Source organism: Strongylocentrotus purpuratus, unplaced genomic scaffold, assembly GCF_000002235.5.
Source record: "Strongylocentrotus purpuratus isolate Spur 01 unplaced genomic scaffold, Spur_5.0 spur5_scaffold_3, whole genome shotgun sequence".
In the NCBI taxonomy this organism is placed as follows: Eukaryota; Metazoa; Echinodermata; class Echinoidea; order Camarodonta; family Strongylocentrotidae; genus Strongylocentrotus; species Strongylocentrotus purpuratus.
In genome coordinates this window covers 5,233,915-5,522,272 of record NW_022145609.1, presented here as the reverse complement: position 1 = coordinate 5,522,272, position 288,358 = coordinate 5,233,915, and the positions used below count along the sequence as shown (strand labels likewise).

General features: G+C 36.7%; 12 protein-coding genes, 2 long non-coding RNA genes and 1 other non-coding gene across 27 annotated transcripts in view; 12 read left to right on the top strand and 3 right to left on the bottom strand.

Annotated features, from left to right (window-relative positions):
• The window catches only part of LOC590093 (microtubule-associated serine/threonine-protein kinase 1), a 74,773-nt gene extending 8,352 nt beyond the window's left edge, over window positions 1–66,421 (bottom strand). The window contains exons 1-18 of one of the 9 annotated variants that reach the window (XM_030996501.1): window positions 65,017–66,421; window positions 48,489–48,803; window positions 45,207–45,235; window positions 22,606–22,700; window positions 20,965–21,113; window positions 20,034–20,200; window positions 11,971–12,082; window positions 11,400–11,579; window positions 9,576–9,674; window positions 8,730–8,859; window positions 6,472–6,557; window positions 5,726–5,811; window positions 5,149–5,323; window positions 4,321–4,412; window positions 2,785–2,865; window positions 2,306–2,376; window positions 1,518–1,745; window positions 443–667 (exon numbers count right to left, since the gene is read on the bottom strand). In XM_030996501.1, the coding sequence (XP_030852361.1) occupies window positions 443–667; window positions 1,518–1,745; window positions 2,306–2,376; window positions 2,785–2,865; window positions 4,321–4,412; window positions 5,149–5,323; window positions 5,726–5,811; window positions 6,472–6,557; window positions 8,730–8,859; window positions 9,576–9,674; window positions 11,400–11,579; window positions 11,971–12,082; window positions 20,034–20,200; window positions 20,965–21,113; window positions 22,606–22,700; window positions 45,207–45,235; window positions 48,489–48,803; window positions 65,017–65,103 (2,407 nt within the window). In that variant the 5' untranslated portion in view covers window positions 65,104–66,421. The other 8 variants (XM_030996506.1, XM_030996502.1, XM_030996504.1 and 5 more) reach the window with 8 other exon arrangements.
• A 13,226-nt stretch (window positions 66,422–79,647) lies between these two features.
• LOC115928619 lies at window positions 79,648–106,528 on the bottom strand. The gene is made up of 3 exons (XM_030996107.1): window positions 106,427–106,528; window positions 97,669–98,247; window positions 79,648–79,838 (listed from the first exon to the last, which is right to left on the bottom strand). Exons 2-3 carry the CDS (start codon window positions 98,002–98,004, stop codon window positions 79,809–79,811), a joined length of 366 nt encoding a protein of 121 aa, XP_030851967.1. The 5' UTR covers window positions 98,005–98,247; window positions 106,427–106,528; the 3' UTR covers window positions 79,648–79,808.
• Window positions 106,529–107,109: 581 nt separating this feature from the next.
• On the top strand, window positions 107,110–107,181 carry TRNAA-CGC. Its single transcript has one exon. It is a non-coding gene; the product is annotated as a tRNA-Ala (tRNA).
• Window positions 107,182–111,113: 3,932 nt separating this feature from the next.
• Window positions 111,114–118,615, top strand: LOC757097. The gene is made up of 7 exons (XM_001197403.4): window positions 111,114–111,279; window positions 111,988–112,142; window positions 112,837–112,957; window positions 113,762–113,947; window positions 114,536–114,621; window positions 115,819–115,960; window positions 117,464–118,615. Exons 3-6 carry the CDS (start codon window positions 112,952–112,954, stop codon window positions 115,847–115,849), a joined length of 309 nt encoding a protein of 102 aa, XP_001197403.3. The 5' UTR covers window positions 111,114–111,279; window positions 111,988–112,142; window positions 112,837–112,951; the 3' UTR covers window positions 115,850–115,960; window positions 117,464–118,615.
• A 3,274-nt stretch (window positions 118,616–121,889) lies between these two features.
• On the top strand, window positions 121,890–129,412 carry LOC585744 (V-type proton ATPase 21 kDa proteolipid subunit). The gene is made up of 7 exons (XM_785558.5): window positions 121,890–122,111; window positions 124,072–124,120; window positions 125,117–125,200; window positions 125,841–125,918; window positions 127,659–127,783; window positions 128,493–128,683; window positions 129,153–129,412. The coding sequence occupies exons 1-7, from the start codon at window positions 122,048–122,050 to the stop codon at window positions 129,189–129,191; spliced, it is 630 nt and encodes a 209-aa protein (XP_790651.1). The 5' UTR covers window positions 121,890–122,047; the 3' UTR covers window positions 129,192–129,412.
• A 5,388-nt stretch (window positions 129,413–134,800) lies between these two features.
• LOC115918972 (phospholipid phosphatase-related protein type 1-like) lies at window positions 134,801–153,472 on the bottom strand. 3 transcript variants are annotated; one of them, XM_030995981.1, is made up of 10 exons: window positions 153,220–153,472; window positions 146,694–146,946; window positions 145,140–145,290; window positions 143,727–143,859; window positions 142,994–143,165; window positions 142,187–142,244; window positions 141,345–141,521; window positions 140,422–140,628; window positions 138,871–138,880; window positions 135,118–135,192 (listed from the first exon to the last, which is right to left on the bottom strand). In XM_030995981.1, the coding sequence occupies exons 2-10, from the start codon at window positions 146,789–146,791 to the stop codon at window positions 135,158–135,160; spliced, it is 1,041 nt and encodes a 346-aa protein (XP_030851841.1). In that variant the 5' UTR covers window positions 146,792–146,946; window positions 153,220–153,472; the 3' UTR covers window positions 135,118–135,157. The 3 variants fall into 3 exon arrangements, with proteins under 3 accessions (XP_030851842.1, XP_030851841.1, XP_030851840.1); XM_030995982.1 differs by lacking the exon at window positions 138,871–138,880 and having other exon boundaries at window positions 134,801–135,192; XM_030995980.1 differs by lacking the exons at window positions 135,118–135,192; window positions 138,871–138,880 and having other exon boundaries at window positions 139,272–140,628.
• An 11,508-nt stretch (window positions 153,473–164,980) lies between these two features.
• Window positions 164,981–176,350, top strand: LOC100892675 (fibronectin). The gene is made up of 11 exons (XM_030996652.1): window positions 164,981–165,100; window positions 167,205–167,342; window positions 168,217–168,235; window positions 169,597–170,028; window positions 170,439–170,753; window positions 171,427–171,494; window positions 171,861–172,092; window positions 172,480–172,523; window positions 173,729–174,023; window positions 174,979–175,305; window positions 176,037–176,350. Exons 1-11 carry the CDS (start codon window positions 164,981–164,983, stop codon window positions 176,348–176,350), a joined length of 2,304 nt encoding a protein of 767 aa, XP_030852512.1.
• Window positions 176,351–176,919: 569 nt separating this feature from the next.
• On the top strand, window positions 176,920–181,241 carry LOC115928467 (receptor-type tyrosine-protein phosphatase delta-like). The gene is made up of 5 exons (XM_030995680.1): window positions 176,920–177,209; window positions 177,630–177,956; window positions 178,409–178,546; window positions 179,765–179,917; window positions 180,659–181,241. The coding sequence occupies exons 1-5, from the start codon at window positions 177,182–177,184 to the stop codon at window positions 180,937–180,939; spliced, it is 927 nt and encodes a 308-aa protein (XP_030851540.1). The 5' UTR covers window positions 176,920–177,181; the 3' UTR covers window positions 180,940–181,241.
• Window positions 181,242–182,531: 1,290 nt separating this feature from the next.
• On the top strand, window positions 182,532–192,459 carry LOC105446416 (receptor-type tyrosine-protein phosphatase mu-like). 2 transcript variants are annotated; one of them, XM_030996891.1, is made up of 9 exons: window positions 182,532–182,547; window positions 183,322–183,397; window positions 185,199–185,302; window positions 186,212–186,422; window positions 187,151–187,250; window positions 187,689–187,932; window positions 188,600–188,639; window positions 190,991–191,099; window positions 191,656–192,459. In XM_030996891.1, exons 1-9 carry the CDS (start codon window positions 182,542–182,544, stop codon window positions 191,936–191,938), a joined length of 1,173 nt encoding a protein of 390 aa, XP_030852751.1. In that variant the 5' UTR covers window positions 182,532–182,541; the 3' UTR covers window positions 191,939–192,459. The 2 variants fall into 2 exon arrangements, with proteins under 2 accessions (XP_030852751.1, XP_030852753.1); XM_030996893.1 differs by lacking the exon at window positions 190,991–191,099.
• Window positions 192,460–195,585: 3,126 nt separating this feature from the next.
• LOC105436593 (angiopoietin-1 receptor-like) lies at window positions 195,586–203,312 on the top strand. The gene is made up of 5 exons (XM_030996651.1): window positions 195,586–195,604; window positions 198,625–198,939; window positions 201,575–201,823; window positions 202,336–202,467; window positions 203,266–203,312. The coding sequence occupies exons 1-5, from the start codon at window positions 195,586–195,588 to the stop codon at window positions 203,310–203,312; spliced, it is 762 nt and encodes a 253-aa protein (XP_030852511.1).
• Window positions 203,313–210,746: 7,434 nt separating this feature from the next.
• Window positions 210,747–212,266, top strand: LOC115928881. Its single transcript, XR_004066267.1, has 3 exons — window positions 210,747–210,971; window positions 211,303–211,623; window positions 212,097–212,266. It is a non-coding gene; the product is annotated as an uncharacterized LOC115928881 (long non-coding RNA).
• Window positions 212,267–217,881: 5,615 nt separating this feature from the next.
• Window positions 217,882–220,022, top strand: LOC105437860. Its single transcript, XR_004066073.1, has 3 exons — window positions 217,882–218,013; window positions 219,053–219,205; window positions 219,965–220,022. It is a non-coding gene; the product is annotated as an uncharacterized LOC105437860 (long non-coding RNA).
• Window positions 220,023–220,093: 71 nt separating this feature from the next.
• LOC105444959 (receptor-type tyrosine-protein phosphatase mu-like) lies at window positions 220,094–228,107 on the top strand. Its single transcript, XM_030995679.1, has 9 exons — window positions 220,094–220,215; window positions 220,909–220,984; window positions 221,844–221,947; window positions 222,567–222,777; window positions 223,530–223,629; window positions 224,113–224,356; window positions 225,024–225,063; window positions 227,189–227,297; window positions 227,684–228,107. Exons 1-9 carry the CDS (start codon window positions 220,198–220,200, stop codon window positions 227,964–227,966), a joined length of 1,185 nt encoding a protein of 394 aa, XP_030851539.1. The 5' UTR covers window positions 220,094–220,197; the 3' UTR covers window positions 227,967–228,107.
• A 4,018-nt stretch (window positions 228,108–232,125) lies between these two features.
• On the top strand, window positions 232,126–248,582 carry LOC105441658 (angiopoietin-1 receptor-like). The gene is made up of 14 exons (XM_030996649.1): window positions 232,126–232,224; window positions 236,883–237,197; window positions 238,254–238,496; window positions 238,784–238,915; window positions 239,611–239,766; window positions 241,524–241,661; window positions 242,542–242,580; window positions 243,209–243,631; window positions 244,043–244,357; window positions 245,014–245,081; window positions 245,451–245,682; window positions 246,019–246,321; window positions 247,451–247,774; window positions 248,578–248,582. Exons 1-14 carry the CDS (start codon window positions 232,146–232,148, stop codon window positions 248,580–248,582), a joined length of 2,772 nt encoding a protein of 923 aa, XP_030852509.1. The 5' UTR covers window positions 232,126–232,145.
• Window positions 248,583–248,650: 68 nt separating this feature from the next.
• LOC115928884 (tyrosine-protein phosphatase Lar-like) lies at window positions 248,651–263,169 on the top strand. Of its 2 annotated transcripts, XM_030996922.1 has the most exons (9): window positions 248,651–248,991; window positions 249,519–249,656; window positions 252,121–252,273; window positions 256,837–257,139; window positions 257,622–257,945; window positions 258,863–259,162; window positions 260,091–260,228; window positions 262,283–262,444; window positions 262,808–263,169. In XM_030996922.1, exons 1-8 carry the CDS (start codon window positions 248,673–248,675, stop codon window positions 262,438–262,440), a joined length of 1,833 nt encoding a protein of 610 aa, XP_030852782.1. In that variant the 5' UTR covers window positions 248,651–248,672; the 3' UTR covers window positions 262,441–262,444; window positions 262,808–263,169. The 2 variants fall into 2 exon arrangements, with proteins under 2 accessions (XP_030852782.1, XP_030852781.1); XM_030996921.1 differs by lacking the exon at window positions 262,808–263,169 and having other exon boundaries at window positions 262,283–262,533.
• Window positions 263,170–288,358: the final 25,189 nt, after the last annotated feature.

Genomic DNA, 288,358 nt, shown 5'->3' with positions numbered 1-288,358 from the left:
ATACATATACAATCCCATGGGGAAAACTGTAGCTTTTAAAAAGAAACTAACAGGGACCGTCTGACTTCCCACATCTAGCAACAGTCTAGAGGTTTTTTTTCTCCAAGAATGCATATTATAAACAAAGACAGCAGGGACCTGTTTCACAAAGCCTTTTTTCAATGACAAATGACAAAAATCAGTGACAAATCTATTGATAACCAATCACAAGGAAGGATTACAGTAGCTTATAACATAAACTGTCATTCGTCACTGATGACAAGTTTTGTGAAATGCCCCCCAGGGACCTGTTTCACAAAGCCTTTTTTCAAAGATAAATGACAAAAATCAGTGACAAATCTGTTGATGACCAATCACAAGCAAGGATTTCAGTAGCTTATAACATAAACTGTCATTTGTCACTGATGACAAGTTTTGTGAAATGCCCCTCTGGATAACTCACCATCAAAATAGCTTGTATCGTCTTCTCCTTCCAGCTGTGGAATGAAGTCAGCCTTCTGCCTCAGCAGACCATTCCAGTCAACCCCTTGAAAGAATCTATGTCCCTTGACGTCTTCACTGCCCCCTGTACCCAGTCTGAAGAGAGGGTCCTGCTGTAGGAAACCGTTGATCAGTTCCATGGCCTCGTCCGATAGGGCATCATCACCGTCGGGCCATTCAATCATAACTGTGGGTAAAACATGGTTCAATACAGGGTATCTAGTATTGAGATGTCGTAGAGTGGTTGTGTAGTAGAGTGGGTGTCTTACGACCAGAGGATTCCTGCTTTGAAAGTAACTTGATGTACAAGTGCGAATGAGAAGACCATTTATCCTTAATTACAAAGTCCCCCGGATAAGACTTGAAGCCAAAGGTGCTTAAATAACAACTCAATCTGTCAATTAATTAAGGAACACTATTGGTAATCACGTAAAGCCTGGAAGACTTTGGGAAGGACCAACCCCTAGATGACATCAATAAGTTATTCAATAATTTCATCCTATAACATATCCCCCAATGTGACACTAATCTCAGTTAATTGAGTAGGCCATTTTCGTAATGTAACCAAATTTATGCATATGTCTTTGTGAAGTTCCTCGATACAAATTATTTAATTCAACTGTTACAAATAAATGTATCTAAATAGTCAGAATTCAAATTGCATACATTAGTAGTTGGTAGGTAGGACAAACATTATGGCATTCCCTACCTTACAACACATAATTTATGCAATTCACATTCTGACTATTGAAAAAGAATTACTCTTAACAGGTGAATGAAATAATTCAGAGCGAGGCCCTTACGTATAAATTTGGTTACATTACGAAAAAAAGGCTAATTTGCAGCAGGTGTAAAACAGGCATCATTTCTGAAATCACTAAAATTTCTTGTTTTACAGTATAAAGAAACCAAAATGCATAATTCATTAGTGTCACAGTAGTAATCCTTCAGTTATCACAACCTGCAACTCCATGAAATGATTCTTTAATAGTTAGGGGTATCAAACTATACCATAGTTGTTGTATAACTCTACTCACCATTGATCGTCTGTGCGAAGAGTTCTTCCGGAGTCTCACCAAAGAAAGGGGGGCATCCTACCAGGATCTCATAGAGGACCACGCCCATAGACCACCAGTCTACCGGTTTGCCGTACCCCTGCCTGAGGATCACCTCCGGAGCGATGTACTGGGGTGTGCCGCATACCTGCTGGTCCTGGAACTGTTTGGTGTCCCGGTCGATGTTGCCTTCATACAGGTTTGTTGTTACTGTCAATGCAAACACGGAAAGGAACAGATAATGAGGATGAGTTAATACATACAATGAGTCAGCCTGTGCCATAGTGATGAAAGAAAACTTGTTACCTAATGCTTATGAAAAGATCTATTTCCTGTTTTTACTAGTTCTATTTTGATTGAAAGGTAAGTTTGCTGAGAGAATGAATATACATCGATATCAAGGAAACATATACTGTCTTTCTAGCTTTGGAGGTTGCAAGCTGAATATGCAGATGAAAGAAATGATAACAAAAAACTTTCAGCTACTGCCCCCAACCCCAACCCTGAAAAAATTATTTGATATTACGGAATAGGATTGGAGAATGTATATGTCCACCCATCCACCTTTCAGACAGATTGAGGGATCTGCAATTTTGCACAAATTTTCTGCATCCACTCTGATCCAAACCCTTGCTATGATATCCTACCTGGATGAGCCTAAAAACTTTAACCCATTGCCTATTGGAACTGGGTGGGTACTGTATTAAGCCCAGGAGAGCCAATGAACTCAGGAGTCAGTGGATTATAGTCTAATTAAATGGGATACTCACAGCTCATGATACCAATCTTGGACAGACCAAAGTCAGTCAGCTTGATGTGTCCTGTCGATGTAATTAACATGCTGTGAGAAAAAACATAAACAAACATTAAATGAAACAACATGAACAATTCCTACTTACAATTAATATTACACATGTAGTTTGCAATGCAGACATGATGACGCTCACTAGTGTCCAGGGTAATACCTCATTATGATCAGAACAACAAGATAACTACTGTGCAACAAGACATTTAATTGGATAGAGTCCTGACAGCCCTAGGGATAAAACCTGCTGGTAGATCCAATTTTTTGTTATCTATACGCTGTCATAAAATATAAATTGAAATAATACATTATATCCTATCAATAACAAAATGAAAGGAAATTAAATTTGTGTGTGACCTGAGGGGATCGGAACAGTGAGTCAGGATTGATATGAATTATGTCAAAAGCTCTACTTTACAAAAAAATAGAAGAGGGCTGACTTACTTATCTGGTTTGATGTCCCTGTGTACGATTCCATAACTGTGTAGATACTCTATGGCTAGTACTGCTTCAGCAAAATATAATCTGAAAGATAAAATCATTACACAATGAAAATATAAGATCTGGAGAAAATGAAAAGCAGGAATTTCTTATAGCGTCACAGAATGGGGATTACTTAAGGAAGAGGGGGAAGGATACTAATAGGAGACAGAGAATGGGTTATGGGGGAGAACAAGGCATAACAGTAGAGAGAGAGAAAGAGAGAGAGAAAGAGAGAAAGAGAGATAGAGAGAGAGAGAGAGAGAGAGAGAGAGAGGGAGGGGAAGAGAGAGAGAGAGAGAGAGAGAAAGAGAGAGAGAGAGAGATAGGGAGGGGAAGAGAAAGCATTCATATTCGTTTCTGACAGAAAGCCACAGAGTGACATTTTGAAACCATCACATGAAAAACAAAGCAGATATAGACATGTATCAAACCATGTCATAAGAAAAGAGTACCATTAATTACTATATGTAATACTACTAATGATCTCTTCTACTTGTATCTGGTCATCCTTAAAATCTGCCGTGCTTTTTAAATCTGACCTTCCAACATATGTTACCCCTCATTAGGGACAAAAAAGTTCACTAGAATTTCTTATTCCATCGTCACAATGCAGAGGATGATTATAAAGTTGTGGGGTTTTATGGATGGATTGAACCCAACCTTATTAGTAACTACATCCTGTTATTGAAAACAAGACTTGACGAACGAACTGCAAAGTATGACTTTTATGATGGCCATAATCACAGTCCACATTTCGAAACCCAGGGTATGAGAAAAGTTTGAAATGATTCCATAGTTTCTGTTAACTTTCTAGCAGTTGATTTGATTCCATTCGTTTTCTTTTTTTAATGATCTGGGCATCTACTTTAAAGTTTGTAGCACACATGACATGGATATTTTTTGATTGCTGAGAAATCATTGCAACTTGCATTTGATTATGAATGTTATCAAGCACGATATCTATCACAATGACACAATGGTTTGGTCTTCAATTTTTGTTTTTGTTATGTTGTTTTAGAGGTTTCTTTTCAGTTTTGGTAATGGAATAGCCTTTTGAAAGAATCTGGGTTGAATGAATTCTGAATCGTTCATCACTTCATGCATAAGATGCATTATTTGGACGAGTAAAATAGAAACAAACTACAAATGCTGTTTGGAAATCTCATCAACTGAAAAGCACAACTCATATTAGGCTACATGTTTCACATGTGAGGTAGGACGACTAGCTAGATTAAAAAAAAGAAAATCTTATATCTCTTTGCTCATTATTCAGCTACTATATTAGTTTTCTACCGAATATTGTGTGGAAGATGCTAGTTAATCATCATCTTGAACATTCAGCTTAATTTTCATTTCATTCAGCAGAAATTTTTAGTGACAGTTTTCTGTCTAAGAGAGAACTAAACATTACCTGTCTTTTTAAAGATATGCTCTTACTGGCAAAAGATTGATTATTAATGATGAATAAATGATGTAATAACTGATATATTATCTTACCTTGCTGTTTCTAGAGGAAGTGGTCCTATATGTTTGATCAAAGTAGCTACGTCTCCTCCTTCTACATACTCCATCACCATGCACAAATATTTCTGATGAAGAGAGAGAGAGAGAAAACAAAATATGAACAAAATAATTCAAGATATATGTAGCTATCAAATCAAATCAAATCATACCAAATCAAACAAAATCAAATATAAACTATTTTGGCTGAATGTTTCATTTAATTGCCCTCCTTTTATTAGAGAAATATGAAAACAGAAAATCCATGACAAACAAATAGTTTTCGAATCAAATCTTTTATAAATATGAAGGATTCACTTGATTTCTGATGTATAGTTGGGCTGATTCATTCTTTCATTACATTTTTCTGTTAATAATGATGATGATGATGAACAGCATTTGTATGGCGCCATATATCTGTTGTTAAAAAAAAACATTCAAAGGCGCGAATATAGAATAGAATGTTGCAAAGGTGGGCTACTGGTATAACAGATGAAATAACAGATTTTGCAAAGATAATGATCCTTACAATTTTATGTATTCAGTGATACCTGCAGGGGAGACAAGAAGAGTAGTCCATATAGACAGGTGGTCAATATGTACAGGTTCACTTCAGGTTACAATGAGAACACTTTTCAAGGGAAATGAAAAAATGTGGTCATTATTGACTAATGGGTTTTTCTAAACATGTGGTCGCTAAAGCAGGTTTTACTGTGGGTGTTTTAAAGTGGAACACAACAAATTTAATGATCACATGGACCTTGTAACATCCAATGAACGCCTGTACGTCTTGTAACATCAAGGATTGCCTGTATGTCATCTTACCTTTGTTTCAAAGCTGCAGTAGAGAGCAACAACAAAAGGGTTCTCCGCAAACGTGAGGATGTCACGTTCAGCAAAGACCTGCTCCCGCTGGTTCCGAAGGGCAATGTTCTGCTTACATATCTTCTTCATGGCAAACCTCTGTAGAGATGCCTTATGTCGCACCAAGTATACAGCACTGAATCAAAAGAGATTATAATAATGACTATTACAATAAGATATCTTGTTTACCCAGGGTAGCCTAATTAGTAATAATACTGTTCTCCCTGAGGGCCCTGCAATCCTACCATTACCCCGGCTTCAGCCAAACTACGATGATAAGGTGCTGAAGCATTCAAGGAATTTCTGCCCACTGAGTACCCATTCACTTCTCCTGGGTGGAGAGTGGGAAATGCAAGTAAATTTTAAGAAATTATTCCATACATAATAGAGCAGGAATCCCTCTTCTTATATTACTTTATAAATAGCCCAATGTGCCAGTAGAGATAATAAAAAAAACTAATACAAAATAATTTTGACTTGTATCCAGATTGTTTTTAATTAATAAGGTTAGATGTATTCTGTGCTCTTGATCACTTACCCATATGCTCCATTGCTGATGATTTTGATGTTCTCAAAATCTTCTTCTCTTGGTTCCTTAAAGCAGTCTCTACCATCAACATTACTCTTGATGAATAAAAATGAAATGATAATGACAGTATTACATCTAGATTTTAATTCCTAACTATATATTACTTGAAAATATTTCATATCACATCATTACATTATGGAACACAATTATGGAACACTTAACCATTACAAATAAGACAATTATCATCAATTGAAATATTTAAGAGGAAACTTAAGCACCATTTATTAATGTCTTAGTTTTAATACTGTATAATTATTTTGATATTGTACAGAGCCCTTGAGCAGTCTTTTAGAATGGATATTTGCGTTTTATAAGTTGACATTATTATTATTATTACCTCACATACAAGTATTTTCATATCACAAGTTAATTATCTGTAACAACCCCTTTCCTAACTATGCACCATCTCCCATTCCCCCTTTTTTGTTCAATCTCTCTTTTTTTTCTTGCTCTCTGCCTCAATCTCTTCTCTCTCTACAGTTTTCTGCCCATGCTAACATATTCCTCCAACATGACCAGTTTGAATGCAAGCTGTAACATAAGATCTTCAACCCTCTCATCCAATGCCCACATTTGTGGTTGACACGCCATGAAATGACTAGCCAATCAGAAGCAACTTCTGTTGATGCAACTATATCTCAACCGCCTATGATGACAAACATTAACACCAACCCCACCGTTACCATGCTCCTTACCTTTTCATCCTCTCCTGAATCCTGGCGTGGCGGTGAGGGGGAATCCCCACACAGGTCGCCCACGTCTGGAAAGTGATCAAAATATGCTATATGAGGTCAACCATAGGTGAGTGAGTAGAAACCCATCACATAACATGACAGGAAGAGCAAAGGGTGGGATCATGTGGGTCATCAACATGATTTCAATGTGCATTTGAATGTTTCAAAATCATGAAGACATACATGGAATGAATCACAACATTCCCATTATAAATTGCATTCAAATTGATAAATTTTGAAAAATGTGTAAATAAGAAACATATGGATATGCCATTGAGTTAAAGTTAACACCAATGAGTTGAAAAAAGGAATTTTGGTTTGAAGGAATTATACAAAAAATCATTGTAAATTTTCACAGCAAACATCACAAGCATGCCATTATGAAACACCAATTTTTTTTATTTCAACAAGGAGTTGCACACAAGGTTAAAAGGATAAATGGAACCAAACCCATTTTTAGTTTGTAAAATAGCGTGAAGAAGTAGTATGGACCATGAGTTTTCATCGGATGCCCACAAATGACAGTTGAAGGTTGGTGTGTTGAGGATATCGGAGCACATGGGAGGTCACACAAGGGAGGAATGCCATAGCCAATAGGATGTTGATTTCCATGGTAACGGGATAGCATCAGGTCCAGAGTATGGAGACAGCACAGGAATGGATCGGCAGACCACAGAGGTGGTTGTCAGGTGACGTTGAACATCGATTGGTGATAGGTCAGAAGAGAAGAGATTAAGAGAGGCAGATGTGAGCATGCAAGTGATGCAGGAAAAAGGAAAGAGAAGAGAAGAATTGTTTTTGATGGATGAATGCAAGCAGACAAATGTGATGGAGGATGATATGTTGGTGAGGTTTGGAAGATAGAGGGATGATGGAGAGATAAATACATAGATAAGCAGAAAAAAGCAAAGATAACCAAGACAGGAATGATGACAATTATGATAGTGATGGTGGTGATGATGATGATGATGACCATGTTGCCAATAAAATTGATGGTGATGATAATGGCGATGATGATAGTGATGATGATAGTGATGATGATGATGATGATGATGATGATGATGATGACGATGATGACATTGACAATAATATTGATGGGGATGACGTTGACGTTGTTGATAATGATGGTGATGATAATAAGGACACCAACAGAAAAATAAAAAATACCAATACGAAATAGAATCAAACAGATTCAAGCAGAAAAATAGTAATGTTTAGTCAGCGTAAGGATTAATATGAGGAAAGAGATGAAACAGTTATTTGATGTGGTGTTAAAATAGAAAACAGACAAGAAAAGCAGGGGAGAAGGGTGTAAATTGGAAGAAAAGAAAAAGAAAATATAGAAATTAACCACTTACAAACAATCTACACTTTCACTTCATACAATAGTGAACTTTCAACAAGGTTGAATACTTTGCAGTGCATATCAAGAAATAAAAGTAACTAAAATTCACAACGAACATATTGCTCTATACTTTGCAATTCTTGTTAAGTTGAAAAATGTGGATGTTAAAAGCTTTCACACATTTTCAATAAGCACACTAACACTATCTAATTTGTTGAAGAAATTATCTTTGTGTTTGAAGAAAAATTACAGATACATATATACATTTACACAAAAATACACTACTCAGTGTAAAGAATGAAAAGAAAAATAAATAAATATATTTTGAACATAAATATGATACTCTTGATATATATTACACCAGAAACAATGACATGCATACACACCAACGATGTGAACACTACGAATATCACTCCAACAATGTACAGATATAGAACAGAATACTACTTCAATTTCAATATCAGGGGAGGAGGGGGGAGGAGGGGGGGGGGGGGAGGGGGCTATTAGCTGAGCAATGGAAATGAAAGAAAAAAGTAGCTTCCTTTAGGAAGGTGTATGCAGCATTCACTCACAAAACATTTGTTTCAGGCTTTTATTTTGTCACAGACATGGGGTCAGGGTTAAGAACGGAGTTAAGGTCTATGGCTTGGTTAAAATCATAGCTACGACTACATTAAAGTCGTAGACACAAGTTTAGATCCAGGTTTAAAGTTTGGAATTCAACTCGAGAAAGAAATTGTTGATGTAGCTATTGGTTCAGGAGCATGCCTCACAAAATCCAAGAAAGAGAGATGCTTTCCAAATGCTTTACAGTATATTTATAAATCCATCTACAGAGTCAGAGGGGAACGGACGAGATGACAATGTCTCTTACCCAAGGGATCTTTGGTAAGTCCTAGCTGGTGGATGATGTACTTTGGTAAGTCTTCTGAAATAGTGGATCCAACTTTGGCCTGGTCCTCGAAAGATTCCAACAGCTGGAAAAACTCCTCAGGGTCGAATTCCTATTCAAATAGAAAGGAACATTTACATTTCAGATATTCACAGTTATACTTGGTACAGTCAAACCTCCTTTAGTGACCACCTGTCTACAAAGACCACATTTTTTGTTTCCCTTGAAAATGGTTTCTCATTGAAACATGTACTAAAGGAACCTGTCCACAAAGACCACCCGTCTACAAAGGCCACTTTTAGTGTTTCTCTTGGGCGGTCACTATAGACAGGTTTGACTGTATAAACACTACCAGAAGGAATTAAAAGAATTTTTTTCAAAGAGAAGGCATCCAATTTTGCTACATTAAAGATTGATGCCTGACTTATTGACTATCATCTTACATACAAAAATGACTTGATTTATTGAGGGTTATATGCAGACATTTGAGAAAGTGCATTGGAGAAAGCATTTAGCGTAAGTGGGCTGATAACAATTGTGAAGGATAAGTACATAATTAAAACAAAATTTTATCAACAAAGAAATAGCAGAATATCAAATGAAATGAATAGTACTCAGCATCCAAAGAAACCCCCTGAATCATTTCATTCTTCTTTTTAATTAAATAATCAACAAATTCTCCTTTACAGACTGAAATGGCATGAAAACATTTCCTGATACACTTCACCCCCACCCAAGCTACAAATTTTAAGGGGGACATAAAAGTGATGACTACAGTGTAAGCGTGTCTGTCCTATGGGTTTTGTATGATGATTAATGTGTACTCACCAGGCATTCAAGAAGTCTAGCTGGCCTGGCTAGTATCATCAGTAGGTCTCTGACTACCCTCGTAAATGACTTGGCAGAGACTTGAGATCGGTTCTCAGCCTGTCAATAAAAGCACAAAGGTAAAAAGACAAAACGGAAGGGTCTAGTTAATAATTAGTCATCGTCCGAATGCTTGCTATCTCCATCATATGTTCGAATGCATTTGCATTTAATAGCATGCATCGTTTTGCTCCTAGTACTGATGTTTTCCCTATGAACCTGTACTTGTAAATTTTCAATTCACTTGTATCAAACTATTTTTATAGATTAAACAAATTTAAATACATTATCAGAAAGTATGAAATTATCTTCATGAATAGAATTAACCCTGCAAATATTGGCTGCTGCTATACCAGATAAAGCTTCTGAAAATTTCAGTAAATCTATCAGAGTATTAAATCAATTTTGTTTCAAAACTATATATCAATTTAATACATTAGCAAACTGGTATTATGTATAATCAACTTTCATCCCAGTATGTTATTTTCAATTATAACTTTAAGATTAATTGCAATACATAATTATTGATCCAATCTACAAAATGCTAAGTTATGACACTCAGTCATATTGAGCCTTCACTACATGTATGTACCTCCCCTTTTCTTCATCCTTGTTGTATCATTTTATGCACCTTTTCTGACTGTTTTCAGAATTTAAGCAAAGAATCATAAGAGTATTCAAAAGATCTGTAATACTGTCATCATTCCAAATCCACAGAGTAAAACTGAGGAGCGATTTCTTTGGAAAAGAGAGAAAAACAAGTTGAAAGAGCATTGAATAATAAGAAGAGGCTGGCATCTGGTACACCACATTATAAAAACGAGGGAACCACATTGATTTACAATTCACATCACATTCCACGTGGGTGATTTAAAAAGAAGCACTGCCCTCTGGAGACTCATACTTGACAGTTTTGGCGTAAGCTAAGAATCCCTATTTGACAGGTTTTCGATGCCAGGTTAACCCATGACTCTAAGGAGTGACGTGGGATCCTTTAGAAGTGGTTTGTATGGAAGAAAACAATCAACTCTTATTTTCTTCATTTCGGACGGGGGGAACATCTTGAGATGATCAGTCGGCTCTATATTTGCCCTTGCCATGATTCATGGAGTTTTATTTGCTTGTTTTAAAGGAAAATGCGGATTCATATCATGTAATATTCATGTCTCATTCTTTGTAATAATACATCTGTCTCCTTTGTTAACATTCATTACTTCTGTTATGTTACATTTGCTTGTCTCAGATTTCTCTCCTTTTCTCATGCTCTTTGTTTTCCTCCTTTATTTCTCATATTTATTTCCTCTTCAACCTCTCTTATCACAGTACAAAAAAGGGGCCAAGGCAAAATGGTGCAGACAGAGACAAGTACAGCAGATGTATATATTTCGTTTTAATCAAATGGGATGGGGGAGGGGGTACGAACATATTTGGAAAAATTTCTAAGACTACTTTTATACAAAACATTGCAGTCTGTGTATTGTCTACATTATTAAAGGTAATAGGTAATTCAATAACTTTAATATCTATAAACAATTCTTTTCTATCCTTTCATCACACAACTCAAAAATAGAAAATTAAAATTGACCATTATAAATGTTCTTGTCCTTCTGTCTTACATTGCATTACTGAAAATATATTTTTTTCTTTCTTTCTTCATCAGTGTTCCTTAATGAAACATGTATTCAGTATAACCTGTAGGTAACAACTACCTGTCAACAAAGACTACATTTCTTTTTGATTCACCTGACCAGAATACAGATATGACTGCGCAAAACAATGACTTACATCTTCTGCTAGCATTTGGACCTTGTGGGACACCTCAGTGAAGTAGATATGGGAGACTTGGTCTTCTTGTGATTTCTCTAAGCAGTCCCGGGCTAGTTCTACCGTCTGATGGACAAGGAAAGCATAGATTGCATCGTGCCCTTCCTGGCTCATATCCATTGAATACTTGTTAATAAAGTCCTGGAATAAAAGATGAGAGTAAAATAAAATTTACATTAGATAAACAATAAATCTTCATTCCTGGTAGATGGTTACACCCCCAATGGTCCTATACTAGCATAGTTATTTCTATAATGCACTGTTTAGGGTAACAATTTACAACTTTGTTGTCTTAAAGCGGGACTGCACTACATGTAGCTACTTACGCTCTCTATACAGCAAACAATGCCTAAGCATTACCCGTTGATCCTCCATGGTCTCCTTTTTCTTATGTTAATTGAGAGTTGATTTGATGAGATAACCACCTGCCAGTGACCACGCAGGGAGGTCTAATCCCTCCTGGCCAAACTAGTGCAGATGGGCTTTAAGAAATAATGGAGAGACAGTTTGGAGACCCTGGATCTATACTTACAGTGAGCTTGGTTTCCATCTGTTGTTTTGCCTTGGGGAATCTCTCCTTGTAGAGGCTGTTCATGTGTAGCATCTCATGATCCGTACTACCCACCAACGGACTGCTTGCACCACTACATTACCATGGAAACAAAAGAAGAAAAAAAAATCAACATCTTAGTCAATATCTCAATTTGTACAATGTCAATCATCATACTGTTTATCGAAAATTCAACATTGCACAAGATTATCGAACAAGAGTTACAATTGCTCCATCTACAATAATATTATGATAATCAACGTATAGGAAGAATAAGGTTAATTGTAGACTAGTGCAGATATATTTGAAAGAGTGATTCATATTCTTTGTAGACATCAAATAGTCAGCGAAGAAAAAAGTACATTATATTCATTCCTGTTTTGTAATGAGAATATCTGAATATAAATGTTGCCAGTCTAGTATGGAGAACGGCAGTTCCATCGATACTGTAGCTTCATTGAAGTATGTCATGTTCAGGTAAATTTCACCATTTATTTCTTGGTTTGTTAATTTGCCAATGTTTTTATTTGACATTGTGCATGTTAAGCAGCTGGAAAATTTAACCATTACCTCTAAAATTAAAAAAAAATGATTAATGCAAGTCATGACAAATCTGCACTTACATGTACAATGAATTGAGTCAGAGTTAAGTAAAATCATAACTCTTCACTTGTACAAAGATTGCATATAAAATTGTAAATAAGGATGGGATGCAAATAGCATTTTAAAAGCATGATTTGTTTCAAGATAAAATGTAATCCATATATATTGCTATGAGCTAGCAGTGCACTGTAAGATATTTTGTGTATATATATATCTTTAGTATCCTATCCACCACTTTCAGCCATGCATTGTACTGCGTAGTGTATGTATGCAGTTGTGTGCATAATCATGAACATAAATTGTTACCTATTTACACATAATTTTTCAACATTCTAAATGCAGGGTTCTTGTTAATAGCCGGCAACCGGCTATTTTTTCCGGCTGTAACGGCAATCGTAGCCGGCTGTAAGCCTCTCCAAAAAAAAAAAATAATAATACAAAAATCACATCATATTCGGTCAAGTCGCTATCTCAAATTTCTGTTATCACAAGCTTCACGAAGACACGCTTTCATAGCGCGGGGTTGTGAAAACGGTCGTAAAGAAATGAGATGAAACGTCTCCGAAACGATCGTAAAATAAAACCCTATTAAAATATGGACTTGCGGCGCGGCGCACGCGGGGGCTGAGCTATCTAGTATATGCCCAGTGCGCCAGAGCCTAGCGCAGGCCGGCAAGCTAGCTTACGCAAGAAAAGCGCGCGTTGTGAGCCGAGCTGAGCTAGCTGAGTAAATTTATCTCCGAGATCGCACGCCAGTCGAATTAAAATGGAATCGAAACGGCAGACATCGATGTCTTCCTTCCTTACTACAGGGTTCGTACACTTACACATTTTAAAAATTCCATGACTTTCCATGACTTTCCAGAGCAGGATAATGTAAATTTCCATGACCATTTTCAATGATGAACATGTCTTAATCTAAAGCGTACAACTATACATCATCGCAATACTAGGAAGCAAATTACAAAACTGTAAGGCGCACCCTATTTCGAAGATAAAAAAAAAAAAAATCTAAAAAAAAATCTGAAAAAAAATCTGGAAAAAACAACAACATTGTTACTAGACCTAGGTCTAACTTAGTTCACAAGCACTTCAACTGTGCCTTGTATAATGAAAAGTAAAAGTATTTTTCGAACACTGAAATAAGACGTGATCTGATCTGGTTAACAAAAAGCCACCAAAAAAAAGCCAACATTGGTCATTTTGTTAACATCAGATCGGCTCTTATTTTAGTGACAGCGTTCGAAAATACTTTCCTTTTATTACGAGGCACAGTTGAAGTGCTTGTGAACTAAGTTAGACCCATTTAACAATGTTGTTTTTAAAACTAAAGATGACAGAATTTTCCTCCGAGTCCAAACAGAAATGTGGACAGGCTAGTTTTCACGTGGTGATTCGTTATCCCCTGTGTAAGTGAGCTTGCATCATACAGGTGAGTGAGCTGGAGACACGGGAGAGCTTCGGCCGGCAAAGTCCTTGTGACAGGGCATAATTTATCGAGACTGAAGAAAAAAAACTGGAAAAAAAACTCTCTTCCTTTCAAATTTGGAACGTAGTTTAACTTCAAATAGTAGATCCTATTCTTTATTTGCATTATGTAATTCATGTTGAGACACAGAGATTTTTGAAACCACTAAAAAGTAGCATTTGAGGACTCAAATATCCTGTACCTGACTATATAAGGCCCATCCCCGACTTTGGATATTTTGCTGAGGGAAAAAAAGTGTGCCTTCATTGCGGACGTTGGGGAAAGCAGCAACCACGAGGCTAGGCTAGCTAACTACTGGCTGTATGCTCGCGCTCGAACAATGGACGCCAAATGTATATCAAATGCGATTCAGGGTTGCGATATTCGAGTAAAGAGCAACACAATTTTTAAAGGGGTTCTTCAGAAAACACGAGTGGCTCATGATACATAGTTATTTACGTTTAAATTATTGTTTCATGAATATTCTGTGGTAAAACCCCAGGGTAAAACACCTTCATTCAAACTTTTAATCAAAATCAAAGCACAAGCTCGATCAAAAAGTAATCGTACAGCGTGCATCCAGCATTCTTGTATGTACACACACCGGCACCACGCACCGCACCTGTCACTGCAAGTCATTCACGCCCACAAACATCTTGCATACAGTATGAAAGACACAATAGACACGGTACCAGTAGGTCCTAAAGATATTGCGTGTTACGAAAAAGGTCCTGTGAACCACAGATTTTACCAAATGTTTTTTCCTTTGTTCACAAGACAAATTAAATGCCATTTTAACAAACATCTTGAAAAAAAAAGATTTTCCCTGACTTTCCAGAAGAAATGGATGAATTCCCTGACTTTCCCTGACTTTTTACTTCTGGAAAAAACATTTTTAAATTCCCTGACTTTCCAGAAATTCCCTGACCCGTAAGAAGCAACGTACAGGTAAGTTTTTTATTTGAAATGTAAATAATAATGTAGGCTAAATTATAAATAATACCGGTAGTAATAATGAGTGTGAAACTGTGATTGATTTGGCGATGCACGATTCGATAACGTATTCGTAACACCCCCAGACCCCTGTGACAGCTGTCACATACCTGCAAACCATTTACCAATCCAATTTTGTCATATTTTTTTTTATGTGTGTTCCAATTTTTTTAATTTTTTATCGCAAACGATTTTCTTCACTGACAAGGTCCTGTAAACGTCAGTTAACCGTTTTTGCCCAGGACTACCTTGTATCATTATCATGTAATTCAAAATTGTAGATTCATCACAAATATGATTGATTTATCAGAAACAATAATGGAGCATTTTCATTTCATATTGTATATCATATGAAAAGTAAGTTATTCAGCCAAAATATTCATGATCTTTATCATTAAACTATGGCTCATACAGTGTGGTCATATCTTCAAAAATAAGGCTAAGATAGCACCAGAGAGCATCTAAAACCCTAAAGCTTCCAGGGCCCTTGGGCGGGCCCTGGACCCCGGCCGCAAGGGACTTCGCGCTTCGCGCTCGTGATGTGCGCTTTGCGCACATGGTGATGTGCGCTACGCGCACAGAGATTTTTCTTTTGCAATTTTAGTAGCCTCCTGTAAATCATAAATAGCCTGCTATCAGAAAAATTAACAAGAACCCTGTAAATGATGACATATTAAGTTATTGTGTACAATAAGGTGCATTCTTCTATATTCATTAAAAAAAAAAAACAGTTCATTGAAATGTAAACCTAAATACCTAATGTCTCAGTTAATCAGCTACACATATTTGTAAGGTATTTATAAGGGTCCTCTTATATATTTATTTTGTACAAAAAATATATTCAACAGGTTATCATGAACGGTAAATGTAAGTCTTGCTAAGAAATGCTCTAGGAGTTATAGCTGAAAGGATGTGACTTAAAGGCACACAGATAATGCATATTAAACATATTTCGTTCCTGATTTTTAAATCTACTTTTTTGTGGGGGGGGGGGGGGGGGGAGTCTCTATAGCAAGAATTTTTTCATGACTGTATTATTTTGTTAATCATTACAACACGCACATTTGGATCTATAAAAAACATAAAAACATTTAAAAAAAAACAACTAATTTCCTTTGAACTTGACGTGGGAAGAGGGAACATAATATAAATATGCTGATATATACAGCATATTATATGCGGATATATACATACAGTACAATTACTTGTATCATAGAAAGCAAGTACTAAATAACTTTTGACAACACAAATAAACATCTGTACTAGATGTATAATACCACATAATACTGGTGTTATTCAATTAATACCTGATTAGACTCTGATCTCCTGTACTGTACTTCAAGTTTAAATGTGTGACTGCATTAGTAGTTAAGTGTACATCTTGAAAATACATGACAACCTAAACACATGTAAGCGTAACCTGTTTAATATATTACTTTATATCTGGTGTATCACTCAAACATACTAAATGTGCACAAACAAAGGAGTTGCTAATCACATGATTTCTATATACATTAAAACAATGAACTTGAAAAGAATTGACTCTATAACTTTATTATCAGTTCTCATGTAACAAAGCTATTTATCTTCGTAAGTCGACTTGGATATTTGATTCTATAACTTTTCTGAAAACATAATGTATTCATACGTATTCAAGAAAGTAAGTAATGTTATTGTACACAATGTATGTCCTATAAATATTGTACATGCACAAAAATAGGATGATTTACCAAATAAAAAAGTTGATTTCTTGGCTCAATTCTTAAATCGTTTTCAACTTTCCACCAATCCCATCAAAATTAATTTCAGATATTACCAAAAGGCGCTCTCACAAATTACCACCTTACCCTAAAAGCAAAAGTAACTTATAGGTCATAATCTTTTGAAGTTGCATTAGATGAAAATGCACCTTTGAAACTCATTTAAAAAATGCATTGTCACTAATCCGTTCCCATCTAACAAAATCCTTCATAAACACATATCATTTCCATGTTATAAACATTGAGCCAATGATCTAAAAGTGAAAGAAATGACACTGAAAAAGTAGAAGATACTTCAGAAATTCTCTGAATTTCATCATTTATTCCTGAACCAAATTATACCAGCACAATAAAATAACATTTCGATTTGAATTTACTATGCATCTCAACATAAGCAAAGTAAACCATTTACAAATATGATCCCAAATGAAAAAATAAAATTGATGATTTAATTTTGTGTTCAATATTCTGCATATTACCGTTATGATATGGGTAGCGCAGATTTGTAATTGAAAATATATTATGCCTCCCACCTCACAAAGCATGATGGAAGATAACTCAAAGACCCATGTTTCCCATTGGCTAAATTAAAAAAAAATATATCTGTACCTTCCCAAAATACTAATGGTCATGCATGAATATTACGTCTCAAATCTAAAAATGTTACTTTGAACAGCTTACAACCTCAGGTGCTAAAATGGAATATTTCACAATATTTTTTGATATTGATATACAATTAAGGTAATCAAAGTTGTATATTAAAGACAAATCAAATAGTTACATCTGCTTAAAGCCAGTGTTGCATTAAATCATCTAACAAATACTTAGTACCATATTGGCTTTCAACATATGGTCTGATAATATAGCTGTTATGTTTCATCAATAAGAATAATTTGATAGATTATGCAGACTGATTCCTGAGTGAGTTAAAACAATTTGTGAGGAAATCGGAAAGGAAGTTTTTCCTGTCTAATCAAAAATCATGTGTTATTTTTCTCCAATGCTTTCACCACACAATGTTTTGTATAAAGGAAAACATCTGTGATTATGTAGCTTTAAGATACCAAGCTACATACATGTAAAACCAGAATCCATTTATAATCAAACTTTTGCGAATCTAACCCAATAAAACAAAAATTTGAAAAAGTTTCATGTACTCCAAATTTTATAGTATAAAATCATGTCTTATCTCATATGGACACCAAATAATAAACCTTTCTAAAAACAAATTCAAACATACATTTTTACAAACATCTTTGACATCATTTCCAAAGAAACAGTAGACCTTTGTGGAGTTAGTATAGTACTGACAATACCAGCATGCATAAAAAAACCTTACAAAATTGGGAGAAAAACAGAAGAGGTTCTAATGAAGGGAATCCAATGCAATGTGTCCTATACGATATCCGATATTTATCCATTTATTTTATCCAAAAATGAAAATCTCTTGATACCAGAAAAAAACACAAGTTAATGATCATAACATAGCATTTTAATGCAGATAATGGGGGGAAAAGACATATATCGTATAAGACACATTGCACAGAATAACATGTAGGTAGACCAGCTTGCTATATGAAAGGCAGAGTAAATATAAAAAGGAGAGGTGATTCTTATATGATATCGAGGCTTACGCAAACTGGGATGTGAACGAGATGATCGGTCGATCGGGCAGGGATAGCCAAGAAAGGCTGCCATTAGCAAAAAGATTGTCAGACAAGCAAACAATGAGAAGGTGGGAATAAAGAATGAAATACAATTAGGTATGAAGGGAGGAGACAAAAGAAATCAAAATGCAGATAAAAATGAAAATTTTAGATTGTATGTGAACACTGACAGGATAGAATTGTAAATGGGTACAAAGACATTGTATAGTTGACTGTACAGCTTTGGTAGGGTGAGAATGAATCGAGTCGTATTAAACATGTGAACCTATTTTCTGAAGTACTGCTTTTCATTTGGATAGGAGCTTAGATGATAGGCTAAACACCTGACCATCATCTTAAAAGCAATACTGATTTTATTTGACTATATCAAATCACAATAATATTGAGTTCCATTTTTAACATGCCAAACAAGACTTTGTTGAATCTGCTTGCACAAATCTTTCATATTTAGGATGAACTATTATATTTAATGATTTATATAATTATCTTATTCTACATAAAAATAATAGTTTAATAGAAGCAAAAAGATGTGTGTTTTCAGGTGATTTGATATCAAGCATGATTTTGAAGTTTATCTGTAACATAAATCATCTTCTGGAAGGCCAGAAAGGCATTAACTTGATATTAACAGATACAACCAAGCACCCTTCTGGCTCTCAGCTGATGGATTATGTTAGCATACATTTGACATGTGTTTCAAAGTACGCCTGGAGGCATGCATCTTTTAACGTGCTTGGTGGCTGGATTGCAAGCACGTCTCACTGCAGGTAAGAATTCAGAGTCAATACAAACATGAGGGAGACAGAGAGAGAGAGAGAGGACTGGGTTGGGGATAGGATAGGGGATAGGATAGGGAATAGGGTACGTGATGGCCGAGCTGTATACGGAAGTGTCCCAGTAACGAGAGAGGGGGGAAGTTTGATTTGGCCACTGTGTAACAGGAACTTTACTCTGTATGTTTGTATTCATGGTCAGGAATAAACCACAAGAACCATCTCTATCTCTCTCTCCCCCTCCCCCTTCTCCCTCTTTCTTCTCTCAATCTCTTCTCTCTCTCTCTTCTCTCTCTTTCTCTGTCTCTCTGTCTCTTCTGTCTCTCTCTTTTTCTGGCTTTATTTTTCTCTTTGTCTCTGTCCATGTCTTTTTTTTTTCTGGCTTTATTTCTGTATTTCTCTTTCTCTTTCTCTTTCTCTTTCTCTTTCTCTTTGTCCCTGTCTCTCTTTCTAGAATAAATTCAAGTAAATGTCAATCAAAATAGGCCTAATAACACATTATGATGAGATGTAGGAAATGTTCTTAAAGAATAATGTGGGAAGGAAAGTAAATGATAAAAGAGGGAAGTGAATACAGAAAAGAAATAGCAGAGGAAAAGGAAAATATGGCATAGAAACTTGAAAAAAATAATTGCAGTAGACAATGAAAAAGAAGACTATTAAAAGCAGCAGCAACATATGTAGAAGACGCAGATCAAGATGAAGAACAAGTATTGCAGGAAGACAACGAGAGACGACCACAGAGATGAAAATATAGGAGTATGACAACCCACAGACTTACCTAAGACTCCTAGATCGAGGTCTACATGAAGGTGATCTCCTGCCATCTTCCTGGTCCCCTCCTACGTTACTCTCACTGCTACTGAAATGCTGCGAGAGAAGCTGCAGATCCTCAGGGGTGGGCTGGTAGGGTAGCTGATGAAGACGCTCCTGACTTGAACAGGACGACTGAAAGAAGAATTACAGACCAAGGTTGGTCATTGAATTAGTCTCTATATTACTCTTAGATTACTGTTAAAAGGCACCAAAGCCTCTTAAAGGATGTATTGGAGGGGAGAGTGGAAGGAACTCGACCAAAAGGAGACCCAGAATCAACTGGGAAGAGAATGTCAAGAACTGGAGTGGACTAAAACTGCAAGAGTGCACCAGAATGGCAGAAGATAAAGTGAAATGGAGAGATGTTGCAATCAACCTCCGAACTGGGAGAAGATACTTACATGTAGATAGATTACTCTCACTGCTACTGAAATGTTCTCAGAACTGCAGATGCTCCTGACTTGAACATGACTGACGACTGACAGGAGATAGCAGATAGATAGACACTTGGTATCATAACTTTTCCCATTTTAGTATCATATATATCAAAGAAACATGAGAAGACTTTACATCGTATAGAAATAATGAAGTAAAATAAAATAATAAAGTATAATTTTGCAACACTCAAGATAACTGTAGAGGCAACAAAAGTTTGTCATTTTTTAAAAGAAGATTTGGATGCACCTAGATGGTAACAGTCATGACTAAGCTAAGAAAACAGCTTTGAATCTGAAAAGAAGTTTTGGAGGGCTTGGGGAATCAATAAGGATGTCCAAGTAATAACTTACCGATACAGCTGAACTGGGTGTGTTCGTACCGTATCCTGACAAAGCAAAGAGGGCATGAGGGTGGGTAGGTGTTTCATGAAACGATAACATGCATGAGTGTGAGCTTACCGATACAGCTGAACTGGGTGTGTTCGTACCGTACCCTGATGACGGCAGGGATGCCAGAGACCATCTTCTACCGTCAGCCTGACGTACAGAATTAAAGGCAAAGTGGGCATGAGGGTGGATCGGCACTCGAGGACTCTCCAAAGGACTCCCTGTACAAAAGAAAGATTGTTCGCACATTCCATATGATTTGATCAGAGTATAACACACATTTTCTATAGACTCTACCTTGAATTAATGCAAGTATAGTATAAAAATGTGAAGACTCATTTTGAGCTGAACCTTTCTACCTTTAAAAGATGATATTTTTTTTTCCATCACAAATACATCAACATCAACCAATGCAGAATGAATAATCACATAAATCATTTAATGGTTTTTAGTAAATTTTCCTTGTTTGTTAGTACTTTCATTCCATGACAAAGTAATAATTCATACAAGTAAAATGAATAATAATCCAATATAAACAATGTGTCCTATGTCTGCATCTTTATTCCTTTTGTAGAAACAGTTCTTGTCTGTTGAGTCGAAAAAGTGGTAGCTAAAAGTTAACATTTCATTTGCCATGGATCGAATCCCTGGCCTCAAACATTGTTAGGAATATCATGGTACATGATTTACGGTGTACATGTGACAAATGTTGACTGTGGCAATCCACTGTTTTTGTTCTATATGTCGATCAAAGCAGTTAAAGGGTTAAAGGATACTAGAATGCCATTTTAGCTCTCAGCAGATGGGCCCTGTTTCATAAAACTAGTCATCAATAACAAATGCCAAATTCTCATCACAAAATTGCTCTCAGCCAATCAAATGTATCAATTTCAGTAGCTTGTAGTGATTATTGTAACTTGTTATTGATAACACATTCTATGAAACAGGGACCAGCACCTAAATGACTGTAAGAACACACATGGTGTCTGTTTCATGATCTTTACCTCTCAATGGAGATGTGTCATCATATCCAGTGATATTATTGATCAATAAAGGCTTCCGTGTCAGTAGTTTATTCATGTGATTGATTATATGCCTTCATGTGTCGGCTTTTATTGATTATTAGTCATACATTCAGTCAGCTTTATCTCTGGTGTGAGAAAGCCGGAGGGTATCACAGAATGCGTCAAAAAAAAAGCAACTACATTTGAATCTTTTATCAAATCACACCCTCAGGGTTATAAAAAGAGGGTTATGTCATAAACTATGTATAAACAAAAGATACATTCAGATATTTCCACAAATCATTTCATTTTACTTTTGTTTATTCTCCACAGGCCATAAAATGAATTGAATTTCACCAGTTGTAAAATCATATTAGTATTAGAGATATAAGAAGTATTTTTTTAAAAGACAGCTGAAGTACATATTTCAAGAAGAAAAAAAAACACCCCAGATTTTCTCGCATTATCATGACTTGGAATATTTGCAATTATGCCATCCAATTGATAAATTACTTCATTTCAATTCTCCATGTAGATCCTTGAAAAGTAATCATTGTTTAATTATTAAAATATTGTTATTGCTTTTGAGATATTTTTTTCTCCAACAAAATGTTTTCCTTTGGTATGTTAGTATAAATGATGTTGTTATGTTTTTGTTTATGATTCTCATGCCTCATATCAAATACATATTACAAACAGAGTGACATACCAGGTAGATACATACCATCGCCATGAGAACCAGGAGAATTTGAACGTTTCATCACCGGGGAACTGTTTTTTCCTTTCCTGGTTCGTCCATAACTGCTTGAAAGACAAACAAAAAATAAATTCAACCAACAGAAAATATACTACTTTTATATTAAGAAAGAACAAAATTAATGTGTTTTTGTTTTGAAAAAATAGTCTTATTTGTAGGGAAATCATTTCCAGAAACATTATTACTTTCTAAAGAAAATAAAAAAAGTATGAAAAGAGTAGTCTTAAATATGCTTTTTAAATGATATGTATATCAAAATCACAAAGAAAAGGGAATGAATTTTATTTATTTTGGTTTGTGTAAACAATTCTCCACACGAGCATACATTCTAGTTAAATGCATGAGAAGTAATGTAAAGCTAGTGTATCGCCTCCGCAAAGGTTGATTTTAGAAGTGGGTGAAATATTCACCACAGTATTACGTCAATGGATCAAAAGACGCAAGGCATGAAACCTAAGCTAGCCTCTCTCTCTTCACGTGTACACGACTGACTTCTATCACACATACAACACAGTGAAGGGTACAGTATGTGTTTGTGTACAGCACAGAAGATACAATATGATCATTGTGGTTAGGTTCAATGGTAATTAAATCAATCAAATTAAGCAATCCTGGTGTTACATGTACGTATCTATTTGTTTTGTCTTAGGTGTTAACGATGATGTATACACTAATGCAAATCCTTTTTTTTCTTCAGTCAGGGTGCTAAATTCACACGTTCCGTTTAGCTGTAAAAATTGGCAATGAATATGAAATACAATGTTTAATGAGCTATCTACTTTAGATGGGAATATGTTACTTCAAAAATCCATTTGAAAGACATTCCAAATGATGAATGGTTAAAAGATTTTTTTTAGATGAAAACTGTTCTGTTCAAGATGTATTTTCATATTCAGTTTCCTTTATTTGAATAGCTCTTCAAGGGCAATATGTTTTTCCAAGCACATTTCGTCCCCTTTTTTCATATTTCTGTCTCTTTCTCTCTCCCTCTCCCCCTCTCTCTCCTCTCTCTTTCTCTCTCTCTCTTCTCTCTCACTTCCCTCTCCCTCTCCCCCTCCCCTCTCTCTCTATCCCTTCCCTCTGTCTCTATCCCTCAATCTACACCATCATGCTACATGTATGGATAATTCCACTCAGAACATTAAGATAATGACACATTCTCTCAGAACAAGCAACTTCTGAAAGAGTCTGGCAATCAATTTCAACCAAATAACAGCCCAAAATTCTGCAATTTTATGGATTTTTATGGAAAAAATAATACAGTACTGTCTACTTGACAATTTTTTTATTTTTTTTTGCAAAATTCTATCCCATCAGTTTACCTCTGTTAATTATGGAAAAACACAGACAGTACAATCCAAAATACATAATTTGGATATCCTTAACAAAAAATCTTTCCCTAATAGAGAAATATATTGTTTCTGTTTAACTTTAGTTGTAAGAGCAATGGATAACTGCTAGAAAATAGATCCTATTTGGCATCCCTGATTAATTCCGAAAGGACGGTAAACAACCTACTCCAGCCCTCCCACACCCAGACACTCAAGTGGGACTATGACGAAAGATGAGCTGTATGGTTGGGGGCTGGTAGACTTCAGAGAGGGCAAAAACTTGATGAAATAATAAAGAACTCTGCCCCACGGCTCAACCTGTCATCAGTCAGACCCACGAATATTAGAGTAAAGATAAACGAGAGATGAAAACTAGCAGCCGGAATCCCATAAATCAAGAAAAGGATGAGAGCTGCTAGAGGCTGTGTTGCCAATTTACTGTCTGCTTCACCACGATAGTGATCTTTACAATACCTTACAGCAAAGGCAATGCTATGATTTTTCGGGGGGGGGGGGGAGTTGAATCTTCAACTCTTCTTGCTACTCCTTTGCCTTCATCAGCAACTTGCAGGTGTGACATAAAAAGAAACCTCATTTAATAGGAACACTGTTATGTAACTAACTCTCGTTATCTGAAGGTAGTTTGCTGATTTCACTCCTTTGTATTCTTCCTTAGCTCAACTGGTATCTTAACCTGCATAATACTGCATTTTCCACTTCCCATAGGCTTTATACAAGGACTATCAGCATCCCACAGGCAAAAGGTTTCAAAGAACACCCATGAATTTAATAGCAACTGTTAATTCAACCCATTACAAACCCTACAAACAACCAGGAAAATAAACACCCTGTTTGTTCCAACAATGTGGTTCCTTGATCTCAGGCAAATTAGGCAACCAAGCGCTGACTCCTCTCACAGAGAATATTCACCTCCAGCTACGGACAAGACTAATTAATTTAGAATAATATTGGGACTTGTAAAAAGGTACAGTTGTCATAGCAACTTGACATTTGCGGCTTGCAAAGGATGACGCATTGCAGATGCCCTCCTTACAGAGATGGAGGTAAAGATTCGCATGCGCAATTAGCTGGCTGTAGAGTTGAAGGACTGCTCGCTATGATTTTTACCTGCATGATTATAAATGAGATAGAATGTACTGAAAACTTGGCTATCCTCCCTAACATGAAAGCAAATGTCTTTATTAACAACAATTATGGGTACTTCATTTACTTTAAATGTGTTACAGAAGGGAATGAGAAAGAAGTCAATTGAGGTAGAGAGATGAGTAAGAGAGAGAGGGAAAGAGGGATGGAAGATGGAGGGAAGAAGGAGGGAGAAGGGGAAGAGATAGGGATGAGAGAAAGAGATGAAGAATGACATGGAAGAGAAGGAGACAGAGAGGGAGGGAGGGAGAGAAAGAAGAGAGGGAGGGAGAGAGGGGGACATGGAGGGAGAGAAAGAAGAGAGGGAGCCAGCGGCAGGGAGAAGAGACCACATGACAGGCCAAGACAGAAATCTTCAGACAAACAAAATCGGATTGAGGGGATCGAGGACACTATTCGACATTCATGTATCAGGTAAACAGCCTCAAAGGTAGGCAAACATGAAGGAAATTGATGAGAGGGGAGACGGATGGGATGCCAAATGCGTTTTTTAAAGAGAAAGTAGAGTGTAAGATGTGAAAAATAATTCATAACGCTAATCAGTCCCGGTCGGGTAGAAATCACCTAGATCAGCTAGACGAGCAGCTTTAAAAAGACAAAACATCCTATTAAATCAGCACACCGCCTCTCAATAGTATTACTTCTTTCAAAACTAGCTGACCAAGACCATGTATCCTTTTTTCTCTCTTAACTCTTTGTTTGCTTTGTTCGCCGATTTGCACGGACGTAGGCGTGCCAACTTCGCATTTTTGCACAGATGTATACGAGTCAATTAGACATTCATAATACCGCTCGCAGTGTGTAGCCACGCGTTGCGTTTACTATTGTTTACATTGTATACATCGCACACTTTCCGGTAAACTGTTTTTCTTCATAGTGTTACATTCGAAATTACCGTGTATTTAGCGGTTTTCTTTGGATTTTTTTTACTGATGTTACGATGGCACCTGCTGGAAAACGTCAACGTGTGTTTAGTGTAGAGGAGGCTCGAGATCTTGTTACTATGGAAGCATGGAGCATGGACTCTGATTCCGACGAATCGAGCAGTGACGAAGACTCTAGTGATAAAAGTGTTCCCTGAGAGTAGACTGATAGAATAAGAATGAATAAAAATTAATGAAAGAGCTAGAGATGACAGCAAGAAAGAGAGTAGACTGATAGAATAAGAATGAATAAAAAAAATGAAAGAAGGAGATAGAGATGACAGCAAGAAAGAGAGTAGACAGTGATAGAATAAGAATGAATAAAAATAATGAAAGAAAGAGATAGAGATGACAGCAAGAAAGAGAGTAGACTGATAGAATAAGAATGAATAAAAATTAATGAAAGAGCTAGAGATGACAGCAAGAGAGAGAGTAGACAGTGATAGAATAAGAATGAATAAAACTAATGAAAGAAAGATGTATCCTGTCTTGCCGTCATCTTTATATCTTTCTTTTATTATCTTTATTCATTCTTATGCTATCAGTGTTTACTCTCTTTCTTTCCGTCATCTCTATCTTATTATTATTATCATTTTCCTATCTATATGTACCCTATGTCTTGCCGTCATCTGTATATCTTTTTCTTATTATCTTTATTCATTATTATGCTATGAGTGTAATACTCTCTTTCTTGCCGTCATCTCTATCTCATTATTATTATCATTTTCCTATCTATATGTACCCTATGTCTTGCCGTCATCTCTATATCTTTCTCTTATTATCTTTATTCATTCTTATGCTATCAGTGTTTACTCTCTTTCTTTCCGTCATCTCTATCTTATTATTATTATCATTTTCCTATCTATAATTATGTACCCTATGTCTTGCCGTCATCTCTATATCTTTCTCTTATTATCTTTATTCATTCTTATGCTATCAGTGTTTACTCTCTTTCTTGCCGTCATCTCTATCTTATTATTATTATCATTTTCCTATCTATATGTACCCTATGTCTTGCCGTCATCTGTATATCTTTCTCTTATTATCTTTATTCATTCTTATGCTATCAGTGTTTACTCTCTTTCTTGCCGTCATCTCTATCTTATTATTATTATTATTTTCCTATCAATATGTATCCTATGTCTTGCCGTCATCTCTATATATTTCTCTTATTATCTTTATTCATTCTTGTGCTATCAGTGTTTACTCTCTTTCTTTCCGTCATCTCTATCTTTTTATTATTATCATTTTCCTATCTATATGTACCCTATGTCTTGCCGTCATCTTTATATCTTTCTCTTATTATCTTTATTCATTCTTATGCTATCAGTGTTTACTCTCTTTCTTTCCGTCATCTCTATCTTATTATTATTATCATTTTCCTATCTATATGTACCCTATGTCTTGCCGTCATCTCTATATCTTTCTCTTATTATCTTTATTCATTCTTATGCTATCAGTGTTTACTCTCTTTCTTTCCGTCATCTCTATCTCATTATTATTGTTATTTTCGTATCAATATGTATCCTGTCTTGCCGTCATCTTTATCTCTTTCTCTTATAATCTTTATTCACAGTAAAGTCCTTTCATTTCATATCACTATTTCTCTCTCATAATGTCTCTCACGTCCGTTCTCCATATTTTATTCATTGCATACTCCACTCGTCAATCATTTCTGATAATAAGCTCTCTCACAATAAAGTAAATGGAAAACAATGCAATATAGTTTATATTTTAAGATTGATTCATTCTTTCTTTGTATATCTATGGCTGTGATAAATGTACTTGAAATCAATTTTATTGAGGGGTAAAGAAGGTGAGAGAACAGATGCGGTGAACATTCATAATGAGACATTTCAATAAGATGCTGATTATGTCATGTATATCACATATAATATATTATGCCTATACCATTTTTACATGCTCATACCAGTGGGCAAAATCAATAACATTCTCTTATTTCTTATTGACTTATCATGGCACAACAAAGAAAAACATCCCCACGACGTCCCTTTTCATGCCCCGCTAAACCGGACATTGACAATAACCTGGGGTAATAGGGATTTCAATGGGCAGATTAGCCCATTGTCAAGGGTGGCTGAGCGGGGTACTTTCAAGTCTCTCCCTATTGAACTTCTTTTCTTCAACAACCTAAATACTAACCTTCTGAATTGTTAGAATACTTGAGCAAGGTATGTAAAGAAAGGTAAGAAGTCCACCTTTCTAATAGATTCGATTTGAAGATGTCTTATCATTGCTAAATAAGAAATTCTAGAGGGATAAAAAACTGCCGTAAATAAGAAAAATTAAACATTATATAATTATGATTATTATAAAAATGATAATTCAAAATATAACAAATGACGGTTCATCGAAAAGCACGTTTTCCGGTCTACAACTTTGCTGCACAATATTTTTCATCATGATCATCCAGTGAAGAGTTATAGCCTCTTGATTCAGCAGAGTCAATAAAGATTCCCTCGAAATGTGTGACCCTAAAAGAATGTGGCACAGGGGTTTTTTTTAAGTGGCGCATAAAGAGTTAAAGACCTAATATATATTACAAATGCAATTTAGTCAAAAAGCATGAATACAGTCGAGTTTGGTAGCTCTCTAACTTACAACAAAGCGTGAAATCTATTCTGTAGCAGCACTTGGCATGTAAACACCAAGTTCAACATGCACCAAATAAGCCACAGATTTCCATCTTGAAATGTGTTTGGTAGAAAAAGGACACAAATAAAAACAGAAGAAAGAAGAACAATGGCATACAAAAAATGAAGGAAAAGAGGAGATAAAAGAAAGACAGGAATGGATGGATAATGAGAATTCATAGAAGGACATAAATCAGAAGGGGCAGTTCAACGCAGAGAGAGACAGAGAGAGTATACACGCATGTTAATCAGACTGGACAGAGTAGATGGGGACTGATTAGTGGTGCGCAGGAAAGAAGGATCTGCTCCAGACAAGTGGATTTTGATTAGCTAGATTTGAGGTCACAATCTGATGCAGCTTCAGCTTCAGCCAGAAAGATGGAGAGATGGTAAACAAGAAGACACACCGGGGCAGTTCACACAGAGAACAATTAGCGAGATTTCAAAAATATATATTTTTGAAGTGTCATAATCTTTTATTTTATGTGTGAATCAAACGAATCACATTGCACAATGGTGTTTTTGTCAGTTATTTGTTTGATCTTTGCTAGTTTTTTAATATTTTGGGCATAACCTTAATCATTTACCATTTGCTCTGTGGTACAATGAGTGTCAATAGAAATGATAGAAGATTATTCAGGTTATGTATCATATGTATAAACAGGGGCTAAAAGGGTGAGATACGTATTACTTGCTTGAAGCTCACTTTTTCTTATGTGTGAAAGGGCCTACTACCATGGAGTTCATAAAAAGTAAAAGTGAAAGAAAAAGATACAATTCCAGATTAATGAATTTATTGACATGACATACATATGCATTTTTGACTGGAAACATATATTGTGTCTGATTTTGCTATCTCTCATCTATTCTTCATCTTGCAAGTTTCTCACCGTCCCAAGCTCTACCTTGGATGCTCCGTAAAACTTAAGATAGGTCACGATAAATTGAGCAGTCACTTTGCGGAGGCATGCCCCATGCACATGCAACAAGCATCTGAAATTCTAACCACCCCGCCTCAAGTAATTCAGATGGAATATTTAACGAAGTCACTTGGTAGGCGGTGAAGGTCTTCGTACATTCCCTTGAGCACTAAGGCCATCTTCATGGTACCAATAGTGCCAGAGCGTAAAACAAAACTAGTATTAGTAGAAAGAGGGGAGGAGGAAGAGGAGGAGGAGGAGGAAGAGGAGGAGGAGTACAAATAGAAGCAGTAGTAGTAGAAGTAGTAGTCGTAGTAGTACAAATAGTAGCAGTAGTAGTACAAATAGTAGCAGTAGCAGTAGTAATAGAATTATTAGTTGTAGCATTATTATTATTAGAAGTATTAATAGAAGTATTAGGAGCAGTAGTATAAATAGTAGTAGTTGAAGTAAAAGTAGTAGCAGTAGTAGTAGTAGAAGTAGTAGAAATATAGTTGTGTCCGCAGTCGTAGAAGTGGCATCATGATTAGGAGGAAGAGAAGTAGTTTGAGGAGAGGCAGCAGTAGTGTCTTTAATAACTACAGAAGAAAATACCAATGGAAATCTCAATTCATAAAAATGACATTAACAAATTATTGTACCCGTAAAGCTCAAGTTTGCAATATATTGTCTTATTTCATTTCATTTCATTTCATTTCATTTCTTTATTGAGTCCATATAGGATAATTGTTTATATGCACATGAACAATCTTGCTTCAACATATAAATGAACATAGGAACAACATATAATTGACATTCATAGGGCCCTGTTTTAGTATACATTTGATATAATATACATGGTCATGATGAATATACATTTAAATACTCTTTCTTCTATATTTAGATTTACATATTACATAACATATCCCTTCAAACATTTGGCAGATATACAAGAACCCGTTCCTATTGTTTTATTTTTCTACAAGAAAAAGCTTGGTTAAGTACCTAATGCCTATTTACTGTATAATGCATGCATTTCTAGGCGTACCGAGCCATGCATTAGTATTTGTATACGTACATCGATGCTCATGTGCTGTAGAATTACATGAATTACTCCAGCAATTTGGATTCTGGTTCCCCTTTAATGAAAACTCAATACCTTCAACGTGACTTCACAATGGCAGAAAAACGGACGAATACGGGCTAGTAAACAAGCTCTCATAGCCTGTTCAGATGGGTAATTAATACTAAACTCGTTTAAAGAAACGTATAGCAAAAGGAGCATACAGACTGGAAAACAACATTGTATAAGGAAACTCATTTTGACGAGGCCAGTTGACGTGACACCTTGGACCCGTTTCACAAAGCCCTTTGTCAATGACAAATGACAAAAATCAATGACAAATTTGCTGTTAACCAATCAGAAGCAAGGATTTCAATAGCTTATGACAAAAACTGTCATTTGTCACTGATGACAAGTTTCATAAAATGGGGCCCTGGTCAATCATTAGTGCATCCTTACGAGAAGCCCTGCCAAGTGATGTGATTTTTGTACAATATGAGGTTCAGACTATAGAGCGGACCCTGATTCTTCATCGAGTTGACGTTTGAAACTATGCTCAAACAGGTGTTTCACTATACAACGTTTCATTATACGGTATTTCTGTATATGACATTCAGACTAGCAAAATTTAATTATTTAACTGTATACAAAGACTTGTACAGCTACATGTATACGATGAATGGGGGAAGTCTAAATGGGGGTAGTCTGAGAGCAGGGTCAATTTCAAACTCCAATGCATCGTAGCTGATGTTATCTGAAGGTTGTTCTCTAGGTACATGTGACCTACTTTAATGGCTAGGTTATTGCAAATGTGTTCGGAAAGTCAGCCATATAGTACATTCAAATGCCTTTGAGAATACCACAATGTTTATAACCAGGTGAGGGCACAGCACTGCCGCCCCCCCCCCTCCCCCAACCCCATAAACATACTACCAAAACAAAACAAAAAAATCAATTCTGATGAATACTCATATCTGATGTATGATGTAATTACCCGAAAAAAGAAATGAACTAATAAAAAAACCAGAGTATCAAACTACTTTTAAGAAGAAAATGGATAGGTTTACAGAATAAAGGAAGGATGCCACAAAGCTTTAGATTGTCTCATGAGCCTGAAAGCAAGGCTTTAGTAATAACCCTCCAGCATTGTATTCATCATAAGACCTATAGAGAGATGAACGTATTCCAAGTACACCAGCAGTGAGACATAATTAGACATATTCTACATGAAGAGTTCTTAATCCCATGACATTTTGTGAGGATTAGTTTGCTATAAGCCAAGGTCTCTCAAGAACTGCCAGAAGATTATACCTTGCCATTCTCCTACGTATGATGTAAGCATGACAACAATTAAAGATCGAGTATAATGTCTCCTGACATCTCTCCGCAAGATAAAACTTGAGATACCTACTGCATTTTCATCTGCCGAGGGGCAGAATGGCGTTATGTATAGATGTAAAATGAGGGTAAAGCCCTTCTTGCTCACAGTGGGCAATTTAAGAGCTTCTTGAGAAGGATCTTTTGTACGGAGATAATCATTTGATAGGTATGTCCCCATGGCATGTTCCACACACTTTCATGAAGTTTTTCTCTGAATAGTCTGAAGAGTTGTGAAGACTTCTCATTTGCAAACTAACAATCTGATTTGATTGTTTTCTCCGCTTTCAGGTTTCGTGTTACCAACAGGAAATGGACGAATGCTCTGCGGACAAATTCTCTGAGGCGGCGGTCATCTGGATTTAGGCTCAAAACTTGGAAGAGAAATACCACAAGCACGCTCGCAGCTCAAAAAGAATGACAACTTTCTGGTTGTTTTCCTTAATGAAGTTTTCCTGCCGGGCACAAAGAAATCAATACAAATTTGTAACCAAACTGCTAAAAATCAAGTTTCCCTGGACGCAACTCTTTTTTCTTTTTTTAATAATTACATTTGTTTTGTAAAAAAATATTTCAGTGACCCAAAATATCAGATATAACATTTTCTCATATTCTCAAATTCTGGGAAATAGTTGAAAGAAGAGAATTTTGTTTAGGAATCAATGCTTCCATCTTTGGGACAAAAACCTTTGCTAAATCATGAGTAATATACTATCTCCTCTAAAACAGAGGAAAGAATCAAGGTTTTCTGCTAAATCCAGGTGAGGATACATCATCTTCACCTTGTTAGGAATCCGTTTCCAATTTTCTCCAGACAATGTGTTTCACTTCCAGACGGAAATTGGGGACCCAGAGGCATTGAAACTAGAGCAAGAGGCAATTATGGTGGACTTTCCTATAAATCTATAAAAATGGACACAATAGAAATGTATATATACGCAGAAACAGGTTGAGAGCAGGCTCTACTTTACCCTGGGACCCGTTTCACAAAACTTGTCATCAGTGACAAATGACAGTCTTTGTTATAAGCTACGGAAATCCTTGCTTCTGATTGGTTATCAGCAAATTTGTCATTACTTTTTGTCATTTAACATTGAAAAAAGGCTTTGTGAAACAAGTTCCTGGTTTCAAACAAAATGTGCAAGGATGGGAAAAGATTAATAGATGATGCAACTTCTCTAGCACTTGGTTTTAGTTTTGAGATGCCATTTTTTGTTCATGCAATATGGTAACACCCTCAAAAAAGTAGAAAACATAACAATGAATATTCTTTAAGAAATGAACACAGCGAATGGAAATGTTTGTTCTTTCTACTCATGCATTGTATGAAGACTGTATTGAAGCCAAACCACAAAATATGGGCAACTTTCTTAAATGTTACCACTCCCTGCCGTTACTTTGAATTCTTTTGAACCATACCTGTCAACAACCTGACAAGTGATCACATTGCTAAGATCCTTTCTTGGATGAATAGCAGGTGACTCATGCTTCTAGGGCTTCCCTCGTATCAGTGTAGACAAATCATGAAGGGCATGTTCATTTGTGGTCAATGTCATGATGTGAACACACCAAAGGTGGCTTCCCTGTGCATCAGTCTGCTGGGTTACCTTCATAAGCATGTTCATGTTATCAGAATCAAGATTTTATAACATGAACAGTTATGCTTTCAGACATTCAAGGACTGTTCAGTTTCGGTATCATGATTCAAAACGTAAATATATCAGAGGAGGATATTTGATATACATACATCACAGAGTTAAAACTATTTATCTATATTTTGTATGATAGTATCGCCATGGATGGAATTCACCTTACACATGTAAGCAGTTGCAATGCTAGGCAAGCTTAGCCTCTACCCAAATTTTGTCTTAAGTATATAAGCACAATTTTGTATTCAAAATGTATGTATATAAGAAAGTAAACTGGTTCATCCTACAAGTATACATCATCTGATAGGCATGATCACTTGCAGCACCAGAACAGAAATTTGAATTGTAAATACACACTACTTAGTGACTCATCAATGTCAAAAGCCTCTTTGCTATAGACAGAATGTCTGAGAGGATGGACTTACCAAAAAGTACTGAATAACAAGAACATGCACAAGAATTTCAATTGAGATTTTTACTATATAACAGAAAAGGTGAATAATAGCCCAACAGACAAGGTTCATCCAAAATCATGTGCTAAAGCTTTTGATATTTGATGCTTTCATTAAGTTAGCTCTCCACATAATTCAAGGCTATCTCAATTCATCATGATCAGAGAGTGTGAAATGTCAATCCTTTGTATAAAAGGTACAACATTTTTTTCTGGGGGGGGGGGGGGCAGGGGGCTGCATGGGAATGATGGGGAGGGGGCACATGTCCCCTGTGCCCTCCCAAGGAATGTGCTTCAAACACATAATCATCTCAGGTAATGGAGCACAACATTGGAATGATTCAGCCAAAATGATCAAACTCATCCAATAATCTTTGCAATCAACATCGGTGTGTCATCCGCACATTAACAAACATGTCAGTGTGATGGGAGGTTTACACCCAAAATGTGGTGTAATGCTCATCTAAAAAGAGAGATAGAGAGAATGAATGAACAAGAGAGAGAGATAGAGAGTGAGAGAAGGGAAGAGAGTGGGGGGGGGGGGGGGGATGGTGAAGAAGAAGAAGAAGAAGGTGATAGATGGACAGCCATGGATACATGTAGCCTAATGCTGATGTACTTTATTCCAGTTTTATATTCCACCTGTGAATAACAAGATTATAGTTATCAAAATAAAGACAGGAACAAAATCATCAGAAGACTGATCATGAAGTACAATGACTAATTGATATACATACTATGGAGCTCTTAATCTGAAGCAAGTATGATTTTTGTTCTTCTGAATGTCCTTAGGCATTAACCTCTGCTTCTAACCTCCACTCCTATAAAGCTTCTTAATATCATTCAACTCATTTTTTCCTGCAATTTCTAAGCCTACCGCCCCCTCTCTCTTTCTCCATCTCCCTCTTTCTTTGTCTTTCTGTTTGTTTATATAAATCTCTTTCTTTCTTTCATTCCCTCTATCTATCCCTTTGTCATCACCCACATGTCTTTGAAGAGGATGACTCATGGAAGCTGAATGTGCTCAAAACACTAATACCTCAAGAGAGAATCTAGAGACCACAAAGAGGGTTACATCAGGACCAAAAGGGAGATCACTTGTTGAAATTTACACTTTGGAGAATGTCCCTCTCATTTCCTCTTACTCACTGCTTTAAGGTTAAAGGAACAAGGCTGTCTCAAGACAAACTCAACAAGACATAGCGACCTTGTCATTAAAGTTCTCTTCTTCTTGGTAAATGAACCATCTGGGGTCCATTCCTTACTCATAAGATCGCTTTAGCTCAAGAAAGGACAGATGCATAAACTTCTGCTACTGTGAAATTGATGTTGGATTAAGAATTATTCTTTAGTAGATATATGGATAACACAAAGGGAGATGAATCATTGGTGCCACTGTTTGCTTGGCCTTATGTAATGAACAGGCACTACTTACAAACAGTAACTTATATGTTCATCCATTGTCTAGTTACAGTCCGAAACATAAAGCCCTTTGAGAATAGTTTGTGCCACTGCTTTGCCTCATGTAATAAACAAGCACTAACTACAAAAATAGCTTGTATGTAAACATCCATTTTCTAGTTACACCCCAAAATTTAGAACTTATTGAGATCCTTGTTGTTGTTATTTTTTGTTAAGCATTTGAAGTCATTTTCATTAATATTTGAATTATCTGTGCAAAAAACTAAACATTTGCCACAGTATCAGTACTAGCAGCTTTAACAGTACAATCTCTTATTCCCATTCTCTAAAACATAACAGGAAATTTATCTCATTATGATGATTGGCAGTATGTAATAAGCTGTAAAGCCTCCCAAAATATGAGCAATTTCATGCATGTTTGTTCCCTCCATTACTAGTATAGGCTTATCCTAATCTAATGGGTCCCAATGGTAAATTAGAATGTCCTTGGGACATTGGTGTATTATAGTGATTATATGTACTTTGTGAATTGTCATGTTCCTATAGAGGTATCAAAGGTTTGTTACATACATTTACTTTACAATGAGATGTCAGACATTTAGATGGTGGAAAATACAAATTACATTTACAGCACTAAAAACCTAGTGTTGTGAATGAATAATCAAACTCAAAACACTAAAATACTGCACTGTACATGTAAATGATTAAAACTCAAATGACTTCAATAGATAAAAAAAAAAAAAATGGTATCAATATTGAATATCATGGGTGCGTGGTTTCACAAGTTTATATCGTGTGAGCAAAGAAGTGAGAGAAATATAAGAGAAAAAAGAAATTGGAGTATGCACAGCTAGTAGCTGTGTGGCCTCCCAACAGAACCTCCCTGACTGACCTAGTGATATTATTGCTATGCTATTGTCAATCTAAACACACACCGAGAGTATAAATATGATATGAAAATATCTAGCCCCAGGCTTTGGAATTTAAGGTACACTTCAAATTGAAAATCGTTCAGTCGCACTGTATTGCGTTAAACTGTAGTTGGACTTTTATACTTGGTTATATTTCAAACTATTCAGAGGACCCTCTTTTCAGGCATAATCAATGACTTCAGAAAAACATTTTTTGTATGAAATGTGACATAATATTTTGGGTAAAACCCACTAATAATTAGCCATTTTTTTGTTGTTGGTAGTATTACTGTGTTTCTTCTGAAACAAGAGATTCTTAGCACTTATTCAATTACATGCACCTGGTTAAACTAATAAAATCTAAGAGCAGTCTCTAACATCTTTTATTTAAAAGAAGCCTTTTGATTTGATTTTGATTCTCTTTATTCATTTTTGCTGGACTCCCTTTTTTTTCCCTTTTTTATGTTTACAAATTATTTGACGATGAATCATCACAAAATTTACAACAAAAGAATGGGTTGGCTGCTAAGGCAAATATAATTATTACACCAAACAGGCGGGCTGACAAAATAAACAGAGCTTGATAGCATGACTCCCCTGAAAATACATAGTAACAATATACAATAAGTAATAAAGAAAAAAACAAAGACACCTCAACAAAATTGGCAACTTACTAATGATTCTGTGCCACTGGGTCACATGACATTTTTAGTGACAGAGGTGTCTTTCTAAAAGCCTCTTTTAGTCACTAATACGATTCATTTATTCATCTACCTCCTACCTGAATTAACAAAAGTTCCATTCCCCATCATCCACATGAAGCATACTAAAGTCTATTTTTTTCTAAAGGCTCATTAGGCAAAATCGGTGCGGTTTAAAAAAATGATTATGCAAAGTGTAATACCCTCAATAACACAGAGGTCATTGAGTACTCGCAAGTCCTTTCTTGCGCCTAGTTGCCATTAATTTACACATTCAAAATGCGTGGCAGCTTTTGGCGGTATACCATGCCATATCTGAACTCTCAACAAGCCTTATATGATGCATATATCTTGTAGTAAGTAATTTTCCACATAGCAGTGACAGTGCTACAAGAGCACGTTTGCTTATCTTAAAATTTATGCCCGATGATGGCAATCAGCCATCTAAATCCTGCCCATTACTAATCATATTTTGTTGTTGCCAATCAAAACAGTAAGCTCAGAGGCCTACGTTGGACATTCTGGAGACGTTGGGCATTCTGGAGACACTCGTCTGTTCAGGAGAAGGAATTGGACAGCTAGATAGAGGGAGAGGGTCAAAATTAATGGGATGCTGCAATTATCTCGCATTTTAAAATGAAAGCCAGCGAATAAAGACCAAACAGATATGGACAGGAGAAACAGTTGTGAAAACAAATGTCAAGTGAATTATTTTCTTTTTCAAATTAAAATTTGGAGATACATGTAATAACTCGATGTTTTTTGTGTACTTATTTAAGGTATTAATTCTGGTGTAGATCAAGTTGTGGAATAATGATGATCTGGGAATGATAAATAAAGAAGCTGATGTTCTCTGGTGCTGAAAGAGTGAGGAGTTGTGATGAGGAAGAGTGGTTGACATACTCTGTTAATGTAAAGGAGCTAATTTCCGCTCGTCAAGGAGTGTGATTAGGGACCACTCCTTTTGGAGTGAAATTTGGACGGAATTCACCCTAAAAAGATGTAAAGTTAGCTCTTAAAAGACGATAAATTCAGTCTTTTAGAAAAAAATCTGTCTTTTTGGAGTGAACTTTACATCTTTTGAGGGGGATTTCGTCCAAATTTCAATCCAAAAGGAGTGGTCCCTAATCACACTCCTCGACGAGCGGAAATTAGCTCCTTTACATTAACAGAGTAGTTTTTAAAGTTTGTACAAGTATCTGGTATTGAATTCTGTCAGTAACTGGAGGCCACTGTATAATTTAATAATGGGGTAGCATGGAACTGTTTCAGTTTTTCCAGATAAGTAGAGTACACTTATTCTGGAGAAGTTGAAGTCTGCCCAAATCCTGCTTGCTGATACCCCCAAGCAAGCATCCACGGAGTCAACATCCACAATAATCAAGCCTGACTATAGCCAAGCTTGACAATAATTATAATTGTGTCATGTATTTCGATCTATTAAAAGTAGTCTCTGATACAATTAACATTATAAATGAGTATGTGATATATAGCATTGTGGGCATATGAAGACTAACTTTAATCTGCATTTATGATTTCGCTGTATGTTCTAGCTGAAGTGTGAAAGAGGTAACTGGGAGTCCTCCAGGGAAGCAAGCATGCTTTCCAGACAGTCTAATATAATATCTAGCATTGTGAGTATAAGAAGACTAACTTTAATCTACATATATGATTCGGCTGTGCACCGGTTCAAGCTGAAGTGTGAAAGAGGTAACCAGGAGTCCTCCAGGCAAGCAAGCATGCTTTCCAGACCCTGTAAGAAGTAAACAACCTTCTCCCTAACCCCTAGGGGCCCCACCAAGTCTAATTAGCAGAAATGGCTGCGAGTTGGCTTTCCTATCAATTGGTTTATCTCAACCAAGTTTCCATTACATTGCACAACCCTCTCTGATACATGCACATTATTATTGATAGACAGAGATAATAATTGAAGTCATCCTTTGGTTACTGATCAGTATCAGGTTGTGGTAGGTGATAGCCGGCTAATTAAGGAGAAAATAAATTGGTCTGCGGAAAACAGTTTCACATCTAAGGAAGATGCCACCAGCCATTTTGACCAACTCTAGTATCATCTGGCAATGATTTTTATAAGCATTATAACTCCAAACAACTTTATTCATTTCATTCAATTTCATTCATTTGTATGAATTATATAGATGCTCTTACCTTTAGGTAAAATAATAATCAGTGAAAATAATAATAAAAAGAAGAAGCTGCCTCGGCGTGCAATGCCTCAGAGCTTCGCGCCTCTTGCTCTTTAGTTCCCTGATCAGAAATGTGAATGACATTCACATCCTACTGAGTGCCAGAACACATTACTTAAATGAAGATCGTATCATGCACTCTTGATCAGAACCAACAAAAAATGTCTGTCAGTTGGCTGATGAAAGTGCTACTTACATCATCTTCATAAGTTCATATCTCTTCTGCTGAGAGCCAAAAGGACATTAACTCCTATTCTTTAATCCATTGTTAGTTTTTGTTACTATCCTTCTAGCTTACAAAAGATGTATCTGAGGTGCTTCACAATATTTCTACTTTGACGTCATTCAACGTATGACAAAAATGGGTATAACAAAGATTAGGAAAACAAACAAATCGTCGCTGTTTTCACGAAGTGACGGTAGTGAAAAAAAATTGCATTCACTTTGCGTTACGATTTTCCTCGCTACCGTCACTTCGTGAAAACAAGGACGAAATGATACATGATGGGGGGAGGGAGAATTTCAATGATGAATGGCCGATACCAGTAAAGGCTTATAGATTTTCATCTAATCTGCTTATTTCTAAAGGTAACAGGTCGAAAGGACCACATCAAATTGATACAGGATATGTGTACAAACTGCACAGTCCTATCAGATTTATTTGTACATCCCTTTGATACATGTAACTGTATCAATGCCAAATGATAATACTACTGCCAATTGAGGATGAACAGCTGTTGTTTAGTAGATCCAGGTGGATATACAACTACCGCATTGATATCCGGCTAATTAATACCCCTTCCATCACAACAACATAAACATGATGAGGCTAAAATTATGATTTCTCTTTATGCTTTACGATTGCTAATTTGCCATAACATGACAATGATAAAGACAGCCTTTTCCCTTTTTTTTCAACTGGTCTTTTTCAATTCAACCGTATACATGAACCTCACTTAAAAAAATAGAAAAGGGCTCTGTAATTGCAAGAAAAAAAGGTTCTTCATTTAATAATTTGTGGATTGGAACTTCAAGATTTCATTGCTTCATTTGTTTAAAGCCCCAAAGGGTCTTAACTCTGAATAAAATATGAGTTAATGCCTTTTAATATAGCTCCAAATATAAACTTGTTCTCTTCAAGATTAATCAAATTCTGAGAATGAAGCACACCCCCCAAAATCAAATGAGAGAATGAGAGAGAGAGAGAGAGAGAGAGAGAGGGTAAACAAAAAATGTAGATAGCATGTTCAACAATAAAATAAAAAATAATAACTAAAAATAAATTTGTCGATATTTGATATGTCACCATTAATTTTTTTTTTTAAACCAAGGATAGAGCTCTACCAGCACAAATTTTGCAGAATTTTCATGCGTGACAAGATCTTGAAGCGAGCTATAAAATCATGAAATGTGAGACCAGCTGGCGGAAATCATATCCATCCGAGATGACACTTTCGTAGACATATGCAATGATATAGAGAGCTATTATGCTACTTGAATGTCCCAAAGTCTGATAGTGCTCAGCAACTGTTTGTCATTTACTGCATGGGATCCTTCTAATAAGATAGCAGTATACAGTGCACATCTCTCTACAAATTGGGCATTTCTCATCAGAGTGCCGGCATTAAATTGGGTGACGTATTGGCCCATCCATGAAAGGGCAAGTTCAAGGTTGAACTAGACAGTCAATATTAAATGTCCTTTAAGGGAGAGATGAGAGGAAGGACATACATCTCATACATCCAATGTTGAGCTGATGCGGGACTACCAAATTTGGCATTCATAAGGCTCATGCAGTGTATTCAGAAATGGTGGAGTTGGAATTATACCTGTAGAGAATTCAACAACCTCCAAATTTTACTCCCAAACATGTTGAAATAAATTAAATTGGGATGTAATCCAGGTCAGGGGTTGAAAAGAATTACATAACTCATTAAAACAACTTTGTATACACTGCTGCTATGAAGAAGGAGTAGAGATATGTCATATTTGGGAAATTGTCCCAACGCTTTTTAATATCTATTTACTTAATTTTGTTCATTATACTTTTTAAAATGTTCATGTTTTCAGATCTACCTGTGTGAATTACGCATGAATGGGAATTAAACAGAATTTGTCCTGCAATGGAAGTTTACAAGCAATTCATTTTGTGCATAAGATTGAGTTGACCTCTACAATTCCTGACTCAACTGATCTGGAAAAAGTGACCTGTACAAGTCATATTAGTATAAGATGTCCCACTAAGTGTCTTTTTGGAGACTTGCCATTGTCAATGATCTTGCTTTGTTATTCTTTGATCTTCTGTTTGCTTTCTTTTGGCCTACTTCCTTTGCCTTAATTTATGCTTCCTGTCAGGTACTTACAATAAGTTTGGTTCAAAGTAGAGAAAGCACTTGAAGAAAAAAAAACTATGATACTGTAAGCTGTCTTCTCAGCTTTGACTGACAAAGATTGTTGACTTACAATGGTTAATGGATGTAGGAACGCTCGACTCTATTCTTTCAACCAACTCCATAACTAAACAAACTTAAAACAAACAACCATTAAGTCTTCACATGGAAGCATTTTTATCTCTGCCGTGTGTATTATAACAATAGCTGACATGCGTTTAATTCTCATTCTAAAGTTAAATGTTGTGCGACTGGTCTGCTCTGAGCACCATTATCACAGACCACCAACTCTACCTGAATACAGGAATAAAAATACAGATACTCTATAGCTCTTTGCTTCCCATTGGCATTCACTATAAATGCAACCCCATCAAAGTGTTTTAATATTGGAAGCGGTGTTCCTGGACTTTGCAAAGCTTTACATTTCAAATAACATCAGTGACCCTAAAAAAATAAGGCCAGTGAAAATGGACAGAATGCCAAAAGGAAAAGACACACAATCCAAATTTCTCTGTAATCATTTTCTCTGTTTCACTTTAGAAGGTAAGGTCATCCTATAACGATTTGAACCATATTTGGCAAGCCCTCCCTTTCCCCCTTTCTTTCCCTTCCCTCTCCCTTCCTCCATACGGCCCCTTCCCCTTTTTATACTATATCCTATCCTTTATTTCACATCTAAAATAGCCATAAAGCCACCCTGATATAGGTTTCAGTTTCACTTCAATAATAATTATAAATTCAGAGCCATATTCAAAAGGCTGTATACCTCCCGTACAATTGTGTGTTTAGACTCAAATTTGGGGAAAATGCAACACAAACTACAGGTATTCCATGACTTGACAGACCACATACATGTATACATGTAGGCCTTAGTGCGCATGCTTCAATATTTCTATGGTGAACTTGTTCTAGATATTTCCATCATCTAAATTTCACAGAATGTCAATGATTGAATCCAATGATATCCATTTAATTTGAACTGAAACATGCATTTCAATGCATAATCCTTAAATCTCTTTTATCTTTGTTATTTAGTACTTTTTTTGAATAGTTAAAATGGGTTTAATAGGTGCAACCAATAAACTGCACGTAGATGAAAACATAAACTTGGGTTCATGAATATTCATGAGGATATGCAGCAAGATGGAAGATGTTTTTGAAAGAGAATACGTACATGAAACGGAAGAGCATGGTCACATCCATCTTGCTAACGTAAGGAAACACCTTGAGGTTAAAAAACAAAGATATCTCGTCCTCTAGGTGTCGCCCTCCTGAGATATCATTAAAACATCTTCTCTCTTTTCATCACCACACAAAAAGTCTTCAGCCTTCAGTTTTTTTCTTTTTCAGTATTTTGTTTCCCATTGAGACATTGATTGTTCCAAGAAAACCATGACGGTTGATATGATAATGAGAGCCTCTTGACTGTTTTTTTGAATAATTAGGTCTCTGGCTTTCAGATATGGAGATGTACTTCAAGTCAAGTCATAAGGTGTTGGATTGATGATGAAAACATTTCAATACAATGAAGAGTTTCTTCCATACTTTCAGCAATGAAAACATCATTTTCTTTAGACTCGTTATACATTGCTCATGTGGAATCAGCAGATAATTCTTTTGAAAAATTTCGCAGTGGAAATGTCATGGTGTTCTAGAGTCTTCTAATAACTGTATAAAATCATTAAAACTGGACTTGAATGTATGTTCACTCTATGCAGAAAAGCTTTTCACATTCATCAGATTAATAAAGAGCACCTTCAAGCTCATTATTTGTAAGGAAATCTTATAAATAATGCCAGCTCTTTGGAAACACTTCCTTCAATTATTTTCATTGTATTGACTGCACAAAGAACAGCTAATCATGTTCACTTCTTTCAAGAGATTCATTCAAATCAGCTAGCAGCTGTGGTAAAAGATGACATCCCCTCATCACCATGGATACTCAAGAATATGAACGTTCCATCTTCCGAAGTAGATTTCATCCCTTGAATACAGATGATGATCATTTTTTTGTAATCAAGAGCTACATCATTTCATTGATATATTATTGAAGTCAAAACTAACCAACGTCAATACGCATTTCATCACTTTTGATCCATCAGAGAAAAAGGTGGGAAATATCCACGGTATCGCTTCCTGAATCAATTTTTAACCGTTGAAGATTCTGTGAAGGGGGTGTCCCTAGTTCATGCAAATAGAGCCCTACACAATGAAATCATCAGGCATGTAGGTCAAGTTGGTCAACTGACACAAATAATAAATTGCTCCTTTTCTGGTCTTAGGATGAACTTGCACGTTTCTGAGAGATTTCGATTTCGATTTTAGTTCCATGTAAGAGAACCAGCAGCAATGTGAGATTTTCAGAAGTCACAGAATGGTCTCCAACATGACCAAGACAGGCAAATTATTCCCAGCCTTTTTGTGCACTAATGGATGAAAACAACTCTGCTTGTACAATTTCTTAGCATCGCAAAAGCGCACAATGAAGTACATTCAATGCCTGACATGTAAAGAGACAATGGATCGAAGGCAACAAAAACATAGAGTTACTTCCATTTCTCACAATAAATGCAGCTCGTTTCTCGTCTTCACACATATCTTTTCTCTTTCTCTCTTGACCTCTTTTCTTTCATTTTTACATATCTCTCACCTTTTTCCTCCAACTTTTTGTCATTCAAGGGAAGAAAAAAATCTATAGCGTAGCTGTCCCTGGTCATTTCTGTTGATTTTTCTTCTCAGCTTTTCACGATAAGTATGACATTTACAGCTTTTTGTGACGTCAGCAGCGAGAGAGAAAAAGGAGAATTTCCAAATTTCAAGGGACTCATTCGACTTGATTCTGAAGAGTCTTGTAAATGAGCATGGGTTTGGTCTTAACTGTAATCATGCCGCCAGATTTCTAGATATGCTGAGGCAGAAAGGAAGTCCACTAATGAATCAACAAGCAAGAGTTTTCTATATTTCTTGTTTTTTTAAAATTCCCAATGAAACGTAGGGCAGATTTATGAATTTGCGTCAGAGTTCAAACTCAACTTTTAAGAGTAAAGTGGGAATAGGTTTAATTTTTTTGCTCTGACTTTCAAGGAATGGCTTTGTGTCCTTTGGGCAGAATCCCACTCTCTCTTTTCTCTTCCACACGCCATCCATTCTCTCCCCTGTTCTTGCTCGCTCTCCCTCTCTCTCACGCTCTCTCTTTCTCTCTCACTCTTTTTTTCTCTATCCACCCCTCTCCCGCTCTCTCTCTCTCTCTCACTCTAATGCCAACACATATTGTCAACAGAAGATGCAGAAATTTACCATTATTCTTATAAAAATCAGTTTAAATGCAAACTATTTTCCTCAATAAATTACATATTTCCCCCCAGCTAATAGAAATAATAAAAGAAAAACCTGAAAAAAGTCAACAGAACTTACCTCCCTCTCCGTACTAGTGACAGCTCCTTCTGAAAATCAAACAAAAGCGGAAAAAGTGATTACTTGATTTGCAACTAAAATATCTTGTCATGTAGCCACTGTAGTTATCCACACACATGGATTATAGATCAATATGATTTAAAGAAATCAATCAACTCTTTTAGCATTTTTACTTAAATTCAAATTTAGGATGTTAGTCAATATTTCTACAGCCTTGAATTCTGGTAAAATTTAGAATTCTCCATGAAAACGAAATGGAGATCATAAAGCTTTGTTTTAAACAAATCATTTATTTGGGATATGTTTGACTTCTTAGTGGATTACAAATCACATTAAGAAGATGTATTTATATTTCATTTCTCCTTCTATTTACCAATACTGCACTCCATATTTTCCTTTATTTGCTTGAAACATACCACTCCTAAGTGTTTCGATTCATTTTCTTATGTCATAGCTCAAAATAAATGTAAAGAATAACCCTTAATGGTCTTTCACACGCATTGCACATTAGCCTGTAATATTCCCACAGGAAACCAAGGTTGAAAGTAAGGTGAATGGAATCTGAGGAAAAAATATGGAGATAACTTTCCACACTGAAGGAAACTATATAATGTCATGATCATTTACTGAGAGACAGAAGGGAGTTCCGTCAATGGAGAGTATTACAGTGAACGCCATTCTGGCTCTCAACAGATAAGACCATTATCAGATGGAGGGAAAAGCCATATCCTGAGGATTTCCCATTTGTGATAGGGATAGGAAGTGTTGCAATGACCAGTAATAACAATCAGAACTACTTCTATCGTGATGGAATTTCATTGATGTTTTGTAATGTTCATTTTTCCCCTATATATTTCACAATACAATGTTTCATTTTCATAAATGAGCTAATAGTAGATTGATGGAGAAAAAATATCAATACAGGAATACGATGTAGTTAAATATGTAGCCATAGATACACTGAAGTCAATGTACAATACATGTTGATGCTTGAATTGCAAAATTGCGAAAAGGAAAAACAAATATTGATAACAGGACAGCCAGACGGACAAATAATTACATACAGATAGAAGGACAGATAAATGAAAATCAACATTAGGTAAGGTTAAAGGATGGATAGATGGAGACATGAAACATTTAACAGCTATTAAACAGATCTCTTCAAGATAATCCTCAGATAAGATGGTCAAAGAAGGACAGACAGAAGGTAAAGATAATTTATGGACTTATAAGAATACTATGTGAGAGTCAATAGTAAACACTTTTTTTTTTTTTATAGCTCTCAACAGAAAAATACATGTTAATCATCTGTTCTGAGCAAGAAGGGCATTGATTCAAATGCTGAATCACATAGCACCTTGTGGCTCTGAACAGATGAAATGTAGTTAATCATATGGAAAAAGAATTTGTCACAAATTCTGTAGGATGATATGAACATGTATGGTAAATATCTGTACCTGAGCATTTGTATTTAACAGTTTGCATGACCTCAAGGTTGTGTTATAGGACCATTACTTTTCAGGAAAGGTTGGCAATCATAGACTGTTTACATTACAATGACATTGATAAGAGTGTGTGTCCATGCTGATCATGTTCCTTCCTGTATGGTCTACATGGTCATGTCTGATTGGTAATTTATAATCCTCACATTAATGTCATTGAGATGAGATAAGCACAACATAGAAGATGCAGGGAAGAACGTAGCTAGTCTTCAAAAACAGACCTCAGATACTAAAACTCAACATAACTATTTGAACCAGAATACTCAAGACGTCTTAAACTTGAGCTGCAATAAACATAGAATCTAAATAGGTTATAGTGAAATGAAACATTCAGGAAAAAATAGATTAGGTTCTCATGGTTAGAGCTCCATGTCCCATCATATAACCAACATTTAACATCCATACAGACATTTATCATGTACATATGAGATTAATTTCATGAAATGCTACTGTAATTTGAGTTAGGGTAAGGTATCAGCCGCTGAACATGTACTGTATATCTGTTTACACGACACGTACCATAAAAAGTACTTAATTAGTGCCCTATTCATATGCTTGTTTTTTGTTTTTATTGCATCTCTCTTGTTGTTATACATGTAAGTGGAAATTTAACTAGTCAAATGTTTCTTTTTTCAAATCTTTAGTTTACAGTGAGAAGTTTCTGGTAAACAAGGCTCTGATACAAAATTTAAAACTCAGACAAAAAAGAAATTCATAATTACAGACTGTGTTGTCAGTAGTATGTGGATGTTGTTTCTCCAAATAAATTATCAGCTGATGTCATTTATCATGATGATGAAGAAGACGAAGATGATGGTGAAGATGACAATAGTGAAGATGATGGGTATTACTAAAATATTACTACAACACATGTATACATCTACTATGAATACATACTAACCCCAAAAGGAAGATGTGAAGGGGGAAAAGAAGATCTTTTCTTTACCTTGTAAACAAAAATAAACTATATATTATATATATCTAAGTCACTATGTAACAGATGAAGAGAGTTGCAGATTTGACTTCAATAACAGGGATGAAATTCTGTAGGAATTCCTGCAAATTGGTGCAACTGGAATTTTTTTCTTTATTTCTTTATTTTCTGAAGACGTCATAAATTGTCATGGTCCAATGAAAATAAAATCTAGTTTGCAACATCTGTTTGATTCTTGCAATTATTCTTCCTTCAATAACGTCATGCTATTTCTGACAGCATTAAAGAATCTGATAACCACAGAATAAATCAGCATTGGATGATATTGGGCTTTACTTAAAGGGTAGGAAAATAAATTTTACATGCTTTTACAACAAAAGAATTAAAGACTATCTACCGGTATACATGTAAGTTTGCTATCAAATACACACACAAAAAGTAGTGAATCGGATTTAAGTAAGAAACAATCATGAAGCATGCAAGAGATTTCATTGTGGCACCAAATATGTAGGGATTGATTACAACCTACTGGTCCTATGCACTGTTGGTCCTACATATACTATTCTTTCTATAGTTTACACCATTTGGCCTTGTTCACATGCAGCACAGTAAACTGTGGTGGGTTACCATGGTATATGTAAACAAGCCTTTAGGAGTATAGAAGTTAGGCTTATGGTAGTCCAAATCCTAACATTAAACCTAACCCTAACTACAACGTTAGAAACAACCCCAACCCTATCTGTATATTATGCCCAAATATGGAATCAAAGTTGCTTAGGACCAGTATGGCATCTCCTATAAATATGACTATTGAAATTTGAAGAGATCAATTTTCTTGCTACTCACCAGACTAGCTGACAGTGAAGGTGCAGACTGTCCTAGCAGCGGCCTCATCCTGGTAAGATTGCTACCAGAATCCCCTCCTAAGGTCAAGGCATTGGTCGTACTGGACTGATAGCCGGTGGAACTTCCTACGCTCAAGTGGAACGGTCCCATCATTGCTGCTCCAAGACTACCGCGCCTGACATAGCGACTCTCGTCAATGGAGAGGGGGCGGGCTAGTTTGAAACCGCGGGGTAAGGATGTGGCGAATCCAGCGCTCTTTGGTTTGGGGCTATGCAGTGAGTCGAGGGTCAGTCTGCCACAGTCCTCACCATCAGACTGTAGGAAAAGAAATGGGGAAAAAAAGAAAAATAATGATTATTGGTCCCTGAATCGGTGCTTAATTATCTGGACATGCAGAAAAAGTTGTTACCTTTTAGCCTTCTGATGCGTACTCATTAAAGAGATATCCAATACTGCACTTCCTAAGCATGAAATTTGAAATATATATATCTCACACATGATATCATTTCTGCTGACTTTAACCTTGAATATTTATGCAGGTAATCTCAGATAATACATAAACCTCATTAACACTGCCAATAATTGTTATCCTTGAATCCAAACAATTAATCGTCAATTGAGAACAAAAAGGGAATTAACTCTGTGTAAAATGATAAAACTCAACGTCCTTCTAGTTCTCAGCAAATGAAATGTAAGTTGACTTAATTCATCATGTGACACAAAGCTACTGCTACAAAAAGAAAAAAGAATATTCATAATACATTCCCTCCCCCCAAGCCAACAATCCTAGAATCTGGGATACATGTACTTGTATCAAATGCTGTCCGATGAAGATGTGGAATAACTGCTAGGAGATATCGCCAGTAATATAAGAGATCAATGTCACATTGTAATAGCTACAATGTCTCTATTATGAATTCTTGCTGTATGGTAATATTGCAGTTCACATTGAAATCAGGCTGAAATCAATCAACGATATTTTCCTCCACTTAACACATCAATTTTCAAAACACTGTAGGCTACTATGGTACAGAGTACCTAATAATAGTACATCTACTACAACTTTAAATTTAAGTAGGACATGATTATGTAGGAGTAATATGTTAACATGTATACTGTACATGTGTACTGGTCTGCTTTATACAATTTATTACATGTACATATGTGCGTGTCAGGAGAATTTGTGCACATACTATTAACTTTGGTCCATATTGGTGCACAATGAATGTATTCTTGGAATCATATATATATATAAATAAACCTTACATTTACACTACTGCAAAGATGGTTGAATGAAATGATTTCGAATTAGGGAGCATTCCTTCTTCCCGTTCTAAGTCTCATAATAGCTATTGACAGGAGCTGATAACTCTATTGATAATCACCTTTCATCATTAGCAGATATCTCCCATTTCATTATTTGGTAATTCTAATAATATACCCTATCCATTCTTAAGTATCAATTTCCTACTGTCCTCTGATTACCAATAAAACTAAACTAAATTACAATGAAAAAGATTATCACATCATCAGAAATGGTATATACCACTTTAAATGTCTAGTTCATTATGAGCAATAAATCTTGTCTCGAAACCGCTCTGCATGACCGCTAATAGCACTTTGACATTTATTATCCCTGGTTCATGAGAAACTCAGACAGTGATTAATTAATAAGATTGAAAGTGATTTCTTCAAGACCCGGGACTATACACCGCATAAGAAAAAAAGAACACTGTCAAGACGTGGGACGGGTTCGGACTTTATCAACTCCAATGTAAAAAGAGTCTTTCTGATGGCTGTAATCTAATATTAAACATAGAAGGGAGATACTGCAAGTTAAGAATAAACATGGTTTCAGATTCCCAGCATCAAAGATTATATACATTAAAAAATTGCATTTAATTTGTTAGCTTCAGCTATACTATGACCTTGTTTCACTTCATGTGATACTGATATTGTAGGAACTACCAATCAAATACCAAACATTCAGATATAATAATGATAATACTCTGGGTCTATATAGCAATGAATTTATATACGATATATCTAATTACGGCAAATTTATAAGCTCAAATGGTAAATGCCACTATCAAATTTACGATTCAAAGAACAAAGAACGATGCCAACAGAATAACAGAAGGAACACACCTTTGAACGTATGCAAAGACAGATGCAAAGAGAGGATGTGAAACACGTACATGTATGGTAGAAAACATGTTTTCTTGCCCTCGTTAGAAAAAGAATGTCAACATGCACTTGGGCACACATTGTATTTTGAGCGCAAAAAGGTGATAAACTCAATGTTGAGGGTTGAGATAGCACCCTTCTTACTCTAAGAGGATAACTGAATACAGGTGTTGTCAAATGAGGCAAGGGGATATTACATAGTGTATCTAGAAAAAGGAATTACATCATGATGCCTCAATCTTTGTAATTTCAGTGTATCTGTGAAAAAGAATTACGTCATGATGTCTCAATCTTTGCAATTTCAGTGCATCTGTGAAAAAGAATTACGTCATGATGTCTCAATCTTTGCAATTTCAGTGTATCTGTGAAAAAGAATTATGTCACCATGTCTCAATCTTTGCAATTTCTGTGTATCTATGAAAAAGAATTACGTCATGATGTCTCAATCTTTGCAATTTTGCATTTCATTTGTGAAGAAGGGCATTAACTCTGTATGTAAAAAAATATGAGTTAATGTCCTTTTGGCTCCAACCAGATGAGATGAAAATTCAGAATATAACACCATATATCACAAGCACAAAGGTGCACAAATCACTGACAGTTGTCATGACTGAATCTGAATATCTGCATTTTGATCAACTAATAGCATTCCCATCAAATAAAAGTAAACATCTATGGAATTTGCATTAAGTACTCTTATTTTGGATAACAAATGAAACAGACAATATTTTCAAGCATAAGACCTTTTTGTATTCAATTAATGTTCTCACAAATTAAAGGATAAATGTGCCCATGTGTAGTGGGCTAACCTACAGAACAAGCTTAATGTTTGGATGATTGGCTTTAAGCTTTAAGCATTAAAGATGATTAAGTGTTGAGACAGACTCTTTGACATTAATTTAGATTCAATTAAATTAAGGGTTGAGAAAGGGGGCATGTGCATGTACACAGAATACAAATTAACATGCAAGTATGCACTGTAAAGGTATTAACCATCAAAGAATAATACCAATCAATAAACACAATAAAAATGCCGTTCTCAAGGATGACAAAGATGATCCCCCCCCCCCTTCACATCTTTGATGCTGATAAAATCAAAATACTATTACCCATACAAAACTATTTTCATACCCGCTGGTTGAACTTCATCAAGCACTTAGTTTTCCCTCTCTGTAAACATTAGTCTTCATATTTTCATGATGTACGAATTTCCGGAAATAATGTTTGCGTGAGCACCCATTACATTGCAATATCAAGGTATACATCAATACATTTCCGGCTCTTCACTAGCCTTTCCTATCATATGCTCTGTCCCATCTTCCATTATCTTTATCTGTGTTTATCATCATCTAGATACATCTATTTGATCTATTCATGCACCTGTCTCGTTCTCTCAATCTCCCTTCCAGCACCCCTCTCCCATTCTCTCTCTCTCTCTCTCTCTATCTCTCATTCTATCTCTAGCTCTTCATCCCCATCTCATTTCTTTTTTCTCTCCTCTTCCTCCCTCTTGTCATCCTAATTCTCTCTACACTTTAAAAAAAGAATACATAATCGTATTATGTTCAATTTACATCTCTTTCTTGTATCTCATTTTCCAGATATCAGCAAAAGTTTCTCTCAATATGAGATGAACTTAAATATCATCTGTTGTCTAGCATTTTGTTAACCTATTTAGTAGCAGGATGAACGGTAGACGATATAAGTTAGGAAGCGCATTGGTTAGATTCATGGAATAGGTAAACTTGATATATCAAATGCTTTAAAATGGCATCCCATTCCCTCTGATGCATGTGGGTGTATTAATTGAAACCACATATTACAAAGAGATAGACGAGACAGTTACTTATCCCGGAGGATCCGCCTCGGAGCCATTTGGTGAAAAACGTTCCCTTCTCTTTCCCCCTTGAGCATGTAATTAGATATAGGTTATTGTTTGAAAGACAAAGTTGTTTACCAGACAGTGTTATCAATCCTGTCAATGCCACACCTGATATCACAGAGTGACAGAACGGATGGGGCATGTGTAACATGAAGACAAACACAGCATCCAATATATGGGGCTACATACACGCAGAGAGGGGGAAGATGGCATAGAAATATATGCCTAGGGAAATGAGTCAATAACTATTGTTCTGCAGGCTTCAGGTCCTCTGCCAATTATGATCATTTACAAAAATTCTTTTCCTTAAGTTCCTCAGGTAGATCTTTCTTACGTCAAAGGCGACTGGCTGAATTTCTAGATCAAATTTTAGGAATTTAGCTCATATTTTCGAGATGATTGCCCACGTGCAAATGCCAATAATGGTTTAATGAGTTCAAGTTAAACGTCATTGACTCGATATATGTACGTCAGTAATCAGTCAATTTATAAATTTGTGTCATGCATGTTTTCATTTTTACTTTACCTACCAGTATTCACACAATGATTTTGATAAAAAGCTAAAATTCGCCAAATCAACGCCCCATTTGCATACTTATTTTTTTTAAATTCAAATGAATTTACAAATCACTGAAAAGCTCACACAGTATTATTGACAGAGAGTAATAAACTACTACATTACCACATATCTTTCATGTACATGTATAGTGTTTAGAGGGTAATGTACGGTAATGCCTACCCGGTACCTGTATTTCTGATAAAAAATAAATGGTAAGGACGATCAATATTTTTTTCTTGATCTAGTTCATGATCTAATATGGCAGAATAAATGAGACTAGAGAGGATGTTCATGTACCAGCACATACACATGTATAGCATTATTAAAGGAACATTGTTTGCCTGGAATTTAGGTTAAGGGCACATTGCAAGCTCAGCTCCGTGCACAAAGGAGAACAGATCGAAGGCGGACAATATGGAGAGACGGGAGAGCTGAACTCATGTTACGCTGTGTGACATGACTCATAAGCTGTGTTCATATTACAGATGTATGCATCTTTAGGAGAATTATTGTGACTTTTTGGTTTCATAAAAGCTTGATATTCAACAAGTTGACAGGCTTGTTCACTTCAAATGGAACTGACCTTTGAATATCTGACAGTAAAAAATGCTAGCAAGGAAACAACATCTCTCTGACACTCTTCCAATAAGAAATACTCGTTTCTTTTCCATAAAGCTTCAAATTTACCACCACCCATGCAGACATTTTCAGTCAACATTTCACTTGGATATTCTCTAGAAAATGCTGCTCATAGAAGGAAGCACAAAACAATGAGAATTAAGATTTCTGGAACTTATTTCTCGAGAACCTAGCCATCGTGAGGATGCATCTAATCAAATATATTGAGTACATTTATCATGAGGCATAAGCCCACTTTCATTTACATGCAGCACGATGAAAAAAAAAACGATGAGGATTTATATTCTGGAACTTCTTTCTCGAGAACCTACATGTAGCTATCGTGAGGACGCATCTATCGAGTATATTCATCATGTGTGCAGGCATAAGCCCACTTCCATTTACATGCAGCACGCAGACAAAAGACGATGAGGATTTGAGGATTTTTATTTCAGAACGTATTTCTTGAGAATCTGGCTTTCGTGGGGATGCATCTATTGAGTACATTCATCATGTGGCGAGGCATAAGCCAGCTTCCATTTACATGGAGCACGGTGACAAGGGCAGGTGTAGAAGAAATGAACTACTCAATGCATGTCGGATGGATGGATGGATGCCGCTAAGTTGAATCCATTCTGCCGAAAGATGGAAGTACAGAGCCTTAAGAGTTCAGCTCCAGGCAACTCAAAGGGAATAGTCAATATCTAGAGTACAGGAAGTCCATCTTTATAGCATGATCTAAGCTAAGATTTCACACGAGACGGTAGACAAAAATGTCAAATTTGCAGTTTCAAATTATTTGAGACTTAAAGAATCAATTCAATATTTGTCACAACAAAATTAATTTGTGTCTTCCAATCATGGATGTCACCAACATATCACTTTCAAGATTGAATGATAAACTCTATGCTACATTTCGATAACACCCCCCCCCCCCTAAAAAGAGAGAGAGAGAGAGAGAGAGAGAGAGAGAGAGAGAAAAAAGCATGATATAAGAATTTAAACTCTGTACATGTACTTCAAATCATGCTAAGATATCGAGTATTCCATGATTTCAATTTAAACCCCAAATGGGCAAATTAAGTGCTTTCAACAGCCTGAATTCCTCGACTGAAATGTCAGGCCAGTACAGGTACATGCCATGATTCATGTGGTTTTCAAGCTAAAGGAATCCAATCTGCAGGGGCTTGTTGAAGGATCAGAGGACTGAACTACGTCTAAAAAGTGCAAGCCAGTGAATTAAAGGGGATAAACCCTTATCCCAGGGCTGGAATTTGCGATTGATCCCCTCGTAATTCCCCAAACGGTTACGATTGGACATTGCTGCCAGAGAATATTGCTGATTCATATCGTCATAAGGAAGAGGTCTGTAGTCAGAAGTCATTTGAAGATTAAGGCATAGATTTGTGGTGATTTATATTTCAAAGTTTACATGAATGTTTACCAAATACATCTATTTCAAGTACCGGTATACATACATACTACGGTTTTCTTATATTTCATATTCATTGTACTGTCTTACAGATTTAAGTATCACTATTACCAAATGAAAAGTATATACAAATACTTGAAGTAAATACATTACTACTTCCTAATTTTTCATATTTATCTTGTCTTATTACAAATTGAAGTATTACTATTTCATGAAAAGGGAAAACTAGATAAATGTTATCTGCAATATCTTCAGCACGTCTTCAGCACAAAAATAATTTGATTGAATTTGTTACCCTTCAAATCCTGATAAAGAAGGTCATGAAAAGAACTCCATTTGTAAATTGAATGTTGCAGAGAGCAAAACATAATACAATCCATTATACAAGGGCGTTATTCGGTAAAACAAAAGACACCTTCAAGAAGTGTGTGGGAAGCTAAAGATTGAAACACACTTCTCTGAGTGGGTCTCCAATAAACAAGAGAAATTTCTTGTGTCGAATGCTAACTTCAAATTAAGTGTCTACTTATAACTACTTATGCAACTATCATTTTGTAAATATTGCATTCGTAATTTTTTTTTGTAGGACTACCATTTTTCTCACCATAAATATTCAAAAGGGGGAAGTGTATGAAGAAGATGTCTTTACTTTAATAGGCTTACATGTGTGGAGAAGCAGTGTTTGCAGTAATGTGTTTGAGGTTAAAACAATCGTAACGACATTGCTCAATCGCCTATGGGGGTGTCACCACCTCATGTAATTGCATTATTAAGGTCTAACTCATGGCATGAATTGTATGTTGATTCTGCTCAAGACAACAGCACCTAATGGAAACATGACAGACAGACAGAAGGCAACTGTCATATGATAAGGCCTATACAATCAACTAATGCATATTGCATCGGATACAATATGTTAGGCCAAAGATAAGTAGCACAAGTACATGTACATTTCCTGATATTTCAACATTACTTCAGCATGGCCCCTTGACATGATGTTATTAATTACAATTTAAAGGTGGCTGGTATGATTTGCATGTGGATTCATAGCAAGGCATATAAACAAAGTAACTAATGGAAAGCAGTATGATAGACAGACAGAGACTGTCATATGATTAGATTAATTGGTAACGCACGACTGTGATGTAACTTTTATTCCTATCAATCTTCAACAGAACAATCAATGCTCTTAAATATTCTAGACAGTCCCTCTATACAGCTAATAGCTTCAGGCCCCCTTCTTCCGCATTTTAGAAAAGTGAAGACCGCAAACTCTGAATTATTCCAGCTGAAAGTTGAAAACGAATGATCATCTTCCCTCTGATCCCCCTTCCATTCTTCAATCTCCTCTCCCCTCCCAATCTCCTCTCCCTTCCCATTCTCCTACACCCCCTTCCCCTTCTCCTGCCACATTTGTTCCTTTCCCCCTTGCCTCCCATATTAACCTATTCCTCTTTTCCGTTTTTGACCCCCACCCCCATGCAATTTTCTTACAGCTCTTGTTCATGGGCGCTCTCTACGTTATCTAGGAAAATGAGACTTCTGTACACCTAGGATTACTTTACATTTCTTTATTTTCCCCAGAGCCATTACAAACTATGTGAACTTTTCAGAACTAAAGCGTTTCTCCGTGCCTCCACATATTGACACAGCCTCTACCCCCCCCCCCAGAAAGACAACAACAGCAACAATAAAATCTGATACTAAGCCAATGATACTCCCAACAAACCACTAGATGAGGTCAAGAAAAAGGAGGTTAAATTCTCATGACATTCATGCAATACTTTGCCAATGTATAGACAGCCACAAACAAACAGCAGCTCTCTCTTTACTTTGGCAATTTTTTTCACAAACATTACCAATTCAGCCAATTTGAAGAGCCCATACGTGTAGTGATTACAACTATAATGTTTCTCTTAATCTTTCTCATTTGTTTGTGCAATTTCATTCAAACTCTTACCAGTCTACTTCTCTGATTATTTTGTCTGCTTTCCTCTAAAGTAGTTTGCTATCAAGGTTGGATTTCCCTTTAAACGTAAATTAATTTCTCATCAAGATACCTTTCCAACTGGCCTTACCATGCAGCCAAGGGCAGGGGGTTCATAGTTGGGACAATGGTGACAGCGCATCACTGTGATGATGTGCCCTACAGCTGTTCTAAAGCTTCGCATCACACTGCTACCCATCAGTATTCATTATTCCTGAAGAGAACTCATCAACATATCAATTTAGATACCTGAGGCCCGTCTCATTAACATACAAGTAAAGATCTAAGTAAGATGAAGTACCAACAGGAGCTCTGCCTTTCGTAATTGAATACAGCCTATTTGTCATCCAATATTATAAGAGCTATTTATTACTGTATAAGTTTAATATCAAAATCACTATAATTCAACAAAAACATATCTAACATATGTTCCAAAAGGAGCTATTGGGAAAGTACAGCAATAGTAAAAGTTTGGCATGTGAAGGAAAAAATTCCTGAGTTTTCTCATTTATGGATGCCCCTAAAATTGCACACACTTAAAGGTACTATGTCCCTTTTGCAGCCAACCTCAAATTCTGTAGAACTTTGCAGGAATTATGAATATGTCATGTATGTCCTATCTGTGAAATTTAAACGTTAGCAGTGTCCTCATATTCAAATTATGCAAGGAAACCTGTTTACTTGCTAGACTTCACTGTCAGACACTATGGAGTGACTGACTAGCTTTTTTCCTTCTTTGGTACATGAAAAGAGTTGTAAAGGATACATGAGCATTTTTCTACATCAATAACCCACTTCTTGTGATGGCCAAGATTAAACTGATTGAATCTTTGCACAGCATAAAACGTATGACCATTCGGTACAATTGTCTGAAAATCAAGACTATTACTTTTGGGCTCTGTAGCCCTAAAGTCGATTTGACAACTAATAGTCGTTATTTTCCCAATTGAAGACATTTTCAAGCCCCACCTTTTTTAGGGAAGTTCTAAATTAGTATTATCTTTCAAATGCAGTTGGAATTTAACTTTTTCATTTTTTTGGCCTGCAAATGGGACATAGTACCTTTTTTTAAACAATGAACTATAAAAAATGTAAATTCTGTAGATTTGTGACGTCATTTGAGAGACCAATGGTGAGAGCAACTAGTGGCATGAGCGGCCTGCCATAGTTCAAGAACAACAGAAACTTAAGTCGACCTTAGGGTGTTTTCAATCAACACTTTTTCACCCTAGAAACAAGGTTTTCAAAGACGTTTAGTTTAAAACATGATTGCATTTGAGCACTTTCAATCAATTTCATGTCGGTCGTAAAAATAGACTTGTTTTAAAATGCAAACATGAAACGCTGAAAAAGATGCGTTTTGTAACGCGATTCTGCAGAATCATGGTCGCTAGAACGAACAGAGATCTCAATCATGATTCTATGACGTAATTATCGTGTCCTGCTTTGACCGACAGTCGACCGTAAACAAATTCAGAAAGCACGCACCGAAGTTGACCTATACTTCCAGGGTCAAGATGGGCTTGAAATAAGCGAGAATCAGCGTTGATGGAAAATCGCTTGAACAATTTCCTGCACTAACCATGTTTTGTAACAGGGTTTTGATTTGTGATTCATGTTTGTGATTCTAGCTTCTAAAAATTGCTTGAACGCACCAGTCTTTTTAAAACACTCCCCTGATCTGCAGATGTCGAGGTAAAACCAGCAAAAGGATACAAAGGCCTGCATCACTGAGAGTATTAGAGTAGAGACCCTTTCCAATCTTATTAACAATCAAGACTTCAAGGGTTTGAAACTTAAACCCTGATTCACCATCTTCTTGGTTGAGTTACAAAGATCAAATTCTATCCTCCCTTATATCAGCGCGGAGATGGAATAGGGATAGTGTTACTATGACATGAGATACTGGATACTAAATATCGACCCTTAATCAATCTACACTAGCTGACTCATTATTACTATCCCAAAAAAGGGGGAATATTAATATACTGTGTATGAATGAAGGGAAGAGCAAAGCGTTTCTATAGAAGCACAGCAAATTTCATGCTCCATTTACCAATTAGTTGGTAAAGATTACATAATTATTTGCCTGTCAAAAGAGCATGAATTATACATCAGCCATATAATTCTTCTTAGGTATACATGTCTCTAGATGCAAATACCCCTCTGCAGGCATATTACAAATGATTTGTATGAATAACATGTTTATTATCAAATAACCCCCCCCCCCCTCCCCCCCCCCCCCCCCCCCCCCTCCCTCTTCCTTTTTCACTTTTTGTTTTGTCTTTGTTTTGTGCACCACTCTCCAAATTCACATTTTACGGCTACTACTTTCTAATTCAGGGACAGGAAAGTCAATCGATAAATATTGATATTACAAGACAGTTAATGAAACATTTCTTTGAAAACTGAAAAGGGATCAGTAATATGTCAATTACTGTAAAACCAGAAACTTCAGCATGCATGAAATGTTCACAACCTTTGAGAACGATCCAGATTCGTGAGCTCTCATGCTGTGGAATAATTGAATCGTAATTGCTATTCATGAGAGTTTCTTGCCATTCAAATGTCAAGTAGAACAACATCAAAGCCTAAGTACATATTGTATATGCATTTTCATTTGTTTCATTCCAATATCCTTTTCGCTATATCAACCGAACTAAACATGATTTACGAACAGTAGTCTGAGGATCGATGGATCGTCTAAATTAAAAGCTACAAACCAGTTTACATGCACTTTCTTTGTGTGAGGGTACAACTGTGCAGGTATGTATGCCAAAAATGTGAAATAGAAATGTTAGAGATTTCTCTTTACCTGCTACTAGTTAAAATAGTAATGACTTCTTACATCATGCTTCCAAGTTAAAATATAAAAGAATCAACTATATGTATACAACAAAAATCTCTTACCTTATGGAGTACCCCCCTGAATCCAAGCTTTCTACTCCTACTTTTACGCCAGAGTGTGATTAAATAATCCATAGCAATGCCCTTCTGATGGTTTCATATCACAGGGGGTACTCTTTCTCCCTCTATAAATCTTTTTCCTGCCTTTTATTTTCTTTCTCTCCCCTTTTCATTTGAGTGTGTAAGTGACAGAGTGTCCCCTGGTTGTTATGAGTAATTCGTAACAAAATGCGACGAGGGAGACTCTGTAACCGCTTATCCTATACAGCACACAACCCTAGATACCTGTCCACAAGGGGAGAATGGCATTGTGCCAGTGACTAATCCCTACTCCCTAGTAGGATTTTTGTGATTTTTGTGTAAAAAAAAAAGAGGTATAACCACAAAAATGAACTTAAAAACATGCCTTTCAACTGAGTCGTATAAGTACCCTCTAATTAAACCTTGAACATCTACTTGCTAGTCTTGACACAGCCGACACAAATTGTTTTTAGAATAATCATGGGTACAATACTGGACAAACAATTTATACAAGATCCCCTTGCCCTACCATAGCAACCTGCTTGTATAAAATACAAAATATTTGAAAGATTTAAGCATAATTAATGATCAGGAGGAAATATACAACATCAAATCACCTTTAAAATTATAATCTACTTTCACAATCAATCTATCATCTAAGCAAAGGGTATCCACAGCAGCTATGTTTTAAGTTGATGATTATGTTGTCTATCAGTACAAATATGAATTACACTTCAGGTATGCTACTCATGATCCTATGCAAACAGTGTGTGGTTTAGACATGATTGGTCTCATTACTTCACTGTGTTTATAGAAGGGGAGTCTTTAGTCATTGATACTGTTTGTTCCTTTGTCTGGTATGATACATTACCACAGGTATCTAAACAACAAGGTAATAGAATCATATTTATATATTTTTAAATGCCTACAAATCATAAATGTTTACACAAACTTGTTTCTACCATTGGATGACTCATTAACTTTTTAGGATATAATTGTTCATGTAAACCACGGTCAAAACGTAAGGCAAAAACAAAAATGCAGTCAAACCCAATTATACAATAGCCTTTCAGAGATTCCAATAATACATGTTGTTATGATATCTGTTGTTCTTCTTGGAAACTTGTTCAACATTCTACATTTACAAACACTTTAAGCGCCGTCTGTGCCGAGCTATAAATGGAAGACGAAATCAATCGCGAGTTCAAATTCTGGTGAGGCTGTATATTTTCCCACTGGACGATTCTCTATTCTCTTTGACTTAACTGTGCCTCTAGCATTACAACCCTTCTATACTCCTTCGCTTTCCAATCCACAGCATCACTTTGCATGCAACCGACACCACCTGAAGAAAATGCAATTCTTTCAAATCTCTGAAACGCATCATTATTAAGGCAAATCTGCATAAGATCTGCTTTCCTTTTCTTTCATTGTTTTTGGATGTGTCAGAAAAAATTGGTCGCCACCCACGGGTATGTCATCGATAGCTACAGAACATTACTGAGTTACGTGCTGTTTGCCTCAAAGGGCTCGCTAAGGTGCCATCCTGGTAAAGGCTTGATGATAATATGAAACAACTTCTCTCAACAGCAACATCTGTGTTGTAAATTCAGCTTTCCTTTGTATACAAGAAGAAGATTTGCATTTAAATGAATAGTATGATGATGAGTGTACGATAAATGGGGCATATGAAAGGCTTCAAGATTATTTATCTGTTTCATGTGAAAGATTAATTTATATTATTGTGAAAAGGGTTGTCATGGGCTGATCAAGACTGCATGGTAATGGGTCATTTTGCAAAGCCATTGTGTAGTACAAAGCAATCCTTTCATCAATTGGTGTCTATTTTTGTGCAAAATTGCACATTTGGCAAACAACCAAGCAACTGTGCAGAGAGGCGTAGGAAGCAATCAAAGTGTTAAGATTTTTTTTCCCCCTTTTTTTTTTCTTTCTTAACCACAGTTGTCAAAATTTCTGACAAATTTCTAATTTGTGGGTGCATGACTGAGGAAAAAAGATTATACTAAATGTCATCAAATCGTCCCTGTTTTCATGAAGTGACGGTAGTGAGGAAAATCGTCACGCAAAGTTAATGCAATTTTTTTTCACTACCGTCACTTCGTGAAAACAGCAACGAAATGTCATAGCATTGGATATTCAAAGGTCTTTGCATCAAAGTTTATAATTTTAGTACCGCCATGTAATCCTTCGTACGAACTGCCAATGCTCTTTAAACCACTTCATGGATTGCTTTTGAAATCGGGTTGATGTTTTTTTTTGTCTCCTTCAATGTTTGGCGAGCTTACAGGCAGTGATTTGATTAGATGGATCACACTGCAGAACACATGTCCAAACATGTGTGTTTGCAGAGTAAATACTCATCCTTTGTATCTACACTCGCTCACTACATGTACTTTTAGTTGGTGTTGTTCCATTAAAAATTAGCTATAATAACATTTTATGAGGGACTGGGGGAATAGGCATGGATTTCAGAGAACTTTCAATCTTCATTCATTTGAGAAAACCTAAAATCTGATTGCTCTTCTATAGACAAATTGAAGTAAATGGAAAATTGGTTTGCAATTTTTATGTAGGCCTATAAATAGTGGGAGTATTGAACAATCATATTACTGGTAAAGTGCTTTTTCATTCTTTAGGGGTTGGGGTTAATTCTTACTAATCTCCCGTTCAGTGTTAATGCCTATCATGATGCATTATTGAATGAGAAAAACAGAGGACAAGGTATAGTTTACATTTAAGAGGGTTGAATCGCTGTCTGAATGTTGTACCGAACAAGTATTGTACACAACCATGCTCTCCCTAGATTACATTTCTTTATAGATGTACATAAATGTATATGATGCTTGCGTACAGTATATCCCATTACAGAAAAAATGTGGCAGGGAGATTATTTGAGTGGCATATAAAGAATAAATGCAGTATGAAGCCTGGCAATTTGTATTCTTGACTTAAAAACTAAATTGTATCTATAACATGCAAAAAGAGAGAAAATGAGGTAGGAAGACAGAAACCAAGAGGTAGAAGGGAGAGGGGTGAGATCATACAGGGAGGAAAAGAAGCAGAGGGCACTTAAGACATGATATTGAAGGATGGAATAAAAAAGAAGGAAGAAAGAAAGAACGAGAGAGATGTCGAGGAGGGAGAGAATGAGATGGAGGGAGATGGAGGAAAACAAAAAGAGGGCAAGATGAAAAAGGATGGAAGGAAAGAGGAAGTGAGGAAGCAGGATGTGAAGAAAATAAAAGACGAAAAGATTGATGCAAAGGAAAAGATGGTGAGTGGTTGCAGAGAAAGCTTTATTTACACCACAAGAGCAGCTAGCACTGCCGAGAAGCAGGTCATGGCTATCAGACTCATTCCTCGATCAATTGAGGAGAAAATCAGAGGGAAATATACAGTCGGTGGGGAATGAGAATGCACTCATGCTGGTCACCTGCCATGCAAAAGTAATGTGCATTTGAGATGATATTACTATGCGCCATTGGATCTCAATACCTCTGAAAGGTACTTCAATATTAAGAACCATTAGAAAAAGTTGTATGTGTATTACAATTTTTTCACCCGAGGGGGGGGGGGGGGGGGGTTGTTGCTACCAGAGCATGAATTTTTCAAATGAGGATAGACTTCAAATGGTGCATAAATGTAAGCCAAGTGGAAATTTTACTTTGCATGTTTAATTTCATAAATGTAAATGCTCAACTTATACAGTGTACACCGAGTATCACAGATACACGCATTATCACCTAAATTATCAGGATCAATAAATGATTAAAATGGCCCTTCCGTGGGAAACTAAATATATTTATAAATTAATTAATTTTGCATTCACTCTGGAGCATAACAGAACGTGGGAAAAGTTCAATGTTATAATTCACAAAGTCATACATACATCCAGGAGGTGTGAGCCAAATTTTATGGCAATTCAATACCTCACACTGGGCTTCACACCCTAAAACCAAAGTACAAAGTTTGGAAGTCTGTTTTCATTACAAGCATTATTTGGATTACAATATTTATTTGACCTTGTCTAGCATGCAGTATTTACATTTCACATGAGCCATATATTTTTATTTCAATCATACAAACGGAGTAGAAAGTCTGTTTACTTGAAAATGAAACTAAAAAGCACTGCTGTTCATATCATACAAGGTACATGTTGCCTAGTACAAATGAGTGACAAATGTTACAATTAGTCACAATTCCTATCACATTATCAATGCCTGGGTAGGTAATTATAATACATTAGTGCAGCTTTCATGGACAGTGCAATTGAAATATAGTTCACTTTTAAACTGTAATGTACAGTGTAGGCATTGTTATCTTTAGCTGTCTAATCTGAAGGATTGGTGCCTACCCGACCCCCCCCCCCCCCCCCAAAAAAAAAAAAATAAATAAATAAATAAAAAAATAAAAATAAAAATAATAATAATAATAATAATAATAATCATAATCTAGGCTTATATTCACATCAATATTTAATACTGCATTCAAATTTATTCTTTGTTCAAATTAGGTGAGAATTATAAAAGTGATAAAGGATTCCTGAGCCAAAGGCATGATGTCAAAGTCCTAATATATTGGGTGGATGAGAGATAACAATGTAAATTGAATTTGGTCTTAATAAAGATACAAATTGCTATTTAATAAGGAAACAAAATTGTCTGCTAATGGTAATAATATTGTGGTATTCATTTTACTGAACAGGACTGTAATACTCAACATTTCTGATGTTCCAAAACAAATATAATACTACAGCTTATACTACTACCGGTATTTTCTTGTAAAAAAAAAAAATTGTTTGGATTCTGAATCTTTAATATACAAATATCTGAAAATTGTCAACGGATTTTTTTGTGTGGAAATTGAACCAAGTTTGCCCAAAGAGGCATTATATATGTAAAAAGAGTCACTTACCACAATGTTGATATGACATGGGGCTCGAGCCCGCGGTCGCCGCTGGACCAAAGACATGACGACATCACATTCCAAATCGGACATCATCTTGTTCAAAATTCAATTGTACTGAAGTCGAAACATAAAAAAGCCCTGAAGCACTGTCTCTCTTTTCGAGTCAATAAAATTGCGTGTTCCTGGCCTTCCCTCAAATTAAGGAGGCAGGCCAGACTGAGATGGATTTAAGAGATGCACAAGCGATGACATGTTTTGTCCGTCTGTCTCGAAGTCAGCAGGATGCAATGTATGAAACACATGGTACGATGCGAGCTAGCTTCACCGTCGACGTCCATGAAATACCAGAGATCCTCAGAATATGATGCACACACAATACACACACATGTATGCAGATATCCTCTCCTCCTATTCCAGAGATGACACTTGGCAGGCAGGCTGATGGAAGGGGCGTCGAGTCCCTTCCCAATGGACTAACCACCTTCTGGCAGAGTAGAGCAGACTGACGTCATAAAGACATAAAAAGAATATTTCTCCTACAGCTGCTCATTTACATGAAGAATAGAAGAAACAAGAAGACAGCCAGCTAGGATCCACGCCTACGTGTTCTTTGATTACTGTCAAAGGATGCCCCTCATGGACACTAGGTCACCACAAGACGATGGAGCTGTGCCCACTTTGTGGGGTTCCATCTTGTTTTGGAGGCAGCAGAGGTGAACTCATTAGTTTGGATGACGCAAGCCTTTCACCCAAGACGACAAACTTAGAGAAGATTTTGCATTTAAGCCACCAGTTTAACTGCGTTGCAAAAATGACAATGACAATTGTATTTTTTAAAATATCAAAACAGAGACTGGCACAACTTTCAAACTTCACTCTCCAAAAGTGTAATGTGAACTGGCAAACTGTCCTCAAAATTCAATTTTGAATCAAACGTATCTTGTCGCAATAACATAATGTAACCTAAAACCATGGACAGTAAACCACACTGATACCATAACAGCCAGCGAGCCTCTAATGCATTCCCAGTACACATGAAAACAAAGTCATCTCAGCTCAGCAACACTAGACCTGGCTGCAGTCAAGGTTAACGAATATCCTGTTCTCAGCAGGGCCAGGGTTCCCAGACAGAATGAAAACCCACTGCTAGCTAGCAACTACCAGCTGATAGATGTAACCTAATCCTATACAACCTACTCCCACTCAACATGCATGCAGTCTGTAAACCGATTGACTGACATCAGTCAGTCAGTCACCCATTCAATCCACTGTGTGTTCATGCCAGTCCTCCGCAGAACATAATAAGGATAAGCGACACTCTACACCACCGCCTCTGCACTGCCACCGTCGCACACCAGCAGACTGCCTCACTCACTGCTCAGCATCGCAGAGAATGGAAGTGAACTTTTAAAGCTATGTACATGCACCGGTTCTTTCCTAATCACATCCTTAGAATGGGTTTCCTCATATCAGCCTTCTATCTCTCTGCTAATGTGTGCTTTGTGGCTTGATGTGTAATGAGATAATGGGTCTGATTACCCTATTACATCACACATACAACTTAATTCATGGCCACGGTGCTGACAAGCTTGTTTTGAGCCCTGCTAAAACCCCTCACTGTTTTGTGCTAATTGGGCTTCATTCAACCAAATTCATGGCCTAGTTTTCTCTCCCATTAACCATTTACAGTTTAAAGAGAAGGTTGAGTTCTGGGAAGAGGTGAAAAATAATTTGTGAGCATTACTCATTCTTATTATGCAAGTGTGGAAGAACATCAGTTAAAGGTAATACAAAGTTTTGGGAAATTCTGAAATTGGATGGATAGTAATTCTTCAAATGTTTGATATATATGGATGCCCCTGTGGATGAATTATAAGCACTTAAAATGTTAGCCCCTAAAACACTTCTGCTTTCGAGCAAATTGAATAACTAAAATTTACCGGTGCTCCCGGTAAATTTCAAATAGCGCCTAAGGCCATTCCATGGTAGCTGTGACCATGAAAATCTCAGAATATGCTGTTCTGGTATATAATTTCCAAACGGAAATAGCAAATCGGTCGATTGTAGTCAAGAAACATTGTTTAAAATCTAAAGTAATATCAGTCTTGAGAGGGCGCTATACAACATAAAGAGTTTATTATTTAGAATTTCATCACTTTAGACTCGATTTCAACCGCGACAACGATCATTGAATATTGTAAAATCGCATATATGCTTCCAACATGTTCATTTTAACCAAATTCATGACTTCATACCAAAACTTTGTAATACCTTTAAGACATGTTCCCTGAAAAGCATGGCTCTTCAAATGCCTTCATATTCTAAATATGCATGTAACATCGTAAAAATCGGGGTCAGCTTTTTACGCCACGTGTTCGTGTAGTCCCATATGCATCTTTCTGTGTACAGTGTTTGTAACCTTACCAAGACTTGGCCAAATTTCTTATCATTTTGAAGATTCCAGAACTTTGCAATAGACACAAATTCTTATATGCTAGATGATCAACCTTTTCTGGTCGGTTCCACACTGTTTCTTTCACAATGCAATCGCATGACCAGAACTCAACTTCATCTTTAAACCATTTACAGTTTAAGATCTCATAAATCAGGGTTCTTGTTAATTTTTCTGATAGCAGGCTATTTATGATTTACAGGAGGCTACTAAAATTGCAAAAGAAAAATCTCTGTGCGCGTAGCGCACATCACCATGTGCGCAAAGCGCACATCACGAGCGCGAAGCGCGAAGTCCCTTGCGGCCGGGGTCCAGGGCCCGCCCAAGGGCCCTGGAAGCTTTAGGGTTTTAGATGCTCTCTGGTGCTATCTTAGCCTTATTTTTGAAGATATGACCACACTGTATGAGCCATAGTTTAATGATAAAGATCATGAATATTTTGGCTGAATAACTTACTTTTCATATGATATACAATATGAAATGAAAATGCTCCATTATTGTTTCTGATAAATCAATCATATTTGTGATGAATCTACAATTTTGAATTACATGATAATGATACAAGGTAGTCCTGGGCAAAAACGGTTAACTGACGTTTACAGGACCTTGTCAGTGAAGAAAATCGTTTGCGATAAAAAATTAAAAAATTGGAACACACATAAAAAAAAATATGACAAAATTGGATTGGTAAATGGTTTGCAGGTATGTGACAGCTGTCACAGGGGTCTGGGGGTGTTACGAATACGTTATCGAATCGTGCATCGCCAAATCAATCACAGTTTCACACTCATTATTACTACCGGTATTATTTATAATTTAGCCTACATTATTATTTACATTTCAAATAAAAAACTTACCTGTACGTTGCTTCTTACGGGTCAGGGAATTTCTGGAAAGTCAGGGAATTTAAAAATGTTTTTTCCAGAAGTAAAAAGTCAGGGAAAGTCAGGGAATTCATCCATTTCTTCTGGAAAGTCAGGGAAAATCTTTTTTTTTCAAGATGTTTGTTAAAATGGCATTTAATTTGTCTTGTGAACAAAGGAAAAAACATTTGGTAAAATCTGTGGTTCACAGGACCTTTTTCGTAACACGCAATATCTTTAGGACCTACTGGTACCGTGTCTATTGTGTCTTTCATACTGTATGCAAGATGTTTGTGGGCGTGAATGACTTGCAGTGACAGGTGCGGTGCGTGGTGCCGGTGTGTGTACATACAAGAATGCTGGATGCACGCTGTACGATTACTTTTTGATCGAGCTTGTGCTTTGATTTTGATTAAAAGTTTGAATGAAGGTGTTTTACCCTGGGGTTTTACCACAGAATATTCATGAAACAATAATTTAAACGTAAATAACTATGTATCATGAGCCACTCGTGTTTTCTGAAGAACCCCTTTAAAAATTGTGTTGCTCTTTACTCGAATATCGCAACCCTGAATCGCATTTGATATACATTTGGCGTCCATTGTTCGAGCGCGAGCATACAGCCAGTAGTTAGCTAGCCTAGCCTCGTGGTTGCTGCTTTCCCCAACGTCCGCAATGAAGGCACACTTTTTTTCCCTCAGCAAAATATCCAAAGTCGGGGATGGGCCTTATATAGTCAGGTACAGGATATTTGAGTCCTCAAATGCTACTTTTTAGTGGTTTCAAAAATCTCTGTGTCTCAACATGAATTACATAATGCAAATAAAGAATAGGATCTACTATTTGAAGTTAAACTACGTTCCAAATTTGAAAGGAAGAGAGTTTTTTTTCCAGTTTTTTTTCTTCAGTCTCGATAAATTATGCCCTGTCACAAGGACTTTGCCGGCCGAAGCTCTCCCGTGTCTCCAGCTCACTCACCTGTATGATGCAAGCTCACTTACACAGGGGATAACGAATCACCACGTGAAAACTAGCCTGTCCACATTTCTGTTTGGACTCGGAGGAAAATTCTGTCATCTTTAGTTTTAAAAACAACATTGTTAAATGGGTCTAACTTAGTTCACAAGCACTTCAACTGTGCCTCGTAATAAAAGGAAAGTATTTTCGAACGCTGTCACTAAAATAAGAGCCGATCTGATGTTAACAAAATGACCAATGTTGGCTTTTTTTTGGTGGCTTTTTGTTAACCAGATCAGATCACGTCTTATTTCAGTGTTCGAAAAATACTTTTACTTTTCATTATACAAGGCACAGTTGAAGTGCTTGTGAACTAAGTTAGACCTAGGTCTAGTAACAATGTTGTTGTTTTTTCCAGATTTTTTTTCAGATTTTTTTTTAGATTTTTTTTTTTTTTATCTTCGAAATAGGGTGCGCCTTACAGTTTTGTAATTTGCTTCCTAGTATTGCGATGATGTATAGTTGTACGCTTTAGATTAAGACATGTTCATCATTGAAAATGGTCATGGAAATTTACATTATCCTGCTCTGGAAAGTCATGGAAAGTCATGGAATTTTTAAAATGTGTAAGTGTACGAACCCTGTAGTAAGGAAGGAAGACATCGATGTCTGCCGTTTCGATTCCATTTTAATTCGACTGGCGTGCGATCTCGGAGATAAATTTACTCAGCTAGCTCAGCTCGGCTCACAACGCGCGCTTTTCTTGCGTAAGCTAGCTTGCCGGCCTGCGCTAGGCTCTGGCGCACTGGGCATATACTAGATAGCTCAGCCCCCGCGTGCGCCGCGCCGCAAGTCCATATTTTAATAGGGTTTTATTTTACGATCGTTTCGGAGACGTTTCATCTCATTTCTTTACGACCGTTTTCACAACCCCGCGCTATGAAAGCGTGTCTTCGTGAAGCTTGTGATAACAGAAATTTGAGATAGCGACTTGACCGAATATGATGTGATTTTTGTATTATTATTTTTTTTTTTTGGAGAGGCTTACAGCCGGCTACGATTGCCGTTACAGCCGGAAAAAATAGCCGGTTGCCGGCTATTAACAAGAACCCTGTAAATACGGTGAATTTGGCTGTGGTCATGGTAATTTCCTAATCAATGGATTCCTGCCTTTAATTTTTGTTACTACCTTGCACGAATAATTGAAGCACTAAATCATAAAAATTATGCTCACAAAAAGCATAGACCCACTTTGACTGACCCTAGTCGCCTTACATGTACACAAGTACAGGTATCTGTGATACCTTACTAGCACTTCATAAATTTGGGGTGAAACTTTTACTGATGTATTAAAATATAATAACAAAAACGAAAACACAACAAAACAAACAAAATTTAAACCCATCAAAACTGTTTTTTCTCAGTTTTTTCTTTAATAAGCATTCAGGATACCAAATTATTTCTTAATTTTCAAGAGTGCAAATCAGTTTACTGTCAAATTTAATTTAAATAATTTCATTCAAATCACTTTTATCAGGGACAGGTGGTACACTTGACATTCACAATAGCCTCCTCGTACATATGCACTGTCCATCCAAAACCTGGCAGAGCAGAGAAACAGTGCACTGGCCTCTGGTCACACTCAAAGTCACAATGCCCTCATTTCCTGCGAAAAACAAGCGACCAATTACGAAGAAATCAGCCCGTAGGAATAACAAATTAACACCACTGCAACACAACGATGCCAATTCATTACATATGCCTAATTACTGAACTGATGCTTCATACACCTTCTTAAAGGTAAAGACCAGTTATGGTCATGCGACTGCATTGTGAAAGAAAATTTGTGGAATCGATCAGAAAAGGTTGATCATCTAGCATCTAGCATCTGCAAGGTTCTGGAATCATCTAAATGATAAGAAATTTGGCCCTTTCTTTGTAAAGTTACAAGCACTATACACAGAAAGATGTATATGGGACTACCCTATATCTCTCACAGACCATGAGAGAAACAAATTTACCAAATATATGAATTAGTAGGCGGTTTCCCGGCAAATTTTGTATCATCATGTATTAGTCAAAACATATTCTTTCACATGATTGGTAATGAGAGGTTCCATTTCATTTTTTGAAATTGGGGCGTTTCCAATACTGGTCTTAACCTTTAAATATCATCTGTTTCATAGTCAAAAGGGCATTAACACATACATTGAAACAGACTTTAGTCCCTTCTAGCTCTGAGACAGGGACTCTTTTGGAGATGATAGTACGTCAGATGTGTGAACAATAACGCAATAGAGCTAAGAACAGAATAAAGATCAATTTTCAAAAGATCCATGATGCATGAATAGGCTAGAAGACTCCATACCCATTGTACCTGTACAATCAATATTCAACATTGAGATAACCGTTGTAAAAAAAACATTGCTGCGTTGAAAGTCAGTGGCTAGAAAACTATACCCATTGTAGGTGTACAATCAATACTCAACATTACGATAACCAATGTAAAAAACTTTGCTGTGTTGAACACTGCTCAACGGTATGACCAGCTAGCAGGGTCACTGTGTGAACGCGGTATTGTTAGATTGTCTCTAATTGTCCAGAAAAATACTGACCAGTGGCACTTGTGGCGTTAGCTGGTTGCTAATGACAATGATGACCTCATGATCTGTTTCTGTTCTGTTCCACTAAGGACAATTATTATCATTACACAGAACAGGGTGTGTTTCATTAATTTTAATTTTTGAGGATACCATTATTTGTATTAGACATAAGGGGTGATTTTCATCAGAAGTAGGGCATGGTTCATGACTTACATCATCACTTGTTTTTCCTTTTTTGTGTTTTTTGTTCGAGAAAACCAACATCTTATTTTTTTTTAAACAGGAAGCATTATTTTCATGATAAGAAGCATGTCTTCAAAAAAACATAATTCAGACAAGAGAACTCATGGATAAGACATCTATTAAACATGGCAAAACATAGTAATAAATACAGATGAGATTTCATTTGTCAAGGGTCTTTTCAGAAACTAATTTAAAAGTTGAAGTGAACCTTTTAAATGTAATATCTTCAGAATATTTTTCTTGATGTGGACTTGAAAATGATAGAGAGGATTATAGAAAGATACTTATCTCCTACTTACAAGAAAATGAAGATGAAAGTAAGAAATAATTATCAAGACGGAAGTATATGGCAAGATGGATGAACATAAAAAATGTACTTCAACAGAAGACAGCATTAAACATTGCTAATAAGATCCTCGCTCAAGGATATAAGGTTTCCGGCTGGCTAAAAGGGGCATATTTCTAATTTCTTGTGGAAAGAAAAGATCAATATTCGCTTTGTGCACAGGATCAATGCAGAACTGAACATGAATAAACATTTAGCCTTGACTCCAGGAGTCTAGGCTTTGCGTATAAAGAGAAGTATTGCATAAAAGAGGGACTCGTACGGTAAGCCTATTCACAAGATGTACTTGCTGCTTCAGCTGTAAGGCTTTTCATGGGTTAAGAACCCTTCCGCCTTACTTTTTCTTTTGACTGCAGATCGTGCACAGCCGGATATATAACTTCCTCCATCTCCTTTTTATGTCTTTATTATGCAGATATAATTTTCTGCAGTCTGTCTATCACCTTAAAAAAGACCGGACTATCACATCCCCTTCTCTCTCACTGTTTCTTCCTTTCTTTCTCTTTTTCTTTCCCTCTCTCTCTCTCTCTCTCTCTTTCATTTCTCTCTATCTCTCTTTTTTCCCTTTCTCTCTATCTCTCTTTTTCCCTTTCTCTTTCTCTCTCTTTCTCACTTCTCTCTCTCTTTCTCTCTTCCTCTTTAAATAAAGGGAAACCCATCCATTAATTCAACATATAATCGTGTTTTTAAAAGGAGATAAATATATCTCTCTTTTTCCCTTTCTCTTTCTTTTTTTCTTTCTCTCTTCTCTCTCTCTTTCATTTCTCTTTCTCTCTCTTTCTTTCTCTCTCTCTTTCTCTCTTCCTCTTCAAATAAAGGGAAACCCATCCATTAATTCAACATATAATCCTGTTTTTAAAAGGAGATAAATATATCAAAGGTGGTGAGAAATATGATATAGGGACAAAAAAAATTATACAAGTATTATTTAAAGTTGTCAGTCCTGCTATTCCTCTTGTACACAAAGAATAAGAATTTAAACAAAAATTTTCTTCTAAGGATATATTTTATAACACATGTGTCCAAAATATATTTACTGGACTAGCTTTCAAACAACAACCAAACAATGATATAGGGAAAAGAAGGTTATACAATAATTAAGTTGTCAGTCCTGCGATTCCTCTTGTACACAAAGAATAAGAATTTAAACAAAAATTTTCTTCTAAGGATATATTTTATCACACATGTCTCCAAAATATATTTACTGGACTAGCTTTCAAACAACAACCAACAACTATAAAAGATCAAAACTCTGCATAATAATCTTTGGCAAAAATAGTGTTCAAGAATAGTGGCAAGCATTTTGTATCATAGTACGATCACTCGCACTCACCTTCTCGCATTATTGCCACATGAGGGCAGTCTTCATTTATATTTCATGATTCGATTGAGGCAGCGTCTTCATACAGGTGTATGCTAATTTTCAGTTGTTCAGAGCAGTACTATGTAAATGTTTCTTTCTTATTGATAGAGGGCAGCATATCAATTGAAATCTAGACAAACAGAGAGTTCATCATATCGTATATTCCCTTGAGAAGAGGCAAATACAGTGAATGAATCAAAACGAGTGTTTCAGGAGTCCTCATCTCCTTATGTCTTTAAATACACACTTCTAAGCGATCACCGACCAGAAAACTGTAGTATGCTACAATCATAAAGAGACACAATACATATCAACAAATCAGATGTATCTAGCAAAGTAATAAGGCTTTAATAAGTGTGAATAACAGAATGATAAAGACATATCATTTCCCATAAAGTTTTTAAAAAAAATGTAATAGTGTTTGATAGTATCAATGTACATTACATGTACATGTACACAAAACAGGAAGTGTATTTCCACTTCTCTTAGATTATACTACTGTAGGTGCACACCATCTTATTCTTTGTTTGTTTGATCTTATGTTTGACCTTATGTTTGACCTTATGTTTGATCTCATTTATATTGTTGTTATTATGCATGATTCATTGAATAAAGAACAGATGTATATTTTTTGTGTGTATTATAAATTTTGGTTGGTAATTTTAAGTCAGACAATGGTGCGCTTAGAAACACCCATATTAAGCCCCTAATAAATGTTATATATATTATCATTACTGTAATAATCGCTTCCACTATTGAATCTACCCTTTTTTCTCTTTGATTGTGCAATTCATGTTTTTGCCCTTTCCCTTTTTATTTTTAAGTCGAGCTTTATGACAATCCACAACTTTGTATATTAAAAGCATAAATATGTGATTTCTTAAAGCCCAAGACTCATTTGATTTCTTTGATTTTAGGTTTTAGTTGAAAAATATGGAGATTTTATGAAGGAATTTTTAATTTTTTTAAATTGTTTCATCCCTTCCTGAAATATTAATCACAGCCTCTATTTGGAGCCAGAAGGATGATAACTCATCTCATATAGGGGTGATAGTGAGCACTAAAAAAAAAAAATTAAAAAAAGAGAGACGATAAGGGAAAAATCAGGGTAAAATAGGGACACACAAGAACAAAATCTGGAATAAATCAGGAAAAAAATATAAAAATCTGGAGAAAATAAGTAAATAAAAAAACTGATTAAAATCGAGTTATTATCAGGCCTGCTCATAACACTTTGAAACAAGTTAAAATCCTTCTGTAAATTGCTATGAGGAACAGGCATGTATTAAGTTAACAGACAGTTGTGTACATGCATAGATTTGTACAAACCTCTGTGAAATTGCAGTGCCCCATGATGCAGTGCACAATAGCAATTAATATATTTGATTTGATTTATTTACCAACAGCAATACATTTCATACAATGATTTTACATTGTCCACTCAGATCCAGAAAGGCATTAATTTAGTGCTAAAGTATATAATATAGAAAAAGAATGTGTCGATCTATAAAACCTGTACATGTACTGTCCTTTTAAATTTTAATTTGTATTGTTTTTTTTTAGTACCATTATTTCATTTTTGTTATTGCTTTTTTCATTTTGCAATTGCCACATGTATCTTGACAATATTTTAGTATCAAAAACAAAAGTTTCAAGAAGAATCTTTTACACACAAAAATAGCTGTGCTTATCTTCAAATTTTATATTGCACATTTGGTTTAATAAAAAGGTTCACCCCTTTTATCATTTTTTCTAACATCAAAGTCCAAAATGAATCTAAATTGTGTTCAAAGTACATGTTCAGTACATGTACATGTACATGAACATTATATTATTAACATGGCATTCTCAACTTATCTACTGCAAATTTCCTTTAAAAGACTAACTAAGAAAGAACATCAGCTTAAATACAATAATGATGGAATAAAGAATGGAATGAAATTTCCCCTGATCAAACTTGTTAGCAACATGTAAACATACATGTACACTTTATTTCTGCTGTGTACCTTGGATATGATACCCTTAATAGCATTTGACACAACAAGAGACTTCCAGAAGTTCCATTACCCAAGAAAGAAAAAAAAGACGCTGATGCAGTTTTGCATAACTGAGCTAAACCTTTCTTCCGTAAACAAAGACCCCGCTCAAACCATCACACCATTTCCCATGATGCGATTCAGCATGTAATCCGCCTTGTCCTACCGACGCAACCTTGGTCAAACGGCACTTACATTACAAATTGCACCGAACATCCTATCCCCTTGCTTAGATTACTGCTGCATTGCATACATATTGCTGATTTATTCACACGCAGGAGAACTTACAAAGTTGGTAAGTAAGGAGGGAGGGAGAATTCCAATGAGATGTCCCTGTCAGGGTTGCCATGGTTATGGGTCAATATGTAGAGATGCTTTTGAAGAGAAAATGGGAAAGGAAGGAGACGGCATCCATCATTCTAGCTTGGTTCTCATCACGTACTTGATGTAAAGTGATATTCAGTGGAGGATATTAAAGACGGGCTCAATGAAAAATATATATTTCAGAAATCTAACCCAAGACAGAACATTCAGAATGACAGATTAGATTCAGGTATGAGGCCACGATATTTCAACTTTTTACTACTAAAGTTACATGCATACCTCACAATACACAATACACAAAGGGCAACAGTGACACCCCCCCCCCCCCGATAAATGAATAGATGATGACAGGATAAATAGAATTGTATACAAATAAAGTTTCACTTCATCATAATCTTAATAATAATAATATATTATAAAGCGCACTTATCTATTAATTTACTCAAGGCGCTTTACAAAACAAAACACACAAATCTCTCTCCAGAATTTTAACAACATAATATCATTAGTAACTCTGAGTAAATAAAATAATGTTAATCTCATTTAGATTTTTTAAATACCAAGTATCACTTCATCATAATGTTAATGTTAATCTCATTTAGAATTTAACAATACCAATTAGGTTATTATCACAAGATCTGAATCAATTTATATAGACCTGACAGCAATCAGAACGTGCGGTACAATCTCGATGTGACATTGCACATTGGTATCGAATGAGGGCAAAGATTATTATTGTTATGTATTTAGACAATAATGTAGTTATGTTGCTACATGTATCATGCTACTGCATGTTTGGATGCTATAAAGCAAAACAAAGATCTTGAAAGTTACGAAAACACAAAAACATCAAATTTACAAGGGTATGAATAATTTAGTTTTCAACTGTACAGTTGTACATGTATGTACATGTTTACGAGTAGCTCAATTCACAATGAATTATATTAAGAGTATATTCTCAAAATGAAGGTTCAATGCAAATGGCATTGATAAACAAGTTCTGGTCAAGTACACATGACTTAATTTCTCTGCTTTAGCAATTACATCGCTTTTGACCCACAACTGTCCATACAATCTAAACTAAACTGTTCGAAACATAATAATATCGCCATTAATACTAAAGCAGAGAGCCTCCAGGACAATGTTTTTGATGGTGTTGTTGTTTCTACAGCTAGTATTGTATTGTTTGGCCGATGATTCAAATGACCTTTAGCTGTCATATATGCACATGTTGCTCTCCATCCAAGATGGATGGATGGCTGCTTTGACCAGGGGCTAACAGGAAGAAGGCCTTCTCACTATCTCCATAGGGTTTCAACAAGAAATATTATGATAATGACTGTATACAGGTGTGTTCCAAGTATTTTAAAGGAAATATCTACATGTAGATTGTGTATATAGACTGAAATCATTCTATTGTCACAAGTATCTTATATAAAAACTAAGTACTTTAATAGAGTTTGTTTTCATCTTTTGTTTATTTGTTTTGTTTTCAATATGGTGTTTAAAAAAGCACCAAGATTTCTCAGCAAGTCCATATACTTGTGCATTTTAGGTTATCCTATCATAAATTTAATTTAGTATTATTGTACATCCTATCAAAAATAACAACATTTGGTCAATAAATGAAATATCAATTTTATAATTTTGTTTTTGGAAGTATATCCACTTTATGCACTTTCCTAATTTAAAGAGAGTCTTTTTGCAGACTTAAATATATAATAATACAACATCAAAACAAATGAAAGTACCTCTAAATAGGTAAGGGCTGGACACTGGCTTTCCATATCATTGTATCAATTCAATTAAATTAGCAGCAGCTTACCTCATACAACCTTCCGTGCGCATAGATAGACCTGCTTGAATGTGTTGCTTTAACCAATACACAGTGAGCACCTGTGAGAGGTACTGACGTCAGTGGAGCAAGGCCTACTGTAGTGCCATATCGACTGTGAGCACTCGGCAAGGTTTTAGTTTTCCCTTTTTCATTCCAATTGTTTTCATTAATAAATCACAGCACCTACATGTATGACAGTCATATTTCACAGAGAATACAAATTGCTAAGTACGGATCCTAGCAATATTTTTGTGATGCTTAATCTTTTCTGTGAACAGGGATTCTGAGCCTTATCTTTCATGGCTTATCTACAGTAGATAACATAGTTTTGAGAATACCAAAAAGGCCTAATTTGATTAAAGGTATCTTCAGTCTGATACTGGTATTTCTTAGAAATAAACATGAAAGAGTGTGAGAAATGAATTTATTCATTATCCCTGCAATTTACATTGGTAATCAACAAATATATGTACACATTTTCATTTGATTTCTTACTTGCATGTCTACTTTAACAGGATAAGATTTCATCCCAAGATTGTGGATTACCTTTTTGTTTATTTGTTTGCTTGTTTTTGTTTTTTGTTTCTTTCTTTTCATTGAAACTTATATGCCTTTATCCTCAAGTCTTCCTGTGAATAAAATGAATCTATCACAATGTATTATCTACATCGATATCGGTAAAGTCATTATTATGCTTTTTTTCTTCTTTCTGTTTTACCTTTAACAAAATTCAGGGCAAGGATTACAGATTAAACGACGAAGAGGAAAATAATATCCAGGGAGAAGCTTAACGACAACGGACAAGTTAAGGAAAGATTGATTAGATGATTGGAATAACAAGTCGGAAATGATTGGAAATTTATTCATAAAATTTTGCTGCCTTGATGGCGTTAGTGACAGCCTTAATACATCATCATCGTTTGCTTAGGAGCTGAAGAGCTCTAAGTCTATGTAAAACGATATTACTTAATGCCCTTTTGGCTCTAAACAAATGATAATCTGAAGCTAAAGAACAGCTAAATCTATGCCTGACAATACAAACATACGAGATGATCCTGGAGAGTGGAGACCTACAGTGTAATTCCCAAAAGGATTTTATATCAAAGTTTTCATGATATCGTGATATCATCAACGTAGAAAAAGATATGATATAAAGATGGAAAGTAGATGAAAATGGATGCATTGAAAATAAAGATATGATCTATCATGTAAGGGGGAAGGTTGTTCTTTAGCATCTTTCTTGCTTTTATGTCAGCTTTGGGTTGAGGGTCTATTTGCTTCGTGTTGCACCTTTTGTACAGAGTGAATACCTCGGGGACTTAATTAAATATCAATACCTTATGCAATGTATTGTAACTGTTTTGCAATATACAGCGTATATCAATATTTTGTTCTTCTTTTTGTATTTCTTCCTTGTGCGCCTTTATCTTTAATATAACTAATGATATAACAGCTGGAAGGTTAAATTTATTTGAATGTGTCAACAAAACAATTATCCTGCAAATATAGATTAATATGATGTAATTTCATTTCAGGCTTTCCTTTACCAAATAAAAGTGATTCCCCCCCCCCCCTTCTTTGTTATTTAAAAACGGAACACTCTTATGACCTGTCCAACATACATGTATACTTGTTTTATATGAATGATCTCTTCATTTGTCTTTTGCTTTTCTTCTTGATATAGAATTATGTATATCTTATGTAATTATGTATATTTACATGTATGTATTATTCCTTCAAAAGAAATTTGATTTCTTTTGGTAATCCAAAGGCATTATTTGATAGTTTCCTTTTTTGTGTGTTCCTGCAAATGAAATGAAATAGAATAAATGTAGTTAAGAAAAGAAATAACGGAACACTTTGATTCATTTCCAGATTTTGTATGAGTTTAAATGAAAAATTCACTGCACCTCATCTCCTGTTGCTACTATGAACTGTAGCCTACATGTACATGTACACTGTAGAATGAAGTAAGAGATGGTTTAAGAACGAACGGAAGAGATAATAATACTGACTACTGGCGCTGTATCAGTGACACCAATCAGCTTATAGTTCCATTCAGACAAGAGGACATTCATATACGAAAAATTGTATAAAGAAACGTTGTACAAAGAATCATCGTATAGCGAAAAGGATCTTAACCTTTGGGTAACTACGGTGAACATGTACATGTACATCATATAAAGAAACTGGTTTTGACGAGGTCATTTGCGTGAAAGCTGGCCAACTATTAGTGCAGGCTCACAATAAGCCCTGTCTAGCTATTAGAAGTGCAGACTTGAACGGAAGCCTGATTTTTCATGGGTTTTTATATGAAATGATCTCAAACATGCATTGCACTGCATAAAACAATGTTAAATACAACATTCAAACTATACATTTTTTGTTAGTACTTATCATATATTAAACAGGTGTCATACAGTAAATTTTGGTAGTCTGAAAGGGGATTTACTCTCATCCAACCAAACCTCCTGAGGAAAAGCTTTCATCAGATTAGCCCCAAAAGTTATTTTCCTCTCCTTCTTCACAATTCCTAATTCCCAATCTCAATGCCTACCCAGGCATGCATGTATATCAAATGAATTCTCTCTACCATGGAAACCACGGTCCCCACAGACTCAGCCTACTCGCTTTCATCTCTGAATTGCCCGAAAGCAGCGAGATGTTGTCACCCTTCTTTTATAAGGATGGAGACATAACAAAAGGCAACCTTGTTTCAGTTATTTTATTTTTTACTCTTCTTCATTTTTCAGCTTTGCAAATGTTGATTCAGACAGCGTCTTGTGTTTTGTTTTAATTTCAATTTCCCTTCCGCTTTGGCCCTTTGGGCCTACCTATCTTCATCCTGGTCTCAAAATATGTGTCTCCTTTTTAGTTGTAACCTCATTTAAAGCAAGGACAAAAAGAGACAAAGAGAAAGGAAAGAAGTTGTTTTCTTCATACAAAATTTTCTTGTCAGGTTTCATCTATTATCTTGTTTAGTTCTACTCCTACTAGTTATGTAAGTGTACTGCAAAAAGAAATATCAAATCACTAATTGAATGGAAGAAAAAAATAACATTCATTGCCTTACTTTTTTAAAAATAAATTATAAGAATTTCAAAAAAGATAAGTTACAGATTGGACTGCTTGTGGTTGAAGAGAAAGTTCCTGATTTTGACAATACCCTATGATCTAATGAAGATATTAACCTTGTGTTCATCCGACTCATTATGTTGGCATGGCTGGCATGAACACATTCAATTGCAGGAAGCATTTCGTTTGGATCATTTCCAGATGTCTGCAAAAATGAATAATTCTGATCTTTTTTTTTTTTTGGGGGGGGGGGTGGGGAGGGGGGCTGCTTAATATTATTCTTGTTTTTTAATTCTTAAATCAGATTCATAATACAGAATCCATTACACACGTCTCGTTCATGTATAGTTTAGTACCCATACTAGCTTCAACAAAAGTAAAATAATGCATGAAATATTGAGCTACAGTATTACCTCTGATCTGCCTTGGTTTCATTGCATAAAGAAGAGAAGAGAAGAAAAAAGGGAGTGGCACCACTTTTGATTCATTCTCGGATTACTTGATGATAATGATATCATTTCTACTCTTCATTGCCACCGCAGTACAAGCAGACTGTGTGTTCATCGTAAACAACTACTGTATAAAGTATACCCACGTTTAGTTGGCGGGGTGTTGTTTTGTTTTTGAGATTTATCCACTATGCTTATAATGCATGTTTGCAGTGCATTGTTAGCTTATTGATAAATCAACAACCCAACCATTCACGGAAAAAACAACCTAGTGAAACAAAAATGGTTTATACCACAGATTGTAAATATTTGCATGTATGGATATACATGTACATGTACATGTATACAGCTGGCTATCGAAAGGTTTCTAAACGATTCAGAGTTGCACATTAAAGTACCCTGTATGGTATACCGTACTCTCCATGCAATAAAAGAGTAATTCTGAAGCATAATATATAATGCATGCGCAGTTTTCCACCCAGACAGTCCATTATGTAGTTCCAGAGTTACATTCACATTATATGAAGAGCATTACATGACTCATCGCTTTTGCCCATCAATGCTCCTCTGCATGTTACATCAACATGATAAAACTTGCATCAGCTTTCCTCTGCAATGTTTTGCATGGAACATATTAAGTTCATCAGGTATGTCACATGTGATGTGGTATACTGCCTTTTACAAACAATTGAAAAAGAATAATATCATAATTAGAAGAGACAGCAGTGCCAAACAAATGTTTTATGTGTCAATGAATGGAATATAAAGATGAATATTATTGATGAGTGCAACAAAGATCTAGAAACCAACAGTTGCATTAAATATAGAAATGAAAAGAACACATACTAAATGTTCATGTACAAATGTACGTGTACAACAGTATTGTATTTCAGTTTGGGTGTTTTACAGCATTACATGTATTAAGAGGACAATGTTTTGAGTAGAGTCTCTTCCAAAATAATCCTCTTAAATGATGCTTAATCAGATTACTTAAGAAAATAATACCATTGCTTTTTAATAGGATCATGACTTGATGCTTTCCTATACATGTACAGTACATGTATAATTACAGGTCTTACACTCAGAGATCTTACTAATTGTAAAAGGAAGATAAATCGATAACATTGGTGATAAAAATTATCTAATTCTTAACCTTAGCCAGGCAACCTCAAAACTGACTCAGGAAAGCCAACTTTTCAAGATTTCAACAGAGTTCTTCTGCATAGACCTTCAGCAAAAAGTGGGAAGCCCTGTCTTTAAGATGCAAAATAAATTTGATTCTCCTTCAACGAAAGAAAATCATTTAAAAATACATTGGCAATATTGTCATGTACATGAATTAAATCTCATATTTTTACCATTTATGAAAGTGGATTCACGACATAATTGCTTTCTTCAAGAAAGGAAAAGGAGGACAGTAAAACGTCATCTACCTTTTTTTCACATTTATAACTTTTAAAAATTCCCTATTTATGATCTTATTGAATGGAGGACTGTTTAGAACATAATTTCAAAATTCCCTCTAATACTCCCCCCAATAAATATATACCGGTACGCACTATACCACTGCTACGGTACTTTCATTCATAAAGCGACGGATAGATCGATAAAGCATATACACATTGCACTAGCATGCTTCATTTCACATCGCATAATTCTATTTGCATGAAATTATAAGTCAAGCAAAAAATTTGCCAATGCATTAGTATAATGCAGACATCATACATGTACTGTACATGTAGGGTGTAGACGTGCGATATAATGCTGTACAGCTTTCAGAGGGTAGCCAGAATGCAATCAATATGAATTTAGCCTGGTAAATTACAAATTGGAGACCAGCCAGCAGCCTCTGTTGGTTCATTTTGTCTGGGAGGTAATAATTACTTAGCAGGCACAAACTGTTTTGGGTCGCTGTGCGTAACAGTGTCTGCACTGTGAGACTACATGTAGGCTGACAGCGTACATCGTACAGTTTATAGCTGACACAGCCAGAGACTGAAAGAGCTAGGCTCTTCTCAAGACTTAATTAATTTGGTAAAGTGTCAAATTAGAGCCAGTTCTTGAAGACGAGATAATGTCTCTTCTCTACAACCCTTGTAAAAATGCTGAATAGAGTCTGAAACTCAAGACTACAGTAGTCATCTTCCAAACCCAACTTCCGAATCTGCTTTTATTTTATTTGATAGCAGACCATTGTCATATTCATGAAAGTTAATCCCTAGATAAAAAGGATAGCCTACAATGTATTTCTCCAATGAGGCAAAAGCTGAGATTTAAAAAGGCTTAAATGCATGTACTGTAAATACACAACAGAAATAAATATAAAACTTACATTGTGATACATGTAGTACAGTGTACATGTGTAGGTCTACAGAAACCAGTATCGTAATTTTGACTACCGGTACTACACAGCAGGGAACATTCCACAATCCTCATGGATATTTTGGTCTAATATCGTTTCATAGATTTCCTTACAAACATGTACAGTGGGTGTTCATAACCTACAGTTAAAGTCTACAGGCCCTTCCGCCTGGGGGAGGTTCTAGAAATGCATGGAGTATAATAATAATAAATAATAAATAATAATTGAATTTATATAGCGCCTTAATAAACAAAAATAAAAATCAATCCAATGAATATAATAAATGTTCCTGACATGTCATTCAGACATAAATATTTTCTATTCATATCAAATACAATGATGATAATATGAGGTGCCCGTGTTTTTTGACAGAATCATTTTGAAGAAGAGGCAATAAATGCAGTCACGCTCTACATGTTACATGAACAGTTAACAATTAAATTATTCATGTTTTTCGTGTTATTCATACTTGGATGAAAGGTGGACTAGTTGAATTACAGCCTCTATTGAATACTTTTAGATGTAAGCTTCAATATGTCACATTCTTAAGAATTGACATTTTGGACAAATAATTTTTTCACATTCTTAACAAAATACAAAACGTTGTTAAAGGGCATGAATAATGTAGTTTTTAACTTTACGTACACATACAGGCCTACATGTACATGTAAGTAACAGGATCATGACATCGATGTAAGGCCAAACGCACACTATACGACCCGTCGGTGACTTGATGGCAATTGTATTATATAAATATCTAAATAAAAATCCCTTTCCTGATTTACATGTAGGTCTAAATAATGATAAAAATGCTTATAGAATTTTAGTTTATTTAGTGTATAAAAGCCACATCGTCTTCAACTCTTAGACAATCACATTACTAGACCAGCCTTACATCACTACAATTTTGAGCCGATTTGAAATACATCTATTGATATTTCACATTTTAAAATGTTCATATCAAATGTTAACTGCAAATTCTTCCTTCTTCCAGTGTACGCCAGGCCTAAGAAGGGAAAAAATATACCGTTCAATGTGGGAATGATAGGTGAGAGGAGAGAAGAGAAAACAAGGATGAAAGCAGGTGTGCATTGTCAAGTAGTGAACTCTTCCTTGAAGGCATGTATTGTAGTTGAATATATACAGGTACAATCAAAGAGATACCAGTTTACAGACCTACAAATTTAATGTCCACATACATGTACGTACTACATGAACATGTATCATTTCAATTTGCCCAATATTTTACAACTCAACTGAATTCATGATAAAGCAGGAGTTCTATAAACCGATTAGTTCTCATTTTCACCGTCCTACCTCCCTCTCTCATTCTCCCTCCCCCATTCGCTCTTGCCCCGCAACCTTGCATACCCCCCCCCCCTCCTTATTCTCTTTCCCTCTATCATCTCTTTCTTCACTCCCTGCTCCATTCCCTGCTCCTCCGTCCTCCTCTCTCTTCATCTTCCATCTCCCCCTCCCTCTTTCTTCCTCCCTCCTCTCTCTCTCTCTCCCCCTTTCTCCTCCTTCCACACTTTCCCCTCTCTCCCATTTTCTTTGTCACTCTCTAAATAATCTCTCTTCTCTCTCTCTCTCTCTCTCTCTCTCTCTCTCTATCTCTCTCTCTCTCTCTCTCTCTCTCTCTCCTTAGAACCACAGTGTATCTACTGTACTGAAGGACAAGAGCAGCAGCATAAATTTTCCCTCCCAGACATCACACCTAATTTGTATGGGTTCATAACAACTCAATCGATCACGGCCTGAGAGGGGAACGACTCAGGGAAAGATCGTTAAAATGTAATAAGAGTTGAGAGAAAGAAAGCCTGCATCACCTTGCTTTCTTCCTCTTATAGACACCGGATGGGGGGAACAAAGGGAGAAAACATGCAGAACAATTGAAATAGAACCTGACAGGAAAGGCGATTGGCCAGTAGGCCTGTTTGACTTTACAAGAAAGTCATGAAAGGTTTTTTTTAAGGAGCTCAGCATAATGAATACTTGTACATTCATGACATTGTATTTGAGGCCTCAAAGACAAAATTTAATTTTTATGAAAAATCACAGAGGATAAGATTTTATCACTTCTATTCACCTTAGGAATAGCAAAGTATGTACATGTACATGTACATGTATGTATCTCATTTATACATGTATGTACAAAAATAAATGCACATTTATGCAGTCGTAACCCATTTCCTACAAATCGAACCCTCCCCCTCACCCTACCCTCTCCCCAATTAAACTGTAAGGTCACCCCCCCCCCTTTACTTAGCTGTTGTCTTCCTTACCAACAAATAATGTACTTTTCGCCTTAGATGATTTGGAACAAGTAATCAGCTTTCATACATCTAAAAGCCATCGCGGAACACTACTAGGCCCTAAAGACTTTTATCGGCACGGTACTGGCAAGCCGCTCAATTTCCATGATGGAAAAGGAACATAAAAAATGAAATACTACCCTTTTCAATCCATTCCCGTGAGGCCTGAGAGGTCTGTGCTACCCATTTTCACCTGTAAGGCAGATTTGCATCATATACTGTACAGCATAAACAACAAAATGGGCCCACATTTCAAATTGAGAGGAAGGTGACTCTTCACTACTATCATGAAAATAGAAGACAATCTGCTTTTATTTGAGTCTAACATATATCTAGTTGCATGTTTATGACATACATTTGTAGTTTTTGTACGATACCGGTACGTAAAAACAGCCTTCATTACAAATCAAACTTTAGAGAATGTAAATGGATGGCAAAAAACATTACCGGTACTTCTTTTGAGAAAAAAAATCTCCTAAACAATTAAAGATAAAAAATGCAAAATTGCAAACCTCTATTTATTTACTCCTACACAACGGATTTATGCAGGTTGACTATGTACAAGAATGAACATGCATGTACATGTACTGTACAGGTATGTGTTACTTTAGAAAAGAAGCCATTCAGCCATGTCCACAATGTAAATATGAAAATAAATATTTACATACATTGTACACGTACATGTATGTACTTTGATCATCATACTGTACATGCATTGTAAGCCAACGTATCATTTATACCAGATCAAACAAAAACAGAATGTTTAATTTACATCTTGTCAGTTCTGTTTCTCTTATAAACTGGTTATTTGTTTGCATGTTTTTTATTTGTGCGTGTTTGTGTTATTTCTTAGAAAACTACAAGAACATTAATCACATTGCTACCCAGAAATTATTTTAAAATCTGTCCATCTTGACTGTTGTATAAATTATACACATTTATTTTATCTAAAATACTACAAAGAAAAGATTCTTTGCAGCGAAAATATTAGATTGTGAAGTTGTAGCGAGTAAACAAAGTTTACAAAAAAAGCACAAAAAATGCTTCCTTCACTGTATCATGATTAAATTCTGCATACAACTGTGTTTTATCTTATCTATTTGAAGAAAAAAAGCAAGTTTTGTTTGTAGTGAGTAAAAAGAAACAAATTATGTCCCTCGACTCCAATTACCGGTAGCCAGTAATAAGAGTACACCATCACCCACCACCGTGTGCAGAATCAGCTTAGCAAGTGAAAGTAATATACAAATGCGTATACAGTCAAACCTGCTTTAGTGACCACCTGCCTAAAAAGACCACAGTTTTAGTTTCCCTTGAAAATGGTTTGTCATTGAAACATGTAATGAAGGAAACTGTCTACAAAGACCATTTTTTGTGTTTCCCTTGGGCGGTTGCTAAAGACAGGTTTGACTGTATCTGTGAGCCAATGTGTTCAGCAATCTACGGTACCCATAAACAATTCAGTAATGCCTAAAAATAAAAGATATTCTATTGCCCTTTAGGTGCCAAAACATGGGCCAGTCGGTCAGAAATCTTCTTCTTTTTCTTCTTTTTTTCTCCCTCTTTGGCCAGATATTTCTCAGTTTTGAATGCTGTAATATTTTTTTTTCTCTTAAAAAACGGTAAAAAAAGAAAAAAATGTTGAAAGCCGACCGTAGATTTCAAGATTTTTGGGTCGGTCGCAAAGGGCAATACAACATCTTTTTTTTTTAGGCCTAATGGCCAAACAGTAGCACTGGCAGGGTTGCCGAGATGCATCTGTGTGTATGGTCCATCAAGTATCAATGGCCGTTTGCAATAATGGTGCCATCACTGCCAGAGTACCCTCTGAGGGTTTTATTTTCAATAACTCCGAAAATCTCTTCATCAGTAGTTTCAACGAGCGTACAAACTGTGTATGTACATGTACATACATTGTACATGATACTGTATCCTGCAATGAACACACTGGTCAGTGGGTAGTCATAAACTCAGAAAAACCCTAACATACAATACCGCCCAGAAGTTATTGGGCATGCGGGATCGTGTTTCACGATAGGAGGTTAGCGTGATTGTAGACGGGTTTTATCGTGTTTTTATCGTGAGAAACATCGTGATTTGTATTCATCTCTATCATGATTTTTTTCCTCAACTTGATCAACTCGCTAAATCCCCGATGCATATCGTGATATTTTCTTTTAGTTTGTTATTATCACGATAGAACTGCGCACAGCATGCTGTATTTATACGCTTGCTGAGCCTGCGCATCCTCAAACATACCGATGCGCGCTTGCCACTGACGTCACAATCACTTGATTATTACATCACAAAAGCGTGAATGAATGCTCTTTTCATTCCATGCATAAATACACGAGACAATGTGCTACGGGGAATGTTTGGGATTGCGCAAGCGGAGAGAAAAGTTATCCGATGAGAGAAGTGCAGAAACCAAGAACCAGGTGTCTAATTGGCCTTTCCCACGATACGACATCTTTTTTTTTTGATTGGGGAGGGGGGGGGGGGGGGGGGGGGGGGGGGGGGGGGGGGAGGAATGTTTGGGATAGCTCATATCATGGCAGAGGAGATCCGAGAGTATATCAAAAGTTAGACCGAAAGCTTCAGTCTCTAATATCGACGGCTATTCCGCTTATGTTTAATCCGAGAAAGACTTGTCGTTAACATTATTTGTTGTGCAGCCATCTTGATTTGAGTTAATGAATGCTCTTTTTTTTCCGGACGTCCGATACCTACATGTGCGTACGAGTCAGCACGGCTTGACCCGGTGATATTTTGATATTCATAAACGCGTGATCTAATTCGCCTAAATTTTGCCATTGCAATTACTTGATTAAAATTGTAAGAATTTTAAGAAATAAACATACTTTCTTATGTCCGATTTATTGATCGGTAAATTAGATCTAAATAAGGAAAAACGGGAAGAAAAGAAAGGCTCACCCCCCCCCCCCCCCCCCCCCCCCCCCCCCGTCGTGCGAGCCGTAAGGGTCACCGTCTGTGTATGAGCATGTGGAATGTTGACAAATGTAAGATTTATCAAAGAGTAATGACCCATATCAGACGGTTATTTCTGTCTAATCGAGAGTATTTATCATTACATGTACATATCAGATCTAATATGTGGGTAGAATCTTAGAATTCATGGATAAATGCGGCTGTTATTTCTAGAAGAATTATGTGTATGTTGTGAGATTTTCAGGAAGGCGTGAATAATTAAGGGAAGAGGAGAGAAGAGGCGGAGGGGTACCGTTACCGTTAGCGTGACAGGGAAAGAAAAGAAAGAGGGAAGGGAGTGAAGAGTGAAATATATCCGACAAAGATAATTAAGAGAGATAGAGAATTGAAAATTAACAGAATAAATAAAGGATCCGTAACTCCAAATAATAAAAAAAATATTATTATTTTATTCATTCATAATACCAATCGGTTGACCCTGTCCCTACACATTACAAATTTTGCCACAGACCGCAAACGGCATTTTCATAAACCAGTATTATCAAAAACAAAAGCAACGCGATCTCGATCAGCCAATGTACCTCGTGGTCCACAAAGTAGTTGAAATTTGATATGTAGTGCGCGCGCTCAGGGATTCCCGGAATTGGAAAACCCCTCGATCTCGATCTCCATTTTATGACATTTAAGCTAAACACATGTACACACACCTGGGTTGGCAAGCTCCCGTAATCAAAATTGGAGTAATACATAAGGAAATAACAAAGAAATACACGAGGATTGAGGACAAAATATAAAATGATAGAAAGAAATCTAAGAAAAACATAAATTATTAAAACACATTTACGAAGGAATAAACCAGAAGAATGATTAATAATGATAATAATAATAATAAATAATAACGGCTTAACAAAGATCTACATATGGTAAGAAATAAGGATAAACAAAAAAAAAATGATTGATCGAATTGATAGCAAGAAAAACAAGGAATTAAACAAAGGGGCCCGGTGATTGTGCAAGGGGGTAATTCTCCTTGAACCGTAAGGAACAAGCGAAGGGAATACATACACATATTTATATTTCGAGAAAAAGTAAAACAAAGAAATAAAAAAACAGAAAAGATGATGAGGTAAAGATTAAATAAAATGCACGCGCTTATAGTTTTCTCTCGAAGGTTCAATCATCACTACTATGATCACGTGATCTTACGGCGCGAACATGATCTGTTTATACTAACTTCTGAGATAACCACATGCTGCCAGACACCTTGACTCCAAACCCATTGTTTAGAAACACTTGAAACACAATATGAAATGTACGCAAGCTCTCTTGTCATTTAAACATTCAATTCATTGGCGAAAAAATTAGAATTTCCGATTGATGAAGTTCTCTGCTTGTTTCGTCTGTCTATTTGATTTTATTTTTAGATTTACTCTTCTTCCTTTTCCCCTCCTTCCTTTTCTTTTCTTCTCCCCTCCACCCCCCCCCCCCCTGCGTCGCCAATGATACGAGTTTGCTTTTAAAATTATCATTTATTTTATATCCGATTGCGAAGCAGCAAACCATAAATGAATTGAATGCAAAATCAGGCAAATTAATTATAAATATTATTAGCGCGAATAAACGTTAGAGGGACTAGAACAGGATTATTATTGTAAAAATGTCCACAAAAATAAAACACAACTTCGCGAATGATAGTGATACGGGTCTGCTTTTAAAAATAAAATCTATATCATATTCTAATGCGAAGCAGCAAACCATGAATGAATCTAAAAGGTTGAAAGGTTTGTTTTAATTCTTAATCTTAAATTGACTAACTATCTCTTAACAAATAATTGCGAATGTTAATCAAAGCCAAAGGCTGGACATACGAGAACATAATGAAATGCATCATCTTGTACTTTGAGATCACATATGGAACACAATTCTACAATTTCTAGAGGCTGACTTTAGTGACGGTCAGGTGCAGACGGCAGGGCAGCTTACCATTACCACGTCGATATTTATAAAGAGATGTTCTATCACTGAAATCCAACTTTAACATATATTCTTCCAAACCGATTACCTGTTTAAAAATTCTGTAATTGAAACATGAACTTCATGAACTTCATCGTTCCAGTTTTGCAAATCAATGTCATTCAATCTACGATCCAACTTTTTTTCTTCCTTTCCAACATCCTATTTTTTAACATCGCCATCGTACAAAGTAATTATAAATGATAAAAAGAAAAAGAGGTGTGAATGACCTAGTTTTCAATCTTCGGTTAAAAATGTCATTGAATGTTATCTTTGTTATTTACGATGTGTCTATGGCACGCCTTTAGGGAAACAAATTAATATATGCGACACTTTCAAAAAATATATTTCACTCAAATGTATATATTCGACACTTTCAGAAAATATTTGACAAGTTTTATTTGACAAGAATTTTATTCGACATAAATTTCATTCGACACATTGTTCGTCAAAAATTGTATTTGTCAACAAATTTATTCAACAAAAATTTTATTCGACACAAATTTTATTCAACACAAATTTCATTCGACAAAAAATTTATTCGACAAAATTTTATTCGACAAAAATTTCATTCGACACAAATTTCATTCGACACAAATTTCATTCGACACAAATTTTATTCGACAAAAATTTTATTCGACACAAATTTCATTCGACACAAATTTTATTCGACAAAAATTTTATTCGACAAAAATTTCATTCGACACAATTTTTTTTCAACCAGAATACATGCGATACTTCACACCACTAAACCTGCACCGTGCACACCCGCGCAACAGGCGCGTTTACGATACGAAGACTATAGATCCACGTCGCGGCCTATAGCCTCTGGTCAATGAACAGTGGGTTTGGATTGTTTGAGGGTGATGAGAGATGAGAAGAGGGAGGGCAACGTCATGTAGCCTGGATGGTTAGGGGCTTGTTGGGGGGCGTTAAGGGTAATTAGTGTCTATTACCTACTTTGTTCATTTACTATATAGATTGTTTTAGGGTGATACAAATGAAGGTGTGGGCATACTGATGTATTCACCCCGGGTAAAGAGCTATTGGATGGGGGGGGGGGTGGGGGGGGGGAGGTACGTGGAAACGAAGTACTATTATACACTCCTTTATATTCCAATAACGCCACCCCCACCACCACCTCTATCCCCTATCCATTCAATTCCAGTCTACATCACTATGCCCTCCCTCTTCTCATCATCCTCATGCAAACAATCCTACCCACTGTTAATAATTGATAAAGTAGGTAATATACTCATACATATACTGTATACATACTCTTTTGAAAGCAGGCCATTGAACTTCAATGCAATTCCATGTATTTCTCCACAAATGCCAAACATAGGAAAATACATAAAATCAAATACATACATGCAATAAAACGACTCCAATTTATGTTTGAAATAGAAACAAATCAGCAAAGGTAGAAAGGGTAGTCGAGGACTACCCCCCCCCCCCCCAATAATAATAACAAATTATACAATCAAAAGTAAATATAAAGTCAAATGATGAGGTGGTACCAATAACTAAGAAAGAAGAGGGAGAACATATCAAAGACGGGGGGGGGGGGGGGGGGGGAAGTGCCTCCGTGAATGTTTAAAAACAATTAATGATGGATTACTTGAGTACTGGAATAACCTTAACTTAGCCTCAATGAATACAATGAAGGACGATTTATATCAGGTGGAACATGACTCCATAACATATAGGCGTTCCGTTTTTGTAAGAAAGTCTTAGCTATTATGGGTATATATGAAAACTAATACATTTCTTGCCATATAGAGTTCTGTATAAAAAGGTCATCATAGACAGGTGGCAAGTTGTTATATTTTTTTTTACTGGAACATGAATTGACCGAGCTGCATTAACATTTAAAATATTCATCCGTTTTAATAGGGGTGCAGTATGTGCACAACCCCCCCCCCCCACAAAAGTAGGTCTGTAGATTCAATAACCAGCGTGTCACGTGCGTCTTATATACACATGTGCATGTAGAGCTGTTGACTGTATAGTTAGGAACTAGAAATAATAAAAACATTTCTTTTTTAAACATCACTTTATTGTTCAATCTTGCACAACAAAGGAGAAGATACAAAAGCCCCGGACAATTCCATTTTACTGGAAATGCAGGGCATTAAAAGTACATAGTGTATAATGTTATATAACATCAACAAAGTAAAAGTATAGGATAAGTTGATGGCCTGCCGGAGCCAGCTAGCCCAGCTACATGTAGCTATGTAGCTGCGCTGCATGCCTAGACTACCTACATGCCGGTGCGTGGGTCCGACCAGAGGCTATAGGCCTTCCTAGTCTTTGTACCGTAAACGCGCCTGTTGTGTAGTTTGCAGGCACAAACCCTGGTCAGTCTTAAAAGAGAGTCTGCACTATAAGACTACCATAGGCCATGTACTATAGCTGCTCCTGACACAACCAGTAGGTAGCTGGGCTAGGCTTCTCTCAAGGCACAATTATTTTTTAATAAAGTGTTAAATTAGGGCTGTACTTGCAGACTACCTGTTGCGCGCTGCACGGTTCAGATGGTTGTGTAAAGTAGCGCATGTATTCTGGTTGAATAAAATTTGTGTCGAATAAAATTTGTGTCGAATGAAATTTGTGTCGAATGAAATTTCGTGGCATGCATTATGTATGGAACGCCGAATAGCTCCTTTGTTGAATACATCTTTTTCATTGAATACCTTTATTGTTGAGTAAAAAGTAAAATAATTCCTTGGAATAATATTTTTGTAGAACAAAACAAAATGTGCCAAATAAGATTTTGTCGAACTAAATTTTTGTCAAATGAAATTTTGTCGAATAAAATTTTTGTTGAATAAAATTTTTGTTGAATAAAATTTTTGTCGAATAAAATTTGTGTCGAATGAAATTTGTGTCGAATAAAATTTTTGTCAAATAAAATTTTTGTTGAATAAATTTGTTGACAAATACAATTTTTGACGAACAATGTGTCGAATGAAATTTATGTCGAATAAAATTCTTGTCAAATAAAACTTGTCAAATATTTTCTGAAAGTGTCGAATATATACATTTGAGTGAAATATATTTTTTGAAAGTGTCGCATATATTTATTTGTTTCCCTAAAGGCGTGCCATATGTGTCAGCCGAGGGGAGCCAGCTCTCAACGCATGTGGCAGACATAATCCTACTGTTTATTTCTCAAAAGTAAATGTACGTAAATGTCTCCCTTAGTATGATTTCGCTAGCCTGCGCTCCCATCAAACATTTTTCTTTCTCTCTCTCTCTCTCTCCATTCTATTACGTCTATGCTCTCTCTCTCTCTATTACGTGTAGTCCCCCCCCCCCCCCCCCCCTCGTGAAGATATTAGTGGGATTTCCTCTCGTCTCTCTTGCTCTCCAAATACGTAGGTCCATGCTCTCACCCTCTTCTTTGTCACATTTCTCCACCCATGAACGTTTTCGTCTAGTGTCGATGAATAAGGAGTGGAAGTAGAAAGGTGTACGGAAAATAGACTAACGTATTGGTGTCTTGCCTACTTATATTTAGTCAACCCTGTTAAGTAGATAATTATCCATTTTATTTTTTTATTTTTTTCCCATCCTGACCTCGATCATAACTCCTTTCCTTCTCGAATAATATCTTCATCTATCTCCAGCTCAACACTACCTCCCTCTCAATTATCTCTCTCTCTCCTACATGTTTTCCTGTTAATTCAACTCTGGTCTAATCCACACTCCGAAGACAGTTACAGTAATTGATCCATGCCATTTTTACAGATTTTATTATTTATCAATCATCCAATGCCGTCGACTAAAAATGTTTATTTACGCGTGTTTTGGTAACCTTGGTTACTAGTCCACCTGGCAACTTTTACGCGTGGCCAGTAGGCAAGAATGTCCATGATTGGACGTTTTCTTTTTTAGGGGTGGAGACCCTTCTTACGGCAGTCTTGTCAGTGATACTGATAGGACAAATGAAAGAATCTGATCGCGTGCGTGTTTTCTGAAGCGACGATCTTGGGAATATTTTTATTTTATTTGGTGGAGGTTGAATTGAATTGAATTGAATTTATTCACCACTTTCATGGTTGTGGAATGAGATACGCATATCTGGAGTAGGCGAACAGAAATATGGCAGTGAAAATGAAAGGTATTGTGCTCACAATTATAATTTCAATGAATGCAAATCATGCAAGTTTTTGCAACTTGAATATAGTTAGATCTACTCGTTGCTTCACCGCATCAGTACCCGATGCTTATCCGCGCCCAGTGTCAGTGATTTAGCGACGGCTTTTACTAGTATTTAACTGTGTGTAATGTTTACTCGTGAATACTTTCTATTGTGACGTAAACAAAGACACATACGGAACTGCGCGTACAAATCATACATATCAAGACTTAGCGCGCGCGATGAGCAAGACATGCGCTTGCAGAGAGGGCATGACTTGACTAGTTGCAAATACGCGCACCACCATGAAACACGATAGACTATCGGGGGATTAGGCGGGTTACACGCATCCCCCGATAGAGGAAATCATTCACTAGTGTGCAAATTATCGTGATTTTTATCGTGATTCTATCAGTATTTCATCGATATTTTATCGTGATTTTATCGTGAAATACCCATCGGGGAAAACCCGCCCCGCAAAAACATGCCCAATAACTTCTGGGCGGTATTGTAACATGCAAGTTTAACAGTGTTCCTGGACATGTATACATGTATGGTGGTACCTACAGTGTACATAAATACCTGTCATTACTTATTCAAAAGTCAAACATTTTCTAAATCAAGCATTTCTAATTTCAGGTATTTTTCCCCAATTGTTCCCCAATTGTTTTATTTTGTACTGTACAGGTCACTGTTGACTGCCATGGTTTTGGTCCCTTGTTTTTCATTATTCAGTATCTGCCGGTATTTGAGTTATGTAAAATGTGGGGATACGGCCTTGTACATGTACATATTTGTTTTCATGAGTGGTTTTAATTTTGTTCTTTCTTTTAAATCCACTGATTCCACATGATTGAATGAAGCAAAAAAACAAAACAAAAACACTTAAGAGAATGCACAAAACCCTCTTTTACTCTTTGTTTATACATCGTATGAGATTCTTTTCAGCTTTGACACTTTCACATTAAATTTTGGTCCTCGGGCATTTACCTTACAATTTTAATTTGTTATAAATAATACTGTAAAAGTAAAAAGGGAGTGAAACAACAGCCAACATTCCGCACTTGAAAATGGGCTACGTGTACCAACTACCAATATATGCCTATATCACTTTTATCCTGCTGTTGTTTTCTTACTTGCTGAAGCATGGAGGTATTGTGTGTGAAACCCCTGGCTTTGGTTCATTAGATAACATCTGCAGAATATGTATACTCATTAAATGGCATATTATCGGCGATTGCCATCTGAAGGGAACTACAGCAATTACTGAACCATGCTGCTAATGGCCAGACTAATGTTTTTACGATGCGTTCACAAGATGACGATGAGTAGAGGAAAAGGTTATGGCTCCAGGGAGTGTTTCACAAAGACTAATATCGACTTTAAGTTGGACTTAACTATGGCAGGCCATTCATGCCACTGTTTGCTCTCACTATTTACTGGCATTTGTCTCTCAAGGGACGTACAAATCGTGGTCACAAATCTAAAGAATTTACCTTTTTTGATAGTTCATTATTGAAGGAAAAAATATTATCTAAAGATCATAATTAAGAGACCAATTGTGAAAGTAACCAGTGGCATGAACAGCCTGCCATAGTTAGGTCCAACTTAAAGTTGATCTTAGTCTTTGTGAAACATCCCCCTGTAGGGTGAGAAGCTGTCTCCCCAGTGAAGTTATCTTTACAGAACTCTACTTGCTGAAATTACAGACAGCTTTACTAAACAAAAGAAGATTTCTGTATTGAGTGTATTCTAATGAAGAAAAAAAATTGCTGGTATGCTGTTTCTTTGAATAATAAATACAAAATGAAGTTAATGAACAATACCAATATTCTCACTGATCCTTTTAGATGAATTATGCTACATGAACATGGCTAACTGGCTACTATGTGTACGTGTACATGTGTATGTTTACTACTATACAAGAGTGTACCCGAACATAAATCTCAAGAAAGGTTTTGAAATTGAAAGTCACCAGTTTTTCATTGAACAGAGCCTACAAAAAGCCCATTACATGTTCTCATATCTAGATGCATGTACGTATTTTGTATTTTTTAATTTTGCACATGTACTGTAAATGTACAAGTACATGTATGTGGTAAAGCTATTTCACTTACCATTATCTTTTGCTCTACCACAAATGTTGGTCAGATTTGATAATACCGGTATATGGGGGGGGGGGGGGGGGGAATCATTTTGAAAAATTCCACATTACAATTAGAAAGTGAAAATTACTGTTTTGTTATTATACTGATTTTTTTAAATTTCAATTCATTTCATTGAAATGTACATACTACATTACACATAAGAAAAGAAGAAAAACGCACCTCTCCTTCTGACTCTCCTCCACCATGATGTGACCGCCTATCCAGATCCCTCTCTCTATCATCATACTCCTCTCTCGACTTGTGCACAGCTCTCATCAACTTGATCCTATCCGGCAGCTTCTGCACTCCATAATCATCTTCCAAATCATCCTCCGTCAGGGCACGGAAATGACCAAGGGTGAAATCATTCGGGAAATACTTGAGGTACGACTCCAGTCCATTGTGGTGAAAAAATAACTGGAATGGGGCGAGAGGTTTAGGAGGGGTGGGGCTGGTAAGAGGGCTGGGGTAACTTGCAGGTGGCCCCACCTCCTCCTCCTCCTTCAAATCCATCATTTCAAGACCAAGATCAAAAAATCCATCTTGACAATCATATCAGTACAAATAGGGCAGAGGGGATTTGTTCTTCATGAGATTTTCCCCACTGTTGTATGACTACGAAGGCTGTGAGCCAACTTTTTAAGAAAGTAACAAGATAACTGCTACATGATGAAACTACACAAAGTCTAGAAACACAGGGATAGTCAGATCTCAGCTCTCAAGAAATCTCATCAAATGTCACTTCAGTCAGCATCCAACCTGTGTGTATGAAAGGGTAAGGATTAAAATTCATACAACTACCGTAAACAAAAATAATATAACCTAAAATTGTTGAAAATGTTCTTGAAAGACCCCAAGAAAGGGATCGTTTTCAACTCATTTTGTCAAGTTTTAATAGACCATATATACGTAGGCCTATATATTGATAATAATAATACCGGTAGGCATTTCTATAGCGGCGTCTATCTAGAAATTCCATTCCGAGGCGCATTTATTATTACCCCGACTTTAGCAGTGGCAAGAAAAAGTGGTCTCTAATCGTCTAGATCTAATAATTGTCAGTTAGCCTGAAGTTCCCTTAAAGGTACTACCGGATATGTCCCATTTGAAGGCCTAAAAAATGAAAAGGTTAAATTCCAACAGCATATGAAAGACAATACTAATTTAGAACTTTCCTCAGAACGAAAGTGCTTGAAAAAGGCTTTTAGTGGGAAAATAACGACCATTAGTTGTCAAATCGACTCGAGTGATTGCAATCACCTAAGTTATACTAGTCTGATTTTCAGACTCTTTTACCGAATGGTCGTACGTTTTGTGATGCACAAAGATTCAATCAGTTTAATTTTGGCCATTACAAGTAGTGGGTTATTGATGTAGACAAATGCTCATGTACCTGTTTCAGCTCATGTTATGCAACTATTACCAAAGAAAAAAAAAGATGTCAATCAGTCACTCATTGGTGTCTGACAGTGAAGTTTAGAAGGTAAACAGGTTTTCTTGCATAATTTGAATACTAGGACACTGCTAATGTTTAAATTTCACAGATAGGACATATTACATGTACATGACATATTCATAATTCCTGCAAAGTTCTATAGAATTTGATGTTGGCTGCAAAAGGGAGATTGCGATATCTCCAAAATGCTTCGACAATAATTTTTCTAGTTGAACCAATTTGTAGTAAAACAAGGGAAACGCTCTCGGCAGTCTTGCCTACATTACACAATTCGATATGATGAAAAATTGAGAATGGGACATTATTTATAGGCATGGTGGCCCATTAGCAGGCCCAAAAATTGAAATCCTCTGTACTTAATCAGCATTTTGAAGTGAATATTTACAAAGAATCATCCGAAAAATTATTTACTATTATTTCTACCAAGATTAATAACTTTCATGAAATATGAACAGATGACAAAATTGATTCATTATATCTCATATCAAGTTGTGAAAACAAAATCCAAGTCTACTGACGTAAAATGAAAATATGCTAAAAAATTCGAAATCTTGATGTTGATGCCACAACATAGTTCAAGTCTGTTGACCTGGATTGACCTTTGACCTTGACTTTGTGACCTGAATTCTAGTCACATGATTGGGGATACTTGATAACCCTATAGTCCAAGTTTCATTGACTAAAAACTTATACTTTGAAAATTATATCAAAAATTCAAAAACTTAAAGGGATCCGGTAACTTTGTCTCAGATTCTGAAATAAAATTCTGGATTTAGCTCATGATGCAATAGGCCTAATTATAAACCTTAAGGTCAGTCAGGAACCCCACAACTTTTACAAGCCGATCGCCTGTCTGATTATCAAGATATTTATGATTGGAATTACAAATTTTAAAAACCGTTCGCCTGACGGTTTTCATAACACTACAATACCGCCCAGAAGTTATTGGGCATGTTTTTGCGGGGCGGGTTTTCCCCGATGGGTACTTCACGATAAAATCACGATAAAATATCGATGAAATACTGATAGAATCACGATAAAAATCACGATAATTTGCACACTAGTGAATGGTTTCCTCTATCGGGGATGCGCGTAACCCGCCTAATCCCCCGATAGTCTATTACCCTTTTCACATCTACCAAATATTGCTTAACCCCGGGAAATAGGTGGGGCTAAGGGGGCTCTTAGCCCCACCAATTCCTTCCTTAGCCCCACCAATTACCCGGGGTAATTTTAGCCGGCTTTCTGTTCACATTACGTTTTGCCAAAGTGGGCTAACCCCACAAATAGTACGGGACTATCTGGCCCTGCAAAATAGCAGGGTTAGCCGGGCAATTGCGGGGTTAGCCGGGCAATTGTGGTGCTAAGCTGCGTAGTGTGAATCCGAACCGGGCTAAGGAGAAGCGGGGCTAAGCAACAGCCAATCACAGACAGCGTGGTCGTGTGGTCGTGAATTTGCATTTATCGCGCGCTATGCATGCAGTTCACGTTACGCATGCATGCTCTCTGTATTGACGTTTAGTCTTTTACGAGGCAGAGGTCATTATGAAAAAATCTTTATTATAAAATTGATTAAAAAAATAGTGAAAGAACATGTAGCTCATAATTTTTTATTGCATTTATCATTATCAGTCATATTTACGTAGGTAAATTTATCAAGTGAATTGGATGAAAAATGGGTAATTGATTTGTATCGGTAAAATAATAAAGGGAAAACGCTTTGCGCAAGGCTGGATAACACAACACGAGCGAGCTAAAATTATGCGCGGTAGCAAAAGCATTAATATTCATGAGCTATCGAATAGTCCGGGGCTAAGGCGAACGTAGTGTGAATCGCGTGAAATTTCTTAACCCCGGCTAAGCACATAGTCCGGGGTTAAGAAAATAGATGTGAACAGCAAAAAAAATAGTATGGGGTTAAGGATAGTATGGGGTTAAGGATAGTCCGGGGTTAAGAAAAATAGATGTGAAAAGGGTATATCATGTTTCATGGTGCGCGTATTTGCAACTAGTCAAGTCATGTCCTCTGCAAGCGCATGTCTTGCTCATCGCGCGCGCTAAGTCTTGATAATTTGTACGCGCAGTTCCGTATGTGTCTTTGTTTACGTCACAATAGAAAGTATTCACAAGTAAACATTACACACAGTTAAATACTAGTAAAAGCCGTCGCTAAATCACTGACACTGGGCGCGGATAAGCATCGGGTACTGATGCGGTGAAGCAACGAGTAGATCTAACTATATTCAAGTTGCAAAAACTTGCATGATTTGCATTCATTGAAATTATAATTGTGAGCACAATACCTTTCATTTTCACTGCCATATTTTCTGTTCGCCTACTCCAGATATGCGTATCTCATTCCACAACCATGAAAGTGGTGAATAAATTCAATTCAATTCAATTCAACCTCCACCAAATAAAATAAAAATATTCCCAAGATCGTCGCTTCAGAAAACACGCACGCGATCAGATTCTTTCATTTGCCCTATCAGTATCACTGACAAGACTGCCGTAAGAAGGGTCTCCACCCCTAAAAAAGAAAACGTCCAATCATGGACATTCTTGCCTACTGGTCACGCGTAAAAGTTGCCAGGTGGACTAGTAACCAAGGTTACCAAAACACGCGTAAATAAACATTTTTAGTCGACGGCATTGGATGATTGATAAATAATAAAATCTGTAAAAATGGCATGGATCAATTACTGTAACTGTCTTCGGAGTGTGGATTAGACCAGAGTTGAATTAACAGGAAAACATGTAGGAGAGAGAGAGAGATAATTGAGAGGGAGGTAGTGTTGAGCTGGATATATAGATGAAGATATTATTCGAGAAGGAAAGGAGTTATGATCGAGGTCAGGATGGGGAAAAAAACAAATAAAATGGATAATTATCTACTTAACAGGGTTGACTAAATATAAGTAGGCAAGACACCAATACGTTAGTCTATTTTCCGTACACCTTTCTACTTCCACTCCTTATTCATCGACACTAGACGAAAACGTTCATGGGTGGAGAAATGTGACAAAGAAGAGGGTGAGAGCATGGACCTACGTATTTGGAGAGCAAGAGAGACGAGAGGAAATCCCACTAGTATCTTCACGAGGGGGGGGGGGGGGGGACTACACGTAATAGAGAGAGAGAGAGAGAGAAAGAAAAATGTTTGATGGGAGCGCAGGCTAGCGAAATCATACTAAGGGAGACATTTACGTACATTTACTTTTGAGAAATAAACAGTAGGATTATGTCTGCCACATGCGTTGAGAGCTGGCTCCCCTCGGCTGACACATCGTAAGTAACAAAGATAACATTCAATGACATTTTTAACCGAAGATTGAAAACTAGGTCATTCACACCTCTTTTTCTTTTTATCATTTATAATTACTCTGTACGATGGCGATGTTAAAAAATAGGATGTTGGAAAGGAAGAAAAAAAGTTGGATCGTAGATTAAATGACATTGATTTGCAAAACTGGAACGATGAAGTTCATGAAGTTCATGTTTCAATTACAGAATTTTTAAACAGGAAATCGGTTTGGAAGAATATATGTTAAAGTTGGATTTCAGTGATAGAACATCTCTTTATAAATATCGATGTGGTAATAGTAAGCTGCCCTGCCGTCTGCACCTGACCGTCACTAAAGTCAGCCTCTAGAAATTGTAGAATTGTGTTCCATATGTGATCTCAAAGTACAAGATGATGCATTTCATTATGTTCTCGTATGTCCAGCCTTTGGCTTTGATTAACATTCGCAATTATTTGCTAGGAGATAGTTAGTCAATTTAAGATTAAGAATTAAAACAAACCTTTCAACCTTTTAGATTCATTCATGGTTTGCTGCTTCGCATTAGAATATGATATAGATTTTATTTTTAAAAGCAGACCCGTATCACTATCATTCGCGAAGTTGTGTTTTATTTTTGTGGACATTTTTACAATAATAGCTCCTGTTCTAGTCCCTCTAACGTTTATTCGCGCTAATAATATTTATAATTAATTTGCCTGATGTTGCATTCAATTCATTTATGGTTTGCTGCTTCGCAATCGGATATAAAATAAATGATAATTTTAAAAGCAAACTCGTATCATTGGCGACGCAGGGGGGGGGGGGGTGTGGAGGGGAGAAGAAAAGAAAAGAAAGGAGGGGAAAAGGAAGAAGAGTAAATCTAAAAATCAAATCAAATAGACAGACGAAACAAGCAGAGAACTTCATCAATCGGAAATTCTAATGTTTTCGCCAATGAATTGAATGTTTAAATGACAAGAGAGCTTACGTACATTTCATATTGTGTTTCAAGTGTTTCTAAACAATGGGTTTGGAGTCAAGGTGTCTGGCAGCATGTGGTTATCTCAGAAGTTAGTATAAACAGATCATTTTCGCGCCGTAAGATCACGTGATCATAGTAGTGATGATTGAACCTTCGAGAGAAAACTATAAGCGCGTGCATTTTTTTTAATCTTTACCACATCATCTTTTCTGTTTTTTTATTTCTTTGTTTTACCTTTTCTCGAAATATAAATATGTGTATGTATTCCCTTCGCTTGTTCCTTACGGTTCAAGGAGAATTACCCCCTTGCACAATCACCCCCTTTGTTTAATTCCTTGTTTTTCTCGCTATCAATTCGATCAATCATTTTTGTTGTTGTTTATCCTTATTTCTTACCATATGTAGATCTTTGTTAAGCCGTTATTATTTATTATTATTATTATCATTATTAATCATTCTTCTGGTTTATTCCTTCGTAAATGTGTTTTAATACTTTATGTTTTTCTTAGATTTCTTTCTATCATTTTATATTTTGTCCTCAATCCTCGTGTATTTCTTTGTTATTTCCTTATGTATTACTCCAATTTTGATTACGGGAGCTTGCCAACCCAGGTATGTGTACATGTATTTAGCTTGCATGCAAACTGAATGTCATAAAATGGAGATCGAGATCGAGGGGTTTTCCAATTCCGGGAATCCCTGAGCGCACGCACTACATATCAAATTTCAACTACTTTGTGGACCACGAGGTACATTGGCTGATCGAGATCGCGTTGCTTTTGTTTTTGATAATACTGGTTTATGAAAATGGCGTTTGCGGTCTGTGGCAAAATTTGTAATGTGTAGGGACAGGGTCAACCGATTGGTATTATGAATGAATAAAATAATAATATTTTTTTTATTATTTGGAGTTACGGATCCTTTATTTATTCTGTTAATTTTCAATTCTCTATCTCTCTTAATTATCTTTGTCTGATATATTTCACTCTTCACTCCCTTCCCTCTTTCTTTTCTGTCCCTGTCACGCTAACGGTAACGGTACCCCTCCGCCTCTTCTCGCCTCTTCTCTCCTCTTCCCTTAATTATTCACGCCTTCCTGAAAATCTCACAACATACACATAATTCTTCTAGAAATAACAGCCGCATTTATCCATAAATTCTAAGATTCTACCCACATATAAGATCTGATATGTACATGTAATGATGAATACTCTCGATTAGACAGAAATAAATAAATAGTCTGATATGGGTCATTACTCTTTGATAAATCTTACATTTGTCAACATTCCTCATGCTCATACACAGACGGTGACCCTTACGGCTCGCACGACGGGGGGGGGGGGGGGGGGGGGGGGGGGGGGGGTGAGCCTCTCTTTTCTTCCCGTTTTTCCTTATTTAGATCTAATTTTCCGATCAATAAATCGGACATAAGAAACTATGTATATTTCTTAAAATTCTTACAATTTTAATCAAGTAATTGCAATGGCGAAATTTAGGCGAATTAGATCACGCGTTTATGAATATCAAAATATCACCGGGTCAAGCCGTGCTGACTCGTACGCACATGTAGGTATCGGACGTCCGGGAAAAAAAGAGCATTCATTAACTCAAATCAAGATGGCTGCACAACAATAATGTTAACGACAAGTCTTTCTCGGATTAAACATAAGCGGAATAGCCGTCGATATTAGAGACTGAAGCTTTCGGTCTAACTCTTGATATACTCTCGGATCTCCTCTGCCATGATATGAGCTATCCCAAACATTCCTCCCCCCTCAAATAAAAAAAAGATGTCGTATCGTGGGAAAGGCCAATTAGACACCTGGTTCTTGGTTTCTGCACTTCTCTCATCGGATAACTTTTCTCTCCGCATGCGCAATCCCAAACATTCCCCGTAGCACATTGTCTCGTGTATTTATGCATGGAATGAAAAGAGCATTCATTCACGCTTTTGTGATGTAATAATCAAGTGATTGTGACGTCAGTGGCAAGCGCGCATCGGTATGTTTGAGGATGCGCAGGCTCAGCAAGCGTATAAATACAGCATGCTGTGCGCAGTTCTATCGTGATATAAAGGAAATATCACGATATGCATCGGGGATTTAGCGAGTTGATCAAGTTGAGGAAAAAAATCATGATAGAGATGAATACAAATCACGATGTTTCTCACGATAAAAACACGATAAAACCCGTCTACAATCACGCTAACCTCCTATCGTGAAACACGATCCCGCATGCCCAATAACTTCTGGGCGGTATTGTACAGTCTATTGGGGAAAATGAGTATGGTAAAACCGGTCACTCAAAGATTTTTACTTTTTTGAGGCACTTCTTGATCATTTTGAAGCGCAATTTTTTTAGGGCTTCAATATTACACCATATCACAGACACTGATAACACGTAGGGCCGTGTATCTCAGATTTAACATTGTTAAACGATCCCTTTAACCTTAGGTTAAGTTTTTAATGTTGACGCCGCCGCCGTCACCGGAAAAGCGGCACCTAGTCTATGTCTCGCTTTGTTGCTACGCAGGCGAGATAAAAACTTTGCCGTCCATTTGGTAATATTAAAATAATTGAAAAAATAAATAAATTTGTGTTGAATATGAGAAACCATAGATCAAATAGGCCTATCACATTTTGTGATTTTGTAATAATAGTATAGACTAGATCTAGATCTATCATTCTAGATCTAGACCTAGATCTATGTTCTAAAAATATGTCCGCAAACTTTACCACGTTTACCTCGTCACTCTCTAGATCTACTCTAGTCTTAACCATCTTCTTACTTAGGCTAAAAGTGTCTGTAGCTGTGGCTTGAGTTGAAGAGATCTTAAGATTGCACCTCAAATGCAGGCGAACTGGGTGACATCAATTCAATAAGGTTAAGGAATAGATCTACCCATAACTTTTAACTGTTTTCGAAAAGACAACTGTAGCTAGCAGCGAGCATTGCCGAGCAGTGCATGGAGGTCACACACGCCGCGCCGAGCCCGACGTTGTTGCTGTTGCCAGAGCGAGAGTACTGGTGGCGCACTATTCTATGCTACTTACACTGCTGTCTGTGCTTGTGTCTGTGACACGCAGCTGTGCCTATTTTTGGCAAGGCACGCGCCTGCATTTACGCCGATATATTTCATATGTAAGTCTAAAACAAACGTAATTCAATTAGTAAAATAAATAGAGAGGAATAGGAACTAACAAATAAGTTACTTACGTCTAACTTTCAACAAAAATGATTTTTACATCATCCTGAATACATCATGAGCATCATCACACCGACCCTCTACCTTTTCTCGAACCTAGTATACGGGTCGATTCGATACGGTTCGGATTATTTGAAAGATTAAGCGATCAATATTATCCGGACCTTTTTTTACTTGATGACCCATTGCAAATATAGGGATGATACTGAATTGCTGCAAATACAAATACTGTTGCCGCTTTCAATATATTATTACTATTTTCATTAAAACATTAAATTTACAAAATTAGTTAATCATAGACAATTTAGAATATCTAATTTTTATTTCACTATTTTATTTCAAGCCATTAAAAAAAAAGTATACCTATAAAAAGTGGACGTTCCTCAGCATCCGAGTTAACCCGGATCCCTCTGTTGGATTTACTTGCTCTGAGCTAGCTAGCTCTCTGTGCATGCGCTATGCCGCAGCTGATCTGATGATCATGAGCGAGTGTGGTATCCGGAATAATGATATTACTTTGTACAAAGTAATATTGCCTGTTGAAACTTATTCTTAGTCTCTTCTGTCGTACTTATTGAATAGAATGTTTAATTATATAGAGTTTGTGACCTAAAACTGGCTAAATACAACTTTGCGAAGGTAAAAAAGCACATCCTTATTATTTTAATAATTTTTCGCCATCTATGTCGTGATCGGGGGTGTAGCTCAGTGGTAGAGCGCGCGCTTCGCATGCGCGAGGCCCCGGGTTCAATCCCCGGCACCTCCACAACTTCTCCAACCACTTTTGCTTATATTTATTATATTTTTGCGAAAAATAATAAATAAATTTAATAACACGAAGAAATCATTGTCAAAAAAAAATAAAGAGAGGATAAGATAAATTCATACATGTAGACCCTTCCCCACCGCACTTCAATTCCTTTCTATTCTATTCTATTCAAGAATGAGAGGGGTCCATTCATTGCCACTTATACTTGTTTGTGGACCCCTCCTTCTCTATCCCGGTCATTGGGCATTTTCTTTGTCTGAGCTTCCTGAAACCTTCGTTTACATTACTTTCCCCTCTTTTACCAGGCATGCAAACTTTAGCTCATAAGAGTCAGTTACTGGTCCTTCTTTTATATTTTGGGGAGTATGATAAAGTATTTCTACATAATACGGGACATCACCCAATAACCATATTTCTTTTTTAAAGTTTCGCCCAAAGAGCGTCACTGAAATAGAAAACAAAGAAATTGATCTACTTACAAATTCATAGTGAAACGGTACTTGGTCTATCCCATTTGGAACTGTTACCATGGTTATCAGGGGCGGATCTAGGGGCTTCGGCGGTTTAACCCCACCCCCCCCCCCCCCCCCAAGTGAGAAAAAAAGGGGGGGGGAAAGAAAAAAATAGGAGAAAAAAGAAGGAAAAAAAGTAAAACAGTGAAACGGCGCGATTTTTGGAAAATTCTTGATCTGCCACTGGGTCACCCCCCCCCCCCCCATTGGCAAAAAACTAGATCCGCCCCTAGTTATTTCTGACGTCGAGACTGGACACACCGACATGCATGATGGACGCTCCAAAATGCCCCGAGTATAAGAGGATGCCCCATGAGTCCCCTGGGGCTAAGAAATATTACAGGAGTAATAATTTTCTAAAGGCGTGGCACAATAATTACTGATAAAACTTGATAACTTCACTACGCATATATTCGGTGCCAGATCTCTGCAAATCAAATGTTTTAAATTTCGAATCATGTTTTGCTTTTACTTACGTATATTGGATCACCGAGACAATCCTTAACGGTTTCTATTAAATCAAATACCATGCTGGTGCTCGATTTTGTGTCTCAATTTTCAAGAGGAACGTTATCACAAATTGGGGTGCTTCATTAGTTTGGGGTATTATTTTCTTCAGATTTCTTTAAATTTTCAATCAAACATAGACACTGAACGTCTGGAAATTAATGAGACTGTTTTTTTTCTTCATCAAGTTGATGTACGCCTAAAGGACATGAAAGTTTTAGTGAAGAGATTGCCCCCCCCCCCCCCTCCTCCCCACCACCACCACCACCAACAATATTGAATTAAAAGGAGAGCGATTTATATATTTTATTTCATAAACAGGAGTTTAGTGTGCGTTCTACCATACAAACATTTTCAAAGTAGCTCATGCTCAACGAATGTTTATTTCGCTCAAATTATTAAAACAAATCAAATACTGTTTGTCTTCTTTCAAATTATATCGAAGAGACTTCGCTATCATTTATCTACGCATGAACATTTACGATTTTTTTTTCTTCGAATGCCTATGTAGGCCTATTCTTTTTTTTTCACTTTGGGGCACATCATTTTAACAAGATCGTGAGCGAAACTTAATATGGGCCTATTGAAGCTATTGAGAAAAACTCACAATCTAGACCCTTCAAATACGCTTGACGGTATCCCGTTTTTTTCGAGTGCAAACTTACAGATCCTAGAAAATATATTCGAGGGAGCAAACCTCCTGAGCTTTAGAAAAGTTTCGCTTTTTTTTTCTACCTAAAACATTATTTTCTTCACGCACTTCACCCTGGATCAGGCGCGTAGCCAGGGGGGCGGTGGGGGCGGTCGCCCCCCCCCCCCAAAAAAAAAAAAACGCCGGCCAAAAAAAAAAAAGAGAGAGTAAGAGAAGGAAAAAAAAAGAAAGAGGACGTAGGAAGAAAAAGGGAAAAGGAGTCGAGAACGGTACAATGAATTGTCAAAGCTTCCGCGCTTCGCGCGGGAGGGGGAAACTGAGTTCAAATAAGAAACATGAGTCGGGAAAGGTACAACGAATCGTCTTCTTTCTCTAATAATCATATGGCTCCGTTTAGTCTCATTTCACAACGCCCCCTATCGTCAGAGCATGATCAGAATCAGCAGCCTAACATGTTAGCCTATGGACGTTTTTTTAAAAAATCGTTAAAAATTCATTTTTTGTTTAAACGAAAAGCACATCCACCCCGACGTACGTTATCACTAGCTCTTTCATTGGAGCCCTCATGTCTCATTGACTTTGAAAGTTCACCCACCGTAATTTTTCAAAATAGGTTACAAAGCTCGTCATTGCCTATAATACACATGTGAAACAAGTCTAACTTTGGACTCAGTTTACCAAGCGATTTGAAGATTATAGGTCGAGCACACGAAACATAAAAAGCATGAATTATCATAGATCACTTCTGCCTATTTCATTATGTCCATTTCATCCAACCCCCCACCGTAATTTTTCCATTTAGTAAAAGCAAACATTTTGCCGAATTTAGCAAAAACATGAATATTCATGAACGGTCAGACAATACAGCCTTTTAGTACGTAACGTATAGTGAATGGGAATGGGCGATGATCCGTTCAGGAGGTAGAGGTCAGTGGTTTGTGCTGGCAATGTTCACGCGAGCGAAAATGAGACAATCGGAGCAATATGTTAATGAAACGTCAAAGCTTCGCGCGAGAGGGGGGGGGGGGGGGGGGGGGGGGGGGGGGGGGGGACAGAATTCAGACAAGGATTAAGAGTCGAGAAAGGTACAACGAATCGTCTTCTTTCTCTAATAATTAATGAATCGTCAAAGCTTCGCGCGAGAGAGGGGAGGGACTGAATTCAGACAAGGATTATGAGTCGAGAAAGGTACAACGAATCGTCTTCTTTCAAAGCTTCCGCGCTTCGCGCGGGAGGGGGAAAACTCCCCCCTCCCTGCACCCACCCATATTATATTTAAACGTCTTTGGGGAGCGCGCTACGCGCGCTCTTTTAGTGATTCGCACGCTTTGCGTGCTCACTATACCGCCCCCCCCCCTAAAATGAAATCCTGGCTACGCGCTTGCCCTGGAGTTGGGCATGTTGGGGCGCAATCCATGGAATATCGAATCTGTGAGCTCGTACAAAGTATGATCACTGAATTGAACTGGGATATCAAAAAGAGCTCCTGTCCGCGTCAGTGAGAGACATTGGGATTTTTTTTCTTCCCCGAGAAAATTTGTAACGGAGTGTGTTTGTCAGGATAGCAAAAAACAAAAAAGACAGAGATCGGTAATCGATATCATTACCCCCCCCCCTCCCCCATTTTTTCTTTGTAAGAAGTAGAAGAAATATTCATTCGGCAATAATTGTTTTTGTCTATTTTTTCTTCATATGCTTTATGCAAATGTCAAAGTAAATATATACCCATTTTCAGGGTTTCAGAACTTACGTGGACTATAATAAAGATCTTGAATTCAAAAAAAGAAAAAGAAAGTGTCCTTGCACTTTAAAAAGTGGAGGTTTGTTTTATAATGTTGTAGGCCTAATTATGTGCATGTATAATTGCCTACATCTTAGTGTAAATTTACTCTTCGTGAGGTTTTGATCTACGTTATACTGCTTTTTAGTAATCTTTTTATATTTAGACCTCTAGGCCTACTTGTAAATATTGTGATTGTTTTTTTATTGTTTCAATAAAATACATTAGAACAAAAATAGCAATGGTCAAAAAATGACTTACTTGCCTAAATTAAACAACACCATAGACCTATCATGGCTATTAGGATTATGATGGGGTAAACAATTATTTAGCCCCCTGCCCGATGCCCAGCCAGCCAGGGCGACCCGAGGCTCGGCGCGCCCATTTTTTCCCCAGGCGCGCCCATATTTACACATACGTAACCGCTGCATCCAATGCTATTTGTGTGTATGTACGGCCGCTTAGCTGTGTACTATTGTGTACTGCGAACGTAAACAACCGGCGTCTTGGCGATTTGTGTTGGCTACAGCTCATTCACAGTTATCTTAAATTCTCGAAACAGTAACTCAGGACAGACGATCTAAAAGAATCATGGGTCTACTAAAAGATGAAGAACATGTGAAAGATAATAGAAATGCTGCAGGGTAAGTTTTTAATATAAAAAACTGTTGAACATGCTGAAAAATGGAATCACTGCCCTGCACAGACTCACGTCACTCAATCACTGATCACTGCAATGTACATGCAGTGGCGCAACAACCGGCCTTCAATTCAGTGAATTCCGTTTGTGCGTGTACAGTGTAGACTATGTATGATGTAGATCTACACCAAAATAATCAATGTTTTTATCCTGCATCAAATTGGGAATGCTTAAAACAGCTATTTTCTTGTAATGTTGGTTCCGTCGGAAACAAAAACCTATGTGGTGTAAATCTAGAGTCTACATGATTTCGATTAGCAGGGCATTTGATTAGTAATCCTGGAAAGATTCACTTTTGCGATAGCTAGATCTACCCAAATTGAAGGTTATATAGTGATAGGGTTAAAGTAGATTCCTTCATTATTATATTATAACTCTGTCACTAACCCTGACGGTTACGATGTGGACGCATGTACAATAATGTGTGTGTAATTTTAGGTGGCTGTCGCAAAAGAAAAGCTTTCTGTAATCCTTTTCTGGGGAGATTCTTCCAAACTGACCAAGAAAAACCAATGCATGTATGCCCAGCATGGCGCTTCATCGTATGTACATTGAGACCCAGAACAAAAAAGCTTGCAAATTATCATCTTTACCAGAAATCAACCTCTCTATTAAAGTCTTAATATATCTCTGTCGTTCCCTACTTTTACAGGTTGATTGAGACTCCGACTAGCCTGGAGCCGTCGGCTGTGAAGACTGATCCCAAGGGACTTTCCCCTAAGAAGACTCTGCCCTCTACTTCATTCTCCAATTCACCTCGCCGCAAGAAGAAGACGGGCATCAGACAAGCAAGGAGGATTGATAATAGTAAATCAAAATCTATACAATTTTCATATTTTTATGTGGTTTTTCTGGGAATGGTGTATGAGACCCAGGTGGGAGGAGGTATAATGCATGATAAGTGTCAAATAAATCCTATGAAGATACATGGTGTAGGACTAGGAAATATGGAATGGGGGATATGTTCTAGCTCGAACAAATGAATTCAAAAATCCAAATGGAATATGGAATAAAGATTAGAGTCCTGTAATTTGATGTATAATATAGTGTCTGAAGTTGGTTACAGTAGGCTTTTCTACTTTTGTACTATAATCCATGTACTAAACTGAAAGACAAAATAATTTCTTACTTGGATTTGGATTTTGCTTGTAATTTTAGTACCATGAGTCATAGCTTCATTCAGTGTAATTCAAGGATGGTGTTAGAAACAAGATAGGGGTTCATTACTAAAGTTACATTCATGAAAGATTGATTGTAGTGAAGGTAAAGATTTTAAATTGGCCATGCTCCAAGCAATACTGAATGGGATTGTATATAACAGCAGTGGTCTGAAATTCTGTAACTTTGTTAGAGATTTGTGCAAACGTTACAGGGAAATCCACAGAGTTATAGAATTGGGATGAACTTAAGAAATTCTTTAGTTTGACAAATTGAAGTTCTAAAATTCAGAGTCTTGCGTCAAAACCTGCTTTTAACCTGAAAGGTTGTTTCTTATTTTCAGACAATTTTCTGAAGACATTGCTTGATGATGACTTCCAGGCAGGAGAGCCAGATATCAGTGATTTTATTCCTCTCATTCAAGTGCATTTGAACAACTTTTTCTGCAGGAGAAAAATATGGAGGTAAGCTCACTACTTTATGCTCACATTTGATGATTACATCTTCATGGTCTTATGGACTATTCGTCCTACACTGTCATAATCCTTTCCATGTTTTGCTTTGTTAGTTTTGTTCTGGAGGAGGGCTTAAGGTAAACCTATTCCATACCCTGAGAATAACATAACTTTAAATCTGATCCTAACCCTAAGATACTGCGTTAATGTAGGACCAAGGGTTGCTAAGACCAATATGGGGTCGCCTTTTGACCCACAAACATTTTTATCTCTGATCTGTCATTTTGAAATGTATACTTAAGGTGAGCATTTTTTGTTCAATTCCATTAAGACTTTGGATTCATGGATTGTATTCTCAAAACTACATTGTATGTTGTTTTTTATGCTAATTAGAGGTATATGAAGATATGGCTTTGAAATCCACATGGACTATAAGCTTTTAATTCAGTATGGGATAGGTTTAAATTTTACAACCCCGGATTCCATTCTGATATTGTTAACCAATTGACTACTGAATTCTCTCATTCCCACAGGTTTTAATACAGGGGGCGAGATGAGATCTGGAGGGTGTTTCACAAAGCCTTTTTTCAATGACAAATGACAAAACTCAGTGACAAATCTGCTGATAACCAATCAGAAGCAAGGATTTCAGTAGCTTATAACAAAACCTGTCATTTGTCACTTATGACAAGTTCTGTGAAACAGGGCCCAGATGAGCAAGGTGGGGGATCTATAACCGTTTGGGGTAATTTGCAATCGGCTCATAATTATCATGAATATGATGCTATTATTTTTGCCTTTGTTTTGTTTCAGATATGGAGCGAGTTCATGAACCGTTCTGGAGAGGAGCAGGATCGATTCCTACAGGAGGTGGAGGAAGGCATGATCAAGGTCGCCAAGAAGGCATCTCTGGAACAAGATAACAATGGAAACGCTTTTACCAAGCTAGAGATTCCTACTAAAGGAGAGACCCTGTGGAGGTCCAGGACAAGAGAAGTGGTAAGATTGGTAGCATTTGCAGCCGTCTTTAAAAACACTTTTTGAACGAGTTAAAATACCATATTTTGTTAATTAATCTTAAACAAATCTGGATATTCACCCCAATCTCAAAGCTAAACCCCAGGAAAAATGTGCTATACCAAATTTTAATTGCTTAATTGGTGTACTTTAAATTTAACAAAAAGAAAAGGTGCACGAGCGTAATGCCCCATTTTACAAAGAAGGTAAAGGCAATTTTAAATGTAGTCGCTATATATGTGTCATACCAAAATTAATACTCATACAGTAGGTTAAAAAAATTAAACATGAATTTTCTAATACAGAAACGGACACATTGTGAAATGATATGTCTTTCCATTGTGAAAAATGATCTCTAGCATTATTTTGCATTAGTCTTTTGGTAACATCAAGTATCCTTATTGCCAATATGATATGTTACATTAAAATCATGTCTTTAAAAAAATCATAAAATTGTACATTTTTAGTTGTCTTGTCTTTTTTATGATTATTTATCTGATTTTTGTCCTGCTTCTAAGTAAATGTAGGTCATAGTTTTATGATGTTATTGTAATTCTTGAATTTTCTCAGAGCATCCAGCACACTCTCCTAAGGACTGCTTCAACAGGATCAGTACTCGTCTCCAAACTATGCTCCGAAGAAGACATCTTCCTAAGGTAATAGACAGTCACCAAGGCCCTGACTGAACAAAGTTGCAATTGATCCGTAGTGATCCCAATTGATCGCAAAATCACAAACTTCTCCTCTTTAGTTTAAAATTCAGATTGACATCAAGTTGCAATCGATGCATGGTGATCCTTATTGAGCGCAAAATTACAAACTTCTCTCTCTCTCTCTCTTTAGTTCAGAGTTCAGATTGACATCAAGTTACAATTGATCCATAGTGATCCCAATTGATTGGAAAAATTACAAACTTCTCTCTCTTTAGTTCAGAGTTCAGATGGACATCAAGTTACAATTGATCCGTAGTGATCCCAATTGTTTGCAAAATTACAAACTTCTCCCTCTTTAGTTCAGAGTTCAGATTGAAATAAAGTTGCAATCGAATCGGAGTGATCCCAATTGATCGCAAAATTACAAACTTCTGTCTCTTAATAGTTCAGAGTTCAGATTGACATCAAGTTACAATTGATCCATAGTGATCCCAATTGATCAGAAAATTACAAATTTCTCTCTCTTTAGTTCAGAGTTCAGATCGGAGTGATCCCAATTGATCGCAAAATTACAAACTTCTCCCTCTTTAGTTTAGAGTTCAAATTGACATCAAGCAATCAATTTGAATCAATAGCTTCTGTTTACAAGACAGGGCCCATCTTGGAATGATATTTACACTTGACCAACTAAAGCCAAAACAGTAGTCCACCAAAGTGAAAGAGTATAGTTATGAAAACTTAATAATTAGGTAGTGTGACAAAATACTGTGTTTGCCACAGGTCGTGGTTTTTCATATTAAGCAAACTGTGATAATTTTTTTGGTATATTTTCTTTATTCTTTTTTAACATAAAATTTTAGTATAACCACGTTTGACAGGGTAGAATGATAGTGTGATATTAACCTACATGTAGAGTAGTACATTCTTGCCAGTTCTAAATGTATATGTAGCTCTACGAAGAGAAACAATATTAATCTGTTGAAATCTAGCCTGGAAATGAATTGGTCTAGGTATTTTGAAATGCTGAAACGGATGGTTCAACACCGAGATTCTTGGAGAGACACTTGATGTAGAATTCTGATTGGGTCACTGAACCTGTCATAAACTGACAGATCACTATTGATGATTTTGAAAATGTATGTTATACAAAGATCAATAGAAAAATTATGATTAATTTTTGTTGTATTTCTTTCTCCATAGGGAGCTCTTGAGCTGCATGAAGGGGAGCTAATGATGTGGTTCACGGATGATCCTGGATCCGTCTTTATCTCAACGTTACATAGCAGCTTTGATCGGCTCCTGCTCCATGCTGTGTGTCAGTACCTAGGCCTCAGCTCAGAGAGTAAGACTCCCTTCGCATTCACAATAAGTCCTGAAAAAAAAGATGTTGTATTGCCCTTTAGGTGCCAAAACATGGGTTGGTGGGTCGGAAATCTTCTTTTTCTTTTTGTTACCCTCTCTTTGGGCTGGTATTTCTCTGTTTTGAATGCTTTAGTTCTTTCTTTTTTTTCTAAAACGGGAGAAGAAAAAAAACTTTAAAAAAAAAGGCTGACCGTAGATATCAACATTTTCGGGCCTGTCGCAAAGGGCAATATCATAACGCACGGCCCAGAGTGCAATAGCGGTGAATGCAGTACGCGCGAGGTTTCTTTAGATTGGTGCCGCTCTGTGCAACGAGCCGCTTGTGGCGAGTTGACAGTGAGCACCATCTGAAGAAACCGAACGTACACTGCATTTGCGTTTCGCACCACAGGGTCAAGTGCGTTATTTGTTTTATAAAATAGCGACACAAATGCAAAACAAACAAAAGTTTAGATCTTAAGTATTAAGTTAGGGTCTACGAGAGTTAGATCTAGAGTTATGTTGGTTCTAGAGTAAGACCTTGCAGGCTTACCACAAAGTTCATGGGATTCATTGCCTCAATGAGTAAAAATAAAATCCATAGGTGGTCTAGAGACGAGTCTACATCAGACAGCTGAAATTCCTGGCTTCATTTAAAAACAGGCCGAAATCCAAGGCAAAAGTAAAATAAAAATTTGCTTTCTAATAATACCCCGCTCTAGCTAGCTAGCGATAGCTAGAGCTCAGCTACGCGTACACTGCGCTGGGGATCATGGTGGAGTGTACAATATTAGCTACGCGTAGCCTATACAATTAATGCACTCGAGGCCGAGGGAGCGTACTACACGTACGTGCGCATATCGGATATCCATGGTAACGTGTATTATAACTTTTTTTGCTCTTTTTTCTGCAAAAATCGTGCTTGCATCAAAAATTTGTACATGTCATGTGACGCGTATTGACCAATCACGATACTTAAAATACTAGAGCCATTTTATAAAACATCTTTTTTTAGGCCTAATGGGTATTCTCATGAAATTAGTCATGACTCAGCACAGTAGCGACTCATTGCATGCAATGCTTTGGTGAATTCTTTCCACCTCTATAGACTTTACATGCTAATCTGTGCATTCACAGCTAATGAGCTGTAGCTTATTGTTGGAGATAGCTCAGTAATGCAATACTGCACTATTTAGGCAGCTGTCTTTTTTTTTTTTTTTGAAAAAAAAGTATCAGTGGTAAACATGTGTACATTTTATATTATAAATAAATAAGGGGGGGGGGGGGTGTGGGGGTGTCCACCTAGGAACGTTACTGGGCACTTGCCCCTGGATATCTATAGTTTTCTCTTTTTGTATGATTTTCTCTTGTACATGAAAGCTTGTTCTGTTCATCAGTGAAAAGCAAGAAATCTAAAGCAGAGATACAGAGGATGTATAAAAGAACAAGAGTCACGATCTGTACTTCAGTCTATGATTAATACTACCTTTTTCTTCCCTTGTAGGTTTTGATTGCGGTGGAAAACGTCAGACTCGTGTTGAGAACAACAATGAATCGTTCAATCCGCCGGCCATTCTCCTCTCTACCTTCTTAGACTCACTGAGATAATTAACAGCATCATAAGCTGGGACCTGTTTCACAAAAATTGTCATCAGTGACAAATGACAATCTTTGTTATATGCTATTGAAATCCTTGCTTCTGATTGGTTATCAGCAGGTTTGTCACTGATTTTTGTCATTTGTCATTGAAAAAAGGCTTTGTGAAACGGGTCCCAGAGCTACCAGGGGAAGAAGTCAACCTTGTTTCCGCTTTCCTCAACATTCACTCGCTCAGCAAACTCACACAGAACTCAAAATCGGTGAACTATTATAATCAAATCTAATGGAATTAGTACCGGGTATACCATTTTGCTTAGTGAAACATGGTATGAAAAGATGCGTCAAGAATGCAAAAGGCTTGGTGATATCAATCAAGAAAAGTTGTGATTAGACAAATCTTAATGCTAATTTGGGGATTATACAGCCTAATCACGGTCGTAAAGGTATTTTGCCAGTTCTAAAACCTGGTGATACAGCACTACCTTTACGTGTTGAAATTGTGAATTTTTTGTCAATTGTCCATTTCGCGTTCTGGACTCTTCTTTTAATTGCCACTATGTGTTGCTAATAAAACTACATGCATGTACCTTAAAGGGGCTATTTGACTTTTAGAGCTGTAATACACATTAGTTGTAACACATTTAATACATAACATTTTTCTTTACAGCACATCACATGGGTTTGTGATACGTAAATAAAATTTGTGTCCTGAAAACTGTGGCAGGTATTTTGCAATAGCTCCCTATAAGTTAGGTAGTACCTCAATACAGTTGGGACCTTAAAAGTCCAAGAAAGATTCCCCTGTGTGAAATATACTGCCCTATTTTGCCATTCGGTTTATCCAAAGACTTGATAATAATGCACAAAGCCATATAGTTAACTTTATTACCACAACCGTGTAAAGCGAAATCTAGGTGTAGCTAAGTCATGCTAGGCAAATGTTCTCTTCACATCACCTGCAAACCTGTCTTTACTGTTCTAAGTAGGAATTTACGAATAACAATCTTTGCTAAGAAGATTGGAAATATATAAAAGAAGCACCTTGCAGCATGTTATTCTTTCAAAGCATGACTTTATAGCTGTTTTATTGTGCTTTAAAGATAGCTAGGTTTTGATAGTGTTTGATTACAAGGTTTGGAATCGACATAGTGACGTGATAGTGCTTTGTAAAGATTACTAGTACTGTGTACTATTATGTTCAGGCGAGTACAAATGAAACAATAAGCAAGTTTGATAGAAGAGGAAATTGGTTGTAATGTAATTGATGACGTTTCATGGTTGTGATTTTTAAAAGTATTTCTTGTATCCGTGACTGTTAACGATAAAGGGATAAACTAGTTTATGAAGTATGTGTCAACCCTGATGCTTACGTACCCTATCAATTTGACATTTTGTAAATATTTGTAGCTATCTATCCTACAAATGTTAATCAGACCTGCTTGCAAATTGCGTCATATTTTCATTTATAGATTGCTGATAATCTAATTTACTGTGCTTGGGTGAAGGAACCTGATTTCAATCATGTTGACATGACTTGGATTTGATATTAACTCATCAGTAGCACAGGACAATGACATAGTGATTTGCTGTTATTTTAAAATAGTTCAACTATTTTATTCAAATTTTTATTGTACTTTAACCTATTTATTCTGTGACATGGGAAAGTTTTACTCTAAATTATTTGCAATGTTGTTATCAGTATGGATATATCATTTTGGGAGACATTTTTTGATTATGTTTCATTTATATATTCTTATTCTTGAATTCAGTAAGTTACCCAGTAGATAAAAAGCAATTTGATCTAAATAAAAGTCATATTAAGTCATGCAGTGTGAGTGGATGTCTAGCAAGAAAGAAGTACAAAATGTCTAGGCCTTCATGGTTGTGCGTAGATTTGTTCAATATTGTCAATTTTGTAATGTGTGTGTATATGATATTGTGATGGTAATATGCTCCTCTGTAAATGGTGAATGTCATAGCATATACAAGATTTGACTTCAAGTTCAAGCACAATTGCAGTTCATATACAGTGATAGAAATGACCATGTATTGGAGAGCAAAATATTACCTATTTATTGTAATTATCATGAGAGTGGTTTATATCTCGACAGGTTTTTTGCCAGTGCTATAATCCACCCAAACCATTTCATAACAAAATATTTCTAGGTATTTGTTCTTCAACAATTTTGTAGCACAAAGAAATAAGTTTTTGTAAAAACTTTCTCTGATGCGATATTGTGAATTATGATGTAGTGTCTGCTATAATTGCCTCTGTCAATGAATCATTATTTCCCATGGAAACTTGACAGTTTTTTTTCATTTAAAACACATTTTATTTTATATTTTCATGATTTTAAATCTACCTCTGGGGTACATTTAATTCTAAATGTGAATAGAGGTTTTTATAGGACTTTCTTGGTAAAAATTGATATGATTTGCCTTTGTTTTGATATATACAATGGATCAAGATGAACTCCAAATTTTTCATCATTTCTGTAATAATGTATCATATACATTTTTAGAACAAAAATTTTCTGCATGAATGATATATTTTTACCATATTTTAAGGATTATGATAATTATTCTATTTTTATACTCTCTTTTCTTTTACCGGTACACAATTTTAGCTTTCTTACTGTACATAGTGCAGCTTTTGTTGAAAGGAAATATTAATAAGAAAGATTCATATTCATAAGCCTATGATGTCACTGAGGATAGCTGAATTGTTTTCTCCATATATTGTTGACTGTCAACTTACTGCAGATGATGGAACTGGGAAATACATGCACATGTTAAATGCAGGTAGCCTATGTGTGGAATAAACTACTTGGTGCTTAAGAACATATAGTGGACATGTACCTAAGAAATCCAGATTACATCTTGATATGTTATAATATTGCCCATTATAATCATATAAGCTACGTGAATTACCGGTATAAACCACAAGGGGGTAAACATTCATGAATCACTTTGGCAGTAATTGTTCTAAAAATGCACAACATTGGATGTCTCCAAGTGTAAAAGAACTGTCAATATTTGAAGGTTTTTTGTACGAGTGCTATCTCTGAAGCGGGTTATTATCTAGTGCTCAAGTAGGTTTACATCAATTTTTTCCTCCTTTAATCTTGGTAATAAGCACAGGAACTAGCCCAATTGGGGGAGATACTGATACATTTATGCAACAATGTACAAATTTAAAAATAATGAGTAAGGGCTTCTTATAGTCCTTTCCATTCCTTTGTTGATATATCTTTATTGTCCAGCAATTGCATTAAATATTATAATTAATACACTGAATATTGCAGAATGTTAAAATTTTGAGAGACATTTCTTATGTAGGCATATGTACTCAGATAGTTGAGACTGCCACTTCAATGCATCACATAAGTATCATGTATTGTCATCTTTGTGAAAGCTAATTTTGAGGAATATTATATTAGCCTAAATATATTATAGCTCAATGTTAAATATGATTGGTTTACTCTTTGTATCCTCTTTGAGTTTATCTGAGTGTTGTGAACTGTATGTGAGAGTTGGTGACCTTATCAAGTTTGCTTTTGCCTATTGTGTACTGTTCTATCTCTCTTCCCACCCCCCTCTCTCTCTCTCTCTCTCTCTCACACACACACACACACACACACACACACACACACACACGTACCCCTTTTAACATTTCAAGTATATTATCTGGAGCCAGAAGTGCATCAACTCATACACTTAAACAAAAAGAGTTAATTATAGTACTCTTCTGGCTCAAAGATGATATTGCCTCCTTTCTCTTTACACCTGTCAATCTCTTCCTATGTAAATTCATCACCCTCTAGCTTCTAAATCTCTCGACCTACCATCTGTTTGTTTAATGTACACAGCTTTTCATGATTGATGTAGGCATATATGTTTAGGTATATCGTAAATAAAAACTTGGTTGCGCGATATATATCGGTTTGTATTCCTAATTTTAGTCCTTGTCACTGTTTAAAAAGCCTCTGATCATATTGCAGAATGCAGATTCAAAAGGTTTTTCAATTTTTCTAATATTTACCCCCCGCCCCGGCCCACCCCCCCCCCCCCCCCTTTGTTTTCCATACCCCTAATATTACACAAAATATAGAAAGAGTTTGATATTTTATAGCAATCGGCTAGTAGGAATTTAGTCAGGTATACATTTTCAAATAACTTTGTAAAGATATCTTTATCTTTATCACCCATATAAGGCCAGCGCCATCAAGGACCAAATTATCAGGTGGACCAAATTATCAGGTGGACCAAATTATTCGTCACACTGTACTACTGTCTACTGTGTTATATATTGCATATGGGGGTCAGCCCGGAAGTCATGTGCAAGCAAGAGGTCATGTCATATGTTTCTTTTGGAATGAGTATTTGTGTCTGTCAAGCCCTGAAAAGGAACATGATTTACTGATATTTGGGCGTTCTGGAGACTGGACGAAATTTTGTGTTACTCTATCGTATATAAGATATAACAGCCATGGGTTACAGCTACAGATTGTACTCAATTTTAGGGATACTGAGCGCCGTAGCCACTGGAATAGGTAAGAACTCTGCCAGATTTTCTGTCGCATATAATCAAGCGCTGTTACGCTGGTAGTTCGTGCCCGGCCCATCGGCAGTCTGTGCAGTGTAGTCGCAGGCTGTGCATTGCACAGTGTTCGCAGTGCAGTGCATTGCAAAGCCATTCTCATAATAATCATGTCATACATAAACATAGACAAGGATTTCTACTAATAATAGACAGTTGCTTGGCCTTTTTGGCAACTGCAGTTATATTGGTTACTTATCTGGTTATAGACTCTGTGTTTATTAATTGAGAATATTTATGCCATTTGTTAAACCTTTTTTGGTCCGAGAATAAATAGATCTAGTCTAGATCTAACGTTAAGGATCGTCCGCATAAACAATGAAGGATAGATCTATCGATTCATTGTAAACGGGGAAAAATTGCGTACTAAAAATTGATGATAGTCTGTGAAATTCAGGCGATCTTTACCGATCCACGCATTGCCATTGGCGATGCGAAAAACGGATTCCGTGATGATGCTCCACCATGGTGCATTTCTCACTTACGCAGCATGCAGCACAGACTCTTTCACGTTATTAAGGATAAATCCTCGGGAAGACGGACAAGCCATAAAAATAGACGGTGAACTGGGGGTATTTTATTACGCGGAATCTGTTTTTCGCATGGCCAGCGCACGGTTAGCGAACCCGACACCCGCAGAGGCAGAGCGCTGATGAAAAAAAAAGTCTGCCAAACTGTGGACAATCCTTATTTTTTAGGATGCAAATTGCCCGCATTTACGAGCATATCCTCGTTTATACAGACGATCCTCATTTTCAGACCAGCGTCCCTCCTGCTGACAGTGACACATCAAATCACATTGTCTCTTGAGATTGTCTTCTTTCTTAATCTTTATTTGATTTTTTGTTGTAATATTGAATCAACACAAACGATGATCATGGTGACATGATGACTGAAGTATTCTTTCTTTCACTCCTGCATAGGTCTACTATTTATTGATTATTTTTAGTGTGTTTGTAAATCAATGAATTCTTTAAAATGGAAGGTCTTCAAAAATGGATGTCGTGGAGTTGCCAGTTTGCATTAGATCAATTACGATTAGTCTAGGACTAGGTCTACAAACTTTAGAAAATTCATTATGGGTCAACCTTAGCTTTAAGTAGAGGTCAAACTTTTTTCTTTTCTTTTATTCAATCATAAACATGCACTAGATCTAAACTGTTTCTCTAATTTTGTGCTTCTATTAAAACCAATTAAATATCAAGGTGGACTTTTCTTTACCTTTACCACAAATACATGTACTGGAAGAATGCTGAGGCAGCAGTCGAGCTTCCAGGTCTATCTTCTTGTACTCTAGCTTAATACTTCTCATAATAAACAAACCAGGAAGGCAGAGGGGCGAGAGGTAGCATCTTGACTGCATACATCTCATGTCCCTTTGATTCATGTTTAGACAGGAGCAGAATCTTTTGATGTAAAACACGTCTGTTCAAGATTTAACTCAGACTTATAATCATTCAGATTTAATCTGAATTCATAAAGAGCAGTCAATGGTCAGTTTTGAAATGTTTGGGCTTTAATTATCTTCAATGTGTGCCTGCAGTTTCCCCTCTCTTCATTTGCAAAGACTGGCTTCATAAATTGTGCTCAGGTTATTAACTATCGTGTAATTTTACATCGTAACAGAGCAAACATTTCTGAGAAAATGATAATAATTCATCAGGGTTGAAAAGTACATCATAGCCTTCAATTATTTTGTACCTTGCAAACATTTCCTGACACAACTAAAAACTAGATCTTTTTTCCTTGGCTGAAATTTCAAATATGTTCGGCTTGTGACGGATACATGTATGTGAGCATTATGAATATTGTTGAAGTGGTTTGACTTCAATGACGTGGTACTTTAGAAATTCTTTTGATAACGTTTATTCTTAAAGTGACAATCTATTTTTCATGTTTAATTAACTTTGCAGTCCTGTGGTATCTGCTGACAGATCAACTATACAGACTAGATTTTGGATGGTAAGTACATACATGCAAACCCTGTCTTGCAGATACTGTATGTTGATGTACATGTAACATAAGATAATATTGAGTTCTGAAGATAGACAAAGTTACAGAACCCAAATAAACTTGACTGGATAGTCGAGAAATCAGCCAAACAAATTTGATGGCAAATGTACATGTACATGTACATGTATGATGCATTACTGATTAGTGATGAGCAACAACAAAAAAGGTGAGGAAAATGAGATAGTTCCGTCTGCAGTTCATTGTTCAACGCTAGGAGCCTAGGACATGGGCCCCATGAATGGTTTTCAGTGAATATGACTTCCACCAATTTTTTGTTTTTTTTCCATTTTGTTTGTCCAAACAAGCCATGTACATGTACACTGTCTGTACATGTACATGTCTGACATTTTGCTGTAACCTGTAAGTAAATTTTTCTTGAGAATGCAGGTTTACCAAACCTCAAGATTACCTTTGAATCATCTAAAAATATTTTACTCACATGTACATTTGAGATTCCCTGCTTGTGTACTTGGTATCATCTTTAAACGCTACTTCTGTATTTTTATTTAGCAAGTTTAAATACTGAATACACTGTGAATAAAGGTAAAAAAACAGCTTACGACTAGATCAGTCAAATCAATCCATCCACAGTGTGCACTAAGAAATTGTATTCATGTCAACTTTTGTTCAGGCCTTGATATGAAATCATTTCTCCCCTGATAAATCTGTTATCCTCTACCATTCACACAACAAAGAAATTGTGTGTGTGTGTGTGTGTGTGTGTGTGTGTCTTCGAGAGAATGTTAAAGTTTGCTGCTTTTCTTGCTTGTGAGCATGGGTCATAACAAATTATTATTACCAGCATTTTTTGCATTCAGTTTTTTTTCATTTGAGTAAAAGTTTATTAATAGCCAGTCATTTCTATATGTTATCAATGTTATCAACAATTATAATTAATTAAGTAATACAGCCTTTTATGACCTTTTTTGTTGTTTATCTTACCAGGTTCCTGCTAGCCATACCGCCCTACATGTGGGCTGACATTGGTGTGGGTTTATCAATCTCACTCTCTGTCGTAGGAGCAGCATGGTGAGATATATATATGTTTTATTTACCAATTCTGTTACTGATGAGATACAAATAAATTTTATCTTGAGAAGTTGAGAGACTGTATGTGATAACAGTGATATCATATGCCACGTACAGTACCATAAATAATACTGCTGTACACTGATTGTCACATCAAATGTTACCCCTAATGGTAATTGGGTGAAGTTTATTTCATCACATGATGTGCAATCTACCAATCAATTGCGCAGATTCTTTTTACGATGGATATAATGCCATATGCCAGTGGCTAAATATGAACAAGCAATATTGTATGAGGCATATATTTTGATTTAAGATTGATTACCGGTGTGTTGGCTATGTCAGTAGAGCGTCCCCCTCACAACCAGGAGGTCGTGGGTTCGAACCCCGGCCGCGTCATACCAAAGGACATTAAAAGACGGGAGTTGCTGCTACCTTGTTTGGCGTTCAACAATAAAGGGATAGAGCAACGTCGATCTGGTGCTGCTCAGTGGCTGTCGGGCTCATGATCAATTGGGCAAAAAGAATTTCCATTTTCGGTTTAACTTAATAAAATTTGGAGTGGACTTTAAAAGATTATTATTATTATTATTATTAATAAAGTTGGAATGAAAGTTTTACACTCTTTTTCCTTATGCAGGGGTATTTTTACAACAGGAACAAGTATAGTCGGAGGAGGTGTAAAAGCTCCACGTATCAGAACAAAAAATCTTATCAGGTAAGTCAGAAAATTGAACCTTGAAACAACAAAAGAATTTACTCATGTATCACTCACTATCTAGTGTTGTATTTCATGCAATCACTAAATTATTTAATTTTCTTGTTCTTAGCGTAGCACATGTTTGTTTATAAATTGATACATATGCAAGTTGAGATAGGGTGCTACCGTTGACATGTACGGGCTGCCCAGGGCAACCATGTTAGTGGCTTTATTAGACTTGTGAGAGGACCATGCAATTATACATAATGAACAAAACTCATCAATGTGAGGGATAGTCGATTGATGAATTTGAATAACTTGGAATGAGATTTGTGTCAATTTAAAAAGAAATTGATATACATGTATACACATGTACAGTAGCTACACTCATGCTTATTTGAAATGTGATGCTCATAGCAAGGGAAGGACGTTACCTATAACTCAACTTGAAACAGGAAGTGATAGGTATGCGACACAGGAAGGACTAGGTATAGCAATTGCTCATTCAATGACAACATTGATTAATATCAATCCACCAAGTGTTTGGATTGAAATTTGTTAATAGTATATTGAAATTTATAATATTAATAAAGGCATAGGGTGGTATTCTCTTAAGTTAAGCCGGGACTAAGTCCAGACTAAACAAGAATTTTAGTTCACACTTCTATGGAATGCTAGGTTTCATCTTCCTCCTTCAATATTCATGACAAAGATAATCTACCAAAGACTTTTTGGAAATTCAGTTCATACTCATTATCTTTTTCTTCCCATTTCATTGCAAAATCAGTTTTTTGGAGACTTTTCATTGAAGGATTAAAATAATCTGTACAGGATAAATGAGTTGATGCGCGCTAACTTAGTACGCGCCACCAGAATACCACCCATGATCTTTATGTACTCTATCAATAAATTGGAATTTTTAGTAACCAGTTTCTAACATGTATAGTTGGTTGGCTCGGATGCCATGTGAACCAAGTGGAATGGGTATACAAATAATGGAGAAATTGTATTACTAAATAGTCCTAAAAAATGAACATGAGACATGAAAATATGATTCATACTGAGTATTTCTTGTTTAGGAGACAATATACACATACAAATGTCAGCAAAAGAAATGTAAATTTTTAAGCAGAAAGATCGCACTTGCTTAGTTTAATTCAAGTCGTTACTTACATGTACAGTGTTGGCATGAAAGAAAGTGTGTTTTGATGCATTTGCTTTGTTTTGCAAAAAAGAGGGGTAAATTCATTGCAGGTTTTTTATGTGAAACTGCGTTGAAGTTATTGGGAATGGTACATGTACTGTACACTGTAGATCAAGACTTAATTTTGTATTGTTAGGTTTTGAAATCATATAAAGGATAAATTGATTCAATCTTCATCAAAGAACTTGAGTAGCCGTGAATCGTCGTGCCAAGGCCTGTGTGGACCACTGGACGTGACTTGTGTAGTGACTCGATAAGAAGAGAAGAGAACATCTTCATCAAAATTAACATACAGTAAAAAGCCTTGCATGTAAATGTTGATTTATGGGACCAACTACGACAACTAACTGTAGTTATATATGGAATATGATGACAGTCTATTTAACTATTTAAAGAGCATCCCTATTCATGTGACACTGTACTATGACTGTACAATTAAAAAAACAAATGAGAAATCCCATGAATTATTTGTCACATTTACCAGAACTCAACCTTCACTTAAAATTTAAGAATACAGTGTTGACTTTATTTTTCTGTGTCATCATTCAATGTAGCATTATTTTCTGTGAAGCTGTGGCCATCTACGGAATCATCATGGCCATCGTCCTCTCGGGTCTAGTCAAGGATTTTGGAACCAATCCACTTAAAGAAGAGACGGTGGCTGCTAATTATCTAGCAGGTAAGAATGCGCAGTTGGTCTACTGGCTTATATGTCAAATCTGTGGATGAACATATTTCACTCGGTTTGGACCAAGAATAAACAAGTTCCTGGCGAGAACCTCGCTACATTTTAATTAATATAGATAAATGTATAGCGCAGCTACTAATATACTCGACTGCCCTGTGATGAAAACAAAAATAAATGCTACTTCACAGACACGCAATAAAAAAACCTTTTCAAAAGCTCCTGAAAACAAGTGCATTTTCAATGAAACTTTGAAGACAGCAACTGATGATTGAAGCTTTTCTTATTTCTAAGCGTAGGGTTATTCCAAAGCTTTGGAGCCTCGCTGCTGAAAGTGTAAGAGTAACTTTAATTTGTTTTTGTGTGAAGTAGCTTTAGAAGCAGCTTGTCCTGTGTACTTTGTAAGTTATGTACATTTGGATGTGATTTAAAAGATAATAATTCAGACAAATAATTTGGGGCTTATCTGTATCACTATTTACATTTAATTACATGTTTATATTCAAGGAGCTCATACTATGAACTATCATTCCTTGGTGATAGGGGAAGAACAATATGTGTCCAAGTGCCCAGAATCAAGTCACTTGTTGAGGATAGAATGAGGAACTGTATATTTTGTCCGCTTTCTTTGTCCACCATGTTCATAGTGTATATATGGGACATATTGGTGACTATGATATCTTCTTTTAAAACTCTTCTTCAGGTTATGCCATCTTTGGTGCTGGTTTGACTGTAGGCTTTACCAATCTAGCCTGTGGTATCTGTGTGGGCATTGTGGGTAGCGGAGCGGCCCTAGCTGATGCCCAGAATGCTAGTCTCTTTGTGAAGGTCCTCATCGTTGAGATCTTTGGAAGCGCTATTGGTCTGTTTGGCGTCATCGTCGGTATTTTACAGGTAAGTTGCTTCAATTCTTATTCCTGCATGAGAGTTGCATCTGATTTTAATACTAGGTGCTGCAACCCTAAGAAATATATATCATGTTACCTGAAGTAGGTTTGGTATTTAAGGCAACATGAGTGTACCTATCTGGTAATACAAATTACCAAAGATCATGCTCACAAATTTCAGTGCATTTAAAGGCAAGTGAAATTTGTGTGGGCATAGGTGATGTCATGGCAAAATTGGGCTTACAAGTAATTACAAAATTATCCATTAAGGAATACTAAGGAGCGCCAGCTTCAGGATTTTATCAGGCACAGGCACTGCCTCCTCTCTGTTTCAAGCGTTTTCAGAATTCATATTGTGCAAAAAGTGTGGGGCTAGAGTCAATACAAATGTTTATAATTTACATGCAGTTTGTCGTCAGTTCTAAGCTGAACATTTATCTCTCTATTTCTCTCTCTCTCTCTCTCTTACAATACAGGCCAGCAAATATTCTTTCAAGACTGACAGTACAGCATAAAGCTGAGTGTTAGGATAGAGATGGTTTATTGACTCATCAAAAGGGCAAACATAGTATGCATCAGTTCAGCCATACCAACAATTTTATTTCAATCTGAAAAGGTGCAAGCACTGGATCATCCCTATTTCATCAACATTAAAGTGTTGCAACAAATATACTGTAGATTTATTATCAGCATACATTAAAAGCAGGTACAGTCATATCTGTTAACTAAATTGCCACCAAAAGGGAAACAAATAGAAAAATAGCCACTGAGGGCTTTCTAGACAGGTTCTACGTTTTTTTATACCAGAGGGAGACATTGTACATGTAGGTGACCACAGAGCTGCCAACCATTCCATTCTTGCCGGAATTACTACGTTTTTTCCTCCAAATTACGGTATTACATTTTTTCTTCATAAAATACGTCTTTTAATAATTTAATTTTTTTTTTTTTTTTTTTTTTTTTTTTTTTTTTTTTTTTTTACATACCGCACGTCAAACAACAGCCCTAAAATGGTGATTTGATCACAAATTCAATAGAAAACTAATTTTAAAATTTTAAAAAGAGAAAAATATTTCAAAAAATGAAATGCCGATAATACCAAAATAACCACCAAATAAATTACCTGCTTGTATTGAAAAAACCGCATGATGAATGAACATTTCTGCATTGGAAGTGTGTCGCGTGTGGTTGTAAGTTTCATTTTTATGAATTCCTTTTTTTGGCTTGAAATTCCTTTTTTTTTGTCTTTCATGATTCCTTTTTTGGGTCGCACAAGGTTGGCAGCTCTGTGACCACTATAGGCAGGTTTGACTGTACAAGTATATTTTAAATGTTGGAACCCCATGTCAAAGTATGTCCTACAGTGAGTGAACAAGTCATACTAATTGATATATATGCTCTCATCAAAATGTTTTATGACAAAATAATCTTTGACTTTCTACCATCACGTTCCTGTGAATATCGTGACGAAACAAACATGCTCAATTTTTTCTTCATTTCTTTCCCGTAGGAAAAAACCCTCAAAGGTTTGAAGAACTTGAAATGTGTTATGAATAAAGACTCATAGTTATGCCTGTTTGTAAAACAACTGATGCAACTATTGTCATGTCAGGAAACCCCAATGTAGATGTATATGTATATGCATAATGTTGACTAAGCAGTAATTGAGACAAAGCATTTGCTAATTTTCTATTGTATTGTGACCAAAACTAGCAGAATCACTTCTAAGTAAACATTTCTTGTTTTTTGAAGGCCAAGTTAAGGACAACCTGTTTTATTTTCATGTATAAATACACCATTTTCGCATATGAACACTGGTACATTTCTCAATGAGTGGTTGTGAATTAAAAATAATTTAAGATAAAAAAATTCTTTGGAAGAGATATCAAAGACTTCATTTTTACTCAAATTTGAGATTAGTTTTATGCCTCTACCACTATTGGAGGCTTTGTGTTTTCAAGTTATTAAAGCCAAAATGAGGATGAGATCATCTTTCATATTTTCATGTGTAATAACCAACCATTCCACATGTCTTTTGACAGATTTGTCTTTTTCTAACTTTGTGTCTAGATAGAGCATGTTTGTTGAGTATAACCTCGGCATATCTGTGATGAGATGCAGCTAGAAAGAAGTGTAGTTGAGAAACAGAATATTGTTGTATTGTCAAACAAAAGAAATCAGTGTATATATAAAAGTGAAATAACTCAGTACTCAAAGCAAGATATATTTGAGTTACCTTAGATATTTGGTATGAAATTCTTTTATTATTGTGATAACTGTTGTGAATGCCAGCAGTGGTGTTAGGGAAATCTGAAGAGTTTATAATGTATGATTATATTTCAAAGTTTTGTTGGAAAATTATGTAATAGATATTTATATCATGGCATGTTGATGATTGTTACATAGAGGTATTAAACATTGTGTATTAGGTTTTTGTTTGTAAAGGAGTGTTATCACACAGAGAAATCTCTCAATTACTTACTTAGCATTGTAACAAAATAAAGGGAACACTGAAGAATATTATGCAAGGCCTACCTTATCAAAGACAGGTGAATTATAGGGTTAGAATATTCAATATTTCAATTTTCATATTAGGGAAAGGAATAGGGGAGGGAAAGCTAAAATTGTAAGTAAAAATGCATCAGAAAAAATGTTCATTACTCAAGATATGTTTTTTCCTTTAAAATACTACATGTATGTTTTCCATTTCATGTTGTAATAAATGATCAAGATGAAACTGTCTGTTGCGAGCCAGGAGAGTGGTAACTCTGTGTTAAAGCAGAGGATTTAACATCCTTGTGACTACCAGCAGATGAAATAAACCACTGCCCCATTGGGAATCGGGAAGGTATTCTTTTCCTTCATTCTTTTGAATTTCTTTATTCCATGCATGGATATTGGAAGATATAATTTTGTTTCATGGTGCATGATATTACTCTGGGTAGAATCTTCCATTATTTTAAAAAAATTGTATTTAATCTTCAACAATTTCATTTTGTTTCACAAGTCATGGTTGATATTTTAATGAACATACTATATACTCAACAAAATAAACAGATCTATTATTCTTAAAGAGGGCGTACATATCTACAGATAATTGTTGTACTAAAGTTGCATGTGAGTTTATCCCTTCTGTATGTTTATAGTAGGTACAAGATAAACTGAGAAAGGGAATTTGCAATATTAATGTGTTAATTGCGACAGGACATACATTCTTCCCTACAAATTGTCTCGTCCATTTAGATATTCATGTATGTTACCTGTTATGAAAATGTGATTTGAAGCTTTAATAAAGGCATTCTATATCTGTAGAAAAAATGTATTTACAGTGTTGTTTGTGATTAAGAGGTAATGATATTTTCAGTTTATAGAAAATGTTGGTGCTTTTTGGATTTTGAAATAAGGACAAAGTCCCAGAATGTAACAGTTTTTAAAATTCTTTGTATTTAATTATTATTTGTTTGTATAAAGTACTCTATTCTGATCTGGTGGAGAACACAAATGAGATAGAGGAGAGAGAGAGAGAGCGGTAGAGTTGAGAAGGATGACATAGTGGGACGCGGAGATGTGAAGTAAAGGGAAATGAAAGGATCAGAAAAAGGTGGATGATGGAAAAATAGAAAAATATCAAAGACAATGCTACAGAAGCAGTAGATATTTTTTATGGTAGATTTCACGTTTCTCAATTTTAAGAGGAAGTAAAGTGAAGCGAAGCTTTAGCCCCCCCCCCCTCCACCCCACCCCTAGCCACATACCCCAATTTTCTTGGGTTTTCTTTCCATTTCCTTATCTCTCTCTCTCTCTTTCTCTCTATCTGTCTTCATCTCCTTTTTCTTGTGCTCCTTCCTGCTCTTTTCCTCGCGCTCTCCCCCAGCCTGTCTCTCTCTCTCTCTCGCTTGCTATCTCTGTCGTATTTCATTTCTAAACCCACATAAATTGTGTGTACCTTATCATTCAACTGTTTGCGACTCTTTTATCCTTCATCTCTCACATGCTATGTACCTCTACTCTGCCCCCTCCTCTTTGTCTTCATAGTGATTTCGCACCAAAGCATGCACCTGTTCGTTACCCCGGGGTCTATGTACCTCTCACAATGTTCTTTCTCTCTAACTTTCTCTGTACTTTTACATAATCCTTGTCATAATATACGATGAAATGAAAAACACATTTTTCAAAATCAACAACTATGCTTTCATGTAACGTATTTTTGTAAAGATATAATTTTTCTTTTTTAATGAAATATTTCCATGACTATTGATGATTGTTGAAAGCCATCGAGAGAGAATTATTTGATGAAGCTAGCCATACTGGAGCTACATGTAGCTATCCCATTCATATGTATTTATGATATATAAATATATGTACTTACAAAAAGATGATGTATAAAAGAAGCATATGCATACAATGTAGTCCCAACACACATATACACCGGAGTTAACAAAATAATACACTAACGAATATGTACCGTACTAACATCACCCCAGATTACTGAATTCAACAAAACGCACTTAACAAAAACTAACCAAATCATACATAACTGACAAGATATAGAAATATTATTTTTGTACATTTAAAAATTAATATATACCATCGATATGGATGCAATGTTTCTTTAACATTTATGTGCTTAATGTGCTTAATATGCAGCTGAGCACCTCTTGCCTCACCCACCCTCTCCCGCCACACTTCTCCCACACTATCAGTTATCTCAATGACACCTATGAAATTTGCACAAATTTTGTGTACGATTTAATATCTTTAGGACTATTATTGACCAATTATTAGAAATAGGCCTGCATGCCTGGTGCAAAAATAGCTCTGTCTCAAACCCCCCTATCCTAAGTGTCAATCCAAAGATACAAATGAGGTATGTGTACGTTTTCCTATCAACACACTAAACAATCATTTCGCGTGAAACATTCCAAATGTACTTTTCAAGCAGTTTGGGATAGATTTATGTACAACAACATTTTTACTGAGAACGTTGTTGGTGCCTTCATCATAATACCTATGATCATAATTGTGTTGAATGACCTCTTTTCATGAAGTGATTGTGAGAATACGAAGCATTCTTAATAGATTACTATATTAGTTATATAAGTTTATATCTTCTCAGAACTTTTCAATAACGTTCTGAGCTGATACAAACTTTATCTGTCAAGAATAAAACATATACTGTCACAATCATTTCATGAAAACAGATTTTACTTGATTGGCAACAACGTATATACATAAAATACATTTCTATTGAAAAGGTAAATATTATAAGGCCACTTCAAAATTACACAGCTTGAAAATTCAAATTAATGTACATCTTTATCATATAACTACATGACTTGTATTATGTAATTTGGTACTAATAGATTATTTATCTTTAATTGGTGATAATACACAAACCGTACTTAAAATGAACATTTAAACAATGAAAGAATACAGTTGAAAGCTCTTGGGAATTCAGTACCGGCTGACATTAAGTTTGATAAAAACAACCAAAGACAAAGAAGACGTCAACATCACAATATACATGTTAAAAAATTGATGTTGTGAATACTGTCTAGAATTACAATGTAGTTGGATATAATATGAGCTAATATGCAACACTATAGTTGCTACACGACTCCATGTGCATTTGAAAGACTGTTTTTCTTTTCTTGCTATACATCAAAATGTCATTTACATAGTTCAGAAATAAAAAATATATTCTTATGATTCGGTCATGTTACTGGACTAGAATGCTTTATTGAAAAAGGTGACCTTTTTTGTTATTATATAATATGTTGGCCTATACCTGAAAAAAGTCATATTCTGATTGACTGTTAAGCTCATTTGCAAATAATCACAAATGCCCATATTTTACCGAAATGTGTAAAGCAGGGCTCCCACTTAGCCGAGTTGGAACCTCGAGTTGTGGCGAGCTGGCTCGATCTTATGGCAAGCCGTTTTATTATTAATTGATATCGATTAATCAATTCTTGTTATCAAGAAATAATGTTATGTTGTAAAGCAATAGTAATTCTTGATATCAAGAATTCGATTTCGTGATATCAGGAATTCGATTTCGTGATATCAAGAAATATGTTTTAATGATAAAACTGCTTGCCATAAGATCGCGCCAGCTCGCCACAACTCGAGGTTCCAACTCGGCTAAGTGGGAGCCCTGCTTAACGTCTTTGCATTATTGGCATCAAATTGAGTTGCAGTGACTACATTTTTAATAGTTTTTGGGCGGTAACGGGACCGACCGTCAAGGAATGGATATTAGAGCAAAAAGTTAAAGGATCGAGCCACTGCCCTATTCACAGTTTAATCAAGACGTGAAAAGTGTAATGATATACAAGGAGAGAGAGAGAGAGAGAGAGAGAGAGAGAGGGGGGGGGGGGGGGGAGATACGTGAAATAGATATCAGTGGTCAAAGTATTTTAAGAATCAACTTAAGTTTTGATTCTCTCAGTGTCAAAAGGTCGTAGATAGTTCCATGACCTCAGTAACCTCGATATTGGCGTCTCATCGTTGACTCTGCGGGTAAATAACATGACATACAGAACATATTGTTATCCCTAAAAATATATCATATCTTAAAGATCTAATTAATCTTCTTTCAACTCTTAGGTGTTGGTTAATTCGGATAAAAAAACTTATCACATTTTGAAGAGCGTAAAATAATATAATATATATATACCATTTCAGTCTTGAGGTAAAGTATCACTATTTCTTTTACTTTAAAACAAAATTGCTATCCTTTGTCGCTATCTTGATTCTCTTTTTTTCTTCCTTTTTTTGGTTACGTTACAAGTCTTTCAAATAGACGGCGATCCATGTTTTTCTTCTGTGTAATGTTAAAGCGATTCATTATTTTATCTATATGGCAGCATGACATCTTTACAATTAGACATGAATCATTCAAAAGGCAAGCACGAATGCCCTGTCCATGCATGTAACTCTGCATGGGTTGAATTACTGAATCCTCATCAAAAGAATAATGATAACAACAACAATTTAAATTTTGTATCAGCCTATAGTATTTTGTTTGCACGTTTAATACTATTAAATTAAAGTCTATTGAGTTGTCAGGAAATCACCATCTATAAATTTAAATAAAAACTGAAAACACATCCTTTTCATTAACTGTAAATCTAAGCATAGGAGCTCTTGTAGCGCAGTAGAATATAGTTTATACGCTCTATAAATGTATTATTATTATTATTGACAGATATAAGATTGAAATTAGCATTTCAACACAGTATTTGGAACAATGCAGAGTAATATTATACAATAATGGTTTAAATAGTTAACACTCAAGATGAATGAAGGACGTACATGAATGATTAGTAATTGTTGACAGTATAATTTACATGACGATTCTCACGGTGAGTGATGAGGATCAGGGGGGTGTTTCACAAAGATCCTAAGTTGGACTTAACTCTAAATTGGACTTAAATATTATGGAGAGCCATTTGTAGCCTTATAATGAAATAAATTCAAAAGCAAAATTCAAGTATTTTAGACTTTTCATAAATTCCACATCAAGAACATGAAATCTCCCAAGATAATAGAAAATAAGAATGATTTGAATCAATATTTTATGCCTTTTAAAATAATTTTTACAAAATATTTTCAATGATGCTAACGGCTTTCCATAATTGTTAAGTCCAACTTAAAGATAAGTTCGAATCAGGATCTTTGTGAAACACCCCCTAGGAGTGATAACCATGGAAGATGAAGTTAGTGTAAGAAAGACGTTAATCAAGGTGATGTGAAGAAGATGAATATCAAACACCTCGCGAAGTTACCGACCGTCCAGCGATCAGTGCGTATCTTGCTAAGATTTTCGAAGCTATTCTTAATTTAACATAATGTATCCACATTTTTCACAACTTTTATCAAAATGGTATAAACGGGCATTATAAAGGTAAAATTCAATAGTCTGCAATACAATTTATCACGTCTGCTCAAATGAGGTACTTTTTTCCATTAAAAAAATGCCATCGATCTTTGATTTTGATAGATAATCATGATAATTAGAAGTATTCTGAATTAGCAGTTCTGTTCACGGTATTGACGACTGTTATGGGTCGATCTGGATGAGTGTTTCGAGTGCGCGGAATAACGGGTGGCGGCGAAGGCGGGGTCCGTAATGGTTTAAAAACAGGACGGCCTCGGCGACCGTCGTAGAGATATGAGTAGACGCCATTTTTCGTGTGCGGTCGTGGTATGTGGTACGAGGATTGTGATTGGATGGATGAAGATCGTCCCGTTGCCGCGGTTACTGTTGAAGCTGGTGTTAGGATGATGATGATGTGCGTGGAGAAAAGGAAAAGTGAAAACAACAAACCCGAATGTTCGGTTAGTATAGTGATCATAGTGAGATGTGAAGCAATCATAACACGGTTGTAAAGACTTTCAAGAAACCAGCTAATGGGCAATTTCAATAAATCTTCCTTGGTATGGATTCTATCTCCAGGGCCTCGCTGCATACAATTTACCACTGATGATAACGTTGTCATCAAAATTTACTACCGCAGCAACCTCCAATCAAATCATGTTTTCCATGGAAGTTATACCATTCATGGCGAAGTTATACCATTAATGGCGAAGTTACCATGAATGCTAAGCTTTATGCAACGGGACCCTGATCAAGTAAATTTAATTGTAATTGTAATCATCACATTCTTCAATAAGCGCTGCATATTATAGCGATTCTTTCTTCATGATAACTGTTTGAAAGTATTTAAGATCATGTTTTTAATGCATGGATTAACAATTTATTAATGGTCTGGCCTCTTTTTAAGATAATCAACACAATTGAATTAAATATAAACTACCCTATGTACATGAGAGTAGTTTTTGATATATCAATGAAATATAAGCAACATGCACGAGTGGTACAATGTATTACATGCAAGGAAGGAAGTAAGAAAATATACTGAAATCTTATCACAGTCATTTGCAACTTCCTTTTTGTTCAAATTGAAAAAAAAAAAAAAAATCGTGACACGTACTTCATGTTTGGATATTAATATATGCTAATAATTAGAGGGAGCTGGGCAGTATTATACAGACGGCAGCCTTGGAATGCCTATGCTTTGTCAAATGCGAATATTTTGGGGTTCCTTTGCTTTCTTTTTCGTTCTGAAACCATCATTAGTAGACAAGCAAACCAAAGAAAATAACTTATTTTAATAAAAAAAAAAAACACTTCTCACGTTCCAAAGCCCATACTCATCATATATACAAGAGAGAAAACTATTCTACTAACATACCACCGTTATATATTTATAACGCATCCTCTCGTTACTACGATAGAACAATTAACCTATTTATTCATTTTGGGGCACATATTTGAGAAAAAAAGGAAAAGGGGGAAATTGTCCTTTAGAGAGATTGCACTGAGACGAGGATTTTCTGACCCATCACAGTTAAACAAAATACTAATGCATGCAAGGTGGGTTCGATTAATAGAAATAGGGGGCCTGAAAACAGGTGAAAATTCATAGTACATCGTCAGTATATATTCTAAGCTTGGAACCAAGAAGGAAAGAAAAGAACTGCAGAAAACTTTAAATGTTCCATGCGTCCTATTTTGTCAACTTTCCTAGTCATAGCCACAAATTGAAAACAATGGTCCATTTTATATTACGTATTTCAATTTCAGTGAATCACACGTATGCTGATGTCATATCGAGGATATGTTCGAAAAGATATGAACATCCAACACTGACTAGATTAGATCAATCGCCTTCCTTATCCCGAGACACCATAACATGATGACAAAATGGATCATATTATTATTTTACTCTCTTTGGGCGTGTTTAAGATTCTAAATTAATTTTTAAGTTATAGATATATCTGCGTCTTTACATTCTTGCAATGATGGAGGAGCTTGCCAGATAAAATAAGAGAAGGATTTATCGATTATAATTTATTATACTCATTATAATTATTGAAAACGGTGGACAAATAATGTGTCTGGTAATTTTTATTTACCATCTCCCCTCTCGATGTAAATATACCGGATATATGCCCATCATTGTCTTGTTATATACGAACAATTATATTACTGAACTGCGGAAACACATATCACACAAAGCCAACACCACAACACAGCAAATAAGAGATAGAAATAGAGAAATTGGTTGTGGAGAAAGAGGGAGAAATGGCAATACAGAAGATAGAAAATAACGCAGGAAATTTTACCTGAATTCATCTGATTTATTCACAATGGAAGCATTTAGATACAAACAGAAATATCCATAAGCAAAATCAACCAGATATATAATATTCATATAAATCTACTGAAGCATTCTTAACTAAATAAATATTTGTTATATATCCTATCGAAGACTATATTTGGTGATTCAAATCGAATAATATTTGTTTGGAATTATCTAATTTCAATAATATATAAATGGTGACATAAAACATCAAACAATTTTGCTGTTCTGTAAATGCTCACACATATCATTATTAATTCATTCAGCAAGATAACACAAATATAGCAGATCAAAAATATACTTTTTGTAACAAAAGAAAGATAAACTCGTGCTAACACATAGACTGAAAAAAAATCACACAAAAGCAAGTCAGAATCATGCAACTTAAAGTTAAAAAAACACCTTTAATTGCTCATTTTTTTTAAATCGGAAGACAGTTTGCTGTTGATATTTCCGCACAACCCGTAAAAGAACGTACAAATTATTTATTACATAGAAAGTTAAAGCAAGATTTTGAAAGATGACCAATGGAATAACTTTAATGTAAGATTCGGGAATCTATAATTTTTTATTTTGTTTAATGTCGCTTCGAATTTTGTTGTTGATTACGTACAGTAACCATAATGAATTGGAAACAATGTCTTCCTTGCACTCGTGTAAGATATTTCAATATCAAGGCCAGACTGTCATTTTCTTTCAGAGAGTAAGATCTATATACGAACATAAACTCTATGGTAAGGACATCATCTTTTCCTTTCTTCAAAAGATTGATAAACAAAGTTCTCTAAGGAAATTATTTTGTTCCTTTCAAAATCAGGGAAGGAAGTATTAATGCCTAAAATGTCCAAGCTATATATTCACGGCAATATACACGTATTTAATTAACAATCTTTTGAAAATACACTTTGTGATTAATCTGTATTTGCTGTTAATGAAGCCACATTTTGTTATTTTGTTGTTAGATTGGCATAGAAAGCACAACATATATATTTACTGAAAGACAAATGATTCTCACGTGAAAATGAAATATACTGATATTTAGTAGTATATACACCATTATTGATTATGATTCGATACAATTCGTATAATTGAATGACTTTTTGTACATAATGTACAAATATTATAGTTACTGAGATCATTTCCTTTCGTGTATAATCAATACACTAAATAATTTGTTCCATGAAAGAAAAAAGATTGCCGGAAGCTCTAAGAGAAATAGCGGGATATAAAGCGGTTGGGTAGTGAAGAAGTATCGATATTTCATATGAACGATCATCAAAATTCAGAATCAGATCGACAAACGTTTTCCGGAAAAAATTACCAAAAGAAAATTTTCAGTTCAAGTATCTGTGATCGTCCGAAGCGGGGAAACCCGGCACCCAATATACCCCAGTAAGAAGCATGGTATTGGTTAGTACATGTAATGATCTACACCCCTGCTTTTCCCGTCTGGAACCCTCTTGCCGCTGATAGCATTAGCATCCCTTGGACCACCATGCCAAGGTTCTACCTTGTTATACACGCCACCATTTACCTCCATTCCTCGGTCCGTGTACCCGTCACGATCTCTCTGGCTATGTCGAAGACCGTTCATCACCATGGGTTCGGGATGGGCGTTGCCGTTGTGGAGGGCGTGTTCGTGTTCGATGACGTAATCCTCGTTGGCGCCGACGCCATTATCCATTCTCGGGCTAGTGGTGGACATGAGCGGACCCAGGAAGGCATCCAGGACTCCATAGATCTTTCCAGAAAAGAGGAGAAAAATGGGAGCAAAATGAGGAATACAGATTATTTGATCCCACTTCAGAAATAATGATTACAGCTTCGTATCATACCGAATGATGCTAGATATCGGTTTAAAGGAGTGCTTAAAAAGTATGCCTGCCATCTTGGTTGTTAACTTCCCAGAACCTATGTCGGAGACGGTGATATCAGCTTGAGCGCTATCTCCTGTATCATCGATATGGCGCAAAACCCGTTTAAAATTTAAGTCGGCTAATTCAAATCAGTTGTCTGCAAATTTTTGAATTTTGAGATCTTCTATTCTTTGAGTGTTAGATGATTTTTTGTGTGGACAATATGCGTACAATATTGTATTGTAGGCTTATAGCTGTTGGCTTGTCACAAATCTATTTCCCCCTAAAAAAAAAAAAAAAAAAAAAAAAAAATTAAAAGCAGCACTCAGCTTACCTCATGACACAATCGAGAATTATCTAAAAAAAAATATTATTGTCGGCTTTCATTACCCCATGCCATGGTACAAATATATTTTGTTCGATGTCATACAGTTCTTATGCTTGCAGTGTAGTACAATAGGGACTTTTAGATTTGCACAACGACAACGTGGATTGCTACGATCGACGTCCTTTTAATGCATTGCCTTGAATGGACGTCACACGTATCAGTCCACGCAAATCTAAAAGTCCCTATTATCAAATCAAATCAAGTATGACCTACCAGATAAAATGCCACCACACTCCCTAAGATCCACCCTCCAATGACGTCACCCCAATGCGCTCTGTGAGCTGCGATCTGCTGTACACCAAGTAGATAGGGTACCGCGATAAAACAAAGACCAGCGAAAGGGCGTAGGGTGTGGGCTGCATTTAGCTTCATCAGCATCGTGATGTACACCTGGTAAATAAAACACAAGCAATGAGGTAGAATTATAATTAATATGTTTTTTAATAAACCTAATAGGAGTACAATCAGATCTTATTGGGTAGGCAATGTCTGTACAACACAGCTAAAGTCCTTAGAAAGATCATTTCAAATTAATGCGCTTTAAAAAGTAAATGCTTAACCCTACCAATTCATATGATGCAATTTACTATAAATCATTCTCATCGGGATGGGAAAATACTTGTATACATGCAATGGCGGAGAATTTCAGAGGGTATTGGCATCATGGGGGGGGGGGGGGCTCAGATTAAAGGGTGGGGTCAATCGTCTTCGTCGACCTTTTCCCATTATCGTCATTGCTGGTTCATTGCCTCGGAAATACAAAAATGTCACAATCTAATCAATGATACCTATAAATTAATTTATGTATTTATTCTGTATCAATTATTGATTCCATTAGCTTTTTTAATAATATGAACAAGAAAGAGGTCGAGGTGATGCATGATGAAACTGATTAAGTCACCATCTTTATTTTTCATTTTCAATTTGGGTTTTAATCAAGGACAATGAATTGATGATCATAGGCTACCCTCATACATTCTATATTCGCTCTGCATTGCAATAATAGAATGAAAAATCTGTAGCAAATAGGGACAAAAATGGGTCATTATACTCACGGCAACATAGACCGAGGCGTAGGCACTGAGAGAAGCATACAGGGACGGGAATGATTGCCTATAGAGAGAAAACAACATTTACCAAAAAAAAAAAAACTGATGTAACATCACTATAACCACGGATGACGTCATTCTGGTTCCAATACATGTACTATTCAGTTAATGCATACTGGATAAAACAAGTGAATGTTTTACTAGATATAAATTAACGTCAGTATGTTAACGATGATTTCCAGTTTCCAAGATTTGACAAGAACTGCCCGTGAATGAATCAGGTGCCGAAAATTGGCGTGATATTATTATGGGAACGTCTATTCCATGTTAGTTTTGATAGTCTTGAATTGACATATTGAGCAATAAATCTTTAGAATTTCTGAAAATATTAAGAATAAATTGTTCTGTAAATATCGAGTAAACCTTTTGGAGCTGTAATGCATTTCATTTTTTGTACACCAATGGGTGTAATGTTACCAAAGATATTGTAGTTTTAGCGTGTACTTTATTATGATAGATATAGTTTATAAATAGGTTTTTCTTCATTCATACATACAATAATTATAACTATCATCATCATTGTTGGCATGGGTAATAAACTACTTTGTATTAATACGAAAATAATACTAAATTTTATCATCATCATCATTGTTGGCATGGTAATATTTCAGCACACTAAAATTCAAATTGATTTCAAATTTGGCCACCCCCCCCCTAAGAAATCCTGGATCCGCGCCTGTGGTAATAAAGTATTTTGTATTCATACGAAATTAATAATAAAGTTCATCATCATCATCATCTTCGTTATCATACCTCGCAGAGTCTATTATTGTAGTACAGTCACTGATTGTGAAGGTTCCGTCTGCACCGTTAGAACATGGCGTACAGGTTGATCGGGTGAAGAAGTCTGGGGCAGGATGACTGAGTATTAGCTGACCAGCACGGGTTAAGATCCAAGTGATGAAAGCACCAAGCAGAAAGATACCTGGATGAAAAAAGGGTTTTGTTTCATATCAGATGGGAGAAACGGAGTAGTTTTCATAGGAGGGTACAACAAAAGTAAGTATCATCATCATAGGTAATTATTATGGTTTTCATTTTTTGATAGATAATTTTTTTTTTCTTGCCACGGATCCCATTCATAAACACTGTCATCAGTATTATCATCAGTATCTATAATCGCTACCATTATCACCACAACCAACACCATTACCCCTAAATCACTATCCTCGATAAATTATTAAAGAAGTCACTATATCATCACCATCACCACTGTTACAATCACAACTATCGTCGTCATCATCAACACCGCAGTTTTTTGTTGTGTTATCATTTTTTCATCTTCAAATAATTATGTCTTCATCGTCGTCGTCATCTCAATCAACTTTGATCGTTACCATCCTCATTCTCCTATTTCTCCCCCCTTGGTGTTATTAACCTCTCTCCATCCCTTTCTCCTCTTCTCCGATCCTCTTCTTTGACATATCTCCCCCTCTCTTTCATCATCACTCTTTCTCTCCATCAATCAACCCCTCCTCCTCCTTACCTGTGAATCTGACCGTTCTCCGGAGGAGAGCATGTAGCTTCATGCCGAATGTCATCACAGATTTCTCCATGAAGAGCTGCTTCTTACCGCCCTGAAGGTTATACAAACCCACAGCGGCTTCTCCGAATAACACCTAGAGAGAGAGAGAGAGAGAGAGAGAGAGAGAGACAGAGAGGTGCATTAATAAAGATTTACCACGTCACACAGTATAGTCATATACAAGGGCATTGTTTGATTACATGGACAGGAGACAATGGCAAGCGAAACAAAGGTACTAAGCTTCCTCATTTTAGCATATCCAAATGACATTCAAAATACAGCAACGGGAGACAGTCTCGTATATATCGGATGACGAATTTCTAGATGGTCTCTCACATGATACCACTCACTACACTCAGGCTTAAAATTCATTGACAACAAATGAATGGCAACACTTAGAATACATTCAATTTAGTTCTGTTTTGGGAGAAATGTGTTGAGGCTACTACCTACACACTAGCGATATTCCTCCCCAAATTAGTGCATTAAAAAGTCATTATTATCAGAAAGTGTTCTACGACTTTGGTTGTCATCTTTATATCATTTTGAGTCGTCATTAAATGCCATATTTAGTGTTGTTATAACACATTTATATTGAATGAACATGGTGACATTTTATTCTAACCAATGCTCTTTCAATGTTTAGAACTATACTAATTTCTTCAACAATTTACAGTCAATACAGTCTTTAATTAAGGGTATGGAAATGTTAATTTATACATGTGCGTACCTCATGCTGCTCCCAAATTAATTAAGACAATTCTTGATTCATCATTCATTTTTACGAAACAAATATTCAGGCAGCAAAGAGAGGTTGATATTTGTTTTATTCAAATTAATGCAACAAGGTTGTTATATCGAAAAGCGGGTACCTTACCTTCACAATACATGAACGCACTAATGATATTAGATTTTATATACCAATTAACACCGTTCTCTGAATGCGCAGACGCAATTCTAGAATGGAGGGAACTGAAGATCTTAGCATTCATTTTCTACACAAAACAATACGCCTCGATTAATTTTTATTCATGATCAATAACTGGGGTAGGCCTTGAGCCTACAAGCTTCCCTCTAGAATCGTTATAAGGATCATTCAATCATTCATAAACAAAATCAACTCGACGAATTCAAACAAAAATGGCACAGTGGTAACAGAAAACATGATTACAGCAACTGAAAATGAGTCAAGTTATTTTACTGATAAATTGTGTAGATTTGAATACAGAGATAACCGTTCACCTTTGCATTTTGTAGCGAATAATGTTTTGCGTTTAAAATGGCATATCTTCATTGTTTATCTTCTCGCAAACGAAACAGAAAAAAAAACTGTTATTCAAGCATCTTGAAAGACAAAGAAAGATGTCAACTCACCACGATGGGCGGAAGAACGAAAGCGAGGACGAAGACGATGGTTTCGGGTACGATGTCGACTCTCTCTGGGTAGCTGTAGTAGGCGATATCGGTACATGGTATCGTGGCATCGTGTAATGTGAACGTCTGTGTCTGCCATTCCATGAAATACCTGGATAAATAATTGGGGGAGGGGGGATATTGAGAAAAAAAGTGGTTAACTTTCTTTCTTTACCCAAACATTTCGGTATTATCTCTACAGATATTTTGTTTGTTAAACTATATTTTGTTGCTCAAGTTTTTAGTTTGTTTTTCCTCCAGATAATCTTAGTAATATATTACCATTATGATTATGGAGCAATGTAGAATGTGAAATGGGTATTATTCCCCCCTATATTTTGGCCAAAATTTAATGTCTAAGAATGATAAATAATGGATTTATATCCAACATGCAGAAGTGTTTTGTTACGGAATGAATGAACCGAACTTAAGACTTATCTGTTTAATATGTAATGTAATCATATTTTGTTTGTTAAACTATAAAGCGTTATGTTAATATTAACTATTATTATTGTATGATTGTTATTAGGAATTTGTTATAATAATTATGTATCATGTATTATATTGTTGTAATTTGTAGGTTAACATTACTTTAATTTTATTTTTGTTAAGCGCTTAGAAACTTTGTACTAAGCGCTATATAAATGTAATTTATTATTATTATTATTATTATTATTATTATTATTATTATTATTATTATTATTATTATTATTATTATTATTATTATTATTATTATTATTATTATTATTATTATTATTATTATTATTATATTAATTTAGACAGGTTCACATTATAACATAGCAGACAAATTTTCAAATGATTTGCCTGAGCATCGATAGAAATCTAATGAATTTAATTCTCCAAGACTTTTAATGAAATTAGATTTCAATAATTGAATTCAATTATTGAGTCTGCTTGGGGTATTGTTATCATTACCTCAATACATTGAGATTGAAATGAGGAGGGAAAGATGGAATAGAAAAGGGACGATGCAGGCACAAAACTAATAGGGATAATAGGAGAGAAAATGAGAGGGGGTATGCAGAAGAGAGAGATTGACAGGAGGGAAGTAGATAGAGAGAGAGAGAGAGAGAGAGAGACAGACAGAGAGACATACAGAGATAGTGTGGGGAGGGAGGGCGGGAGAGAGGGAGGGTGGGGGAGAGAAAGAGAGGATGGGGAGGGAGAGAGTGATGGTGGAGAGGGAGGGATGGTGAGGGTGGGAGAGGGAGGGTGGGAGAGGGAGGGGAAGAGAGAGAGAGAGAGAGAGACATACAGAGATAGTGTGGGGAGGGAGGGCGGGAGAGAGAGAGAGAGAGAGAGATGGTGGGGAGGGAGAGAGAGAGAGGATGGGGAGGGAGAGAGTGATGGTGGAGAGGGAGGGATGGTGAGGGTGGGAGGGGAAGAGAGAGAGAGAGAGAGAGAGAGAGCCTATATTCAATCATGTACATCAAGCATGCTGGACCAAAGGCCACATCAGTTGCTCATTAGAAATTTACATCATAAAGCACTCACCATAATACCACTACAGCCGCCAATAGAATACAATCGAATAGAAAGAAGCAAGGGATAAGCCAGTTGTTAGAAGTCTCGTTGCCATGACGACCCGCCATTGTGTCGTTGGATGCTGGTAGCGTTCCGTTGCTAGGTAACGTTTGATCAGAGATCACGAGTACTGTTGCAAACAAGCAGGTGGAAAGCGCTGCTGATCTTTAGCGTTGATTTCTGTTCCGTCAATAACGCTCACTGCTTGCTCATGATATTATAACTGTAGGTTGGAATACAAACAAATTAAGTTGATTAAAACGTGCGCATAATATTACATGGAAATACAGTTAACAACTGGTATGTCAACTTTATTCCAGTTTGCCCGTAGTCACCGTAGGCAAGGGATACAAAGTGAACGAATGTTCAGATGAATGAAACAGGAATAAAGACAATTTTCAAGAGGACTTTGCATTTCACCGATAAAGGAATACATTTTGTTTATTGGATGGAGTGATTGCTGCCCTGCATCCAATGAAACCCTCACCTTGAATATTATAAAACTAAATAGTGAAATAATGAATAAAAAAATAAATCAAACCCAGCTTGTTCTGTCAAAATTGGATACCCTAATTTGAATTTCAAAAGATTATTAAGTGTTTAGCAATATCAGTTGAAGAAGTTTCAAGTGTATATATACATGTACATGGTAGCATTTGGTTGGTTTGTTGATTTCTGACCGCTAAGAAAGCACGTGTATGCTTGCAAGTAATCAACCCGGTGACCGACGACTTAAAGTCCTCTCCGGGGACTTGGTAATGCGGACTAATGCCTTACCAAAGGGTTGAAGCGCATCGAATCGGTTTCGAACCACGGACCTCCCTACGAGACCACTGCTCTACCACTGAGCCATCGCGCCTCACATTTATGAAACATGAAACATAGTCAGCACGGATCAGTAATTTCCTGGAGGGTGCGCGCTTGGAAACTTAAAACAAAATGGGGGCCGTGTCCTATATATTTAATAGATACACATTAAATAACACCTTCTATACGCCCATTCAATTCAAGGATACCATAGTCCACTTCAAAGGCTTCCTAAGAGGATAACGTGGAATTCAAAATACCTGTCTGGAAGGGTAGCAAGAGGATTTTGATCAGGTGAATAAAACTAATCTATAGTCTAGGTCATATTTTACATGCACACAGTCGGACGTGGGATGGGTGTGAATGTGACACCCTTGTCATCTCCTGTCTATCGCTTCCATCGACTATGAGGGAGATGAGATGGGAGAGGGTGTGCAAGGGAGAGAGAGAGAGAGAGAGAGAGAGAGAGAGAGAGAGAGAGAGAGAGAGAGAGAGAGTGCAGAATGGTGAAAAAGTGGATGATGTTGACACAGAGGGGGAAAGAGAGCAAGCGCAAGAGAAAAGGAGGGAGAGAGAGAGAGAGAGAGAGAAATACTTTTAAAAAAATAGAGAGAGAGAGAGAGAGAGAGAGAGAGAGAGAGAGAAAAGAATATAGAGATGCAGATGAGGGTAGCCTAGTAAATAATTAGAGAGACGTTGTGAGGGATGGATTGATGGAGGGAAAGAGAAGTATATATATATATATATATAATTATGTAGAGAGAGAGAGGGGGCGAGAACATGAAATAGAGATGGAGGAAAATAGAGATGGGAGGAAGAGAGAGATGAAAGGTAGAGAGAGGAGAGGTAGGAGAGAATAGGAGAGACGAAGAGGGTGAGAGGCGATCGATTTTAAGATCAATTAAATATGAAGGACGTTGTACTACTAATTCATGAAACAATATTTTGTTTCTCCACCCTACTATACGCCACTCCCTCCAGACTAAAGAATCATTGTGAAATCGACAGACAGGAATGATTAAATAATTTTTTTTTCGATGGTTGCATGAGGATTGGTTTACATAGCAATAGTTTATATGAAACGTAATCATAGCACCACAATAGAAGATTTTTCTTTAAAAAAATCTTTTAATTCAAATACACAATCTCTACTGTTAAACTTGTTAATACCCTAGTCTGTTTGCACTAATCGTATTTTTGTTGTGTCATTCTATCAACGATGATGTCTATTTGTCAAAGTACTTGTTATTTTGTATCCCCAAAGTAACATAAAAACATCATGAAGTTTAATTTCTTTCATTGTCTGATCTAGCTCGAGAATGATTGACAAGACCACACAGTCATCATTTTTGAATGCAGGTGGTTACTTGTGGAGCAAGATGTATTGTAATTTTACATTTCTTACTACTATCAATAAACTATCTTACTCATTACTGTCGTTTCCATTCTAGCACCTCTTTTGGTGCATAATGCACATTATCAATGTATCAATTATCATCAGAAGACAATTATAAGTTGTGTCTCGTACTGCTTGTTCTTTTTCCATTTATATTTTATATGTACAATAACACATGAGATTGTATGGAAAGCGTTAACATGCCTCCTAGTCATAAATTATACTGAATGTCTGTACGCAAAAAAAATATTGACTGAAACTATTATTGAATCATCATCGATCAGTCAAATTGTATTATGATATTTATACAGGTGGGACTAGGCAAACATGCCTGGCAGCATGCGTACATTCAAGTACATGCACTTGTAAAGTTACATTCACTTGTGTTTAAAGAGCCCAATAGGGTGATTGATGCACATACAACTGTAGTCAAGTACCTTCTTCAGTTAGTAGATAAATCATAATGTCGTACTTATTTAAAGAAAACAAAACCTTCCCAACAAAATCATGCTGAAACTGTATACAGAACACTACTGATTCCTCTTGAAGCAGTATATTATATGATTACATTCAAATAAGCGTGCAATTGGATATATTTTTCGGTTGTCCATTACCCCTTGTGCTACTTAGGGCCTCAAATCTTTTGTATAGTATACAAGTAAAAATACCATCGGTATTGTGTTTTTAATGGTAATACGGGCGGTCACTTCCTCTTCTTCTGAAAGACTCAATAACCACGACATCATTTGTAATGACTTGTTTGTGATGTCACCTTTTTATGCATAGGCCTATATTCTCTAAAAAGGTACCGATCGAAATGTCAAATGGACTCTACAAGGGAACTTGCACAATACATGAAACATTAAAGCAGCTTAGCTTGAGACCAGAAGAGGGAGCGAGTATTAACAAGAAAGAGAGAAAAAAGGGAGAGATAGAGAGAGAGAGAGAAGGAGAGATAGAGGGAGAGTGTGTATGCGTGTGTGTGTGTGAGGGGGAGGGGTAGTAGTGTGTTTGGTTGGATGGGGTTATTTGTTTTATATTACAACTAATTTCATTTTTCTCATCAATCGTACATCAGTATTGAAAATGTATTTAATCCTGTCAAAATGAAAAACCACCGTATTTCTAAGAATGATTTGTATTGTTCTGGAATCAATAACAAAAGAACTATTTAAAAAAGTGTGGGAGAGGGAGAGAGAGAGAGAGAGAGAGAGAGGGAGAGAGAGAGAGGTGTGGCGAGAGATCAGTCTAGATAAATGTCATGTAATCCTTTAGGGAATTCGTCCTTCACTCTGCTTGTAAGAAACGCCCAAATCCGGTGATTATGTTTTCCTTACGACATTCTCCACTATAAAAATGGGTCATATGCTTCCTTATATATATATATATATATATATATATATATATATATACTTTTATGGGTCGAGTGTATTCCATAAATTTTTCAACCCAATGAACGTCATCAAGTTAAGGAATTTTCATACAAATTTGAACGTCACACACGACACAACAACAAAGATCTATATTTCCTATATACACATGTATTTGTAAAGTATTTGAAAATTCGTATTTATACAAAATTATAGCACACTGAGCCGAAAAGCAAATTACCCCCACTACGTTTCTGTTTCCAAGCATTGAGGCAAATCTGAACTATTATGACGCATCCCCAAAATATTGCCTAATACAAAAAAACAAAGCAAATTCTTCACACACACACACACAAAGCATGCTAACAAATAGTCAAACGTATACAACATTATTATGTCTTGACAAAATAGATATATTTCGGAAAATGTGGGATTGTCTGATTTTATTTTACAGACGGGTATCAATCAGGTATGATTATTTACGTATGGGGACCATCCAAAAGACGTGACTCAGTTTCTAACCGGGATCAACCGAGTCAGTTTATAGGCGAAGACAGAGAGCTGACAAAGTAAATACCACCAGACCGAATCACCTCTCTCTGCTGTATTTCTGATATTACTTTATGGGCGCTAAATGCATCACTAAAAGAAGAAGTTTGTCAAACAAAATGTAAACATGGTTACATTTTTCATCCCCGAGGAAAAGTGAAACCCGAATTCAAATGTACTATTGAACATGTTGACATGTAAAAGTAGATGAATTAAAGAGTGTGTGCAAAAGATATCTACCGAAATTCAAATTAAAAAATAAAAAGGTTAGGTTCGAGATATTAGATTGATAGATCAAATAGAATTCAACTAGACTAGTATTGTGGTACAAATACCAGTAAATTCCTTTCTTCAGATATCATGAAACCAGGGATGTACATTTCAAATCTACATACCATTATGACCACCGTTCACAACATCCTTTAAAAAAAAAATAATCACAATTTTTTTAGAGTTAAAATGTACCTTTAAAGTTCGTTATGGATTGGCGCAGTTTTCCATTTGAGTGGTTCCTGTTTTGTGTTTACAATTCTGTTATAATAGGGTTGATTTGGATGACACGTAATGGAATGTCAGATATACTGAAAGCTCATTGAACCTTATGACAAATTGTCCAGCACAAAAGTATTCTGTTATTGAGTTTATCACGCACTTATTAGATCGTATGCATAAGTGTAATACTCTCAAGAGAGAGATTACATACATGTATCCACATTGATATTCGATGCATGTGTTCAACGCACAGACTTGTCTTTAACATGTTAAGCAAATTACTCTTATGAATCACCACAATAAGCCAGTTTACAAATACAATCTGCGCATGGGCAGATGAAGGTCATTTGTACCAAAATGGTAAAACCCACAGAGATGAATACTGGATTATGCGCTCATGAAAGTTATGTAACATTATTCATTTATGCACCACAGGTATATTCTAAGATACGCAGGTGGAAGTATTCTTTTCAAGAGGGCAAACAAAAGGTATTCATGAAGCACATCTAGGACTTTGGCAGTTATTATTCTAAGATGCTCAAAGTGGAACTTCTCCATGTGTAAAAGATCTGCGGATATTTGGGGTCATTTTGTACCATGTGCTATCAATAAACTCCATATTACGTATTTTTGGAAGTATATACTTCACATGTTATTCTTTAAATGTTTCGTCAGAAATTATCCCCTTGGTGAAATTCATATTTCAGTTTTTAACGAAATATTTTATCCTCTTACTAAGAAGTTGGAATTCTGAAATCTATATCACAATGTGGTTTTATGGGATTTTTTTCTTCAAAGACTGTTATTTGTAAACGCTTTTAATTATTGTTAATGAATGTATGACATTTTTTGAATTGATATTGGTTGTTTTTCAATTAGATGCTGTATCACATATGACATTATACCCATTATATTATTGATGCAATCTGGTGAGAATAATACAGTCGAGTTGTCATCAATTAATATTCCGTCGTAATAAGATAAATAAAGGTGTAATAAAGGCGATTAATACTATTTTATTAATTATCAATCGGTAATCAAGAGAGACAATGATATCAGTGACATATCGATGATCATGAACTGAATTTGATATTTTTGTCTCCATTGCGCACACACATTTCTTGGTTGTCATGTTTCATTCGTATAATTAATATTCAACATTAATTTATCATTTCATATTTCTTGAATTTCATTGTATTCATTTCAGATCCAGACGAGGTTACTCATATACATTGAAGATCTGATATTATTTTTACAATGGTCATCAACACTACTATGATAACACGGTATACTAATATAGGAACGCACAGTTTCCAGAGAATCAATTTGCTATTCAATCTATGCATGAAATAGAAGACAGTGAATTGTGTATATCTGTGTACCATTGTAATTAATTCGTATATTCACTCGACCAGTTGATTCGTTTTAAAATATTTTTTTAAATATTATAATAAAATGACAGCGATCACATGAACATTTGAAAGCAACCGTTGCTCCAATACCAATCAATCAGCATATCGTACTATAATACTCTGTAAAGAGGTCTGTACTCAAAAGGAAGAAGGAAGAAGAATGTGAATGTCAAAAATATTAAGGTGATTGGAGTAGTCGCATAAACCATCTCTATTATACATCGACACGACCCTGATATGGTTATCATTGATCCACCGTCTAATTGAATACATGCGACAACAATACATCTTAAACATGGCTTTGTGGGCCCTCCTCCGTCGATATAATAATATGGCTTCTATACTTCCCTGAGTTAGAAAGCAACGTATTCATTATGTAAGTTTCCACTTAATATGCGTTGCACCTGTTAACGTTTTCACTTTGCGACGCCTGAAAACACCACTAAAAATAGGATGGCAATGTAACTTACCTATAGCAACAGTTGGTGGTAGGCAACGGGAAGCTGAAGTTATGGTTCCAATATGAAAGTGTATAATAGTTCTACGCATGAACACTACGCCTTCTCGCTCTTGTAAATACCTCTTTGGGAAGACGGTCTTGATAGTGTATTATTCAAGCGATTGATTTACTTAGGAAAATAACAATACACACCCTTGCTATATTGGCTTGCCAGCTTTTGTCGTCGCCTCTTATTTACCGCCACACCCAACACACCATGTGTGTTTAAACTGTACGGTGTGTGCGTGTAAGATTGTGTGTGCGCGTGATGGGATAGTGTATGGGTGTGTATTATACATGGAACTCCAGCCTCACGTAAACCGTGTAGATGGGCTATCGCATACAAGAATAGAAAAGGCGTTTACAACTTTTATGCGCTGAATAGTCAGTTCTGTTTCGTTTTGGAATTGCGTGTGTAGTGAACCTTATCAAACGAACTCTTTGTTCATTTTCGAGGACACACCGTTCTTTTGTATGAATATTTACCATTCCAATAAGGTATTTGAATGGTTTGTTAGAATTCAACAAAAGTATAGGTAGGATAGTTTGCTCTGATACATAAGGCTGGTATTTTTATGACATCAGAACAGACCCTCCCCTGAAAATTTTATCTATAAACTGGGTCACAGAAAAATTCCGCCTACATGTAATACTTACCTGGTAAATATAAATAACTATGAGAAGATCGTGTGGCAAAAATAGTAAATTAAGACTAATTGCTAAAAAAAACCGGACAAAGAAGAGGAAAAGAAGTGTATAAGCAGGAAGCTGTTATGAATGGAGATCCCGTCCAAGAGGCCCCTTTGAAGTCATCCGTGGCACCGCGCATCTTTTGTTTCCCCTACCGTAATCTCCTTAATCCCCCTCCGAAACCGTACAGCTCCCAAGTAGCACTAAGTCCTCCCTTTCCACACACAGCCCAGCCCAGCGAGCACGGCGGCTTTTGCTTTGCCGGCCCGTACTTTGGGTGAATAGTGGTGCTAACTTGGCAACTTCTAGCCCTAAATCAATAAATGCGCAAACATATAACACAATTTCATTTAGTTCTTTAGGAAGATAAACCTTTGGACTACCTTCCTAGCTATGTACAAATTTCGGAAATTTTCGGAAAATGTCAATAATTAGATGAGAAAATCATGATGATGAAAATCTTTCATTCGCTCTAACTCATGATTTCCTTGGTCGATTTCGCTGGTTAAAATGGCCATGTCTTCAGTAGAGCTATCCGAGAACGGAAAACGCATTTGATGACTAATAGAAAGTTGCATTGGTCATATGTTGTAAATTCTGCATTTTATATGTTATAGCTAAATACATCTTCCCTGAACATGACTTAATTTGTCGGTGCCACGCATGGCTTCAAAGCCCGATGCTTGCATATTTTTGCAAAAGAGTGAATAGAGAACTTAGGGAAGCAGATGGCGTTGCGTAACATTTCGTACTATTTGGAATGCCAGAGAGGGACTGTGCATTGATATGGACAGCTGTTGATGGAAATGATGGCTGGAGAGGGTTACATTTCTTTTTGTTAAGCCAGGTTAATCTTGAATAATTTTCCCTCGGAAAATTCTTTCGAGACGGTATCTCCATTCATTACAGCTTCCTGGTATAAGGTTAAACCTAAAAAACTTCAATGGTCCCGAAGATTTTAATTGTCAAGCATTGCTATTAGATATGGTACAAAGCTTTTTAAAATGACCCTGATAAACGCTAGTTCCTATTTCAACTGAATCTTACCAAATTTGTATTTGTATAAACAAATGATTAAGTTTTTGTCATCATGTACCAAAACGGTAAGATTAGAATTTCATTATCTAGACACGACTATAAACTATACAGAAAAAAAATACCCCCTTTCCCGATAACTTAACTCCATTTTTATTGTTTTTTTTGTGTTTTTTTACACATCGGTGTCGTAGGTTTTCATGAGATATCGTCAAAAGAATGTAGTGCTTCCGAACTTAGTGAGAACAAAATATATCTTATTTTGCGTTAAAAATTGGCACCTGTACAATAGAATATTATGTATATGTTCCGGAATAAAATACTGTTCATGGCCCAATCAGCAATTTATCCTCATGATCTGCCCTTATTGTTCCTGTCTAATGCGATACCAGAAACTGAATGCTATGCATGTATATCATAGCGCAGTCAACTAATAGTTATTAACGAGGTCAATATTGTTGTACACATAGCGGCTCTTCAGATAAGAAAGAGAACTCCAATACCGAAAGCAAATTTGAATAACATATTACCAGTGTTATGAGAGGCTGTTCACATAGAGCATTTGTCATGGTCATTTTCGACACTTTGTTATGCCTGCTGCCATCTACGAACTAAGTAACTACAATATAGGGAAACCACGATTTTCCACGTACTTCCTGAAGAATTGTATTCACCTGAATAATAAATTGTATGTCAATAGTCAGAATGCGAATTGCATACAGTACGTGTTTTTGGGGTAGGACAAGCCGTAATGTTTTTTCTACCTAGCAACAATTATTTTGCATTCTGACTATTTAAATTACTATTTCAAATCACCACTTGGTGATTTTTTCGGGCATCCTGACCAGCTAGATGTCATTAAGTCCCTACTAGAATGCTTCTATTTGTTTAAATATGGTGGGATGCTTTCAATAGACTTGAATGTGAAAGACCTTTTGTATTTCCCGATCCAAGTTGTAAGGCCCCCTTAAATGACAAGTAAATGCCTGGCTATCATTGTTTGCATATTAAAAAGAAATATAGGGACTAGAAAATACTTGGAAGGGGCTGTAGAGAGTGAGTAAGAAAGAAAAGGCAAACTGAACACTTATATTTAAACAGGTTGGGGGAAAAATAGCTAAATATATCGCTTTAAAACTTGTAATAAGAGAAAGGGTTCCAAAGTAAATTATCTGGATTCCTCAAAAAAGAAAACTAGGACATATCGCGGGGGGGGGGGGGGGGGGGCGAGGGCAGTGTAGTAAATACTATCGGGGAGCCTTGGGAGTGGTCATTCCTCAAAGGGCCCGTGGGGGGGGGGGAGCCTGTCGCATTTATAAATACATTCAAATTCCCTTATTGCAAGGTTTAAAAAGTTGTGTACATTTTCAATTTTACTTTTCTCGTTTTATTTACACTCTACAGTCCCATTTTATCCAGTCTGTAAACAACTTTGCAACATGAAAACAATGATGGACAGGGTTCTACTTCTCATATAAAAGCGCCCGAAACTTGCACGAGGTGATACAAAGGATCTTTAACATTAAAGTCTATACATAGCATCCCCTCTGTTCCTAATTAAAAAAATAAAAGACCTTCTGAGGTCAAATTGAAAAAAAGTCTGAAATAAAATGTACCGAGTTGCCATTTTGGAAAACAAAAAACAAAAGTCTATTCTTTACCTGTAGCCGCATGGGCGTCAATCCTTACGTAATACTTATTGTTCAGGGGGATGAATGAATAGATCATCCCCCTGAACAATAGGTATTAAGTAAGGATTGACGCCCATGCCTGTAGGGATATTGAAAGTTTGATTGTGATAAGGAACAATATCTTCAATATTAACATCCAGGGTCTGTAAGGTTCCGCCTTGATATCCGACAGTGTAGTGGTATATTCCTCTTAAGATGAGGCAAATCTTCTAGCTGCTAAGTGGGGGTCAAACGCAATCTATCGGAGCATACTTCTAGTTGTCTGGACATATGACGTAGTTTGATTGCCATGTCGCACTGGCGTACTGATGGGGGAGGGGGGGGGGGGGTGGGGCGCAGTTGCCCCTCCCCCAAATAAAACTAAAACGTTTATTTCTAATTCGATACCAGTGATTTACAAATGTTGATGTAATGATGTGATTTTTCGAAATTTTTTCTCACTTTTTTGTAGATTATAATTTTTATGCGTTCGTTGAAAAGTGAAAAAAAAAAATCCCAAATTTACAGCCAGGGAGAAAAATATGCCTGTTTAGAAGCTTACATGACAGGGCTCGACCCCCTCCCCCCAAACACTTAAAAAATAAATATATGTTACAGAGTAATAGAAAGAAAGAAAGGTGACCTGCCCGTGCCACAAAATGAGGTATCACAATATGGTCATCTGATCGTTATTTATTTATTTATTTATTTATTTATGCATGCATGTTCACAATTTTTAACAATTCATTGGAGTTAACATCACATGAAAAAGAATATAATAATTAAATGCCTTAAACCCCTGAGCTTCCGGGTGATGCGGAGTTTGTTTCTGCCACCAAAAGTTTTTGCCCATTACGCCACTACTACGACGTTATAATGCTTAACAATTTCTGTGACCCCTATATAGACAGAGTTTCAATACAAGGAAATCAGAACATATCTGAATTTAAATTGTGAGACTAGGAGGAAACTTTGTGCTCTCAAGTCTTGGCAAGGGCTATTGTCGATGCTTGAAGTAGTTTGCAGAATTTTTCTTCTGTCTTATACCACCAGCCAAGGTATAGACCGGGCTTAAATTTGCTATTTTGTCTGCACCATAGGAGAGAAATACGAACAAAAATCACCAGTGGTGCAAAATTTAGCCCAGCCGAAACTTTCTTCTTGTTGGATGATTTCACATTGGAAAAAACCCATTTTTATGAGTGACAATATATTATATATATTATATATATATGATAAATTAAATTTAAGACTAAATTTTGTGAACAAGGAAACACTACTTCTGAATATGACCTGGACAATTTCATCTTGCCTCGTTGATGCTTCCTAGATTGACAATTTGAAGCACTGTCTTCAGTGTTTTCACTAGTGTATGATGGCGTCGTTACTGTGTTGGAGCAATTCTTTTTCTGGACTCATGCTTGTATTATTCTGCATGGTTGCTACAAGTAATGGTAAGTAAATATTCACCATTTATTATCTTAACGAATATATTTACTATGTAAATAACCTCCATTCAATCAAAAAGTATACTTTATTGAGAGAAAAACAATTAGATATTCTGTAAAAAAAAGGGGGAAATACATTAAAAATTCCTCTTTTAAAAGTCAATACAAGTCTATATATATTACATAATATATATCCCGATATTTGTTGCGTAACGTTACTTTATACTGAGTGTGACAAAAGGAGAAAATTGATAGGTTTGAATCCTTTTGACTGTTAAAAGCTCAAAAGTCAAAGCTTGAACCAAAGTGATGTTTGCATATTATAAAATTTAAGGACGTGAAAGTCATCTTTTGAAAAGAAATATCTGAATTTCGGATTACATTTTAACTGTTTGACAATTCGAGGACATGTATATACATTATTTATGATCGAGTAGAGCGTAGCGAGCCACGGAAGCTTAGGAGTTTTAGGCATTTAAATGCGGCCAGAGCGAAGAGCCTCCTGCGCGAAGCGCGGAAGCTTAGACGTTTCACTACACTATAATAGAAAGAAGACGATTTGTTGTACCGTTCTCGTCTCTTAACTGTAATTATCTGAAATCAGTTTCCCCCTCTCGTGCGAAGCGCAGAAGCATTGACGTTTCCTTAAATTATGAGAGAAAGTAGACGATTCCGTGTCCTGTTCTTGACTCTAAATCCTTGTCTGAAATCAGTTTCCCCTCACGCGCAAAGCGCGGAAGCTTAGACGTTTCCTTAAATTATGAGAGAAAGAAGATTTGTTTACTGTTCTCGACTCTTAATCCTTATCTGGATATAGTTCCACCCTCCCGTGCAAAGCGCGAAAGCTTAGACGTTTCATTACCTTATTAGAGAAAGAAGACGATTCGTTGTACCGTTTTCGACTCTTAATTGGCCCTAATTGTCTGAAATCAGTTTCCCCCTCTCGCGCGAAGCGCAGAAGCTTTGACGTTTCCTTAAATTATGAGAGAAAGCAGACGACTCCGTGTCCTGTTCTTGACTCTTAATCCTTGTCTGAAATCAGTTTCTCCTCCCGCGCGAAGCGCGGAAGCTTTGGCGTTTCATTAAATATCAGGGAAAAAGACGATTCGTTGTACCGTTCTTGACAAATAATCCTTGTTTGAATTTAGTTTCCCCGAAAATTTTAAACCTCTGAATTTTTTTAGCTGATATTATAGGAAATTGAAACTTCGAGAAAAACAAGTATTCTTGTTGTAGTCTCTCTCGAAGTCACAGCGGATAAAAAGTCACAGTTCGTAGGGGCAAAAAAATTGTCGGCCGACCGACATTATACATCCCACCGACTTCAAACTTTTGCATTGATATATTATACGAGGATCGAGCAAGAATACCGACACATCCGACCCGACACAGCGACATATTTATGCGTGTCTTTCTTGCTCCCTCGACGAGACGACTCCACTCTCTCTCTTTTACTCCCAACCATCCTCTCTCGGGCTTTTACCTCTCACTCTCTCTCTTCTCTTTCATCCCCCGTTTCTATTGTTTCCTTTTTTTTCCACTTCTCCTTTTCCTTTTTTCCCCTTTCTTTTCCTTTGTTTCCTCTTCTACCTCTTTTTCTTTTTCTCTTTCTTTCTTCTCTTCTCTTTCCTTTCTTTCCTTTCTTTTTCTCTATTCCTTTCCTTCCCTTTTCTTTTTCATTTTCTTTCCCTTTCCCTCTCTATTTTCCCCTACCCCTTTTCTGTTCTTCCCAACGGCAGCGCAATTTTACCGACAATATCCTGACTTTGGAGACGCCCCTGGGTCTGAAGCAATATTTCTTTCAAATGAGATACTTGCTAAAGATTTTTTAGAAAAGTATGCGTTAACCCTTTAATTTTATGAGTACATTGTGATAAATTTATGCAAGCGAGTACCGTATCACCTCTTCCTCTCACATATTTCTAAAGATTGTGGCTGCTTTGTTATGAAGAGAAATTTATATTGGCAAAGGTCGCGCTAAGTTGAGGGCTGCGGGCACGTCAAGCTACTTTGCTTATTTCTGTAGCCCTCCTGCATGTAATGTATGTTAATTATGCATTCAATATATTTGTTTAAATTCGTTTATTATCTGTATAAAATTATATACACTTACAATTTTGTATCAAACCATATTATGTTCATGAAAATGTATGAAGAAAAAAGATGCAGAAACCAATAAATCAAATCAAATCAAATCAAAAAGTTACGTTTTTGCGTTACCAAACACCAAATTTTACGCACAAATTTTTCAAAACAGTGAGCTATTGCGTCTCGCAGGACGCAACATAAATTCCCATGTTGCTTTCCAGAAGCTGGAGAAGAATCATTTTCACATCGTATACTGATTACAATTTTAATGATTTACACATCTATCCAATCTGTCCGTATAGCGTAACAGTAACCAGCCATTTGTGACACTAATACACGATGTGCATGAGACTAATTTTTGTTCGGTATAATTTGCATATAATGTGCGCAAATTGATTGACAGTTCGTTTTCTGCACACCTGTATAACTGAATGTGTGTTTTTAGCTAGATTCTGGTGATAAGAGTGTGTAATTTTCTGAACGAATTGGCCTTTAAGGAACTAATTTTATGAATCCACAAGACCACAAACTACCGAATTCGTAAGCTTTGCCGACATGCTTGACGATGCCTCCGTGTTTTTACTTCTCTTATTTGCTATTTTTTGCTAAATTAGGTTCGCTAAATCGCACCTTTAGGTAAATGTGGTCTCGCAGTTAGCAGGAACAAATTTGAGGGTTTGGTTGGTACCCTCAATATTTGCTTGGGGGCCCCCATACTCGGTTTTTCTGCCCTTGTATATAAACCCTATATATATTACAAGTTTAACACTGTGATGGAGGACATTGCAACAACTAACCTTACGAGAAAAAAGGGGAAAAATGGAAGTTAAAGATACTATACCGTTGGTCATAATGGTGGAAAAATTATTTTTATCCCAATTTATGGAATGATTTTGACAACGATTTATTCCTATTGATCTAGATAATAGTATACATTTTCAGATTTTATTGAATAATAATTTGTGAGTGTTTGTTTTGCGGGACTGCTAAAGCATGTGCAGTCACGCAAAACAAACAAGGCTCAATTGTGAAACACACATGCCCTTAAAAATTCTGATGTTATATAAAATAATTATTAAATATTGTACTCATGAGCTTACTTTTATTCAATTTATAATGTGTAATATTTCGATTGTAGCACATTATTATTCACATGTTTATGCATCAGAATTGATAGCTTCTTTTTAAGAACATTATTTTTACCATTGTTATCTATCTATTTTTATTTGCATTTGCATTCCAGCCCCAAGTTTTGTTTGCAATAAAGAAATACTACTACTACTACTAATAATAAATTCTGGTCTATGTAGTCTACTGAGTTTTGTATGCTATTAAATCTATTATTGACTATTGTTTTGTTTTTCTAGGATACATCGTAGACCTGACATTAGTGACCAATCACCCCCTCCTGGATCCTCCCAACACACGTGATCAATATATCGGTGCTTACCTAGGACAGAAAGATGCAAGCATCAGAGACAGTATCACGTTTGGCCGCATTATCCGGACCGTTGATACTCCTGTTCTCCCAATATATAGCAACACAGTAAACGAAGGTCAACATATAAGAAAGCTTATCTTTGAACAGTCTAATCAAACCAAGGCATTAGGAGCATTCCGTGCAACTTTCGAATATGATGGAATCACACGTAGTACTTCAACTGTTGTCTTAATGCACAATGGTGAGTACAAAATATTTGTAAAATCGAAAGTCTTTAATACGTCGGTCACACCGCCGAACCGACCAGTTTGGGGCCTCTGGAGGTAATGTAACTTGTTTACCGAGTCTGAGGTCGGTCTTTTATCGGCCTCCTCGGTGTGACTGAAGAATAATGCTCGTACAATGCTTCAGTTTATTGGAATATATAACAGCGTGCACAGTCAACTGGGAGCCACCATTTTTCGGAAAATAGTGAAACTCAGGGACCAGATTATTGACCTGTGGACGTTGTCTAAAAATCTGATTTAGGAGATTCATAGAACTAGCTCAAGTCTAAAGGAAAACACATTCTTCAAAACTGAAAAATAATATTAAGATGATTTTAGAACTTTTAAAAACGGAATTAGGGTAAAAGCAATTTCATGTATAAACACCGTCATGTTTCTTGAATTTGTAAAGAAACAAAAATACTGTACGAGAACATTAAAGAAAAAAAATAAACGGCTAAAAAACACATTTAGTGTCACTAGAAACCATGTTCAAAATTGCACTTCTTGATCATTTATCCCTCATTACCTGACCTGATGAATTATAATAATATTATGGTCTTCCCTGTCTTCGGGTAGACTCGTCAATTTTAATAATGTTCTTTACGTGGGCCTTCAATATTTCTCTCCCTCTTCAGCGACCATTATAAGGCCCCCAAGCATTGAAGGATTTATTCCCACCGGGTACCTATTCATTTCAAGTGGGGGGAGTGGCAAATGTAGAGAAATGTATTACCAAAGTTAAGTATTGGCGTGACAGGTATTTGACTCCGTACCGTGTACTTCAGCAATTTTACTGCTAGACCAAGACACCTTCAATACAATAATTGTCCCAAAAAGTCGTCAAAATATGTACATAATTTTATAAGTCTATTCATACATCCAAATTGATACCCCGTTTTGACTTTTACATTTGATGATTTCTTTACTTCCAGTATTGAAAATCAAGCGTTTATGTGGTTATGTTTGGGAAAAAGAACCCCATTTATATGCTTAAAAGCCTGTACAGATCATATAGTCGATCAGCGACTTTAAAAGTAGCCTATACAATAAATCTATTGATTTTTCATTTTTTCATTTCATTTTTGATTTCATTCGTCATATAAAAAACATACATGATTAAAACATTGATATTTACAGATAAGTAAAATACCGTACAAATAACATAACGAAAGACAAACATAAAATACAAATATATATATACGAATGAAGAACCAGCAAGAAAGAGCATTTAAGTCTTATGTGGGGCTGGTCCCTAGCGACAATTTTAACCTATAACACTTAACACCTAACACATAACAACTAACATCTAACATCTAAAACCTGATTGCATATATAAAAACTAATAAAATACTAGTCACAAAAACGTAATTGTTTGTATCTTCTTTTAAATGTATTCAGAGTTGGGCTTGATTTAACGTTAAATTTCCCCCAAAACTGCTTCCACAGTTCATAATTATTTTCTCTGTATACTCTTATCATGCTCCAATTTACTTTACAGCGACAGCTTTGCCTCAACGGACAACTTTGACTGTCCATGCCGGGGAAACTGTTACAATCACAGTTGTCACCAACATGACGGAAGATGACCTCCGGTGGCGGTTTAATGGTGATACGGTACCTGACAGTAGTAGAAAGCAGAGCCTAACTTTGGGGAACGTGCAGCTTAACCAAACTGGGGTATATAAGTGTTTTGCTGGAAAACGATGGGATGCAGAAAATGCAATATTCCTTCTTCATGTCATCAGTAAGTTAGTAGCTTACATATCGTACATGTATCTTACAAGACTCTTATTCCGAAGCACCTTTCATTTCCAACATGGTCGTTGAACTTGCAACAAAAGTAATTATAATTCTACATGATTGCTGTCAGCGAAATATAAGTGAAATTAATCCGAAAGGTCCTAAAATTGTATTTACATGTATATTCTTTTGATTTCAGCGTATTTTCACGGTTTTCCCATACTAACATGGCATTTTTTTGTATAGATTCCTTTTCCTTAAAAAGAAAGAAAGAAGCAATAATATCAGCATATTGAAAATTAAATATTGACAATTTTTTAATTTTGGTATGTGTTCGAGGGGGGGGGGGGTTTAGATAGAAAGTTAGAATGCAGGTATGTCGATGCATATTGAGGTAGCGGTTATCTACTTCTGATATTGTTTATATGCTGGATTCTTATCCACTTTGAAATTCTAAAACTGTTTACTTCAAACAGGATGCCCAGCTTATCGTTGGGGATCTGAATGTGAACATACCTGTACCGAGTGTCTCAATGGAGGCAAGTGCGATGCAGACTCGGGAGAGTGTGTATGTGCTCCTGGTTTCAACGGGACAACATGTGAACACGGTAGGGTTTACACTTTTATAGGTCCTCTGCGCTTCGAGACACTGGCAAAGACATACTTATTAAACAAGGAGGGGGTTTGAGGCACACAAAATTAAAGAGTCGCATACTTACACACACACACACACACACGCTCACACTCCCACACACACACGAACGCACACGCACACACGCGCGCACGAACACACTTTTATTTCAGTTTTGTAGATGACTCTTTTTTCAAAGTGGATGAATTTGTTCCCCCCCCCCCCTAACTGACTACCCATATGTTTCAACAAAAAGCTTCCGAATAACAATGTCCATTTTATAATATTTTTTAGTTAAGGCTTTTTAAATATTTGTTTTTACATGTTCTAGATTAAGCTCAATATTTTTTTGATGAGAATAAATATAGTGATTTCATGTAAATTACATGCTTGAAATAAAGTTCAATCTGCAATACTCTATAATGTACGTATAGTGATACAATTAACAAAGCTTTCATTAATAACATTCAATCGATGAAACCCTGGTATAAGGAAACAGCATTGTTTCGTTGGCATTTTCGTACATTTTGATCGTTTAATATCTAAAAACTCTTTTCAATATAGTTATCACACGAATCAAAATCAACTTAACTCGATGTCGATACCGTATTACTAATATGTTGTGTAAGCTCGTTTGACACTCTATTATGAAGGCACTTGTTTCCTGATCCCTTTATTGTCATTTATCCTAAGTCCTGGGCAGTAACTGGTTCGGGCAGGATGGCAGCTTTTATTGTGATTTCTCAGGAGATGATCACAGTCCAGGGTGTCGGGGTAAACTCTTCTGCCTACCAGACCCCTTTGGATGCACCTGTGCTGCAGGATTCATGGGAATCAATTGTAAAACAGGTACCTTTTTTCATGTGAATCAAATTCTGGAATCATTCATGAGCGAATATTTTTACTACGAGAGACCTCCAAAATACATCATCTTGAAAGAAAAATGTATATAACATATTCGTTTATAAAAACGGATTGCTCATAAATTTACATGTTATTGTATATTTCAACAGTTCTTCACATGTCTATTCCGGCAGATAAATTTATTTCTCATGAAAGAGGTTTTTAATCTCCAACGCTTGACATATTTTATATTCTCTTGCGTAAGGTAACGAGAAAAGAGATGAAATAAAACAAATCAACCTTGACGCAGCTTTCATTATAAGCGCCAGCAAAAACTAAATACGAAAGACATAAGTGACGAAGAAGGCATATTTATATTTGTAGTAATGAATGGGTTAAACCATTTGATTCTCAAGACTGAAAGAAAGGTTGCTCCACGTGTGACCTTTCAACTCATATGATGAGAACAGGTATTCGTTTACATAGAAGTGCATTTCAAAGGTCAATTAGTCTTCTTGTCAAGTACATACTAAGGCGTTAAGAGGGACCTTGATTATGGCATTTCCTCACGATTTAATTTGGTCTGTCTTATATTTTGTGAAACCTTATCTTCAAATAAGCCTAGGTATATTTTGAATAGAGTATTCGAGAATAATTTATGAGTGCGTATAAAGAAACATGGTAACATGATAATACAATGAAGTAGAAACCTCTTTGAGGATGAAAGAGATTCCAATGGGATATACTCTGCCACTCAAAATATAAGTTTTGTTATCTTTTAACAAGTGGTGCTTGGGTTGAGGGTGAATATGTTTGTTTTTTCTTCATCATTTTTTGATCACGTAGATGAACACAATTAATAATATTCTTTTCCGAGGGACATTAATTCTTTCATCCGTGTTCAAAAAGACGCACACAAATAAACAAGCGAAACATTATTCCGTTTTTTAATAGTCATTTTTGTTCTACATGTATTTTATATTTGAGGTAGAGTTGGAAAACTATGGACTCTTTTCCGTATTAATCTATTTAAGTAATCATTAATGTGCAAGCACGTAGCCCTTAAGAAAGCAATACCGAATTCTTCTAGGAGCTACACAAATTTGTCCAACGTAAGGAATTTCCTAGCTAAATCAAGTTAGGGCAAAATATTGCACGAGTAAAACAACATGCATGTACAACAATTCTTCACTTTAAAACCCATGTACTATAAACTATAATAATTCCATTTAAATCGTTCGAAGCAGTTCCCCTTGGATCAAATATTGTTATATAGAGGATCAGGCGCGCACGCAGCGGGAGGGGGGTTTGAATCCCCCTCATTTTTTTTTCGTGTGATTTTTGATGAAAATCCCCCTCTATTTTTTTTAAATAAAATAAAAATTAAAAAAAAAAGGTTTTATTTTTGTGTATGCAATAGGGTGACCCCAAAAGTGACCTTACCCCCCCCCCGCCTCCTCATGAGTCGTTGCGAAATTTTTGGGACTAAACAAAAAAAAATGTGCTCTTACACCGCACCCCCCCCCCCCCCCTCCCCCCCCCCCCCCCCCCCCCCCCCGCTTATTCAGCGGCTGGCAGAGTCGTTGCGAAATTTTCGGCGCGATTTTCAAATTTTAACCCCCCCCTTCGAAAAAATCCTGCGTACGCGCCCGTAGAGGATGATCTACAAATACATATAGAAACCTCCTTATTGAATATGTCTGGGTTATTCATTCGACAGTGACTGGAATTTAACAGATGATTTAAAAATAAATGTAATCGAGCTTAATAGATTTATCATTAGATAGATCTATTTGAAAACAATAAATAGAAGTACTTATGCACCTATGGTCGGGAGCTAATTTAAGAAAAAAAACTGAAGTGGTAAAACCAAATCTACCAAACATTCAAAACGCACCCTTGATACCTCATTGACCCATTTATTTAGGATTTGTTTGAATTCATTCTCGAAATTTAATATCGAGCCATCAATTACATCTGTGGATTTTGGGTTCTTGGGGCTGCCCCTCAATGTGAAATATCAAAAAGCACATTAGGCCTACCTCATAATGGTGTTCCTTGTCTTTTATTACTTGATCAATCCCCATTATTTTTTTTAAAGAATGTAACCCAGGAACGTATGGAGCAAATTGTTTGCAAGAGTGCCATTGCTCTCCACGTAACATCTGTACCAAGGATACAGGAGAATGCATGGATGGGACTGCGTGTCAAGAAGGCTGGACTGGTGTCAATTGCCAAGGTGATTTTTTTTAAACAGTCAGTTTTCATAGAAAGGTTGTTTTTTATTTTTACTATACATTATTATCACAAAATAAACACATCACGATAAAAGAGCAGAAATCCATTTTGTCCTTCATTATTTATTGCGCTTGTCAAAGCAAGAGGCAAAAACACAACAAGAACCAGGGGGATTTTTTTTTGGATTAAACAGATTACTAGTTCAAGCTAATGCATGGGTAGATTTGTAGTTAATTATCATTTGACACGCATTCCCTGCTTTTGTCTATTATGCTGATTTGAACAATGGAATTCGTTCTCTAATCCATGCTGACTTTAGTTTTGTCATTGATATAAAACATGAACATAGTTTGGTCAAAGGTAACATATCATTATTAGCAGTTTCTCTTAAATTCAACTATATACATTCAGTACGTCATTTTAGTTTTTTTTTTTATAAAGAACCATCTTATTGTCTTGTGAAATATTATGTATGTTAATGCCCATGCAATCGAAGTGTTCTTGATGTTATAGATTGTTTTTGCACAACAGTAATTGAAAACAAAATATTGTTCAGAACAGTGCTAATGGGTTGAATTAATTTGCTTATACGATCAAATACTCTGCTCTCATGTCTTGATATTTAATCGTAACTACAATTGTAGGTGAACCTTTGAGAGCCGGATGTATAGTATTAAGATTAAGATATCCGCACATTATTGTTAGACAAACTGGAAGTACTTCTATACTATTCTGAAGTACGTGCTCTCTAATTAAAAGCTCTATTTTAAAAGCATCACATTTTGAAAAGTTATTGTTTTTCCCATAGTGGTAAACTTGAACCCTGTTTATTATTGTTTCCTAACATTCTTTACAGTTCGAAGTTCCCCATTCAGGACGTTGACGCTGATACATGTAAGCTCACATTGGCTCATAGTTCAACATAAGAATAAAGGCGTGTTAAGATATGAAGCACAAAACCTGAGCGGTTACAACGTGTAAATGAATTGCTTTTGCGACTTGCGAGCAAATAATAATAATAATAATAATAATAATAATAATATTGATAATGATAATAATAAAGAAATATATAAATTAAAAATACTACTACTACTACTACCTTATATTAGAACCACTACTCCTGCAACTAATATAATAATAGTATCAATATCTGGCATTAGTATTGCGCCTTCTATATATAGAATTTCTATTCTGAGGCGCACAAGGAGAAATAGATAAGAATAAAGCTATGGTCACAACCCCCATAAGTAGCCTGCTCGGCGGCTGGGTGGCGATTTTTTAGCCAATTTCGCCCGGACACGGAGCGGCGGCCGCCCGGGCACTGCTTGTTTTTAGGGCATCGCTCGGTCGCCGCTGAAGTTTTAGCGCGGAGTTAAAATTCGGCGGCGCCTGCTCACTTTTCACTCGACGCTGCAGAGCGGTCGCAGCCCGGTCGCCGCGCGATCGGCGCTTGGAGATCAGGCGGTCACAGGGCGAATCCAAAATCGGTCGGTAGCTTATGACCTAGCGGCTTCGATTTTTGACCTAAATCGCTCGACGGCGAATGCTCAACTAGGTCGGTGCAAGGGCAGCGACCGCCCGGGCACCGTATTTTGGTGCCCCGCCGATCACCGGCCGGCCGGCGGGGCAATTTCTTTAAAATCAGCCGGTGGCCGGTGGGAGACCGCTCGGGAAATCGGTGGGTCTTCCGTCGGTCACTGCCGGGACGCTGCCCGTAAAAGCAACCCGACTTCGTCCAGTTTTGACCGCCCAGGCTTCGCTGGTGCTTTACAGCCTGCCCGACTTCTTTAAAAATCGCTGGGCGATGCCTAAATTCCAGCGGCGAACGAGCAGGCTGCAAATCGGTCGGTCGCCGCTCTGAGTTGTTACCATAGCTTAAGTGTCTGAATAACAGAGGCCCTGCGCCTATACTGAGCTCTCTGTTTAAGATTTAGGAATGTGAAGTGTATTGCACTTTACATCATCACAAAAAGAAACCGCTGCAGTTTACCGCTAAATATCTGAATGAATTATGTAAAAAATATATGAGGCATTACCATCTTTGTTGTGATAGAAAGAAATTGATACGTTTTTAAGTGAATTTAAACGGTAACTAAAAATATAACTGCCCTGCGAAATTGCTACTTTTCATTAGATACCTAGATTTTTATGATTATGTAATTCTGTGTGGGTTAGTGCGTATGTGCGTGTGTGCGTGCGTGAGGCGTACAATCTAATATTTTAACAATGTTCTCTCTTCTCATCTTCATATTCAGCGATTCCTGGTACAACAACGGCAAGCTCTGGTACCACTTCTGCAACCACCTCCATCGTTGAAACCACTTATGCTACAACTCATGCATCTACCAGTGCTACCACTCTTGTCACTCCTACCATCCCTCCACAGCCTGATTCTTCTTACGCCATAGCGAGCTTCTACTACACCAAGGTTAACAATGGCGAACCTACAACATTGGTTTGTGTCGTGACAGGATCCCCTCCACCGACCTCTGAAAACATCAGTGTCACCCATTCAACCGGTGAAGATGAAGGGATTGTCCTTTTGGAGAGCACTGTCCATGAATCATCCAGGACATCCCAGTACCAGGTTAGGGTGAGTCTCGGTGAGGCACCTCTGAATTTCACTTGTCTTTTGCGCAGGCCGGACGGGGAAAGTGTCTCGAAAGATTTGGCTGTCTCTGTTTTTGGTAAGTAATTCTGAACTATAACAGCATACCTGTTTTTGCTATGATTTACTGAAAAGAGCCTAGCGTCCTGTGTAAACATTCATTGTTAATGCGAATGGAATTGACGATGCTTTGTACATCTTCATGTACGTCACAAACAATGAATACAAATAATAAACACAATTTGTCAGTTTTTTATATGCCTTTTCTGTCTTTAAAATGGTTTCCATGTGACAGGTGGCTATCTCATCAACTCAGCTCTCAAGTAACATAAGAAAAAGAGGATCACGGAGGACCAACGGTCACCGCTTAGGCATTGTTTTCTATATAGAGGGAGCAAGTTGCTACAAGTAGTACAGTGGGGCTTTAAATATGTAGTCTGTAGGATGGCTTCATACAAATGTTTTAAAACTCAATTTACGTTCTATCAGAACCTCCAAGTTTTGTTGAATCTAACATACTCGTCCAAGAGATGACATCTCACTCGGTCACGATACGATGGACACCTTGGAATGAGACTTGTGATCGTGGTGATGGGCAAGTGATTGGATATCGAGTCTACTACAACACACCCGGACAGGATGACATAGCTAGGGCTTCAAGAGATCTCATCAGAGATACAACTTTCACCATCGCTAATTTGACACGGGACACAGAGTATGATTTCAGAGTGACTGCTTCTAGAGAGGGGCCAGCGGGTGGAGGGAGGTACAGCTCATCAGAAAGAGCTAAGACAAAGTGTACTGGTAAGAGCAGGAGATTATTATCATAACAACTAATAATGGGTGGATCATCAACATCATTTTTAACGGCCGCAGTCGGGATGAAGTTCACTCTTTCACGTCACCCGCTCTTTTCAATCTAGACCTTATTAACGCTTTCTAACTTAAGATTGAGATTAAGGGAATTTATATCATTTAAAATTGTTGGTGGCTAAAGTAAGTTTAATGAATTTAATTTATCTGTTGTTATTATTTTTTAACCGTTATTGACAACAGAAGCACTTAACCAAGCGTGTACCTTACAGGTTCCGCACATTTTCATTCCTCGAACTGAAGATTTATTAATAATAGCAAATATAGTCGCGATATTATCATAATTAATGATAAATCTGATAAAAGTAAGAGTATAGTTTATTAAAAATAATGATTGCTTTTCTTCTCCTGACCATTAGGACCTAAACAGTGATCCTTTGACGTTCCAAAGACCTATATTACATTGCATTCTTTAAAAACTTATATTGCTAAATTTCCCGCTCTCACATGTGAGGCTGGTAAATATGGACTCACCGTAGTAAATTCACATTGAAGGAAAAATAATTGTAGACAGTATAATATTTATTGTTAGTTGTTTTAACCAGCAAGTTAATTACAACCAAAACAACTTAATTGTCTTTATTTTTGGTAATCCTTTTTTCAGCACCTTCTGAGGCGCCTGTTCTGTCTGTGAGAAATAGAAGTCAAACAACCATCACTTTGGATTGGGAGGTGAGCTGAAATGATTTCATTGCATTTTATTTTATTATTATTATCAACTATAAAGGAATACATTTCAGTTTAATTTACTTAAATTCAATAATTAAAATTTGCTTAATTGGAAAAAAGGGTTTAAATGTTCAATATGAGCGCTTATAAACGGACCCAAATACTTCAATTTAAAATACACAATTGTACACATTACTAAAAGTCCACTCGAAGTATCATTTCGTACGTTAATTAGTTTGGATAAAGGGTTTCGTATGTTTACTCCGTATTGAAAATGTTAGGTTTGATGGTGAATATGGCGAACTTAACATTTGCAAATTAGTAAAATGGGTGAATTCTTCCCGTTTGTCATATTTATATTGATAATAGGTAATACCAGAGGAATCATGGGGATGCAGTGCCCTTTCTGGATTAGAAATCAATGTTAGCACCGATGGACAAAATGGCTTTCCTCGAACCTTGTTATTCAATACTACGGCGGGTACTGCTAACATTGGACAGCTTGAGGATTGTTCTACGTATAACATCAACGCAGCATTTAGAAACAAAGACGAGTTGGGGATCTCTTCAGAAATATTGTCAGTGAGCACGTCTTGGATACGTAAGACTGAACATTTGTTTTCGTATATGTTTATTTGCGTTGCGTTGTATAATGATAACGCTTAGGCTGTAATAATACCTTATATTCGCTTATTCATTATGAAAAGTTAGTCTGTTTCCTTCTTTATCCTTGACAGATGAAAGAAAATTTACAAGAAATACTATATCACTACGCTAAAAGTAGTATAGAAATCTTTCAATCATTTTGTTACTTTTAAAAACACAGGTCTGTCATGCGAGGAAATTTAAGGAGTACATGGTAGTCAAATATGGTCTAAATGCCATCATTACTCGTACGTTTACCCATCTTCTATATTTTTCTTAACATCTTCTTTCAATTTGCAAATTGCAAGTTCCATTAACCTGTATATTTCAAATTTATTTCCAGGACCCGCTAGTGTAGGAGCCCTACAGATGTCATCTCCAAACCAGGTCGAAAATCCCATAGAGACCATTAGAAAAATTATATTGTTCTCTAATGGTTTCTGTTGGAGTCTATTGGTTTCTGTTGGACCCATAGAATTGAATCCCAAAGAGACCATTCAGACCATCAGAACCAATAGAAACCAATAGGACCAATACTCAATAGAAACCAATAGAAACCAATGAGACCAATTAAAACCAATTTAAACTATTAAGACAAATAAAACCCAATAGGACCAATAGAAACCAAAAGGACCAATAGAAACCAATAGGAACAATACAAAAAAGAAACTTATTAGACCAGTAGGACCAATAGACACCGATAAGACAATATAAACCAATTTAAACCAATGAGACAAATAGAACCAAATAGGACCAATAGAAACCAATAGGACTAATAGAAACCAAAACTAGGACAAATAGAAACCAATATGACCAATAGAAACCAAAAAATCTATGTATCTTCATGCATATTCATGATTACTTTACATGTTTTCACATTAAAAAATACATTTATCATGATTTGTTAAGCAAATTATGACAATGCAAATCAATTTTGTGATTTGTATTTTCCTACCACAATTATTGACCAATAGATTATTTGTCATGTTTTACATGTTACAATTACATTCACATTTTAGCAATAGATATATTGAATATAATGATTACTAACCAAGAAACAATATGCATGCTTATTATATATATGTGTACGAGCCTGTATCACTTAAAATGTTAATCTTGAATTCACTTCAAATGATCTATGTAATGGAGTTAATGCAATTGAGATTAGAGTATACCTAATTGGTGGACAATTGCCAACATCGATTATGAATTATCAGTTATCACTGGTTCTTCTACCCGGGTCAATTTACTAATAAAAGTCGTTGTGCTATAATAGAGAATATGGAATGTGGGACCATTAGAAACACATAGAAAAATCTGTAATGGACCAACAAGAACCCATGGAAAATATCTAATGGACCAACAGAAACCCATCATAGAAGAAATATCTAATGGACCAACAGAAACCCATAGAAGATGTGGGTGGATGTTGGTCCAATGGAAGCTTTCTTTTGGTCTATCAGCATTTTTCTGTGGGTGGGCGTGTTGGTCCAATAGATATTTTCTATTGGTTTCTGTGGGTCCAATATTTCACTTTCCCTATTGAAACCAATAAACACCAATAGCTCTAATGGTTTCTGATGGTCCAATAGGCTAGATCCTATTGGAATTTCGACCTGATAATCACACAAATTGAAGTAAGCTGGGAACCGTCATCTAGTCCATGCTCCGCTGACTACTATATCATACGCTACAGTCTCTATCAGAAGTTTGCCTGCCAATCACTAGAAACCACCCCAACAGAGTTTGAAGTCAACACCACCTCTACACAATACAATAATCTAGTGGGGTTGGAGCCTTACTCGCGATACAAGATCTCCGTTACAGCTGTGAATGGTGCCGGGCAGAGTGAACCCACGATCGGCTATTCAGATACTAGCCCAGGACGTGAGTAATGAACGAATAAGCAAAATATCCTTTTCCCATAACAGTTTCAAGAAATGTACAAGTTGATATATTTAGTTATCCGAGCTGAATTGTATATATTGGATATTTCTTACGGAACCAAAGTTGTGATTTGTCCAAAGCTTGTCACGTGATATCGATCGCGAAAATTGTAATCAACATATTTCACCTCCGGTCAGGGGCGGATCTAGCTTTTTGCAAATGGGGGGGGGGGGGGGGGGGTTGACCCAATGATTATGAGAAGCATCGTCCACTACACGCAGAGGGGGTAACCCCCTTTACCCCCCCCCCCCTCCCCCGCAGATCCGCCCCTGCCGGTCAGCAAGGAAGTATATTCCCTCGTTATATCACATTTCTCCATCAGCGCTGTGCGCTTTGTGAACATATATAATGATGATTATATTTGCTTATATAGCGCCTAACACTTACTTTATCAGCGCTCTACAATAATGCAGAATAATTACACTGGCATTAGCAACGCAGCTGTCACACGCTCTGCGTTTCAAGGAATAAATTCCTACCAGGTCCCCATTTACTTCACCTGGGTGGAGTGCAGCAGTGTGGATGAATTTCTCGCTGAAGGAAATAAACGTTCACGGATTCGAACTCAAGCACGACCTTATGATTGAAAGACCACAGTCAGAACCACTACACCATGACGCTTCCCCTGAGGAAAATATAACTCGGTAGTCCAAAATCATTATATTTCACACCCTACTAGTCAATATCTGTATTAGATTGCCTGCATATAACATACGCATTGATATAAAAATATAATTTTCAAGAATTTTGCTTTGTTGAGATAATGAATGGTGCAGTTAAGTTGCCATGTATATTCCCTTCACCCTTCACGCTAGCCTTACTACGTAAGCGAATAACACGTCAAGTTTGAACCGATTAAGTACCGACATTCTCTTATATTTCTGCTTCACTTTAGCACCGTCCAACATTACAAATGTAAGGGTTAATCCAGAGAGGACGTCTCCAACACGATTAGGATTCACCTGGCAACCTCTTAACTGTAGAAATGTGAATGGAGTGTTCTGGTACTACTATCCAAGAATCTACAAGGATGGTGATAGATTTTATAACATGGCTGGTGGGACGTACTTGGATGATGACTTTTCATACTCATCAGTAGAGTTCAATGGTCTTGAGGCATGCACGATGTATGAACTGTATATCCATGCCGCCAACCGTGCCTATGGTTATCGGTCAACTCCTGGAAATCTGTCTCATGCTATCGGTGTAACAGGAGTAACTTGTAAGTGTACACAAACGTACCAAGCAATTACATTTTTAGAATCACCTTCGGGATGTCACATTGCCCTATTTTCTAGGAATTGTCTAAAAGAATAGTGATAGTAAGGGGCGGAGGCGTGGATTCTTAACTAAATAAGTAAGTCTCTTTGTATTCAATATTTAGATACATCATGCATTATAATTGTATTAATGATTATTATAATTAACCTTGGTTCATGTATGGACCAGGTATTGATGATAGAGCTAAGAGTTTATCATAAAAGGAAAAAAGGTACAGGTACAAAAAATTAGAAAATAAAAAACAAATAAATCTATTTCTTGTATCACGGTTTGTCCACCTCATTATGATGCTAAAGATGATCCAATATACATAACCCATCTTCAGACAGGCCTCCAATTCCTATGCTCACTGCAATGAAGGAAATCCTGTTTGTTGGATGAAACTTATTTGATTCCTTAACTCTTAAACAGAAATAGGTAAAACATGCTCACTGTTTACACAGGCTGAAATATATTAGAGCTTCATCTTTGGCACAGAGAAAATTAAGCTCGGAAGTCCATGAAAATGTATTACGATGGAGTCGCACGACTTACAGGCGGTTCTCTGTCTTATGGCTAACGGTTTGTGTAATGTAAGCCTTCTAGAATACAAACGCCTCTCCTGAAAATCGAATGTACACTATTTCGAAAGATAACAAATTTACATTTTCTCTCTATTTGTATTGAATAAAGTCACAAGTGTATCCGCTTATGCAACTGAGGATCAACCCGGTCTGAGAGTTTACTGGCGTGTTCCGTCTCAATGCAATGTTGAATACTACAGATTATCATATCAACTCATCTCACGTAAGGCATGTCAAGATGTTCCTGTAATAGATGCTCAAGTCTACGAACTCAACGTCACATCAAGTACCACATATGTCTCCGAATACCTTTCAGACTTGGAATATTATGCCACTTATAACATCTCCATCATAGCTGTGATAAGGAGAGCAGAGAGTCTACCTATGATTGTTAGTGGAGAGACACGAGATGGAGGTATGTAAACAATTATGTTAATACTAGAGCGTTGGCGTATCTATGAGGAGGGAGGGGCACTTGCTCCGGGTGGCACTTGAAGGGACCGCAAAACACGCAAAAGAGAAAGAGAAAGGGTATAAAGAGAAGATAAATATCATTATAATATGAAGTCTAATTTTGCATAAAATATTTTTAGTATTAAGGTTTCAAATGCAAAAGTTTCTAAAGCTTGGTCGCCTTGCTCGTCGCGTATGTTCCTTCAGGTCCCGAAATTTCGCGCTCCAGTATAAGAATTTTATAAGTTTTTCTACAGTATTCTCTCAAGGGTTCAAGATTTATTGTAATGCAAATGATCATCAGCCTTGTTTAAATATAAGACAAAGGGCAAATGCAAAACCATTTAAAGTGATTTGTAATTGTTAAACATTTGAAAGAAATATTGTCACTTTCCGTAATGATTAATTAATTTTTTTTGATCTGGTTTAATTAATTACATCAGAATTCCTGTTTTCTATTTCTGCTTTAGATTTATATCTACTTACATTTGTGATGTTGTTAATTGACTATTCAACACTGTGATTTTCTTCACAGACCCCTCTGCCATCGAGTCAGTGTCGTACACCTCTACTGCCAGCTCCTTGCGCTTTGTGTGGGAGGAACTCTCTTGTGAAAGCCTACATGGTGCTTTGTATGGCTATGAATACGATCTCTATGATCCTACTGGTGGTGGGAGAACTGTCCGGAATACATCGATCACACGAAGAAACGATTTTCAAATAACTGGTCTTGATGCTTGCACAGAATATCGCTTCAGAATAAGAGTAGTTACTACCCAGCTGAAAAGGAGTGAATGGCACATGGAAATGGCAATGACTAATATATCAGGTTTGCGAAATGTCCTACCGTACATGTGTATTGCTTATAAAGACATAAATTGTGCAATTACTCCTTTGTACACATGCGTTGGCACTGTGTGCGATTAAAGAAGAATTGATTTTAAGGGAAAGCATGGGAAACTGCATGGTTCAATTTCCAATTCGAATCTGCTTTCATACAGTCCATCTCTTGACGTTGCTCCAAGATAAGTAGATAGCTGTTACTGCTAGCCTAGTAATGGTTCATGGATAATGATAATCTAAAATAAATCGGAAAAAATAAAGCAATTGAAGTCAATACATATTCTAAAGATAGAGATTAGATTTAGTGTAATCACAGTGTAATCAATTAATTATAGTCAATTCATAATTGGGAACCTGAATTGGCCCGAATGAAATGTTTATTCCTTCCTTTCTGTACACTTTTCAGCTCCTGGGATGCCAGTTATTACAGAGCTTACCCCGCATCAGGAAGACAGTGGCACTACTGGTCTAACAGTATCATGGCAACCTCCTTCCTCACCTCCATGCCAGCCTACGCATTATGAAATCAAATACTATGATCTTCAAGGCGATATGTGTGAGGATAACTCGAGGGATCGGATAATGACTTCAGCAGGGACCGTCAATGGTTCAACGTTTACCTTCAATGTCCTGGAGTTGCGTCCTAACTCTGAGTACATGGTGTTCGTGAGAGGCAGAACCAGTAGCGGTTATGGTGATGCGGATTCCGAAGTAGCTACTACAGGATATTCACGTTAGTATTGTGTGTGTGTGTGTGTGTGTGTGTGTGGACGGGCGGGGGTGTGTGTTTATGATGTGAGTAAGAGAGTGTGTGTGGGTGCGCGCGTGTCCCTCTGAATCAGCTGCAGGAGAAAACAGAGAGCTGACAATACGGCTAGACCAATTTACAGCTCATGATCTACTTTATACGACGCTAGACTTAAGTCAGTTCTTTATTTGACTAATTTGAATACAAGGGAACCATAATTCTAGCTGGTAGTTGAACGAATATACTTTGAATTGCAAAATATCATTGGAGAATAAGCTGGTCTGGAAGTTCAGTTTAGAAAAGGTATACTACAGGGGGTTAGAGAATGTTTACGAAGACAAAATGTAGTTTAGCTGATAGTATGGAAATGTAGATGGAGTACAAATTGAAGAATAAGAAAAATGAATGAGAATGAGTTTTCCTCCTCTATTTTACAGATCCTACTGGTCCTCCAATCAACATTCAGTCCACTTCCATCAAGAAACGCAGTATTGTCTTCACTTGGGAGAAACCAGAATGTGGTTCTCGGAATGGACCAATCTCAAGCTACGAAGTTATGCTCTCCAATTCTACAGGTAACCTAAATATGAAATAGAATATGAATACCTGGTCGTGTGCTAAATAGGGTGGAATCCCAGAGATTGCTTGTTTGAAAGTAAAGTTTAAATTTTAAAAATCTATCTAGAAGGGTATCTGTCCTAGGCATCATCCCTGGTAGTGCTTCTACAATTCATTAAATACATATAAATTGTACTCATTTCGTGTGTTAGAATGATAAAGGATAATTTCATCTATAAAATATCAAGGTAAAACCTTGACAGCATGGATCTCCTAGCTGAATTGCTTTCTGTTGCTGAATGAAAATATGTTCTAGTGTCATATTTCTTTGCAAAAACTGACCTGCATTTTTTTCTCTGGTAGATGAAATTGATAGATTCGACGAATAACACTGGATAACACCGAATAGATAAATATTTTTGTTTATTCTAAGCGCCAACCAATGTAGTTTTTTTTGCAATTATTTTTGGAAATAATAATAATAATAATGATACTAATTTCATTTAACGCACAGGTGGTATTGTCTAACTCGGTATAATCATTCAACATGAATTTTTGTGTGGATACCTTTAGGATATTCTGAACGCAGAATCTCGATTAATGATGAATTATGGTTAGTACTGAAGAACTGCTGTAAGCTAGAGGGTGTATTTGGCAGCGATGTGCGGATAAAAATAGTTAGACAAAAATTTACTTAGGTTCAAACATTGATCAAGTGATCACGAACGGCGAAGGCATATAAGATGTAGTATTTGATATGGTCTTGCTTCATGATGATTCTTTTAATTTAGTCCATTAATCAAACATGTATAAAAATCTGCGCAACATTTTAAATCAATTTATGGTTTGCATTGTTCTATTCCAGGGACCTCATTTCAAGATTTCCTTAAAAAAACAATCAGTCTAGCTATGTTTCCGATGTACTAGCTTTATACTCCAGATTAAAAATTACGCATGATGTTTTGTGCAGATGTTGTATTCTAAAAGATAAGTCTCCGGACTGTAGACCACAAGGTACGGGGTTCAAAGCCCAACACGACACTAATGTAATTTAGCAAGACGTTACATTTCTACGCCTCTCTCTACTCAATTATAAATGTGTACCTGATATGCATGAATAGTAACTTTGGCGGCTGCGCATGGTAATAATGTTTAAGGGACATGAGCGTCCCTGTGTGATGCATATGAACACTTTAAGAGAAGCCATTATTATTATTCCTGTTGTTCATTTTCAGGACACGTGGTTTATCATGGTAATGTGTCAGGACCTGAGCATGAGATACTTGACCTCATCCCCTATTCGAATTACAGCATTAGAATCAGAGCTTGGAACTATGAACTAGCAGGGGAGTATGGTCCCGCGATTTGGGCACAGACAGGTGAAGCAAGTAGGTCTCACAATGCATGTCTATCAATTTTATTTTGATAACGATGAAGGAAAAAAAAGCGTTAAAGACGAAAATTAAATCTTGTTCAAAATATAGCTGTTCGGTATCAATGTCGACCGTGTATCTATAGAACCAGAAATACAACTCTGAGAAAAATCATGTTGTACTAAATTTTTTGAACATTTAAACTTGATCATCTACAGGAAACTAATGTTATGAGAACATGTACTTGTACAATTAGGTTTTTGTTGTTACATTATTCACCCTTTTTTCATCCCCTTCCCAAACGAAAAAAAGAGCATAGAGAATGTTTTCCTTTAAAATAAATGGATCCCTAATTAAGTATTTATTTCCTGTTATAAAATAAGACGTAATAGAGTAATCTTGAATTCTAGATTTCTTGCACCCAAAATCCTTAATGACAGCTGTCCAGGCTGGGTTAGTGTCTCTGAGTGTGCGTGTATGAAATGTGCGAGTACAATAAGATAATATTATTACTTTAAAATATTTTGCTTCTTTCGAAGTCACAGTTAATGTAATAATCATCTAAATTGTTAACATTGCTTGTTGAAATCTACCTTCCGCCAACCTAGGTTCACTATGAGGATTTTTTTAATTGATACTAACAGACAGAAAACGAAACATGATATTCTTTTATATTACTTCCGATGTGTTATAGACCATTAAGTTGTTTCGACAATAACTATCCTACGAATTTTCTCCATGATGTGTACATTACAGAGCCAGCGCCACCAATCGGAGTAAATCTGCCATCTTCCGACCAGGAGAGTATCACAGTAGAATGGATGTCACCGAACCCTCCTCTGGGCAGGATAATAGGTTACTACATTCTCTACTGGGAAACGGGTGATAATAGTTCCACGCCCAGAAACGTCAGCATCCCGTGTCGGGACGGTCTTTGCTCTGACATTAACTACAGGCTTTCCGCATATATTCCTGATCTCCGGCCCGACACGAATTATACCGTTCAGGCAAGTGTGCTTCCTGAAGGCGTTTTCTAAAGGGATTCTGTATATTGAAAATGGGATGTAAAAAAACTTTTTCATAAATATTGTGATAACGGACCTATGGTTTAAATTAGTATCCATCCGTAAAAATAGTTTCTGTCGACAATGTCTGCAGAGATGGCATCTTCAATCTTGCGTCTAGCTAAGATAACTAAAAGATGTAAGGTTTCACGATATGTTTGTTGTAAGACAGCTCATTATAGAACTTAAGGGATGACATTCAATAGATGATGTGGGACCAAACCAGGAGAAGCAATCTGTAAGTTTCCTGATTTTTCTAATGAAATATATATATATATATATATATATATATGAGTATGGTGCAGAATTTCTTTTACACCATCTTTGTATCTTTAGAAAACTACATGGGGTATGGACTATGTTGCGTGTTAACTAGTACTCCCACATAATTCCCTTTTTTAATTAAACTACTAAAAAGCAGTATCCCTCCAGACAAGAAAACACTTAATAAATGATCACATCCAGACAAATTGCTTATGGTTAAAAACTGGTTCTATATTCTATAATTTCACATAAGAAACAATGATTACAGAATTATCAGAAACCTCTTCTGTCTATCTCAACAGTGACAGACAATTAAACTATCACTAGGCCCTTGGTAGTTACTATTAATAATCAAACATAGATAACTTCCAACAGCACATTAATGTAAAGGAGACTCAACTTAGTCACTATGGTATTAATGATTACCGCTTAATACAAGTCTCGAAATATCAGAAGTCCTGTTCAGTACAACTTAAGACGGTACTAAAACAAGTCAGTTAAATATCATTCACACTGCATGAATAATAACAGTCAAGAAAATACTACTCAAATCTAAGCTAGACAGCGTTTAGATTTCCTTACATAGGCACGAATATTGTGGTTCAAGAAACCACTAAACAAATCTCTACTTGTGTATGTGTACGGAATGCACAACACGAGAATACAACAATATATCGGTGGATCTAGACTATAGCAGATCTAGATCAGTAGACCAGGTATAGGCCTAGAACTAGTGCAATTATAAACATGTAAAATATGTGTTAGTAAGCGTACGCACTCAACAACAGGCACTCAGTCAGTCAAAATAAGGCATCACAATGATAAACAATGCAAAGCATAAATCACAATATAATTAACGTTACGTGAGTCATTGGAGTTGAATTCAGAGTAGATCTTCTTCAAGTTCTAGATAGATGTAGAAACTAGCTAGTCGAAAACAGTGGTCGATGAGCTGGTTGTCGATCGCGTACGATATGCAGACGATGATCGACGCTCGGTGAATACCACGATGATGAAGACGATGTTGAAGACAACGATGATGACAACAATGATGAAGACGACGCTGGTGAAGACAGCGATGATGAAGTCGACGATGAAGACGACGCTGGTGAAGACAGCGATGATGAAGTCGACGATGATGAAGACAACGGTGATGAAGACGATGATGAATCAGTATAACCAGATGAATACAATGATGATGCAGTCAATGTCAATAGATCAACTTCAGTGACTTGCGATGCAGGTCGAAGAATCAAATGTCGAGACAATATATATCATATGAAGTCGATGATAAAAGGTTGTCAAACAATAATGCAGGTGAGAAAAACGTTAGATCATATTAAATGTTCTATTCTCACTGCTGGTGAATTAAAGTGTCGTCAATGCTGAACATCGAGAGAGTCAAAATATATCTTGCAAAACGTACAAAATGTAAATAGGTGAGCACGTCCACCGGGAATGGTCCGGGGACGTAGCAGTTCAATCCTCGTTGGATACAATTTTCTAGGTACAATAATCGACACAATAGCAGCATGTGTTGTTACCAATATTAAAACAGCTCACTGATTCCCGCACAGGAAAATCAGAAGAGCGCCAATCAACTACAGCGCGATTGGTTGAAAACAAGCGCACATGTATGTTAATTAAACACGTGATCTAAATACTTATGAATAAATACGCGTACATCTATGTTAATTGGTCATGTGATCAAAATACTAATGAATAAACATCGTGCAGTAATAAATCGAGCTAAAACCAGTTCTGAGGACATGGCGTAATACCAAATCCTCGAACTCTCAATGACTTCTAAAGCGGCCATTTTGGATTAAAAACACAATATGTATACCAGTGAATTATAAATGAATGCACTGTAACATTTGTCGCTACATATCTATATATTCTTTCTGATGAAATGCTTTTATAATAAACAATTCATGCTAAATGGAAACAGTGTCAGGAGGTCCATAACGTTTCCGTCCATCCATTCAAGGTCAATCTCTAAATTGTCCTTAAATTGTTTTACTCTGCATAAGTACTTCTCCGCTCTTCATCTCCCTTTAATATCACAATGTTTTTCTTTCAACTATACAGGTCATGGCGGAGACCATTCATGGTGTTGGTGACTCAAGCCCGGTCCCACCCGTTGTCAGGATTACATCAGAAGGAAGTACGATATTTATCTTTTCATTTCTATAATGTCCCATGTATATAGATCATTCTGGACATATTATCACCCCCTCCCCCATTTCAGAAAAGGGAAATAAAGAAAGAACGTGGAAACAAAAGCTCTAAAAATGACCTGTTCATAGAACACGATCGCAGAGACTTTCAAGAAATCAACTCAAGGACAATTTCAATACCGTATTGTATTAGTATTAGCTATGTAGAATTCATCTTTAGATTACGTAAGAACGCCATTGAAGTGTTCGGAAGGATAATATTCGGTTGAGTATATGTTCAGGAATATTAGGCTTATTGCACAATAAATATCACTTTAGACAACATATCAATTCCTTCGCGCTCCTTTTGGGAGATCAACCGACCCGCGCGCATTTTATATTACATGACATATGGTAAAATTCTCGACATCTTTTTACACTTTTCTTTACCATTAAAAATCGAAATTGAGAATAATATCCTCAATCGAGATATGAGAAGAAGGAAACATTTCCTTTACATTCCATGTAAAACCATGCCCTTACTTGAAAAAAAACCTCCGTCACTTTGACGTTGAACTTTACAATCCATTTAAAAAAAATTACTCTCTCATACACAATGTCAATGGATCGGTCGTACTGTGCTCGATTGCCTTTCAATAAACCAATCTTTAACTTTGCAGCAACGCGTTTTGCGTCAAATTTGTAAATCCTCAATCACAGACAATGACATATGATACGTAAGCTTTTCATACATATAAATTTCATTTTGATTGATTCATTTTTAGCTCCGTCATTTTTCATGTTAAATCATGCTTCATGTCCCATTTTAGAAGCCCGACCCAGGGTTTTGTGCCAGCTAGCCGTATGCATGTACGTAATGCTATGCATACACATATAACTGAACATGCATAAGTACAGTACATGTACACACGCAGCGCAGCGCGTACGAGCGCACTGCACTACATTTGATTGGGTCAGTACCATTATGAAAATAGGGTAACAATGAGTGGGATGGGTTTAGTGCCGTCACAATAAACTTGCGCATTACACGCGTACGTATAATTAGAGCAATTTATGCACCCCCAAGAAATAATGAATACAGCCCGACCTCTCTACACACAGAACTGCACAGATACCGCACAGTCCGGTCAAGGCGGTACGCGTAGCGTTAAACTGCCAAATTTACAGAAATTGTGAGGAGCGCTTTTGCTATGAAAGGAATTGATATGACAGTTTTAGTTGAGTAAGAGAGGGAATAATTACACAGATGACACAGATGTAGACATAAATTTGGAGAACCGTATTGAAAATCCTTCAGCCAGATCTTAGACTTAATAATTCATAATAATATGGTTATTTATATAGCGCCGGTATCAGTCAGGTTTTGACGCTCATAGCGCTTTACACATATTACCCTGGTCGTAGCCGAGCTAGCAAAGTAACTAGCGCGCAAGCCTATCAGGTACCCATTTACACCTGGGTGGAGAGTGGCAAATGTAGATCAATGTCTTGCCAAAGGACATTAGTGCTGCGGCGGGACTTGAACCCCGTACCTTGTGATCTGCATTCGGGTGACTTATCCACAACACCTCTACAATTTAACCTTCAATTTAAATACAACGAATCTACAGTAGATGTTAAAACACTTAAATTCTCTGCACAAATACAACGCAAACCAATGCATAGAGAAAAAAAGTAGTTAACTGTATGATCGTTTTGTTTTAGGTTCGAAATCTAAATGATACAATCGTACACAAATATTGACTTGTATTGCACTTGTTTGTATTGATCTTATTTCCTGCTTTACAGTTCCTAGTGAGCCTCAGGCGTTGACTGTTTCCAGCAGATCAAAATCTTTACTGATCACCTGGAAGGAGCCGAGGTACTCCCGTGGAAAAATCATCTCCCATACGGTAACTTCAATACTTAATTTCAAGGAAAGTTCTCGTAATGCTTTAAGTGTTCTTTTATATACAATGTAATTTTCATAATAATATCTATAATGTTCTTTCGGTAACTGTGTTAATTTATTATGGGCGTTCCCAACTCAAGCTATGCTTTCCGGGTTTTCGCCTCCTTTCGTATCTGAATTATTTACTGTATAAATAATTGTTACATATATCATGTATATATACATTGTGTTTTATATTGTGCTGTTGAGAAGGAAATAAATGTTAATAAATACAATACAATACAAAAGTGTATCCGAACTGTAATCCTTTTTCTAACCTTCTCTTTGGAGTTCTCTTCTATATCAGGTAATATTTTTTTCTAAGTTGAGGTTTCCAGTATCTTCGGTTAGACTAGGTGACTAGGTTTCATCTGAGTACTTGAATAGGACTGATATTTTGATATACAAATATAGTTAATCCATTTTATGAAAAAGAAACGCATTTTTTAAATAAATTTATTTCTGAATCATTTCGGAATCACTAAATCATAATTTATGCTGAAGTATAGGTACAGTTGTGGAGTTTGTTCAACCAAGATTTGTTTCGATGAGTCAAATAAACTTCACAGTGCAGGTTAGCAGTTTGATATTCAAGTCTAATTAATAAAGAATCGTTTGAACGCCCCTCCCCCCCCCCCAAAAAAAAAAAAAAAAAAAAAAAAATGTATGCAGATGCATTTTACCGATCTTTTAAAAATGAACGGACAAAGACTTTTTCAGTTGTTTCCGGGTCAAATTGCAAATATCCACAAGGTGACCTTAATACACATCAGTAGACGATGGTATTATCCACAATTGCGTTATCTCTTTCTCTCTCTCTCTCTCTCTCTCTAACCTTTCTCTCTCTCTCTCTTTCTCTCTCTCTCTCTAGCTGGCCTATAAAGTAAAAGGAAAGCCATACGACAGATCATTCCAGCCAGGAGATTCATTTACGATTGAAAAGGTAGCGGGAGCCTCTTTGAGCTTTGAACTTGATGATCTGGAGCCAGCTACACTCTATGAGGTCTACGTGGTAGCGTCCACTAGCAAAGGGGAGGGAGATTCTAGTCAGCATGTTGAAGAATTTACGGAACCTCCTGCAGGTATTGGAAGAAATATGTATAAATTTGGAAATTGTTAAAAAGAACCCCCCCCCCCAAAAAAAAGGGGGGGGGGGAGAAGAATAAATAAATACATATTTGATGAAATAAATAAGTGAATAAAATAAAGATAATTTAATAGGGGTTATAATATTGTGAGAGGGTAGTGTCAAATTTGCAGTAAAGACTACATACGATTACAAATTAACATGATAATAAAGTAACAAGGTGAATATGATTCTCCATCCATCTTGACAATAAAGATGACGACAATAGGACAAACCCGTTAAACTAAAATTGTTTTGCATGCATGTTAACATTAGTTTTATTGGTGTTCAACGCTGACTAATGGCCCCCATGTTTAACCATTGACACCTCCTATAGCTTTATAAAAAAAACACTGCTTACACTATTCATTATAAATCAAGATGACAGGGTTCGAATTACATCAGGGACAATAAGCCCAGGTCCCACGTGGTAAATATGAGGACTTTAGTGCAACCGTCCTCTACTTTTCTTTTCGAATAAGAAACAAGAGAATACCATCACCATCCAGCTTTTATTTCTACCAGACTACAGGTTTATAACCGACGTGTACAGCAGCGGAAAACTGATACTTAGCATTAATTACTAGTCTCTGAGGATATTTCTAATTTCAATATTGGATAAAGGTAATTGCTCAATGAGGTTTAAGTTTGATGTTGACATCTCTTTTTTGTAATGTGCCATAGCTGACGAGCTTCCAAAGCCCAACCCACCAGTGATAGTATCTTCCCCTGACGGTTCGCCTACCATTCAGTTTAGTGATGTGCTTGAATCTCCATATATAACGTAAGTATTCTTGCTAGCCGTGTCTGGCGTTCGCCAGCTACATATTCCAAACGATGTTTGTCGACCTTAAATTATATAAATCTTTGTATCTTGTTTATGTGTATATATATATAGACCAGAGCTTATAAACAGTAATATAAAACCTCTCATAACTTTATTAATGAACAAGCTTTTGTTATATTAATTCTTGAAAGCATTAATTTATTAATTGTGAAGGCTACTTTACTTCAAGAAGTAATATGATTTTTTAAAGAAAGTCTGCTAGTCATGTAATGATGTATACAAGCTGTGGCATCAACATTATTTACACAAGGGCTGACAAGGGCCTACATAAATTTAGGTTTTCCTCGTCCTTGCTTTAGAATAAAATGATGATTATTAAAATTAAGGATAGTGATAGAGGGTATAATCATGACAAATATCTCTTTAAACTCTCAGGCACATACTTGTTGCTGTTGAAGAGAGACGTCCGTTAGCAAGGCGCCGACGTCAACAGGCAGCGTATGGATCCTATGCCGAGAATGCCTCCTCATACATAGCAGCTAACATCAGCAAAGATGATCTTCCGATAGAGCTAACTATAGGGGATAACGAGACTTATGGACATTACCACAATGCACCCCTCAAAGACAAAGCGATATATGATATTCGAACAGGTGTTGAGAGCAATGTTGGAGGAAAGGTAAGATATTAACGGTGGATATGTATGTCCAAAGGGACTGACGGTCTGCCTACACGATGTAAGAGACTACGGTTTCGTGGCATAATTATATTGTGGAAGTAATATTTAGGTGCAAATATCGGTTATAAGGGACAATAATGAGTGGCTTAAGAATAAGTGTTTTCGTCGGGTGTATCTGAAATTGTTATTATTGTCTAATATAGCTCCTTTTAGATACAAGCCCTATCAGAAAAACGCAACGTGTTGTATTATTTAGAGGACAGTTTCGTGGGGGAAAAACACAATAACACATTAAGGATCAAAGAATTCAAGTGTTATGGGTTAGCCTTTTAGAGAATTTCAGTATTTTGTAATGATTCGTGCTACACAACTTGATGGACCATTACAGATAGGCCTATACCATTTTTAAAAACTTAACCGCCGTTATGAACTCCGAAGAAAGTGGTCTAACTACTTCAGTACTTGGTACCTGTTATTACCCAAAGTCACTTGGAAGTGCAGGATATGGCCATTGTATGTATATCGCAGAGGCATTAACACATGTTATGCGCTTCCCTAGTATAGAAAAGGTTCGACTAAACTTCATTAAAACTGCTACTGGATAAATACATCAACATTTCATTTCAGTAAAAATGTTTTTCATATTCCTTGTTTACCTTTTATTTAGAAATCCACTCTGTTCGGAGATCCGTCTGAAGTACAAACAGGTAGGATGGCCTATTTTACGAGAGTCTTGCACTTGAAATCGCTTTTGCGTTTGAATGGAAATTGTCCCGATTGTCCTACGTTTAAAGAGACATGGCACATTCCCATTGCTTGTACTTGTAACTTCTTTTTAGATCAAACCAACCTCTTCAATATGTTCAATATCAATGCGGCTTAACTTACTACGAATATGTAAGCAATCATTGTTAATTAGTACCAAAACAAATGGTTGTCTACGATCGGGAATCAAAGTGGTAAATGCAGTCAAAATTTATTGAGCAGATTTCTCGAAGTTAATGACTTTTGCCCAAGATTCCTGATTTGCATCAATTTTGCATGCAAGGTCTGACTAAGTTATGAATATCAATACTTATATACCTATACTAGGTTTTAAATGCGAAAGTTTCTTTTTTGCTCATCGCGTATGTTCCTTCAGACCCCCAAATTTCGCGCCCCAATATAAGATATAGTTTTTTTCAGTTTCTCTCAAGGGTTCTCAAGGGGTTTAAAGTACACTTGTTTGCGAATTACCTCTTACAAGTACTAATATTTGCTAGTTTTTTTTTTATCATTCAACACTTTGACTTTCTTCCCAGACCCCTCTGCCCTCTGATTCAGTGTCGTACACCTCTACTCCCCACTCATTGCACTTTGTGTGTGGGGGAACCCTCTCATTCATTGTAAACAAAAAATGTGTCCATATCTTCCCTCTCATCACTGATCTTCACTGGCTCCGCGTTAATAATCGTATCATAATATAACACCTTAACTCTCACTTACAAGTGTATCACTAATCCGACCGCATCATACCGAGGTGATCTACTCCATTCGCACACATCCATGTATAATACATCATCAGCCAGTAGTGCAACACTCACCGTCCCTCGAACCAGTAAACAGATAGATGATAGGTTTTTTCCCGCTATCATTGCCCCCTAAACCCCGAACTTACCACCTGTACTAAAAAATTGCCCTTCTCTCACAGCTTTCAAGAGGTGTCTGGAATTACATCTGTTCTTATTCGTTTTAATATTCCTCTCTGTTTGTAATTAATGTAAGCTTCGTACGGTAATGTTCTCTCTTTTTGTTTGTTAGTCAGTATTTCTTTTTTTATGCGCTTTGTATCTAATGAAAAGGTGCTTTATAAAATGTAATCTTATAATATGTTAATATATACATGAGAATGAAGATGTCGCAATGCTGGATTCTAGACCACATTCTTAATGACCTTTGTTTAGGCGTTCATCAGTCAGAACGCGACTCATTACTGCCATGGTTTTGACAATATGGTGTCACTGTAAGATTTTGAACATGAACGGCAGATACTTTTTCCAAGTACATTGAGAGTTACAGTGGCGGATCCAGGGGGGGGGGGCCCCCCCCCCCCTTGAGAAAAAAATCATGTAAAATCACGTGATTTGTACGATTTTTGGGGGTTGGGCCCCCCCCCCTGGCGCTCAAGGGGGGGGGGGGGTGCAAATTGAATTTTTTTTGAGGATCAAAAAAAAAAAAAAGTGCTCACTACCCCCCCCCCCCCCCCCCCCCCCCCCACTGAGCGATTTTTTTGGCCGGCGCGATTTTCAAATTTTCGGGAGCAAAAAAAAAAAAAAGTTGGGCCCCCTCCCCTAAGAAATCCTGGATCCGCGCCTGGAGAGTTACCATTGCTGAACATCGAAATTGCAATTCCTGTTTGAGGTATGCTCACAATAATGGACAAATGTATTGAATTATCGAAATCGTTGCATATTTCGAATCTAAAAACAAAGTTTTGGTTTCGGAAACATTGGATGTCCGCGTTAGTAGAACTATATCAACATTTACATGTATACATAGAGCATAATTTTGTATAAGATTGTGGTTTTAGTGCTCCTTGATAATCGATATTATTACTAAATTTTTATTACTATTATATTACTATTATTATTATCATTATTTTTATCATTTAATTTGATAATTTGTTCGTCTTGACCTCACTTTTCCATTCATTGAACAATAATCGTACACACACAAACACACGAGCACACCCACACAAATGTCAATACGTGAATCGTGAATGTCTAGCTGTGATAGTAAGCTAACTACTGGAGCTGGTCTTTTCGCATGCAATTACAATCAATTATGATCATAATTATGCTGCTAGTACATGTGTATCTGATTTACTTATCATTTATATATATCAACTCTGATACTACCTCGGTATTTCTAATCTAGTATCTGATTTATTAAGTATTTATCTATTAACTCTGATGCTATTTTCGTGACTTTTAACTCATGTCATTTCTTTTCACTACCATCCTTGTTCCCACACCATCCTCTTCACCTACTGTCTCTTCTCCATCAACATCAAACTCAGCTGGAGTTCCTTCAGGTTCCATAGCAACTGTCGTAGGAAGCGCTGTTGGTGCTACTTTTGTGATTGTTATCGTTATAATTCTCATCATCATCTTTTACAAGCGGAGAAGGTTAGAGAGATACCTTTTTCTTAACCTGCCCCTCGCATCAGTCCATCCGCATCGTACTGCTCCATACAAGATGCTAAAACCGTATGGTCATGAAACAACAAGATGAATTATGATTGTATTTTTGAGTGGATCTGTATAGAAATTTAATTTCTTTAAAAAAAAAAAAAATTAAAATGTAAATATTATAAAGCATAACGCTTTCTTAATACCATGGCAACCAGTTTGAAGGACGTATGTAAATAATAAGTCTTTTAAAGGTACCATACCGATTCCCACATGCCAATTGTCATGTTTACATGTTTATGTATACCTATTTATTGGGACAGTTTATGAGTTTAATTGAGGTTCTTGTCTTTGAATTATTGTTAAATAACGAACTGTAAATATGATGGTTTTTTTTAAATATTTTTTAAATAAAATCTCTGTAAATCATGCATGCAATTCAGCCATTGGCTGCGATATGTTGATGAATAAATACCATACTATACATAATTATTGTTTTGATTATGTATTTCCTTAATGCGATTTATATCTTTGTTTTCATATTAACTTACAGCGATAAATCAGCCACTACTAAGTCTAAAGGAAAAGAGTCCGATTCGTCTCCGCATTATCAGAACCCTGTATTTGATCCGTCAAAGACAGACGTTCATACCTATCAAGACCTGCACACTGACAGCCACACCTACCAAGGTATTAATACCGATGCGCAGAGCTACCAGAATTATGCTGACCCTCATACCTACCAAGATCTCAAGAAACCTGATCAAGAAGTTATATACGAAGATGTAACTGACGCCATGAACGGAGACTATGTCAACGTGCTGAAGAAGAATTGATACACGAGATGAATAAACTCCATCAAAATGAAATGAAAAAAAGTTTTATAGTTTTAAGGAGAAATATATTACAAATATATGTGTATGTCTCTATAATTTCGTGAAGATGAAACCATGCTTTATCACTTATCGTGAAATATCAAATTTAATCTTAATAACTGAAAAAAAAACTGTGCTGATGGACTGTGGCGTCTCCTCTTAAGTATCCAAATGGAATACCATGACGAAAAGCTGTCAAAAAGTATCATGGCTTCGTTTTCATTCACCATCTCTACTCGCCTTACTCCCAAATCTGTTAATATCGGGGATTAGTTGAAATACAACGTTTTTAAATAATAATGATTCGCACAGGTCTGACGAATTTGGGTAAGAATAGTTGCACACCTTGGGTACCACACTACATGAAAGTAAATGTATGAGATTAGTTTCTTTAAAGCCTATCTGTACTAGTTTGGCCAGGAGGGATTAGACCTCCCTGTATGGTCACAGACCGATGATTATCTCATGAAATCAGCTCTCAATTAACATATGAAAAAGGGTACCGTGGTCACCACTTAGGCATTCTATTGATTACTTGTGTTAATGCCTGTCGTTGCTGGTGGAAAGCATTATTACAGCATCGATGAACAATAATGAATAAATTATCAAATATTATTATTAAAGTTGTTATTATCAACATTAATATTATTATCATTATTATAATTATCATAAACATTATTATTATTATTATCATTATCATTATTACTATGAATTTTATTATTACTACTTTCACTTCTACTACTTCTACGAAGCAGTGGAATTCAAGTTGATTAATAGTTCAATGATAATGTATTAGGATGTTAACGTTGAAATATGAAATATAAGATGTGAATATAAATATAGACTAGGCCTATGCACAATAACGTACACGTGAAATGTGGTGCTAAGCATTATTTCCACATTTGTTGATATTATAAATAAATTATCAGTTATTATTAATATCATTACTACTACTACTACTACTACTACTACTACGACTGCTACATGTACGTCTACTAAACAGTGGAATTCAAGTTAATTAATAGTTCAAAGATAATGTGTTATGTTGGGATGTGAACGATGAAATATGAAAATAAAAGTTGTAAATATAGACCAAGACTATGCACCATGAAAATAACGTGAAAGCATTATGTTATATGAGGGTGGATGTTTAGCGAATCATTATATAGTAGAATTAGAAGTTATTTAACAGAGTAAGATAATGCAATCCAAGTCAACATGCATATATTACCATATGAGTAGGAGATTTTTAGGCACATATTAAATATGAATACTGATAAATGAAAGTATACAACGCACAATATGTAAACATCAAAGAAGTAAAAACAATAAAGAATACAAAAGCAAATCAAGTTATTTTGTTTCAGCTCGTCATTTGGCACTTTGAACGGTTCTCAACAAAATTATTCCCTCTGATTATTAAAGCAGTTTGGAATTTGGCAGACTGTTAGCACAGCCAGTCAGATACAAGCCAGATTACTTTGCCATAACAATTATTACATTTAAAAATGCATTAATCAGGAGAAGATAATTACAACAAAAAAATCGCCTAAATTACCCCATTATGCAAAAAAAAAGATTTATCATGCTTTTGGGTGGATCCCAACCATCGTTCTCATTGTAACTATTTAATAATTACTCGATTAATTATTTATTAAGACTTATGAAGACATATTTAATACCATTTTATTTAAAACGGTGAAATAATTTTTGATATGAAATAACTAGACACGAAATCCAGCAAATCATAATTAAAGTTTTATGGATTATTTCCAAACATATGAAGATGAAATTCCAGGTGCATGGTGCAAAGAATTTCACGACGATGCCCCAGACGATATCTAAAGTGTCGTATCCGAACACCTACTCACTGGACATTAATTCAATTCAATTCAATTCATTTATTTATCCCTTGTCAACTGTTCGTTTTTACAATGATGGTACGTTTTAACATATTCACATATTGATATACATATACATGTAAATCAATTTGCACAATACAATACATCAAACAAATAAACATGCAGTTGAAAGGGAAGGAGGGCCGACAAAAAAAAGCAGAGCTTGTATGGTGTAGGCCCCCCTGTAAAAGTAATTATTATGAATTATTATTATGAATTATTATTACTACATCCACCCCCGGATAACCACCCCAGTCAACTAACCCCATATGGCAAACACCCTCTAGGACGACTATCCCCAGGACAACTACCCCAGACAACTAGTAAAGGTTACAGCTTGAAGTGTATGGCGCCCTCAACTTGCATGTTTGAAGACAGAATGGAGTGACTGAGAGAGGGAAGTAACATGCCTATTACACGCAGTGTTTACGGACAATGCCTCACTGACTATCTTACATATGGAGTGATACTATTGTACAAATATTTATGAAAGAAACACAATTAAAGTTTTCCGCGTACAACAGAAAACCCAATTTATGTATTTGTTTATCAATATTTGTCTTCAAACACATTTGGGAGGAGGGGGATCTTTGCAGAAGTATATTATAATCAATGAATGCTTTGTTCGAACAATGTAAGTGAAGTGAATCAAATACACTATTGATATAATCCTCGTCTCAAATGTACACACACATACACACACACACAATCATCAACGCACACACCCACCCACACACATACACAACCACCCACCTACACACCAACCCACACACGCTCCCGCACCCATGGCCCACATAATATACCGGCCCACATATGCCCACACATCATGTGGGCCTATTACATATAAAAAATAATCACCGCTAAGACGACAGTTTTAAAAAGGCATGAAAAAAGGAGAAGCCGGCAAATAAGTAACCAATGGAATCATTTCGTGCGTTCCTTTTACAAGCTAAATTATTATAAGGAGAACAAATATCTTCAGTATAAACATCCAGTTTCTGTAAGGTTCCGCCTTGATATCCGGAATCGTAGTGGTATTTTCCCCTTTGGATGAGGCAAATCTTCTAGCTGCAAAGCGGGGATCAGACAAAATCTATCGGAGCACGCCTATTGGCTGTTCCATACATAGCTGGCTCGATATATGACGTAGTTTGAATCGCATTTGAGTGATTACCAGGTCGCTATAAGTATATGCTTTACAAGATTTCCGCAACCCCGATAGACGAATTTAAATTGTGAGACAAGGAGGAAACTTTGTACTCTCGAGTCTTGATAAGGGCTATTGTCGATGATTGAAGTAGTATGCAGAAAGTTTCGTTCTGTCTAGGGCGACCAGGTAAGTTATAGACCTGGCTTAAATTTGCTATTTTGTCTGCACCATAAGAGAGAAATACGAACAAAACTCACCAGTGGTGCCAAATTTAGCTCAGCCGAAACTTCCTTCTTGTTGGATAATTTCTTATTGGAAAAACCCCATTTTTATGAGTGACAATAAATTATATCCATGATAAATTCAATTTAAGACTAAATTTTGTGAACAAGGAAACACTACTCCTGAATATGGCCTTGACAATTTCATCTTGCCTCGTTGATGCTTCCTAGATTGACAATTTCAAGCAGTGTCTTCAGTGTTTTCGCTAATGTATGATGGCGTCCTTATTGTGTTGGAGCAATTCTTTTTCTAGACTCATGCTTGTATTGTTCTACATGGTTGTTACGAGTAACGGTAAGTACATATTCACCATTTATTATCTTAACGAATAGATTTACCATGTAAATAACCTCCATTTAATAAAAAAGTATACTTGAATGAGAGAAACTAGATATTCTGTAAAAAAATAGAGGAAAATACATTAAAAATTCCTCTTTTAAAAGAAGGGCCTCCTGCGCGAAGCTTAGACGTTTCATTAAATTATTAGATGCATAATATTGACCCTTAATTCTAGTCTGAATGAAGTTTACCGTTTCCCGCGCGAAGGCAGACGATTCGTTGTACTGTTCTCGACTCTTAATCCGCGCCCCCTCCCTCGCGAAATGCGAAAGCTTAGACGTTTCATTCAATTATAATAGAAAGAAGACGATTTGTTGTACCGTTTTCTCGACTCTTAACCCTAATTATCTGAATTTTTCCCCCTTCCCGCGTGAAGCGCGGAAGCTTTGACGTTTCATTAGATTATTATAGAAAGAAGGCAAAGTTTGGTGCCGTTCTCGACTCTCAATCCTTGTATGAATTCAGTTTCCCCCTCCCGCGCAAAGCGCGGAACTTTTGGCGTTTCAATAAATATTAGGGAAAAAAGACGATTCGTTGTACCGTTCTTGACTCGTAATCCTTGATTGAATTTAGTTTCCCCGAAAATTTTAAAACTCTGATTTCTTAAGCCGATGTTACAGGAAAGTGAAACTTCGAGAAAAACTAGTATTCTAGTTGTAGTCTCTCTCGAAGTCGTCACAGCGGATAAAGCGTCACAGTTCGTAGGGAAAAAAACTTGTCGGCCGACTGACATTATACATCCCACCGACTTCAAACTTTTGCATTGATATATTACACGAGGATCGAGCAAGAATACCGAAACAGCCAACCCGACACAGCAAAATATTTATGCGTGTCTTCCGTGCTCCCTCGACGAGACGACTCCACCGAACAACCCTTCCTCTCTCAGGCTCTTACCTCCTCCTCTCTCTCCTCTCTTTCATCCCCCGATTCTTTTGTTTCGTTTTTTTCTTTTTTTCCTTTGCTTTCTTTTCTTTCTTTTCCTTTCTTTCCTCCCCTCCCTATTTTTCTTTTTCTCTTTCTTTTTTCTCTTCTCTTTCCTTTCTTTCCTTCCTTTCCTTTCTTTTCCTTTTTTCCTTTCCTTTTCTGTTTTTCTTTTCTTTTCTTTCCCTTTCCCTCTCTATTTCTCCCTCCCCCTTTTCTCTTTTTTCCAGACGGGAAACATATTTTGAAAAGGTTCCACCGGTTGCCAAAAAGGCGTAGAATTGCAATTAATACACTTTTTGTTGTTTAAAAAGCATGGAATGGTCAAGCCCCAAATTATTTGTCTACATTATTATCTTTTAAATCACATCCATGTGCACATAACTAACGAAATACAAGACAAGCTGCCTTCTAAGGCTACCTCACACAACGACAATCTCTTGGAGATTGCGCCTTCAGTTCCACCGCTCCACAGCTTTGGAATAACCCAACACTAGACATACACACAGACTTATCTGTTGCTATCTCAGAGTTTTTGCTGAAGACGCACTTGTTTTCTGAAAGCTTTTGAATTGGTTTTTGTATTGTTTGTAAAGTATTAGCGTTAGGAATTTTGTTTTCATCACTGTGTAGTAGAGTACATTCATATAGTAGCTGTGCTTTTTATATTGTTATTATAATTTGGGCGAGCCATAATGAATGTCCGACCTAGTAACAGCTAAACAGGTGAATTAAATTGCTCGTTGCCGGGAAAACGAGTCTACATTTGAATAACTATCGGAATACATATCGAAAATGGTTTATTGACCATGTTGACAAAACAAAAACATACATCTGAGAGTTACAACTAAACAAAAAAGCTCTGGGGAAAACTTGTAAATGTAGAGAAATTATTGCCAATCTAGAGATAAAAGGAATATCAAATATCGATGAAATATAAATAAGTCACGTCTGAGCCATTCTATTGTTGTAGTTTTAGTTAGGGGGGGGGTGTCTTGAATATTAAGGTAGTAAACTGTTAGACATCCATTGTAGATTAAAGCATCTTTCAGTGAGCATTTTAATGAAATATTTAGATTAGCTTCTATGTAACTTCCCATTTAGCTTAGGCCCTATGGCGAATGCTGTTAAAGATAACTCCCCTCATTCAGGACCGGAAGTACTGTTGGTTTTCATTCTATGTTATGATTCAAGTTGTACAATGTATAATTTTTTTTAAAATCAGTCTCATGAAGTTTTTGTTTCATCATTCTTATCATACTTGCATGACTTACATAAAGTGAGATTCAAATTTATACTCTTCCTCCTCAATGAATATTGAAATATTGCTTTCAGTTTTCTTTTTATTACTTGTAGAACGGATCCGAATTCATACTCCATATCTAGGCTCAGTTTGTTAATTGCTTATTTTGATTTCAATGAGATTTACATTTCTCGTCATTCATGCTTGTACAGCGCATAGAGAAACCACAGTTTATTATGCGCTTTATAAATATGTTATTATTATTATTATTACATGACATATCGTCTGTTGAGAGTTGGAAGGGTGTTTTGTTGCTATGTTATGAATGTGAGTTTACGCCCTCCTGTCTCTCAACAGCAGACGATACACGGCACCCTCTCCCACAGCTCGGTTCTCAATCTGTGTAATGTTTTCTTTTTTTAATCCATTATTAATATCAATTTCATTATAAACTGCTCAATTTTGAAACACACATGCCCTTATAAATTCTGATGTTATATACAATAATTTTTAAATATTGTACTCATGAGCTTACTTTAATTAATTCATAATGTATAATAATTCGATTGTAGCACATTATTATATACATATATTTATGTTTCAGAATTGATAGTTTTTTTCTGACTGTGTACAATATTTGTACAACTGTTATCTATCTCTATTTGTATTTGCATTTTTATTTGAAATCCAATTTCAAGTTTTGGTTGCAATAAAAAAAATAATATTAATAACAAATTCTGGTCTAATTAGTCTACTGAGATGTGCATGCTATTAAATCTATTATTGACTATTGTTTTGTTTTTTCTAGGATACATCGTAGACCTGACATTAGTGACCAATCACCCCCTCCTGGATCCTCCCAACACACGTGATCAATATATCGGCGCTTACCTAGGACAGAAAGATGCGAGCATCAGAGACAATATTATGTTTGACCGCATTATTCGGACCATTGATACTACACGTCTCCCAAACTACATCGTCACAGTAAATGAAGGTCAATGTATAAGAAAGCTCATCTTCGAACAGTCTTATCAAACCAAGGCATTAGGAGCATTCTTCGTAGCTTTCGAATATGAAGGAACCACACGTACTTCTTCAACTGTTGTCTTGATGCACAATCGTGAGTATAAATATTTGTAATCGAGGGTCTTTAAAACCAACTCCAAACCGACCAGTTTTGGGGCTATTGGAGGTAATGTAACTTGTTTACTGGGTCTGTTGTCAGTCTTTTATCGGTCTCGTTTGGGTTCTAGGACAATTACCCCCGGTCAATTACCAACAGGACAATTAACCCCCTTATGACAATTACACCCCGGTAAATTACCCCCCCCCCCCCCAGGACAACCATCTCTAAGGTAAACCACAACCAAGGACAATCAAGGACAACAACCCCGAGGACAATTACCCCCTGGACAATCACCCCCGGCAAATTACCAACGGGGCCATTACCCCCAGCGACAATTACACCTCGGAAAATTACCCCCCCCCCCCCAATGACAACCACCCCTAAGGTAAACCACAACCAAGGACAACCACCCCGAGGACAATTACCCTCTGTTCATTAAGGGGGAATTCCACCCCGATAACAAGTTGGTTTTATTAAAAGCGCAAACAAACAGAGAACTGGTTAGCAAAACTTTGAGCAAAATCCGATTAGAAATAGGAAAGTTAAGAATATTTGAGATTGTCATCCGTGAAACATATTTGCAAAAATTAGGTCATATTTCTCTTAAATGAATTGAGTGATGAAGGAAGTTTGATATAATCACTAGCGAGAAGTGATTTTATAAGAGGTAAATAAAAGTCAGCACAATGTCTAGTTGTCTAAATTTTTCAGGGGGCAATTGTTCTCGGGGGTTGTTGTCCTCGGAGGGGGGGGGGCGGGGGTTAGTTTTTAAGGGGGTTATTCTTTCGGGGGTGATTGTCGAGAGGGTAATTGTTCTGATACGGTCTTGTTGGTGTGACTGATGTACACTCTAAAAAATGTTGGGTAAAAAATTGCCCAATTTTCACCCAACATGAGGGCGATTATGTGTCCAACCAACTGTTGGGTAAATTAAAGATTTTGCATGATTTACCCAGTGTTGGATAAAATGAAAATACCCAACTTTTAACCAACAAAAATTTACCCAATCAAAAATTCACCCAATTCTTACCATAATGTGTAGCATAAGTTAGACACTAGTTGGACAAATAAGTTGGATAAAATATCATATGCAAAGAGAGATTAGTGCCGCGGCTGGACTCGAACCGCGGACCTCATAATCCATAGTCATGTGACATATCCACTCGACCACGACACCTCTTATAAAAAATAACCCTATTGTCGCATTATAATGTTGCCCCACTCACGTTTGCCAAGTGACATCTGCCCAACTTATTTTGAACATTTAATTGGGTAAATGCATGTAGTAAATGGTTGGGAGAAAATAACCCAATTTTTTGACAAAAATGGCCCAACTCTAATTTGCCCAATAATATTAACCACTCATTTTATCGGTTACTACATGATTGATAGAAAATAACCCAATTATTGGACAGCATTTGCCTAACATCGATTTGCCAAGTAACATCTACCCATCCTATTTTTTACCTTTCATTAAGTAACTTCATATAGTAAACAGTTGGGAGAAAATAACCCAATTATCGGACAAAATTTGCCCAACTTCGATTTACCCAGTAACATCTGCCCAACTTTTTTTTACAGTGTCTGATGCTTGTACGTTGTTTCCGTTTCTTGGAGCATATAACAGCATGCACAGCCATATGGGGGCCACCAATTCTTGTTGAATCTTTGAAAATGGTTAAACTCATGCACCTTAATAATTTATTTTCGGAAGAATATACAACTAGCTCCATTCTAGAAGGAAAACATATTCCCCAAAACTGAGATAAATTTTAAGAAGATCTTTTGAAAACGAAATGAGGGTAATAGCAATTTTATGTATTTACACTGTCCTATACCTTGAAATTTGTAAGGAAACATATCTACTTAATATTGTAGAAGGACACTGAAGAAAAAAAATAACGGATCGTAAAACATTTTCACATTTGTGGAAGTGATAGAGCACTGATAAAACGTCGGAAATTCGGATGCGAGATGCATTTTCTGAGCAAGTTATATTACTCATTCCCTGACCTAATGTAATATAACAATATGGTATTCCTTGTCTTCAGGAATAGCCTCATCATTTGTAATATCGTTCTTCCCGAGGGCCTGCAATCATATTTCCTCCGCTTCAGTCGGGCGACCCTGATACGGCCCCCGAGCATTGAAGGATTTATTCCCACCGGGTACCCATTTATTTCATTGTGGGGAGAGAAGCTAATCTATAGGTTAATGTCTTGACAAACGAAAGTATTGCCGTGACAGGGATTCGAATCTGTACGATGTACTTCAGTTACTTTACTACTAAACCCCGACACCTTCAATATAATGATAGACTCAAATAATTGTCAAAATATATCTTGTATAAGCCTGTTCATACATTCGAAAGAATACCCCTTTTTGACTTTTACATTTGATGATTTATATACGCCTACTTCCAGTCCTAAAAATCAAGCGTACATGTGCTTATGATTGGAAAAAAAGAACACCATCCATATACTTACAAACTGGTAGGCCTATACAGATCACACAGCGTATATATACAATAAATCATTTTTGTTGAAAGAAATTTTCCCCAAAGCTGCTTCCCTGCATGAATTTTTTTATTTTGTAGCATATTAATTTATTACTCCCATTTACTTTACAGCGACAATCTTGCCTGAACAGACAACTTTGACTGTCCATGTCGGGGAAACTGTTACAATCGCTGTTGTCACCAACATAACGGAAGATGATTTGCGATGGCGGTTTAATGGTGAAAAGATATCTGACAGTAATGGAAAGCAGAGTCTTACCTTGGTGAACGTGCGGCTAAACCAAGCTGGGGTATATCAGTGTTTTGTAAATGGAAAACGATGGGATGCAGGAAATGCAATATTCCTTCTTCATGTCGTCAGTAAGTTGACAGCTCACTATCCGTACATGTATCTTACCCTAGATATTATCTTATTCTGAAGCACTTTTAATTTCCAACATCGTTGAACTCGCGACAAAAGTACTTATAATTCTACATTATTGTTTCAGCGAAATATTAGTGAAATTAATGCGAAAGGCCCTCCAAAATGAATCTAAGTTCTGTGGAATTCAGCGTATTTTCACGGCTGTTCCCATACTAACATGACATTTTTGTTTGTTATAGATTCTTTTTCCTTTTTTTTGTAATCGTGCGAGGAGTGACCACTTTTTCAAAATGGTAGATTAACATTTTAAAAATGCTGGATCCAACATTATGAATCTTACATTTTGAAAGAGTAGTCACTCCTCGGCCCTTTAAAATGGTGATTTAACATTTCAGTTTTAAGAGATGCATGTCGATGCATATTGGCATAACGGTTATCTTACTTCTGATATTGTTTGATGCTGGATTCGTATCCACTTTGAAATACTAAAACTGTTTACTTCAAACAGGATGCCCAGCTTATCGTTGGGGATCTGAATGTGAACATACCTGTACTGAGTGTCTCAATGGAGGCATGTGCGATGCAGACTTAGGAGAGTGTGTATGTCCTCCTGGTTTCAACGGGACAATATGTGAACACGGTAGGTTTTTACACTTTACTGGGTCCTCTGCGCTTCGAGACACTGGCAGAGACATACTTGTTGAACAAGGCGGGGTGGGGGTATACAAAGAGTCGCATACTTCCCTTTTTTAAAGCAATTTTGTTTTATTTCTCCAAATGTGTAATACAAACCATAACATGCAATTGAATCCAATAAACGTGTTAAATATTGATTGCTTTTACATAAACATAATTAAAATTATTTGCATTATATATATAACTTAGCAACAAAGTAAACGTATAAGTACCTATACATAATCAATTGTAAATGTTATTAACTTATATGAAAAAAAATAACTTAAACAAATCTGGAGGTAATTTTACTGGAACAATGCCTGCTCCTCCCTGCTCCTTCCCTGGCCCCCTCCCTGGCCCCCTCCCTGCCCCCTCCCTCACACGACCCCCCCCCCACCCACCCGACCACACAAATACTCACCCACCCACCCACCCCACACATACACACAAACTACTCACTCAGTGGATGTCTGTTAACATTCTCAACTCCCTGCCCCCTCCCTCACACAACCCCCCCACCCACCCACCCACACAAATACTCACCCACCCCTCCATCCCCACACATACACACACACTACTCACTCAGTGGATGTCTGCTAACATTCGCAACTCAAGAAAAATATACTAAATAAGTAAGTTATCCAGGCCGCACATGCACACACGCACACACTCGCACAAACACGCACGCAGACATTTCAGTTTTGTGGATGACTCTTATTTCAACGTGGATGAATTTGTTCCCCCTTCCCCCCTAACTGACTAGCCATATGCTTCAACAACAAGCTTCCGAATAGAATTATTAACTTTTAGTTAATACACCCCTTTTTTTAATTTGTTACATGTTCTGGAATAAGCTCAATATTTTTTTGATGTGAATAAATACAATGATTTCATGTAAATTACATGCTTGAAATAAAGTTCAATCTGCAATACTCTATAATGTACGTAATGCGTATAGTGATAAAATTAACAAAGCTTTCATTAATAAAATTCAATCGATGAAACCCTGGTATAAGGAAATAGCATTGTTGTCGTTGGCATTTCTTACATTTTGATCGTTCAATACCTAAAAATCTTTACAATAAAACTATCACTCGAATCAGAATCAAATCAACTCAATGTCGATACCGTATTACTAATATGTTGTGTAAGCCCGTTTGAAACTCTATTATAAAGGCACTTGTTTCCTGATCCCTTTATTGTCATTTATCCTAAGTCCTGGGCAGTAACTGGTTCGGGCAGGATGGCAGCTTTTCTTGCGATTCCTCAGGAGATGATCACAGTACTGGATGTCGGGGTAAACTCTTTTGCCTACCAGACCCCTTTGGATGCACCTGTGCAGCAGGATTCATGGGAATCAATTGTACAACAGGTATTTTGAGTCATGTACATCAAATTCTGAAATCATATTTTTACTACAAGAGACCTCCAAAATACATCATCTTGAAAGAAAAATGTATAAAACATACTCGTTTAAAAATGGATTACTCATCAATTTACATGTATATGTATTTTCAACAGTTCTTCACATGTCTATTCGAGCAAATAATTTATTTTTCATGGACGGGGTTTTTACTCTCCAACACTTGACATATTTCATATTCTCTTGCGGAAGTGAAGGTAACGAGAAAAGAGATGAAATAAAAAAATATCAACCTTGACACAGCCTTAATTATAAGCCCCCACAAAAACTGAATACGTAAGACATGAGTGACGAAGAAGGCATATTTATATTTGTAGTAATGAATGGGCTAAACAATTTGATTCTCAAGACTGAAAGGAAGGTTGCTCCACGTGTGACCTTGCAACTCATGTGATGAGAACAGGTATTCGTTTACATAGAAGTGCATTTCAAAGGTCAATTAGTCTTCTTGTCAAGTACGTACTAAGGCGTTAAGAGGGACCTTGATTATGACATTTCCTCGCGATTTAATTTGGTCTGCCTTATATTTTTTGAAACCTGAACTTAAAATAAGCCGAAGTATATCTTGAATATAGTATTCGAAAATAATGTTATGTGTGCGTATCAAGAAACATGATAACATAATAATACAATGAAGTAGAAACCTCTTTGAGGATGAAAGAGATTCCAAAGTGGAATATACTCTGCCACTCAAAATATCACTTTTGTTATCTTTTAACAAGTGGTGCTTAGGTTGAAGGTGAAGGTGCTTAATTTTTGTTCATTATTTTGTCATCACGTAGATGAACACAAATAATCATATTCTTTTCCGAGTGACATTAATGCTTTAATCCGTGTTCAAAAAGACGCACACAAATAAACAAGCAAAACATTATTGCGTTTTTTAATAGTCATTTTTGTTGTAAATGTATTCTATATTTGAGGTAGAGCTGAAAACCCATGGACTCCTTTTCGTATCAATCTATTTAGGTAACCTTTAATGTGCAAGCACGTAGCCCTTACAAATTGTGCTCGATCAGAAGAAAAGGAATACCGAATTCGTAATATCCCACATTATAGGATGATGTTTTCCCATCCCAATTACTAAAACAACATGCATGTACAACATTTCTTCGCTTTAAAAGCCATGTACTATAAACTATTATAATTCCATTTAAATCCTTTGAAGCAGTTCCCCTTGGATCAAATTGATATATAAAGTATGATCTGCAAATACATATAAGAAACCTCCTCATTGAAAATGTCTGGGTAATTCATTCAAATATATCGGAATTTAACAGATAATATAAAAAATAAATATAATCGAGCTTAATATATCTATCATTAGATAGATCTTATTAAAAAGTATCAAAGACGTTTAAATGCACTTGTGAGCGGGAGTGCATTGAAGAAGAAAAAAAACGAATTAGCGGAACCAAGTCTACCAAGCTTTCAAAACGCACTCTAGATATCTCATTGACCCATTTATTCAGGATTTGTTTGAATTCATTCTAGAAATTTGATATCATGCCAACAATTATATCAATGTACCTTGGGTCTTGGGCCTTCCTGTCAATGTGAAATATTGAAGATTAAAAAGCGCATAAAGCCTACCTCATAATGCTGTTCCTTTTCTTCTATTACTTTATCGATCCCCATGATTTTTTAAAAGAATGTAACCCAGGAACGTATGGAGCAGATTGTTTGCAAGAGTGCCACTGCTCTTCACCTAACATCTGTACCAAGGATACAGGAGAATGCATTGATGGGACTGCGTGTCAAGAAGGCTGGACTGGTGTCAACTGCCAAGGTAATATTTGTTTTAAACAGTCAGTTTTCATATTTTCTATTTTTACTATACATTATTATCACAAATTATACACATCACGATTAAAGAGCCGAAATCCATTTCGTCCTTCATTATTTCTTGGGCTTGTCAAAGCAAAAGGCAAAAACACAACAAGTACCAGGAGAAAAAAAGTTTCATGATTAAACAGATTACTATTTTAAGCTAATTCATGGCTAGATTTGCAGTTAATTATCAATTGACACGCATTCCCTGCTTTTGTCCATTATGCTGAGTTGACCAATGGAATTCGTTCTCCAAACCATACAGACTTTAACCTCGATCTAAGTTAATTTTGTCATTCATATCAAACATGAACATAGGTAGGTCAAAGGTCACATATCATTATTAGCAGTTTCTCTTAAATTCAACTACATACATTCAGTACATCATTTAGGTTTTTTATAAAGAACCATCTTATTGCCTTGCGAATTATTATGAATGTTAATGCCCATGTAATCGAAGTGTTCTTGGTGTTATAAATTGTTTTTGCACAACAGTAATTTAAAAACAAAATATCGCCTCGTTCGGAATGGTGCTAATGGGTTGAATTATTTTGCTTATACGATCAAGTAGTCTGCTCTCATGTCTTGATATTAAATCGTAACTACACTTGTAGGTGAACCTTTGAGAGCCGGATATTTAGTATTTAGATTAAGAATTCCGCACATCAAATGTTAGACAAACTGGAAGTACTTCTATAATATTTTGAAGTACTTGCTCTCCAGTTAAAAGCTATATTTTAAAAGCACCATATTTTGAAAAGTTATTGTTTTTCTTATAGTGGTAAATTTGAACCCTGGTTATTATTGTTTTCTTTATCTTTTTACATTTCGAACTTCCCCCATTCAGTACGTTGACGATGATACATGTAAGCATACATGGGCTCATAGTTCAACATAAGAATAAAGGCGTGTTAAGATATAAAGCACAAAACCTCAGCGGTTACAACGTGTAAATGATTTCATTTGCGTGCAACAAATAATAATAATAATAATATTGATAATGATAATAATAAATAAACGAATATATAAATTACTACTACTACTTCTACGTTATAGTAGTACCACTACTACTACAACTGAGAGTAATAATAATAGTAACAATATCTGGCATTTGTATTGCGCCATCTATCTATAGAACTTCTATTCTGAGGCGCACAAGGAGAAATAGATAAGAATAAGTGTCTGAATAACAGAGGCCCTGCATCTATACTGAGCTCTCTGTTTAAGATACAGAAATGTGAAGTGTATTACATTTTACGGTATCACCACCAACAAAAAACAGCTGCAGTTTACCACTAAATATATCTGAATGAATTACGTAAAAAATATATGAGGCATTACCATCTCCGTTGTGTTAGAAAGAAATTGATATGGTTTTAAGGGGATTTAAACGGAAACTAAAAAAATAACTGCCCTGCAAAATTCCTACTTGCCATTAGAATACCTAGATTTCTATGATTATGTTATATAAACAAGCATAAGCCTGTGTGGGTTAGTGTTATGTGCGTGCGTGTGTGAGGCGTACAATCTGATATTTTAACAATGTTTTCTCTTCTCCTCATATGCATATTCAGCGGTCACTCGTACAAAATCGGCAAGTTCTTGTTTCAGTTCTTCAACCATCCCCATTGTTGAAGCTACGACTCAGGCTTCTACCAGTGCTACCACTCCTGTCACCCCTACCATCCCTTCTCAGCCTATTCCTTCTTACGCCATAGAGAGCTTCAACTACACGAAGGTTAACAATGGCGAACTTACAACATTGGTTTGTGTCGTGACAGGATCACCTCCAACGCCCTCTGAAAACATCAGTGTCACCGATGTAGCCGGTGCAATTGAAGGGATTGTCTTTCTGGAGACCAATGTCACTGAATCAACCAGGACATCCCGGTACCAGGTTAGGGTGAGTCTGGATGAGGTACCTCAGAATTTCAGCTGTCTTTTGCGCAGACCGGACGGGGAAAGTGCCTCGAGAGATCTAACTGTCTCTGTTTATGGTAAGTAATTCTGAACCACTTATAACACTTTCTTTCTGCACATTCAATGTTAATGCGATTGGATTCTTAGTAGCTGTATATACTCTTTTGTATTGTATTTAAGTAAAGGTGCCTTGTACATTTATATGTATGTCAAAAACAATGAATACAGATAATTAACACGATTCGACACTTTGTTTACATTGCCTTTGTTGTCTATCAAAGTTCATTGAAGGGCTTCCATATTATATGTTATTATGATAGATCTATTATGTGGAAGTGTGATTTCGTTTTGAATGTTTTTATTAAAACCATGTGCGATGGCCGTGGGTTTGATCGCAGGCACAGCACCGACTTAAAGCTAAACATGACTCTTACCACTCCGTACCCGGCATTGAAGAAAGAAATAAGGACCTAGTGGAATGACAAATACATTTTCGCCACTATTGCAAAATTCTCTTACCTTGCTCACGCTGACCATGGTCTCGAATGTTTTCCAGGGAGCAGAGATGGTGCACATATTGTGTCACTCAATGTATCAGATTACGGTTAAATGTCTGTGAAACGTTAAGTGACGTTATTTCACATCAATACTCAGTGACATCTCACATCGCAATATGTATAGGGAATACGATAAGTCCATGGGCCTAGTATGGATGAACTTGACAATTTGTACCTTTCTGAAATACTCCCAGAGTTGAAAAAAAATCATGTTTTGATATACTATTTACATACAAAATGTCAGAAACTTTATTCATTCGTATTCGCTCCGATCATTTGCCTGTATCAAAAACATAGCACAACTTGAACAAGACTTGCAAACAATTATCTGTTTCATTTTTCTTTTGTCATTATTGTTTTTTGTTTATTGTTTAAAGATCATTTCCATAATGTTGGTGCGAGGTGTGTGTAAAAGGGAGTTAAGATATAAAACCTATGTCAGTAATACAATTTCCCAGTAAAAACCATTACTTTTTTTAATGTAAATTTTTGTTGATGGTTTCATAGAACTTTGTTTACAATTACATTTTCGTTCAGAACCTCCAAGCTTTGTTGAAGCTAACATACTACTCCAAAACATGACCTCTCACTCGATCACCATAAGCTGGACACCTTGGAATGAGAATAATGATCATGGTGATGGGCCAGTGATTGGATATCAAGTCTACTTCAACACACACGGACAGGATGACATAGCAAGGGCTTCAAGATATCTCATCAGAGATACAATTTTTACCATCACTAATTTGACACGGGACACAGAGTATGAATTCAGAATGACTGCTTCTAGAGAAGGGCCAGTGGGTGAAGGGACGTACAGCCCAGGAGCAAGAGCTAGGACAAAGTGTACTGGTAAGAGCAGTAGACTATTATCATAACACCTAATAATAGGTGGATCATCAACATCATTTTGACGGCCGCAGTCAGGACGGAGTTTACTCTTTGACGTCACTCGTTCTTTTCAATCTAGACCTTATTAACGCTTTCTAACTTAAGATTGAGATTAAGGGAATTTATAATCATTTAAAATTGTTGGTGGCTAAAGTAAGTTAAATGAATTTAATTTATCTGTTGTCATTTTTTTTACCGTTGTTGAAAGCAAAATCACTTAACCAAGCGTGTACCTTACAGGTTCCGCCCATTTTTATTCCTCGAGCTGAAGATTTATTAATAATAGCAAATATAGCCGCGATATTATTACAATTAATGATAAATCCGATAAAAGTAAGAGTATAGTTAGTTAAAAATTAAGATTGATTTTCTTCTCCTGACCATTAGGACATAAACAGAGATCCTTTGACGTTCCAAAGACCTATATTACATTGCATTTTTTTTTAAAGTTTTCGATTGTTAATTTCCCGCTCTCAAATGTAAGGCTGGTAAATATGGACTCACCGTAGTAAATTCACATTGAAAGCAAAATAATTTGTAGACAGTACACTATTCACCTAATGTGAATATTATGTTGTGAGTTGTTTTAACCAGCAACTTAATTACAACCAAGACAACTTAATTGTCTTTATTTTTGGTAATCCTTTTTTCAGCACCTTCTGAGGCGCCTGTTCTGTCTGTGAGAAATAGAAGTCAAACAACCATCACTTTGGATTGGGTGGTGAGCTGAAATGATTTCATTGCATTTAATTTTCTTATCATTAACTATTAAGAAACACAATTCAGTTCAATTTACTTCATATCAATAATAACAATTCGCTTAGTTAGGAGATGAACACCAAAGCGTTTGAATTTTCAGTATGAGAGCTTATAAATAGACCCAAATACACAATGGTACACATTCAGGCGCGTACGCAGGCGCGTACGCAGGGGGGGTGGGGGTGGGGGGTTTGGGGTTAACCCCCCTTTGAGGTTTTTTTATGCGTATGTTTTGTGTATGTTTTTTTTTTTAAACCCCCCCTTTTGAGTTGTTTTTTTTTATTAAAAAAAAAAATCAAAAAAAAAAATCCTGTCAATGCCAATGGCTGACCTAAAAAAGGTAACCTTACCCCCCCCCCCAACGGAACCAAATGTCAAATTTTCAAATTTCGAGAGCAAAAAAAAAAGTGTCCTCTTACAACCCCCCCCCCCCTCCCCCGCGCTTACTCAGCGGCTGGCTGATTCGTTGTGATTTTTGTTGGACTCCAAAAAAAAAAAAAAAAGTGTCCGCTTCCCCCCCCCCCCCCCCCGACTTTTCGGCCGGCGCGATTTTCAAATTTTCGGGAGCAAAATAATAAAGCTGAGTCGTTGCGAAATTTTGGGCCCGATTTTAACCCCCCCCCCCCCCCCCCCTTGAAAAAATCCTGCGTACGTCACTGTACACATTAATAAAAGTCCACTCGAAGTATCATTTCGTACGTTAATTAGTTTGGATAAAGCGTTTCGTATGTTTACTCCGTATAATTATATATATATTGAAAAAAGTTAGGTTTGACGGTGAATATGGCAAACTTAACATTTTCAAATTAGTAAAATTGGTGAATTCTTCCCGTTTGTCATATTTATATCGATAACAGATAATACCAGAGCAATCATGGGGATGCAGTGCCCTTTCTAGATTAGAAATCAATGTAAGCACCGATGGACAAAATGGCTTGCCTCGAACCTTGTCATTCAATACTACGGCGGGTACTGCTAACATTGGACAGCTTGAGGATTGTTCTACGTATAACATCAACGCAGCATTTAGAAACAAAGACGAGTTGGGGATCTCTTCAGAAATATTGTCAGTGAGCACATATTTGATACGTAAGAATATCTGTTTTCTAATTGTATGTTTAGTGCGTTGAGTTGTACAGTATTAACGCTTGGGTTGTGTTCCATTCACAATACCTTATATCTTATATCTTGACATATGAAAGAAAATTTGCCATAAAGACTGTATCACAACGCTAAAAGTGAAATGTATAGTCATTGAATCAAAGAACACAGGTCTGTCATGCGAGGGAATTTCAGGAGTATAGCCAAAAATGGACTAGATGGCATCCTTACTGGTACGTTTACCAGTCTTCAATTTGTTCTTAAATATTCTTTCAGTTTGCAAATTACAAGTTTAGTTATATTTCACATTTATTTCCAGGACCCGCAGGTGTAGAAGCCTTACATATGTTACCTTCAACCAGGGTACGTGCTTCAACCACACAAATTGAAGTGAGCTGGGCACTGTCATCAAGTCTATGCTCCCCTGACTACTATATCATACGCTACAGTCTATATCAGAAGCTTGCCTGCTCTTCACCAGAAACCAACCAAACAGAGTTTGAAATTAACACCACCTCTATACAACATACTAATCTAGTGGGGTTGGAGCCTTACTCGCGATACCAGATCACAGTTACAGCTGTAAATGGTGCCGGGCAGAGTGAACCCACGATCGGCTATTCAGATACCAGCCCAGGACGTGAGTAATGAACTAATAATCACAATTCCCTTTCCCCATATCAGTTTCAAGAAATGTACAAGGTGATATATTTTGTTATCCGTGTTGTAATTATTAATATTGTTTATAATATACAGAAACAAAGTTGTTATTGGTCCAAAGATCATCACATAATATCGATTGCGAGGAGCGTAGTAAAGATATTTCACTCCTGGTCATTTAAAATATAACTCCTTGGGAAAATATAACTTTCTTCGGTAGTCCAAAAATGTTATATCATACACCCTACCAGTCAAGTCTGTATTAGATTCCTGTCTATAACATAAGCATCGATTTAAAAATATAATTTTCAAGAATTTTTCTTTATCTAAATTATGAATTTTACAGATTGGTTGCGATGTATATTCTCTTCACCCTTTTCGCTAGCTTTACTACGTAATCGTCAAGTTTGAACGGATTTAGGTACGTTCTATTATATTTCTGCTTCACTTTAGCACCATCCAACATTACAAACGTCAGGGTTAACCCAGAAAGGACGTCTCCATCAAGAATAGGATTCACCTGGCAACCTCTTACCTGTAGTAATGTGAATGGAGTGTTCTGGTACTACTTTACAACAATCTACGAGCGTGGTGATCAAAGTAAAACTACGGTTAGGAGGTCATACTTGGATAATGACTTTTCATACTCATCGGTAGAGTTCAATGATCTTGTGGCGTGCACCATGTATGAACTGAGTATCAATGCCGTCAACCGTGACGTATCAACTACTGGAAAAGTGTCTAATGACATCGGTGTAACAGGAGTTAATTGTAAGTGTAAAAAAAAAGTACCAAGAAATTCCATATTTAGAATCACCTTCGGGAAGTCACATTGTCCTATTTTGTGAACGTATTCCAACTATTACGTTCCAAAACTGCATAGTAAAATAATATTTGTGCCAGATATCCACATTCCTATAGTAAAACACAGGTTTAAGTATCATTATGTCTAGTACATGTACGACATTACATTTCGAATTCAAGAATCATGTCTTTGAGACATTTAAGTGTTTTCTGGTAGAGATTACTGGATTGTCCGCGTTACAAAATGTCGTTTTACAATGTTTACAGATTTTCTATATTTTTAGCATTTTACCTATTTTCTAGGAATTTTCATTAAGAATAGAGATAGTAAGGGGCGGGGATTCTCAACTGAATTTGTAAGTCTCTTTTTATTCAATATTTAGATACGTCATGCATTATAATTGTATTAATGATTGCTATAATCATCTGTGATCCAGATATCGACCCTGTCTTGACTAGAGAGCGTATAATTATCATAACAAAGGGTCCAGGTAAAATGATAAGAAAAAAAACACAGATAAAATCTGTTTCTTGTATCATGCTTTTTTCTTTCGCATTATGATGTTAAAGGCGCTCGAATACAAAAAACCCAGCTATAATGATAATAATAATAATAGTGGGTTCTTGTATAGCGCTCATGTCTGTCAGACTTGACACTCCTGGCGCTCTATACAGAGTGAGTAAAAAAAAAACGTTTACACCTAGAAAATTGCTAATTATTTTATAAATCGTCTATGAACAGTAAATTATTATACATCTTATGAAAGAGTGTTTTATCCCAAATCATTCAGTATCATTTTTGTGTGGTATGTGTTCACGCCTGGGTGAACAGGAGGCATTGTTCACGAGAGTGCAAAAATCGACTTGAGCCAAAGTTGCCTATGTGATGTTTGAATAAAACAATTGGGATTTGGGTATTAATTCAGTCTTTGCAGATCCAAATAACACCCCTAACAAAATTAATCATGACACACATTCAAATATCGAATATCAAATATCAAGGAACATTTGTGCGCGTGTGTGTGGGTGTGTGTGACTTTGCCCTTTGCGAAAAACATATGCAATGCATTTCATTTGATACATTCAATCCATTCTCTCACTCCACTTATCCCAACATAATACATACTGAAGGCATCACTTTGGCGCAAGTCGATTGTTGCACTCTCGCAAACAATGCCCCCTGTTCATCCAAGGGTGAACACATACCACACAAAAATGGTACCAAATGATTTGGGATAAAACACTCTTTCATCAGATGTATAATAATTTACTGTTCATAGATGATTTTTAAAATAATTAGCAATTTTCTAGGTGTAAACTTTTTTTTTGACTCACACGGTAGACAGGCTTCCAATTCTTATGCTTACTCTGAATCAAGGAAATCCTGTCAGACTGTTGGAAAGAGGTTATTACATTCTTTAACTTTAAAAACAGAAATAGGTAAAAACCTGTTCAATGTTAACACAGGTAACAATTTTTAGCTCCATCTTTGGCTACATAGAAAATTAAGCTCGGATGTCCATGACTATGTAGTTATACGACTATTAGGCGGGTCTCTGTGTTATGTTTATTATAACCTTTCTAGAATACAAACCGCTCTCCTGAAATGTACTTTATTTTGCAAGATTAACAATTTACTTTTTTCTCTCTTATTGTATTGAATATAGTCACAAGTGCATACGCTTATGCAACTGGGAATCAGCCCAGCCTGACAGTTCAGTGGAGTGTTCCGTCTCAATGCAATGTGGATTACTACAGGGTATCATATCAACTCATCTCACGTAAGGCATGCCAAGATGTTCCTGTAATAGATGCTCAGGTTTACGAACTCAACGTCACATCAGTTTCCACAGATGTCTCCAAATCCATTTCAAACTTGGAATATTACGCAACTTATAACATCTCCATCATAGCTGTGATAAGAAGAGCAGAGAGTCTACCTATGAATGTTTGTGGAGACACAGGAGATGGAGGTATGTAAACAATTATGTTAATACTAGAGCGTTGGCGTATCTATGAGGAGGGAGGGGCACTTGTTCCGGATGGCACTTGAAGGGAGCAGAAAACACGCAAAAGAGAAAGAGTATAAAGAGAGATAAGTATCATTATAATATAAAGTCTTAATTTGCATAACAAATTTGCATTATAAATATTTTTCGTATTAAGGTTTCAAATGCAAAAGTTTCTACAGCTTGGTCGCCTTGCTCACCGCGTATGTTCCTTCTGGTCCCGAAATTTCGCGCCCTTCTCTCAAGGGTTCAAGTTTTATGTTAATGCAAATTATCATCAGCCCTTTTAAAAATGTAAGACAAAGGGCAATTGCAAAACCATTTAAAATGATTTGGAATTGTTAAACATTTAAAAGAAATATTGTCACTTTCCGTAATGATTAATTCTATTTTTTGATCTGGTTTAATTAATTACATTCGAATTCCTGTTTTCTATTTCTGCTTTGGATTTATATCTACTAACATTTGCTATGTTGTTAATTAACTATACAACACTGTGATTTTCTTCACAGACCCCTCTGCTATCGAGTCAGTGTCATACACCTCTACTGCCCAATCCTTGCGCTTTGTGTGGGAGGAGCCCTCTTGTGAAAGCCTACATGGTGTTTTGGATCGCTATGAATACGATCTCTATGATCCTACTAGTGGGGGAAGAACTGTCCAGAATGCATCGATCACACGAAGGAACTTTGTAAACATAACTGATCTTGATGCTTGCACAGAATATCGCTTCAGAATAAGAGTAGTTACTACCCAGCTGAAAAGGAGTGAATGGCACATGGAAATGGCAATGACTAATATATCAGGTTTGCTAAATGAGAACAAGGCCTACCGTTGTACACATTGCACTATATGCGATTAAAGAGTAATTGCTTAATAGGGAAAGTATGGAGAAATTACACGTTTCAAATTTAAAATCAAATCGGCTTTAATACAGTCCATCTCTTGAGGTTGCTCCAATTAGATTTATTTTACTGCTAGCCTAGTAAAGGCTCGTGAATAATACACATCTAACATACATCATAAAACCTAAATTTCGTTGAAGTCAATACATATTTTTAAGATAACGATTATATTTAGTATAATCACAGTATAGTCAATTCATAATTGTGAACCTGAATTAGCCCGAATGAAATGTTTATTCCTTCCTTTCTGTACACTTATCAGCTCCTGGAATCCCAGTTATTACAGAGCTTACCACATATCAGGAAGACAGTGACACTACTGGCTTGATAGTATCATGGCAACCTCCTTCCTCACCTCCATGCCAGCCTACGCATTATGAAATCAAGTACTATATTCTTCAAGGCGATATGTGTGAGGATAACTCTAGGGATCGTATAATGACTTCAGCAGGGAACGTCAATGGTTCAACTTTCACCTTCAATGTCCTGGAGTTGCGTCCCAACTCTGAGTACAGGGTGTTCGTGAGAGGCAGAACCAGTAGCGGTTATGGCGATTCGGATTCCAGAGCAGCTACTACATGATGATGTGAGTATGAGGGTGTGTGTGGGTGCGCGCGTGTCCCTCTGAATCAGCTGTAGGAAAAAGACAGAGAGCTGACAGTACGGCTAGACGAATTTACAGCTCACGATCTACTTTATACGACGCTAGACTTAATTTGACTTGACTTGACTTATGCCGTTCACGCAGGCCAGGGGCCTCGTGATGGCTTCTGTATGGTGATGGTATACCAAGTTTTTCTATTCGCAGCCAGTCTTGATGCATCTGTCAGCCTTGGTATAGATCTTGCTTTGCAGTCCTCTGAGATGCAGTCAAGCCATCTTTTGGGTGGACGGCCTCTGGGTCGATTTCCAGTGACCTTTCCTTCCCCTGCAATTTTGGGGTATCTTGTAGGTTTCATTCTTAGGGCGTGGCCGAAGTATTTGAGTATTTTAGTGGAGACTTTGTCCATAACATCTTGATCGAGGTTGAGGGATTCTTTGATGTGTGTGTTACGGATCTTATCTAGTCTTGTCACCCCCATTATGCGACGAAGGCATGCCATTTCAAACACTTGAAGTCTGTTGCTATCTTCTTTTTTAACTGTCCAGGATTCTGCCCCATAAAGCAGTATAGAGAGGATGAGTGATTGGTACAGTTGCATCTTCGTGTGACTACTAATGCTTTTTGATGTCCATATGTTATTTAGCCTTTGGAAAGCTGCCCCTGCTTTCCTGATACGATTCTTAATGTCACTTGTACTTGAGCCGTTTTCTGCTATTTTCCCTCCCAGGTACATAAAATCTTCCACCTGTTTTAGTCTGTCGTTGGCTATGTCAATGTTGAGGTTGCACTTGCTTTTGCTAATAGCTTGCACTTCTGTCTTTGCTACGTTCACCTTGAGACCAAGGTCACAGCTTGCCTTGTAGACTTTATCAACCAGTGTCTGCAGTTCCTCTGGAGTCTCGGCTATCAAGACGATGTCGTCTGCAAAACGTAAATTGTTTATGCAGGTTCCTTGAATTTTGGCTCCTATTTGGACTTCATCCATTGCCATGGTCATAACTAGTTCGAGGAGTATATTGAAAAGTTGTGGGGAGATGGCACACCCCTGCCTGACTCCTACGGTTGTCTTGAACCACTCTGTCAGCTCTCCATTTACTCCGACCGTACTCTGGGATTGTTCATACAGTGCTTGTAACAGTCGTATCAGCTTGCTTGGATATCCAAAACATCCCATCGCCTTCCACTGGCCCTTCTGCCATACCGAATCAAAAGCCTTCTGAAAGTCGATATAACAGCAGTACAGGCTTCTGTTCTTTTCCAGGTATTTCTCAGCTATTTGTCTTAGCGTGAATATTTGGTCCATCGTAGCCCTACCTGGTCTGAATCCTGCCTGGGATTCAGAGAGGATTTCTTCTGTTCTTTTGAGAATTCTTCTTTGTAGGATTGTTGTCAGCACTTTTCCTGCATGGGACAGTAGGCTGATACCTCTGTAGTTCCCACAGTCTAGCTTATCTTTCTTATAGATCGGGGTTATTATTGCTCATCCCTATTCCTCCGGGAATTTCTCAGACTCCCATATTTGGGACTTAATTTAGTTCTTTCTTAAACACATCTTTTTAATTAACTGTAAATCTAAGCATATCAGGAACTCTTGTAGCGCAGTAAAATACATGCATTATTATTATCATTATTATTATTTATCTGACTAGTTTGAATACAAGGGGAAACATAATCCTAACTGGTAGTTGAACGAATATACTTTGAATAAGACCTTGCAAAATATCATTGGAGAATATGTTGTATGAAATAAACTGGCCTGGAAATTTAGTTTAGAAAAGGTATACTACAGGGGGTTAGAGAATGTTTATGAAGACAAAATGTAGATTAGCTGATAGTAAGAAATTGTAGATGAAGTACAAATTAAAGAATAAGAAAATGAATAAGAATGAGGTTCCTCCTTTATTTTACAGATCCTACTGGTCCTCCAACTAATATCCAGTCGACTTCCACTAGGGTACGCAATATTGTCTTCACTTGGGAGAAACCAGAATGTGGTTATCGGAATGGACCAATCTCTAGCTACGAAGTTATGCTCTCCAATTCGACAGGTAACCTAAAGAGGAAAGAGTGAATGAATATCTGGTCGAGTGCTAAATGAGACGGAATCCCAGAGATTGCTTGTTTATAAGTAAAGATTAAAAAAAAAACTATCTGCCCTTGACATCATCCCAGATGGTGCTTCTTCAATTTATTAAATCCATATTATATTGTACTCATTTCGTTGAGGGATAATTTCATCTACAAAATTTCAAGGTAAAACCTTGACCACGTAGCTGAATTGCTTGCTGTTGCTGAATGAAAATATGTTCTAGTGTCATATTTCTTTGCAAAAACTGACCTGCTTTTTTTCTTCCTCTGGTAGATGACATTGATAGATTCGACGAATAATTTTGCCGCTTATAACACTGACTATATAAATATATTTGTTTATTATAAGCACCGATCAATTTATTTGTTTGCAATTATTTTTGGAAATGAGTGGATAGGTCATATTGCGGAATAATATTTTGCCATGGTAAGGCATTAAATAATATAGGATTTTCTGAATGCAGAATATCGATCAATGATAAATTCTGGTCAGTACTGAGGTATTGCTGTAAATTGCCGTATTTGGGAGTGATGTGTGGATAAAAATAGTAGGAAAAATATTGACTAAAGTTCAAAAATTGAGCAAAGAATCACTACCGGCAAAGGCAAATAAGATGCATCACGATCATGATTCTTCTACTTTGGTCCATCAATCATACATGTAGACAAATCTGTGCAACATTTTCAAATTAATGGTTTCCATTGTTCTATTCCAGGGCCTCATTTCGAAATTTTCTTAAACAAACAATTAGTCTAGCTTTGTTTCCGATATACTAGCTTAATACTCCCAAGTAAAATGTACGCATGATGTCTTGTAAAGATGTTGTAGTCTAATAGATAAGTCTCTGGACTGTAGACCACAAGGTACGGCTCGGCTCGGCTCGGCTTGGCGGCTCGGCTATAGGCAGGGTAATAATGTCTAAAGGCCATGAGCGTCAAAAGAGCACTTTATTAGAAGCCATTATTATTAATTTTATTATTCCTGTTGTTCATATCCAGGAAACGTGGTTTATCATGGTAATGTGTCGGGACCTGAGCACGAGATATTTGGCCTCATCCCCTATTCAAATTACAGCATTAGGATCAGGGCTTGGAATTATGAACTAGCAGGGGAGTATGGTCCAGCGATTTGGGCACAGACAGATGAAGCAAGTAGGTCACAAAATGCATGTCTTTTAGTTCTATTTTGATAACGATGAAGAAGACAAAACAGCGTTAAGGACGAAAATTATATCTTTTCAAATATAGCTGTTCGTTAACAATGTTAACCGTGTATCTATAGAACCAGAAATATAACTCTGATAACAATATTTATGTTGTACTCAAAGTTGTGAAATTTAGACTTGATCATCTACAGGAACTAATATTATGAGAAGATGTACTGGTACAATTCCTTAATTTGTTTTGTTGTTACATTATTCATTCTTTTTTCATCCACTCCTTAAACGAAAATAAAAAGAGCATAGAGAAGTTTCCCTTTTTTATAAATGGATCCCTAATTAAGTATTCATTACCAGTCATAAAATAAGACGTAATGGAGTTATCGTGAATTCTAGATTTCTTGCACCCAAGACCCTTATTGACAGCTGTCCATAGTGGGTTATTGATTCTGAGTGCGCGTATTGCCAAGTGCGGGTACAGTAAGATAGTATTATTACTTCAAAATATTTTGCTTCTTTCGAAATCACAGTTAATGTAAAAATCATCTAAATTGTTAACTTTGCTTGTTGAAATCTATCTTCCGCCACCATTGCCAGTCAATAGGTTCACTATGAGGATCTTTTAATTCAGACTAACCGACAGAAAACGAAACATGATATTATTTTATACTACTTCCAGTGTGTGATAGACCATTCAGTTATTTCGACCATAATTATCCTACGACTTGTCTCCATCATGTGTACATTACAGGCCCAGATCAACCAATCGGAGTAAATCTGCCATCTTCTGACAAGGAAAGTATCACAGTAGAATGGATGTCACCGAACCCTACTCTGGGCAGGATAATAGGTTACTACATTCAATACTGGGAGACGGATGATAATAGTTCCACGCCCAGAAACGTCAGCATCTCGTGTCGGGACGGGCTTTGCTCTGACATTAACTACAGGTTTTCCACAATTATTCTCCATCTCCAGCCGGACATGAATTATTCCGTTCAGGCAAGCGTGATCCCTGAAGTCGTTTTCTAAAGGGATTCTGTATATTGATAATAGGATATAAAATACCTTTTCTTAATATTGTGATAACGGACCTATGGTTTAAAATAGTATCCATCCGTACAGAGAGTTTCTGTCGGCAATTTCTTCAGATATGGCTTCCTCATTCCTGCGTTTTGCGAAGAGAACTTAAAGATATAAGACTTTACGATGTGTTTGTTGTATGATAGCTCATATAGAACTTAAAGTCTCACTGTAATACTTATAGCTACTCGTGCGCGGCCCTCTATATAACAAACAATGCATAATCTGTGACCATAGGTCCCCCATGATCCTCTTTTTCTTATGTTAATTGAGAGCTGAGTTGATGAGATAACCACCTGTCCAGTGACCTTGCACGCAGGGTGGTCTAATCCTTCCTGTAAACTAGTACAGATGGGCTTTAAGGGATGACATTCAAAGGATGACGAGAAACAAAAAAAGGAGAAGCACTCTGTGGGTTTCCTGATTTTTCTAATGTAAACAAAATATAAATGTAAGGTGAGGAGTTTTTTTTACACCATCTTGGGTTCTATATTCTTTCTGATGAAATAGAAAACAATGTCAGGAGGTTCATAACTTTGTTCTTCTCTATATTAGTACTTTCCCGTTCTTCATCTCCCTTTTATATCACAATGTTTTTCTTTCATTATACAGGTCATGGCGGAGACCATTCGGGGTGTTGGTGACCCAAGCCCGGACCCACCTGTTGTCAGGATTACATCGGAAGGAAGTACGATATTTATCTTCTCATTTTTATAATGTCACATTTAGATCTAAATAATTGTTGTAGAAATATACAAATCCCCATTCAGAAAGGGAAAGAAAGAAAGAAACGTTCAGACACAGGGAAATATAGGCTATAAAAACATCACATATGCTCATAGAACACAATCGCAGAGACTTTCAAGAAATCAACTCAAGGGCAATTTCAATACCGTATATCGTTTTGGCTATGTAGAATTCATCTTTAGATTATGTAAGAACGCCATTGAAGTGTTCGGAAGGATATATTCGGTTGAGTATTATGTTCAGGAATATTAGGCTTATTGTACAAAAAATATCACTTTAGACAAACAGTTTAAGTTGAGTAAGGGAGGGAATAATTACACAGATGACACAGATGTAGACATAAATTTGGAGAACCGTATTGAAAATCCTTCAGCCAGATCTTATCTTAATAATTAATAATAATATGGTTATTTATGTAGCGCCGGTATCCGTAAGGTTTTGACGCTCATTGCGCTTTACACATATTACCCTGGTCGTAGCCGAGCTACCAAAGTAACTAGCGCGCAAGCCTATCAGGTACCCATTTACACCTGGGTGGAGAGTGGCAAATGTAGATCAATGTTTTGCCAAAAGACATTAGTGCTGCGGCGGGACTTAAACCCCGTACCTTGTGATCTGCATTCGGGTGACTTATCCACAACACCTCTACAATTTAACCTTCAATTTAAATAAAACGAATCTACAGTAGATGTTAAAACACTGAAATTCTCTGCACAAATACAACGCCAAATGATACAATCGTACACAAATATATACTTGTATTGCACTTGTTTGTATTGATCTTATTTCCTGCTTTACAGTTCCTAGTGAGCCCCAGGAGGTGGCGGTTTCCAGCAGATCAAAATCTTTGCTGATTACCTGGAAGGAGCCGAGGTACCCGCGTGGAAAAATTATCTCCTATACGGTAACTTCAATACTTAATTTCAAGGAAAGTTCCCGTAATGCTTAAAGTGTATCCGAACTGTAATCCTTTTTCTAACCTTCTCTTTGGAGTTCTCTTCTTTATCAGGTAATATTTTTTCTAAGTTGAGTTTTCCAGTATCTTCGGTTAGACTAGGTGACTAGGTTTCATCTTAGTACTTGAATAGGACTGATATTTTGATATACACATATAGTCAATCCATTTTATGAAAAAGAAACGCATTTTTAAAATAAATTTATTTCTGAATCATTTCGGAATCACTGAATCATAATTTATGCTGAAGTATAGGTACAGTTGTGGAGTTTGTCCAACCAAGATTTGTTTCGATGAGTCAAATAAGCTTCACAGTGCAGGTTACCAGTTTGATATTCAAGTCTCATTAATAAAGAATCGTTTAAACGCCCCTCCCCCCCCCCCCCCCGAAAAAAAAAAAAAAAAAATGTATGCAGATGCATTTTACCGATCTTTTAAAAATGAACGGACAAAGACTTTTTCAGTTGTTTCCAGGTCAAATTGCAAATATCCACAAGGCGACCTTAATACACATCAGTGGATGATATTATTATCCACAATTGCGTTATCTCTTTCTCTCTCTCTCTAGCTGGCCTACAAAGTAAAAGGAAAGCCATACGACAGATCATTCCAGCCAGGAGATTCATTTACAATGAAAGAGGTAGCGGGAGCCTCTTCGAGCTTTGTACTTGATGATCTGGAGCCAGCTACGCTCTATGAGGTCTACGTGGTAGCGTCCACTAGCAAAGGAGAGGGGGAGTCTAGTCAGCATGTTGAAGAATTTACGGAACCTCCTGCAGGTATTGGAAGAAACATGTATGAATTTGGAAGTTGTTAAAAAAAGAACCCCCCCCACCCCCCCCCCCCCCAAAAAAAAAAAGGGGGGGGAGAAGAAAAAATAAGTACATAATTGATGAAATAAATAAGTGAATAACATGAAGATAATTTAATAGGGGTTATAATATTGTGAGAGGGTAGTGTCAAATTTGTAGTAAAGATTACATACGATTACAAATTAACATGATAACAAAGTAACAAGGTGAATGTGATTCTCCATCCATCTTGACAATAAAGATGACGACAATAGGACAAACCCGTTAACACTAAACTTGTTTTGCATACATGTTAACATTAGTTTTATTGGTGTTTGACGCTGACCAAAACCCCCCATGTTTAACCATTGACACCTCCTATAGCTTTATAAAATACAGTGCTTACACTATTCATTATAAATCAAGATGACAGGGTTCGAATTACATCAGTGACAATAAGCCCAGGTCCCACGTGGTAAATATTAGGACTTTAGTGCAACCGTCTTCTACTTTTCTTTTCGAATAAGAAATAAGAGATTACCATCACTATCCAGTTTATAACCGCCGTGTACGGCAGCGAAAACCTGATACTTAGAATTAATTACTAGTCTCGCAAAATTTGTTAACGTGTGCAACTAACTGTAAACAGAGGATTTATCTAATTTCAATATTAGATAAAGGTCATTGCTCAATGAGGTTTAAGTTTGATGTTGACATCTCTTTTTTGTAATGTGCCATAGCTGACGAGCTTCCAAAGCCCAACCCACCAGTGATAGTGTCTTCCCCTGACGGTTCGCCTACCATTCAGTTTAGCGATATGCTTGAATCTCCATATATAACGTAAGTATTCTTGCAAGCCGTGTCTCGCGTTCGCCAGCTACATATTCCAAACGATGTTTGTCGACCTTAAATTATATAAATCTTTGTATCTTGTTTATGTATATATATATATATATATATATATATATATATATAGACCAGCGCTTATAAACAGTAATATAAATCGACATTCCTGCTATATTTTCATCATAGACTACCTTTTCTAATGTACAAGCTTTTGTTATATTAATTCTTGAATGCATTAATTTATTAATTGTGAAGGCTACTTTTCCTCAAGAAGTAATATGATTTTTTAAAGAAAGTCTGCTAGTCATGTAATGATGTATACAAGCTGTGGCATCAACATTATTTACACAAGGGCTGACAAGGGCCTACATAAATTTAGGTTTTGCTCGTCTTTGCTTTATAATAAAATGATGATTATTAAAATTAAGGATAGTGATAGAGGGTATAATCATGACAAATATCTCTTTAAACTCTCAGGCACATACTTGTTGCTGTTGAAGAGAGACGTCCGTTAGCAAGGCGCCGACGTCAACAGGCAGCGTATGGATCCTATGCCGAGAATCCCTCCTCATACATAGCAGCTAACATCAGCAAAGATGATCTTCCGATAGAGCTAACTATAGGGGATAACGAGACTTATGGACATTACCACAATGCACCCCTCAGAGACAAGGCGATATATGATATTCGAACAGGTGTTGAGAGCAATGTTGGAGGAAAGGTAAGATATTAACGGTGGATATGTATGTCCAAAGGGACTGACGGCCTGCCTACACGATGTAAGAGCCCACGGTTTCGTAGCATAATTATATTGTGGAAGTAATATTTAGGTGCAAATATCGGTGATAAGGGACAATAATGAGTGGCTTAAGAATGAGTGTTTTCGTCGGGTGTATCTGAAATTGTTATCATTGTCTAATATAGCTCCTTTTAGATACAAGCCCTATCAGAAAAACGCAACGTGTGGTATTATTTAGAGGACAGTTCCGCGGGGGAAAAACACAATAACACATTATGGATCAAATAATTCAAGTGATATGGGTTAGCCTTTTAGAGAATTTCAATATTTTGTAATGATTCGTGCTACACAACTTGATGGAACATTACAAATAGGCCTATACCATTTTTAAAAACTTAATCGCCGTTATGAACTCCGATGAAAGTGGTCTAACTACTTGAGTACTTGGTACCTGTTATTACCCAAAGTCACTTGGAAGTGCAGGATATGGCCATTGTATGTATATCGCAGAGGCATTAACACATGTTATGCGCTTCCCTAGTATAGAAAAGGTTCGACTAAACTTCATTAAAACTGCCACTGGATAAATACATCACCATTTCATTTCAGTAAAAATGTTTTTCATATTCCTTGTTTACCTTTTATTTAGAAATCCACTCTGTTCGGAGATCCGTCTGAAGTACAAACAGGTAGGATGGCCTATTTTATGAGAGTCTTGCACTTGAAATCGCTTTTGCTTTTGAATGGAAATTGTCCCGATTGTCCTACGTTTAAAGAGATATGGCACATTCCCATTGCTTGTACTTGTAACTTCTTTTTAGATCAAACGAACCTCTTCAATATGTTCAATATCAATGCGGCTTAACTTACTACGAATATGTAAGCAATCATTGTTAATTAGTACCAAAACAAATGGTTCTCTACGATCGGGAAATCAAAGTGGTAAATGCAGTCGAAATTCATTGAGCAGATTTCTCGAAGTTAATGACTTTTGCCCAAGATTCCTGATTTGCATCAATTTTGGATGCAAGGTCTGACTAAGTTATGAATATCAATACTTCTATACCTATACTAGGTTTTAAATGCAAAAGTTTCTTTTTTGCTCATCGCGTATGTTACTTCAGACCCCCAAATATAAGATATAGTTTTTTTCAGTTTCTCTCAAGGGTTCTCAAGGGGTTTAAAGTACAGTTGTTTGCGAATTACCTCTTACAAGTACTAATATTTGCTAGGTTTTTTTTTATCATTCAACACTTTGACTTTCTTCCCAGACCCCTCTGCCCTCTGATTCAGTGTCGTACACCTCTACTCCCCACTCATTGCACTTTGGGTTTGGGGGAACCCTCTCATTCATTGTAAACAAAAAATGTGTCCATGTCTCCCCTCTCATCACTGATCTTCATTGGCTCCGCGTTAATAATCGTATCATAATATAACACCTTAACTCTCACTTACAAGTGTCTCAATAATCAGGCCACATCATACCGAGGTAATCTACTCCATTCGCATGCATCTATGTATCATCGGCCAGTAGTAAAACACTTACCGTCCCACGAACCAGTAAGCAGATAGGTGATAGGGCTTCTTCCGTTATTTCCCCCAAAACCTGGAACTCCTTACCCAATGTACTAACGAATTGCCATACTTTCACAGCTCTCAAGAGGTGTCTGTAAAAACATATTATTTCTGTTTTGTTGTACTATTCCTCTCAGTTTGTAATTAATGCAAGCTTGGTATGATGATGTTCTCTCTTTTTGTTTGTAAGTTTGTACTTTTTGTATGCGCTTTGTATCTAATGAAAAGGCGCTTTATAAATGAAATATTATATTATATTATTTGATACATAACGATGAAGATGTCGCAATGCTGGATTCTAGACCACATTCTTAATGACCTTTGTTTAGGCGTTCATCAGTCAGAATGCGACTCATTACTGCCATGGTTTTGGCAATATAGTGTCACTGTAAGATTTTGATCATGACCGGCCAATATTTTTGCTAAGTACATTGAGAGCTACCATTGCTGAACATCGAAATTGCAATTCCTATCTAAAGTATGTTCACAATAATTGACAAATATATTGAATTATTGCAATCGCTGCATCTTTTGAATCTAAAAACAAAGGTTTTGGTTTCTGGTTTTGGAAACATTGGTTGTCCGCATTAGTAAAACTATATTGACATCTACATTTATACATAGAGCATAATTTTGTAATTTTTGTTTTTAATGCTCCTTGATAATCGATATTATTATTATTATATTGTTATTACTATTATATTAGTAATATTGATTTTTGCTTGAAGTAGTTTTGATTTGTGTATATGTACAGCGCTTTGAAACTTTTGTCACAAGCGCTATATAAATTTGTCATATTATTATTATTATATTACTATTATTATTATCATTTAATTTGTATAATTTGTTCGTCTTGACCTCACTTTTCCATTCATTGAACAATAATCGTACACCCCCACACGCGCACACCCACACAAATTTCCATACGTGAATTGTGAATGTCTAGCTGTGATAGTAAGCTAACTACTGGGACTGGTCTTTTCGCATGCCATTACAATCAATTATGATCATAATTATACTGCTAGTACATGTGTATCTGATTTATTAAGTATTTATCTATAACAACTCTGATGCTACCTCGGTATTTCTAATCTAATATCTGATTTATTAAGCATTAATCTATTAACTCTGATGCTATCTTCGTGACTTTTTAACTCCTGTCATTTCTTTTCACTACCATCCTTGTTCCCACACCATCCTCTTCACCTACTGTCTCTTCTCCATCAACATCAAACTCAGCTGGAGTTCCTTCAGGTTCCATAGCAACTGTCGTAGGAAGCGCTGTTGGTGCTATTTTTGTGATTGTTATCGTTATAATTCTCATCATCATCTTTTACAAGCGAAGAAGGTTAGAGAGATACCTTTTTCTTAACCTGCCCCTCGCATCAGTCCATCCGCATCGTACTGCTCCATACAAGATGCTAAAACCGTATGGTCATGAAACAACAAGATGAATTATGATTGTATTTTTGTTTGGGTCTGTATAGTAATTTAATTTATTGTTTAAAAAAATGATATTCAATGTAAATATTCTAAAGCATAACGCTTTCTTAATACCATGGCAACCAGTTTGAAAGTCGTATGTAATAGTAAGTTTTTTTGTAAATACCATTCCCCAACACCAATTGTCATGTTGACATGTTTATATATACCTATTTATTGGGACATAATTATTGTTTTAATTACGTATTTCATTACTGTGGTTTATATCTTTGTTTTCATATTAACTTACAGCGATGAATCAGCCACTACTCAGTCTAAAGGGAAGGAGTCCGATTCGTCTCCGCAGTATGAGAACCCTGTATTTGATCCGTCAAATACAGACGTCCATACCTATCAAGACCTGCACACTGACAGCCACACCTACCAAGGTGTTAATACCGATGCGCAGAGCTACCAGAATCTTGCTGACTCTCATACCTACCAAGATCTTAAGAAACCTGATCAAGAAGCTATATACGAAGATGTAACTGACGCCATGAACAGAGAGTATGTCAATGTGGTGAAGAAGAATTGAATACACGAGATGAAGAAAGTCCATTAAGATGATTTTGAGTTATCAAAACAAAAGTTTTTATAATTTTAAGGGGAAATATATTACAAATATATGTCTATGTCTCGATAATTTCGTGAAGATGAAACCATGCTTTATAACTTATCGTGAAATATCAAATTTAATCTTAATAACTGAAAGAAAAACTGTGCCGATGGACTGTCGCGTCTCCTCTTAAGTATCCAAATGGAATACCATGACGAAAGCTGTCAAAAAGTATCATGGCTTCGTTTTCATTCACCATCTCTACTCGCCTTACTCCCAAATCTGTTAATATCGGGGATCAGTTGAAATACAACCTTTTTTAAATAACCATGATTCGCACAGGTCTGACAAATTTGGGTAAAAATAGTTGTACACCTTGGGTACCACACTACATGAAAGTAAAGGTATGGGATTAGTTTCTTTAAAGCCTATCTGCACTAGTTTGGCCAGGAGGGATTAAACCTCCGTGTATGGTCACTGACAGGTGGTTATCTCATGAAATCAGCTCTCAATTAACATATGAAAAAGGGTACCGTGGGTCACCAATGGTCACCACTTAGGCAGTGTATTGATTACTTGTGTTAATGCCTCTCGTTGCTGGTGGAAAGCATTATTACAGCATCGATGAATAAGAATGAATAAATTATCAATTATTATTATTATATTTGTTATTATCAACATTAATATTATTATCATTATTATAATTATCATAAACATTATTATTATTATTATTATCATTATCATTATTACTATGAATGTTATTATTACTACTTCCACTTCGACTACTTCTACTACATCTTCTAAGCAGTGGAATTCAAGTTGATTAATAGTTCAATGATAATGTGTTAGGATGTTAACGATGAAATATGAAAATATAAGATGTGAATATAGATATAGACTATGCACAATAAAGTACACGTGAAATGTGGTGGTAAGCATTATTTCCACATTTGTGGAAATTATAAATAAATTATCAGTTATTATTAATGTCATTACTACTACTACTACTACTACAACAACTACTACTACTACTACTACTACTACTACTACTACTACTTATACTATCTACTACTACTACTACTACTACTACTACTACTACTAATACTACTACGACTTATACGTCTACTAAACAGTGGAATTAAAGTTGATGAATAGGTAAACGATAATGTGTTAGGATGTGAACGATGAAATATAAAATATAAGATGTGAACATAGATATAGTCTATGCACAATAACGTTAACGTGAAATGTGGTTGAAGCGTTATTTCCACATTTGTGGAAATTAAAAACAAATTATAAGTTATTATTAATATCATTACTACTACTACTACCACTACTACTACTACTTCTACTACTATTATTACTTCTATTATCTACTACTAATACTACTGCTACTACTACTTCTACGACTGCTACCTCTACGTCTACTAAACAGTGGGATTTAAGTTGATGAATAGGTAAACGATAATGTGTTAGGATGTGAACGATGAAATATGAAAATAAAAGCTGTGAATATAGACCAAGACTATGCACCATAAAATTAACGTGACAGCATTATGTTATGTGAGGCTGGATGTTTAGCGAATCATTATATAGTAGAATTAGAAGTTAATTAATAGAGTAAGATAATGCAATCCAAGTCAACATGTATATATTACCATATGAGCAGGGGATGTTTAGGCACATATTAAATATGAATACGGATAAATAAAAATATAGAACGCACATATGTAAACATCAAAGAAGTAAAAACAATAAAGAATACAAAAGCAAATCAAGTTATTTTGTTTCAGCTCGTCATTTGGCACTTTTGAACGGTTCTCAACAAAATTAATCCGTCTGATTATTAAAGCAGTTTAACATGTGGCAGACTGTTAGCACAGCCAGTTAGATACAAGCCAGATTACTTCGCGGTAACAATTATTACATTTAAAAATGCATTAATCAGGAGAAGATGATTACAAAAAAATTCACCTAAATTCCCCCATTATGCTAAAAAAAAGATTTGTCATTCTTTTGGGGGGATCTCAACCATCGTTCTCATTGTAACTATTTAATTATTACTCGGGGAATTATTCATAAAGACTTATGAACACATATTTAATACCATTTTATTTAAAACAGTGAAATGTTTTTTTATATGAAATATTTAGACATGAAATCCAGCAAATCATAATTAAGGTTTTGTGGATTATTTCCAAACATATGAAGATGCAATTCCAGGTGCATGGTGTAGAAGATTTCACGACGATGCCCCAGACGATATCTAAAATGTCGTATCCGGACACCTACCCACTGGACATCAATTCAATTCAATTATTTTTCCTCTTTCAACTGTTCATATTTACAATGATAGTACGTTTAAACATATTCACATATAAATAATAGGTATATGTATATTATACATATACCTGTAAATCAATTTGCACAATACAATACGTCAAACAATTAAACATGCAGTTGAAAGGGAAGGGGGCCGACAAAAAAGCAGAGCTTGTAGGGTGCAGGCCCCCCTGTAAAAGTAATTATTATGAATTATTATTATGAATTATTTTTATTACATCCACCCCCGGATAACCACCCCAGTCAACTAACCCCTAGGACAACTACCCCATACGGCAAACACCCTCTAGGACGACTATCCCCAGGACAACTACCCCAGACAACTAGTAAAGGTTACAGCTTGAAGTGTATGGCGCCCTCAATTTGCATGTTTGAAGACAGAATGGAGTGACTGAGAGAGGGAAGTAACATGCCTATTACACGCAGTGTTTACGGACAATGCCTCACTGACTATCTTTCATATGGAGTGATACTATCATACAAATATTTATGAAAGAAACACAATTCAAGTGTTCCGCACTTCCGCGTACAACAGAAATCCCAACTTATGTATTATGTTATCAATATTTGTCTTCAACACATTTGGGGGCAATCTTTGCAGAAGTATATTATAATCAATGAATGCTTTGATCGAAAAATGTAAGTGAAGTGAATCAAATACACTATTCATATAATCTTCGTCTCAAATGCTCACACACACACACAAACACACACACAATCATCAACGCACACACACACACACCCACACACATACGCACCAACCTCTCGCACACAGAGCCCACATATACGGGTCCACATATGCCCATACATTATGCGGGCCTACATATCAAAATATACCACCGCTAAGACGACAGTTGTAAAAAGGCATGAAAAAGGAGAAGAAGGCAAATAAGTAACCAATGGAATCATTTCTTGCGTTCCTTTTACAAGCTAAATTATTATAAGGAGAACAAATATTTTCAATATAAACATCCAGTTTCTGTAAGGTTCCGCCTTGATATCCGGCAGTGTAGTGGTATTTTCCCCTTTAGATGAGGCAAATCTTCTAGCTGCAAAGTGGGGATCAGACACAATCTATCGGAGCACGCTATTTGCTGTTCCATAAATAGCTAGCTCGATATACATGTATGACGTAGTTTGAATCGCATTTGAGTGATTACCAGGTCGCTATAAGTATATACTTTTAACGATTTCCGTGACCCCGATAGACGGATTTCCAACACAAGGAAATCAGAACATATCTGAATTTAAATTGTGAGAGAAGGAAGAAACTTTGTGTTCTCGAGTCTTGGCAAGGGATGTTGTCAAAGATTGAAGTAGTTTGCAGAAAGTTTTCCTTCTGTCTAGCACGACCAGCTTAGGTATAGAACTGACTTAAATTTGTTTGACTTAAAGTTTCACCTGAAACACTGTCGATTACCAAACAAAACTAATAACGGTATAACTTGTACCTTACCCAAGCGAACCAAAACAGTTGTAAGACTGGTATTGAAGAGCTACATGTACAAAGGTGCGCTTGGATTGTTTAAAATGTTAATTTTGGAGCCTGCAATTTTTGTTCAAGGCCTTTCTGGCCTGGATTTAGTATTGAACTAGCCTTTAAACAAGGCCACATGTCTGATAGACGCCGAGCGACCGCTGATTGGGGTGGAAAATAGGCAGAGTCACGAGGCCTTGTCAAAAGACTAGTATCGAACACACTCCATTACAGAGAATTCCTTAAGGATTTGGAATGGTGTATCTATAGAGCAAAGGGCTCGACTAATCACTGACAAATTTGTTTTATCTATTTACTAGTGTGTTCACCTGCGTATTATGGCGTCTTTACTAAGTTGGAGAAAATCATTTTCTGGACTCATACTTGTATTGTTCTACATAGCTGCTACAAGTAATGGTAAGTAAATAAATACACATTATTATCTTTACGAAACAATGTGCCTTATAAATAACCTCCATTCATTCAAAAAATATACTTGAATAAGAGAAATAAAATAAGCTACGCTGTAAAAGTAAGGAAAAGACACACACAAAACAAAAAAATAACAAATTTCTCTTTTTAAAGTCAATGTAAGTCCATACATATTTCAGTATATGTATCCGGATATTTGTTGCGTAACGTTACTTTATACTAGCCTAGGTGAGGCAAAAAATAAGAAATAATAAGCTTAGAAACTTTTGAATGTTAAAAGCTCAAAACTTATAGCTCGAACCAATGTGATGTTTGTATACCAAAGTTAAGGGTGTGAAAGTCATTAAGAGTCAGGTTTGTGACATTTCTTTTGAAAAGAAATATCAACATTTCTGATTACATTTTAACTGTTTGGCAATTCGAGGACATAAAATCGGTGTCAGTAATTAATTGAGATCACACCAGTATACCGTTGTGAAATTGTACAAGTCCGAAGCGTCTCTTATAACACAGGGTAATGCAGACGAAGGTCGCTTCTCTCAATGAGCCATTTTCATAATGTTTTCAAATATATCTCTTTGTATTCCCTCGATAGATAATAATAATAATAATAATAATAATAATTTATATTTATATAGCGGACATATTTATTTATTTCACATATTTATACAGGGTATCTCATTCAGATTAAAAACTGGTCTTCCATAAGGCCCTGTCTTGTACATGCATTCTGAACGTGCTGCATTCTGACCATGCATGATGCTTAAGGCGCTCCAACTATTATTCATGCACCTCAATAATTGTATGACAGTATGCAAAATTGCATGCATTGCGCGTTGTTAGGTAGGGTTTATTTATGGCTTGATTCTCGTTTAAACATAAAGAAGTACATATCCAACACATGCAAATCTGCCTTCCACAGTGTTTATTTTATGCAATGTCCGTCACATTTGTCGATATTAAGACCGGAAAACACTGAAAGCCTTGTCCATGCATTCAATAGCAGTAGGCTTGATTATTGTAATGGATTATGGTTTGGCTTGCCATATTTACAAATAATCAGGTTACAGCACGTTCAGAATGCATGTACAAGACTTTTATCCGATTCCACGAAATGTTCCACTATTACACATGTTTTTAATAGTAAGGCCACATTGGTTGCCAATGAGGCATAGTATGGCATGTGAGATACTTTTGCTTGTTTACAAAGCGTTGAATGGTAAAAGCCCCAAATTATTGGAAAGGGTATTTGTCCGCGGAAAGTTTGTAAGAAGAGTGTCTCAAAGAGAGAAAATCTAGGAATAATTGCATTTTGCCCCGACCCCCAACAAAAAAAATCCTCTATGTGGGCATGCCTTGAACCATTATGCATTGCCCTACAGTGGAATTTGTCCTGTTGGGGACCGGGGGAAATTGTAATGAATTATTGATAATTTATTGCATTTTCTTTGTTTTGGGGTATTTGTGAGGGCGGCGACGTACCCTAGCCCCCACTGCGTACAGTCATGATTCAGTGGCTAAAAAATGGTTTTGTTACTGTGACGCCCCAGAATAAAAACCGTGTCGATCAGCTATATTAGTGCCATTTTGTGAGGCATTAATCCTCATTACTGTCCGTTATGACTTAAGGACGTAGGTCAGTGGCGTACCTGGGGTACTCCGTCAGGAGGGGCAAGCGACCGAAACAAACAAAAAAGGCGATGCTAATTTTCACTTCTGGCGAGCGAGCGAGCGAGCAAAAAAAAAAAATCTTTAAGTAACGTTTGGTATATAAACTGGTATTGTTGCAAGTTGGGGGTGGGAACATTCACTTGTTAGCGACGTTAATTTCATTTTTTTGCAAACTAGTGTAGCGAGCAAGAAAAAAATCACTTCTTTTTTAATAATTGCCACTTAAACTTGGTTCAATAATAATTGTCCCATGCAGGGCGCGGGAACAATATTGTGTTTAGGGTGATTTTATACCTATTTTAGCTAGCGAGCGAAAATACATCTTTCTCTCAATGAATTGCTATATAAAATTTGTTTCATTGTTGCAGGTAGGGGGCGGGCACAACCGTGTTTAAGGCAATGTCAATCCCATTTTGGCGGGCAGGCAACCCCCTACATTTCTCTTTTTAATGATATTGTAGCAGGTTAGTGGTGGGTACATAATTCCACGAGCTAGCGAGCGTAGCGAGCGAAAAAAAAAATCACTTTCCTTTTATAGGGAAAATATGGTACATAAAACTTGGGTTCATTGTTCCATGTCAGGGACGTGATTATTAAAAGCGGTGTTAATTCTATTTTGGCGAGCGAGCGTAGCGAGCGTGCAAAAAAAGATCACTTCTCTTTATAGGGAAAATATGGTATATAAACTTGGTTTAATTGTTCCATGTCAGGGACGTGATTATTAAAAGCTTTGTTATTTCTATTTTGGCGAGCGAGCGTAGCGAGCGAGCAAAATTTTTGTAATGATAATTGGTTCATAAATTTCAGATTTTTTTGTTGCAGGGCAGGGCTTACACAATCATGTCTAAGGTGATGTTCATTCCGTTTTGGCGAGCACGAGCACACCAAAACTTCTTTGAATAACGTTTCGTTCATAATTATTAACTGGTTGTTGCAGGTTGGGGCGGGCACGTTAGCGGTGTCAATTCCATTTTGGCGAGCGAGCATAGCGAGCAAGCAAAAAAATAAATTCTCTTTTAATAGAAATTAATAAATAAACTTGTTTTTATTGGTGCAGGTCAGGATGGACGCAATCGCGTTTAACGCGATTCAATTCCTTTTTGGCGAGAGGGCGAAAAACTCTTCCATTTTTAATGATATTGTTGCAGGTCAAGGGTGGGCACAATTGTTTCCAAAGCAATGTCTATTCATTTCATTCGCGAGCGAGTGTAGCGAGCGAGAAAAATGAATTAGTCTCTTCTAGTAACATTTGGTACATATATTGTGTGTTATTGTTGCCATGGTTGCAGGTCGGGGCAGGCACAATTGTATTCTAGGCAATACTAATCCTTTTCTTTTTTCAGGGGGACGAGGAAGTGAAAACATTTAATACAAAATAGGCTAGCAAGCAGTTCGCGCCAGCGAAGAGTTTCAAATTAGTTATATCACTTATATTTTCCTATTTTCATTTGTTTTAATTTTTCAGGGCCGTATGCGGAATATTTTTCTGATGGGGGAAGGGGGAAAGATGCATTAAAAGTTTTCGAAGAATCTCAAAAGCAAAAGGAGTGAAGGGAGTTCGAGCGACCGAACTGGTCATGAGGGTACTTTTGCATTTTCAAAAGTAGAATTGAAGGATTTGGTATAGGCCTACACTACATTTTCAGGAAAAAAACTGTACGATTTCAAAATATCTGGGGTCAACTGCCCCCCCCCCCTGGTGCTTACAGCCATGTTCTTTATTTTTTTTCCCATTTTTATTCCTTTCCTTTTTTTTTCCCTTTTTCTTCCTTTTCTCTTCTTCTTCCTTTTTTCTTTCCTTTTTTTCCTTTTTTCTCTTTCTTTCCTTTTTTCTTTCCTTTTCCTTTTTTCTTTTTCTTTCCTTTCCCTTTCTTTTCTTTTCTTTCCCCTTTTTCTTTTTTTCCCCTGGAGCCCGTCAGGGGGGGGGGCACTCTGCCCCCCCTGCCCCCCCCATAGGTACGCCAGTGACGTAGGTCTCCTATCTGATTCGCACAGTATCACACACATACTTCAGCAGTCACGCAAAACAAACACTCGCAAATTATTACTCAATACAATCTGAGAATGTATACTATTATTTAGAGCAATTAGGAATAAATCATTGTCAAAATCATTCCAGAAATTGGGATGAAATTAATTATTCCACCTTTATGACCAACAGTGTATACCCCAGGGGCAAAAATCCAAAGTTGACAGGAGGAGCCTGGCCGGAGTCCGTAAAGCCGCCGTAAAGCCGCCCGACGGCGGCCCGTTACCATCATGGAGCGTGCTGGAAGCACGCCCGACTTTGCACAAGTCGCTGGCGGGATACGGAAAGGGGACGTTCAAGTTTCGGAGGGAGCTATTGCGGACGGGTGGCCGCGACGCTCTGCCGACCTTAATAATCCCGCCCGAATATCGATCGTCTATTTGCCGATGCCCGAGCGATGTACGCGCGACCTATTTACGAGCTCTGCGACCTTAACATTCGCCATTGGGCAATCGCTAAATAAGGAGCAGGTTTCGGTGCCTTGCGATTGTCGGCCGACCCCTAAAAACGCGGTGGAGCCCGCAGTGATCGAGCAGACACTGGCCGTATTTCTGGCAAAAATGCCCTTTTGAGCTCGCAGAGAAGTCGGGCGGGGTCCGTTTTTAATATTTGACGGCCCCTTAAGAACCCCTGGTCGAAGCATAGTTTCACTATTTAAAATATATATATATATAATTTTGTTTTTGGTTGGGGGGATGTCTTTATTTTTCATATACTAAACTCTAATACGTCATCTGTGGGTTAAAGAATATTTCTGTGAGCATTTTAATGACATATTCAGACTAGCTCCTAGGTAATTTCACATTTAGCTTAGGCGCTATGGCGAATGCTATTAAAGATGACTCCCCTCATTCAGGACCGGAAGCCTAAATTATAGTCTATGTAGTCCACTGAGATGTGCATACTATTAAATCTATTATTGAATATTGTTATGTTTTTCTAGGATACATCGTAGACCTGACATTAGTGACCAATCACCCCTTCCTGGATCCTTCCAACACACGTGATCAATATATCGGCGCCTACCTAGGACAGAAAGATGCGAGCATCAGAGACGATATCACGTTCGATCGAATTATCCGGACCGTTGATACTGCAAGTCTACCAGACTATATCGTCGAGGTAAATGAAGATCCACGTATAAGAAAGCTAATATTCGAACAGTCCAATCAAACCAAGGCATCAGGAGCATTCCAGGCAGCTTTCGAATTTGAAGGAACCACACATACTTCTTCAACTGTTGTCTTGATGCACAATGGTGAGTATAAATATTTGTGAAATCTGTCCAGTTTTGGGCCACCGGAAGTAAGCCTCGGTCACAAATGCCATTACGAACTGCTACGAACGCCGTACGAACGATTTTCAGCTCATGGAAATTCGGGAAGACCATGGAAAAACAGGGAGATTCTGACCGTAGCCTAATGTAACTTGTTTACTGGGTCTGCAGTCGGTCTTGTATATATCTCGTTGGTGTTAATTGATGGATAATGCTTGTACGTTATTTCAGTTTCTTGGAACATAATATCAGCATGCGCAGCCAACTGAGGGCCACCTTTTCCAGAAAAAAATTAACACAGGGACCAGATTTATTTACCTGTGGACGTTCCCTATTATTTTGAAACATGAAACTAGTAGCACCAGTCTAAAGGAAACACATTCTCTAAAACTGGAAATAGTTTTAAGAAGACCTTTGAACTTTTAAAATGAACACGAGATGCATTTTCTGAGAATTTTTCCTCATTTCCTGACTTCATGAAATAGGGTCTCCCATGTTTTAGGGTAGCCTTGTTAATTGTAATATTGTTCTTCCCGATGCCCTGCAATCATACCCCCCCCCCCACTTCAGCCGGGCAACCAAGGTAAGGCCCAGAAGCGTTGAAGGATTTATTCTCACCGATCCGGTTTAATACCCATTTGTTTCATAGTGGGGAGAGTGGCTAATGTAGATTAATCTCTTGCAAAAGGAAAGTATTGCCGTAACAGAGATTCGAATCCGTACCATGTACTTTAGTGACTTTATTACTAGAATACGACATCTTCAATATAGTGATTGACTTAAATAATCGCCAAATGTACATGTAAGCCTATACATACATTTGAAATAATACTCGAGCGAGCGTATATCTGCATATGTATAAAAGACCCCATTCATATGCTTACAAATTGGTAGTCCTATACAGATCAATCTTTCACTGACTTTCAGAATTTTCCCATACAATTAATAACTTTTTTTCAGAAGAAATTTTCCCCAAAGCTGCTTTTGCACTTCATTAACATTTTTTGTACTGGCATATTACTCCCATTCACTTTACAGCGATAATCTTGCCTGAACAGACAACGTTGACTGTCCATGAGGGGGAAGATGTTACACTCGATGTTGTCACCAATACAGATGACTTCCGGTGGCGGTTTAATGGAAATGTTGTACCGGACAGCAGAAGAAAGCAAAGTCTTACCTTGGCGAACGTGAGGCTAAACCAAGCTGGGGTATATAAGTGTTATAAAGCTGGAAAACGATGGGATGCAGGAAATGCAATATTCCTTCTTCATGTCGTCAGTAAGTTGACAGCTTACTATCCGTACATGTATCTAAAGCATCTTTATATTCAAACATCGTTGAAATTGTCTATAATTCTATATTATTGTTGCCAGCAAAATATCAGTGAAATGAAAATTGAATATTGACAATGATAATCTTTTTATTGTGTTAGGGGGGATGTATAGATAGAAAGTTAGAATGCAGGCATGTCAATGCATATTGGCATACCGGTTATCTACTTCTGATATTGTTTGCTGCTGGATTCTTATCCACTTTGAAATACTAAAACTGTTTACTTAAACCAGAATGCCCAGCTCATCGTTGGGGATCTGAATGTGAACATACCTGTACTGGGTGTCTCAATGGAGGCAAGTGTGATGTAGACTCAGGAGAGTGTGTATGTCCTCCTGGTTTCAACGGGACAACATGTGAACACGGTAGGTTTTACATTTCTATGGGTCCTCTGCACTTCGAGACACTGGCGTAGACATACTTGTTGAACAATTTGGGGGCGAGGGGGGGGGGATGGCACAGACGGACACAACAAGCAAAGAGTCACATATTTACAAACACACACATACACACAGACACACACGAACACACTCATAAAGAGTTTAAGTTCCATGGATGACCTTTTTTTCAAAGTGGATGAATTTACGCCCCCCCCCCACACACACACACCCTGACTACCCATATACCTAGACACCAAGCTTCCGAAGCGAAATGTTGAGTGAATATTTTTTTTTAGTTTACACATTTTATTTCAACACATGCCAAACTATTTTTTTTTGTCTTGGATTCAGCTCAATATTTGTTTGATGTGAATGAAAACAATGATTTCATGTAAAATACATGCTTGAAATAAGGTTCAATCTGTAATACTCTTCGAATGCATAGTGATGAACATAACAACATCATCTTTCATTAATCAGATTCAATCGATGAAACCCTTGGTTAAGAAAACAGCATTGTTTCATCGGCAAGTTCGTACATTTTGATCGTTCAATACCTAAAACTCTTTTCAATAAAGCTATCACTTGAATCAGAATCAAATCAACTCAATGTCGATAGAATAATACTAGAAACTCTATAATGAAAGCAGTTGTATCATTATCTCTTCATTCATCCTAAGTCCTGGGCAGCAACCGGTTTGGGCAGGATGGCAGCTTTTCTTGTGATTCCTCAGGAGATGATCACAGTCCAGGATGTCGTGGTAAACTCTTCTGCCTACCAGACCCCTTTGGATGCACCTGTGCAGCAGGATTAATGGGAATCAATTGTACAACAGGTACTTTGAGTCATGTGAATCAAATTCTGGAATCGTTCATAAGCGAATATTTTAACTACCTGAGACCTCCAAAATACATCATCTTGAAAGAAAAATGTATAAAACACATTCGTTTAAAAACGGATTAGTCATCAATTTACATGTATATGTATTTTTCAACAGTTCTTCACATGTCTATTCGAGCAAATAATTTATTTTTCATGGACGGGGCTTTTACTCTCCAACACTTGACATATTTGATATTCTTTTGCGTAAGTGAAGGTAACGAGAAAAGAGATGAAAGAAAACAAATCAACCTTGACATTGCTTTCATTATTAGCCCCGACAAAAACTGAATAAGAAAGACATGAGTGACGAAGAAGGCATATTTATATTTGTAGTATTGAATGGGTTAAACCATTTGATTCTCAAGACTGAAAGAAAGGTTGCTCCATGTGTGACCTTTCAACTCATGTGATGAGAACAGGTATTCGTTTACATAGAAGTGCTTTTCAAAGGACAATTAGTCTTCTTGTCAAGTACATATTAAGGCGTTAAGACTAAGAGGGACCTTGATTATGGCATTTCCTCACGATTTAATCTGATATTTCTTATATCTTTTGAAACCTGAACTTAAAATAGGCCTAAGTATATCTTGAATAGAGTATTCGAGAATAACGTTATGAGTGCGTATCAAGAAACATGGTAACATAATATCACAATGAAGTAGAAACCTCTTTGAGGATGAAAGAGATTCCAAAGTGGAATATACTCTGCCACTCAAAATATCAGTTTTGTTATCTTTTAACAAGTGGTGCTTGGGTTGAAGGTGAAGGTGTTTAATCTTTTTCATTATTTTGTCATCACATAGATGAACACAAATAATTATATTCTTTTCCGAGGGACATTAATTCTTTCATCCGTGTTTCGAAAAGACGCACACAAATAAACAAGCGAAACATTATTGCGTTTTTTAATAGTCATTTTTGTTGTACATGTATTCCCTATTTGAGGTAGAGTTGGAAAACCATGGACTCTTTTCCGTATTAATCTAACCATTAATGTGCAAGTACGTAGCACTTACAAGTTGTGCTCGATCAGAAGAAAGGAATACCGAAAAGGGTGATGCTTCCCCATCCCACTTCCCGCTAAGAGCTACACAAATTTGTCCAACGTAAGCAATTTCCTAGCCAAATCAAGTTAGGGCAAAATGTTGCATTACTAAAACAACATGCATGTACCACTTTCTCTGCTTTAAAACCAATGTACTATAAACTATAATAATTCAATTTAAATCCTTCGAAGCAGTTCTCCTTGGATCAAATTGATATATAAAGTATGATCTACATAATTATACATATATAGAAACCTCCGTATTGGGTAATTCATTAGACAGTGTACTGGAATTTAACAGATGATTTAAAAATAAATGTAATCGAGCTTTATAGATTTATCATTAGACAGATCAATTTTAAAACAATAAAAGACGTTCTAATGCACCTGTGGTCGGGAGCTAATTGAAGAAAAAAAAACTGAAGTAGTAAAACCCAATTTACCAAACATTCAAAACTTACACTACCTCATTGACCCACTTATTTAGGATTTGTTTGAATTCATTTTCAAAATTGGATATCAAGGCAACAATTACTTCGATGTATCTTGGGTTCTTCGGCCTGCCCCTCAATGTGAAATATTGATGGTTAAAAAGCGCATAAGCCTACTTCATAATGCTGTTCCTTGTCTTCTATTACTTTATCAATCCCCATGATTCTTTTAAGAATGTAACCCAGGAACGTATGGAGCCAATTGTTTGCAAGAGTGCCACTGCTCTCCACTTAACATCTGTACCAAGGATACAGGAGAATGCATGGATGGGAATGCGTGTCAAGAAGGCTGGACTGGTGTCAACTGTCAAGGTGACATTTTGTTTGTAACAGTCAGTTTTCATAGAAAGGTCGTTTTTATTTGTAATATACATTATTATCACAAAATAAACACATCACGATAAAAGAGCCGAAATCCATTCCGTCCTTCATTATTTCTTGCGCTTGTCAAAGCAAGTGGCAAAAGACAACAAGAACCAGGGGGAAAAGTTTTTTGATTAAACAGATTACTAGTTTAAGCTAATTCATGGCTAGATTTGCAGTTAACTATCATTTGACACGCATTCTCTGTTATTGTCTATTATGCTGAGTTGAACAATGGAATTCGTTTTCCAATCCATGCAGACTTTAATCTCGATCTAAGTTAGTTTTGTCATTGATATAAAACATGAACATAGGTTGGTCAAAGGTCACATATCATTATTAGCAGTTTCTCTTAAATTCAACTATAACCATTCAGTACGTCATTTAGATTTTTATAAAGAACCATCTTATTGTCTTGTGAATTATTATGTATGTTATTGGCAATGCAATCGAAGTGTTCTAGTTGATAGATAGAGATTGTTTTGCACAACAGTACTTGAAAACAAATTATCGCCTCGTTAGGAATGTTGCTAATGGGTTGAATTATTTTGCTTAAATACGATCAAATAGTCTGCTCTCATGTCTTGATATTTAATCGTAACTACACTTGTAGGTGAACCTTTGAGAGCCGGATATTTAGTATTTAGATTAAGATTTCCGCACATCAATTGTTAGACAAACTGGAAGTACTTCTATACTATTCTGAAGTACGTGCTCTCTAGTTAAAAGCTCTATTTTAAAAGCATCACATTTTTAACAGTTATTGTTTTTCCCAAAGTTGTAAATTTTAACCCTGTTTATTAATGTTTTTCCTAACATTCTTTTACAGTTCGACGTTCCCCCATTCAGGAGGTTGACGATGATACACGTAAGCTCACATGGGCTCCTAGTCCACCATAAGAATAAAAGCGTGTTAAGATATAAAGCACAAAACCTCAGCGGTTACAACATATAAATGAACATTTGCGAGCAACAAATAATAATAATAATATTGATAATGATGATAATAATAATAGTAAAAATATCTGGCATTTGTATTGCGCCATCTATCTATAGGACTTCCATTCTGAGGCACAGAAGGAGAAATAGATAAGAATAAGTGTCTAAATAACAGAGGCCCTGCATCTATACTGAGCTCTCTGTTTAAGATTCAGGAATGTGAAGTGTATTACACTTTACGTCATTACAAAAAAAAAACGCTGCACTTTAACACTAAATATCTGAATGAATTGTGTAAAAAATATATATGACACATTACCATCTCTGTTGTGATAAAAAGAAATTGAAACGTTTTTAAAGGGGATCTAAATGGAAACTAAAAATATAACTGCCCTGCGAAATTCCTACTTGCCATTAGAATACCTAGATTTCTATGATTATGTTATATAAACATGTATAAGCCTGTGTGGGTAAGGGGTATGTGCGTGCGTACGTGCGTGAGGCGTACAATCTGATATTTTAACAATGTTTTCTCTTCTCCTCACCTGCATATTCAGCGATTCCTGGTACGAAATCGGCAAGTTCTGGTTTCACTTCTTCAACCATCCCCATTGTTGAAGCTACAACTGAAGCTTCTACTAGTGCTACCACTCCTGCCACCCCTACCATCCCTCCTCAGCCTGTTCCTTCTTACGCCATAGCGAGCTTCAACTACACCAAGGTTAACAATGGCGAACCTATAACATTGGTTTGTGTCGTGACAGGATCGCCTCCACCGACGTCTGAAAACATCAGTGTCACCCATGCAGCCGGTGGAGATGAAGGGGTTGTCCTTCTGGGGACCAATGTCAGCGAATCAACCAGGACATCCCGGTACCAGGTTATCGTGAGTCTGGGTGAGGTACCCCTGAATTTCACTTGTCTTTTGCGCAGACCGGACGGGGATAGTGTCTCGAAAGATCTGGCTGTTTCTGTTTATGGTAAGTAATTCTGAACTATAACAGCATACCTGTTTTTGCTATGATTTACTGACAAGAGCTTAGCGTCCTGAGTACATTCATTGTTAATACGAATGGAATTGAAGATGCTTTGTACATCTCCATGTACGTCACAAACAATGAATACAAATAATAAACACAATTTGTCATTTTTATATTGCCTTTTCTGTCTTTAAATGGTTTCCATGTGACAGGTGGCTATCTCATCAACTCAGCTCTCAATTAACATCAGAAAAAGAGGATCACGGGGACCAACGGTTACCGATTAGGCATTGTTTTCTATATAGAGGGAGCAAGTAGCTACACGTAGTACAGTGGGGCTTTAAATATGTAGTCTTAACATTTTGATGGCTTCATACAAATGTTTTTGAAACTCAATTTACGTTCTATCAGAACCTCCAAGCTTTGTTCAAGCTCACATACTCGTCCAAGAGATGACATCTCACTCGATCACCATACGATGGACACCTTGGAATGAGACATATGATCGTGGTGATGGGCCAGTGATTGGATATCGAGTCTACTACAACACACACGGACAGGATGACACAGCCAGGGCTTCAAGAGATCTCATCAGAGATACAACTTTCACCATTACTAATTTGACACGGGACACAGAGTATGATTTCAGAGTGACTGCTTCGAGAGAGGGCCCAGCGGGTGAGGGGATGTACAGCTCAGCAGAAAGAGCTTGGACAAAGTGTACTGGTAAGAGCAGTAGACTATTATCATAACAACTAATAATGGGTGGATCATCAACATCATTTTGACGGCCGCAGTCAGGATGGAGTATTAACGCTTTCTAACTGAAGATTGAGATTAAGGGAATTTATATCATTTAAAATTGTTGGTTGCTAAAGTAAGTTAAATGAGTTTAATTTATCTGTTGTAATTTTTTTTTTTACCGTTGTTGAAAACAAAAGCACTTAACCAAGCATTTACCTTACAGGTTCCGCCCATTTTTATTCCTCGAGCTGAAGATTTATTAATAATAGCAAATATAGTCACGATATTATCATAATTAATGATAAATCTGATAAAAGTAAGAGTATAGTTAATTATAAATTATGATTGCTTTTCTTCTCCTGACCATTAGGACATAAACAGTGATCATTTGACGTCCCAAAGACGTATATATTGCATTGCATTCTTTAAAAAATTCTATTTTTAAATTTCCCGCTCTCAAATGTGAGGCTGGTAAATATGGACTCACCGTAGTGAATTCACATTGAAAGCAAAATAATTTGTAGACAGTACACTATTCACCTAATGTGAATATTATGTTGTTAGTTGTATTAACCACCAACTCAATTACAACCAAAACAACTTAATAGTCTTCATTTTTTTTGTAATTCCCTTTTCAGCACCTTCTGAGGCGCCTGTTTTGTCTGTGAGAAACAAAGGTCAAACAACCATCACTTTGGATTGGGAGGTGAGCTAAAATGATTTCATTGCATTTCATTTTATTATTATTATCAACTATAAAGGAATACATTTCTGTTTAAATTACTTAAATTCAGTAATTAAAATTTGCTTAAATGAAGAAAAAAAGTGTTTAAATGTTCAGTATGAGCGCTTATAAACGGACCCAAATACCTCAATTTAAAATACACAATTGTACACATTACTAAAAGTCCACTCGAAGTATCATTTCGTACGTTAATTAGTTTGGATAAAGCGTTTCGCATGTTTACTCCTTATTGAACATGTTAGGTTTGACGGTGAATATGGCGAACTTAATATTTGCAAATTAGTAAAATGGGTGAATTCTTCCCGTTTGTCATATTTATATTGATAATAGGTAATAACAGAGGAATCATGGGGATGCAGTGCCCTTTCTGGATTAAAAATCAATGTTAGCACCTATGGTCAAAATGGCTTTCCTCGAACCTTGTCATTCAATACAACGGCGGGTACTGCTAACATTGGAGAGCTTGAGGATTGTTCTACGTATAACATCAACGCAGCGTTTAGAAACAAAGACGAGTTGGGGATCTCTTCAGAAATATTCTCAGTGAGCACGTCTTTGACACGTAAGAATATCTGTTTTCTAATTGTATGTTTAGTGCGTTGAGTTGTACAATATTAACGCTTGGGTTGTATTACATTCACAATACCTTATATCGCTTATCTTGACGGATGAAAGAAAATTTACCATAAAGACTATATCACAACGCTAAGAGTGAAATGTATAGTCATTGAATCAAAGAACACAGGTCTGTCATGCGAGGGAATTTCAGGAGTACATGGTAGCCCAATATGGACTAGATTGCATCATTACTGGTACGTTTACCGGTCTTCAATTTGTTCTTAAATATTCTTTCAGTTTGCAAATTGCAAGTTTAGTTATATTTCACATTTATTTCCAGGACCCGCAGGTGTAGAAGCCTTACTGATGTTACCTTCAACCACACAAATTAAAGTCAGCTGGACACTGTCATCTAGCCTATGCTCCGCTGACTACTATATCGTACGCTACAGTCTCTATCAGAAGCTTGTCTGCTCTTCACCAGAATCCACCCAGAAAGAGTTTGAAGTTAACACCAACGTCACACAATACAATAATCTAGTGGGGTTGGAGCCTTACTCGCGATACAAGATCTCCGTTACAGCTGTGAATGGTGCCGGGCAGAGTGTCCCCACGATTAGCTATTCAAATACCAGGCCTGGAGGTGAATAATGTAACAATTATTAAAATACCCTTTCCCATAACAGTTTAAAGACATGTACAAGTTGATATATTTAGTTATCCGAGTTGTAATTGTAAATATTGGATATTTTTTAGGGAACCAGAGTTGTGATTGGTCCAAAGCTTGTCACGTGATATCGATTGCGAAAATTTTAATCAACATATTTCACTCCCGGTCAGGGGCGGATCTAGCTTTTTGCAAATGGGGGGGGGGGGGGGGGGTTGACGAGCCGGTGATTTTTAATGGCTATTTTGAACAGCTGCGGGGCATCGTCCACGAGTCGCATAGCGGCGAGGCGATTTTGTTTGTTTGTTTTTTTTTTTGAGCCCCCGTAAGTGATGTTTTCCTGGCATCTGCTTACACAATGGAGACCATTAAAAGTCTGGAAATATGATGGCGTCTTTTTTTTTGCTCATCAAATTTTCACTTGGCAGCTTAAGGGGGGGGGGGTTAAACCACCTTACCCCCCGTAGATCCGCCCCTGCCGGTCAGCAAGGAAGCATTTCCCCTCGTTATCACATTTCTCCCTAAGCGCTGTGCGCTTTGTGAACTTATATAATGATAATTACATTTACTTATATAGCACCTAACACTTACTTCATCAGCGCCCTACAATTATGCAGCATAAATACACTGGCTTTAACAGCGCAGCTGTCACACGCTCTGCGTTTCGAGGAATAAATTCCTACCAGGTACCCATTTACTTCACCTGGGCGGAGTGCAGCACAATGTGGATGAATTTCTTGCTAAAGGAAATTAACGTCCAGGGATTCGAACTAAAGCACGACCTTATGATTGAAAGACCACAGTCAGAACCACTACACCATGACGCTTCCCCTAGGGAAAATATAACTCGGTAGTCCAAAATCATTATATTTCACACCCTACTAGTCAATATCTGTATTAGATTCCCTGCATATAACATACGCATTGATATAAAAATATAATTTTTAAGAATTTTGCTCTGTTTAGATTATGAATGGTGCAGTTAAGTTGCCATATATATTCCCTTCACCCTTCACGCTAGCCTTACTACGTAAGCGACTAATACGTCAAGTTTGAACCGACTAGGTACCGACCAACCATCTCTTATATTTCTGATTCACTTTAGCACCGTCCAACATTACAAATGTCAGGGTTAATCCAGAAAGGACGTCTCCAACACGATTAGGATTCACCTGGCAACCTCTCAACTGTAGTAATGTGAATGGAGACTTCTGGTACTACTATCCAAGAATCTACAAGGATGGTGATAGAAGTAGGACACCAGCTGGGAGGGAATACTTGGATGATGACTTTTCATACTCATCAGTAGAGTTCAATGGTCTTGAGACATGCACGATGTATGAACTGTATTTATATGCCTGCAACCATCATGACGTGTCATATCCTTGTGGAAAACTGTCTCATGCTATCGGTGTAACAGGAGTTACTTGTAAGTGTCATAAAGTACGAATAAAAAACATGTTATAACCACCCTTATGATGCCACATTGCCCTGCTTTGTGAACGTACTCTAAATTTATGAATTTCGTTCAAAAACTGCGTAGTTATATCATATTTGTGCCAGATATCCACATTCCTATAGTGATACATTATGTCCATAAACATGTACGACATTACATTTCGAATTCAAGAATCATGTCTTTAAGACATTTAAAGGGAACCAAAACCTTCATACTAAGTTACTTTTATTGTACAGTTTAAGATATTTGAAAAATATCAGTGAAAGTTTGTACAAAATCGGGCAAGGAATAAGGAAGTTAGAGCTTTTTTAAATGACTAGTCACTAGAGGGCGGTATTCAATTTGATGACATCATCTGTGGACAACTCTCCATGCCTTTTGTGCATCAAATTTCATGTTTTTCCTTCTTTCTTGTGATTGAGATAATCTACTCCCCTGAAAGCAAGATATAGAATGCAAAATGATATTCTACTTCACATGTTATGAAGTCGGATCAAGAACACAAATAAATACAAAGAAAACAAAAAAATTGTGAAAATGTTATGTACAAAAGGCATAGAGAGTTGTCCACAGATGATGTCATCAAAATTGAATACCGCCCTCTAGTGACTAGTCATTTCAAAAAGCTCTAACTTCCTTATTCCTTGGCCGATTTTGTTTAAACTTTCACAAATATTTTTCAAATATCTTAAACTTTACAATAAAAGTAACTTAGTATGAAGGTTTTGGTTCCCTTTAAATGTCTTAAAGACATGATTCTTGATTATATTTAGTATAATCACAGTATAGTCAATTCATAATTGGGAACCTGAATTAGCCCGAATGAAATGTTTATTCCTTCCTTTCTGTACACTTATCAGCTCCTGGAATGCCAGTTATTACAGAGCTTACCCCGCATCAGGAAGACAGTGGCACTACTGGTCTAACAGTATCATGGCAACCTCCTTCCTCACCTCCATGCCAGCCTACATACTATGAAATCAAGTACTATATTCTTCAAGGCGATATGTGTGAGGATAACTCGAGGGATCGTATAATGACTTCAGCAGGGACCGTCAATGGTTCAACTTTCACCTTCAATGTCCTGGAGTTGCGTCCCAACTCTGAGTACATGGTGTTCGTGAGAGGCAGAACCAGTAGCGGTTATGGTGATTCGGATTCCCAATCAGCTATTACAGGATATTCATGTTAGTATTGTGTGTTCATGTACGTAGGAGAGGGTGACGGTGTACGTGTGTGGGCGGGTGAGGGTGTGTGTTGTTTATGTGAGTATGAGGGTGTGTGTGGGTGCGCGTGTGTTCCTATGAATCAGCTGTAGGAGAAAACAGAAAGCTGACAATACGGCTAAACCAATTTATGTCTCAATTTCTATTAGGTTAATTCTTTATCTGACTTATTTGAACACAAGGAGAAACATAATCTTGACTGGTAGTGGTACGAATATACTTTGTATAATATAAGACCTAGCAAAATATCATTGGAAAATATTTTATATGAAATAAGTTGGCCTGAAAGTTCAGTTTAGACAAGCAAATCACAATGAATTACAAAACTGTAAACTACGGGGGTTAGAAGACGCTTACGAATAAAAAGAAAAAGATAATGAACTCAGCGAAAATATATTTAGCTGATAGTAAGAAAATGTAGATATTAGATATAAAATTGAAGACTAAAACCAACGAAAGAGAATGAAGTTCCCTCCTTTATTTTACAGATCCTGCCGGTCCTCCAACCAATATTCAGCCAACTATCACCAGGATGCGCAATATTATCTTCACTTGGGAGAAACCAGAATGTGGTTATCGGAATGGACCAATCTCGAGCTACGAAGTTATGTTCTTCAATTCTGCAGGTAACCTAAAGAGAAAAGAGGGAACGAATAAGTGGATAGCTCATATTGCATAATAATATTATGCCATTTTAAAACATTAAATGATTATGCCCTCTGTATTTTTTATTATTACCCATACGCCCATAAAGGTATTTTAGCAGCTTAATAAAAAGTCGTATTTTGCACGCTGCTCCGAATATGAAACAGGAGCGGGCAATATTTGCCATATTGCCCTCTTTCGGGTTTTCCCCTAAGACCACTGTACTAAACCAAAGGGCAATATCCCGCCATATTCCACTCTTTCCTGTCAATGCGCTTTTATTAAAGTGCATACGCGCAGTATTGTGTAGGCGTTAAAGTGTACGCGCGGTAACAATCATTGTTACGTCACAATTACATACCTGACTGATTAACCTGAAATCAGTTGGACCGGCAAACAGACGTAAGTAAAAATCATGTCTGATACTAAAGTTTTATATCATTTGTTAAAAACATGTCTTGTAATAATAATTATATTGACAGGGCTTATTTCAGGGTATATCAGAAATATTGACCGCGCTAAGACGATATTGCCCTCGTCTTCGACTCGGGACAATGTGATCTTAGCTTGGTCAATATTTCTGATATCACTATGAACACGACGAACAAAGAAAGAAGACAAAATATACAGTTCCTCATTCTACCCTCACCCACAACAGGTGAATATGCATTCGTCATGTTCTTAGTGTATACCCCTCAAGCCCAGTCAATATAATATAAATATCTCTAAGGATTTTCTGAACGCAGAATTTTGTGCAATAATGAATTCTGGTCGATGCTGAAGTATTGCTGTAAACTGGAGAGATTATTTGTCAGTGAGGGTAAAAAATAGTAAGAAAAACCATTGTAACCCTCGGGTCTCTCCTCCCGGTAAAACTGATTGGTGGTTTCCCCCTACTCGTATACGAATTTTCAACATACATACCCTGCGTCTATGAAACAGGGGAGGGGCAAGATAACACAGAACGCATTCTCCAGTTATCCACCTGGGTTGGTTCGAACCCACGATCTTTGATTCAACAGGCAGACGCTTTACCGACTGAGCCAACTCGCCTCCTAGTCCAAATTCAAGCATTAATCAAAGGATCACGACCGGCAAAGACAAATAAGATGTAATTGTTGTTATGGTCTTGCATGATGATGATGATTCTTTTGATTTAGTCCATCAACCATACATGCAGAACAATCTGAGCAACATTTTCAAATTAAAGCTAACCATAAATTGTTCCATTCCGCGGAGTCATTCAATTTTGAGCTTTTCTTATGAAAAATATCCCCGAGGAATATCTAGTGTTAAGTTAAAACATGTAGCCTAGCTAAGTCTTCTCGAGCTTCTAGCTTTATACTCTAAAAGAAGAATTTACGCTCAAAGATAAAGTTGAGTTCTGGTCATGTGATTGCATTGTGAAAGAAACGGTGTGGAATCTATCAGAAAAGGTTGATCATCTAGTATATAAGTATTCGTGTGTATTGCAAGGTTCTGGAATCATCAAAATGATAAGAAATTTGGCCAAATCTTGGCAAAGTTACAAGCACTGTACACAGAATGATGTATATGGGACTACACGAGCACATGGCGAAAAAAACCTACCCTCCGATTTTTACGATGTTTCATGTCATATTAGAATATGAAAGCATTTGAAGAGCCACGCTTTTCAGGGAACATGTTTGATCTGATGTTCTTCCATCCTTGCATAATAACAATGATAACGCTCACAAATTATTGTTTACCTCTTCCCAGAACTCAACCTTCTCTTTAATGTCTTGTAAAGGTGTCTAATGAACAAGTCTCCGGACTGGAGAACACAAGGTATGGGGTTTAAATCCCAACATTTGCCACTCTCCACTCAATTGTCAATGGGTACCTGATATGCTTCAGTGCTAGTTACTTTGGCGGCTCGGGTATAAGTATAGTAATAATATGTAGGGTCCATGAGCGTCATTAGGGACTTTTAGATTTGCACGAAGACAATGTGGATTGCTACGATCGACGTCCTTTTAATGCACTGCCTTGAATGAACGTCACACGTATCAGTCCACGCAAATCTAAAAGTCCATATTGTGAGATGGATATGAGCACTTAATAAAAAGCCATTCAGTGTATTCCGATAGCGCGTACTAAGTTAGGACGTACTAAGTTAGTCCACACTTTTATGGAGTGCCTGTTGCAATCCATTTACCCTGTACAGATTATTTTAATCCTGCAATGAAAAGTGTCTAAAAAATTTAAATTGCTATGAAATGGGAAGAAAAAGATAATATGAGTATGAACTGAATTTCAACAAAGTCTTTGGTACATTATCTTTGTCATGAATATTGAAGGAGGAAAATGACACTTAGCATTCCATAGAAGTGTGAACTAAAATTCTTGTTTAGTCTGGACTTAGTCCCGGCTTAACTTATGAGAATACCACCCTATATCATTATCCCTGTTTTTCATTTCCAGGAGACGTGGTTTATCATGGTAATGTGTCAGGACCTCCGCATGAGATCTCTGACCTCATCTCCTATTCGAATTACAGCATTAGTATCAGAGCTTGGAACTATGAACTAGCAGGGGTGTATAGTCTACCGATTTGGGCACAGACAAATGAAGCAAGTAGGTCTCAAAACGCACGTCTTCTAGTTTTGTTAAAGATAAACTTGAGTTCTGGTAATGCGATTGCATTGTTAAAGAAAAGGTGTGGAATGGATCAGAAAAGTTGATCATATAGCATGTAAGTAATGGGGTGTAATGCAAGGTTCTGGAGTCATCAAAATCATCATAAATTTGGCAGAGTCTTGGTAAAGTAACAATCACTTACACAGAAAGATGTATATGGGACAACACATATGGTGTCGGGGCTAGTACTACTCTGATTTCCTTATCTTTCTATGCTCATTACTCAGCCAGTATACATTTTCTTCCAAAATTGTTTGGCACATGACATTTATTTGTAATCTTGAACATTCAGTGTAAGTTTCGTTAGTTTCTGTGAGAATTCATTTTCTTTTTTTTACCAGAACTCAAGTTTATCTTTAACGATGAACAAAATCTATTTGTGTAGTGACGAAAATTATATCTTTTATAAAATACAGTTCGTTGTTAAAGTCTAAATCAATTCTAAAAATAATTTGCTTTTAATAGATGCAAAACAAGAGAAACAGAGCAAAACAAATAAGGTAAAATCGGATAACTACTAAGGAAGTTATGATTTTGTGTTAAGTATGAAAAACAATGGAACTTTATAAAACACTACACAAAATAATTGCCAATTTGGTTATCAGTTTGTGACGTCATTGCCTCACTATTTATCAATTGCCTTATATATTTTTTTCCTATTAATTTCCGTTTTTATCCCCAAAAACTTGATTTCCCAACGCCTTTGCCCAGCTTATATGATTTGTATCATACTGACGTGCATGATATTTCTCAAAATATGTTATGAACTTACTTGTACAATCCCTTAATTTGTTTTGTTGTTAAACTACTTAGGGTAGGTGCAGGGAATCGGAGACCCTTAAGTACATTTTCATAATTTACATAAACATGAAAAATGTTACACATACAAAAAGTTTTGTATTCTCTTCGGTAACTTCTTCTTCAAAATTGTGGGCATGATGTAACTGATTAATAAGATAACAATGCTTAATGACGTCAGCATCAAAGGTCTCTCATTACCTTCATGTGCAGGTGATAAGGGACAGTTACAAATCAAGACATTTTAAATACAATTTGAATGAAAATGGATTGTTATGGTTAGTTCAAACACTTTTTGAAAGAGATATATGCAGCCAATGAACTTATTGTAATTTTGAAACGATTTTAAAACAATGTGGCCCAAAATATTTTTGTACATGGACAATTAACCAACCAGCATCGGGTCATTGACTGTCCTCGGCGTACTCGACATTGACAACAAACGACCCCTATCTCTCTCTTTCTCTCTCTCTCCCTCTTTCCCTCTTTTCAAACTTCTCTTCTTCTTTTTTTCTTTTAACCTTCCCTTTTCTCTCTTCTAGCATGTACTTGTATGGTGATTATTGTTGTCTCGCCGAAATCTGACTCTCTTAATTTTCATTAATGTATTACATGTAATTAGGAATAATATGTTTATTTAATTATGATCATTCCATTCCCTGCTCTCTCTCTCTCTCTCTCTACCTATCTCTCTCTCTCTCTCTCTCTCTCTCGTCCTTTCTCTCTTTGTACCTCCCCTTTTCTCCCATCCTCTCTCTCTCTCTCTACTCCATTCGCTTTATTACTTTCACTTTTATGAGCCATATACTTCCCCCTGCTCTTGTGTATCTTCTGCTAGTACATCCTTTCACGTAATGTACATAAACGAACGCAATATAATTATGCTGTATTGTCATTATGTTACAGATTTATTTACTATGTTTCGTAATACTATTGGACGTGTATACATGTATAATTTACATCACTGTACCTTTGTAAATTGACCTGTTCAGCCTTGTGCTGCTGGTCGATCATTATATACCAATAAATGAATAATAATAATCATAATAAATCTTGGACTTGGTGTCCCCCATTGCCTGCACACATTTCTGATCAGACACCATTCATAATGTGCTGTGCAACACCCATTCACAACATACACTGGCCATCAGTTTTCTGTGATGATTGGCACACTTCATCAACTTCATTTTAAAACTACTTTTTAAAAGCCACCCCTAAATATCTGCATGCACCACAACATTCAGTGAAAATTGTGTTTTTATATCAGAGCAAAATTTTACGATCAAAATTGGTTACCTTGGTGAATTTTGCCAATTTTCTCGGAGAAAGAGCACATTGTAGTCTTCGAAATGAATTGGTAATATGCAGTAGTGTTGTTAAAGGCAACAAATGGCGCTATAGTAATATTGGAGCCAACACGGACAGACAGTGATGGATTCAAGCTTGGTAGTCTCCAATTCCCTGCACCTACCCTACCCTTTTTTCATCCCCGCCCCCATCACAAATAAGAAAATATCATAAAGAGTCTTTGTTTAAATGGATCCGTAATTAAGTGTCTTAGGAAAATCACCCTCTGGACAACCACCCCCGGAAAATTACTCCCAGAAAAATTACCCCCGGAAAATAAGCTCCTTGGACAATTACACCCCGTGACCCCTGAAGATTCCCCTAAGGACAACCCCCTCCCCAAAGGACAACCAAGGACAGCCACCCCCGAAATTACTCCCTTTCCCTGTTTAGGGGAAGTCAACCTTAATTTGGGGGGGGGGGGGGGGCTGGAGGGGAAGGGCAATTTTCCGGGGTATAATTTACCCGGAGGTTATAGTCCTTGGGACGTTATTGTCCCTCTGGTAATTTTCGTGGATTGTCGAAGGGGTAATTTTCCTAGAACCCTAATTAATTTTGTTTTTCCAGTCGTAAGATAAGACGTAAGGGAGCTACCTCGAATTGTAGATTTCCTGCACCCAAAACCCTGTCCAGGGGGGGGGGGGGGTGTACTGGTTTTATGTGTGCGTGTGACAATGTGCGAGTAAAGGAAGATTATGTTATTGCTTCGAAATATTTCGCTTGTTTTAAAATCACAGTCGATCGTATCGTATACATGAGGCGGTGTCACACAGAAAAATCCCGACCCATTTTAAATATACTAGATTTTAGAAATCTAGTTTTTTCATTTACGTCGGTGACAGACTGGTGACAGACAGGCCACGAATAATCCTAATCGGCGCGTGCGCAATGGCCCATCAAAAATCCGGATTTTAGTTATCCGGATTATTCGTAGCCTGTCTGTCACCAGTCTGTCACCGACGTAAATGAAAAAAACTAGATTTCTAGAATCTGGTTTATTCAAGATGGGTCGGTTTTTTTTTTGTGTGACACTAATTTTTCTACGAACTGCCTATACCTGCGTAGTCATTTTCCTTGAATTCATAAATATATAAATATAATGCGCAACCAAAGCATGCAACTACTTGGTGTGGTGTGATCGGAAAGAGCGCTGCGCTTGTACTCAAATCTCCCGGGTTCGAAGTCCGGAGTGGCGGTCTTTTTTTTTTAACTCCTATTTTCTTCTGCTAATATTATAGTAAGGTTGATAATGACAATGACAATTGAAAAAGATTTGTAATGATTGCTGGTGAAACTTCGAGAAAATACAAGTATTTTAGTTGTAGTCTCTGTCGAAGTCGTCACAGCGGATAAATAGTCACAATTCGTAGGTATAAGAAATTCCTTTTGGGTAAATTGCAATGATCATTTGAATTCAAGACATATTTTATTTGTTTGTTTGTATGTATGTTTGTTGTCTTGATTTATGTATTGTATAATGTTTAGTAACGAACATATTTTCAGTTTTTATTATCAAAACAGGGTCACCCTTTATATAAGGATTATGTTTCCTTTCAGGTTGCAACCTATTCAGTATTTTTATATCCTTGTCCAATATGTTCTTAATGTTGATTCTATGTTATATAGCTGATAAGTTATATGAAATGATGTCTGAATGAAGTTAAATGTAAGTATACATTAGTTTCAAATAAATGTAGATGTTATCCCATAACCCCAGAGGGATATCAAATGTTATGTTAGGTGTATGCAAGGAATGACTGCATTGCCCCCAAAACACATGATGATGCATCCTATCACCAAGTGATAAGAAAGCGATCAATAATGTAATATTGAAAATCCTTCCGCCAGATCTAAAACTTAACCTTCCATTCAAATGAAAAAAAATCTATAGTATATACATATGCATATAACATCAAAGCAGTATTTAGAAACAAGGACGAGTTAGGGATGTCTCAGTTCAGAAATATTGTCAGTGAGCACGTCTTTGATACGTACACTTATTGTTTTCGTATTTATATTGCGTTGAGTTGTACAATAATAATGCTTTCGCTGTAATCCATTTAAAATACCTTGTATTCGCTTATTCATTATGGCAAGTTAGTCTGTTTTCTACTCCCTCTTTATCCTTGACAGATCAAATAAAATAAAACAAACAGACTATCACTACGCTAAAAGTGTAATGTTCATCATTTAGTCATTAACTTTTGAGAACACATATCTGTGATGCAAGGAAATTTCGGCAGTACATGATCGTCAAATGTGGTCTAAATTCCATCATTACTCGTATCAGACCTTCATTTTGTTATACCCAAAACACATCTTCAGTTTACATGTATATCTAAAACTTATTTCCAGGACCCGCAAGTGTAGAAGCCCTACAAATGTCACCTTCAACCACACAAATTGAAGTAAGCTGGGAACCGTCATCTAGTCCAAGCTCCGCTGACTACTATATCATACGCTACAGTCTCTATCAGAAGCTTGCCTGCCAATCACCAGAAACCACCCCAACAGAGTTTGAAGTGAACACCAACGTCACACAATACAATAATCTAGTGGGGTTGGAGCCTTACTCGCGATACAAGATCACCGTTACAGCTGTACATGGTGCCGGGCAGAGTGAACCCACGATCGACTATTCAGATACCAGGCCAGGAGGTGAGTAATGAACTAATAAGTAAAATATCCTTTCCCCATAACAGTTTCAAGAAATGTACATGGTGACATTTTTTTTCTTTCCGTCTTGTAATTATGAATATTGAATATAATATACAGAAAAAAGTTGTTATTGGTCCAAAGCTCGACACGTGATATCGATTGCGAGGATCGTAATAAAGATATTTCGTTTCCGGTCATTTAAAATATAACCCATTGGGAAAATATAAATTTCTTCGGTAGTCCAAAAATTTTACATCAAACACCTTATCAGTCAAATCTGTATTAGATTCCTGATTATAACATAAGCATTGATTTTAAAATATAATTTTCAAGGATTTTTCTTTATTCAAATTATGTATTGTACAGTTTGGTTGCGAAGTATATTTTCTTCACCCATCACGCTAGCCTTACTATTTTAGCGAATAACACGTCAAGTTTTAATGGGTTTAGGTACGTTCTCTTATATTTCTGATTCACTTCAGCACCGTCCAACATTACAAATGTCAGGGTTAACCCAGAAAGGACGTCTCCAACAAGAATAGGATTCACCTGGCAACCTCTCAACTGTAGAAATGTCAATGGAGTGTTCTGGTACTACCATGCAAGAATCTACAAGGATGGTTATAGAAGTTATGGAATGGCTGGGAGGGCGTACTTGGATGATGACTTTTCACACTCTTCAGTAGAGTTCAATGGTCTTGTGGCGTGCACCATGTATGAACTGAATATCTATGCCTGCAACCATGATGACGTGTCAAATACTTGTGGAAATCTGTCTCATGCTATCGGTGTAACAGGAGTTACTTGTAAGCAGGCGCGTACACAGGGGGGTAGGTTGGGGTTAAACCCCCCCCCCCCTTTGGTAATTTTATGTGTGTAAACCCCCCTAAAACCCACCTTTTTAAAAAAGAAAATATTTAAAAAAAAGAAAAAAATTATGCCCATGGCTGACCTAAAAAAGGTGACCTAACCCCCCCCCCCCCCCAACGAAAAAATGTCGAATTTCCAAATTACGAGACTAAAAAAAATAAATAAAAATAAAAAAAAGTGTCCTCTTACCGTGTCGTTTTTACGATGTTTACTGATATTTTTTTTGCATTTTACCTGTTTTCTAGGAATGTTCATAAATAATAGTAATAGTACGGGACGGGGATTCTCAACTGAATATGTTAGCCTCTTTTAATTCAATATTTAAATACGCCATGCATTATAATTGTATTGATAATTGTTATAATCAACTGTGGTTCAAATATTGAACCTGTATTGTTTAGGGAGCGTACAGTTATCATAAAAAAGGGTCCAGGTAAAATGATATGAAAATAAAAACGGATAAAAGTTGTTTCTTGTATCACGGTTTGTCCACCGCATTATGATGCTTACGGCGCTCCATTTAATACATAACCAAGCTTTGGGCAGGCTTCCAATGCTTATGCTCACTACAATCAAGGAAACCCTGTCTATCTAATTATTTTAAATTCTCTAACTCTTAAAAAGAATTTATTAAATGTTTACAGAGGTAGAAATATAATTTAGCTTCATCTTTCACTACAGAAAAATATGTTATTCTATGGAGTTGCACGACTTACAGACGGTTCTCTAGCTTATGGTTACTGGATTGTGTAATGTTACCCTTCTAGAATACAAATTGCTCTTCAGAGATTTAATGCATTTCGCAAGATTAACCATTTATACATTTATCTCCATTTGTGTTTGATAAATTTAGTCACAAGTGCATCCGCTTATGCAACCGGGAATCAACTAAGAGTGACGTGGAGTGTTCCGTCTCAATGCAATGTGGATTACTACAAACTATCATATCAGCTCATCTCACGTAAGGCATGTCAAGATGTTCCTGTTATAGATGCTCAGGTCTACGAACTCAACGTCACATCAGTTTCCACAGATGTCACTAAATACATTTCGAACTTGGAATATTACGCCACGTATAGCATCTCCATCATAGCTGTGATAAGGAGAGCAGAGAGTGTACCTATGAATGTTAGTGGAGACACATTGGCTGGAGGTATATAAACAATTATGATATTAAAAACATGTAATAGCGATGGCGTATATACGGTGGCGGCGGGGCAGAGGGGGACGTGCTCCGAACGGCTATTGAAGGGAGCGAAAAATATAAACGCAAAAGAAAGTTGGGGGGACGCAAAAGAGAAAACTAAAACGAATAAATGGAAAAATATATAATTATGCAGAATAAATAGCATTATAATTGATTTTATTATTAAGGTTTTATATGCGAAAGTTTCTAAAGCTTTGACGCTGGCTCATCGAATGTGTTTCTTTAGGATCCTGAATTTTCGCGCCCCACTATAAAAGTTTTGTATACAGTATTCTGTCAATGGTTCAAGACTTAATTAAATGCTTAGCCTTTGCTTGCTCCCTATTTTATAATTATCATCAGCTTCTTGTTATATATAAGACAAAAGACAGATGCAAAACCGTATAAATGGATTTGTAATGGTTCAACAATTGAAAGAAATCTTATTTTTCCGTTTTTGTTTGTTTGCCCCGGGCACCGTAATCAGTAGAAACGCCACAGAACACGAGATTTTGTACTGATTTACATGACAAGCAATTCCACTTAATATAACACGCATAAAGACATTTAATTTGTCTGGGGATACGTCTACCCTGAACAGTTACAAATATAAGGGGAAAAATACGAGCTCACTGCACATGAAGATTAGCTAATAGTAAAACAAAAATAAAGATGAGGTAAAAATTGAAGACTAGAAAAATGATAGGTAGATATAGTTAACTGCTTGCTTAGTAAAGGCTCATGAATGAGGGAATGGTTACGGACATAAAGAAAACGATTACGAAGTCACTGAACATGAAGATTAGCTGGTAGTAAACAAAAATTATATAAATGAGGTAAAAAATGAAAATTAAGAAAAAAAGAATGAGAAGAAACTTTCCCCTTTATTTTACAGGTCCTACTGGTTACCCTACTAATATCCAGTCTACTTCCACCAATAAACGCAGTATTGTGTTTAATTGGGAGACACCAGATTGTGGTAATCGAAATGGACCAATCTCAAGCTACGAAGTTATGCTCTCCAATTCTACAGGTAACGTATTACAACCTAAAGACGGAAGAGGGAATAAAAACCTCATGGACGAGTACTAAAAGAGGTGGAATCCTAAAGCCCCCATACTAGTTCTCACTACGTTCTCGAAAATGATGCCAAACGGGCTCAAATTGTGTGCGAACGGAGTTGAGCGTAATAGCAACTGTTTGCGACCTGTTTAAGGACTTTATGGACAGGCTCGGACTGGACTAAGGTCTCTAATACGATCCTAGTTCGTTCATTAACAGTCCACAATACGTCCAACTCGTCTGTACCCGTCCACAGTCAGTTTCATATCAAGTTCAGATCGGATAAATTTGATATTTCCAAGCAGTCCAAACCATTTTTACTAGTTCGGAACTTGTTCTAACTAGTTTATTACCCCACCACCCCGTTCAGAGACAGTTCAACTCGTCCTCATCTTGTTCTGAGTGCATTCGAACGCGCTTCTATCGTGCTTTGCAATCCCGTCCTGGTTCTAGGGCTATACAAACCCAGCGCGTTCTTCCTCATAGATGCTCGACCACATCACGTGGTAACACGTTCCTAGTAGGATCGAAATATGGCAATTCCGTTCATACTGTAGTACGGCAATTCCGTTCGTAGTACGTCCATCTCGTTTTAAGTACGTTGTCACTCCGTCTAATTGCAGGACGGGGAGAATTCTGAACAGGCTCAAAGTTCTAGACCACTCTTCCCGTCCAAGCCAGTCCGAGCCCGTTCACGAAGTCCTTAAAAAGATCGTAAATAGTTGCTAATATACGTTCACTCCGTTCACACACAGTTTGAGTCCGTTTGGCAACATTTTCCAGAACGTAGTGATAACTAGTTTGGTGTGATGGGGGCTTAAAGATTGCTTGTTTGAAAGAAAAGTAAAAGAGAAGAAAATACTTTCTGCCCTTGGCATCATCCCTGGTGGTACTTCTACCAATCATTTTGTGATCGATATAAATTGTACTCATTTAGTGTGGGAGAATGATGAGGGGTAACTTTATCTATAAATAACGAGGTAAAGCTTTGACAGTATGGAACACGTAGCTGCCTCGCTTGCTGTTGCTGAAAGAAAATATTTTCGAATATATTTATTTGTAAAAAATGAACCTGTTTTTTTTTTTCCTGATGAGATTAATAAATTGAACGGAGAAGTATGCAGCTTATAAAATTAAATAAATAAATATATTTGTATTAATTATAAGTGCTTATCCAATTCATTTTTCATTTTTCATGGGAATGAGCGGATAGGGTCAAAGTACATGTAGAGTACTACTTTTCCATTTATTCTTTATTGTATGTAGGATTTTCTGAACGCAGAATCTCGATGAATGATGAATTCTAGTCGGTACTCAAGTATTGCTGTAAACTAGAGGTTGTAGTTGTCAGTGATGCGTTGATAGAAAAAAGGAAAGACAAAATATTAACTAAAGTTCATACATTGATCACATGATCATGACCGGCAAAGGCAAATAAGATGTAGTGTTTGTTTTGGTCTTGATGATTATTTAGATTTAGTCCATCTATCATACCAAAGAGATAATCTGCGCAATATTTTCAAATTAAAGCTTCCATTTTTCTATTCTGCGGAGTCATACAATGTTGAGCTTTCCTATAATAAAAAAAATGTAGCCTAACATTTATGTACGCTTGATGTGTTTTGTGCAGATGTTGTAGTCTAATGGATAAGTCTCCGGACTGTAGACCACAAGGTGCGGGATTCAAATCCCAACACGCCACCAATAATAATGTACTTTAGCAAGACGTTACATGTGCCACTTTCCACTCAATTGTTAATGGGTACTTGATATGCGTGAGTGCTAGTTACTTTGGCGGCTCGGCTTAAATAGGGTAATAATAGGGACTTTTAGATTTGCAAAACGACAACGTGGATTGCTACGATCGACGTCCTTTTAATGCACTGCCTTGAATGGACGTCACAGGTATCAGTCCACGCAAATCTAAAAGTCCCTAATGTATAAGGGCCATGAGCGTCAGCAGGTGAGTGATGCATATGAGCGCTTTATACGTAGACAATTTTTTATTTTTTTGTTTATTTCCAGGAGACGTGGTTTATCATGGTAATGTGTCAGCTAGCGCAGAACCTGAGCATGAGATATTTGAACTCATACCCTCTTCGAATTACAGCATTAGGATCAGAGCTTGGAACTATGAACTAGCAGGGGAGTATGGTCCAGCGATTTGGGTACAGACAGATTAAACAAGTATGTCTCAACATGCGTTTCTTCTAGTTTTATTGATAACGATGAACTATAAACAATTTGTGCGTAAAGGACGAAAATTACATTTTTTTCTTCAAAAAAAAGAAAGATACGCAGTCAAACGTGTATCCCTAAATCCAGAAATACAACTCCGATATGAAAATTATTTGTGCTCAAAATTGAACATTTAGTTTATATCATCTACAGGAACTAATGATTTGTGAACATGTACTTGTACAATTCTTAATTTGTCTTGTTGTTAAATATTTAACCTGATTTCACCCTCTTCCCCAACGGAAATAACAAGATAATAGAGGAATGATTTTGTTTAAATAAATTGATCCCTAATTAAGTATTTATTTCCAGATTATCAACCCAGAACCCACCAACAACCCACCAACATCGTCGACATCCTTGTCATGTAGTCCAGAGATACCTACGATAATGATGATCAGGGATTTGTCCGAAGCATTATGGGCCATGACCTGCATGGTGGTAATAATGCGGACTGTAATGATGATTAGGCTTGTTGCATTCACATTCACATCGATTGGAGACATTGAACTGGGGCTCACATTGCAATTAATTTTGAGGATTTACTCAAACCCTGGAGTCTCAATCTATAACACATGGATAAATAGCATTCACAATTGGGAGACATTGATAAAAAGGAGTCGGGCTAACTCGGACCGGAAAGGTTTAGGGTTAGAGTTAGGGTTAGAGTTAGGGTTAGGGTAAGGGTAAAATGACCAACAACAACAATTTTTTTTTTTTTTTTTTAATCAGTTTTTGCAGCGCGGACGCGTTGTACCCAGGTCCGAGTAAGCCCTGATCCGATAAAAACTACATACTGGACCCTTTTATGCAGTACATACTCGTACAACTCGAAAGTAACAGGGGTACAGTTTGTGACCAAATAATGCTGACCAAAGAATGAGATGCTTAATGCTCGATATCTAAATATATGATTGATAATATGTGTGCAAATACTTTTGTTGTCTTACCAGGTTTTGATAGAGACCATCGTTTATACCCTGTACATACATGTAAATGTAGAGGAACTTACACAAGTGAGTACTTCCTACACAAGAAATTCAGTATTTCAATGCAGCTTTTTACCTAGGTTGGTCTATTTGCTTAGAAAAACTACATTGTATTGTAGCCGTTGAACACTTCACAGAATATTGACTTAAAGCGGGATTGCATTACTTGTAGCTACACGCGCCCTCTATATAGCAAACAATGCCTAAGCGGTACCCATTAGCCCCCTATGATCCCCTTTTTCTTATATTAATTGAGAGCTGATTTAATGAGATAACAACCTGCCAGTGACCATGCAAGGAGGTCTAATCCATCCTGGCCAAAATAGTCCAGATAGGCTTTAAGTCTGCATGCAAAGTGGTGGCAGCACATTGGCTGTGTGTCAGAACAGTGTCGCGTAAACGGGAGGTCCTGGGTTTAACACCAAGTCGATGTGCAGGTGTCCATGTAGTAAGGCATTAATTCTCATCACCAAGTCCCTCAGAGAGCACTTGAATATGTTTGTATCCTTGTTCCTTAGATACAAGCATACACATGCCTTCTTATCGGTGAAGAAAAACATTTACTCAAATCAAACCAGGGTAATATTTCCTTCTGTGGAGTACTTTTAGTGCAACACTGTGACAACCTCACTTCAGTTATTTATCCAGTAGTATTTATCTCAACCTTCTCAATAATTTATTTTTTCACATTCTATATTGGCTGCGTATAGTTTTAAAACTATTTTCAGTTTGGTTTTCCTTTTTATAATACAACTTATATATTTCATAAAGGAATTTTTTTGCAAAAACACTTTTTGATAAAATCTTTTGTGTTCTGTGGTTGTATGATTATTGTTGGTGTTATTTTTTAAACTTTCTTTTTAACTTTAATAACCTGTGTTTACAATGAACTGACATTGTTACATTTAGAGAAGAATGGTCTGTTTGGAGCAGAAAGGGAATTGATGCTGTATTGTATTGTATTGTATTATTTATTAGGCACTTTCAAGAAATATAACATTAAAACAATATAATCATGGTAAATACAAAATTGGAATGACAAAAACTGTGCAAATACAAATTTTTGTAGCAATATTCAGAGTGCAAAAGATGGCGGCCAGGGAAGAAGAGAGCAAACTTAATTACTGTAACCGTAAAGGTCCCTCCTCCCAACCAACTGATGCACTCAGAAGACTGGTAAAAATATAGCATAAGGACAACCTGTATAACCTGTATAACCTGTATAAACTGTATAACCTGTATAACCTGTATAACCTGTATAACCTGGTATGAGTTAATTCCTTTCGGGCTCCAAACAGACAGAAAATTTGATGTTTATACCAGATTTGTGAACATTTTCATTTATTTTCCACTAGACCTTCTCATTCTGAATGGAAATAAGTTTCACTTTCAATATGATAAATATTTGTTTTCATTAAGATTTTATTTCTACATTAACTGCATATGAAAAGAATGTACAAAGTAACAAAACATATAAATATATTCGATAAATAGGTGGTATTAAACAATAAAAACGATGTTATGCATATTTGTTTGTTTGTTTGTTTGATTGATTTTATTTCTGCGTTCAAAAATATACAAATTCAAAGTCAAAGTACAAAATTTCGAACAATAACAAATACAATGAATACAATGTTTACAAAAGTAATTAAATCAAAAATCATGTTCAATTATATCAGTCGATAAACATGTACGAAGCATACAATAACATAAGAAATATGAAATATTTTCAATAAATTAGAGAGGTAATTTGGAACGCAGGAGACCACCATCGTGAGCGGTTAGGCTGGAGATGGATGGCGGCCTCGTATCATTAAATACATTAAATACAAAGGATGCTTACTTAATCTACAATAATGAGGGGAAAACCTTGAAAGCATTATGCTTGTGAATAAGGTTCCCTACAGTATACGTTTGTTACATATCATGGAATCAACAGCAATACAAAACGAAATATTTACCAATATGCTCAGAAGTGCTCAGATGTGCCCTGCTTCAAGTGTATGTCGCCCTCACTTAGCATGCATAAAAACAGAACGAAGTGACTGAGAGAGAGAGGTAACAGGCCTATAACATGTATTGTTACGGACAATGCCTCACCTACTCTTTTACATCTGTAGTGATACTATTATACAAATGTTGACTGCTTTAAAGGGGCATGGTTCCCGTATTCCAGAGGGCGCTCAAAATACGTACGCGCTGGCGGACGGCGCTATTGCTGCCTATTGACACGAACAGAATACGGCTCTTACGCAGATGGCATGTTCCGATAACTACACTGGCGGGAACTTGCCCCTTTAAGGGGCACCGTTAAAATTACATCCCAGTGTGATCTAGAAGCTGTACTGTACACAGAGAAGAAGTTGAATGGTATATAGTGTTGGCTTGAGATCACCGAGGAGTTATAGTTTTAACTGTGACCCGACAATTCAGCAGCCACTAATTGTTTTTTATGCATCCGACTTTTTGATTCCCAAAAAGGAGAATTTTCCACTAGACCTTCTCATTCTGAATGGAAATAAGTTTCACTTTCAATATGATATATATTTGTTTTCATTAAGGTTTTATTTCTACATAAACTGCATATGAAAAGAATGTACAAAGTAACAAAACATATAAATATATTCGACAAAGAGAAAACCTTGGAAGCATTATGCTTGTGAATAAGGTTCCCTTTACATTATACGTTTATTATATATCATGGAATCAACAGCAATACAAAACGAAATATTTACCAATATGCTCAGAAGTGCTCTCAAGTGCCCATCTATAAGTGTATGTCGCCCTCATTTAGCATGCTAAAAAAACAGAACGCAGCCACTAACTGTTTTTTATGCATCCGACTTTTTTATTCCCAAAAAGGAGAATTTTGACAAAATATCCTATTAAAAATGTATGGAAATTGCACATAAATACTGCGTGCATCTATTGTTATCTTTAGGCGCATCAAGGCATTCTTACATTGTACATGCCAGTGGAACTATGCCTCGTCAATATTTTGTGTTTAAATACCTCTCTTTAGAAATCTAGCCATCTGATTGGTCGGAATTGGAGTCGTGCATGCCCGCCTACCAGTCACTAATTTTTGTTAAATGCCCGCATGCCCCAGTTAACGGGCCGCATGATTAAATTCTGCAAAGACCCCCTTTGGTTTACGTGTATAACGTTTCTTTGTGCGAGCGCGGATACCATACAGTGTGTGTGCGATTCCCGAATGATCGTAACATTCAGGCAAATTTCCAGCGAAGATTAACAGACAGTGTCTCAGATTTTCTGTGATTTTTTAACCAATCTTTTCTAAAGAAAAGAATAAGGCAAGAATTATTTGTAGATTTTTTTGTGAAATCAGTTCATAAAAGAAATATGGACTACTTCAATATTCGAGGCATAGCTGTTTCTGTACCGGCTCTCGGGGACGTTGCATCCTGCCGTGATCCCTCGGCGCGCCGCCCACCGCTCCGCGTCTCGGGGTCATGGCAGGATCCCCCCCCCCCCACGCCGGGGTCGAAGGGACCACATTCAAGTTCCCAGTTCCCGAAATCTCAGGGTATTTTTCACGCAACAATATTACGTAATACGTAATACACGTAATACACCAAAAAATCGGACCGTATTGACTTTACACACCAGCGATAGTGGAGCTTTTAAAGGGAGGAATATGCAGACGCGTACCATAAATAACATTGAGTGGGGGGGGGAGGCGGGGCAAGATGCAATGTCCCCTTGTCCCTGTAGAAACAGCTTTGCATCTCATAGCAGTCAATATATCTATACAATGCTGCATAGTAGCCGGAACTGATTTCTCATGCCTACAACTGTGACTAATTAGAGGTCCATAAATATACATGCAATGGCTAAGCCAGCATTGATTTTATGCTAGGAAAAAAGTTTCTGAAATGATTCTTAGAGTTACAACACTTAATCTACTTCTGCTGTTGTGTTTTGTATTGCTTTCCAAATGTTAATAAGTTGAATGAAAAAAACAATTTATTTTTATTTTTTAAAGCGTACAAATGATGAAAGAATGCTGCCCTTTCGTGCTACGTTATGTCATGCGAGTAATATTGTACCTACACAGAAATGAATGATAATGAGAAAGTATTAGCTGAGAAAGAGAGAGAGAGGAAGAGAGTATATAAAGAGAGAGAATGGTGGTTCATAGGGAGAGAGAGAGAGTGAGAGGACGAGAAAAAGAGAAAGAGCCGATAAAAAGAGAGAGAACTGGTCCAGATAGAGAGAGAGAGAGAGAGAGAAAGAAAGAGGGAGAAAGGAATATGATAAAAATGTTATTAACAATGATGATAAAATTAATATAATGATAATATGAAATAATAATACAAAATAATAATAATAATATATTTCCGAATTGTACGCAATCGTACATTATCAATTATTGTAAATTCATTTACTTTCTTATATTATTCCACGATGTAAAAACGCTATATATCCGTGTTTCCATCTGACTACGCCATTGTAAATTTACTACTTAGATTATCTATTTGTGTATTATATTTTCTATTGTATTTTGTTTATGTGCTCTATGTAATACCGACAAACTGGATTTCCAAATGGACCAATAAAATTAATCTGAATGAATCTGAATCTGAATCTGATTGAATCTGAATGAAAGAGAGTATAGAAAGAGAAGTGTGGTGCATAGGGAGAGTGAGAGGACGAGAAAGAGAAAAAAGAGCCGATAAAAAGAGAGAGAACCGTGGTACAGAGAGAAAGAGTGAGAGAGAGAGAGAGAGAGAGAGAGAGAGAGAAAGAAAGAAGGGGGGAAAGCCCGGTGTCGTGGTCCATCTCCACAACTCCATTAGTTATACCGGAAGGAGAGACCGGGAGTTACAGTGATTCAGTTCACTTCTTGCCTCCCAGGCACAGCCAAATGTACTAGAAATAATACTACTACTACTACTACTATTGATAATACTACTAATACTACTGCTACTAATACTAATACTACTACTACTAATAATAATAATAATAATAATATTAATGATAATAATAATAATAATAATAATAATAATAATAATAATAATAATAATAATAATAATAATAATAATAATAATAATAATAATAATTATAATAATAATAATAATAATAATTATAATAATTATAATAATAATAACAAACCATAGACAACATTGTCTCTGGTTGCCCAGTACTTGCAAACACCGATTACATCCACAGGCACAACAAGACATCAGCATACTTGCACAGGACAATTTGCCAGTATAACAAGATCAAATAATATTAACAAATGGTATGAACACCATCCTCCAATAGTAACTGTAATTGAAGAAGTCTCCATTCTCTTGGATACGCCAATCCATACTGACAGAGAGCTAAAAAGCCAACAAACCGGACATTGTTGTAATGATATGAAGAAAGAAAGATGCATGGTCATTGGTATAGCAATGCCCTCAGGAAGCAACACATCTATGAAGGTCACAGAAAAGCTGACTAAGTACAGAGACCTTAAAATTGAAGTCAGCAGGATGAGGGGTATGAAGGTTGAACAAATCCCAGAAGCTCTAGGACACGTAGAGAAAGGAAAGGAAAAGGTTAGTGACCGCATCATGGCTAACGTTGACCTAAGCACCGTCCAGAAGATTGCAATCCTGGGGACAACACACATTCTCCTTTAAATATTGACAATCAATTAACACATATTGGGACCAGTCATGGGGATGGTAGAATACGGTTAGTTTTATCATATTAGAACGCCTTGTGAGCTATGAGCCGACCGGACCTTCCATTTGGACAGGTTCTGAAAGTGCGGAAAACAGTGCTATAAGATCAAAAAGGGTGCTCTGGTAGGGCTAGTGTAAGTTTTGGGTACCCCATGGTGGTCCTTTCGCCTTTATTGTATCTGTGTATACATGTATATTAAGTTAGCATTACCTTTGTAGTGCTTTAGGTCCATGGATTGGACCAATCTCCCTTGTTGTAATAAGATATAGATTTGAGAATGATAATAATAATAACAATAATAATAATAATAATAATAATAATAATAATAATAATACGATGAGCAAGTAAAGAAGTTATGTGATCCAACAATATAAACATGAGAGATCTCATTCCAAATATCGATTGCTCATGATATTTCCTTTAAAGTTTTTACTTTGATTAATAAGTGCCGCTTTAACAGGCGAAAATGTTTTACCGCCGCGTCAGATCTCCGGGGTAAAAAACAGGAATTTACATCTGGTGTCTTTAAAAATCAAAGTTTGTCTTTTACTGTATACTCTTGTTATTTTTGGAAATACAACAAAAGCAAAGATAAGTAGGGAATGACACTTCATTTAGTTGATAAGCTTAGTAATACCCACCGCCCCCACCACTAGCCCCTAATAATCCAGGCTATATGAATATTCCGTCCCTCTTCTCATCACCGTCAAAAAATCCTGCCCACTTTTCATAATTAAAGCCCCACTGCACTACTTATAGCTACTTGCGCCCTCTATATATCCAACAAAGCCTAAGTGGTGCCCGTTGATCCCCATGATCAATTATCAATTATTGAGTGGGCTTTTTTTGCTTTCTAATGGATCCGTACAACATGGCAGAGCTTGAGGGGCCCCAGGATGCTCTCGAGTTTATTTAAATTTCAAGAGAGATATTGTTTTTAGGAGAGAAAAAGAGGTTATTTCTAAAATGAAACGAAAGGGCTCCTAAAAGTCAAATAGCTCTTTCGTTTCATTTGAAAAATCACCCCTCTCTCTCTCTTAAAGACAATTTTATGAGATGTAATGTTCAATCCGAGGGCTTGTTGTGCTCTATGAAAAGAGCACACAAAGGGGGCAGTGCAATTTAAATTTTATGAGATGGATTAGAGTTTTTATCGCTCTTGAAAGATAAAAAGCCCTTTCAATTCTTTTAGAAATAAACTCTTAATAATAATAATAATAATAACAACATTTATAATGCGCACATATCCACCCCAAGAGATGGTCATCCCTTGAAACTTAAATTGCACTGCCCGTATTGTGTGTTCTTTTTAAAGAGCACAACAAAGCCCTCATTTAATTATTTGGCGACCGCCACCTAATATTTCTGACGGCCGCCACTTAATTATCTGGCGGCCGCCAGATAATTCCTCATCTGTCTTTTATCACTCTTGACTCCCAAGACAAACAAATAACATAATAATACACTTCAGTTGTTGTGGGATAGCCTGACAACGACTACTGGGAGCCGGCCGTTTATTTAGTATGAATGTTTAACAAACATTTCTTCTTGTTTTCTTCAGGAAACTGGACCGACCATGGTCCAGGTTAAAAAACCAGAGGTAAAAAGTCAACGAGAATAAAAACTCTGGAAAACCTTAAGACCTATGTCGTAACATAACATTTCATATCGCACTTTAATTGTAAATAAAAGTTGTCTCGTTGAAAGTTCAAGCCAGAATGATTCAATTACACACTAATTGATGCCACGCCCTGGTCTCCGTGGCAAGAAGCTCGCACACCTGTACGAGCTGCCTATGTAAATTACATTCCGGTCATTGCTAATGACGTAACATATCAGCCAATCAGATGACCGGAAATATTAGCATATTAGGCTTCTAAGGCCCCCCCCCCCCTATGATCTCGGCCGTGAAACGACCGATCGCCGCGAAAATGTGCATACATGTCAAGTGAAGTGTATAGAATACTATGATAATTTCAATTTTTTGAAAAATTTACTCATTTGCATATTTATGGTAATTTATGCAAATAAGGTCATCAAATTCACATTTTTGCCCATAAATCAGACATTATTCATATTTAAGCATTCTTTCTCACTACAATATTTGTTAGACCATTTGGAATAATAATACAACACTGAAAAACCAGGGTTATTCCTTATGTTATCTATTGTTTTGATAATTTCTTATGTATTTCCTTGTTTTTTTAACTTATGTATTTTATTGTTTTTGTTGTTTTATTTCATTTCCAACTATAATTCAACTATTTTGACCCCAAAATAAACACCTTAACTATAAACAAGACCAAATAACCAATGTTTTATTTCTTTATTTGAAAAATGAGATTTTCTATGTTTTGTACACAAATCACAAAAATGAGCGATTTTCAGGCTGACATGCAAAGACAAAAGAACACGTGACTTTGTAATGGTAGGTCCGATTTTCGAAAAATTTCTTTCAAAAGATGCGCAAGACTCGAAAGAAAAAAGTCACAAAATTTCAGTGCAAGATTTTCTTGCGTTAAAAATTATCGCGAAAAATGTCGAGGGGGGGGGCTTCTAAAGCCCCCCCCCCCCCGGGCTAAATAGGGTTAACAGAGTGTTGCCGATAAAAAAAAGTTTAATGAAATGTAACTAATATGAATGTCTCTTTCACCTCCTTCCGAACAGGATGTTAAAATTACCAGAAGGACAAACGAGGTTTTTCTCTCGTGCACAGGCTTATAGAGTCGTGTATGCCCGTTCATATTTGAATATAACGAGCGTTTGTTTCAAATTTCAACTTTTTCTTGAAAGAGGGTGATTCAAAATTACAATCTCATGATTATAAATCAAATCATTCAATGACAGTGTTCTCTACGTTTAAGTACGAGGTGGGAAGGGCAAGTTTTTAGCATCCATTACCTGAAATCTATGATTAGACTTTAGAATCAGTTGTATTCAGACTAGGTAACAAGATTAAACGAGCACGATAGCCCCTTTAGTCCGAATTGGGCTCATTTGTCAGTTGTGTACTAACTTTCAGAATTAATTATAGTAAACAACGTTAAAATATATTTAACAATGAGTCAATTAGACATCATTCAGACGGTTTGTCCTTGTGTACGAATGAACACAATTTGCTATTGATAGCTACGTTAAAATCAAGTATTATGGAGTCTATTGGACATGATTTAAATCTAAATTGTTAATTTCTCTCCTATTCTCTTTTGCTCCCGATCTTTGAATTCTAGTCGTTGTCAGGCTATCCCACAATAACCATTGTGTTATTTGTTTGTATTGAGAGTCAAGAGGGATGTCAGACGAAATAATATTTGAAGTTATAGGGGTTGTTTTACAATCAGGGTACACAACAGAAAAAATCACCTTGATGGTCGTTTAAACAAAACTATGAACAGCCAAGGAAAATTTTTCATTGGTCAACTATTCGGCACCATTAGATCAACCTACAACAGCGAAGAAATTGTTTGAAACAAGCAACTACTTTTTAAAATATGTAATTATATGCCATTTTTCCGCATTTTCACTGTCTCATTTCATTTTTTTGCAAAGTTTGAACATGTGCATATCCGACATATGTACCCAATAAACATTATCAATTATCAGAATTAACTCTTCCAATGGGACTATGCAAGATCTGAATTGGGTGTAAGATTTTGGCAAATCAACAAATTTTGACTGTGCAACAAAAATGAGGTGCAAAATGGGTCAAAATGTGTCCTCTCCGAAACCAGCGTTATAATTTTAAGTAAGACTGCACTCAATGAATTTTATTTTCCCCCTTGAAAAGAGTCCCTTATATCCCACAGGACCCACACAATAATGATATCAACTTTTCCCACACTTACTCAGTTTTTGGTAAATGCGCGTTTCAAATTTGTTTGTCAGGGGTGTGTCAAAAAGTGTCCTCTCCGAAAAACTGACATTCTTTATCAGGGTAGGGGGCAGTTTCCATAATATTGAAAAATTATTGCATTTTCTGTTTTTTTTTTAATTTATGGAAACTGCCCCCTACCCTAGCCCCCGCTGCTTACAGTCATGGTTCAGTGACAAAGCAATGGCCTCGTAACTGTGAGGCCCCAGGATCAAAACCGTGTCGATGTGTTATATTAGTGCCTTTTTGTGGGGCATTAATCGTCATTACTGTCATTTATGACTTTAGGGCATAGGTCCCCTAGTTGATAAGCATAGTACCATACACATGCTTTAGCAGTCACGCAAAACACACATTGGCAAATTATTATTCAATAAAATCTGAGAATGTATACTATTATCTAGATCTATTATTTTTAAATTATTTTTAAAATAATTCCATAAATTGGGATAAAAAAAAAAATATTCCACCTTTATGAGCGACAGTGTATGTTATTAATAGACCAAACATTGTTCATGTGCAATAGATAATGTTTCTTTAGTTTAATATTCACACTGATTTGGTAGGTGTCAAAACAAAATGTCCCCTCCGACCCATAATCAGTAGAAGGATAAATGACTGTAACAACAGTCTACAAGTGCATGGATTTACAAAAACTAGCCTGATTTTAATTCATCATGAGGTGGGTCTTACAATATAATATCTTCCTGTTATTTAATGGGAGGATTTTTAATTCTATCCATTCACAACTTACATTCGCCCCTATCATTCCATGATGTAATGTATATCTTGAAGAATTAAAACTTCCCATCCATTTAATTGCATTTATTGTGTGTGTTTATACCTTTCCACATTATCAGTACTATTAAAGATAAACTTGAGTTCTGGTAAAAAAAAAAAAAATGAATTCTCACAGAATCAAACGAAACTTACACTGAATGTTCAAGATTACAAATAAATGTCATTTGCCAAACAATTTTGGTAGAAAATGTATACTGGCTGAGTAATGAGCAGAGATAGATGAGGAAATCAAGGCAAGTAGCCACGACATTTTTTGTGTAGTCCCATATACATCTTTCTGTGTACAGTGCTGTTACTTTACCATGACTCCAGAACCTTGCAGTACACACCAATACTTACATGCACATAAAACAAGTGGGTAATTTGTTGCCTTTATACTATTGGGTGTGGGGATGCTTTGTCCTAGTCCTCATACACCTATAAAGCCCATAACCCGAAGACATTACCGCTTCAATGACGATTTTATGATGCAGTTCAGCAAGTGTTCAAGAGCTTGTAGTTGATTTACCTACGTTCACTATAATGAAGGTAGTAGTTTTCGTCTGTTGCAGTACAAGAATAAGGGTAAGAGGACATTTATTTTTTGTTGGAGGGGGTCCCAAAATTAAAAACAAAAAATGTAATTAAAAAAAAAAAAAAATCTAAACTCAAAAGGTGGGGGGGGGGGGGGGGTTCCCGAAAAACATACACATTACAAAAACTGAAGGGGGGTTTAACCCCCCCCCCCCCCCCCCCCCGCGTACGTGCTTGGATGTAGGCATGCATTTTTTGTCCATTGTCATTGTCATTTTACCTTCTCGGGTATGGTTTTCCATCATTGAAAAGTAAATGTTTTGTTATTGAATTAAAAAGTCTCTCCAATTAAAGCTTGGTGCATGATGCATGTACAGCTTCGCATGGTACGTCACATTTTCAAGAAAATGGCTGCGCCCATGTCATGCTAAAGAAATCTTTATTTATATATCTCTTGTACATGTACGCGTTTGTAAGATTTATTGTATATCAAAAGGCAGGAATTCATCTCGTTTTACAGAATACCTACTTATTCTTTGGCGCCAGTTCCCCTTTAAACATAAATGTTCATGAGACATAAAACTTTTGTCTGAGATTCTTCATAAGTTGCACACATAGAATTGTTGTATTTATAAGGAAAGATGGATTACGAGCATAAACCAATCATATGTAAAAAAAATAAAGTCCTCTCCTAATTTTAGTATAAAGCATGTAAAATCTCCAAAACTCTGATATATGGTTAAAGGCAGGGACGGATCCAGCCGGCGGCAAGAGGGGGGGGGGGCCCAAATCTTGAGAAAATATTTAGCGGCGAATCAGCTACCGGTGAACGGCAAATGATCGGGGGGGGGGTGGTAAAAGCACATATGTGCATGATTAAAATAATAGAGAGAGAGAGAGAACCACTATCATTATGCAATAGTTCAGGGTTTGTGTAATGTACATTTGAAACCATTTCTTAGCGTCTCAACCCTAACAAAAATAGCGAAACTGTTTTTAAGGAAAAGCATTATACTGAAATGCTGTTCATCATCATCATCATCACCATACTAATACTGATAAGGGCTATAGACAATGTGGTATCGGCACAGTAAGATCTGGTATATTTTTATAGAGGTATTCCAAAATGACATTCTGATATTTTGTTCTGTATTCATATACGCATAATACAACTGATCTTTATGATTTCTGAACGTGACATAGCTTCTTCTCCCCCTGCGAACAAAGGTTATTTAATGGGGGTCTATTCGCTATTCATAAGGACCACTATTCATAAGGCTCGTTAATCATAAGGACCGCTATTAATAACGTGAGATGAGGGTCGCTATTCATAATTCATATTAAGGGTCATTAATCATAAGGACCGCTATTCATAATATGAAATCAGGGTCGCTATTCATAATACGACGAGAGGGTCGCTATTCATAATACGAAATAAGGTTCATTACTTATAAGGGTCGCTATTCATAACACGGGAAGAGGGTCGCTATTCATAATACGAAATAAGGGTCGCTATTCATAATAGGAGAAGAGGGTCGCTATTCATAATACGAAATGAGGTTCGCTATTCATAATAGGAGAAGAGGGTCGCTATTCATGATACGAAATGAGGTTCGCTATTCATAATAGGAGAAGAGGGTCGCTATTCATAATAGCAGAAGAGGGTCGCTATTCATAATACGAAATGAGGTTCGCTATTCATAACAGGAGAAGAGGGTCGCTATTCATAATAGCAGAAGAGGGTCGCTATTCAAAATAGGAGTAGACGGTTGCTATTCATAATACGAAATGAGGGTCGCTATTCATAATAAGAAATGAGGGTCGCTATTCATAATAGGAGAAGAGGGTCGCTATTCATAATAGGAAAAGAGGGTCGCTATTCATAATAGGAGTAAGGGGTCGCTATTCATAATACGAAATGAGGTTCGCTATTCATAATAAGAAATGAGGGTCGCTATTCATAATACGAAATGACATTCGCTATTCATAATAGGAGGAGAGGGTCGCTATTCATAATACGAAATGACGTTCGCTATTCATAATAGGAGAAGAGGGTCGCTATTCATAATAGGAGAAGAGGGTCGCTATTCATAATAGGAGTAAGGGGTCGCTATTCATAATACGAAATGAGGGTCGCTATTCATAATAAGAAATGAGGGTCGCTATTCATAATACGAAATGACGTTCGCTATTCATAATAGGAGAAGAGGGTCGCTATTCATAATACGAAATGACGTTCGCTATTCATAATAGGAGAAGAGGGTCGCTATTCATAATAGGAGAAGAGGGTCGCTATTCATAATACGAAATGAGGTTCGCTATTCATAATAAGAAATGAGGGTCGCTATTCATAATACGAAATGACGTTCGCTATTCATAATAGGAGAAGAGGGTCGCTATTCATAATACGAAATGACGTTCGCTATTCATAATAGGAGAAGAGGGTCGCTATTCATAATAGGAGAAGAGGGTCGCTATTCATAATAGGAGAAGAGGGCCGCTATTCATAATACGAAATGAGGTTCGCTATTAATAATACGAAATGAGGGTCGCTATTCATGATAGGAGAAGAGGGTCGCTATTCATAATAGAAGTAGATGGTCGCTATTCATGATACGAAATGAGGGTCGCTATTCATAATAAGAAATGAGGGTTGCTAGTCATAATACGAAATGAGGGTCGCTATTCATAATAAGAAATGAGGGTCGCTATTCAAAATGCGAAATGAAAGTCGATATTCATCAAAAGAAATGAGGGTCGCTATTCATAATAGGAGAAGAGGGTCGCTATTCATAATAGGAGTAAGGGGTCGCTATTCATAATACGAAATGAGGTTCGCTATTCATAATAAGAAATGAGGGTCGCTATTCATAATACGAAATGACGTTCGCTATTCATAATAGGAGAAGAGGGTCGCTATTCATAATACGAAATGACGTTCGCTATTCATAATAGGAGAAGAGGGTCGCTATTCATAATAGGAGAAGAGGATCGCTATTCATAATAGAAGAAGAGGGCCGCTATTCATAATACGAAATGAGGTTCGCTATTCATAATACGAAATGAGGGTCGCTATTCATGATAGGAGAAGAGGGTCGCTATTCATAATAGGAGTAGATGGTCGCTATTCATGATACGAAATGAGGGTCGCTATTCAATGAGGCTTGCTATTCATAATACGAAATGAGGGTCGCTATTCATAATAAGAAATGAGGGTCGCTATTCAAAATACGAAATGAAAGTCGATATTCATAAAAAGAAATGAGGGTCGCTATTCTTAATAGGAGTAAGGGGCCGCTACTCATAATACGAAATGAGGGTCGCTATTCATAATAGGAGAAGAGGGTCGCTATTCATAATAGGAGGAGAGGGTCGCTATTCATAAAAGGAGAAGAGGGTCGCTATTCATAATACGAAATGAAGGTCGATATTCATAAAAAGCAATGAGGTTCGCTATTCGTAATAGAAGTATAGGGTCGCTATTCATAATACGCGCCTCCCCCCCCCCCCCCGTGGCTAAATTTCTGGTCCTGTAAGGGGGGCGACATATAGCCCTGAATAGTTGTCTCTTTTTAAAGTAGTTATATTTTATCTGTCATCTTTCATAATTACATACGTCATGTGGTGACGAAAAAAAAAAAGAAAACATAACACACATGTAATCCTATCGTAAATTGTCCTCTTTGTTGGAAATCTTGCCCCACCACCCTGCCCCCGACTGATCTTATTTTATTATCACCAAGATAAACGAGAAAAGATATCAAAAATTCATATTCGGGCAGCTCGCTGTCCCCCCCCCCCCCCCACCCATTACGCGCGAAAGCTTTGAACTTTCATTAATTATTAGAAAAAGAAGACGATTTATTGTACCATTCTCAGTTTTCCCCCTTGCTTTGACATTCCATTAGTTATTAGAGAAAGAAGATGATTCGTTGTTCCATTCTCGACTCTTAATCCTTGTCTGAATTCAGTTTACCCCCTCCCGCGCAAAACGTGGAAGCTTTGATGTTTCATTAAATTATTAGAGAAAGAAGAGGATTTGTTGTACCATTCTTGATTATAAATCCCTGTCTGAATTCAGTTCCCACCCCCATCCCCTCTTGCGCAAAGCGGGTAAGCTTTGACCTTTCATAGTTTAATGAAATTATTAGAGAAAGAAGACGATTCGTTGTACCATTCTCGACCCTTTTTCTTTGTCTGATTTGAGTTCCTCCACCCTCTCCCGCGCGAAGCGCGGAAGCTTTGAACTTTCATAGTTTAATGAAAGTATTAGAGAAAGAAGACGATTCGTTGTTCCATTCTCGACTCTGGCTACGCGCCTGCTTTGAAGGGAAAATGAAACAATCATGATTGTGATAGCACACAATAATGTTAGTAGAAATAGTAAATAACAAAAATTATTGCAACAACCATGGATAAATCACGGCCGGGAGCGTGGGCCGAGTGTCATATCATACATAGTTTTGTGTTATTGGGCGAGGGGCGAAGCGACCAAGCGAGACTTTGCAATGTTGAATGCTGACATTATGCACTCTAGGAATCTCTAAGCCCAATATGTACGTTCTTTCCGCTATATATCTCTCTAGCTATATTTCTAAATTTCCTGGGGGACGTGTCCTCCTATCAGGCCCAGGATTGCCGCCCCTGTCCATGATTACTACAAACATGAGCTCAAATACAAGCTCAAGCGAGTTTATATGAGCTGAAGCCAAATGAAGGGCAAAATAAGAGTTGAGAAGCTGCCCCCCTACCGTTAATTACAAAATTGACTTTGCATCGCAGGGGCTATTTTAACGTTTAACTTTGATTCCGTGGCTCGAAAGTTACTGTCACTGAGCGCCATTTCCTTGTCTTTCCACCTTTTTCACCCGACTCCCCCCCCCCCCCCCACTCAGTTTTATCTAGGGTACGCGTACGCATTTCCCTCTCTTTGAAAGCACCCCTCTATCTCCGGTGTGTAAAGTCGGTACGGGCCGGACTTTGTTGCGTGAAAAGTACTCCTTTACTGAAGATTTTGGGAACACGAATTCGGTCCCTCCGACCCCGGAGTGGGAGGGAGGGGGGGGGGCTTTCCTTTTCCCCTCTCTCTGTGTTTCTTTTCTCTTCTTTCTTGTCTCTTCTCTTCTCTTTTCTTTTTCTTCTCCTTTCTTTTGCTTCTCCTTTTTTTTCCTCTTCTTTTTTCCCCTCTTTTTTGCGCCGCCAATAGGGGGAGGGGGCGCGGTCGTTTCGGCCCCTCTGGATCCGCCAATGAGTATGCCTGTGGTGTCCAGTGGCGTATCTGGCGCTTGTTCTCGTTTCGGTGGGGGGGGGGGGGGGTGAGAGGGGCGCAAAAACGTATCTTTTCCCCCTTGTTTTTTCTTCTTCCTCTTTATTTTCTTTCCCTTTCTCTTTTTTGCTGAGGGGAGTGGGGAGGCAAGGGCCTCTCGATCAAAACCTTGTTGGCGGGAAAATCGCAACTGACATCCCTTTTCTTTACTCTTTTTCTTTCCCCTTTTTCTCCTCTTTTTATAGGGGAGGGGGTGGAGGCAAGGCCCCCCGATTTCTTTCTTTTCCTCCATTTCTTTTCTTCTTCCTCTTCTTTCTTTCTTTCATTTATCTCCTCTTTACCTTTCCCTTCTTTTCCTTCTCTCTCTTTTTCTCTCCTTTTTTTTTTGGGGGGGGGGGCATTTACCACCTCGCCCCCCTGGATCCGCGCCTGGATGTACGGACGGTAAACGGTACGAAAATGAGCGGTATAGGCAGGGGCGTCGCTAAAGGGGGGAGGGTGTGGGGTGCGACACCCCCCCCCCCCCCCCCCCCCCCCCCCCCCACCTGTCGAGATATTGTCGGTAAAATTGCGCTGCTGTCGGGGGAAAATGAGAAAATGGGGAGGGGGAAATGAGAGGGAAAGTAAAAGAGAGAAAACAACAAAAGGAAAAGATAGGAAAGAAAGGAAAGAGAGAAGAAGGGAGAATCCGAGAAAGAGAAAAAAAGAAAACGAGGAAGGAGATGAAAGAAAGGAAAATAAAGAAAAGGAGAAAATGACAAAAAGAGGAAAAGGAAAGAAATAAACGGGGGATGAAAGAGAGGAGAGAGAGAGAGGGGGAAAAGAGCCTGAGAAAAGAAGGGTGGGAGTAAGAGAGAGAGAGAGGGGAGCGGTGGGTGGAGTCGCCACGTCGAGGGAGCAAGAAAAATACGCATAGATAATTATGATGCGGTGTCGGGTCCGCTGTTTCGGTATTCTTGCTCGATCCTCGTGTACTATATCAATGCATAAGTTTGAAGTAGTATGTCAGTCGGCCGGCAAAACTTTTTCCCCTACGAACTGTGACTTTTTATCGGACAAAGAAACATTTTTGAAATTTCGGACAATGATTAAGAGTCGGTACAACGAATTCTCTTCTTTCTCTAATAATTTGATGAAACGTCAAAGCTTCCGCGCTTTGCGCGGGAGGGGAAATTGAAACGGGACAAGGATTAATAGTAAAACGAAACATCAAAACTTCCGCGCTTCGCGCGGGAGGGGGAAACTGAATTCAGACAAGGATTATAGAGAACGGTATAACAAATCGTCTTGTTTCTCTAATAGTTTATTGAAACGTCAAAGCGCTGAAGGGGGAAAACTGAATTCAGACAAGGATTAGGAGAATTAATTTAATGAAACGTCAAAGCTTCCGCGCTTCGCGCGGGAGGGGGCGAAACAAGAATGAAGAGTCGGGAACGGTACAACGAATCGGGTTAAATTTGTAGACATTGGGACATTGGCATTGTCGGTAGTCGGTGGCCTCTTCACCCCCCCCCCTCTCCCCCTCCCTACTGCAAAAGGTCTAGCGACACCCCTGGGTAATGGTAGCCTACATAATGAGTTGGAGGGGGTTATTCCATCCAAAGTAGTGAATTTTGATATCCTAGGTTTAAAAAAAACCTGGGTTTTCCTGCATTTCAAGTTTCACATTTCTTTTTCTTCCATCCACATTTTACAGTAAATAGAGACAGACATCATAAATATAAATCCTATATCATGTAAATGGTATATAAGCACGTTGCAATGATACTCAATTCACATGTTAGATTAAGTAAAATGTGAGAAACCTTTTGAAAAGCGATGCTTGTAGATTATAGGTTCCTGATAAAATAGACATTGTAGATATACATGTAAGAGTAGGAAGCTTTGAAGTGGGGGGGGGGGGGGTTGAAGCACTCACCCTGAAAATCTGAATGTGCGCGAAGTCCGTTTCGGCCGGGGTTCGGCCCTGTAAGCTCTGGGATTCGGGATTTTGGAACTCTCTTCATAATGACATTCAACTTGCCCCCTCTCTTAATTCATTTAAGAGGAAATTGAAATGTTTCTTATACTGCCTTACAATAGGCCTACAAATTAATATCAATGTGTTGCCTTCCTTTCCTTCCGTCACGTCTTTTTTACGCTCTGTATAACTATGGTCACTACCCCTGCATTATGCACATCGTGCGCTCCCCTCTCTCTCTCTCTCTCTCTCTCTCTCTCTTCTCTCTCTCTCTCTCTCTTCTTTCTTCTCCTCTCCACCTCTCCTCTCTTTTTCTTTACTCTTCACATATGCAGCAACATTTTCTTTTCTTCCATTTCTCTCTTTCCTTGCTTTATTTTCTGTTGTCTTAAATATTTTTTAATTATTATTTATTTCTCATCTGTCAGTCGTCATTGTCTCTTTTTGACCTTTTTCAGTGTTCACTATACTATTACGTGTCGTAACAAGGTTTCAAATTACAGATTTATAATTGCATTATTATTCTCCCACTTTTTGGTAATCTATGTAGGCCTATTTTTTTTCTTCTTCAAGTCAATATATTAACATGTTACAAAAATGATATTTGTCATTTTTTTTTTGTGGGATCCACATTTTAAAAGCTTTTCAGTGGATCCCTCCATTGCCACAGATTTATCTTAAAAACCCAAGGACGACTTAGTTGTTAGTTGGTTAAAAAAGATTGTTGATTAGCTTGATTTCAGAATGACAGATCTATAGATAGTCTGTGGTAATCTTTGGATAATAACAAGCACTGTCGTACTGATGGAGGGTTTGTGGGGGGGGGGGGTTGGGGGTAGTTGCCCCCAAATTTGAAACGTGGTTTATTTTTAATTCGATACCAGTGATTTACAAATGTTGCTGAAATAAAACGATTTTCCAAGTTTCCGGGATTTTTTTCACTTTTTTTGTAAATCATACTTTTGTATGCGTTTGTTGAAAAGTGACTAATTCCAAAATTTATACACGGGCAAAAAATTTGCTAATTTAGTAGCTAACGTGTCAGGGTTTGAACCCCCCCCCCCACACACACACACACACCTTTTTTTTTTAAAGTATGTTAATGGGGAAATATAAAGAAAGAAAGAAAGGTGACCTGCCGGTTTCACAAATGAGGTATCAAAATATGCTCATCTGACCGTAATTAAATGCCTAAAACCCCCAAGCTTCCGGGGCATGCAGACCCCACCAAAGGCCCGTAGGCAGGCCCCTGGAAGCTCATCTGACCTTATTTTAATGCTTAAAACACGAGAGCTTCCTTGACCCTTACCGGGGCTTTGCCCCTGGACCCCACGCCAATTTAAACAATATTGCCCAACTTTTTCACAGTGTATAGGCTAATGCAGACCCCACCAAAGGCCCGTAGACAGGCCCCTGGAAGCTCATCTGACCTTATTTTAATGCTTTAAGCACGAGAGCTTCCTTGAACCTTACCGGGGCTTTGCCCCTGGACCCCACGCCATTTTAAACAATATTGCCCAACTTTTTCACAATGTATAGGCTAATGGTCCGGTCAAACTCCGTTTGTTTTCGATATTAGGAATGTTTCAGGAGATCAAGTTTTTGGATAAATCAAGTTAGGTTAATTAATATGATTATTAGTATCCTGAGGCATGATAATTCATGGAAAACTGAAATCTTGAAACTCTTCATTGGCTGAAATTAAAGAGCTTCTGTGTGCCTGGATCTGACTAAGGCTATATAATTTTTAGTTCCATAAGTCCTACTAAAAGTTACTTTCTAAAAAATTTTTTTTTTTGTATAAACAATTACTTGTTTCTTAAAATAGCAAACTAAGTCCTTAAATGGTTATGATAATGAGCATGCTTGTTCTACTTAATGTGTCAGTGGCGTAGGCATGATAAGCTCAGTCGGGGGGGCAGGGTGGTGGGGCAAGATTTCCCACGAGCGAGACAAATGACGATAGGATTTTGTTTGTTTTCCTTCTTGTTTTCACCGCTGTAGCGGGGGAAATATATTAGCTAGATTATGGGGATGTCTATAATTATCAAAGCTAAAAAGGGGATGCAACCGTTCGCATAATGTCTACCGGTAAAAAAAATCGTACCTGATTCTGAATATCCAACTTCTTTACTTATATGGAAAATATGTCGTGCGACATTGTATATTTACGAAAAGCTTGAATATGGTATATAACTTAAGTCCCTACAACCCCCTCTCTGTCGCTTTCTTTCTTTGCTGAGGATAAGATACATGATAGATCAACCCCTTGAAGGCAACACTGATACAACCCCACCGCCCCCACCCTTAAACACACACAGGCTACGCCATCTATGAACTACTTGGACGATAATTGTCGCTAATATGTACATGTACCAAGGGAATACTGCCGGAAGGGTGGGCCGGATGGCGCAGCGTGGTCGGGCTGAATTGGAGGGGGGGGGGGGGGCTGATGACCGGAATGATGGGACACGTTCATTGTTTAGGCACGCCTTTCTTTCTTCAAAAATGTGAGTTTTCAATAAATATTTTCTTCAAATGTTTGGGACCATGTGGCCTACCCCACCCCCCCCCCCCCGGCCTATGCTATAGCCATGGGGTGTCCTCTATTAACATTTAGTTTATTGCTTATGTCATTTTGCCTTTATCGTTATTATGAATAGCGACCCTCTCGTCGCATTATGAATAGCGACCCTCTTCTCCTATTATGAATAGCGACCCTCATTTCGTATTATGAATAGCGACCCCCTACTCCTATTATGAATAGCGACCCTCATTTCGTATTATGAATAGCGATCCTCTTCTCCTATTATGAATAACGACCCTCATGTCGTATTATGAATAGCGACCCTCTTCTCCTATTATGAATAGCGACCCCCTACTCCTATTATGAATAGCGAACCTCTTCTCCTATTATGAATAGCGACCCTCATGTCGTATTATGAATAGCGACCCTCTTCTCCTATTATGAATAGCGACCCTCATTTCGTATTATGAATAGCGACCCTCTTCTCCTTTTATGAATAGCAACCCCCTACTCCTATGATGAATAGCGAACCTCATTTCGTATTATGAATAGCGACCCTCTTCTCCTGTTATGAATAGCGACCCCCTACTCCTATGATGAATAGCGAACCTCATTTCGTATTATGAATAGCGACCCTCTACTCCTATTATGAATAGCGACCCTCTTCTCCTATTATGAATAGCGACCCTTTTCATCGATTATGAATAATAACCCTTATGAATAGCGACCCTCATTTTGCATTATGAATAGCGACCCTCATTTCGTATTATGAATAGCGACCCTCATTTCGTATTATGAATAGCGACCCTCTTCTAATATTATGAATACCGACCCTCTTCTTTGATTATGAATAGCGACCCTCTTCTAATATTATGAATACCGACCCTCTTCTTTGATTATGAATAGCGGTCCTTATGAATAATGACCCTTATGAATAACGACCCTTTTCTCCAATTATGAAAAGCGGACCTTATGAAGAGCGGTCCTTATGCATAGTGGACCTTATGAATAGCGGACCTTATGAATAGCGGTCCTTATAAATAGCGACATTGACCCATTTAATGAAAGGATCATGCGACAAATGATCATTGTGATTCAAATTGATGCAAAGATTTTTTTTTGAATAAGCAATGTTTTTCACAAGAATTTTCTTTGTAAAAACGACTTTTACCAAATCTCAGCCATGCAATTCTGCCACTGTGCTGTAAGATCACTTTCAGATTAGTAGAAGTGTATTCTTTAATGAGTTTTTTTAAATTGAATAGAACGTCTCAACTCAGTAAGCATGGCTGAGATTTGTAAAAGTTGTTTTTACAAATAAGATTCTGGTGAATAGCAGTGCTCATTCAAACAAATATTTGCATCAATTTTAACCACAATCATTATTTGTCGCTTAATCCCTTTTAATGACCTTGTTTTCTTTTTCGTTTTCAAGGGGAGAAGAAGCTAAAGACATCATAAAGATCAGTGTTTTATGCGTATATATTATATAAACAGGCCCCGCGGAATGTTTATCAAAGTGGGGGGCTACAGTATTTACGATCAGGTAGAGAGAGGGTAGCGAGCGAAGCGTAAATTGGTGTGGGGGCCGGTTTAGGGGGCGGAGCTCCTGGAAGCTCAGGGGTTTTAGGCATTTAATTACGGTCAGAGAAGCACAAATATTTTGATGCCGCATTTATGTCACTGGCAGGTCACAATATTTTTGTTGAATGACGTACATCATGGTCTGAAGCAATATTTAATTCAAATGAGACGCTAAAGACTAACAATTTAATGTTGACCATTTATTTTCATGAGTAAATTTTATAGGTGAAAATAAAAATTATGTTTAAAATATGAAACAAGCGAATACCGTACCCATCATCTCTTCCTCTCACATATTGTGGCAGATTTGTTTGTTAGAGCAATATATACATGTATAAGTAAAGCAAGTGTCGCTGAAAGTTGCGTTATTGCGTCCTGGACTCACCAAATAACCAAATCTCACGCATGAATTTTGTAAAAGCAGTGAGTAATTGCGTCCCGTAGGACGCAACAACAATTCCTAGGTTGGTATCCGGAAGTTAAAGAAGAATCATTTTCGCATCGTATATTGCTTATAATTTCAATGATTTACACATCTATCCAATCTGTCCATATAGTGTAACAGTGAACGACCCATATGTGATCCAGCCGGCAGCATAAGGGGGGGGGGCAAATCTTGAGAAAATATTTAGCGGCGAATCAGCCAGCCAGCGAACGGCGAATGTGCGGGGGGGGGGGGTTTTGGTGGGGGTGGGGCAAAATGTAATTTTTTTTTCGGGGGGGGGGGGGGTCGGGGGTGGTAAGGGGGGCCGCTTTTTGTTTTAAATATTTTGTTTTAAGGTAAAATCTACGTTACTATCCTATTTATTTTTACCAGTTTGGGAGGCTAGGGGGGGGGCCTGGGCCGGTAGAATCGGCCCGTGGATCCGCGCCTGGTTAAAGGTATTGAAAGGTATTGAAAGGTATTGAAAACCAGTATTGAAAACGCCCCAATTTCAAAAAATGAAATGGAAGCTCTTATTACCAATCATGTGAAAGAATATGTTTTGAATAATACATGATGATACAAAATTTGCCGGGAAACCACCTACTAATTGATATATTTGGTAAATTAGTTTATCTATTGGTGTGTGGGAGATAAAAACGCACGTGTCGCGCACATGTGCGTAGTCCCATATACATCTTTCTGTGCACAGTGCTTGTAACTTTATGAAGACTGGGCCAAATTTCTTATCATTTTGATGATTCCAGAACCTTGCAATACATGCTAGATGATCAACCTTTTCTGATCAATTTCACAACGTTTCTTTCACAATGCAATCGCATGACCATAACTGGTCTGTATCTTCAATTCAATTCAATTCAATTCAAGGTTTATTAAAAAATATCTTCGCAGCCGTAAAAGGCTGAATTGCGATACAATTCACAGATAAAAACATGCAAAATTACAAAAATATACATATCAAATACAATAAACATAGTTTGACATACATTAAAAAATCAAATATAAAATATATAACAGAAAACCAAAGAGTTCAAAGGTGAGTTTTAGAAAAATGGGTTGTTCAAATTACATCACGAGTTTAGCGATTATTTAAATTTTAAAACCATTTCAGACATCTAAAGACAAGATGAGAAATTGCAAAAGATTATATTTCAAATTAAAAACTCAACTTTGGAATGATAAAAAGATAAGTTTGTTCATTAGAAGTGAATCATCGATTTACAATATTCACATGGTAATAAGTTATATGTATTGCACAAAGTTTTTAGGAAGGTACAAACAAATAAACAACTTAAACGTTTTAAGGAAAGTAAAATTTAAATAAAGATATATCGAAAAAAATTCTCTTCTTGAAAAAACAAAAAATGGTTACATAACTTAATCAATGCAATTTAAAGCAATTTCCATTAAAATGTATGTATAAGAGATTACAGTTCCGGACTATGTAAGGTATGGCACTTTTTCGGTAACGTTCTGTTCTGCATCTGGTTTCTATCAATTTATCACTGTTTCGGAGTTGGCGACGAGATGACCTCGCCTCTGGGAGCCAGTCACGAAAGTTACTTATTATACCATAGCACCCTGTCTCTATACACTATATATTTTAAATAGAAATCATTCTAATGCTTTATTTACAAGGATCACAAAGTTATCTGCATCTGTTACACAGGTCAGAAACGGCTTCATTACTGAATTTATAATTGGATCCTGCATTTTATTACTGTTTTTTATAAACATAACAATTGTAAAGACTCATTTTACTATCAATCACGATTTCCCCTTTTTTCTTTCTTTCTTTCTTTTATTTTTTTCCTCCTATTTTTCTTTTTCTTGTTGTTTTCCTTGGATCATATCAATTTCACTACTGTATTTCTTAATAGACCTGTTCACGGTTAGCACATGGCTGCAATAACCCCGACTATCCACAGATGTTCAAAACATGAAGAGGTCCCACTTTGTACATTTTGAAATAGTCACTCATATGGCGATGGAGGTGCTACATAAATAGCCTTTGTTTCCCCTTTTCAAAGAATACTTACACCTGTGTATCATGGAGTGAACTGCTTGTGCATGAATGAATAATGATTACATAACTTTCATGAGCACGTTTCCAATATTTCGTCTCCGTGTATTTCACAATTTTTTCTGCAATGACCTTTATCTGCTCATGCTCAGACTGCAACCGTGAACTGGCTTATTATGTATTTGCC

Coding starts and splice junctions, on each gene's coding strand:
- LOC115928619 (XM_030996107.1), bottom strand. CDS start 98,004: ATGATGGATTTGAAGGAGGAGGAGGAGGTGGGGCCACCTGCAAGTTAC. Junction 79,839..97,668: donor GAGGAGAGTCAGAAGGAGAG/GTGCGTTTTTCT, acceptor TTTCATTTGCAG/GAACACACAAAAAAGGAAAC.
- LOC757097 (XM_001197403.4), top strand. Junction 113,948..114,535: donor GGTCCAGGACAAGAGAAGTG/GTAAGATTGGTA, acceptor GAATTTTCTCAG/AGCATCCAGCACACTCTCCT. Junction 114,622..115,818: donor GAAGAAGACATCTTCCTAAG/GTAATAGACAGT, acceptor CTTTCTCCATAG/GGAGCTCTTGAGCTGCATGA.
- LOC585744 (XM_785558.5), top strand. CDS start 122,048: ATGGGTTACAGCTACAGATTGTACTCAATTTTAGGGATACTGAGCGCC. Junction 125,919..127,658: donor AGAACAAAAAATCTTATCAG/GTAAGTCAGAAA, acceptor CATTCAATGTAG/CATTATTTTCTGTGAAGCTG. Junction 128,684..129,152: donor TCATCGTCGGTATTTTACAG/GTAAGTTGCTTC, acceptor CTTACAATACAG/GCCAGCAAATATTCTTTCAA.
- LOC115918972 (XM_030995980.1), bottom strand. CDS start 146,791: ATGGCGGGTCGTCATGGCAACGAGACTTCTAACAACTGGCTTATCCCT. Junction 143,166..143,726: donor GAGAACGGTCAGATTCACAG/GTAAGGAGGAGG, acceptor TTTTTCATCCAG/GTATCTTTCTGCTTGGTGCT. Junction 140,629..141,344: donor GTGTGGTGGCATTTTATCTG/GTAGGTCATACT, acceptor TTTTCTGGAAAG/ATCTATGGAGTCCTGGATGC.
- LOC100892675 (XM_030996652.1), top strand. CDS start 164,981: ATGGCAGCTTTTATTGTGATTTCTCAGGAGATGATCACAGTCCAGGGT. Junction 165,101..167,204: donor AGGATTCATGGGAATCAATT/GTAAAACAGGTA, acceptor TTTTTTTTAAAG/AATGTAACCCAGGAACGTAT. Junction 172,093..172,479: donor AGTGAGCACGTCTTGGATAC/GTAAGACTGAAC, acceptor ATTTATTTCCAG/GACCCGCTAGTGTAGGAGCC.
- LOC115928467 (XM_030995680.1), top strand. CDS start 177,182: ATGGAAATGGCAATGACTAATATATCAG. Junction 177,210..177,629: donor GGCAATGACTAATATATCAG/GTTTGCGAAATG, acceptor TACACTTTTCAG/CTCCTGGGATGCCAGTTATT. Junction 177,957..178,408: donor AGCTACTACAGGATATTCAC/GTTAGTATTGTG, acceptor TCTATTTTACAG/ATCCTACTGGTCCTCCAATC.
- LOC105446416 (XM_030996891.1), top strand. Junction 185,303..186,211: donor GAAAAATCATCTCCCATACG/GTAACTTCAATA, acceptor CTCTCTCTCTAG/CTGGCCTATAAAGTAAAAGG. Junction 188,640..190,990: donor TCCGTCTGAAGTACAAACAG/GTAGGATGGCCT, acceptor CATCAAACTCAG/CTGGAGTTCCTTCAGGTTCC.
- LOC105436593 (XM_030996651.1), top strand. Junction 201,824..202,335: donor ATTCCTTCTTCATGTCGTCA/GTAAGTTGACAG, acceptor TACTTCAAACAG/GATGCCCAGCTTATCGTTGG. Junction 202,468..203,265: donor CGGGACAATATGTGAACACG/GTAGGTTTTTAC, acceptor CTAACTGACTAG/CCATATGCTTCAACAACAAG.
- LOC105444959 (XM_030995679.1), top strand. Junction 221,948..222,566: donor GAAAAATTATCTCCTATACG/GTAACTTCAATA, acceptor CTCTCTCTCTAG/CTGGCCTACAAAGTAAAAGG. Junction 222,778..223,529: donor ATTTACGGAACCTCCTGCAG/GTATTGGAAGAA, acceptor AATGTGCCATAG/CTGACGAGCTTCCAAAGCCC.
- LOC105441658 (XM_030996649.1), top strand. CDS start 232,146: ATGGCGTCTTTACTAAGTTGGAGAAAATCATTTTCTGGACTCATACTT. Junction 238,497..238,783: donor ATTCCTTCTTCATGTCGTCA/GTAAGTTGACAG, acceptor TACTTAAACCAG/AATGCCCAGCTCATCGTTGG. Junction 239,767..241,523: donor GGGAATCAATTGTACAACAG/GTACTTTGAGTC, acceptor GATTCTTTTAAG/AATGTAACCCAGGAACGTAT.
- LOC115928884 (XM_030996922.1), top strand. CDS start 248,673: ATGCCAGTTATTACAGAGCTTACCCCGCATCAGGAAGACAGTGGCACT. Junction 248,992..249,518: donor AGCTATTACAGGATATTCAT/GTTAGTATTGTG, acceptor TTTATTTTACAG/ATCCTGCCGGTCCTCCAACC. Junction 249,657..252,120: donor TATGTTCTTCAATTCTGCAG/GTAACCTAAAGA, acceptor TTTCATTTCCAG/GAGACGTGGTTTATCATGGT.